This window comes from Cervus elaphus, chromosome 21 (genome assembly GCF_910594005.1).
Source record: "Cervus elaphus chromosome 21, mCerEla1.1, whole genome shotgun sequence".
In the NCBI taxonomy this organism is placed as follows: domain Eukaryota; kingdom Metazoa; phylum Chordata; class Mammalia; order Artiodactyla; family Cervidae; genus Cervus; species Cervus elaphus.
In genome coordinates this window covers 82,008,004-82,296,361 of record NC_057835.1, presented here as the reverse complement: position 1 = coordinate 82,296,361, position 288,358 = coordinate 82,008,004, and the positions used below count along the sequence as shown (strand labels likewise).

Genomic DNA, 288,358 nt, shown 5'->3' with positions numbered 1-288,358 from the left:
GCAAATACTTAACTGACATAATCTCAACACAGGATTTTTTTAACCTCACTGTGTGTCATTCAGTCATATTCGACTCTGCAACCCCATGGACTGTAGCCCACCAGGCTCCTCTGTCCATGGGATTCTCCAGGCAAGAACACTGGAGTGGGTAGCCATTCGCTTCTCCAGTGGATCTTCCTGACTTGGGGATCAAACCTGGGTCTCCCACATTGCAGACGGATTGTTCACCCTCTGAGCCACCAGGCAAGCCTGCTTCCCCCTTGAATTTTACCTAATTCTATATACCCTCAATGAAAACAGCTTTCGACCCTTGTAAACACAGAATTCTTTCTCCACCTCCCTCCAGTTTCTCTTGTTCTTTTCATCCTGTGTTCTCTCCTTTTTCTCTAAGGACTGGATGCAAGGCTGAGAGAAAACCACTTCCTTTCCTTGGACCCTCAGTTCCACCATGTTCCTGGCACTTGGAAATGCTAGAGAAAAACAGCAACAATCAGGACAGTATATGTATAAAGTAAATTCCAATTAGATTAACATTCCAGCTTCACTGCTGCTTCTGAACAAGAGAAGGAGACCAAAAAAAAAAAAAATCTTCTGTCACTTTATACTGTAGACATTGATGGTGACTGCATGAAATGTGTAAAAGTAAGTATCTGGTAACCTCTGTGTCATTTTTGCTAACATGGTGTCTATAGGAGACAGTTGGAAGCTATTTTGAACATGGCTTCTCTCAACTCTTGCTCTACATGATGTGGAAAGAATGAGCGTGATCCAGGGACTGATACATGGCCAGACAGCTCCCTCTGTTAGTCACAGGAATCAACTGAAGGATGGGCACAGGACGTCAGGGGTCAATCAGTGTTGACCCGTGGGACTTTGGCTGAAACTCTCAGGAAAGAGTAGTTCTTTGTTCTCTGTGATGGTTAGCTGTGAGAATGATGTAAGCCTAGAAATTTTGGTGACCACGTTAATGACCACAGTAGCTTCATGAGAGTCAATCCAAAACTGGGGAAGGCAGGGCCGAGACAGAGAACAAGGCAATTTCCTGGACGCATTGTTTCAGCTCCTGAATCCAGCCCTTCTGAAGCTGCAAACGCTCCTGAAGTTCTAGTTTTATGAGCCAATAAACCCTTTTTTGCCTAGAACAGTTTGATTTGTGATTGTAACTAAATGGATTTTGATTAAAGCACTTTAGAATTTTAACTCCTATAAAGAAACTGAAAAATATATGCTTTTGCTCATTTTGTCAAAGTTGATTAGAAAGATTTCAAAAACCAAATGCTTGCCTTCTCTAGAAACTTAATATACAGGACATTTAAAAATTTTAATAAAATTGTTAACTTGGAAAAATAATGTGACTGTCATTTTTAGAATGGTCTGTTTTCTCTTATTTTAAAAATGTATTGGCATAAAAATATTTATTGTAATTTACTTTTTTAAAGCTCTGTCATGTATACTTAGGTACCCCTTTTTACCAGTCATGTATCTTTCAGTATTCTCTCTATTTTTAATCAATTGACTCACAGTTTTGTGCATGTAATTATTATTTTTCACATTGAATCAATTTTGGGGGTTTTTTTCCCCTCTCAAGTTTTTGTTTTTTACTTAACTCACTTCTGCTTTTAAATTTATTATTCCTTTTTCCTCTATCTGTTTTATGTTTAAAACTGCTGAGATTTTTCCTAGGGATATAAATATCCGCATAATACTGCTTTAGATTTTTGATGTGTAAAAAGCTCATGTATTGCAGTTCTAAGTATTTTACTAAACTACATAATGACTACTATGTAATCAATGAGTAAGAAGGAAGCTTTGTTTTGTTTTGTTTTGTTTGGCTCATTTTGCTTTCCAATCACATCTGGTAGTTGTTTAGTTTATTTTTGTTGTAGTCTTCTAATTGCATTGTGGTTACAGAAGAGAGTCAATGTATTACTACTGCAGCTTTGGTTTTCACTGAGACATGCTTTAGAGGTAGATGCATAATTGATTCTGGCAAGTGATCAATATGTATCCACAGTGTAATTAGCAAATGTATAGTCGCTAATCGTTAAGTCTGGAGTTCGATATAAATCCATTAGATAAAGCTCCTTAGTTGAATTTTTTAATTTTTCTAGGTTTCTCCTTGTTTTTATTTTGGCTTGATTCATACATTCACTCATCCACTTACTCAACAAAGGCTTGAGTGACTTCTGCCTGTCAGGCCACTTCTTCACACCCTTGAGGTAACATGAAAGCAACAATGAAAACAAGAGTTCCTGTCATCAGAAAACTCCCTATGGGGGAGAATCTCATTATTTCAGAGGGAGGGACGGAGGTGAGAGAGAGAGAAAGAAAGGAAGGAGAGGGGTGCAGTATCCATTCACCCAACCACTGACGCGGAATCGGCAGATTCAGAGAGCCGACTGTGCTGTCATCTTTATAAGACTCCTGAGCATTGGAATACTTCCCTGTGGCTCAGATGGTAAAGATCCGCCTGCAGTGAAGGGTTCAAGCTCTGGGTCAGGAAGATCCCCTGGGGAAGGGAAAGGCTACCCACCAGTGTTCTTACCTGGACGATTCAATACAGAGCAGCCTGGTGGGCTACAGCCCGTGGAGTTGCAGAGAGTCGGACATGAATGAGTGACTTTCACTTCTTTTCATTCTCTTTATAAGAAAGTAGTAAAACTAACACTTCCACTTTCACTCTTCTTTGAGCATTGGCAGATTTTGGTGTTCTGGATGTCCCAAAACCAGTCCCTCTCAGATGCTGAGGATGGCTGCAGAGAATTTCAGATGGTGGTAGGCACAACAGAAAAAATAAAGAAAAAAGATAAAGAGGGCAAGGGTGGGAAAAGGAAGCAGGTTGGACTATATGTAGGAGTCACAAGAAAGAGCTCACTGAGAAAACCACACTTGAGTAAAAACTCTAGAAAGTGAGGGTGTGGAAAGTCAAAGTTTGTGACAGTGTTAGTAGTCATTCAGCCATGTCTGGCTCTTTGCGACCCCGTGGACTGTAGCCTGCCAGGCTCCTCTGTCCATGGGATTCTCCAGGCCGGAATACTGGAGTGGGTTGCCATTCCCCTCTCTAGCGGATCTTCCCAACCCAGGGATTGAACCCAGGTCTCCTGCATTGCAGGCAGATTCTTTACCATCTGAGCCACCAGGGAAGCCATTTTCAGAAAGGCCTTACAGTCAGAACATTCTTGATGGAATCGAAGAGCACAGGGACCCAGGAAGCAACCGCAGAGTAAGTAAGGGAGAGAGGAGGTCGTGATGAGCTCAGGAAGGAAGAATGCTGGATTATGACGAGGAGCAAGACCACGTGGAGTCTTTTAGCTGTTAATATTTTCAGGGCTTTCACTTAATTTTTTAATTGGAATATAATTGCTTTACAATGTTGTGTTAGTTTCTGTCATACAACAAAGTGAATTAGGTAATTCAGACTTAAATTGAAGGAAGTGGGGAAAACCACTAGACATTCAGGTATGACCTAAATCAAATCCCTTACAATTATACAGTAGAAGTGGCACATATATTCAAGGGATTAGATCTGATAGACAGAGTACCTGAAGAACTATGGACAGAGGTTTGTGACATTGTACAAAAGGCACAGATCAAGACCATCCCCAAGAAAAAGAAATGCAAAAAGGCAAAATGGTTGTCTCAGGAGGCCTTATAAATAGCTGAGAAAAGAAGAGAAGCTAAAGGCAAAGAAGACAATGAAATATATACCTATCTGAATGCAGAATTCCAAAGAAAGGTAAGGAGAGATAAGAAAGTCTTCTTCAGTGATCAATGCAAAGAAACAGAGGAAGACAACAGAATGGGAAAGACTAGACATCTCTTCAAGAAAATTAGAGATACCAAGAGAACATTTCATGCAAAGATGGGCACAATAAAGGACAGAAACAGTATGGACCTAACAGAAGCAGAAGATAGTAAGAAGAGGTGGCAAGAATATACGGAAGAACTATACAAAAAAAATTCTTCATGACCCAGATAACCACAATGGTGTAATCATGCACCTAGAACCAGACATCCTGGAGTCCGAAGTCAAGTGGGCCTTAGGAAGCATCACCACAAACAAAGCTAGTGGAGGTGATGGAATTCCAGCTGAGTTATTTCAAGTCCTTAAAGATGATGCTGTGAAAGTGCTGCACTCAATATGCCAGCAAATTTGGAAAACTCAGCAGTGGCCACAGGACTGGAAAAGGTCAGTTTTCATTCCAATCCCAAAGAATGTTCAAACTACCGCACAGTTGCATTCATCTCACACACTAGCAAAGTAATGCTCAAAATTCTCCAAGCCAGGCTTCAACAGTACGTGAACCGTGAACTTCCAGATGTTTGAGCTGGATTTAGAAAAGGCAGAGGAACCAGAGATCAAATTGCCAACATCAGTTGGATCATAGAAAAAGTAAGAGAGTTCCAGAAAACCGTCTACTTCTGCTTTATTGACTACACCAAAGCCTTTGACTGTGTGGATCACAACAAACTGTGGAAAATTCTGCAAGAAATGGGAATACCAGACCACTTTACCTGCATCCTGAGAAATCTGTGTGCCGGTCAAGAAGCAACAGTTAGAACTGGACATGGAATAATGGACTGTTTCCAAATTGGGAAAGGAGTATGTCAAGGCTGTATATTGTCACCCTGCTTATTTAACTTGTATGCAGAATACATCATGTGAAATGCCAGGCTGGAAGAAGCACAAGCTGGAATCAAGATTGCCAGGAGAAATATCAATAATCACAGATACTCAGATGATACCACCCTTATGGCAGAAAGTGAAGAAGAACTAAAGAACCTCTTGATGAAAGTGAAAGAGAAGAATGAAAAACCCGGTTTAAAACTCAACATTCAAAAAATGAAGATCATGGCATCTGGTTCCATCACTTCATGGCAAATAGATGGGGAAACAGTGGAAACAGTGGCTGACTTTATTTTTGGGGGCTCCAAAATCACTGCAGATGGTGACCGCACCATGAAATTAAAAGACACTTGTTCCTTGGAAGGAAAGTTATGGCCAACCTAGACAGCATATTAAAAAGCAGAGACATTACTTTGTCAACAAAGGTCCGTCTAAATAAGGCTATGGTTTCTCCAGTAGTCATGTATTGATGTGCGATTGGGACTATAAAGAAAGCTGAGTGCCAAAGAATTGATGCTTTTGAACTGTGGTGTTGGAGAAGACTCTTAAGAGTCCCTTGGCCTGCAAGGAGATCCAACCAGTCCATCCTAAAGGAAATCAGTCCTGAATATTCATTGGAAGGACTGATGCTGAAACTGAAACTCCAATACTTTGACCACCTGATGTGAAGAGCTGACTCATTTGAAAAGACCGTGATGCTGGGAAAGATTGAAGGCGGGAGGAGAAGCGGACGACAGAGGATGAGATGGTTGGATGGCATCACCAACTCTATGGACATGAGTTTGAGTAATCTCCAGGAGCTGGTGATGGACAGGGAGGCCTGGTGTGCTGCAGTCCATGGGGTCGCAAAGAGTTGGACACTGAGCACCTGAACTAACAGATGCTTAGATCCCCTCCCTCTTGGGCCTTCCTCCCACTCCCCCTCTGGGCCCACCCCGCTAGGTCATCACAAAGATGTGAGCTCCCTGTGCTACTCCACTAGCTTCCCACTAGCTCTTTTACACAGTGGTATATATATGTCAATCCTAATCTCCCAACTGTACCACCCTGGTCTTCCCCCACAGTGTCCTCATGTCTTTCTGTGTCTATGTCTCTATTTTTGCCCTGCAGATAGGTTCATCTGTACATAAGTGAGGTGGAAAGTTATTGGAGATGTGTGAAGTGATCAATAGGAATAGTATCATAAACAGGTTGTTCAGATATATTTTGGGGAAAGGGGGCAGGAGGGAGGGTGAACAACACTAGGAGGCAAAGGGCAGAACCAGGGAGAACAGTTAAAAGGTAATTGAATGTGTAAAACACTATTGTAGCCCAGGCCAGGATGGTATCAGTGAAGGTAGTAAGATGAATGTATTCAAATACGACTTGAAGATATAGCTGGCAAGATTTGCTAACAGATTAGTAAACTTGGAGACTGAAAAAGAGAAAACAGTAAAAAATGACTTAGAAAAGTTAATCTCTTCCTTCTTTCTGTAACACTAAAGAGATTTCAAAAACTTTTACTCTTATCATGCCTCTCCTTTTTATATGTATTAGTTTCCCAGTATTTTACTTCCAGCTTGCTTTACACCCTCCAAATGAATCACTGTTATCTTTATTGTTTTATATACAGCCATTGCCATTTAGATTTCCCCACAGTATTATCTGCTGTTTTCTTTAAACACACCTACCTTCTTGGATCACACTCCTTTGTTCTGTAGTCAACTTCCTTTTATCTTAAGTTTATTATGTCCCCTATCAATTTATTACTTCTCATCTTGAAATTCACCCTTCAACGTGTGCTCTGCAATGGTGGGAGAAATTCCTTTCAACCTTTCTTCTGTACAGTGAGTTGAGGTTTCTGGATAGAGGGCATGGATGGGGCATTGAGTAAGGAGGCACTGTCCCGCGATTCCTGGACGCACTGTCAGGAGGGGTACAGGTGTTACGACATCCAACGGCACTTGGCCTCGGCCACACACCCAGAACACACATGGTTCTTTGGTTGGCTCTGGTGACCATCTTTCATGGTCCCAACAGGGACTCTGCAAGTTCTGCCCACGCTGGCCCCAGCTCCCTCTGCAGCCCTCCCTGTCCCTGGAGGTTTGTGTCCGATGACACTGTGGCCTGGGCATCAGGCTTCCCGCGTGCTCTGGCATCCCGGCGCACACTGCTTGTCTCCGCTCTGAGAAGTTTGCCACGTGCAGCCCTGTTGATGCTACAGCCCTCCAGACAGAAACAATGCACGGTGACCTCCTGCCCACCCCGCAGACCTGTTTGCCTGGCTACCGCCTGAAGCAAGCCTGCAGCTGGCCTCTGCACCCTGGAGAGTTTAGAGGACACTTTCTATTTTCATTCCAGCTGCTTTTAAAAATCACCTCCTGTCTGGGCTCTTCTGCAGGCTGAGAGTGGTGTGTTTAGCCCCTCCCCACTTCTGTTGAACCAAGCAGGCCCCTGTGGGGCCTTCCTGGAGACAGATCCCTGTGTCTCCCACTTCTTGTTTGTAGAAAAACTTGTTTGTAGCCTCTTTCCCTGAGTTCCAAAGAGTAAATTTAGGCAGAGAAGTGAGAAAATGCAGAAACAAAAGAAAACATTCAAACAAAACAAGCTAATAGTAGTTAGCCATCAAACAAATCAAGGACCTTTAGTTCCTCCTCAAGGGCTATAGATAATACCCTGAGTCATATCCTTCAGTTGCAGATACTAAAACCCTCACCAGTGAAAGAAGTTAACTCCCTGCTGATCACCAGCACACAGACCCCAGACTGGTTGAAACCACAAAGTTGATGGTTGAGATTCTTGAAACATCACTCTGTTACCTCACCATCAACCAATCAGAGAACCAGGCATGAGCTGATCATCCACCCTAAGACTCTCTCCCTCACATTGTCTAAAAAGCACCTCTTGAGCCGATTCATATTGATGTATGGCAGAAACCATCCCTATATTGTAAAGTAGTTATCTTCCAATTAAAATAAATAAGTAAATTAAAAACAAAACACAATTTCCCTGAAAGTCACTAAGGAGTTTGCATCTTGTGGACACAAGCTTGGCAGTCTGCAATAAATGCTATATTTTCCTTTAACGCAACCCAGTGTCAGTAGATCAGCTTTGCTGCATTTGGGGCAAGAGGACCCAAGTTTGGTTCAGTAACGCTCTTATGCTCTTCTTGCACTTCCAAATATGAGAACCCAAGTCTTCCATTAATTCTGGAATATCCCCACCCATTTTGTCTTCCAACATTGCTTCTTTTCTTATTCTCCCCATCTTTTCCTTCTGTACTCCTGTTCAACACACATTAGGCCTCTTCTTTCTAACTTGCATCTCTTTAACCTCTCTTTATATTATCTATTTATCCCTCTGTTCTGATAGTTTCCTCAACTGTACCTTCTACTTTTCCCCATTCTCTCTTCCAATGTATCTAATCTACAACTTAACTTATCCATTGAGTTTCTAAAATAAATGACTCCATTTTACATTTCTAGAAGTTCTATTTGATTAATTTTCAAATTTGTCTTTTTTTATAGTTTCTTATTCTTTGTTTGCTTTTCTGAAGTTCTTTATGTAGTTCTTTAATCATCTTACATGCCCTTATTTCATCATTTGAAGCCCTGCTATTTGTTTTGTATGCTGATTCTAAAGGATAATTATTTTCTTAACTGATTTATGATTTATCACTGTTGAGTTTTTCTTCAAAAAGAGAATTTCTCAGTAAAAATCCTATGTATCATAGTTGAGAGTACATCCTTCAGGAGAAAAATTTGACCTTCTAAAAAAGCTAGAACCATTTTTGTGTTAATTAATCATCATGGAATTTCCAAACATGCAGACAATAAAAAGTATAATCTCTTATCCAAATGAAAACATGTCAGTGGTCACATTTATCAGAAGCAGCTTTGTTCCCACTCAGACTCCAGGATGGCAGATAAGGTCCCTGGCCATCCTACTGTGACAATGGTTCACTTGTGTCTAATCTATCCTTTCACTAAAAGGGTAGCCCTTGAAGGGTCAGGCTTAGTACAGTGGTCTCAGGTATAAACTTCTGTCTCACGTTGGCCCATTTTGTCCTGCCCCAGCGTGTGCACCTAAAACCATAGGTTGTTAACACTGACAACCACCAACTTTAGTACTTCCACAGTTCCGTATCAACTTCTTTTACAGTTCATTGGCACCTCATGTCTACCTTACTCATTGATAACTCAAAGGATGAACTCAAAAGGGTATTGTCTGTATTTTAACTGGCATTTTGAAATGTTTTTGTTAGGAAAGTTTCAGACTGTCTATTCCATCATGTTCCAAGGTATAAACATACAACAATTATTTTAAAATATGTTTCCCATGGTAAAATGTAGGTTGTCCTCATTCTAACACAAACAACTGCAAAAACTTTAAAAAAAAAGTTGTATTGCAACTGGCATAACATCTGGCAAAGGAGAAATGTAATTTTCCTACTGATCATTCTTTGCTTCCCAAAGTGCTTCTGTTGAACTAAAAGTCTAAGAGCACAGAATATATTTTTATTTGAGTCTTCTGAGTCATTAATTAGGCAGTGTTTTCAAAGTGCTTTTTGAGATAAAATCATTATTCATCAGCAAACCCAAGTTTTTGTTAACATAATGATGGCTTCTTTTAAAGATGCTAATTGGCCCACCTGCCATGAAAGAATAATTTCACCTTTGCATTAATGATTGGGAACATACATAGGTATCCTATTTATGAACTCATAAATAAAGGCTTCATAGGCAAATATATATATATATATATATAATATATATATATATATACTTTTAAGATAGCAATGAAAAGTCATCGCAATGAAAGTGAACTTTTTTGGCAATGCTATGTACCTCCTGAAAATAGAAAGTTGCTTGTGTGGGAACCACAGGAGAAAACCCATTATTCTCATTGTTGCCATATCATTGTTTCTATTTACATGAAAAATATTTCCATATTTCTCAGCAGACTAGAGCTTATTGAAGTGGTCCATTCCCAACACCTGCCCAATGAATACTGTTTTATGCTAGTTCTATTCTATTTCTACAGAGAGGAAAGAATTGTTAAATGATTTTTTCAGCATATAAGTGAAAATAACAGTAATGAGTAACTAAGCAGTAACAAGAAGGTTTCTCTCAGGTTCTTTTCTAACTTGCAAAGAGAATATTATGCTCACTAAAATGGTATCAAAAAATTCCTTGGCATTTTTTTCAAAATTATACTTTTATCCACATTGCATTTCTTTGGATATCAAATGTTTGATATGGCATTTGAACTGAGTTAATTTTTTCCCAAGGGCTAAGATGATTTTTTTTCTAAATCTTCCCTACAGAATCAAAACTATTTGGAAAGCAACATTAATAGCCTTCTCTTCTGAGAAATGTGAGAGGGCTATAAAAATCTAGCATAGAGAGCCAAGTACACTACAGCTCCTATAAACCTTAAATCTAAAAATAAACCTTTTCATGACACTTGTTTGGAAAAAAGAGTTGTTCTAAGAGAATATTCTAGAAATAAATTTAATCCAAATGTCTCTTTTCAAAAAAGTTAGTTTTTGAAGTCTTTGTTCTGTAATAAAACAGCCTAGTATATAAGCAGTTTGCTAGTTGTAAAATAGGCATTTGAGGATGTTGGGTTAACTCTTTTGTGAATCCAGAGGCCTGAGTACCCATCTATTAAATGGAGCCCCAGAGACAGAAAAGCTAAGAAAACAATGAAAAAATACCTAATTGTCAGCAATGAGATTCTATCCCAGGGAAATCCATCTGGTTCATATATAAAATAAATCTAAATGAAATTTTAAGAAATCATGATATATAATATTAAGAATCTGATTTCTAAACAGAAGTCTTAGCTGTTCATTTCAAAGGACTTCCCTGGTGGTCCAGTGTTTAAGCATCTGCCTGCTCATGCAGGGGATGCAGATTTGATTGCGGGTCCAGGAAGAGTCCACATGCCACCAAGTGATCCAGAGCCCGTGTGCCTGGAGCCCTGCTCCACTGCTAGAGAAGCCGCCACGGTGAGGAGATCACGGGAAGAGGAGCCCCTGCTTACTGCAACTCTGAAAGCTCCCCTGCAGCAACGGAGACCCAGAGCAGCCAGCAATAGAGACTAGGCTTTAAAAATTGATCAGGTTGGCTTATGAGTTTTCATACTATAATAAGCTCCATGGTGCCTAAATAAGAAATTTTAAATAACTGGGCAAAGAAATCTCTACCATCAAGGGAGTTATTTAAATGCATGTTAGGGGGCTGCAGATGGGTCTGTAATTTAAAATGTGGATGTTTACCTTTACATATTATACTAAGTGTTGGGTACATAAGAGGTGAATATAATACAATGGTCCCAACTCCAGACAGGAGACAGACAGATAGAACTGCTGTTGTGAGGGAGGGGGAAAAAAGGAGTGATCAATTCTACTTGAGAAGCTCAGGGAAGACTTCTAAAGGAGATATTTGCAGTGAGATTGAAGGCTGAGTAGGAGTAGTGTAGGTGGACAAGCGGAAGAAGGGACATCCCAGCAAAGCTGTGAAATAGGATTGCAGATTTGGAGAACTGTGTAAGTTCAGTATGATGGAAGCATTAAATAGACCCAGGGGAACTGTAGGAATTGGGGTTCCAGCAATACAAACATACATATATTTACACTTTAATATTTCAACCTTTTAAAAAAGGTGTCCAAGGATCAAATTATAAGAAGGATGTGTCATGTACCTTGATGGCTAAGAATAGCACGCATTTATCACCTCACAGTTTACCTGGGTCAGGAGCTGGGCCCAAGCTTGACTGGGTCCTCTGCTCGAGGTCTGACAAGGACACGGGTAAGACCCCCATTGCTACGTGTGCACCCGGAGTCTCATCTGGAAAAGAATTCGCTCCCAAGCGCATTCAGGTTACTGGCAGAACTGACTCTCCTGTGTTGTGTAAGGAAGGCTGGCAGCTGGCTGGCATGGCCCACAACATGACCAGCTGCTTCTCAGTCAGAAGAGAGTCCGGCTCGCCAGTCTGCTGACAGCCTCATCAAAGGGATGATACCCCAGCACCCTTATCACATTCGATTGATTGTAAGGAGTCCACTTGTCCTTCCTGCACTCAGAAGGAGGGAATTATGTGTGTGGCTCTTTCGGGGTCACGGTAGGGTGTGTATACCTCAGAAGGCTTGATGGAATCTTCAAGTGGAATCAAAGAGAAATGGAATATATGAACTGCTTTGGTTATCAAAGTTCCTAACTTTTCTATAACTCACATTTGAAAATTAGAGGTACATTCCTTTGGAAAATGATCAGCTCTAAGATATAACAGCATGACACATAGGAACATAGCAAACACTCTCAAGATAACATAATAGGAAATAAAGCCTTGATGAGCTAATAGTGCTCAAAATAGCTTAAAAAATTCAGACACTACAAATAATATTATTCCATGTTTGATGGAATATCAAACTAAATATCTAAAGGAAAGCAAAAATGGGCCTTAGATTCAGTCATCACAACCCTTCCTTCCACAGTCCACAGTGAAGTAACAGGTGCTGAGAGCCAGCCAGAGCTTCGTGGAAACTATTTGGCCTCTGGGAACGATCGTGACTGAGTGAGGTGTGAGCTAAGACAAGGGAAGTGGCAATTCCAGATGCAGCGAGTGACTCCATGAAGCAGCTTATTTGTTAATACTAAAGCCAGAGAGAAAAGAAACATGAAAACTCCACTTATTTATTCAACAAGTATTGATACCTCCTGCATGCCAGCCATTGGAACAGGCACCGCAGACATGATGGCAATCAAGGCAGACTCAGTTCACATCCTCAAGGAGTTCCTGTGACCTTGTGATGTACAGGTATAAAGGGGCTCCTGCAGTCTTGCCCTACCTGACAGGGTACCCGTGGACCACACTGAACGCTTACAAGGATTGAGATCGTTATGATCCGTACTGTATATTACTATGGGCTGTCCTGGGTAGCTCAGCGGGTAAGGAATCCGCCTGCAACACAGGAGACACGGGTTCCACCCCCAGGTTGGGAAGATCCCCTGGAGGAGGGCATGGCAACCCACTCCAGCATTCTCGCCTGGGAAACCCTATGGACAGAGGAGCCTGGTGGGCTACAGTCCATGGGGTCGCAAGCAGTCAGACACGGCTGAAGCAACTGAGCACGCAGGCACACATGTATTGCTATAAGGGTAAGATGAGCACTGAATTTCACAAATTTATATAAATTTCACCAATATATATAAGCTCTCTTAGTAATTCTTTCAGTTCCAAGTTAAAACAATATTTTGTGCATTGAGTTAAATAAATATTTACATAAATAAAATACATCATTAAAGTTAGTTTCATCTGTTTCTTTTCATGTGGCTCATATTTGTGGCTTGCATTGTATTTATATTTATTTATTTCTAATGATTCAATTTTATTTATTTTTGGGTGCTCTTTGCTGTGTCTTTCTTTGTTGCTGTGAGGGAGCTTTTTCTTCAGCTGTGGTGCACCGGCTCCTCAGTGCCCTGGGCTCCCTTGTTGCCGGGCGTTCAGGACAGGGGCTCAGGAGCTGAGGCGGGGGCTTAGCTGTCCTGCTGCGTGTGCAGTCTTAACGTCCAGGCCAGGGACCGAATCTATGACCCCTGCATCGCAAGGCAGATTCCTAACCACTGGACCACCAGGGAAGTTCCTGCTTGAGTTTTTATTGGACAGAGCTCTCGACGAGGGACTTCTCGCTTCTGTGTCTTTTGCGCCTAACATGGTGCCTGTCACATAGTTTATGCCACACTCGTCAGGGAGCAACAGGGCAGACAGAGGGGGCCACCAGGGACTATGCAAGAGGTAAATGAGAGTGTTATCAAGGTTTCTCTTTAAGCACTGATGTTCTCGGAACCAGACAGTAGTGCTCTACCACTAATAAATCCGCCTGCCAGTGCAGGAGACTCAAGAGACCAGGTTTGATCCGTGGGTCAGGAAGATCCCCTGGAGTAGGAAAGGTCAACCCACTCCAGTATTCTTGCCTCAAAAAGTCCACGGACAGAGGAGCCTGGTGGGCTATAATCCATGGGCCTGCAAAGAGTCAGACACAACCAAGCGACTGGGCATGTGTGCGTGCGCACACACACACTTGTCTCTTCTTAGTTTTCAGATGGGGAAAGTCAAAAGTATTTCTTAACTAGTATTTTTGTTGATGAATTATTTTGAAATCTTTGTTGCCAGTTGTTGCTTTTGTGCTATAAAGTAAATAAGAAGCTGTATAATCGGTGGAAAAAACTGAAAAATAGCCTCCATCCAGGAAATACTGACAGCTTCCCAGGAAAACAGTTTTCCAGATTCCTCTGCAATTTATTTCCCAGCCTCTTCCATTTCATGACCACTTTGCTTTTGTCTTCTGACCTTTAGTATCATGTCTTGTTTGGGATTCTCTTCTGCCCTTTGGACAGGAGTCAATATTTGTCTTTGCAAGCTTTGCTGTTTGATGCTACTAAAGATATTGGTTCTGTCCTTTTCTGGCCTTGAGCAGGAGGTATCATAGTTCAGTTTTAGCCTCTGAACCTTGCCACCTAATTATAAATTGTACCCACAGAAACAAGGTGTTTGACTGAAGAAACAATATTGCCTTGGGCGTGATGAACCATTCCTAAGGAAAAGAGCATTAGCTCCCATAGTCCACTGGGTACCACAGATGACGTGGCATCTGGAGCACAGTGAGATAATATAGAGTTCCATTCCTTGGGAATCACTTATTTGGTTTTCATATGAGGAGCAGCCACAAGTTAAAGGGAAATATTTTCCTCCACTACTTCATGCTTCCAGAAGGGTAGTCCCACTCTAAGAACACTCTTGGCCTTCTTCTCTACCCTTTTACTCACTCTTCTCAGCAAAAAAAATGGTTATTTAGGAGATTATTTGAGAAACTTGGGAGAAGAGACAGGACAACTCCATCCCTTAAGAACTATTGAGTCAGGGACTTTCTTGGCATTACAGTGGTTAAGATTTCCTGCTTCTAATGCACGGGACATGGGTTCAATCCTTGGTCAGGGAACAAAGATCCCACATGCCACCTGGCTTGGCCAAAAAATAAAATTAAATAAATAAATAAATTTCCTGTCCAAAATTTTGTTTAAAAAAAAAAAAAACCACAATTGGGTCAGCCCTACTTCTGTGATAGGTAGGGAGGCTTTCTTGGCTCAAAGACCTTATGGTTGAGTGAGTAGACCTATCTAATCCTAGAGTTCAGTATTAGGAAGCAACATTCTCCAGCCTGGTGGCAGGAACCCTTAAAACTCCAGCACTACTGTGTTCCATCACAGTGACAGCCATTGGGAAGACAGACACCAATAGGCCACGGTCCCTTCACTCAAGAGACGTGTGTGTCATAGGAGAGACCACGCGTACAAGTAGATAATTATAACATAAAGTGGTAAGTTCAGTTCAGTTCAGTCGTTCAGTCATGTCTGATTCCTTGCGACCCCATGAACCACAGCACGCCAGGCCTCTCTGTCCATCACCCGCTCCCGGAGTTCACCCAAACCCATCTCGGAGTTCACCCTAACCCATGTCCATTGAGTAGATGATGCCATCCAACCATTTCATCTTCTGTCATCCCCTTCTCCTCCTGCCTTCAATCTTTCCCAGCATCACCATCTTTTCAAATGAGTCAGCTCTTCACATCAGGTGGCCAAAGTATTGGAGTTTCAGCTTCAACATCAGTCCTTCCAATGAATATTCATGACTGATTTCCTTTAAAATGAACTGGTTGGATCTCCTTGCAGTCCAAGGGACTCTCAAGAGTGTTCTCCAACATCACAGTTCAAAAGCATCAATTCTTCAGCATTCAGCTTTCTTTATAGTCCAGCTCTCACATCCATACATGACCACTGGAAAAACCATAGCCTTGACTAGATGGACCTTTGTTGGCAAGTGGTAAGTAGTGACGGAGAAAAGCACTAGGTTCTGAGTGGGGGGGACACAGAAGAAAGACACCTGGTCTGACTTGAAAAGTCCAAGGAAAGCTCAGGAGGTAAACTGAAGGACTTCCCTCACGGTCCAGTGACTAGGACTCCTCACTCTCAATTGAAGGGGGCCTGAGTTTGGTCCCTGGCTGGGGAACTAAATCCCACACACCGTGACTAAGCGTTTGCCACAACCAAAAAGACGCCACATGCTGCAACCGGGATGCAGCACAGCCAAATCAATAAACAAATACTCAAAAAAAAAGAAGAAGCAATCTGAGCTTCAATGGAAATTACAATTTAGCTATCAAAGCAATAAATAACAACAAACCCCCTACCATTTATTGACAATGTGCTATATTCCAGGCACATGCTTTATGTGAATGATCTCATTTAATCCTCATAACAACCTATAAAGCAGATTATTATTCCCATCTGAACAATGAGGGCACTCAGATTCAAAGAGTAATTTTTTTCAGCTCATACAACTTGTCAGTGTTGAGGCATGTCTTTTTTTTTTTTTTTTGGTACTTTAAATCAGGATTCAGCAAACTTTTTCTGTAAAGGAAACAGTAGGAAATGTTTTAGACTTTGCAACTACTCTTGACTCCACTGTTACAGAGTGAAAACAGCCAGGGAGCCCACATAAACCAGTGGGCAGGCATGGCTGTGCTTCAACTAAACTGCATTTATGGACATGGAAATTTGAACTGTATGCAACTTTTCTGTGTCACTAAACATTCTTCTTCTTCTGAATTTTTTCAAGTATTTAAAAATGTAAAGCCCATTCTTAGCCATATAAATACAAGTCACATTCAAACCAGTGTTGGGTCAAAATTCGCCTATGGCCCATCCACTGCTATCCCCTCTTTAAATGATTTCTTACCCGAATTTCTCTCGATTGTTTCTTGCCATTTTCTTCTCCTTGGTTTTGGCAGGGACCTTTGTTGGTTTTAGTTTGTTGCTATTAAAGTGCGAGTTACTAGATTTTCTTTGATGTTTTTTTCTAAAGTAGAAAATAATCTCTCACCTCCCCTGCATGCCGCTTAGCTGAAAGTAAGAGCGCCGCGGCTGCCGCTCGCACCAGTTGGAGCCCGTCACAGTCTCTGCCCTGGTGTGGCTCTGGAACACTTGGCAGAATCTCCCTTCTTGCTCTTCCAGCCCATTTTGTTTCTGCCTCACTAGTCCCAGGCACATTCCTCTGAGTTAATAAGTTCATTCCTTAATAAGTCCAGGTGGGGAGACTGATAATAAGTGAAGTGATGTCTTCATGGAAGTGTTGGGTGACCCCTAAATCATTCCTCCCCATTTTCCAAAGAAGAGAATTTAAAGGTGCTAGCAGACACGGCAGTGTGGATGCCTTCTTGTAGGGAAGGCCCAGATAAAGTGAAATTGTCAGAGTTCAAGTCTGATGCTTGTAATAATGGCAAAGGGGTATAACTCACTTTGAGCACTTCTGTTCTCTCTTAAAGTCTATTACATCTCCTCAGCACCCCTTATCAACCTGCCCCCTTAGCCCAGTGTCCTTAAAATGCCCCTTGTTCAACGGCTCAAAGTCACAGGCAGAATGACCTTTGGTATTTTGATACTATAATGATGAGGCTCCATCCTCAACACTCAGAAATGGATTGTTTTTGGGCAGAACTGCTAGTAACTTATTCTAAAATCCATTCTCTCTTTCTGCCTTACTAATAGAACCCAAAACTGCCCCCCAGGCAAACGATCGTCTAGAAAAAAAGATGAATTTTCCTAGCTTCCTTACAGCCAGCTGTGAATAAAAGACTACATTCTGGACAATCATATACAAGGAGAACTGCTATTTAGCAGATTTCAAGAAGCACACGCAGGTATCCAGTGTCTACCCCTCCTCTCCCTTCTTGGCGTCTCCTTCTCCTTGAAACAGAGATGCTGTGGCTGGCACTCCAGTAGCCACCGCGAACGTGTCTATGAAGGGATGGTGGGTGGAGAGCTGGAAGGAGTGTCAGTCCCTAATTTCATTTGGCCAACAAATTATCTCTGGACTGCCTCTGAATTTTTCACACATAGGAAAAGGGTAAATATTTATCTTACTTAAGCAACCACATTATTCTGTTACCGTCATACGCAGCCCCCGCTCCCCAAATCTAACTGATACTGTTGTCAAGTTAACCAAACTCATATGGGCAGAAATATTGAATCTCTGACTTTTTGAGGCAATTCAACTCATGTACCGCCAAGTACCCAGAGGCTGGTAACGGTGATCAGGGGCACCTCCAAGACTGCACAGTGACTTCCTGGCTTCCTCTTGTCAGGCCCAGATCATTTCTCAGCTCAGCCTTGAACGTTGAGGCCTTCCATCTTACCTCGAAATACAGACTAGGATGGAGGTCAAAGCAGAAACTCAGGACTCACCCATTTCTGCTCACCCTCTTACTCGCTGTGTGTCCTAGAGTGGGTTAAGCTCTTTATGCTGCACTTCCTCCTCACTAAACTGGTGATCTAAATGGCAACTACTTCATTATTCTAGGGCTTAAATGAGTTACTCTGTGCTAAACAGTGTCTGGAACAAAGAAGAGCTACCTAAGTGTGTGCTGTTATTAATTATTATTAATACTATTATAATATTATTATCTTTAGCATTTTCCATGCTTTGGACTTTATGTTGATAGCACTTGATCTTCCTAGTATAGAGTTACTGTCTATTTTATCCTTTATACATTTGTTTAGAAATGTTGTTTAATTGTGAAATAAATAAGCATTCATTAAAAACATTCAAACCATATATAAGTCAGTAAATCAAAATTCAAAATGTTCCTTCACATGTTGGTCTCCCTGTCATTACCAGTGGCAATCATTAACCATCACACATTCATCTTTTCAGGTATGTTCCACGCATGGAGAAACATACATAGACATACGTAGAGATATAGACAGACATATGGATACATATACTCTGCTGCTGTTTCATAAAAAAAAGCTCATACTATACCTATTATTCTATTATTTGATTTTTGATTTAATATTATTTTTATTGAGATATAATTTACATATAACATTGTATTCACTTAGGGTATGCAACATAATGATTTGATATGGGAAATGTGTATTATCACAAATTTAGTGAATATTTATCACTATATATAGTTACAGATTTATTTCTTATGATGATAACTTTTAAGATCTACTCTCTTGGCAATGTTCAAACATACAACACACTATACCATATATCCCCAGGATTTATTTATCTTATAACTGGAAGTGTGTATCTTTTGACTTAATATTATTTTGACAGCCTTAAAAATGTTTCATAGTATTCCCTATTCATGGCTTTCTAAACTGTCTCCAGCTTTTTACTATTATAAAATACACAGTACCTTTGTTCATTTATGTGAGTATATCTGTCAAAAAAATCCCAAAAACAAAAGAGCTGGGTCAAAGTCCATGTGTATCATAGAAAGTGCTGACAAGTTCTCCAAAAAGTTTTCTTCAAATTATAAACCATGGATAGAGAAAGTGCGTTCTATCTTCCTACACCTTCTTTAAGATGGACTATTATCAAAGGTCTTAAATCTTTGTCAAACTGAGAGGTAAAAAGACAATGATCTATTGTTTTAATTTTCATTGTGAGTGGAATTGAGAAGATTTGGGAAGTTTATAATTTATATGTTTTGTTTATTTTTTTATGTGAAGTCTTTTGTTTATGTCCTTCCAGTATTTGAATCTTGCCATTACCTCAAGGGGCTTCCCCGGTGGCTCAGTCGGTAAAGAATCTGCCTGCAATGCAGGAGAGCTGGGTTCAGTCCCTGGGTTGGGAAGATCCCCTGGAGAAGGAAATGGCAACCCACTCCAGTATTCTAGCCTTGAAAACCCCATGAACAGAGGAGCCGGGTGAGCAGTAGTTCATGGGGCTGCAAGAGTCGGACACGTCTTAGCAACAAAACCACCATTTCCTCAAAGATTCTAGCTCCCCATGCCCTGGGCCACCACACACAGGGACCCACCTGATTTCTGACACTGGCCGTTCGTTCAGCTGCATCTTGTTCTGAGCGTCCTGGTTCCAAGAGCCCTTGTAAGTAGATGGGAAGGGGCTCTGGTGGCAGATTTGGACACACTCATTCTAAAGAGTTAAGTGACAGAATGAAAACTATCGCCCTTCTTTCCCTAAGTTCTGTCTCCTCTGTGAGTCAGAGGAATGGGCTGTATTATCCTGTATGATCCTGAGCCTCTCCAAGCTGGTGTGAATCCTCAGGCAGAGTCCAGCATCTCCAGCAGCACCTTGTTTCCTAATGAGAAGCCATGATGACTCTTAAGGGCAGACTTTGCAAAGAGCCTAGCAAGCCCTACCACCCTACAGTCATCCTATGTCAGAGGGGAATCCTTTGGGAACAGTTGAGGGGGACAGGGTCCTCCAGGCAAATAGGTCCCACGGCCTTGGGAACATCCATAGCTCACAAGGCTGACTCTGACTAATAATTTTCCCAGGGCTCCTGACAGCACCTCCCAGCGATAACTGAAGCTTCAGAATACAAAGAATAACGGAGAAATAGGAGTCTATCATATGAAGCTCTAGCTCTGCAAAGGACATGTGTGGGCTGTAATTTAGGTAGGTAAACAATCTGAAGAACCTGTTTGTAAGAACCTATGCAAAGCATGCATAAGACCTTGAGAGACCTCTTACATGCTCCTTTACTGTACCCTAAGCAACAGCATGGTTCAACCCACTCTGCCTTATTCAGGGAAGCCCCTTCACTCTTCTTTCACAGATATTGCAAAATTGGCTTTTCATCCACTTCAGGGAGTACCTGAACCCAGGAAGCCAAAGCACTTGGCAAAAACCACAAATTCTCCTTTAGAACAAAGAGGCACAGTTGTAAATCTGGCTCTGAGAACAGGCCGTGCTAAGCCACAGCTCTCCAGCCAGGTAAGCCATCTGACCTCTGAGGGAGACTGTGTATCACGGTTCTAACCAATCACCCACCCACTGCTCAGGCTTTCCCAACCCACCCGTGCCCTCCTTACTGCTGCTGGGTCGGCACTAAACCTGCCCTCCACTTTCAAGTTCCAACTCAATACTTGCTTCCCTGGCCTTGCCCTTCTCTTCTGGTTGCTCATCTTTTACATTTTCCTGGACAACGAAGTGCTCAGTCCTCGTCAAGACGGGCTCCTGTGTGTTCAGGAATCAGAATGGCACAGGACTTTGACACCTGGCAAAAGTACAGTAGAGCACCAGCTCTGACATTTGCCAGCCATGACCTTGGGCAAGTTACGTAAGAGCTTCTTCCGTTGTCGGGTGGATAATCACAGTTGCCTTGGAAAGTTGTTCCGGTGATTACATCAGATAATATATGTAAAGTGCTTAGCTCTGGGCTCAATTTGTGCTATGAGATCTATTATTCTTAGCTTGACCTCTCTTTCCGCTGGTTTCACACATAATCCTTTTCTTTCAAGTCCAAATCACCCATCCCTTGAGATCAGAAATCAAGTCCTATGAAATTTTTTTCAATTCCATAAAAGTGTCTAACACAGGTTATTTATAGATTAGTCAATGGTTGTTTCTGAAATTATTGGAATATTGACATAATATTATGGTGAAAGGTGAGAGAGTCATGTGAATCAGGTTTAAAAGTTGATGGCCTCAACAGAACGTTGACACAGTATTGTATAGAGGATGATTCTCCAGACTCAAGGAAAATGCTGAAATTTGACTCAGAAAACCAGAGTTACAATAACCTTGAAAGTGAAAGTGAAGTTGTGAAGATGAGCCTGACTCTTTGCCACCCCATGGACTGTAGCCCACCAGGCTCCTCTGTCCGTGGATTCTCCAGGCAAGAGTACTGGAGTGGGCTGCCATGCCCTCCTCCAGGGGATCTTCCCAACCGAGGGATCGAATCTGGGTCTCCTGCATGGCAGGAGGATTCCTTACCTTCTGAGCCACCAGGAAAGCCCATAATAACCTTGGAAACCTTGATAAAGTTTCACACAACCTTGTGTTCTTGTCAATAAATAATGCTTAGCAATATCTGATCTGCCTGTCTTTCTGGGACATTTTGAGGATCAATCGCCACGACCTGTGTGAAAACACTTTCAAACCATAATGCAGTCTAAAATGAAAGGTCTGAGAATGGCCAGGTCCATTAGACTTCTTATGATGACCTAGGGAGGGAAGAAGGTGGCACACTTTCTCCGGGAAACCGTCCCGTGGCTGAGCAGCGTCAGGATCCACAGCCTTGAAATGTGTACATAATGCTATCCTCTCCTGGGTGACCGAGCGTCAGGCTGTACTTCCGAAGACTGCTCAGAACCAGATCTGCTAGCTCCTTCCACTCAGCTCCTGTGCCCCAGCTAAGCCTTCAGTGGCTAGGGTGAATTTCTAAAATATTAGGAGTCTTTATGGGGAGTAAAGTGCAGGCACTAACCCAGAAATGTCCTCTGAATTGCCTATGTTTCCAGAAAAGGTAAAGTGCAGAGAATCCTGGGATGGCCTATAGATTCAAATGAACCCCAAATTTGTTTCTATTCAAGTTCCATTGTTAGAACTTTTTGGATCAAGTTGGATTTTTTGTGTTTTGTTTTGTTTTTGCTGCAAGCTTGTGGAAGTGTTTGACTCGACAATTAGGAGTTGGGAAAGAGGTGGAAAATTACAATGTGAGAGCTGCTCTGTGCCTTTTTTTCAAGAACCTGACATAAAAACATCGAGTCTGGAGTTGAAGCATTATAGTAGAAAACAGAAGAAGTAGAAAACATCCTATTTCTGTCACGAGTTTGGACAGTGGTATAGGCGGAAGGTGCGCCATGAAGCAGAAGGAAATCCAGCTGGCTTGTTGCCATAAAATCTACTTGTGGCATTACATTCATTGTATGAACAGCGATGGGAACTTCTTGGGGCTCAGAGCTTTCATTCTATGCTATAAGAGCATGAGATTGTATCAGATTATGTACTGAAGACAGACCAACCATATGCAGACTTTCCAGAGATTGAGATAAAAATCCAGACCCCCAATTCAGTTACTTACAGTGGGAGATACAAAGTCATGACTCGAAGACCAAACTCCACCTGTATGAGTCTTTGTTTTGCTTGTCATTTATTTTATTTCTGGGGCTAAATAATATTTTATACAAATTTGAGTCAAAAAAATTTTTCCACTTTTATTGTGATACCATTGACATATAACATGAGGCAAGTTTAAGATGTACAACATGATGATTGGATAAACATATTGTGAAATGTCTACCACAATTAGGTTAGTTAGCATATCCATCACTTCACAGTTAACTTCTTTTTAATCACAAGGACTTTAAAGACCTTCTCTCTTAGCAACTTTCAAGCAGACAATGTGTGCAAGTGCGCTCAGTCTTGTTGGACTCTTCGTGACCCCAAGGACTACAGCCCACCAGGCTCCTCTGTCCAAGTGATTCTCTAGGCAAAAATATTGGAGTGGGTTGCCATGCCCTCCTCCAGGGGCTCTTCCCCACCCAGGAATCAAACCTGAGTCTCTTACGTCTCCTACATTGGCAGGTACATTTTTAACCACTAGCACCGCCTGGGAAGCCCATTTTCCATAGCAGCTGCACCAACTTCTATTTCCACCAACAGTGAGCAGGCGTTCCCTTTTATCCACATCCTCACCAGCACTTGTTAGCTCTTGACTTTTTAATAATAGCCCTTTTAATAGGCTGAGTCACATTTTAAAGTCATCTAAAAGTATATTTCTTGATTGTCTTAGAAAGTCAGAGGACTTGGTCCCTGTGCTTTTCCCACATGACCACAGTCGCTGCTGTTATGCCCGATGTCCAAATCCCCGAGTGGGAAGAGAGAAGGCCTCCAAGACAATGCAACTTGCAAAAAGGGAAGTTTATTGCTGACTCGAGTCAGGGCTCCTGCCACATCCAACGCAGTGGTGCAGGGTCAGAGAGCCCCGAGCCCAAGCTGTTACACAAATTTATAGGGTGAGCACACGCCATTGGTAGTTGGTTTAAGCGGATTGGTTACAAGTTTGCAAAGCAATTTCATTGGTCAAAACTTTCACACGCAAGGGACTTTCCCAGGGGTTTCCGCCCTGTTCCTAATTTCCTAATTGGCAAACAGCGGTCAGTGTTAAGCGAAAGCTGATTGGTTGTATCCAGGTGGCCTGATAATCTTACCACCCAGAAGTAGGAAGGCCTACTCCTAATCTTAGCTGCCTGCCATGGCGTTATTTCTGCTCACCTCACATTCCCCCCTGTCTGTTGTTCAAGTAGAGGAATCTTCCTCTTTTCCATCTTGGGCCACTGGCTGATATTGTAGTCTCAACACCATAATCTGAATGGTGTTGAGGCGTTTTTTTACTAGTCAGTTTAAAATACATGGGCCAAATGTGAACAGCACTATAAGTGGACCCAGGAAGGTGGAAATTAAGGTAGTCAGCCAGGGGGAGCATTGAAACCAAGACTCAAACCATCTCTGCTGGGCTTCCCATTCTCTCTTCCGTTGCGCCAGTCCCTCTCTCACTTTTGCCATAGATTCTCTTACCACTCTTGTATGGTCTGCATAGAAACAACATTTTCTCCCAGAGCCGTGCAGACCCCACCCTGTTGGAGAAAAATCAAGTCTCTCTTATTCTGCAAGACCACCTCAGACAAGGAAGTCAAAGACTTCTCTAAGTGACTGATTGAGTTATATCTTCATCTACAGTGGCTCGTAGGGAGGAAAGCCTTGGCCTTGCAGAGATAGTGAAGCTTGGTTAAATTGCACCCGTATCTGAGGTACTTGGCCCTGGGGATTGTGCCACACTCGCGGCTACCAAATCTGTTTCCTACGTCCCATTCCCGGGGCCCATCACAAGAGGTTACACAGCTCCAGCTCCTGCAATAACAGCTTTCCATGCCACCACAGGTTTTCCAGTTATTTCTTATGTTGCCCAGGCACGCGAAGAACCCCTCTTGGCTGAGTTTTCTCCCAGTCCCTATGGCCCCCTATGGCCTGAATTGTGGGTATTTCCCCCGGGGTCCTTCCCCAGGGAAGACTCCCCTCAGATCAAAGTAAAGGTCTGGCCACCAGGTGTTCGAAGGGTGGACTCCTGAGGTTTCGTTGAGCAGCTCATGGGTCTGCCCGTCGCTGAGTTTCCAGGTGATCTTGGCAGGTTGATGGGGGTTGCGACTAGTCGCTCCTGGGTTGATAAGGGCAGCCATCAACAGGAGAGTTAGGAGGCCTCCCGGCGGACGAGTTTCAGTTTCAAAGGATTTGACGGGTGAGGACTCGCCTTCCATTCTGCTCGCGCTTTTTCTTGTTCTTCCGGTGTGGGTTGCCGCACGTGATTGCAGTGAACCCAGGGTCCAATCCCATCGACCTTGACAACAGTAGGAGTGGTAAGGAGAACAACATAAGGGCCTTTCTAGGTTCTAATACTTTAGATTGGTGCCGTTTTACCCAAACCCAATCACCTGGGCCAATATTATGTGAGGGGATGGCCCCCTTTTTTTGACCCTCGTGTATCTCTCGAATCAATTTCCAAACATGGTTATGCACCTTACTTAATGCCATCAGAGTTTGCTGGAATTGTCCCAAAGTCCTGCTCCTGCCAGCCCAAGACTGAACAAGGTTGCTATGGTGATCGCACTGAATGGCTCTCTCTTTTGTCTTAGCGTTTCCTGGTTCCAATGTGAGTACATAACCTCTTCAGAGTGGTATAAGATTTTTGGCATTACAGCAACCAAGACACAGAGGGGGTGGCAGTCATTTTCCTTCGAAAATAGGACACACAGGTGGGGGTCTTCCATACAGAATCTCAAAAGGGGTAAGATTCAGCTTATAAGGGGTGTTGCACACCCGTAAGAGTGCAAAGGGAAGGAGGGCCACCCAGTCCCCGCCAGTCTCTATTGCCAACTTTGTCAAAGTTTCATTCTCTCAACCTGTCCTGAGCTCTGGGGATTATATTCATAATGTAACTTCCATTTCATCCCCAGAGCTTGGGCCAGCCCTTGTACAATCTGGCTCACAAAGGCAGGTCCATTATCAGAGCCCATAGTCACTGGCAGCCCGTACCTAGGCACCATCTCCTCTAAGATCTTTTTAGCAACCACTATTGCTGTCTCTCCCTTAGTGGGGAAGGCCTCCACCCACCCCGAGAAGGTATCTACCAGAACCAACAGATAGCGATACCCGTACTTGCCTGGCCTTACCTCAGTGAAATCTATCTCCCAGTGTTGCCCTGGCTTTTCCCCTCGGTACCTCGTTCCCGTGTGCTGCTTCTTCTCTGCCCTCATTAGCTGGCACGCTTTACAAGCCTGAATTATCTCTCGTACAGTTGCATTTTGTCGAGGGAACCTCAGGCAGGCCATCTGGAGAAGAGTTCTCAGCCCATATCGTCTGTCCTGAATCATCAACTATGGCGGCTCCCGCCTTCTTTTGCCCATCTTTTACATAGCTACTCCCATTGGTGAACCATTTAAGTCTTTCCGTGCTGCCAGGGCCTCAGCCAGTATCTCACTGCAATCATGGGGAGGGTGGTCTTTCTCTGGGTTAGGTAGGAGCGTGGCCGGATTCAGGAAGCAAGGGGTCTGAAAATGCACCCGTGGGGCATCGAGCAGCAAGGCCTTGTAATGTGTCAAGCGGGCACTGGAGATCCACTTACCCGGCGGCTGCTTCAAAACCCCTTCAATGGCGTGGGGGGTGTAAACCAAGAGTCGCTCTCCATACATCAACTTATCAGCTTCGCGGACGAGGCGACGATGCGAAGGCAAGGGGGCCACCCAGTGGCCACCCGGTCCAATCGCTTCAAAAGGTATGCTACCGGCCGCTTCCACGGTCCCCATTGTTGCGTCAAGACCCCCTTTCCTATTCCTTGCTTTTCATCTACAAACAGCTGGAATGGCTTATTTGGGTTAGGCAGAGCAAGGGCTGGGGCTTCTAGTAGGGCCTGTCTGAGTGTCTGGAAAGCCTGTTTCATTGGCTCAGTCCAAGTCCAGTTTGGGGTCTCTTTACTTCCCTCACACAAGGGCCGGGCCTTCTCAGCAAACCCCATGATCCACAGTCTGCAATATCCAACAGTCCCCAGAAACTCTCTCACCTGGCGGGGGGTCTTGGGCTCTGGTATCTGTAATATTGTTTCTTTCATGGCCTGGGTTAGCCACCTATGCCCCTGCCTGATCTTATACCCCAAATAGGTGACCTCTTGCTGGGCTATTTGTGCCTTCTTTGCGCTAGCGCGATACCCCAAGGTGCCTAGGGCTGTAAGAGGTCCCCGGTGGCATGGCTGCATGCCTCCTCTGTGGTTCCAGCCAACATAAGGTCATCTACATATTGCAGCAGGATGACCTCTGGGTGGCGAGTCCGATATTCATAGAGGTCCTCACTCAGAGCCTCATTAAACAAGGTAGGGGAGTTCTTGAACCCCTGTGGGAGGTGGGTCCAAGTTAATTGTACTACCGGTTGGCCTTCCCCCTCGGTCCACTCAAAGGCAAATATCTCCTGGCTCTGGGCCGCGAGGGGTAGGCTGAAAAAGGCATCTTTCAAGTCCAACACAGTGTACCAAGTGTACTCAGGCAGCAAACTGCTCAGGAGGGTATACGGGTTAGGGACAGGGGGTGTATGTCACTCACCCGTTTGTTGACTCCTCGCAGGTCTTGGACAGGTCTGTAGTCTGTCCCCCCTGGCTTCTTCACCGGCAGTAAGGGGGTGTTCCAAGGGGATTGGCACTGCTTGAGAATTCCGGCATCCATGAGATATTGAATGTGGGGAGTGATCCCCCGCCAAGCTTCCTGGCTCATGGGGTACTGTCTCACCCTCACAGGAGTTGCCCCGGCCTTTAGCTCGATGACGGCCGGATGTCTCTGTTTGGCCAGTCCCATCCCTGCCGTTTCAGCTCAGGCCAACGGGTATTTATGGACCCACGGTTGTACATCTGGTGCTATGGTCTCTGAGGGCTTAGGTGCAAAAAGTCTGTATTCATCTCTTAGGGCTAGGGATAAGACATGTATCGGCTGTCCAAGTCCATCCATGACTGTCATTCTCCCAGGGTCAAAATGAATCTGAACATTAACTTTAGTCAACAAGTCTCTTCCAAGTAGAGGGGCTGGGCATTCTGGTATCACCAAAAACGAATGGGACACCTGGTGGGTCCCCAGATCTACTTTTCGTTCTGTGGTCCAACAATATCTTTTTGTCCTCGTGGCTCCTTGCACCAAGCTGGTTTTCTTAGACATTGGTCCCAGTTTTTTATTTAAAACAGAGTGTTGGGCACCAGTATCTACCATGAAGCCAACGGGTTTCCCCTCACATGTATGGTTACCCAGGACTCGGGGAGGGGTGCCGAGTCTTAACTCCCCTAGTCACTGTCTTCCCCCGCATATAGAACTTGAGTTCCAGGGGAGATTCTCTCTCTCTGGGTCATTCCTCTCCTTGGGTCCCTCTTAGGGCAATCGTTTTTCCAGTGCCCCTGTTCTTTGCAGTAGGCGCACTGACCTTTCTTTAGGGCCTGCCTTTTTGATTTCTCTTTTTCTCTTGTCCGGGGGTCTCGAGGTTCCCTCAATTCTGTTCCGGCCTTCATCCCCGCAAAAAGAATCTGGGCTAGCTCCCTCTGGTTCTTCCGGTTTTCCCTCGCTCTATGTTCTCTATCCTCCTTCCTGATCTTCTCAGCTAATTCCCTTTCCTCCCGTTGAATTCGTTCTTCCCTTTCTTCTGGGGTCTCCCTATTATTAAATACCTTTTCAGCTGCTTTCAGTAAATCCTGTATCGTCTCTTCTCCCAATCCCTCTATCTTTTGTAATTTCTTCCTAATATCTGGGGCTGCCTGATTTACAAATGCTAACAGAACTGCAGCGCGTGACTCCTCAGCCTGGGGGTCCATAGGTGTATATTGCCTGAAAGCTTCCATCAGCCTCTCTAGGAAGGCTGCCGGGCTCTCAGTGGGCTCTTGCCTTACTAAATTCACCTTTGCCAAATTTGTCAGCTTTCTTGCTGCGGCCTGCAGGCCTGCCATCAGAGTCTGGCAGTACACTCGAAGACGCTCCCTACCTTCAGCTCGCTCAAAATCCCAGTTAGGCCGCAGCAGAGGAAATCCCTTGTCCACGAGATGAGGCTGGGCGGTTGGCCTCCCATCAGCCCCCGGGACCGGTTTCCGTGCCTCTGCCAGAATTCGCTCCCATTCTTCTGTGGTGAAGAGCACCTGCAACAGCTGCTGACAATCGTCCCAGGTGGGGTTGTGAGCGAACAAAATGGAATCTAAGAGGTCAATGAGGCCTTGGGGTTTCTCTGAGAAAGGAGGGTTTTCTCTTTTTTTTTTGGTTTTCTCCAGGGCGGGGGGGGGGGGGTCTTCATCACCAGGACCTGTGAATTAGAAGAGCTAGGAGGTTTGTGAATGAACCACTTAGGCGGATCTTCCACTAGATCCTGCCAAACCATGACATAGGGGACCTGATCCAGATGGCCCCAGGGATCCAGAGCCATAATCTTCTCCTTCACAGCCTGTATGATGGACTGTTGAAAGGTGCCTTCCGGAGGCCATCCAACCTGGAAGGCGGGCCACTCTGCAGAGCAAAAGGTTATTAATTTACTTTTCTTGACTAGCAAAGACAAGTTATGGGCCCTGGCCCTGACATCCGAAAAATGGTCAGTCATGAGGGAAAGTGGGGTAGATTCCCCCTGACCCATGGTAACGATGCACCAGAAGAGAATGAGACCAGAAACAATGCCGGTGCACACACAAACACGGAGAGCCGAAGACAAACACACAGACAGACAAACGTCGGCCGACAACACAGCGCTGGGTTTTTGGGCCCCCTGAGTTTTCTTACCTTCCAGTACTAGGTTCACCTTACTGAATGGCGTCCACTGCTCACCAGACTTGGGATCAGGAGAGGAACTCTCCTTCCCGCAGAGCCGGCTGCCTTCCAGTGTGCTCGCTGGCCTCGGTCTTGCGCCGGCTGGAACGTCCAGTCCGTTCCCAACCCTCTATAGAAAGCTTTCTCCTGTGCCAGATACCTTCCTGCTTCACAGTAGGGCCTCGGATTTACACTGGACTTTCCTGTCCTGCCTGAGTACTGGTGCTATTATCTATCCTTCCCCTCTGTCCTGGAAGTGTTCTCTTCCCCAGGTCAAGGGATCCTGGACGAGCCCCCAAATGTTATGCCCGATGTCCAAATCCCCGAGCGGGAAGAGAGGCCTCCAAGACAATGCAACTCGCAAAAAGGGAAGTTTATTGCTGACTCGAGTCAGGGCTCCTGCCACATCCAATGCAGTGGTGCAGGGTCAGAGAGCCCCGAGCCCAAGCTGTTACAAAAATTTATAGGGTGAGCACACGCCATTGGTAGTTGGTTTAAGGGGATTGGTTACAAGTTTGCAAAGCAATTTCATTGGTCAAAACTTTCACGCGCAAGGGACTTTCCTGGGGGTTTCCTCCCTGTTCCTAATTTCCTAATTGGTAAACAGAGGTCAGTGTTAAGCGAAAGCTGATTGGTTGTATCCAGGTGGCCTGATAATCTTACCACCCAGAAGTAGGAAGGCCTACTCTTAATTTAAGCTGCCTGCCATGGCATTACTTCTGCTCGCCTCACAGCTGCCTGCAGCTATGCGGGGCTGTATGCGCACAGTCACGCCTGCCGCTGTGTGGGGTTGTATGCCCACAGTCGCTGCCTGCCGCTGCACGGGGTTATAGGCCCACAGTCACGCCTGCCGCTGCACGGGGCTGTATGCTCACACTCACGCCTGACGCTATGCGGGGCTGTATGCCCACACTCACGCCTGACGCTGCGCGGGGCTGTATGCCCACAGTCAGGCCTGCCGCTGCGCGGGGCTGTATGCCCACATTCAGGCCTGCCGCTGCGCGGGGCTGTATGCCCACAGTCAGGCCTGCCGCTGCGCGGGGCTGTATGCCCACAGTCAGGCCTGCCGCTGCGCGGGGCTGTATGCCCACAGTCAGGCCTGCCGCTGCGCGGGGCTGTATGCCCACAGTCAGGCCTGCCGCTGCGCGGGGCTGTATGCCCACAGTCAGGCCTGCCGCTGCGCGGGGTTGTATGCCCAGAGTCAGGCCTGCCGCTGCGTGGGGCTGTACACCCACAGTCAGGCCTGCCGCTGCGTGGGGTTATATGCCCACAGTCAGGCCTGCCGCTGCACGGGGTTATATGCCCACAGTCAGGCCTGCCGCTGCGCGGGGTTATATGCCCACAGTCAGGCCTGCCGCTGCACGGGGCTGTATGCCCACAGTCAGGCCTGCCGCTGTGCGGGGCTGTATGCCCACAGTCAGGCCTGCCGCTGCGCGGGGTTATATGCCCACAGTCAGGCCTGCCGCTGCGCGGGGTTATATGCCCACAGTCAGGCCTGCCGCTGCGTGGGGTTATATGCCCACAGTCACGCCTGACGCTATGCGGGGCTGTACACCCACAGTCAGGCCTGCCGCTGCGCGGGGCTGTATGCCCACAGTCAGGCCTGCCGCTGCGCGGGGCTGTATGCCCACAGTCAGGCCTGCCGCTGCGCGGGGCTGTATGCCCACAGTCAGGCCTGCCGCTGCGCGGGGTTATATGCCCACAGTCAGGCCTGCCGCTGCGCGGGGTTATATGCCCACAGTCAGGCCTGCCGCTGCGCGGGGCTGTATGCCCACACTCACGCCTGACGCTGCGTGGGGCTGTACGCCCACAGTCAGGCCTGCCGCTGCGCGGGGTTATATGCCCACAGTCAGGCCTGCCGCTGCGTGGGGTTATATGCCCACAGTCAGGCCTGCCGCTGCGCGGGGTTATATGCCCACAGTCAGGCCTGCCGCTGCGCGGGGTTATATGCCCACACTCACGCCTGCCGCTGCGCGGGGTTATATGCCCACAGTCAGGCCTGCCGCTGCACGGGGCTGTATGCCCACAGTCACGCCTGATGCTGCGCGGGGCTGTATGCCCACACTCACGCCTGACGCTGCGCGGGGCTGTATGCCCACACTCACGCCTGACGCTGCGCGGGGCTGTATGCCCACACTCACGCCTGACGCTGCGCGGGGCTGTACACCCACAGTCAGGCCTGCCGCTGCGTGGGGCTGTATGCCCACAATCAGGCCTGCCGCTGCGCGGGGTTATATGCCCACAGTCAGGCCTGCCGCTGCGCGGGGTTATATGCCCACAGTCAGGCCTGCCGCTATGCGGGGCTGTATGCCCACAGTCAGGCCTGCCGCTGCGCGGGGTTATATGCCCACAGTCAGGCCTGCCGCTGCGCGGGGTTATATGCCCACACTCACGCCTGCCGCTATGCGGGGCTGTATGCCCACAGTCAGGCCTGCCGCTGCGCGGGGCTGTACGCCCACAGTCACGCCTGACGCTGCGCGGGGCTGTACGCCCACACTCACGCCTGACGCTGCGCGGGGCTGTACGCCCACAGTCACGCCTGACGCTGCGCGGGGCTGTATGCCCACAGTCAGGCCTGCCGCTGCGCGGGGCTGTATGCCCACACTCACGCCTGACGCTGCGCGGGGCTGTATGCCCACAGTCAGGCCTGACGCTGCACGGGGCTGTACGCCCACAATCAGGCCTGACGCTGCGCGGGGCTGTACGCCCACAGTCAGGCCTGCCGCTGCGCGGGGCTGTATGCCCACAGTCAGGCCTGCCGCTGCGCGGGGCTGTATGCCCACAGTCAGGCCTGCCGCTGTGTGGGGTTATATGCCCAGAGTCAGGCCTGACGCTAAGCGGGGCTGTATGCCCACACTCACGCCTGACGCTGCGCGGGGTTATAGGCCCACAGTCAGGCCTGCCGCTGCACGGGGTTATATGCCCACAGTCAGGCCTGCCGCTGCGTGGGGTTATATGCCCACAGTCAGGCCTGCCGCTGCGTGGGGTTATATGCCCACAGTCAGGCCTGCCGCTGCACGGGGTTATATGCCCACAGTCAGGCCTGCCGCTGCACGGGGTTATATGCCCACAGTCAGGCCTGCCGCTGCGTGGGGTTATATGCCCACAGTCAGGCCTGCCGCTGCACGGGGTTATATGCCCACAGTCAGGCCTGCCGCTGCACGGGGCTGTATGCCCACAGTCAGGCCTGCCGCTGCGCGGGGCTGTATGCCCACAGTCAGGCCTGCCGCTGCGCGGGGTTATATGCCCACAGTCAGGCCTGCCGCTGCGCGGGGCTGTATGCCCACAGTCAGGCCTGCCGCTGCGCGGGGCTGTATGCCCACAGTCAGGCCTGCCGCTGCGCGGGGTTATATGCCCACAGTCAGGCCTGCCGCTGCGCGGGGTTATATGCGCACAGTCAGGCCTGCCGCTGTGTGGGGCTGTATGCCCACAGTCAGGCCTGCCGCTGCGCGGGGGCTGTATGCCCACACTCACGCCTGACGCTGCGCGGGGCTGTACACCCACAGTCAGGCCTGCCGCTGCGTGGGGCTGTATGCCCACAATCAGGCCTGCCGCTGCGCGGGGCTATATGCCCACAGTCAGGCCTGCCGCTGCGCGGGGTTATATGCCCACAGTCAGGCCTGCCGCTGCGCGGGGCTATATGCCCACAGTCACGCCTGATGCTGCGCGGGGCTGTATGCCCACAGTCAGGCCTGCCGCTGCGTGGGGTTATATGCCCACAGTCAGGCCTGCCGCTGCGCGGGGCTGTATGCCCACAGTCAGGCCTGCCGCTGCGCGGGGCTGTACGCCCACAGTCAGGCCTGACGCTGCGCGGGGTTATATGCCCACAGTCAGGCCTGACGCTGCACGGGGCTGTATGCCCACAGTCACGCCTGCCGCTGCGCGGGGCTGTATGCCCACAGTCAGGCCTGCCGCTGCGCGGGGGTTATATGCCCACAGTCACGCCTGACGCTGCGCGGGGCTGTATGCCCACAGTCAGGCCTGCCGCTGCGTGGGGTTATATGCCCACAGTCAGGCCTGCCGCTGCGCGGGGCTGGATGCCCACAGTCAGGCCTGACGCTATGCGGGGCTGTATGCCCACACTCACGCCTGACGCTATGCGGGGCTGTATGCCCACAGTCAGGCCTGCCGCTGCATGGGGTTATATGCCCACAGTCAGGCCTGCCGCTGCGTGGGGTTATATGCCCACAGTCAGGCCTGCCGCTGCGTGGGGCTGTATGCCCACAGTCAGGCCTGCCGCTGCACGGGGCTGTATGCCCACAGTCAGGCCTGCCGCTGCGCGGGGCTGTATGCCCACAGTCAGGCCTGCCGCTGCACGGGGCTGTATGCCCACAGTCAGGCCTGACGCTGCACGGGGCTGTATGCCCACAGTCACGCCTGCCGCTGCGCGGGGCTGTATGCCCACAGTCAGGCCTGCCGCTGCGCGGGGCTGTATGCCCACAGTCAGGCCTGCCGCTGCGCGGGGTTATATGCCCACAGTCACGCCTGACGCTGCGCGGGGCTGTATGCCCACAGTCAGGCCTGCCGCTGCGTGGGGTTATATGCCCACAGTCAGGCCTGCCGCTGCGCGGGGCTGTATGCCCACAGTCAGGCCTGACGCTATGCGGGGCTGTATGCCCACACTCACGCCTGACGCTATGCGGGGCTGTATGCCCACAGTCAGGCCTGCCGCTGCGTGGGGTTATATGCCCACAGTCAGGCCTGCCGCTGCGTGGGGTTATATGCCCACAGTCAGGCCTGCCGCTGCGTGGGGCTGTATGCCCACAGTCAGGCCTGCCGCTGCGCGGGGCTGTATGCCCACAGTCAGGCCTGCCGCTGCGCGGGGTTATATGCCCACACTCACGCCTGACGCTATGCGGGGCTGTATGCCCACAGTCAGGCCTGCCGCTGCGTGGGGCTGTATGCCCACAGTCAGGCCTGCCGCTGCGTGGGGCTGTATGCCCACAGTCAGGCCTGCCGCTGCGCGGGGTTATATGCCCACAGTCAGGCCTGCCGCTGCGCGGGGTTATATGCCCACACTCACGCCTGCCGCTGCGTGGGGTTATATGCCCACAGTCAGGCCTGCCGCTGCGCGGGGCTGTATGCCCACAGTCAGGCCTGACGCTATGCGGGGCTGTATGCCCACAGTCAGGCCTGCCGCTGCACGGGGCTGTATGCCCACACTCACGCCTGCCGCTGCACGGGGCTGTATGCCCACAGTCAGGCCTGACGCTATGCGGGGCTGTATGCCCACAGTCAGGCCTGACGCTATGCGGGGTTATATGCCCACAGTCAGGCCTGCCGCTGCGTGGGGCTGTACACCCACAGTCAGGCCTGCCGCTGCGTGGGGTTATATGCCCACAGTCAGGCCTGCCGCTGCGTGGGGTTATATGCCCACAGTCACGCCTGACGCTATGCGGGGCTGTACACCCACAGTCAGGCCTGCCGCTGCGCGGGGCTGTATGCCCACAGTCAGGCCTGCCGCTGCGCGGGGCTGTATGCCCACAGTCAGGCCTGCCGCTGCGCGGGGCTGTATGCCCACAGTCAGGCCTGCCGCTGCGTGGGGCTGTACGCCCACACTCACGCCTGACGCTGCGTGGGGCTGTACGCCCACAGTCAGGCCTGCCGCTGCGCGGGGTTATATGCCCACAGTCAGGCCTGCCGCTGCGTGGGGTTATATGCCCACAGTCAGGCCTGCCGCTGCGCGGGGTTATATGCCCACAGTCAGGCCTGCCGCTGCGCGGGGTTATATGCCCACACTCACGCCTGCCGCTGCGCGGGGTTATATGCCCACAGTCAGGCCTGCCGCTGCACGGGGCTGTATGCCCACAGTCACGCCTGATGCTGCGCGGGGCTGTATGCCCACACTCACGCCTGACGCTGCGCGGGGCTGTATGCCCACACTCACGCCTGACGCTGCGCGGGGCTGTATGCCCACACTCACGCCTGACGCTGCGCGGGGCTGTACACCCACAGTCAGGCCTGCCGCTGCGTGGGGCTGTATGCCCACAATCAGGCCTGCCGCTGCGCGGGGGTTATATGCCCACAGTCAGGCCTGCCGCTGCGCGGGGTTATATGCCCACAGTCAGGCCTGCCGCTATGCGGGGCTGTACACCCACAGTCAGGCCTGACGCTATGCGGGGCTGTACACCCACACTCACGCCTGCCGCTATGCGGGGCTGTATGCCCACAGTCAGGCCTGCCGCTGCGCGGGGCTGTATGCCCACAGTCACGCCTGACGCTGCGCGGGGCTGTACGCCCACACTCACGCCTGACGCTGCGCGGGGCTGTACGCCCACAGTCACGCCTGACGCTGCGCGGGGCTGTATGCCCACAGTCAGGCCTGCCGCTGCGCGGGGCTGTATGCCCACACTCACGCCTGACGCTGCGCGGGGCTGTATGCCCACAGTCAGGCCTGACGCTGCACGGGGCTGTATGCCCACAGTCAGGCCTGACGCTGCGCGGGGCTGTACGCCCACAGTCAGGCCTGCCGCTGCGCGGGGCTGTATGCCCACAGTCAGGCCTGCCGCTGCGCGGGGCTGTATGCCCACAGTCAGGCCTGCCGCTGTGTGGGGTTATATGCCCAGAGTCAGGCCTGACGCTAAGCGGGGCTGTATGCCCACACTCACGCCTGACGCTGCGCGGGGTTATAGGCCCACAGTCAGGCCTGCCGCTGCACGGGGTTATATGCCCACAGTCAGGCCTGCCGCTGCGTGGGGTTATATGCCCACAGTCAGGCCTGCCGCTGCACGGGGTTATATGCCCACAGTCAGGCCTGCCGCTGCGCGGGGTTATATGCCCACAGTCAGGCCTGCCGCTGCACGGGGCTGTATGCCCACAGTCAGGCCTGCCGCTGCGCGGGGCTGTATGCCCACAGTCAGGCCTGCCGCTGCGCGGGGTTATATGCCCACAGTCAGGCCTGCCGCTGCGCGGGGCTGTATGCCCACAGTCAGGCCTGCCGCTGCGCGGGGCTGTATGCCCACAGTCAGGCCTGCCGCTGCGCGGGGTTATATGCCCACAGTCAGGCCTGCCGCTGCGCGGGGTTATATGCGCACAGTCAGGCCTGCCGCTGTGTGGGGCTGTATGCCCACAGTCAGGCCTGCCGCTGCGCGGGGCTGTATGCCCACACTCACGCCTGACGCTGCGCGGGGCTGTACACCCACAGTCAGGCCTGCCGCTGCGTGGGGCTGTATGCCCACAATCAGGCCTGCCGCTGCGCGGGGTTATATGCCCACAGTCAGGCCTGCCGCTGCGCGGGGTTATATGCCCACAGTCAGGCCTGCCGCTGCGCGGGGTTATATGCCCACACTCACGCCTGATGCTGCGCGGGGCTGTATGCCCACAGTCAGGCCTGCCGCTGCGTGGGGTTATATGCCCACAGTCAGGCCTGCCGCTGCGCGGGGCTGTATGCCCACAGTCAGGCCTGACGCTGCGCGGGGCTGTACACCCACAGTCAGGCCTGACGCTGCGCGGGGTTATATGCCCACAGTCAGGCCTGACGCTGCACGGGGCTGTATGCCCACAGTCACGCCTGCCGCTGCGCGGGGCTGTATGCCCACAGTCAGGCCTGCCGCTGCGCGGGGTTATATGCCCACAGTCACGCCTGACGCTGCGCGGGGCTGTATGCCCACAGTCAGGCCTGCCGCTGCGTGGGGTTATATGCCCACAGTCAGGCCTGCCGCTGCGCGGGGCTGTATGCCCACAGTCAGGCCTGACGCTATGCGGGGCTGTATGCCCACACTCACGCCTGACGCTATGCGGGGCTGTATGCCCACAGTCAGGCCTGCCGCTGCATGGGGTTATATGCCCACAGTCAGGCCTGCCGCTGCGTGGGGTTATATGCCCACAGTCAGGCCTGCCGCTGCGCGGGGCTGTATGCCCACAGTCAGGCCTGCCGCTGCACGGGGCTGTATGCCCACAGTCAGGCCTGCCGCTGCGCGGGGCTGTATGCCCACAGTCAGGCCTGCCGCTGCACGGGGCTGTATGCCCACAGTCAGGCCTGCCGCTGCGTGGGGTTATATGCCCACAGTCAGGCCTGACGCTGCACGGGGCTGTATGCCCACAGTCACGCCTGCCGCTGCGCGGGGCTGTATGCCCACAGTCAGGCCTGCCGCTGCGCGGGGTTATATGCCCACAGTCACGCCTGCCGCTGCGCGGGGCTGTATGCCCACAGTCAGGCCTGCCGCTGCGTGGGGTTATATGCCCACAGTCAGGCCTGCCGCTGCGCGGGGCTGTATGCCCACAGTCAGGCCTGACGCTATGCGGGGCTGTATGCCCACACTCACGCCTGACGCTATGCGGGGCTGTATGCCCACAGTCAGGCCTGCCGCTGCGTGGGGTTATATGCCCACAGTCAGGCCTGCCGCTGCGTGGGGTTATATGCCCACAGTCAGGCCTGCCGCTGCGTGGGGCTGTATGCCCACAGTCAGGCCTGCCGCTGCACGGGGCTGTATGCCCACAGTCAGGCCTGCCGCTGCGCGGGGTTATATGCCCACACTCACGCCTGACGCTATGCGGGGCTGTATGCCCACAGTCAGGCCTGCCGCTGCGTGGGGCTGTATGCCCACAGTCAGGCCTGCCGCTGCGTGGGGCTGTATGCCCACAGTCAGGCCTGCCGCTGCGCGGGGTTATATGCCCACAGTCAGGCCTGCCGCTGCGCGGGGTTATATGCCCACACTCACGCCTGCCGCTGCGTGGGGTTATATGCCCACAGTCAGGCCTGCCGCTGCGCGGGGCTGTATGCCCACAGTCAGGCCTGACGCTATGCGGGGCTGTATGCCCACAGTCAGGCCTGCCGCTGCACGGGGCTGTATGCCCACACTCACGCCTGCCGCTGCACGGGGCTGTATGCCCACAGTCAGGCCTGACGCTATGCGGGGCTGTATGCCCACAGTCAGGCCTGACGCTATGCGGGGCTGTATGCCCACAGTCAGGCCTGCCGCTGCGCGGGGCTGTACGCCCACAGTCAGGCCTGACGCTATGCGGGGCTGTACGCCCACAGTCAGGCCTGACGCTGCGCGGGGCTGTATGCCCACAGTCAGGCCTGCCGCTGCACGGGGCTGTATGCCCACAGTCAGGCCTGCCGCTGCACGGGGCTGTATGCCCACAGTCAGGCCTGCCGCTGCACGGGGCTGTATGCCCACAGTCAGGCCTGCCGCTGCACGGGGCTGTATGCCCACAGTCAGGCCTGCCGCTGCGTGGGGTTATAGGCCCACAGTCAGGCCTGCCGCTGCACGGGGCTGTATGCCCACACTCACGCCTGCCGCTGCGCGGGGCTGTATGCCCACAGTCAGGCCTGCCGCTGCGCGGGGTTATATGCCCACAGTCAGGCCTGACGCTGCGCGGGGTTATATGCCCACAGTCAGGCCTGCCGCTGCACGGGGTTATATGCCCACAGTCAGGCCTGCCGCTATGCGGGGCTGTATGCCCACAGTCAGGCCTGCCGCTGCGCGGGGTTATATGCCCACAGTCAGGCCTGACGCTGCGCGGGGTTATATGCCCACAGTCAGGCCTGCCGCTGCACGGGGTTATATGCGCACAGTCAGGCCTGACGCTATGCGGGGCTGTATGCCCACAGTCAGGCCTGCCGCTGCGCGGGGTTATATGCCCACAGTCAGGCCTGACGCTGCGCGGGGCTGTATGCCCACACTCACGCCTGACGCTGCGCGGGGCTGTATGCCCACAGTCAGGCCTGCCGCTGCACGGGGTTATATGCGCACAGTCAGGCCTGACGCTATGCGGGGCTGTATGCCCACAGTCAGGCCTGCCGCTGCACGGGGTTATATGCCCACAGTCAGGCCTGCCGCTGCACGGGGTTATATGCCCACAGTCAGGCCTGCCGCTGCGCGGGGTTATATGCCCACAGTCAGGCCTGACGCTATGCGGGGCTGTACGCCCACAGTCAGGCCTGCCGCTGCGCGGGGCTGTATGCCCACAGTCAGGCCTGCCGCTGCGCGGGGCTGTATGCCCACACTCACGCCTGCCGCTGCGCGGGGCTGTATGCCCACACTCACGCCTGACGCTGCACGGGGCTGTATGCCCACAGTCAGGCCTGCCGCTGCACGGGGTTATATGCCCACAGTCACGCCTGCCGCTGTGCGGGGCTGGCCCTTTCAGGAAGCTCGTGTTCTCCAGGTGCATACATCTCTCACCTCTGATTATTACCCAAAACTGGAATCATTTACCGTGCTCTTTGTGGAGAATGAGCTCATCTATACTTATGTCTCTATCAAAATTTTGAAAAATTAATAGAAAACTGGAGGGCAGAGCATTTTAAGAAAACTGAAAAAGGACATATTTCCTTTTGAGGGTGAAAAATAAGCATTCTCATTTTATATGTATATATAAAATCATCAAAATCATAAGCTTCTTTGTTCCCCAAAGCAAAATTGCAATAACCTTAGTCGTGAAAAAATTTCAGAGCTCACTGATTATAATGGATGTTTTGTGACAGCATCTAAGTTCATTATAAACAGATTTTATTGGGAAAAGCAAAATTCTTTCCTGAAAAAAAAAAAAAAGAAGAAAGAAAGAAGTCTCCAAACAGCCCCAAACAAAATTTGCAGTTGCTTGACTTTCTGGAAAGAAAATAAATGGCAATAAAGTATTTTTGCATCCATAAAAAATGTGACTCCCTTGCTCTGATTGTAACCTAAAGCTGTTTTTTCTTGGGGGCATTGGTGCTGGTGCCACTGAGAGAGATAGCTACAGGTTTTTTTCACCTTTCAGAAAGCTTGCGAGACAGAGTTTAAAACAAAGCAGTGGTAGGGCTGCCAAAGACAGTCTTTGGAAGAGAGGTTGATCCTCTTGGGGGTTTCCCTTTCAAAATGACTGTAAAAGCCCTCACTCAGACGCCTTCGGATGTAAAATCTGAGTTTCAATCAACTGAAGCTTAAAATGTGGTGAAAGTGGCAGAGTGACTCAGTGGTACACGGATATTTGGTGGATCTGAATTTCAGCTCTTCCCCTAAAATTTATGTAACCTTGAGTGGGCTTCTCTCTTTGTGTTCCACATACTATTTTATGAAACTTAGATGATTTCTTCTTCACAGAACTGATGTGACTATTGCATGAGAAAAGGTAAATTGGCCCAGAGTAGGCACACTCAAGTGTTGATTCTGATTCTTTCTGGTTTGTTTCCTTTATATATAATTACATTAGCTACCATGGACTGGAACGTTTACTATTTGCCAGACCAATGCCCCTTCACCTAAATTTCAGGTTTCCCCTGCTTTTAAAGTTGCTCTAATCCTTTTCTTATATTTGAACACACTAGAGCAGGGGTCATTCTTTTTTTTAAAGTCTTTATTGAATTTGTTACAGTTTTGCTTCTGTTTTATGCTTTGGTTTTTTAGGTGCAAGGCATGTGGGGTCTTAGCTCCCTGACCAGGGATCAGACCCGCAGCCCAGCACCGGAGGTGGCGTCTGGACCACTGGACGGCCAGGAGTGCCAAGATGGTGGGGCAGGGGGGAGTGCATCCTTTTTCTGTAAAGGGCTGGGTTAGAATATTTTTATATTTCTGATCATCTCTACTGCCAAAGGGTTCAAAGGTCAGAGGGCTCTATAATCTGTCAGATTTATTCAATCCTGCCTGCCATTGCAGTATGAAAACAGCCACAGATAATTTATAAACAAATGTCTGTGTTCCAATAAAACTCTATTTACAAAAACAAGAGCTGGACCAGGGACCATAGTTTGCTGCTTCAGAATCTCCTTGATAAAATGTATATTTCCAGACTCTACCCAAGATCAGAATCATCAGAATCTTTTGGAGTGGGGCTTTAAGTTTCTGCACTATTACTCCCAACTCTATTTTTTTTTAAAAAGTATGAAGCCTACCAATAATTTGAAACAATCGTACAGTGAATCCCCATTTATCTCTCACTGGATTTACTTACTATTAATTTTGCCACATTTGCATCATGGATCTCCTTCTCTTTCTCTTCTCTGTCTGTCTCTATATTTGAAAGTTGGTTGATATTCTGCCACATTTTCTTGGTAATTCCTCTCTTACTCCATCTGAAACTCAGTTACAGACATCATTACAGTGAGATACTTTTATTCTTTTGGGGGCTCCAAAATCACTGTAAATAGTGACTGCAGCCATGAAATTAAAAGACACCTGCTCCTTGGAAGAAAAGCTATGACCAACTTAGACAGCATATTAAAAAGCAGAGACATCACTCTACCGACAAAGGTCCATATAATCAAAGCTATGGTTTTTCCAGTAGTCATGTATTGATGTTAGAATCGGACCATAAAGAAGGCTCAGCACTGAAGAATTGATGCTTTTGAACTGTTGGAGAAGACTCTTGAGAGTCCCTTGGACTGCAAGGAGATCCAACCAGTCCATTCTAAAAGAGATCAGTCCTGAATATTCATTGGAAGGACTGACGCTGAAGCTGAAACACCAATACTTTGGCCACCTGATGCAAAGAACTGATTCACTGGAAAAGACCCTGATGTTGGGAAAGATCGAAGGTGGGAGGAGAAGCAGACGACAGAGGATGAGATGGTTGGATGGTATCACTGACTCAATGAACAAGAGTTTGAGTAAACTCCGGGAATTGGTGATCGACAGGGAGGCCTGGCATGCTGCAATCCATGGGGTCACAGAGAGTCGGACACGACTGAGCGACTGAACTGAACTACAGACACCATTTCACCCATAAACACATGAGCACATATCTTTTAAGAAGAAAAACTTTGTATGATTATTGCCCCCAAGGAACGTAATTAATATGGATGCAATTATATGATCAAATATACAGTCTGTATTTAAATATCTTTAATTGCCACACACAGAAAAAGTCCTTGCAGTTTTTCTTTGATGACTGAATCTAAGATCCTACAATTTATCTGGGTTTCATGCCCCTTTACTTCCTTTTAGAAAATTCCACCCTGTGTTTTGTCTTCCAAGACGTAACACTTTTGAGACAACCAGGCCACTTGTGTTATAGAATCTGTGCCATCTGGGTCTGCCTATTTGCCCATATTTAAATGTTTAGATGGTGGGTTGGATCAGTTATCTGTATGGTGATATGTGTACCTTTCCCGATACATATTCTAAAGATAAATGAACTGCAGAGACACTTTGAACTTACTAAGTAGGTTTGTTGTTGGTGCTGCGATCAAAATACTAACAGTTATTTCTGAACAATTTCTTTCTGTATTGTAGGACACACCAAAATGAATAACTCTATTGACATGTGTGAAAATCAGATTTCTCACGTATCGGGAGACACAAATATGGAATAAGGAAAAGTAAGAAAGTACCTTACAGTGTAGGATTTGAAATGAGAATATGAATATGAACTCATATCTGCCTATTATCATAGCATAAATAAGTACACCTAGTCTCCATATCTTGGTTTTTAAATAATTTTCCCACTAAAAGGAACCAGGGCTCCTTAAGGAATGACTGATCCCAGGGCTGGGCATATAAAATACAAATTAATCCTGGAAGAGCTTGTTATGCCAGAAAGCAAAAAGCAGAAACTTGTAAAAAGTGCTTAAAGACAATGAAGACCCATCAAAAGAACATAAGAGTCAGCTTAAAGAGGCTCATACTGGCCAAATTTGATATATTTAAGCAGAAAACAGGATAATGATAATAATGAATTAGAGCACATTAGATAAGAATCTAGATCATAGTGAAATTAAAAATCAACAACAAAAATAGCTGTATATAGGGGAATTCCCTGGAGGTCCAGAGGTTAGGACTCTGTGCTTCCACTGCAGGGGTCACAGGTTCGATCCCTGGTTGGGAAACCAAGATCCCACATGCTGTGAGGCATGCCAAACAAACAACCAACCTAAAAACTGTGTATAGAAGAAAGTTCCTCCTTGCAGAGATCTGTCTGCTAATAAGTGTGGAAGGAATTACTGAATCCTATACCTGCCTCTCTAACATGGCCCCAGGTGGTTCTATTTCCCTCCCACCATTAAGAACAATTGCCAGGTGTTTCCTTGAAACTGCAGTTTTATAACAGCCATGGAATCCCCAGTGCTGGAGAAACTAACATGGAAAAGAAACATATGGAAAACATAAATTCTAGTCAATCTATGACAATTTGTTTTCTCCAGTAAAATACTTCTGAAAGTATTTTTCCACGCTGTTTAGCTGAGCCGTTGTTGTCCTGGCTGCTCCTGAGACCTGCCTTCCTATTCTCACGTGGTCCTGAGAGCTTCTCTGCTTGCTTTCACCACAATCCCCTCCCCTGCAGTGCATATCACCCATGGAGAAATGCAGGCCACTGCCTGGGACTGCCTCCAGGCCCAGCCTCTTGCTTGCTCTAGTTTTTTTTTTTTTTTTTTTGTCCCTTCACCAAGCAGATCAGAGATTTCAGACATCGACTGCCAACTTGGAGTTTAGTCCAGTGGCTACTTCAAGTAAATGCAGTGTCTTATGATGCCTCAGAAGGCTTGAATTTTCATTTAAGAAGTAGGGCAGTAGCCCTTTGCCTTTAAATACGTCTTCTGTCTCTGGGTTTCCAAGTTTTCCAGTCAATTGGGGCTATTTTTGTGTGGCTCTAGTTTAGTTATAAAGAGAGGCAATTCAAAAGTTAGCATAATAATTATGAATTTCTCTCCCCATAAACACTTTCTCTTTGCTCCCATATTCAAATATATTGCCAGACCAAATCAATTCTGCTTTCAACATTTTCCAAGTATCATCCTTTGACTTTTCACTTCCTTGCTATTTAAAGACGTGTATGAAAGAAACTTTTGATTTCTTATTCCTCTTCACCTGTTTACTGGGACATCTTCAATGCCTCCTCAGGCCAACTTGCTAAGGTTCCTAGTATTTGGTGGGATGTATCTTGTCCACCAGAGTTTTAGAGTCATTTTATTCAACATCTTCAGTGTGACGTCTCACCTATCCTTCTACAGTTTTCAAAAAAAATCAAATTTAAGATCCTTTAGGAAAAGTGACTTAAATTTAGAGCACAGATATTAAAAGACTGGATATGGTTTGTCTCAGCAGAAGTAGTTATGGAAGAGAACCAGAGAGAATGGAACTCAATGAGAGAGTGGTAAGCATCTAACTACATTACAATTCTGCCCTGGGCTAGCTCTGCTCCCGAAAAAGTCACCACTACAACATTCTCAACACAATGAGCAATCAAATAATTCACCTGACCAACTGGCTGGTTGAGAGTCTGGGTGGTGGTCTATCTAGTTTACCAAGGATCCACCTAGCTGAATACCAGTCTCTGCAACAGAGGGTGTTGGCCAACCAGTCTACAATGGGTGATGTGCCTGTCGGCCTCCTGGGGCGTGCCAGCGCTCTTCACGTGTCTCATTCCCCAGTCTCAGTACTTCATCTTGAAAGTAAGAGTCACTCCTCATGTGTTTTGAAGAAGCTTTGAGAGCCAGTGTGGAGTCTTCCATGGGTCTCCTCTTCTTACAGAAAGTAACTAGCCTTGTGGGTCCTCTTGGGCCAAGAACTGCACCAGGGCAACTTCTGGTTTCTCAAAGATGTCTCTGTTACCAGTTAAGACGCCTCAGTAGGTCCCCATGAGGCTTCAGTGACCTCACAGCAAAAGGTCAGATCAGGGCATGACTGGGCCCCCTACCGTCAACTTCAGCCTTGTTCTGGCTCAACCAGTGATGACGAACAGCTTTGCTTCCATGCAGTGCCAGCACATGAATCTTGTGAAAGATGCCCTGTTGTTACTTGTGAAAAACCTTGCCCCGAGTCACTCTAGACCCTCTTGCCCTGTTTTAGTTTCTTCCTGGCACTTACTTCTCCGTGAAAGCATCTTACGTCTGCAGTCTTTCTCCACCTCCACCCTGTGGCCCGCTACGAAGGACGCCTCCGAGGGCACGTCCTACCATCTGTCTGCTCCCCGGTCACAAGCGCAGCCCCTGGAACAGCGCCTGGGACAGGGCAGGGGACAAACCCCTTTGTGGAAAGAGAGCGGACACCACCCCTTCCCCACGGGCTGCTCCTGCCCCTCCACCCATCCTCGCCCAGCGGCCAAGCACTTCTGCAGGCCGAGGTCCAACCCCCTTGCAGGAAAACACCCCTCCCACAGCAAAGACGCACCCACAGAAGATCCAACTTCAGGCTGGGTGGAGACTGAAGTCAAAAGCGGAGGACCAAAGGAGGAAACAGAACCAGAGACAGAGCTGAGTAAAAGAAATCTAGTTAAAAAAAGGAGGAGGAGACTTAAGGTGTCGCTTCTGGAAGGCTCAAGGTGGCCGGGTAGTTGCGCCAGCCGAGCTGTGGCTTTGTCACAGACCGATCACGGGGCCTTAACGCCGTCACTGCTCTGCTCAGCTTCACATGCCACACTCCACACTCATAAAGTGAGGACTCGGGGAGTCTTTTCAGACCTGTTCAGCGGCCATTCTTCACAAGGGGAGATCGAAGAGAACGTAATCTGTCCTGGTTGTATGTATTACAGGGCTACTGCAGGGTAGTCCCGTATATTACCAAGAAATTAGATCAAGCTTACCTTTGAGAGCCAGCAGCTTTCCTAATCAGGTCAGGTGTACAGAGGTGTCTGTAGGATAAGACAGGGCTTCTAGGCCAGCAAGACCACAGCCATCATCAGCTCCAACCTATTAACACGTCTGAAGAAAAGAACGTGCTGACTCTAGGACAGCGGGTGTCCTCTGACCTTTGGGAGCAGGAGAGGCTGGAGAGACAAAGCTGGCTGCGCCCCCTAGTTGTTGTTGAGTTGCCACATCCTGTCTGACCCTCTGGGTCTACCCTCTGGGCTACAGCCCACCAGGCTCCTCTATCCATGAAGCAAGGATACTGGAGTGAGTTGTCACTTCCTTTTTCAGGGGGATCTTTCCGACTGAGGACTTGAACCTGTGTCTCCTGTACTGGCAGGCGGACCCTTTAGCACTGAGCCATCTGGGAAGTCTGCACCTGTCTGGGGAAGGGTCTTAACCCTCAGGGCCTCCCTCCCAGTAGACATGCTGTCCCCAGTGCAAGCTGAACATTGGGGCTGACAGGTTCTGAGCATTTTTTAGGAGAGCAGAGGACGATGGTGAAGAGTCCAAACTCTTCACACCTGGGTTTGTATCCTGACTCTGCCATTTATTAGCTACAGGACCAGGGCTAGTTTTAAAAATTTGCGTCTCCACTTTTTCACCTGTGACATAGGAGTGATGATAATAGGAAGTGTTATCATCCCAAGAATTCCAGGGAGGATTAAGTTGACACATGTAAAGCGTTTAGAATAGGGTTACGATTCCAATTCCACTGGCAAAGCCGTGTCTGGGTGACACGCAGGCCTTGGGCCTAACGATACTGAAATTTGCTCTGCTTCTGATGCCACTTTCAACAAAGCAACCTACTCCTTCCCACGTAGGTTTGCTTACACTGAAAAAATGTGCTTATTGCGGGGATTCTGAGAAATTGCCATCCCAGAGCTCGCAATTTCTAATGACAAACTGATCCATTACTTCTAGTTATGCCTGGGCCTTTGACATCACTTGACCACAGAGGTGAGATCCAGGTGTGACGTGAATGGAGATGTCAGTCCCAGGGCAGAACTGGTTTGATTTCTAAATCATCACACTGGCCTTCTGGTGCCCACCTCCATCTCAGTGCACTTGGCAGACGCTCTGGACATGTGTCCTCAGCCTCTAAACAGAGGGCAGGACCATCCAGCTTCCCACCCAGCTGGGCGCTGCCCATGCTGTCCCTGCCGTGAGAACTGCTAAAGAGAGGATAAACAGCTTTTAGAGCACTGGTGGGTTAGCAACATTGGAAATGAGGACGCTGCAAACAGAAGTATAAATCTAAGCCTTCCCCTTGACCTACCTGCAGTGACTCCAAAAAAAAAAGAAAAGAAAGAAATCCAATATTACCATTTTATCCTGGGTCCCAGCCTGGAATACCAACCACCCAATCTTTGGGTATTGGTCTGGGTATTCAAACATTCTCATTTAAAAGTGTGAGTCATGCTGGAAGGGTTAGAAGTTTCAGTGATGATACTCATCAGTGGGAACGTGTTCCTAAGACTTCTTTGACTTCTTTCCTCCGGATGCTTTGCTGGGTCAGGTTTCCGTTTAGGAATTCTGGGATTGGTGAATTTTTCGTTTGTTTTTGATTAGAGGGCACAGAGAAGTGGGAAAGAGAGGTATTAATAACTGATTAATGTGAAACACTTCCAGAGCTCCATGAGACCTGCTGTAGGGTAGAGGAGAACTTGAAGAGTTTCAACGACTAGGAGGGTTCTGGAAGATTCATCTAAGGGTTATGTTGGCACTTCCAGTGCTTACCTTACCACTGGGAAGATAACCAGGGATTATAATGTCTCATCCCAGGAAAAATGCAACTTGAGCTGCAAATAAGTCACCCATAAAGAAACTTTGGAGACACAATCCATTGCAATTGCGTTCTTTAAGATGTACTTTCTCTATTGGATCTTCGGAATAAAGAAAGCCACAGGAAGCATTTGGGGTGACGTGGGGGGTGGGGAGATAGGTCAGAAGCAGAGAGCATATATTCCGCTAGGACTGGAAGAACATCTGTCCCTGGGGCCTGGGGCAGGCGTAGACACATCTCCCAAGACCCGGCACAAAGATGTCCTGCCTTTAAAGGTGGTGTCCCGCACTCGGGTTATCCTGACATTTCACTTGGGATTCACGGGCCAGCCTTTCCCTTGTGACTTTCGGGGAACCCGAGGTTTCTGAGTCCACCTGGGCGTCCAGGCGGAGAGGAGAGACAGGTAAGACCTGGGCGAGAGGAGGAAGCGAGGCTTGAATCTAGACTCGGCTGGGGTTCGGACCAAGGGGCGATCCGGCAGAGGGTGTGAGGGGGGTTTGGGACTATCCGGGGGGAACCGGCGCGGCACAGCCAGACCGCGCGACGCGGCGCTCGCCCGACGTAGGGGGGTGTCCGGGGCGGCGTGGGGTACCCGGGGCGGGGCGGGGTCCCCGGGGCGCTGTGGGCGTCCTCGGGGCGGGGTCCCGGAGGAGGCACGGGGCCCCCGGGGCAGGGTGGGGGTCCTCGGGGCGGGGCAGGGAGAGGAGAGGGCCAGGGCTGCGTGGGGTTCCCGGGGCTGCGTGGGGTCTCAGGGGCGGCGCGCGCGCGGGGGCGTGGGGGGGAGGGGGAGCCGGTGGCGGGACAGGTGAGCGGCCGCGGGTCCCGCCCGTCCCCGCCCGTCCTACAGCCGTCCCGCCCCCTCGGTCGGGGTTTTGCAGCTGGCTCTTTCCTCCCCTCTCCTCCCCTCCCGTTCCGTCTCTCCTTTTAGGTCGCTCCACCCCGCCCAGATCTGGCCGGGGGCCGGCCCGAGCGCGGCCGCCAGCTCGCGCGGAGCGGCTCGGCTAGTCCGGAGCGGAACCGCGTCCTTCCGGAGGCGCGCTCGTCGCTCCCTGCGCGGCCCTCCCCGCGTCCCCCCGGCGCGCTCGTCGCTCCCCGCGCGGCCCCCCGCACTTTGCCCCGCGGGCGCGCGTTGGGGAATGCCGGAAAGATGGCGGTAGCTGCTGGGCCGGCCGGCGGGGGCGGCCGCGCGCCGCGCAGCGGGCTGCTGGAAGTTCTGGTGCGGGACCGCTGGCACAAAGTTCTGGTGAACTTGAGCGAGGACGCCCTGCTGCTGAGCTGCGAGGACGGCGCGGCCAACGGCCTCGGGGCGGCCGCCGGAGGCTCGTCCCACCGGGGCGCGGGGCCCGCGGAGGCGGCCGCCGGGGTCCGTACCGCCTTCACCGACCCGCCCGAACGGGTGCCTGAGGCCGTGTGCAGCCAGAAGCGCGGCGTGAAGGTGCTGAAGCAGGAGCTGGGCGGGCTGGGCATCAGCATCAAGGGCGGTAAGGAGAACAAGATGCCCATCCTCATCAGCAAGATCTTCAAGGGGCTGGCGGCCGACCAGACCCAGGCGCTCTACGTGGGCGACGCCATCCTCTCCGTGAACGGCGCCGACCTGCGCGACGCCACCCACGACGAGGCAGTGCAGGCGCTGAAGCGCGCGGGCCGCGAGGTGCTGCTGGAAGGTGAGCGGCCGGCGCGGGGCAGGCGGGGAGCGCCCCAACACCTCACCCCACCACCCCGCCCCGTCCGCCCACCCCCCCCCCAAGGGGCCATCGCGGGGCGCGCGGCTCGGGGTGCGCCCCCAACACCCCCCAACCCCTCTCCACCCCCCACCCCACCCCCCGTCCGCACGGCCCCCGGGAGCAATCGCGGGGCGCGTGGCTCTGGGTGCGCCCCCCCCGCCGCGCGCCTGCAGCCGCTCTCCGGAGGCCGCAGCGCGCGGAGTTGTGACAACTTCTACCCTCCTGGGGGCAACTCGTCTCCACCCCAGGGTCGTCCCGGGCGTTGACCTGGCAGTGCTGGAGGGAAGGGTCGGGCTAGCGAGCTTTCTTGAGCCCCTACCCAGTGCTCCGCAGAGGACCGGGGGCGTCCTGCACGTTGCCGCGTTTTCATCCGCGCGAAATCCCGGTGTCGTGTAGGGGCTGCAGGTGAAGCTGGCGGTGAGGGGTTCACGGCCACGTTACGGAGTCGGCTCACCGAGTGATCGCGACTCTGACAGTTTTCTGCTCTATTTTCTCTCAGAAGCCTGGGCACCCTGGCGTAAAAGAGGCGGTGGGGGTTTGAGTCCCACAGGGGCCGGAGAGGGGGCCACGTGTGAATGCCAATACTTTCACCACCCTTCCCGGCTTCCCTCCTTCCAAATTGGAAACGGGGCTTCTGGTTAGTCGTGCCAAGGGCTGGGAAGTGTGCTGCAGCTTTACGCAAAAGTTTGCTTCTGCTGCCAGGTGCCTGGCCGGTCGGTCTGGATTCCAGGTCGCTCTGGGTGGAGGGCTGCTGGAGTGTTTTTTCCTGCCTGAGTTTTCCCCATGTTTCCCCTGCACCCACTCGGAGTGGTGTGGAAACAGCTTTAGATGTGTAAACAGTTTCCCCTGCTCGTGAAGTGTCTTAGCACCTCCTGTCTTGAGACCTGAGGTCCCCGATCCCCCGGTTACAGAGTGTGAGTAGAATGGTCTGCGGCGTGTGTCCTGGTGTGGCTGTGTGTCCGTCTGTGCGGAAGAGGGGCGGTAGGGGCGCTGAGGGGGTGGACGTCTTTCCCGCTGCAGCTGCGCTCGCGTCTCTCCCTCCGTGTCCCTGTCTGCCGCTCAGCTGCGGAGTACATACCTCTTTGTGTGAAATATAAGTGTCTGTTTAGCCAGCTGCCCCCACACTGTAGATTGAGTTGTCTGGGGTCTTTTATTTGATTATGGGTCCTCTCCCTTGAGCTCCATGTCATGCCTGCTGAGTAAATGAATAAATGAAACCATGGCCATTGATACAGAATGTTTCAACTGAGACCTTGTAAACTGGTGGTTGATTTAAGTCCTAAATTAAGAACTTGAGTCAATTTCCTGCTCATCAGTTGCGGTGCGGCCTGTGAAACCGAGAAAGTTTGAAGTTTGGAAACCAACTGCTCTTCCCTCTAACAGCCGATGCAACTCTGATCGATGGTGGCCCGCCTCCTGGCCTGGAATACAGAAGGTTCCCCCCACCCCTTATTTGTCTAGAGTATTTGTGATGTCTTCATATTTAATTGCTACCGGGGATCCAGAAAGTATAAGGCTATTTGCTTTGGCTTGATGATTAACATAAGTAAACAGAAAAAAGTTTCTTGATTCAAGTGTGTGTTGGCTTGTGTGACAAAGGGCAGGTGGAATCTGGAGCAAGTGTAGTTTGGACTATAAACGGCTGGACACCTGCTTGGCTTGCAGTGTTACTGCAGAATATCAGGGGGTCGTTTCTATTTCAGGCACTGCCCTTGATTATGTCTTTTGTTTTAGTCCCCCTCCATTTCAATTTAGTGAATAGTGACTTAGCAAAGAAATAAATAAAAAAATCTACCTCACCCCGAAAGAGGAAGAGAATATGACTCCAGGAGTTAAAAATAAATTTAGTCAAGAAAATAATTCAAGCAGTTGTCACTGAAAAGTGAGTTTTATAAAAACCTCTATATGTAACAGTCTTAGGACAGATTGTTGTGTGTTCCAGGCAGGAGCTTTAGGGGAAGACTGTAGGCTTCAGACTGTGGGCACAGACAAGACCCACCTGGGCTTTGGGCAGCAGTCTTGTTCTAAGCCTGAGTGTTCAGAAATCAGCTGCTATTAAGATAAACCAGAAACCCCCTTACCACCAAAACAGTATCTCTTCTTCTGAGAGTATTGATCCTGAATGAGGTGGGCATGGTCATGTATCATCAAATCCAGTAGCACATAACTTCTCTCTTGTAGCTTGGCTAGCACTAGGACAGGGTTCCCAGCTTAAGGGACTTGCCAGAACCACCGGAAGGGCTTTTAAAACTCACCTGTGCACTGCTCCTGCACAGAAATGCAATCTGATTCCAGAATTTCTATGTAGGAAAGACTGTGCCGATGTAATCTAGTTGGATGAGAGGGCTAAGGGAGCTGCATTAAATATATATTTATATGGCAAAGACTTTTTTTTTTTTTTAACTTAGTTTGCTTTTTCTGGTCTGTTTTTTGAGGGAGCAGATGGAGACTAGTTGAGTTCTTCAACCAATGCCAATACGACTGCTCATTTCATGACATGTGCCCCCTAGTGGAAGTTCACTGCCTCAACTAATGGTGTGTGTGTATGCCTTGCCCATTCATGTCGACTCTGCAACCCCATGGACTGTAGCCCCCCAGGCTCCTCTGTCCATCTACTAATGGTACATCTTCTGAAATGAAGCCCAGCAAATTTCAGTGCCTGTATTCTAGTCTTAGATTATATCGTAGAAGGATCTTAACCTCCCCGAGCCTCAGTGTCTTCTGAAAAATGAGAATAAATAAATGCTTATTTACTGGGCTGCTGTAAGGAAGAGCACTCTGAGAATTTTCTTAAAGGGAACTGGGGGCATATATCAAATGCCTGCTGTGCTTAGTTATTTTTATAATTCAAATGAAGATGAAACTGTCCCTTGCTAAGGAACAGACTTTTCCTATTCCTCTACTAGAGTTTATATTTTTAAATTTTTGTTTTTATTTATTTTTTTCTTGTACTATAGAACTGTAACGTTAGGAGACCATTGCTGTGGGCGAAAGGAATCACAGCAACAGCTCATATCTCTTGAGGACTTAATATATGCAGGGCTGCATTTGTTATATTTGTTACCTATGTTGCTGTTACTCTTTGAGTAACTCTTTGAGGCTAGTGCTACTGTTGCTAATTTTACTGAATGGAAACTGAAGTTGATAAACAACAGGTTATTTGCTTCAACTAACAGAAGATATGCGGGTCTGTCAGACTTAAAAGCTTGAGGTGAGACTGATACTGACTTCTGCTCCAGCTGTCTGCTTGAGTCAGTGGAAGCGTCATCAGTTACCGGACTCAAGATGCTCTTTGCGCTCCTCGCGTGCTGACATCAGGCAGCAGCCTGGAACCGGAAACAGTCATTGTGCAGCCACCTGGAGGGAGAGGTGGGAATGGACACTGAGCCCCAACTTAATCACCGAGTGTCTGGCTGTCCAGAGGGAGCTGCCGTGATATGGCCCAAATTTGCAATGCGATGGAGGCTCCATTGTTGGACACATGGTGAGCGAAGACTAAACTGCAATTCAGACTTTAAATAGTGAATAAACTATGCCAGTTAAGTCAGTGTCAAACCAAACCTGCATCAAAGTTAAGATCAGAAATCTTCACACTAGAGACTCATTTCCCATTTTAGGGAGTGGAGAACAGGGACCCTGCATTCAGCGGTGCAGATATTGTGCCCCATAACTCCAGGGGTGCACCCTCTGTAATAGGGCAGGGCACGCCTGCACAAATGCCTTTGGAAGCTTTGGGTAGGGGACGGGGAGTGGGGGAGTTTTTGCCCTTATATTAATAGTAAAATCATAATTTGAACTATATCAACCTTTTTGTACCTGAAGTGACAATAAAGTCAGTTTCTTCAGAAGTTGTTGAGATCAAGGAGTGCAGGGTGTTCTGAGAGTGGAGGGGTGGACAGAATTATCCTTGAGTACAAAAGTCTCCCATGGAACTGGACTCGAAAAATGGAGACTCATGCGAGAAGGTCAGAAACGGTTGTTGACATTCACCCTGTCCCTCAAAGCTCCTTCCTTAGTACCACCCAAGAATGCTTGGTGTGGAGAGTCTGAAATGTCACTTTTACAACCACTTTCTCCAGTGCTTGGGGGGTGGGGGGGCAGTGGGGGCTGCAGGGGAAGGGTAGTGAGTTTGCTGGCATATGACCTCAGAACTGGATGAGAATTTGAACTTCAAAGGGCATTATAGGCTGCCGCGGTGTTTGCCCATGGGAAGGGAAGCTGAATCCCTCTTGGGCTAGGGGAAGGCCGGTGCCTCAGCCCAAAAAAGAGTTTGGCCATCAGCTGTAGCTGAGTGTGAGTGGGAAGAATGTACCCTTTAGACTTTCCTGAGGGGCAGGAGTGAGAAAAGACGAGAGGATCGAGCAGGGTCAAGGCTTGTAGGGCTTGTTAGAGTTGGATTTCATTCTGAGGGTGAAGTGTTTGAGGCAGGGAAATGTCACACTTGGTTTCACATTTCCAGAAGCTCACTCCCTCAAGCATGCTTCTAGCGTAAGTTGGTGAGACTTGTGAGGTGAGTGGCCCCCTGCACCCACCCAGCCGCCCTGGGGTGCAGGCACCTGATCCTGAATTCTACTTGGGGGCACCTCCCTGAGCAGGACTTAGGTTTGTAGAGGGGCTTCACATGCATTATGATTTTGTCACCAGGTCACCCCTTTGTGGATGAGTGGACAGGTGTTATAATTCCCCTTTTGTACAGGAGGAAACGGAAATGCCAGGGTTGGGTGACTGGTCCCAGGTTACCTTGTCAGTGATGGAGCTGGAAATCAGGTTATCCAACCCTCCGTCAACTTTTCTGATGCACACTGACACCAACCCAAGACATCATGCAGGGACTGGGAGAAGCCTGAGAGGAGTAAGACGTGGCTTCTCCTTGCAGCAAGCAGGGAGGTAGGGCATTTAAGGCTGATTGTGCAGTACTTGGAGGGCTTCCCAGGTGGTGCTAATGGTAAAGAATCCCCCTGTCAATGCAGGAGATATAAGAAACTCGCGTTTGATCTCTGAGTCAGGAAGACCCCCTGGAGGAGGGCATGACAACCCACTCCAGTATTCTTGCCTGGAGAAGCCCATGGACAGAGGAGTCTGGTGGGCTACCGCCCATAGGGTTGCAGAGTCAGACACAACTGAAGCAACTTAACATGCATGCATGTGTGAAGTAGTGGGGATTAGTAAGACAGACAGGGTGGTTTTTACCCCAGCATATAAAGCAATAGTACCTGGTATACATTGGGCTTACCAGGTAGCCAATGCAGAAGACAGAAGAGACTCAGGTTCAATCTCTGGGCCGGGAAGATGCCCTGGAGGAGGAAACAGCAACCCCCTCCAGTATTCTTGCCTGGAGAATCCCATGGACAGAGGAGCCTGGTGGGCTCCAGTCCATGGGGTCACAAAGAATTGGAACGACTGAGTGACTGAGCATTCATGCATGCACCTGGCATACATTAAGCTGTTAAAATGTGTTAGGGAGGGGAACAAAATGGCAGGACAGGCAGAAGGAAGGAGGGGAAGAGAGAAAGAATTTGGGGACTTATCAATGACCCTTTTTTACGACTCCCATCCTCCAGCACTCATGCTGTTAGACTACGGAGATAAACATTTGGCATCTGGTAAGGAAACCATACCTTTCCCTGTAGAGAAGACGAATGAAGAAGGGACTTTTTAAACCCAGGAAGCACTTACTTAGCATAGACCAGTCTTGAAAGACAGTTGACAAAAGAGGAGCCAGACATGATTTTAAAAGTGATGGGAAAGGGTAATTATCCTTTTCATGCTATATTTAGAACCACTTTGCCTTTGCCCCCCTGTGGCTGAGCGACCTCCATGTCCAAATAAGTAAGAAGGCTTTCTACCAAAAGAGATGAAAACTGTCTGCTTAGATATTTTAATTGTTTCTTTTTTAAGCTTATGTATCAGTCTGAGAATTCAGACCATGTTCCTTAAGTGAAGCTGATCTTTTAGTTCCTTCTTTCTGCGGGCGGGGGGTTGCTCTTCTCATTTAGTGGTGCATTTTAATACATACCATGGAGTATGTATGAAAAACAACTCATTGCATAGGGTCTACATATATGAAACACATCTAACCAAGGCTACCAGTGGTCTGTGTGGAGGGGAAGTTCTTCTCTAGCAGCCTGTGGCCTACTGAGAATTCTACTTCAGATGATGCTTTTCAAAGCAGTTAATGTTAAAGAAAAGCCAGACTTTCCCCCCACATTTATAATGTGTTTTATATACCAAACCTCATTACCCACTTCACTGGCTTTGATCTATAATAGCACTTGCCTTTAGCTCTGGCCTGCAGAGTGAGACTTATGGGAAAATATGTAATGTGCACCATGAAATAAATGTCCTAACAGACCCACGCAAATGAGCCCCATCCCCAAGACGAAATAGACAAGATGGAAAAGTTCATGAATAATAGTGGTTATCATGGAAATTAAAAGGATGACCCATACTTCAGCTCAGTACTTTTTAAAACTGCTTCTCCTCCCTGTGGACTGAAGTGTCAGCTTGTGCATAAATGCAAGAGGCTGTGACTAAAATTTAACAATTGCTGAGGGTGGCTGCAGGTGACATATCCAGTTTGTTTGCATTGCTGTTCAGACTGCCCTTGTTTCTTCCTGTTGCAACTTTTTTTTTTTTCTCAAAGAGGTAAAAAGCAGTGGTTTAGAGAGTAGGCTTTAGATGTATTCTGTCTAGGCTTAAATTTGCATGCTACTGCTTTCTAGTTTGTGATCTTGTGCAAGGTATTTAATGACAAGCCTCAGTTTCTAATTAAGTAGGTTCATCGTGAGGAGTAGAGTGATTGTGTGTGTGAAGTAGTTAGCTCATTGCCTGGAACGTAGTCTCCACTAAATGATGACTGACCATACAGTATGTCAGATCTCATGCTTAGCCCCGTCTTGTTTTTGGATAGAGGGTTCAATCATAGGTCCCATAATGCAGGCACGGGGGACAGTTTGGGATTTACCACTCGAGGAAACTGGCTGATGTAAGAGATGGCCTAGCAGAGTTTGTTTGCCATGTGGGGGTGAGTTATGATCCCACAAGAGTGTATTTCATTGATGATTTTTAGTCGAATCAGATACTTTCCTTTGACCAAACCACAGCGTAGGCTGCTGTGGTTTTTAGTGGAAAAATGTGAACTGTGTCTTAAAATGCTGATATGCAGGAACATGCAGAAAAGTGTTTTGTGAAAGGATAGTGGGCAAATAAAGATTTAACCAACAAAGCAAAATTCAAAACTCTTTTAAAATTTTTCTAGTAATTATAGAAATGCCAAGATCTTATTAGCCCAAAGAAACCCAAGTGTTTTTATTTAAATGTGTGAAATATATAACTGTCACTAAATAAAAATACACTTTAGTGGGGTTTTTTTTGCTATTTAGTACTGAGTTTTGTGGAATCCAAGAGACCATCAGGTGGAAGATAAACTTAGTGTCCTCAGGAAAGAAGAAACAAAGAAGGGGGTCTCACGGGAGCCTGCCTGAAACTGGGCACCAGAGTGTGAGCCTTCAGCGCAGGGCTAGGTGAGGATTAAGCCACCACGTAGGTAGGGACAACAAAGGAACTTACCTCAAACTTGGTACTGCTGGAAAGAAGGAAAAATGCATCCCCTGTGATTGTGATTGCAAGTTTTGTTGTTGTTGTTTAGTCACTAAGTCATATCCAGTTCTTTGTGACTGCATGGACTATATAGCCCACCAGGCTCCTCTGTCCATGGGATCTCCCAGGCAAGAAGACTGCAGTGGGTGGCCATGCCCTCCTCCAGGGGATCCTCCCAACACAGGGATTGAACCTGCATCTCTGGCATTGGCAGGCAGATTGTTTACTGCTGAACCACTAGGGAAGCCCTGAATTGCAAGTTGGTTCTAATAAATATTTAGATCTGAATTTAGAATGTCAGTGTGAATGTTAACAAGTACTTAGGCAGATAATCTAAAGTGTCCTCAGATTGGGAGGGCCCTCGATGAATGAGAGGAAAAATTATAAATACTCTGTGTAAGAACTTGCTTTCCATCCAGGCCTTCAGAAACTTTAAGGCCATTCCCTAATTCAGAGATGATCAAATATGAAGGAAAAAAAAAAAAAACGGGCAGTTTGAATTGGTGAGTTATGGTGTAAAATAGTTACACAGCTCGTTATTAAAGCCGTTTTCTGGTACTTTCCTGGTGGTCCAGTGGCTGAGAACCCACCGTCCAGCGCAGCGGATGTGGGTCCACTCGATCCCTGGTCGGGGGCTCCGCGCTGCCAGTGCGGCCGCTGAAGAGGCCCCGTGAGCCCCTGCAGCTGGAGGAGCCCCGGCGCTGCTGTGAGAGAGAGCTTGCAGCTGCGGCAGGAGCCCCGTGCACCCAAAGCAAAAACAAAGAGAGAAAATCGTTTGTCTTAGGAGGCTTAGTAAGATGGGACCTTGTTGGTAGATTGAAGCAAAAATCTATAGAGGAATGAAATGAAATTCCCGCTCTTCTAAAATGGAACAGCCTGGAGGGGGAGACAGGGGTAGAATAATAAACTGCATTTATATAAATTACAGATAAGTTCTATAATCATATAAATTACAAAGGAGGAAATCTTGTAACAGAACTTATGGAATATCTGAAGGTACTAAGTCTACATGAAGTGGAAAGGAGTGCTTCCCAGAAGAGGTGACTTGCCCAGTAGGACCACACAAGGAGACAGGAACGTAAAATACAGGAATTACGTGGCTCTTTGGGGCCCTGCACCTCATGCAGTTTCGTCTGCATAGAAGATCAAGTTAATGGCTTTTCTTTTTTGCTTGTGATATCCACATATCATCCTCTGTTCTCTACTTCATCTTTAGATTTTTCTAAATTAAAATAATTTATGTTTATAGCATTCCTTCCCCTACCCTCCCTCATATCTTCTCTCCTGTTCCCCAGAATATTAGAATATATTGCAATATAGGCAAGTTATTTAGACTATCCTAATAACAGTATGGGCAGATTATTTAGAATACTGGAATGCATATTTTTATTAGTATTAGTATTTATTTTTAGTATTAGTATTATTTTAGTATTAGTATTAATATTTATTAGTATTCATACTAGAATACATATTCTAATATTCTGTATAATATGGCTATACTGCTATTTCTTGCTATATCAAATTTAGCCATTACTGACTAAATTGCTTTATGTATATAAAATTATAATGATGTCAGTATTGCTCCATTTTCCAGTTAAGTAGTATTCTATGATCAGGATTCTTGCAGTTATTAATACTAACAGTTTTCCTCTTTTTTTTTTTCCCATTTGCTTTGTTTTCTTATGCCTAGCTCAATTTTTATTTTCCAAATGCAGCAATAACGCGTCAGATTTCTAGCAGTAATTTTTTCAAATGTTCACACATATCAAATAATGCACCCATTCTGTTTGTTTTTCTCCTGGAGCCCTGCTGCTCTGGACCGGCTCTGTCTTGGCTGTCCTTGGCTTTCTCCTGTGTCTGCTTTCCTGATCAAACGTCACCTCCATGTTTTGTTTACTCCCTACTTTCGTTGGAGCACATCCTTCAGTGGCTTTCTGAGAAAGAGTGTCTGGGAAGCCGATGTGTGATAATATCTTTGGTTTCTTTTCTCACCAGTCTTACGCCATTCTCTTTCTTTCACATGTGAACTATTTCTTTCCTCTGGAAAGTCTTAATACTTCTTTTTTATCTGATAGTCTCAGTTGTGTAGAGTAACTTGACAAGGTGTGAGGCTTTTGGTAATCATTTTTCTAAGCACTTAACGGACACCAATAGACCAGATCAGTAGTTCCCAAAATGTACAAGGTTCCATAGGGTGCGCCAGTGAACTCAGCAGGACACCATGTGGAACATTTTAAAGTTTCAAGGAAAGCAGCAGCATCTGTTGTACAGCAGGCAGACCGCTAAAGGGAGTTTCAATGTTAAACTGCTACATTCCTTCAGTGATATCAATATCTTTGCAAAGATGGATTTTCTGCAATTGCTATGATAAGAAATTAAGAAATTTCTTAATTTAAGAAATTTAATTTAAGAAATTAAATTTAAATTAAAATAAGTGCTAAGTGAAAGTAGTGTGAAACAGAAAATGGAGGCAGCAGTATCCAATATGATTTCAAGGCTTGAGAAGTTGTATAGTGCCCAACAAACGCTAATTTTTCAGGACATAAAGATGTACTAGGGGCTCCCCTGATGGTTCAGATGGTAAAGAATCTACCTGCAATGCAGGAGATCTGGATTCAATCCCTAGGTGGGGAAGATCTCTCAGAGAAGGGGATGACTACCCAGTCCAGTATTCTTGCCTGGAGAATCCCATGGACAGAGGATCCTGGCAGGCTGCAGTCCATGGGGTCACAAACAATCAGACATGACTGAGCAACTCACCCTTTCATTTTTTTTCAAAGATGTACTATGTTGTTAGGACTTAGCTACTTACTAAATCGAATTGTTAGGTATTTCTTTGTGCCTGGGGATGTCATGAAGAAAAATAACTAAGACATTTAGGGGGCCATTTACTGAATAGATTGGGACCTGTGGTCTGAAGGCTGCTTTGCTTCAGTTCTAGAACGCATTACTGTGTTATTCCTTTGGCAGCTTCTCTCCTCTTGTTACTGCTCTCGGGGTGCAGATCCTGGTGCTGGATACAGGACCCTCTGTACTGACCCAGTAAGAAGCTAATCTTTGTTGTTACTTTTCTTTCTGACTGCCATTCTCTGTTGTGTTTGTTCATTTTCAGGGGCAGTTACTAGATTTGTATCTACAACTCTTGTATTGAATCTTTAGAAATCTTATCTGTTCTGTTGTTAAGTTCCAGAACATTTTCTTGGTCTCATTGTTCATTCTTTTTTTAATATATGTATATAGCATCCTCTTGTTTTATGGATGCAGTGACTTGGCTGTTCTCTATGAATCTGTGAATAATGGTTTTTTGAAGATATATTTTTGCACCATTATTGACTCTAATCTCTCTATGTACCTTTCTGTCCACTTCATTTTCCAGTGTATCATTCGTATCTGATAGTGTCACATATTTCGAGTTTTGTTTCATTTTTGTGTTCCCTAGAAGCAGAACCTCAGATGAGTATCTCAGTATAAGAATTTTATTTGGGATAGAACCCCAGAAAACGCTGGTAGCAGAGCGGGAATGTAAGATGATGATGGAAATGAACCCATAAAGACCCCACGGTGAGCACTTAGCCACTCTGAAATGCATCAGGTCCCATGAGAGGTGAGGAAGGGAGTAAAACTTCTTTTACCAACTCATCTTTTCATTTAGGTTGGCTGCTGGGGGTGTTACCTTGCTGATACTCTTGCTGGTGTCTCTGTGAGGGTCACCAGCGTGTGTGTGCTAAGCTGCTTCAGTCCTGTCCAACTCCTTGCGACCCCATGGACTGCGGCCTGCCAGTCTCCTCTGTGCATGGGATTCTCCAGGCAAGAATGCTGGAGAGGATAGCCATTCCCTACTCCAGGGGGAGGGTCACCAGTACCTCCTGCCCAGAAGATGCCATCCAGGCAGAGAACTGCAAGTATTCACTCTAGGTGCCATTCACTGCTTTGGAGAAGGCATGGTATATCAACTTGGGCTTCATTGGAGTCTCATTTCCTGATTTAAAGTGTTCAGAAGAAAGCATGATGGAAGATTTCCATCCCAAATCTCTTGGAAAGGCTGGTTCAGACACAACCAAGATTGAGTACATTACACCCAGGAAACCCTGTGAGGCAGACTTGGCCACCTTCACCTGGTCTTTCATTTCTGTGAGCGTGAGGTTAACGGAGAGACTTGCAGTTCTACTTAGTTGACTGCACAGTCTCTGCAAGTAGGTTGTGCACAAGTTAGATCAGTTGAACCAAAAGGGAGCGTTGCATTTCTCACCGTCAGTGCCATTGATATTTTGGACTAGATCAGTCCTTTGTAACATAGGATGTTTGGCAGCACCTCTGGCCTCTACCCACTGGATGCAGGTGGCATCCTCTGTCCCTACTTGTAATAACAAAATGTCTCCAGACATCACCCAGTGTCCCCTGGAGGGCAAAATCGGCACTGGTGTACAGCCTAACACTGGTTCTCAAACTTGGCCATGTGTTAGAGACATTTGCTTGTGGACTTAGTCAATCATTCCAACTCTTTGTGCAGGGACTGTAGCCCCCCCAGGCTCCTCTGTTCATGGGATTTTTTTTTCCAGGCGAGAATTCTGGAGTAGGGTGCCATTTCCCCCTCCAGGGGATCTTCCCAACCCAGGGATCGAACTCATGTCTCCTGCATCTCTTGCATTGGCAGGGTTTTTGTTTGTTTTTTTTTTTTTTAACTGTGGAACCACATAGGAAGCCCAATGTTAGAGACACTTAGGAAGCTTTAAAAATCCTCATGTCTGGATCCCTCCCTAAGGGATCCTGATTTTAATTAGTCAGAGATTTATTCTGGGTATTAGTCAGTTTACAGGCTCCCTGGGTGATTTTAATGTACATTCAGGGCTGAGAACCACTGGCCAAAAACCTGCTCATTAACTGCAAAGTAGTGAACAGAGTCTGAAATAGCCAGGAGCGGTGGAGTTCATGGTGAACTGGGCTAATCGGATTCATCTTAAGGTGGGCAGCTGAGGCGCTTATGCAGTGTGGAAGACTTCTCTTTTCTGTTTTGTCTCTGGATCTTGTGGGTTGATTTTCGTTTATTTACACTTTAGAGTACACAGATGGCGTGAACATCATACCCTTCTTTTGATCTACCGCTCCTGTTATGGTGACAAAGGAACTGTTGAATCTCAGAGTGACAGACCAAGGTAGACTCTGCACTGGCAAAGTGGACAGACCCGGCGTGTGGCCTTGGACGACGGCCTCCCCTGTCTAGCGCCCAGTTCTCCCCTCGCTCACCTGGGGTGGCAGCGGCGCTTTATGGGGCTGACATGAGAACTGAAATAGTGAATATAGAACTGAATACAGTATTTAGCTCTGTGTTTGTACCAAAGTACCAAAGGGTGTTGGTTATTATTGTATTTGTTCTCCCGCACTAGACTCAATGATCGTGAGAGATCAGGTCTTATCCCCCATAAAGAATTCAGTGGGCTGAACAGCACTGCCTCATTGACAGCTGTCTGCTGGTCGTGAGCCATGGCCCTAACTTGGCAGGATGGGGTAAAACTGAGGACACGCAGCTTTGGTGAGATTCATAGATTGCTCAGTGAGGTACCCTGTTGGTGGTGGTGTTTAGTCGTTAAGTCGTGTCTGACTCTTTTGCGACCCCGTGGACTGTAGCCCACCAGGCTCCTCTGTCCATGGGATTTCCCAGGCAGGAATACTGGAGTGCGTTGCCATTTCCTTCTCCAGAGGATCTTCCTGACCTAGGGATCGAACCTGTGTCTCCAGCGTTGGCAGGCGGATTCTCCACCACTGAGCCATGGGAGAAGCCCAAATAATGAACATGTGCTGGATCTTCAACGATTCAGCAATGTCTCCATGTAGGTCTTCATTGTATCAATACCTGCTTGAAAGAGGAACTTAATTAACAAACCCAGGTGCTCTATGCTGATCCGTCTAACACTTGGGAAACAGAATTTTGAAATGGATTTAGTGGTTTTCAAGTTTTTGAATTCTACAGTTTTTATGTGAGTACTTTTCATTTTCAATTATAGGTGTCCCAGAATCATTATTTCTCGTTCTTCCAGAAAATGTACTCTCCACAAATTTATCTTTGCCTCAGTAATTATGAAATGACTGGAGACTGTGTCCCCAGTATGCTAATCAGCCTGTATTTGTCAGAGGAAAAAATGAATATAACTTTATAACTGTTTCAAGTCCTGAATTAAGTTATATATTCTTTGAAAATATCCATAAGGCCTGGAAGGATGATCTGAAACAATTTTAAAGGATGAATCTCAGACACTGATTTATAAAATACATTCTCAGCTACCTAATGTTTTAAGATATATTCATGTTTGTACATGTGTGGGCATCCTTTGGGAAGATGGAAAGTTTCGCTGGTACAGCTGTAGAGGAGGAACGTACCTAGAAAGCGCACCTGACACAGAGCGGCAGCTTTGCTGAGTGAGTGTTATGGATAGTAAGCGCTGCACGCGTGATGGGGAGGAATCCTGCAAGCGGGGGACAGTACGGCATGCTCTTGCAGAGCCAAAGCCTGAGCTGGACACAGAAAGAGTTCGTTCTTGTCCGCCGCTGCCTGCTTCCAGCCTCAGGGAAGCCACGTCCCCGCTGCAGTGCGGCTTCTCCGTCTCCGAGGCCCCCGAGGCCCAGGCGGGAATAGTGAGACCCCTGGGGCCATCCCAGCCCCGGCGAGCCTCCTGCCCCCGCTTCACAAGTTCCCTCTGTCAGGTTTCCTGTCCACACTGGTCTCCTTGATTTTTGGCTCTCCTCTCCAGTATTGTTTTAACACATTTACAGATTCTACTGTTTGTTATGAGTTAAATATGTCCCCTCCCAATTCGAGTGTTGAGGTCCTTTCCCACAGTATTTTGGAAATAGGATCCTTGCCAGCGTAGTTAGTTAAGACAAGGTCATACTGGAGTAGGGGGGGCCCCTGGCTGTATCCTTATGCAGAGTGGGGGTTTGGAAACACACACACAAACACACACCCACAATGCCACGTGGCCAGTCAGTAACAGAACCGTGAGTCACTAGAGTAAACCAGCCAGGGGTGGGTCATTTAAAGATGGCTTTGTAAGGACGCACGAGAACCAGGAAGCTGCACAGAAGGTATGACTGTGGCCCTTCTCCAGCCTTTCTCAGGAGACGAGTGTACAGCTTGGAAGATGTGACTCCTTCCCTGAAACCTTTGCTCTTTATCCCCAGTGTCCCAGGGATCGGGATTACGAGCCTTCACTGAGACGTGGGGGTGAGGGGCAAGCTCTAAGAGCCCACAATCTAGAATCATCCCTGAATTACTGACTAAATTGCTGGTAAAAACCAGCACTACCAAATGTGAACTAAAGTAGTTATCATCTGAAAACTGAAGAATTGGCATCTTGAGGCAAATTAATAAGATTGTTATTAATAACAACCTCCTTTATATCTTTACCCTGATTTCTTCCTACAGCGTCATAGTATTGGGTTAGCCACAAAGTTCATTTGGGTTTTTTGTAAGGTATGGAAAAGGGTGAGCAAACTTTTTGGCCAATCTAATACTTACTTATTATATTCTTCAGTACAGTCGCCCCTCAGTATCCTTGGAAGATGGGTTCCAAGACCCCTGTGGACTCTGAAATTCACTGACGCTCATATTCATTATGTAAAGTGGGGTAGTGCAGTCAGCCCTTGGTAACTGCAGGTCCTATCTCTCTAGACATGGAGGGCAAATGTGTGCATGGTATGTGTGTGGGCTTCCCAGGTGGCGCTAGTGGTAGTAAAGAACCTGCCTGCCACTGCAGGAGACCTAACAGATACATGTTCGGTCCCTGGATTGGGAAGAGCTCCTGGAGGAGGGCATGGCAACCCACCGTAGTGTTCTTGCCTGGAGAAGCCCGTGGACAGGAGCCTGGCGGGCTACAGTCCCCGGGGTCAGACACGACTGAAGCAACTTGGCATGCATGCACCCATGTATGCATGTGTGTGAATATATGTAAATAGTGCATGTGCTACTGTGTATTGCTTCTTGGTTTCTTACCTGATTCCCCCTCTGGGAAGCTATATTCCAATGTTTAGAGGATTACTGGGAACTCAGTGGGCACTCAGTAACTACTACTTGAGTGAATGAATGAATGAGCAAATTGCTCTCTTTAAGTAACCTTTAGGTTAGTCAACTTGAAAGAAAGGCCTGACCCTCTGAGCTTTTTATGTGAAGGTCTGAAAAATTTCTGCTGTTGCAGACTATTCTGGGCTGGTGGGGGCTGAGAGCAGAGGTAGGAGGAATTTAGAGAGGGAAGGATCCTTTGTTCCAAGACTTTGCAGCATTCCATTCCTAGTTACTGAGTTGTGTCAGGCTTTAAGACGTTGTATGGTCTAACGAACTTCTCAGAGCCTCTCCAGCTTCTTGCTAACCAGTAGTGAAGTTAATCTTCTTAATATTGGATTCACCAACCGTTTCCTGTTCCCTCCAGTTGGTTTCATGAAGGGGAACAGAGGCACATGGGAAGAGAAGTTTCATTGCCTGGATCATACCCTATTATTGCCGTAACTAAACCAGTTGCAGGATATTTTCCCTTTCTGCGGCATTAAAAAAAAACATGATCGTGCTTGACCTACATTAAACATAAGTTGAAGCATATATTTATCTTTGAGAAAGACACTGTGAGCTAGTCACACTTAGGAAAGTTCTTTCATGTGCTTCAAATAAATATATAATGGCGGGGGAAAAAAGCCTAATAATTTTTTTGTTCCTTGGCAACAGCATTAAAATTCAGATTAAATCTTTGATTGCTAATGTGTTCTAGAATCTTGTAAATAGGATTTTTTTTAATCACCTTAGAAAATCTGTATTTGACTAGTTAAAACAATGTAGGGTTTGAAGTTAAATAGGCTGATTTGCAGTTGTACAACTCCCTGGACCGTCACTGCCTACATCTTCATAATTACAGTTATCAGAAGCCAAGTACTCTGGAAGAAAAAAAAATTTCTTTTGAACCGGAGTTGGTCCCTAAAGTGGAACACTTGATGGATCACCCTCGGGAACAGCGTTTCTCCCTGGGCACCCGGCGTCGTCTCTCTCAGGTCTCACTTGCCTTATCTTTTCAGCTGCATGATTAGAAGCAGTTACTGCAATCGCTGTGGGAAAATCCAGCAGGAGGTTATCATATTTAATGTTTCAGAAAGATTCCTTTTGAAGGCGATAACAGTATTTCCTAATCGCTGTGCCGTTGGGCAGGCACAGGTGTGTTGCATGCCGTTAAGTCACTCTCTCCTTAGGACAGAAGGTTGTTCTGTGAAAGTATTTGGCTCTGCTTCCACTCCTTTTTCCTCCCACTGCGTCTTTATGCCAGAGAAGGCACCTTTCCCACACTTACTCTCCACACCCAGCAAGGTGTTCTTTCAGAAATCCTGGGTGCTTTTTTTTTTTAACTCTTTCCATTCCAGTCGCATCTTCAAGCTCATGAGGCATGTTTCTTATTCAGTTCTGGTCCACAGGTACTGACTGAGCATCTCCTAAGTCCTAGCATGATCGCAGCTTCCAGAGGGGCTTACGGTCCCCTAGAGGGAGAGACCTACAGAACAGCCACGTTCTTCTCTTTTTTTCATTCGAGTTGATCTTGCACTGAATCAGGGAGAACCATGATGTAAACAAATAGCTCAAGTCTACTAATAAAAAGAGTGTGTTGCAATTGTAAAAAATTCCAACACACAAGATTCAATCAATTTTGGTTGCATTCAAAGCGTGAGTATTGAAGACAAGTGAGGGGGAGCAGAGTTTCTTCTTTATTGGAGTGGAGTTGCTCACACTGCTGTGTTGTGTCTGCTCTACTGCAGTGAGCCAGCCGTGTGTACACACGTCCCCTCTGTTCTGGATTTCCTTCCGTCCAGTCGCCGCAGAGCAGAGTCCCCTCTGCTGCACGGAGGCTCCCTTTGCTTGTCTGTTTCATGCACAGCAGTGTGTCTCAGTCCATCCCACGTCCCCCTTGGTATCCCTGAAGCAGAGGGCTTCTTGATGTGAGTTCGCTTTTTTTAAAACAAGCTAGCTTTTCATTTTAACTGCAAGACACAACCCTCAACCTTGGTCTGTCCTCAGAATCTGCTACAGTTTTAGCCTCATCCTACTTTGATCTTCCCTCATGAACACAAGGCTTTAGCTCAGTCTTGTTCTCGCCTGCTGAAAACACGGTGTCGTATAAGCTCTGCCGCAGGACTTGACAGAAGCAGGAGATTCGTCAGTATTTGGAGTATGAAGAAGAAAATTGACGCGAATGTAGATATTTTCCTCTTCCATTTCAATTTTAGACTTTTGAGAGGAAATCTGACTGGGATGGCTCGGGTCAGGTGTCTCCCCTTTGTCCAGATGGTTGTGTCCAGGAAATCTGGCTTCAAGGCCAGGTTCTCAGTGGGCAGGAGTTTGGAGGGTCTACTCTGGGAAAGGGGTCATGAGAATCACTTGCCACATGTCTGAACGCCTTAAGGAACAGAGTTCCTCAAAAGATTGTGGAAGATCAAGTGTCTGTGTGTACCCCAAGATTCACTGAAGCACTGTTTACAATAACCAGGACACGGAACAACCTAGATGTCCATTGGCAGACACAGGGATGAGAAAGCTGTGGTACATATTACTCAGTCATTAAAAAGAATGCATGTGAATTAGTTCTAATAAGGTGGATGAAACTGGTGCCTAATATACAGAGTGAAGTAAGTCAGAAAGAAAAACACCCATACAGTATATTAACACGTATATATGGAATTTAGAATAATGGTAACGATGACCCTATATGCAAGACAGCAAAAGAGACACAGATGTAAAGAACAGACTTTTGGACTCTGTGGGAGAAGGCAAGGGTGGGATGATTTGAAAGAATAGCATTGAAACATGTATATTACCATATGTGAAACAGATCGCCAGTCCAGGTTCGATGCATGAGACAGGGTGCTCAGGGCTGGTGCACTGAGATGACCCTGAGGGATGCGATGGGGAGGGAGGTGGGAGGGGGGTTCAGTCTGTACACCCGTGGCTGATTTATGTCAATGTATGGCAAAAACCACTACAGTATTGTAAAGCAATTAGTCTGCAATTAAATTTTAAAAAATAATTTATATCAAAAAGTGCTACACTCAAAAAAAAAAAAAAAGATCAAGTGTCTTGCAGGGACAGTAGGGAACAAGGAGTCTGTCGACTTCTCCTCTTTGCCCTTGAAGTTGGACAGTTGCCCTTGAAATTGAAGGACAGATCAGAATTGGACTTACAAAGAAAGTGATATTTTCAGGGGAAAGCTTTCTGTCTAGGCAAGTAGGAGGAGGAGAGAGTGTTTAAGAAAAGATTAAAGAGAAAGAGAAAACTTCTTTTTCCCATCAGTAAACATAACTCATTTTAGTTTATGCTTTGTTATGGGTATTGACATAATTTTTTCATTATCTCATTATGATATTGATTTATGGAATACACAAGACCAAGTCTGCATGGGTAACATTGCCCGTATTTTAAACGATGCATTCCAATTCCAAACAACGGTGTTATAAATTGAAGGAAAGGAACCCACTTTGGGGTTAGGATTCACCTATAATTGTTGAATGAGTCTGTGAAAAGTGAGTGAATGAGTAAGTATAAAACAGATAAACTGAGGGTCAGAGTGGGGATATTTGGAAAACCATCAGCTTTATATAATTTACTCTTGTAAGAAATATTTGCTGTGTTCTATCAGTTTGCTGCCAGAACATGTTTTCAAGATTAACCCAGAATAGCTGTCCCAAGTTGGACAGATTTGCAAAAGCTTTTTAGGCAAATGTGAAGTTGCATATTATGGGAGAACTATTGATCAGATAAACCAAGTAAAAGGAAAAATGTCCCCTTGTGAACTTCCTGTGAAGTGTCCTTGCTGTGAAGACCTGTCCAAGAAGAGTAGAGTAGAAATCGAAGGGGAGCTTGTCGTCCTTGCTCTTCTTTCTGAGTGGAAAGCAAAAGGTAAATAACATGGTCGAATGGAAAAGTAAATTGGATTTTAAATTTTTATATGTGTTTCCCCAGTCTGAGGTGCTCAGGCTTCATTCAACTGTACAGTTAAAATTGACAAGATCCCTCAAAATGTGACACAGCCACTTGAGGGGTGAACCTTTCAGTGTAGCTATTGAGTGGATGTGTCTCCATGTTTAGATGTAAGCGTATTTATTTATAATTTAAATTATTCTTACTTCCTTCAATCCTAAATCATCCTAGAGTATGTATGTATCTAGAGGAAGTAATGCTATGGTTAGTATTTTCCAATGTATTTGATAGAGGATTTAACAATAATTCCTCTCCAATATTCCTCTCCAATATTCCTCCAATTCCTCTCCACTCCAATATTCTTGCCTGGAGAATCCAATGGACAGAGGAGCCTGATGGGCTGCAGTCCATGGGGTCGCAAAGAGTCGGACATGACTGAATGACTAACACTTTCAGACTTTCAAATGTAAAGTGATTTTCTTATTTCAAATCTTTTTCCAATTAATTGTCATTTTTTAAAAAATTGTTAATTTATTTGTCCTTGCCGGGTCTTAGTTGAGGCACGCGGGTTCTTTTATTTTCCTTGCAGCACACCAGCTCTTTAATTGCGGAATGGGGAATCTTCAGTTGCGGAATGGGGGATCTTCAGGGAATGGGGCATTTTCAGTTGCAGAATGGGGATCTTCAGTTGTGATGTGAGAACACTTAGTTGTGGCAGGCAGGATCTAGTTCCCTAACCAGGGATCAAACCTGAGCTCCTGGGTTGGGAGCTCAGAGTCCTTAGCCACTGGACCACCAGGGAAATCCCAGTTTTAGCTTTCAACGGGACATATTCCTAGAGAAAGAAAATCTTCAGTAGACTCTGTACATGTTTGGAGGAAGGCTTCAAGGATCTAGGATCTGGTCATTTTCTGGTTTTATAGGTTAAACTGTGTTCTCCCATTTTCATATGTTGAAGTCCTGGTCCCTAGTATCTCCAAAGGTGCTGTTGTTGAAAATTGAGTTGTTGCAGGTGTAATTGGGCTTGCCTGGTGGCTCAGTAGTAAAGAATCCGCCTGCCAAGCAGGAGACACAGGAGACCTGGGTTCGACCCCTGGGTTGGGAAGATCCCCTGGAGGAGGAAATGGTAACTCACTCCAGTATTCTTGTCAGGAAAAGTCTCGGACAGAGGAGCTTGGCTGGCTACAGTCCATGGAGTTGCAAAAGAGTCTAACATGACTTCGTGAGTAAACAGCAACAACAGCCGGTGTAATTACTTAAGATGAGGTCACCTGGAGAAGGGCAAGCCCATCCAGTGTCACTGGTACCCTTGTAAACTAGGGAAATCTGGACACGCAGGCATGCATAGAAGGAAGACCTTGGAGGAGACCCCGGAAAGGGGCAGTTATCTCCAAGCCACGGTGAGAAACCCAGAACAGACCCTCCCTCTCAGCCCACAGAGAGAACCAACCCTATTGACACCATGGTTTTGGACTTTTTTGTTCTCTAGAACTGAGAGACTGTGAATTTTTGTTGTGTAAGCCACCCAGTTGGTGGTGCTTTGTGATGGCAGCTTTAACAAATGACTCTACTTGGCTATGTAATCAGCTAAGCAGGGGTGGCTATACAGGTGCCATGGGTGCCCCCCTCCCTAAAAACTGACTTCATTTTGGAAATTCCGGCTCCATACCCCACCTCTTGGTATTTCCCTTTTTCTCTGTAATGTCAGACATTTATGTATGATGAGGCCGAGCTCTGATATAATAATTTCCCATGGAAGTCTGTGGTATAGTCTGACATGTCCTAAAAGAGAATTAATCCATTTCCTGCTTTGTGAGGTTCATAAGCAGCAGCTTGAGAGCATGTGGATAAGGTACAGACCTCGTGGAGGGGCTGGATTCTTGCCTTGACTCTAGCTGTGTGACCTTGGACAGCTCACTTAACTTACCTGAGTCTCAGCCTTTTCCTTTCAAAATAGACAATCTCTGTCTTTTTGTGACTCTGTGAATGTAAATTCAAAAACCTGTACTACATAAGACAAAGTAAGCATTGTTGTTGTTGTTGCTTAGTCTCTAAGTCATGTCTAACGATTTTGCAACCCCATAGACTATAGTCAAGCCAGGCTCTTCTGTCCATAGGATTTCCCAGGCAAGAATACTGGAATGGGTTGCCATTCCCTTCTCCAAGGAATTTTCCCAATCCAGGGATCAAACCCTCGTCTCTTGCTTCACAGGCAGATTCTTTATCACTGAGCCACCAGGGAAGCCCACAAAGTAAGCATACATGCAGTCATAACATGTAACAGCTCTTTTCCACTTTCATATTCTCCAAATAAAAATGCTCTTAGTTGCAGAAAATTGCAAAGTATGGAACATCTTATAATGAATATCACAGGCTCCTGCTTCAGCCTAGTTTTAACTTGTTTTAACAAATCCCCGCCCTCCTTGACTCCTCACTGACTTCCCAGAGAAAACCACTTTGAACAGTCTCCATGTTTAGCTCTTTTAGTGGTCACCACCCTCTCTTTAATGATATGCTTATGCTACATTTCCTTGATGATCAACTCCAGACATTAGCTCTTTACTCCCCACCACTTACTGGTTTTAAAGTGAAGAATCACTGATTGAGCAGACATTCCTGATAGCCTGTGGGTCAGCAGGCCCCTTCAGGAGTCTCACTCTCTGTGGATCTAATTTGAGAATAGAACTCTAGCTTCTGGCAGAGGGAAACCAGGGATTAGCTGATTTCCACAGGGCATAACACACGATGTCAGGAAGGAGTTTGGTTTAATTACCCAGCCTCAGATCAGGCCCGAGTTGTTTTTACTCCTTTCTGCTTTTCTGTCTGCACGTGTTTACTTTAAATGAAATAAAATAAAACAGAATATTATATGTTATTTTTATAAAAAGAAAAAAATATCTACCCTGATAGATCATCTTTCATAAAAAAATTTGAGATGCTCAACAGGTAAGGTGTTTGATTCTTAAAAACTGACGCAACTGCTCTGAAAGTGTCCGTTGATATTCACTTGTAATACTAATTTGATTTGGTTTTGCAGCTGCTCTTTTTCAGAAAATTGTAATTGACTATCCAAAGAGTAAGATACAGAGTTGAAGAAACCATTACTATTTCTTGGAAACACAGCATTTCTGTAATACATTTTTTCTGGAATTGCTATTACATAAATGACATTGATTTATAATTTAGAAAACCTCTTTATCATCCATAATGTCAATAAAATATATTTTATAAAAATTATCATGTTGACCACTTGGGGTTTCTTTGAACCTGTTCAGATCATCTGACCCATGCCTGCTGTTCCTTTCTAACTCTTGATCATGTTAGATGTCCCCACCAAAGTGGGGACAGGAAACACTGACATTGATGGAGTTGTAAATTTAACTATCATGCATACCATTGCTGCATATTAAGATATATATTAACTGACAGCTTAATGGGAGATGTTAAAGGATGTGTCTACAAATGGGACAAACAAATGTGGTGGTGGAGTGAAAAGAAACATATACGCACTGCTATATTTAAAATGGGTAACCTACGAGGACCTACTCTACAGCACAGGGAACTCTGCTCAATATTATATAACAACATAGATGGGGAAAGAATTTGAAGAAAAATAGATGCGTGCATGTGTGCAACTGGATCACTTCGCTGCACACCTGAGACTAGCGTAAAATTGTTAGTCGCCTGATCGCCAGGACTCTGATGTACAAAAAGAAATGCAGAAGGAAGAGTGGGGTTTTCAGCACTTTCTGCTATTTTCCAGTCCCCTTCTAGGACTTCCCTGTAACTCAAATGGTAAAGAAACTGCCTCCAATACAGGAGACCTGGGTTCTGTCCCTGGGTCAGGAAGATCCCCTGGAGGAGGAAATGGCAACCCGCTCCAGTGTTCTTGCCTGGAGAATCCCATGGACACAGGAGCCTGGGGGCTCCAGTCCGCGGGGTTGCAGAGAGTCAAACACGACTGAGCGGCTGACCCAAACACAGCCCTCTTCCCGGAAGTTCTCCCTTAGCTCCCTAGCCGGGCTCAGACCCCACCTGGGGCAGTGAGAGCCTGACTGCAGGGAAGGCAGGCCCCCCGCGCCTCGCTGGCCTCCTGACAGCGCCCTGTCCTCTCCTGCTCTGCCTTCTTTCCTCCCAGTAGCTCACCACCCCCGAAATGTCCCTCGTGGACTTTGGCGAGGGTCTGTATGTAAAACCGTTTCTACTTCCATAGTTTCAGCTGTTATTTATTTGCACACAATTATCAGATCCCTTTCTCTAGCTGCTGCCCCCTATCGTGAATGAATGGCATACCAAATGGACATTCCTGCCTGAGTGAGCCAGACGTTTCTCAAATGAGGCATGCCACAAACAAAATCATCATCTTTGACTCCGTTCTTCAGACTTGCCTCCTCCCAGTGCACTCGGTGGGGTTGCAGTCTCATGTTTTGCCCATTTACCTGCCCCAGGAAACAGGCTGGCACACCGCATCTGCTGGTCTCTGAGTGCGGTTCATTCTGGCCGCACGGTATGACCCTGGTCCTCCTCAGCCCACACGGTGTGACCCTGCTCCTCTCTGCTCACTCACACTGTGACCCTGCTCCTCTCTGCTCACTCACACTGTGACCCCGGTCCTCCCTGCTCACACACACTGTGACCCTGGTCCTCCCTGCTCACACACACTGTGACCCTTGTCCTCCCTGCTCACACACACTGTGACCCTGCTCCTCTCTGCTGACACACACACTGTGACCCTGGTCCTCTCTGCTCACTCACACTGTGACCCTGGTCCTCTCTGCTCACACACACTGTGACCCTGGTCCTCCTCAGCCCACACGGTGTGACCCTGCTCCTCTCTGCTCACTCACACTGTGACCCCGGTCCTCCCTGCTCACACACACTGTGACCCTGCTCCTCTCTGCTCACACACACTGTGACCCTTGTCCTCCCTGCTCACACACACTGTGACCCTGCTCCTCTCTGCTCACTCACACTGTGACCCTGGTCCTCCCTGCTCACACACACTGTGACCCTGCTCCTCTCTGCTGACACACACACTGTGACCCTGGTCCTCTCTGCTCACACACACACTGTGACCCTGGTCCTCTCTGCTCACTCACACTGTGACCCCGGTCCTCTCTGCTCCCTCACACTGTGACCCTTGTCCTCCCTGCTCACACACACTGTGACCCTGCTCCTCTCTGCTGACACACACTGTGACCCTGCTCCTCTCTGCTGACACACACACTGTGACCCTGGTCTTCTCTGCTCACACACACTGTGACCCTGCTCCTCTCTGCTCACACACACTGTGACCCCGGTCCTCCCTGCTCACACACACTGTGACCCTGGTCCTCCCTGCTCACACACACTGTGACCCTTGTCCTCCCTGCTCACACACACTGTGACCCTGCTCCTCTCTGCTGACACACACACTGTGACCCTGGTCCTCTCTGCTCACTCACACTGTGACCCTGGTCCTCTCTGCTCACACACACTGTGACCCTGCTCCTCTCTGCTCACACAGACACTGTGACCCTGGTCCTCTCTGCTCACTCACACTGTGACCCTGGTCCTCTCTGCTCCCTCACACTGTGACCCCGGTCCTCTCTGCTCACCCACACTGTGACCCTGCTCCTCTCTGCTCACACACACTGTGACCCTGTCCTCTCTGCTCACACACACTGTGACCCTGCTCCTCCCTGCTTACACACACTGTGACCCTGCTCCTCTCTGCTCACACACACTGTGACCCTGTCCTCTCTGCTCACTCACACTGTGACCCTGCTCCTCCCTGCTCACTCACACTGTGACCCTGGTCCTCCCTGCTCACACTGTGACCCTGGTCCCCTCTGCTCACACAAACTGTGACCCTGGTCCCCTCTGCTCACACACACACTGTGACCCTGGTCCTCTCTGCTCACTCACACTGTGACCCTGGTCCTCCCTGCTCACACACACTGTGACCCTGGTCCTCCCTGCTCACACACACTGTGACCCTGGTCTTCTCTGCTCACACACACTGTGACCCTGGTCCTCTCTGCTCACACACACTGTGACCCTGGTCCTCCCTGCTCACACACACTGTGACCCTGGTCTTCTCTGCTCACACACACTGTGACCCTGGTCCTCTCTGCTCACTCACACTGTGACCCTGGTCCTCTCTGCTCACTCACACTGTGACCCTTGTCCTCTGCTCACACACAGTGTGACCCTGCTCCTCTCTGCTCACACACACACTGTGACCCTGGTCCTCTCTGCTCACTCACACTGTGACCCTGGTCCTCTCTGCTCACTCACACTGTGACCCTGGTCCTCTCTGCTCACACACAGTGTGACCCTGGTCCTCTCTGCTCACACACACTGTGACCCTGGTCCTCTCTGCTCACACACACTGTGACCCTGCTCCTCCCTGCTCACTCACACTGTGACCCTGGTCCTCCCTGCTCACACTGTGACCCTGGTCCCCTCTGCTCACACAAACTGTGACCCTGGTCCCCTCTGCTCACACACACACTGTGACCCTGGTCCTCTCTGCTCACTCACACTGTGACCCTGGTCCTCCCTGCTCACACACACTGTGACCCTGGTCCTCCCTGCTCACACACACTGTGACCCTGGTCTTCTCTGCTCACACACACTGTGACCCTGGTCCTCTCTGCTCACACACACTGTGACCCTGGTCCTCCCTGCTCACACACACTGTGACCCTGGTCTTCTCTGCTCACACACACTGTGACCCTGGTCCTCTCTGCTCACTCACACTGTGACCCTGGTCCTCTCTGCTCACTCACACTGTGACCCTTGTCCTCTGCTCACACACAGTGTGACCCTGCTCCTCTCTGCTCACACACACACTGTGACCCTGGTCCTCTCTGCTCACTCACACTGTGACCCTGGTCCTCTCTGCTCACTCACACTGTGACCCTGGTCCTCTCTGCTCACACACAGTGTGACCCTGGTCCTCTCTGCTCACACACACTGTGACCCTGGTCCTCTCTGCTCACACACACTGTGACCCTGGTCCTCCCTGCTCACACACACTGTGACCCTGGTCCTCTCTGCTCACACACACTGTGACCCTGGTCCTCTCTGCTCACACACAGTGTGACCCTGGTCCTCTCTGCTCACACTGTGACCCTGGTCCTCTCTGCTCACACACACACTGTGACCCTGGTCCTCTCTGCTCACACACACTGTGACCCTGGTCCCCTCTGCTCACACACACTGTGACCCTGGTCCTCTGGTCACACACACTGTGACCCTGGTCCTCTCTGCTCACTCACACTGTGACCCTGGTCCCCTCTGCTTACACACACTGTGACCCTGCTCCTCTGCTCACACTGTGACCCTGGTCCTCTCTGCTCACACACACTGTGACCCTGGTCCTCTCTGCTCACACACACTGTGACCCTGGTCCTCTCTGCTCACACACACTGTGACCCTGCTCCTCTGCTCACACTGTGACCCTGGTCCTCTCTGCTCACCCTTGGCGTCCCCCTATGGATTCTCATCCTGCTCCTTGGCTGCAGCGGTGTCTTCAGAGCTGTGCTGTCAGCCATCAACTCCCCTCATCCTCCACTGTTGAACTTCATTTTATGTCAGAACCGTTTTACTTAGTAGAAGTTGTGATCATCATATTTGCTTGATAGCTAGCGACTGTCAGGATGCCACCAAAACGTCACAGCCTGACATCCGCCGCTTCCTCTTTTGTCCCCACTGGGCCTGGCACACAGCAGAGGCCTGAAGAATAAATGAATAATGAGAAAAAGAAAGACTGAATGAGTAAATGGATGAATGACTCAACAGGTATTGAGCCTGCCAAAGATATTCTTCTCTCATACTGCCAGGAAAGCTGTTTCCTCCTTCTAGAATGGGTGAGATTTCAGCCATAAACGTGTCATCTTTGTGAAGTCTTTCAGACAATCCAGACTCAGTTTTCTCTCAATTTCTGATTTGAAGACATGTTATTCTTACTACAGTCATAGCGGTTAATAAACATCATGGTTATTTACGTGTGTGCTGGGTGTTTAGGGACCCTTGGATGCTTTAAGGCAATGGACTCTCAACTCCTAACACAAAGCCTGGCACATGTGGGAAATCAATCCATGTGTGGATTCCCACCACCACTCATTTCTTTCAGACTCTCATTGTATCTCTCCTGAAGCTCTGTGATGCCATTATAAGAATTTACCCCATCTTCACTCTCCCATCCTGAAATCTACTGCCAGGGATTTCCCTAGTGGTCCAGGGTTTGAGAATCTGCTTTCCAGTGCAAGGGCTAGGATTTGATTCCACATGTCCTGCAACGAAGACCCAGCACAGCCAAAATAAGAAAAGGGAAGAAAAACCTCTACAGAAAGGCTTCTCTTCACAGCCCTGCTCACTTAATCGTTTTGTCCTGAAAATGAGAAGTTTGCAAAAATGCAAGAACACTGATGAAATCAGGGGTCAGGACTCTTGGTTTAGAGATTGTTGCCTTTTTGAAAGCATCTGAGTTTCGTTCTTTTGGAACTCTGATGGTTTTAGAGTAGTAGGTATATGAGGTTACAAAATGAATAGAGTGTCATTTTGTGGGGCACAGGAGGTCTTTCAATGAATCTTTGCTGCCTCACCATTTTGCAGTATTTGTACTTTGAGAGTAAATATAGAGTTAGGAGGAAATGTTCCTGGGTACAGGAAGGAGGCATATCTCAGGCTAAAGTGAGATTCATCACTCTGTACTTTCCCTCCTAAGAAGTCTTAGAAACCACCTGAGTTGTAGCAGATAAATACAGTTATTGCGGTTTGGGGCTTCCACTGTGGTTCCATGATAAAGAACCCACCTGCCAATGCAGGAGACATAAGAGATGTGGGTTCAATCCCTGAGTCAGGAAGATCCCCTGGAGGAGGAAATGGCAACCCACTCCTGTATTCTTGCCTGGAGAATCCCACGGACAGAGGAACCTGGTGGGCTACAGTCCATAGGGTCAAAGAGTCAGACACGACTGAGTGGCTTTGCATGCAGACATTGCAGTTTGAGGAGGTTGTGCTCATGTGCACACAGTCTTGATGTGGCTGAAGCAAACAACTGGATGTTGTTGACAGAGCTGAAGTTGGCAGAATAGCCAAATAAGTTGGAGACTTGAGAAAGAGGAGAGTTCAGAGAACCATCCTCTCACCAAAGCATTTCTGCTGCTACTGCAGATGCCACTGTTTACTGGAGTTGCTAATTACTTCAGTTGCTTTTGATGGTGCTTTAGGGGATGTCATTGCCCTTGTATTATCTAAATTTGTCCCTGCCACCAGTGACTGGACAGCCTAGGGCGTTTTCACAGGCAGCCTGTTACTTGAGAGTTGGCATCAAGTTCCTCGTATTAGAAGTAGCTATTTCTCCAGGGATTTAACCTCCTGTGCAAAGTCTGAACCACTTTGGTGGGAAGAATGTGTTCCTAATCATGTTTGCCCATCACCTGTGGCTTGCAGCGTGCTTACTGCTTATTAACTCATTAATCCTCTCCATGAACCCTGTGGGGACGGTGGACCTAAACTCTTGTTTTCTTCCTTCCAAGGGTTGTGAATTAGAAACTCAGATTTGCACAGGCTGGATAAGTACAGGCATGGCCAATCTTGGGAAATGACCATACCATTTTGAAGTGCATGGAACTGACACATTTTAGCATCTGATTCCTTTTTTTCCTGTAACACCTAGATGGCTTTTTACAGCCACCAAGCAGAAGTCCTCATTCAGTAAATCTGTCAAGGAGAAAGGGCTTTCCAGGTGGCTCAGTGATAACGAATCCACTTGCCAATGCAGGAGATGTGAGTTTGATCCCTGGGTCAGGAAGATCCCCTGGAGGAGGGCATGGCAGCCCACTCCAGTATTCTTGCCTGGAGAATCCCATGGACAGAGGAGCCTGGTGGGCTACAGTCCATGGGGTTGCAAAGAATTGGACACGACTGAGCACACACACACGTAACCGAAACTGGGATATTAATTATTTCTACTTCTAGGTAACAGTTTTATTTTTGTCCCTTAGATCTGAAAGTTGAAGGTGATTTCTGAGGATCTGCTTGGTCACAGGGCCTGATTTAAGTCAACATGCTTCTCAGATAACTATATTGCCTTCTTATCATTTTCCTAATGAAGTGTGCAGAGCCCAAGGGCATGCAGACCGTTGATGCATCTGTGTGTGCTTTGATTCATGTGACAGCAATGTGCTAAGCTCCTGGGGTGCAGAGATGGCCAGGCTTAGGAGGAAGAGCAGGTGGGCTGTTTAGCTCCAGGCCTACGTGTTCATAAAAGGCCTCACATGGAGACACCTGACATTGTCCCCAAATAAGTCTTTATTTTGGTAGTGAATAAGGGTAATTTGTGAATTATGAGCATTTTAGACTATTTGAGAGTTTTGGTCATCCTGCTTTGGCATGTCTTAATTCCATAGTATATTGAGAGTTTTGAAAGTGGAAGTGAGCGGGGCCAGGTACCACCTCAGGGAGATTTAAGGACTGGCTCAGACACCCTCCCTGAGTCTCACTGCCACACAGGATATTAGACATCCTTTCCTCCAAGAAAGAAAGAAGGTGGTTTGCTGGGATGAAGCAGCATCTCCCGGCAGCAGCCACGAACTAGAAATGTTAGATGGCTGGAAAGGGCTGGAGTCGGCCTGGGGCCTCTGGGGAGTAGACCTAGACGGTGCGGGATGTCGTAAAGCCAGCGCGGTGGCTAATGGCAGAGTGAGACTGGGCTGAAGACTTGCTCATCTGATTGCTCAGACCTTTCCTCCATTGAAAGGGACCCTCGGCAAGCGATACAGTGCTTTCCCTTGCTGGCAGTCCCCTAGCTCGCTCTGCCGGATCCCGGCTGACTTAAGTTTACTTCCTCCTCTCTCCCTCCCTCCCTTTTCTCTCCTCCTCTCTTTCTGTCTCTCTCACTTTCTCTCGTTCTTGTTTGATGGGGTGCATCCTGCTTTGTACTTACTGCCAAAGTCCTTTCACCACCCTACTCCATTGTCCTTACCAACAATAGAGGCTGGGCCACATCAAACGCCCAAAGCTGGGTTTTGATCAGAACAGCGTTTGTGCTGCGCCCTTTGATCTCGCCTCTAGTGCCTGGGGCTGGAGGAGGGCTTCTCCGGGATGAGGCACTGGCTGGGGCCAGGGTGCCACTAGCCTGAGCAGAGAACCGGTGCCTCTTGGATGAAAAGCCTGCAGCCAGGTTTTCTCAGGGAGTCCCAGCTGCGTGAGGAAGAGGGAGGGGAAAAAAACACAAGCCACCCACCCGCTAGTGCCCTCAAAACACACCAGACAACCGAGGCGGGAATGACTTACGTACCTTCCTGTCCCACGTTTATTATGTCTCTCTTTGGGTTTTAGACAAGTGCAGAATGACAAAATTTTAACACCGTGTTTTTCTTGGGGTTCTGGAATTATCTTTAAGCCGCCTGGTGGGGAGCGTCACCCAGTGTGCCGGAGGCTTTTCAGGCTCAGCGTGCAGACGGCCTGCAGCTGCTCCCCTTGGAGACAGGCACGTGCTCTCCGGTTTCAGACTGCCGCCAGGCTCCCGGCAGAATCCCTGGGCTCAGCCTCCACTCCCGGTCTCAGCCTCCACTCCTGGGCACAGCCTCCATTCTGCGCTCAGCCTCCACTCCCAGGCTCAGCCTCCACTCCTGGGCACAGCCTCCGCTCTGCGCTCAGCCTCCACTCCCGGTCTCAGCCTCCACTCCTGGGCACAGCCTCCATTCTGCGCTCAGCCTCCACTCCCGGGCACAGCCTCCACTCTGCGCTCAGCCTCCACTCCCGGGCTCAGCCTCCGCTCCCGGGCTCAGCCTCCGCTCTGCACTCAGCCTCTGCTCTGCACTCAGCCTCCACTCCCGGGCTCAGCCTCCGCTCCCGGGCACAGCCTTCGCTCTAAGCTCAGCCTCTGCTTTGTGCTCAGCCTCGGCTCCTGGTCTCAGCCTCCGCTCCCGGGCTCAGCCTCTGCTCTGCATTCAGCCTCCACTCCCGGGCTCAGCCTCCACTCCCGGGCTCAGCTTCCACTTCCGGCCACAGCCTGCACTCTGCGCTCAGTCTCCGCTCCTGGGCTCAGCCCCCAGTCTGCGCTCAGCCTCCACTCCACGCTCAGCCTCCACTCCTGGCTCAGCCTCCACTCCGCACTCAGCCTCTACTCCGCACTCACCGGCTGTCATCTCTGCCCCTGCAAGTCTGTGAGTCGGTTTCTGCCGCCTTACTCCGCGCTCCCCGCGGCTGCAGGAGGGTCTGTCCAGGACGCAAAGCTGGACGTGCCAGGCTCCCTCGTAAGAAGCGCTGAGCACCCGGACCGGGAGCGGTACTCCCATGCGCTGCAGCAGGGGGGCCACGCGGGCGGGGGCTGTGCCTTCCCCGGGCAGGTCGGGCGCCTCGGTACTTTGCTTCAGAATGCCTCACCCCCGGGACATGCCTTCACCATGGTCACATCCCACTTGTTCTCAGATTCAACTCTACTACTCTCTCCGCTCTTTATCACATCTTCTGAGCCTCTCCGTTAGCTGGTGGCCTCATCCTTTTACCAGGAGTGTGGCTTATTAGAAAGAAATGGGCTTTGGAGTTAGACCAAACAGATCTGGAGAACGCGTTTTGCTCTGAATCTCGGTTATGTCACCCATAGCATCCATAGCCAACTTTATAGACTCCTTGATAGGATTAAATAAAATGGCACTGTTTCCAAGAAAGATTAGTTTCCTTCTCCCAGCAAGCTGTACAGAGATAGAGCACAGTGATTAAAGGAATATGATCCTGGACCTCCTGGTGGTCCAGTAGTTAAGGGTCCGCCTGCCAGTACAGGGGGCCGCGGCCTCAATCCCTGGTCCGGGAAGATACCGCGGTGCTGTGGAGCAACTAAGCCCGAGCACCATGGCTCCTGAGCCTGTGTGCTAGAGGCCAGGAGTGGCAGCTACTTAAATCCGCGTGCTCTAGAGCTGTGCTCTGCCTATCAGTACTTTGTGGGTTTCTTGGGAATATGAAATGAGATAGATGTGACGTTATCCTGTTTGGCACTTGGTAATCATGCAGTGGATGTTGGCTGCACTCATTTTGTTCCTGTACTTACCATCTGTTTATGTTGTTCTTTCCTCATCAACTAGAAGTTTCCTAAAGAAATCAGACTATGCCAGCCTATGTGGGTATCCTAAGGGATAACCAGGAAGCATGGAATAAACATTCAGAAGTTGTTTCTTCAAATGGATGAAACCAGGAGCATTTCATCTGAAGTTTTCCTTCTACACTACAGTTAACAGGCTTTCCTGGTGGCTCAGTTGGTAAAGAATCTGCCTGCAATGTGGGAGGCCTGGGTTCGATCCCTGGGTCGATCCCTGGGTGGGGAAAACCCCATGGAGAAGGGAAAGGATACCCCTTCCAGTGGATAGTCTGGAGAATCCTGGACTGTATAGTCCCTGGGGTCACAAAGAGTTGGACTCGACTGAGCGACTTTCACTTTCTTTCACTTTCACTACAGTTAACAATACAAGTTGGGCTTCTTCTGGGATGTTTCCCCATTTTTCTGTCCACGCCATCCCCTCTTCATGATCCATTAAAAACTGGCTCCTCTAAGAAGCTTTCCTCATGTTTCCCCAAGTCCATTCAAATCTCTCCTTTAGATCTCAGTACCTGTTTTATTACTTTTTTGTTGTTCAGCTGCTAAGTCCTATTTGACTCTTTGCGACCCCATGGACTGCAACACACCAGGCTGCCCTGTCCTTCACCATCTCCTGGAGCTTGCTCAAACTCATGTCCATTCAGCTGGTGATGCCATCCAACCATCTCATCCTCTGTCGCCCCCTTCTCCTCACTCTCCCCCAGAATCAGGGTCTTTTCCAATGAGTCAGCTCTTCCCATCAGGTAGTAAAGTATTAGAGCTTCAGTTTCAGCATCACTCCTTCCAGTGAATATTTGGGTTGATTTCCTTTAGGATAGATTGATACTTTTAAAAGAAATTATTCTTTTGCAAGGGAATCCTCTGTAGAATTGGAGACTTGGCAGCAACAGGGACTGTCTTCTCTGGTCTGTGAGTGATGTTGGTGCCACCAGAATCACTTGGTGGTGCTTTTAATGAAAGGTGTTACCTCTTAGGCTGCTTCCTGTAACAACATCTTTTCTTCCCCTTCCTTCCTTCTCTTCCTGTTCCCTCCAAGGGATTTTTTTTTAGCCTTGAATGAGTTTGTTAATCCCTGCTTTCGACCAAAGAACTTCCGTTCCCGCACTGGACCTAGAATCTATCTATTTAGGGTCTTTCTCTCTTCTCCCCTGTCTGAGGCAGGCACACACAGTGCTGAGTTTTCCCCACTCTTCTCATTTTAACTTAGTTGACCCCAGAGGTACTGGATGCCAGGAAGCATTTATCTACCTCCTTTGTTATACTTTGTATTAAAAAAAAAAAAAAAAAGTATGTCCCTAACCTTTATATCTGAAAAGCAATCCAGATGATTCTGGACAGGAGAGATATAGGACAGAGAGAAAATATGTGTTGCAACGTCGTTCCCAGACAGAACTCAGAGCAGCTTATTTTGGAAAATTTCTGTTAGTAGGGCTCAATTCTGTTCTAGAGATGCTTGGAGAGCTTGATGTAAATTAAAGCTGTATGACTTGGGTTAAGTTTCAAAGAAAAGAGGCATGATTTTGTTTTGTTTTAAGCATGTTTTTCCCGTTGTTTTCAAATCAGACCCTCTAGTTGAAAATGATTCTTGATTAGGAAGAAGACAGAAGCGCATCAAGGACTTCTCTGGTTCAGACTGGGTGACTGTTTAAGAGAAGCACATTCAGTCCTTGCATTTGCAGTGTCTTCGTTGTATTCACCTTCTTAGCGAAGAAACCTAAATGCTTGTGATCTAATGAAATATAAATTGCTTATGCATTTTCCCCTGAATCTGTAGCTTTTCTCTTTAGTTTTGTACAGAAACAACATTTTCAGGTGCATTTTCCTGAAGAGTAATTGTTCCTCTACTCTGCACATAAGAGAAATAATAGAGACTAAAAGAAAACACCACCCAAGGTTTCCTTTAATTTGTAAATTCTAACCTCCTGTGACCTCATTCTCTGGATTCTGAGTTTCTAATTTTTGACTGAGTCCCGGATCTTTCTGTTTCCCCAAAACCCTCTTCACCTCCCTCTGGGACAAACAGTTTCCTTTCTGGGGGGCACTGGGCTGCAAACCCGATCCCACAGCAGATCTTCTGATCTGCCCGCATGATGCTTCTCTCACCCTTCCACTGAGGCAGTAATCTGGAAATACATGGGCCGGAGGGACTCCTCCTGTTGAGAGAGGCCTGGGACCTGGGACCCTTCACTGCAGTGCTGCGGTGCATACACCTGGACACACCTCTCCTCGAGCAACAAAAGGCAGAGAACTCGTAACTGCGTGCATGAGCAGTTGGGGCACATTCAGGACCCAGAATATACAGCAAGACTGAAAGGCCCAACTGCCGCTTTTGAAGAACCTGGAGCAGAAACAGGGCCCCACACATGCCCTGTGTTCAGCACCACCTCAGGAGCGGCAGAACACCTAAGCCACGCCCCCAGACTCACCTTCCCTCATATAAGGAACAGGGTGGTTCCCACCTTGAGGAGCCAGTGGACAAGGGAGCCTGTTGTTCGGTCTTGCTCCTCCTGCTGCAGCAAAGACCCCAATGAAACCTTGCCTGAACTTCTCATCTGGGCTGTAGTCAATTTCTAGTGATTGGGAAGGGCAAGAACCCTGGTCAGGAATAGTTAGAATTCCGAGATCATTACTCCATACCTCTGCCTGTTTTCCCCATAACTCAGCTTAATTTACATGTAGGTAAAGATTGGTACCAAAAATAAATTTCTGTAAAACGAGCACGGTCCATTACATTACAGGACTCCATAGTGAAGAGACTGCGTTTTAAGAATTACATCCTGCACACAGGATTTACAGTCTCCCTTTTAACACTGAAGGGTAGATTGTTTTAAGGTCCATATTTTCACCTTGAAATCAGGCAAAGGAATGGTGGACATTAGGCGTGGTTCCTGTCCATCCTTGATAGGATAGGGGTGGTTATAAGAAATGAAGGGAAGGGGAGGATCCACACTGACTTTACTTTCTGCAAAGTGAATGGTGATTGTTTTTCTTACCCTTTTGTGTCAGCGCCTTCCCTGGGATCAATGTCTGTTGGGAGGAAAAGCCACTTGGCAATGTAGGATTACTAGAAGACAGCATCACAAGACCGATCACTATAGTCAGATGCTGAAACAGTTACAGACATTGGCTGGAACGTTTCATGATCACAGAATACAGTGGCTGATTTTAACCAGCTGCCTGGTGAGTAGCGGAAACAACTGTGTGGAGCCGTGAGAGCCCTGGTCGGGGCGGGGCAGGGGGTACTTGCCCAACAGCAGATCTGTGCGAGTTTGCGTTCATCACATAATGACGTCACATGTGTAGCAATATGCTGCACATTTTGAAAGCATTTTATACATGCTGGTGATCTGTTGTGTAACAAACCATCCAGTGCTTGTGCTATGCTAGGACTGTAGCCGCCAGTCTCCTCTGTCCATAGGAATCTCCAGGCAAGGATACTGGAGTGGGTTGCCATGCCCTCCTCCGGGGGATCTTCCCGACCCAGGGATCAAACCCTCGTCTCCTGTATCTCCTGCATCGCAGGCAGATTCTTGACCACTAAGCCACTGGGAACGCTTAGTAACTTAAAAAAAAAAAAAATTGTCATTCTCTTTTACATTGTGCTCAACTGGGTAGTTCTTTTTTGGGTTCCTCCATGCAGTTGCAAGGGCTTCCCTGGTGGGCACTCAGCGTAAAGAATCCGCCTGCCAGTGCCAGAGATTCGGGTTCGATCCCTGGGTCAGGAGGCTCCCTTGGAGAAGGAAAAGGTAACCCACTCCAGTATTCTTGCCTGGGAAATCCCTTGGGCAGAGGAGCCTGGCGGGCTACAGTCCATGGGCTCACAAAGAGTCCGGCACAACTGAGCAACTAAAGAACAATAACTGTGAAAATGGTTCAGTGACAAAACCATGATGGACAGGGTGATCGCGTGATGGGACATGATGCACATATAGCTGCAGACAGATTGTAAAGCATCTGAAGGCTTCAGTCACGCATCTGCACCCGGGCTGGGATGGCTGGACCCGCTGTGGGCTCTGAGCCGCTTTGTCCAGTCTGTCCTGTGCCCAGTCTGGGCCTCCTCACGGCGTGCAGGACTCAGACAGCTAGAATTCTCATGGCTGTTGGCCTCCCCCAAGCAAGTATTCCAAGCAGCAGGCAATGGAAGCACCTCTTAAACCACTGGTGCCAGCCTTTAAATCTGGGGCCAGAGACTGTACAGCATCATTTCCATCAGATAGTCCATAGATCAAAGCATTCCCAGAGTTCACCCAGGCTAAAGGGGAAGAGAGATTGACCCCAGCTCTCAATAAAGAGAGTGTCAAAGATTGTATGGACATCTTTACCTCAAGGCATTATTGAATACTCCTGTTAAAAGTTCCAACTAGGGTCCTTTTCCAGAAATCTGTTTGTAAAAAGGTAGTTGTAAAGGATAATTGCCAAATGAGGATCAAAATAGCACCTTTATTGTCACTAAAATTGTGTCAAAAGCCACAACCTGCTCTAGCTGAAATAAGGACTTTCTACCCCTTTCCCCCCTGAATTGAAAGAGGTGGGGGGCGGGGGCTGGGGTCTAAATGGGTGACCCTCCAAATCTCATGTCTTGCCCAGAACCAGGAAAGTAGACTCCTGGCTGGACCTGCCAGGTGAAGCAAACAAGTTAAGACTCAGAGATCCAGAGAGAGGAGCTTTTGAGACACTCACAGGCAGCTTCGAAGTGCTCAGCCTCTCCTCCTTGTGGTGGGGTGCCACCAAGGTGTACCAGAAGTGTCCTCTTGGTCCTGCTCTTTCTTGAGAAGTAGAGCAAAAATCTCCATCTCTCGTCAAGCTCTTGGGGATCACAGGGGGTTTCAGGCAGTCTTCCTTCCTGTAACATTTCACAAGTCCATGCAGGAGACTTTTGCAGAGTATTCAGTTAAGTTCAGTCACTCAGTCATGTCCAACTCTTTGCAACCCCATGAACTGCAGCATGCCAGGCTTCCCTGTCCATCACCAACTCCCAGAATTGACTCATACTCATGTCTATTCAGCTGGTGATGCCATCCAACCATCTCATCTTCTGTCATCCCCTTCTCCTCCTGCCTTCAATCTTTTCCATCATCAGGGTCTTTTCCAATGAGTCAGCTCTTTGCATCAGATGGCCAAAGTATTAGAGTTTCAGCTTCAGCATCAGTCCTTCCAATAAATATTCAGAACTGATTTCCTTTAGGATGGACTGGTTGGATCTTCTTGCAGTCCAATTGACTCTCAAGAGTCTTCTCCAACACCACAGTCCAAAAGCATCAATTCTTCGGCGCTCAGCTTTCTTTATAATCCAACTCTCACATCCATACATGACTACTGGAAAAACCATAGCCTTGAGTAGATGGACCTTTGTTGGCATGGTAAGGGCAGAGTATTATTGGCCCTCTTTTGCACTGGAGGAAAACTGAGGCTCAGAATAGATTTGCTGTCTGGCCAGGGTCATTGGCTGGCAAGGCAGAGAGCCTCATGCGCTCTCTTTCAGCGTGTTAGGTGGAGCATGCTGTGTCTGGCGGGCCTTACCCCTCCCCCAACACACACCACTCCCTGAAGCCCTCCCCGCTTACTTCTCTCCATCACCCCTGTTACCATCCCACATAGTCCAGTGTGCTTTTTTGTGTGTGTGTTGTCTGCCCTCTCACTCGAATGTGATCAGAGGTCAAGGATGTGGTTGGAGTGTAGTAGATGTGCAAGTACAAGCGCCTATTGTTTGCACACAGGGCATTGTTCCCTACGGTGTTCAGTGAGCACCTTCTGCCCGTAGGGTGCCCCCACAGTGAGGCTCTGCGGCTGTGGGCTGCCAGTGTCCATCACTCGTGGCTTCAGGGTACCGGCGTCTAGCCACGGGGGCTAGTGATGGGTGCTGGTCCCCTGGAGCGTGAGTGGTGTGGGGCCAGTGCATCCCCTGGGACACTGGTGTGATCTCGTATGGTGGGTTAGGCTCCACTGCAGGGTCCTGCAGTTTGACGAGGTTGTGACCATTTTCCCGAGGGATCCCTGCAAGTCTTTGTAGGAAGTAAAGAAGTAGCATCTCTTTTTTCATTCATCAGAGTCATTATTTACAGTTTATCAAGAAAGAGCTGAGTGTTGAAAAGTGCAGAAGGATATAAACAGCAGTTACTAGTGTATTTATAATACTACCACTGTGCTCCAGAGTCTGATAAAAGCCTAGTAACAGAAGAAACGCTTTACTGAAACATCTTACAAGGGATTTCTGTGTTTTATCACATTAAAGGCTCTGAAGCACCCTCTGAGAAAGGCGTCCTTCCGTTCAGTGGTGAGCAGCCTGAGACAGAGACACTCGGGGCTGGCCCGGGGTCACAGTCAGGGCCCGGGTTTGAGCCAGGGTAGTCTAGCTATAGAGCCTGAGTTCTAAAGAACTGTGTCACCGGGTCCTTTTCCTGTCTTTTCTTTCTTTTTTTGTTGATAACATTTTCAAGGTCTAAAGACTGTATAAGCAAGTCAATTAATACATCTTGCAAGTGAGCTGTTTGTATTCTTGAACTATGCAAGCTTGGTGTGTGTGCGAACAACGTGTAGACATTGCACTCAGTTGTCAAGTACGCTGGAGTGGGAAGGGATTTTAGAAGCAGGGTATTTCAGCTTCCCACCCAATTCAGGAATCCCTGAGAGTCATCCTTCAGCTTGGCTTGAACTTTAAGGTCAGGTGAGTAAAAAATACTAACAACCAGCAGAAGAAGGGATGCTAATAATTGCTGTAACCATGGAAACAAACTGGAATACACATGACAAAAAAAAGAGTTCTTAAAAGAGATTAAAACACACACACACAGTAATGACTAGATTTGGGGACTCAGATAAATTAATAAAGACTGGATAATGGAGGACAGTGGTGTTGAGAGATGACTGAATGTCTAGGCATCTATTAAAGATCATCAAATGCTTTTGTTTGTTCCTTTGATTTGGTTTGATAAATAAGACATTTTGTGTGTTTGTGAACAAAACCCTAAGATAACCCTTCATGTAATTAAAGATAAGATGCCTGTCTCCCGAGTGGATATGGGACATAAAGGATCTGCTACAGAAAACAAATGGTAGAGAAGAAAATGCACAGAGGGACTTTGGTGGCGGTCCAGTGGCTACAACTTTGCCTTCCGATGCAGAGGGTGAGGGTTCAGTATCTGGTTGGGCAGCTAACACCCCACATGCTTTGTAGCCGAAACATGAAAACATAGCATAAAACAAAAGCAATGTTGTAACAAATTCAATAAGGACTTTAGCCCACATCAAAAAAAAATAATAACTTAAAGATAAACAAGGAAATAAGCAACAATAATAAACCCCAACAGTGTGTGCATTATGACAAATACATAGTTTTAAATTCTGTTGAAACATAAAATAATTTGAAGTGGACTAAAAAGCAATATTCAGTTATTTGCATTACTACCCAGTAAGTAAAATGGTCTTGTCAATTATCACATTGTACAGTACTTTGTTAGTTAGTATTGTCTCTAATTACCTTGAAGACAGACTTTATGTCTTACTCACTTTGGTATTGCCAGTGTATAGTTGGTATATGGTTGTCAAATATGCGTTAAGTGATTTAGTTATAAAAAGATAATAAGTGGGTAACAATATGAGGAAACTAGTATTTAATCAAAAAGTATTATACACAAGAGAGTGAGTGGTTTCACATTGATAAATGGTATAATCAATAGTGAAGACATAATAGATTCAAAGTTTATGTGCCGAAAAGCTTGACTATAAAACACATGGAGCAAAAGCTGTTAGAAACACAGAGACAAACTGGGGGTAAGCGTGCGGGCTTTGTCGTCATCACACCTGGCTCTGAATCTTAGCTTCGCTATTTATTAGCTTGGAGCAAGTATTTATCCTTTCCAACCCTTATTTTCATCATCCGCAAACATGGAAATAACCTCATTGTTGTGAGGATTAAACGAGGGAATGTAGGGGAGATACTGGCCCTAGTAATCAGCCTTTCCTCCCCCTGGTTCCCTTAATTTTTCAGATAAAATGGGAAGGAAGGCAAAAGGCAGGGAGGAAGGGAGGCGTGGGGATGGGGCGGGAGGACCCTGTTCTGGGTGATATGTGTCACTGCCTGGGTGTACTGTTTTTTATTTTCTTGATGACATCTTTCTGGATAGTCATTAGGTTTTGCTAATATTTTGCTGTCATAAATAAGACTGTAATAAATATTCTTAGAAGTATGTCACTTTGCAAATGTGTAAAAGCACTCCGAGCATTACCTTTCATGCTAACACAAAAGGCATGTGACTCGTGACCTTAGACTGTGGCCAGACGGCTCTTCAGGACTATCGGCAGTCCTCACTCCACAGCCAAGTACCGAGAATGCGTTTTCTTCATTCTCTTGCCCATTGCATTATCAACTTTTTGAACTTTGCTCATCTAATCAGTGGGGGAGAAAATAAAAGCACTGAAGCTTTGATTTGCATTCCACTTATTTTAAATGAGGTTAAGCCTCATCCTGTAGACTTAAGAGTCTTTTAATATTTTCTCCATTTATATTCTTCACCCATTTTTTGTTAATGTTCTTTATAGTTTAAGGAAACTGACCTCTTGTAAGTTATAAATATGTTTCCCATTTGTCTTTTGACTTTGTTTTATGGTATTGTCACGGGAGTGTATGCTCCTCGGTTCTTTGTCTCATCACAACAAAAATTTGGAGTGACGGTATATTTTTCATGCAGAAATTTTTTTAAATGCTTATATAGTCAAATTTATGAATCTTTTAAAAATGACATTCTGGATATATGTCCTAGGTAGAAGGACTTACCTCCCCTTAGATTATTTTAGAAGGTCATTTTTTCTTCTAATACTTATTGGTTCCATTGTTTATGTCTTGATCCATCTGTAATTTATTTTGTTGAAAGTATATTGTTTTAAAATGACCTCTACATTTTATGTGCTAAAAAAACCACTTATGCTAATAATTCCATGCCTTTTGATGTCTAACACAAAGATATGGAGACCAGGCAACCAGTTCCAGATACCAGCCAGGTGGTTGTTGAAAAGAAGTATGTCCAGACAAAGATCTGTATAACTATCAGTTATAAGAAAACAAATTTCTGCTGTTTCAAGAAGAAAGAACATTTTAACAATTAGGCCTGCAATGGAATCAGCTTTATTGCAGGTTTCTTTGTGGCTGAGTGAGCTAACTATTTTTCAGAGTATTCCAGGAAGCCTGCATTCCTCTGCCTGCTTTTTAAGAATAGCTTTGCATTTTCCAATGGGCATCATTAGCAAGCAGTTCTTGGGAAATAAGCACCTATAGTAATGGGATATGCAGGACTTTTACTGTCTAAATAGCAAAATGAATGTCCTGGGAATCATGTCCCTTGTGCTGGAGGTAGCAGTTCCTGAGATAGCCCACTGCAGTGATCACAGACTGCGCTTCCGAGGGCCCGTTTCAGCCCCAGCTGTGTGCCCGGCTGCACACAGCCCTGAGCCGCCGCTCCCTTCGTTCTCGTTGTAACATTTATCTGCTGCATCGGGTCTTACTGCAGCCTGCGGGCTTCTCTCTAGTTGCGGGGCGTCGGCTCAGGAGTTGAGCTCAAAGGCTTAGTTGCTCCTTGGCATATGAGCTCTTAGCTCCTCGACAGGGACTGAACCCTGCATCGGAAGGCGGATTCTCAACCACTGGACCCCCAGGGAAGCCCGTGAGCCTCGGTTCCTTCATCTGTAAGATGGGAATATAGTACTACCAACGATAAGGGATTGTTGTCAGGCACTCTTGAAAGTTCCAATCCTCAATAAAATATTACTATTTTTATTATTATCCTGTTTTAGTACAATTCCTTTGCTAGCATTTTTTTTTCTTTCAGCAAGTATATTTAATGAGTGCCCACTGGTTACTAAACACTATACTGGATTCTGGGGCATAAAAAGATTAAACCAAGTGCCTGTTATCACAGACCAGAGTTTTAGGTTGTACAGAAGTGTGGGAGCAAGATGCTAATAAGAATCTGCTGTTAGATCAATCAAGGCAGAAGCAGTGTACGCACGGGACGGCACGCAGAGCAAAGTACCGTAGGCTGGCAGTCAGCCCGTGCGTGAGCACCAGCTGGCAGGAAACTCAAGGGGGGTTTCCCTCCCACCCTCCAAACCCAACAGCCCTGCTTTCATGCAGGTAACGAGAGATGACAGTGCGGGATCAGGTCCCAGTGCACAGACGTTCATGAACCCGGCTCCTCTTTTCATCCTGATTAGAGAATAAAGGAAATGGTTTCCTGGCTGGGCTCATCCTGGTAAACATTTCGCCTGCTTTGCAGAACCGCCACCCTAGTGAAGTGCAGTTTGCTGGGCCTGCAGCTGGGAAACAGCAGGGCCTTTGTCAGGGAGCAGAGCTGTGGTGGCGGGGAGGACGCCATCCAGACGCTGGCGTGTCTCTTGCCTCGTGCCAGCCGGTGCTGTTCGTGCTCTTTTATGTAGCTCTTGAAATTCTCTCTAATCAGTTCTGAGAGTAAAGCCGGGGCATAATGAGTAATCAAAGTCAGTTCTCTGGAATCCAGAATAGAGGTGGTTTTAAACGTGGGTGTTGTCTCACTGGAAGAGGAAAACCTGAGGAGGTGAGAAAAAGAGGTTGATATTTTTGTAAAGCATCATGTGGGTTCCTTTCCAGTGGTTTTATTTTGAAAGAACCAGCAGTCCATGAGCTGAAGCACATATGTCTTATTAGTCTCTGCCAGCTGCTGGAACACTGTAGACTGGGCACCTTGTGACAAACAGAAATTTCTTTCTCACGGGTCTGGGGGCTAGAAGTTCAAAATCACAGTGTCAGTGTGGGTGGGGCAAGGGCCCTCTTCTGGGGTGCAGACTTCTCATTGTACCCTCAGCTAACGTGGAAGGAAGCTTGAGGGATTTCTCTGGGGTCTTTTGTAAGAGTGTTAATCGCATTCATGAGGGCCCCACCTCACTTCCTAAGCACCTTCCAGAGACCCTGCCTGTTCATCACACTGGGCATTAGGACGTCAGCGTGTGCAAGGGGCAGGGAGAAACATTCAGCCCGTGGTAACACGGTAACTGGAGCCCACGAGTTTATGTGAGTCCTGCAGAATGACCGGAGGCCATTTTGATGGAAAGAAACGCTTCCATTAAAGTTTCTAGTGGCTTCACAGGGCGCCCTACATTGAGCACAGGGTGCATTAACGGTGACCCATGGGCCGCTTCCGGTTCACACCTTTCACTGGGTTGTTTATCTGCCAGGAATGAAGTTGTGTGTGTTGTTTCCTGGCCCTGCGGGTGTCAGAGGCTCAGGTCTTCTGATGTCTTTGTTTCTGAGTTCTCTGTTGTCTCGAGTTTCCCTGGAGACCCCTTTAGAACTAGGCTCTGAGCCTTGGAGTCAGCAGTGATCACCTGTTAGACGGCAGCCGAATTGATGCCGTGCAGAATGTGTGGGAGGGAATGCACTCTTTCTTTTAACATATTACAGTCTTACTTTTTATTTAATGATACATGCTTCAGTTTTTCACACTTGTAATTGTTACCTTATTCCTCCAGTTTTATTGAGATATCATTGACATGAAACGTAATTATTTCTTTATCATTTTATCACAAGCGTTCTGGGCTTCCCTTGTGGCTCAGAGAGTAAAGAATCTGCCTGCAATGTAGGGGACCTAGGTTCAATCCCTGGGTTGGGAAGATCCCTGGAGAAGGGAAGGCTACCCTCTCCAGTATTCCTGCCTGGATATCCCATGGACAGAGGAGCCTGGAGGACTACAGTCCATGGGGTCAAAGAGTCAGACACAATCAAGTGACTAAAATACACACACTCTTCTCACTATACACTTCTGTTTTATATTTTAAAACTTCCTTTTTGTATTGGAGTATAGCCAATTAACACTGTAGTGATAGTTGCAGGTGGACTATATATTCATATGTGTATACATGTAGCCATTCTCCCCCAAACGCCCCTCCCATCCAGACTGCCGTGTGACACCGGGCAGAGTTCCCTGTTCTGTGCAGTAGATCCTTGTTGGTTTCCATTCTAAATACAGCCATCTGTGCATGTGGATCCCAGACCTCCCTAACTCCCTGGGGAGCACTCTCTTAGCCTTGGCGCTGTGCTGTCTGACTCGGGGTCCATCACTGTGGGCACCCGTGACCACCATGGTTTTGTAATGCCACTTTCACGCAGACACAGTGTGAAAGTGTTAAGTTGCTCAGTCCTGTCGGACTCTTTGCATCCCCATGGACTGTAGCCTGCCAGGCTCCTCTGTCCATGGAATTCTTCAGGCAAGAATAAATGTGTTCAAAATGTGGTTTTCAACTCTTAAGTTACCAAGAAGTACACTGCTTTTGGGAGGGAGTGTGCTCATTTATCAAAAAAATATTCGAAGCAGACCACCAACATAATCTCAGGAAGTAATAACCAGAGAATGGGGAGAAGTTCCTGAATGTTTATAAACAGGTGGACCTACGGGAACTTTCTGGGTGGTCCTGGCTCTGTTGGAGAAGTTCCTGGATGTTTATAAACAGGTGGAAATACGGGAGCGTTCCGGGCTGGTCCTGGCTCTGTTGGAGAAGTTCCTGGATGTTTATAAACAGGTGGAAATACGGGAGAGTTCTGGGCTGGTCCTGGCTCTGTTGGAGCAGTTCCTGAATGTTTATAAACAGGTGGAAATACGGGAGAGTTCCGGGCTGGTCCTGGCTCTGCTGGAGAAGTTCCTGAATGTTTATAAACAGGTGGACATACGGGAGAGTTCCGGGCTGGTCCTGGCTCTGTTGAAGTTCCTGAATGTTTATAAACAGGTGGACATACGGGAGCGTTCCGGGCTGGTCCTGGCTCTGTTGGTCGTGTTTGCTGCTCTCCTGGTCCTCCGAAGGCTGCTTTGCGTTTCATGCAGAGAAGAAGCTAAACCACTAGCTGTTGAGCTTATGTATATCCTCTGATACAGAGTGAGTTTACTATGATCTCCATAGAGAATAGGGACTTTAGAACTCATGGCCATAACCTGTTTTTAACTCTTTCAGTCCTTATGTTATGTGTGGTGTTGCTGTTCAGTCGCCCAGTCCTGTCCGACTCTGTGTGACCCCATGGACTGCAGCACTCCAGGCCTTCCTGTCCTTCACCATCTCCTGAAGTTTGCCCAAGATCATGTCCATTGCATCCGTGATGCCATCCAGCCATCTCATCCTCTGACACCCTCTTCTCCTTCTGCCCTCAATCTTTCCCAGCATCAAGGACTTTTCCAATGAGTCAGCTGTTCACATCAGATGACAACAATACTGGAGTATCAGCATCAGTCCTCCCAACAAGTATTCAGGGCTGATTTCCCTTAAGATTGACTGGTTTATCTCCTTCCTGTCCAAGAGACTCTCAGGAATTAGGCTTGTGTATAACTAACATAACACATAGCTATGTGTATTATAGCTGTGAAATATCAGATATACTTCTTGATCTTAAGTGGGTTGATGCAGGGGAAGGTCTGTGATGGGCTCATATAACAGGGTGGGTATAGGCATCAAGTAATATACAATCTGGATTTCCTTATTCATTGAAGATAGCTTCCATGAAGTTCAGAGTCTTGAGGAAAGTGAGATGACCACAGTAGCCTCCCGGGTCCTCTTTGGAGGCCATAGAGTTAAGGTCAGCCTAGTTCATGATTCAATAGCAGCTTTGAGTTTTCTGGCTGTGTCACCAAATTGCAGCCTTGATTGCACAGTATGCTGTGATTTGGCACGGAAACAAAGGTGTATTTCTTTGCCTTTTCTTAGATTCCTTATCAGAGTGATTGTGAAATTCCCCCAGGAGGTCTTGTAAGTGAGCCATCAACAGATGACATTGCATACAAAAGGAGCTGGAGGAATAGTGAAGCCAAGAACCCCTGCAGGAGTGACTGGGGCACAAATGGAGGGCATGTGCTTGACTGTCCTGAAGCTGTCATAGAATTTAGACTTGATGAAGACTTTCAACTCAGTGCAGAAATCACCTGCATGAAACCTGTGTCTTGCGACCATCCTCAAGGCCCTTTTCAGATGTGTGCAGAGGTGGAGAGCTCAGCCCTCATCTCAGCCCACGTGCAGGACAGCTCACTCTGGTTACGTTAGCCAGGGAGTTCATGGTTGCAAGTGACTCCACACTTAAACTCATTTTAGGAAAAAGCAACCTTTTAAAGCTCTTGACAGAACTGAGAAGGGCAGGTTTCAAGGATGAGTAGCAGCCAAGTTTGAAGCCTGGAAACCCACCGTTTTCCACCCTGCGCCCCATCTCCCTCACTCCTCCTCTCCTCTTTCCATCTCTGAGTCTTGCTCGTCTCCTCCATCCTTAGCAGGGGTTGGCTTTCTCCGCTTAGTGGAAAACACGGCCGCCTGCGGCTTCCTCAGTTCACGTGTCCGTGCTTCACAGTTGGAAAGGCTTTAGTGTTTTTCCTTTCTGGTTCTCGTGCTCCCTGTTGAGGGGACGATCTCGTCAGCTTACGTCCCATCTGGTCTCTGTGCTCATTCAGCCAAAGTAGCCAGGAAGGAAGGACACCCCTGCTGGAATCCTATGGTTGGAATAAAAAGAAGTCTTTCACAGTAAAAGGAGGAGTGTCAGACCGATGAATCTAGGGGTGGACATTAGAGACATCTAGGGTGCTTGAGAATGCTTTCCTAAATAAAAACTGAATTTTCGTACTTCGAGTTTTGTTTCCTCCTGAGACACAGAATGTGTTCGTCCTTCCTTCTTTGTGACCTTTCAGATCTGTGAGCACTGGTCCCTCCTCTGGCCGTCTGGACTGCTGCAGAGTCCCCTGGCCTCGGGTCCCGTCTCTGGTGAGCTTCCCCTTTCCCTCCAACGCCTCAGGAGCTTTGTGGACATCACCCCCCTCACCCTCTTCTCGTAGAGTCCCCTTCACTGTGCTCAGCCAGCCTTGGCAGCTGTGGGCCTGTTACCCGGTGTCCTGTACGAATGCGGTTCTTTCAGTAGAAAACAGGTTTGGGAACCTGACAGATCTGTTTTGATTTCATCTCTCCCACTGAGTAAGACTGTGACCTTGAGAAATGGACTCAGCCTTTCACAGTGTTCTCATGAAGATTTTGAACTAATACCTAATAGCCCCAGGTCTGGCATTTAAGTAGGCACCCTAATAAATGCCCACCAGGCTCCTCTGTCCACAGGATTTTCCAGGCAGCAATACTGGAGCGTGTTGCCATCCCCTTCTCCAGGGGATCTTCTGACTAGGAATGGAATCCCAGTCTCCCGCGTTGCAGGCGGATTCTTTACCATCTGCGTAACCAGGGAAGCAAACGCCCCCCACCCCCTGCAAATAAATGATAGCTGTTGTTATTGTCATCATGATTGTTACCTTAATTCCTGACATTCCCACAGGTAAGGGGCGTGTGGTCAGAGACCCAAACCTCTATGGTTTGTCTACGGAGAAAGAGATGAGACTTTTTCTAACCTGGAAAAGGAAAAAAAAAAAGGCAGGCACAAATTGGACCTCGGGGCTCAATTTCTCTTTCCTGCAGGCTTCAGATTTCAGTCTCTTTGCTTAGGCCTCTGGGAATGTGGCAGGAGGTTTTCTCTTGTTTTCTACCTGAGGCCTTAGGCCAATTGTCTTGAGGGAAATAAAAGCTCCATTATCCCAAGCTAGGGAATTGGACGGGACTTGAATTCCATCCAGGTCAGCTATTAGAGACCCTAAAGGTAGAGATGATTCTTTTCTGGGACTTTCCTGGGAGTGCCAGCCCAACTCATTCGGCTCAACTGAAGGAAGATGGTTCTCATATCATTACTCTGGGTAAATGTCTTGACATTTGAATCTCTCCAGATTTTGGCCCTGGCTTAATTTTCCAGATTTAATTCCCTTTACTTTCTAATACTTACCTTCTGCCATTCAGAAAAGGGCAATTTAGTGTCCCGAAAGCTTGCTCTGTAAATGAGTAGCTCTGAAATTTCCCTACATCATCACCCAAGTGGCTGTCCTGCACCAAACTAAATCCATCTTTACCACCTCATCCATTCATCCATCCATCCACATCCGTTTGTTCATCCATTGAATAAAGTAATATTTGTTCTTTTCTATTATTAGTGTTCAGTTCCAGGTACTGGTTGTGACCAACATCAAGTTCTTGGCCTTGTGGAGTTTACATTCTAGTGAAAGAAACAGAAAACAAATACATAGATAGATGCATTAATGTCAGGAGTATTGAGTGTTGTGATGAAAATGAAAACAAAGTGAGGAAATGGAAAGTGATGTTGAGGCTGAGGAGGGTAGGGGAATAATTATGAGATACGCTCGCTAGGAATCCTAGAATCTTACTGATTTGGAGGATTGAGAAATGGAAGGTCAGCTAGTCCAGAATACCACCTATTCTCTGGCAGTAACTAGCCGTGGAGACAATACATCGCTCTTCAGAGCAGGCCGTGGGGCCTTCCCTGGTGGTCCAGTGGTTAAGTCTTCCCCTTCCAGTGCAAGAGGTGTGGGCTCCACCCCTGACTGGGGAGCTTAGATCCTGGGGCTTATGGCCAAAAAACCAAACCATAAAGCAGAAGCAATATTGTAACAAATTCAATAAAGGCTTTAAAAATGGTCCACATTAAAAAAAACTTAAGAAAAATAAAAGATCAAACCATGGATTCACCGGGGTTTGAATTCCAGCTCAATCACTTGTCCCTTACTTGCCACTGTCTCAGAGATGAGATTTTTTTTTAATGATATATATTTAATATTAATTATATATTGTATTTATTTTACATTTGATAATGTGGGCATGTGTGTGTTTGTTTTTTGCTAAACCCTATTTTTCTGGGAACTTTAACTTCTCCAAGTTCCCTGACCTGAGGTCAAATTGGATTTTTCATTACTGTTTTGTCTAGTAAACAGATTAAACCTGCTCTTCTGTTAGACTTGGCTCCTGTTAACTATCTCTTAAAATTTGATATCATTTTCTCACTCTGTTTGTTGTTTCTAATGAGACATATACATCACATAGTGTTTTGGGGAGGTTTACAGGCAAGAAAAATACAAGACCATCACTGACAATGGATCACAGGTTATAATGTCAAGATTCTCCAAAACATCCCAAATGAACCACATGTTGGGCAGCACCGTTTGTGTCTGACTGCTTTAAGCTAGCACAAGGTGAAGGAAAGAGAATGGGTCAAAAGAGTTACCTGATCATAACAGCTGACGTTCGCTGGGCACCCACTGTGTGCAGACACTGGACTCAACTCTTCCAGGACGTTTCTTTTTTAATCCTCACACTATTATTTCCCCAGCTTCCAGAAAAAGAAATGGAAGCTTACAAAGTCAGTACCTTAAGAGGTTATAACAAATAAGTGATGGAGCTGCTGGTTTAAGAACTTATTCTTTAATCTAAAATAGTTCACTGGCCCACGAGGGAAGAAAGCTTTAATCACGAGCCAAATGCAGGAGGGAGAAGAAGAACCAGGACCAGATGTAAAGGCAGGCGTTGCTTCCAGGGCCAATAACAATATTGTCACCGTGCAGGTAGAGACACGATTGATGAGGATAGACTTCTTGCACGTAAGATCTAACCTTTAACACAGAGCAAACTTGTGACTGCCAGGGGGGAAGAGTGAGGGGAAGTGGTATTTGGGGAGTTTGGGATGGACAGGTATACACTGGTATACTTAACATGGACAGCCAACAAGGACCTACTGTAAGCACAGGGACCCCTGCTCAGTGTCACTGGCAGCCAGGATGGGAGGGGAGCCTGGGGGAGAAGGGATGCATGTCTATGTATGGCTGAGTCCCCGAGCTGTCCGCCTGAAACTATCACAGCATTGTTAATCAGCTATACTCCAACATAAAATCAAAAGTTTAAAAAAATATCTAGGCTTTGAGATTTAATTTGTATGGATATCTGAAGGAACCATGTGAAAAAAGAAGTGGAAATAAGCATATATAAAGTGGCTTTGTTGAATTCTTCCGTCCCAAACTCTCTCTTCTACCCAGTTGTCATGTCTGAAATTCCTTCATTAGTGACTAATGTCCCAGCATGGTTTTTCTAGGTGTCCTGGTAATGTGGGCCACACATTCATAGCCTGTCAGATTTCATCAAAATTCAGAGTTTCCCTTTTCACACCTACTGCCCCCGATTTCCTGCCCTGAGATAGCTTAGCATCCTCTCTTGGTCTCGTGCTTCCAAATGAGTCTCCCTCCATCAACACCTCTGCACCCTGTGACTCTGCTCCCGCTCCTTTGTTCTCTAGAGCAGACAGTGCGTGATGGTGGGTGAGTTATTAGCTGGGATCCCTTAGCCATAGATAGTATGACCCCTCTCCTTAACACACAGGATCATCATGTTTAAGCAGCAGGCTAATTCTGTGAGTCTTCAGCATCTGAATCATAGTAGTTTAGGTTGAGGGAATGGCTCGAGGAAGCAGACAGGGTTCTTTTAAATTCTTCAGGAACCTTTCCACATTCTTGAGTCACAGTCCCTTTTGCTTGTGCATAAAAGCTGGTTCTGCTTATAAAGTGGAAGCCAGCCCTTTGTGTTCCACCTGACACCTCATGACAGATGAAACGTCTCTTCCACTTCTCCTTATCGTTCAGCATCCTTCTCTGAACAGATGAGCATCCATGACCGTTAGTGAGTCAGTCCCATTTAAACAGAAGGCCAGATACACCCTGGTGTATTCAATTATTTTATAATCAATTCCCTTTCCTGCAGCATCTTTCTTCCAAGGGTCAGAGACCACTTTACAGACTGTATTGGCAGCATTATCACGAGTCGGAGCACAGTGACCAGCATCTGAGGACAGTGATTTAGGAGAGAGTGAATATAAAGAGACGATTCGATTTCGATCAATGAAGGATAAGCACTCCTCGTATTACCTCCGTAAGGTGACACCTAGAGAAACCAGCTCAACAGATTCATCCCTGGTGAAGGAATTTTAAGCAAGCCTGTTGGTACTGGGGAAGTTAGAAACATAGCAAGTCATTTCACACTGTGGATACTTAGTAAATCTCTGTAGAATGATTAGCCATAGAAATGCATTAGTTCAAAATATTTGTTAAGTTCCTGCTGTGTGACAGACAGACTCAACCCTGGGGAGTATAGAGCCTTGGGGACACCGCTGTGGGAGGCCGGAGTGCATGAATGCACCGTGGCGCTGGGCTTTAGGGAACTCGGATGCATACGCATGAGACACATCCACGTAAGCGAGATGGTTAGAAGACACGCTGAACAAACACAGTGAAGATTAAATGTGTGGAGCAGAGGTTACAGAACTGGCATGTTTGCAACGACCTGCTCGGAGTATGAAAAGTCGTTTTGTGGGAAATCAGGAGGTCATACACACCTGCCCACCCACCCAACTCCCATAGACACATGCACGCGCCCCAGATTTTGAGCTTCTTTCGATTTTCTCAGAGCTGGGAACATGAGCCCCTATTCCACGTTGGCCATCTCGCTTAGAGACGGCCGGCTCACAGAGCCACAGCTGCCCCCCACCCTGTGCGCTGTACAGACAAGGGCACAGACGCAAGTGACCCTCTTTTGCATGTACATGCCTGGTTGCCTCCCCAGTTTGAAAATGGTGCAGTGGGAAGTGAAGAAGGAAGGTGTCAGTCCTATTTTGAGAAGTGTCAGAGAGGAAGTGACTTGAGTGTTGTTAAAAGCTGAAGTGTTAATTAGGTGGCAAACGGTGGATGGGCATTCCATGCAGAGGGGACTAGAAAAGGGAAGTCAAGCAAATGCGTGAACTGTCAGGGGAGCTGTGAGGTTTTTCCTGAAGCAAGAAAATGTCGTTTCCTGGAGAGAAAGAGAAAGGCCAGACCTTGGGGGACTTTGCTGGGTCATCTGAGAAATGTGGGCCTGTTGACAGCCTCCTTCTCTCAACAACACCTTCCACCCGAAGGTGACTGCTGTTGTTCAGTCGGTAAGTCATGTCCAGCTTTGCGATCCCATGGACTGCAGCAGGGCAGTCTCCTCTCTCCTCTACTGTCTCCCAGAGTTTGCTTAAATTCATGTCCACTGAGTAGGTGATGCTGTCTAACAATCTCATCCTCTGTCATCCCCTTCTCCTTTTTCCTTCAGTCTTTTCCCAGCATCAGGGTCTTTTCCAATGAGGCAGCTCTTTGCATCAGGTGGCCAAAGTATTGGAGCTTCAGCTTCAACACCAGTCCTTCCAATGAATATTCAAGACTGATCTCCTTTAGGATGGACTGGTTGGACCTCCTTGCAGTCCAAGGGACTCTCAAGCGTCTTCTCCAGCACCACAGTTCAAAAGCATCAATTCTTCAGCGCTCAGCTTTCTTTCTAGTCCAACTCTCACATCCATACATGACTACCGGAGAAACCATAGCCTTGACTAGGTGGACCTTTGTCAGCAAAGTCATGTCTCTACTTTTTGATAGTGAATTCAACTTCTAAAACAAATGAGTTAAAGCCACTTAGTTACTAAGGCCAGAATCCTGAGCCCATTCTTAACTCTTCTGTCTCTACCCTTTCATAAACTTATTATCGAGTCCTGCTAATGCCACCTCTAAATATTCCTTGATTTCCATCCCTTTCCGTCATCATCTCCTGTTTACGGCATTCCTTCCAAGGCCTTGCACACTTCCCATGTGTGGTTTTTTTGGTCACCTCAGGTCTTCCTGCATGCTGTCCCCCTGCCTCGGTCTGAATTTCCCTTAACAAGCTCTCGGTCACCACGCTTCAGGCCCCAGCTTAACTAACTCAAGGTACCTGGCTCTGAACTGGCCCTGCTCACTCTTTCTTCTTGTACAAGATATGGTTTTCCACTGTATGTTCTCAAAACATCCTTATGCTTCTCCACCATAGGACATGTAAAGATTTTATTGCTTGTGTGATTATCTGCGAGGTGGCCCTCACCGGTATTCAGCTGTGACGTCCAAGGGAACGAGGACAGGTTGCCATCTGTCTTTCCTACTCCATCAGCAGTCCCATCCCCAAGTTGGTGCCACCGTATCATATGAGTCATATTATCTTTGTGGAGTAAAACTCATAAAAATAATGGTAATAAATAATAAAAACAGTGCCTTGCATTACTAATGGTTCTGTGGGATATAGTCACTGCCATAGTGTTGCGGAGGGGTAATGACAGAGCGGCTGGCCATATGAGCAAAGGAGTCTATTTATCCGTGTTCCATCCATTCTAACTGAACACACTGGAGGCTCATGGTGGGTCTGGTACTGTTTTAGGAGCTAGAGGGTGTGCCGTGTCTGACTGTGTATGCCCCTCGATGAGTGCATAAATGAAGGAGGCAGGAAAGGATGGACAGAAAAGAAAGAAGGAAGGAAGGAAGGTAGAATTATCAGCCTAAGTGATGGGATAATTTGCCCCTAGTAGAGAGGCCCGGGCTGCAAAGAAAACATGAGCTTTCTTAATACTCTCTTTTTTTTTAAGATAGTTCATTTTTTTATTTGGCTCTGCTGGATCTTGTTGCAACACGAGGGATCTTTGATCTTTGTTGCAGCATATGGGATCTTTATTTGTGGCAGGCGAACTCACTTGTTACATGTGGGGTCTAGTTCCCTGACCAAGGATGGAACCCACGTTCCCTGCATTGGGAGCACAGAGTCCTAGCCACTGGACCACCAGGGATAAGACTTTTTAATACTGAAAATAATCATTGTTATGATTATTCGGTTGAAAAATTGAAAGTGGAAGCCTCTAGCCACATCTCATGATTGCTAGAAATTAACAAAGTGAAGTCTTTAAAGCTTGGGAAGAACCAGGTCACAACTTTAATGCAAAGATTTGAATGGTCTGTTCACCCAGAGAAGAAACAGAATGGACTCCTAAGGAGTTAGGTTATCTCACAGATGGGCACTTCAGCAGACAGGGACTCCTAGAGCAGCACAGACTTTTCCATACTAATGTGTGTGTTGTGTGTTAGTCGCTCGGTTGTGTCCAACTCTCTGCAACACCGTGAACTGTAGCCCGCCAGGCTCCTCTGTCCATGGGACTCTCCAGGCAAGAATACTGCAGTGGGTTGCCATTCCCTTCTCCAGGGGGTCTTCCCACCCTGGGACTGAACCCGGGTCTCCCGCATTGCAGGCAGATTATTTACAATCTGAGCCCCCAGGGAAGTATTTCAAGCCAATCCGAGTGTTACAGCTGCTAGACCCCAGAGAGCTGGGCTTTCAGGGAAGAGGTAAAGATGAGAAGGACAGCTCGCTCCTAACTTCCTCCAAGTCTGTTTCATTTTTCTTCATTGCAAACCTTTATCAACATTTTTCACAAGACTTCCCTAGTAACCAAGAAACTCACAGGCAACCACAAGACAGAGGCCTCTTCATAACGTACACACAACCAACCACAGGATACTACCAGAGAAGCATGAAAGAAGAATGAAAGAAGAACGCCAGGCCCAGATAGAGACAGACTGTAGTTAGTTTATAAACAGCACACATGGAATGGAGTTTTCCTGGTGGCTTAGATGGTAAGGAATCTGCCTGCAATGTGGAAGACCTCATTTCAATCCCGGGGTCAGGAAGATCCCCTGGAGAAGCACATGGCTTCACTCCAGTATTCTTGCCTGGAGAATTCTGCAGACAGAGGAGCCTGGTGGGCTATAGTCCATCGGATTGCCAAGAGCCGGACACGACTGAGTGACAAATACTTTCACAAACTTTTGACTTTCACATACATGGAATACATGTATTCAGTATACTGAATATGGTAAACAACTCCTATACATAGAAAAATCAATAAATGTAAATAGTCTTAAAAAAGAGAGAGAGTGCTTTGGCTTCTTGGTAAGCAGTCTGGTCAACTGCTAGCATATGATATAGGGAATTATTCACGACAGCCTTGGTCATGTCAAGATTCTACAAACATATAAAGAGGAAAGAGATGGCTTTTCCTTTCTCGTTTATTTTCATCTCTAGCCCTTGAACTGTTGGAAGGTTTGCCCTAGCAGTTAATTTTTAAAGTTGAGAAAAGCAGGTTGGAAAAACTAGCTAGAAATAGGCTCTGACAGATCTCCTAACGAATCCCTGAGAGGCTGTCTTCTAAACTTTTTCCAGACTGTCCTCTGATTCAGAGCTTGAAAAAGCAGGCAAACTGGAAGATTATTATGAATATGACCAGTGTTTGAAATAATATTTGTATTACTTACATTTCAACTGTTAGTGAAGTAGCCACCCTTTACCATTTCCTTTCTGGGTGCCAGGCACTGGACTACCCTTTACACATATAATTACTAACAATGATGAAATCGCTAAAGGGTTGGTAGTTTATTTCTTTTATTTTTAGAAGAGGGAAATGAGGCCCAGAGGGATGCAAACGACTTACTCAAAGGCCCGCAGCTGTCAAGTCACAGGGCTGAGGACTCCCAACACTTGGGTCTGTCTGCCTCCAAAGCCTGGGCTATTTCCACCGCACTGGGCTTAATGAAACCAGAGCACTGCCCTCAGTGAACAAGCATATGGCATTAGTACCATTCTGGTCTTTTGCTGGACACTTAATATTAATGACATTACCCCAGAAGACATTTTCTTATTTTATTTTCCTTTGGAATTCTCTGCCGTGATAGGCACTAAGCTGCCTCCCCTTCTCTGGGCAGCTCCAAAGTGGTCCTGTGGCCCCTGATGCAGGAATCTGACTTTCCCAGACACCGTATCACTTGACCATACTTCTTCCTCTCTCATCTTTACAATTCCTGTATGTGCCAGATGCTTCAGAAAACAGATCCTTTGTATTGAATTTCCAGACCACAGTTCCCAGACTGCGGAAGGATGAGGACCAAAATATTTTATTCCATCAGCTCTATTTTTTGTGGATGGATATATATTTTTAGAGCCAGTTGAAAAGGAGGGGGGGAGAAAAACCCACTCCCAAACAAACAACTCCCTGATCTAATACAGAGAATGCAGGAGTCTTCACCTCCACTAAAGTGGACAGGATGTCAACTGTTGCTACAACAGAGCTTGTTTGAATAGAGTCAGAATGTGACATATTTGAGAGAAGGCCTGTGTGCAGAGCAGGAAGTGGGGTGAGAGGTTTGGGTTGATTAGAGAAGTCACAGAGTACTCTTCAGCAGGCATCAGACAGTTAAACTCTGGCGAAGAAGTCCATTTAAGATCTCATCAAGGAGACGATCAGTGCCTAGTAATGCGTAAAATGTATTTTAGGGGAAAAAATAGAGAAAATGGAAAAAAAAATCAGTTTTTTCCTTTCCACTCGGAGACAAACATGTTGAAAAATTGGTATATTATTCTGCCATTTTTACTTGAAAATACAACATGGATCTCACTGGTTGAAAAACAATTTTCTTTCCTTTTTCCTTTGTTTTGCTGCTGACTCGAGGCTTATGGGAACTCAGTTCCCTGACCAGGACTGAACCTGGGTCACAGCAGCCCGAAACCCTAACCACTAGGTCAGTAGGGAACTCCTGAAAGCAAATGTTTTGCGTGATTATTTTTCATTGCTTCAGAAAATTCCTTGAGTGAATATACTAGATTTGTCTTTTTATGTTGCTTTCTACCTACCTTTTATAAACTATCCATGTCGACACTCTTGTAGGCTGAATCCTTATCCAATACTGATTTCCTTAGGATGAATTAATAAAACTAAAAGGCATTTATTGGGCTAAAAGCTCTGCATATATTCAAGATTAAACTGTCCTCAGAAAAGTCTACAGTCTGAATATAAGAAATGCCATTTCTCTAATCTTCACTAACACTGAATATACATGATCCTGAGTAATAAAACGAAAATCATCTTTTTAAAAGCCGGCTACTTATTTTGGTTGGCAACCCAACAGATGGCAAAATTACTCTTAGGACTGCAACTTTTATTTAGGAAAATACCTCCTTGACGTTTTTAGGTGAGAAAGGCTAGACCCAGGGGGTGGAAAACTTTCTGTAAAGGGTCAGATGGTGAATGTTTTAGGCTTTGTGGGCTGGAAAGTCTCTGTTGCAACCGCTGAAGGCCATAGTGAAGGCCTGTGGCGGCGTCCTAGCAAAAGGATTCACAAGCACAGGTTGATTTGAGCCATACTTTGCAGCCCGTGGGCCGACCCTGAGAAGGGTTGTCAGGGTGGGGCTGACACACAGCAGCAGCAGTGCCTTGCAGGAGGGAGGCGCTGGCTCCCGGGGAGACTCCTGTAGGACTGGCAGGAAAGGGGGGCCCAGGCCTGGGGAGGCGGGAGAGAACTCGGGCCAGAGAAACCCAGTGCCGGGCGGTTATGAGGCTTCTGAAGCCTGCGGAGATGGGGGGGGTGGGAGGCTGAGGAATTTCGTCCCGTCTAAGATTAACTAGTTTCCCGTTACGCTGTCCGCAGGAGGCCGCCTCCATCTCTCAAGGTTTCTCCCCACTCCTGCATTCGGGCGTGCGCTTTGGACAAAGAGGGTGACGGGGACGCTCCCCGGGGGGAGAGGAGACATTGGCGGGGCGCTGTGGTGGGCGAGTGTGTGGGAGTGAAGCCCAGGAAGGGATCCAGGCAGACGGTGGCTGGAAGGCGTAACCCTGCTTCTCCCCGAGTCTCAGAAGGTCCGGGAGGCCGGACCTCCTTGTGTCCGTGGGCCGGGCTGTGCCAGGCCGTCCTGGGGGGACGCGGAGGACACACAGGCGTGGCTGGCTCCGGAACAGCCGGGCTGCGGGGCCCGGGGCCGCAGGCGTGGGGTTCAGACCCCTCGGCGGGGGCGCTGGGGTGCACACTCGGGCGCCAGGGGCTGTGAGGGCAGCACAGGGGCCTCGGAGCTTCGCCTGCAGCTGCTGCCGCCAAGGTCGGGGCTGAATGCAGGTGGAGGGCTGTTAAAGTGACCAGTCAGACCTCTTTCTTCCATCTTTATCCTCCTGCCTGTGCTCCCAGTGGTCAGACCAAAGCAACACAGGTCGCTGGGCAAGGACACCGGGGAAGGGGATTCACAGGGTCAGTCTCCCGGGAAACCGAGAGGCACCGCGTGGGCTTGGGGACAGGGAGTTGTAATTGGAATACTATTGCATTTTATTTGGATAATTTTTAAAAAGGGTATATCAGAAAACTGAAGGCCTTGGAATGTCTGGGTTTAAAACAATGATGTTTTAGTATTTTAATTCTTTGTTTTAAACATGGTATTAATACTAGATACTTTAGACAGAGAGAGAAAAGGGGGACAGCAGATGTATTTATGATTTGCACTGACTGCTTGCCCTTGTTTTGGTTTTAGAAGGCTAAAATATGCCCCCAATTAGTCTATGTATGGCATCTATTCAAAGTTTCTTTTGTTCTGGAAAGACTCTACCAACACTGAAATCTAATAATAGAATATTAAAATAAAAGGAAAATGTTATGCTCAGTTACATCCGTTATAACTATATGTTATATTTACTGGTAAAACGCTGCATCAAATATATTAAGAACTTGTGCTCCATCAAATATGTTAAGAGCCACTGAGAAGCTTAGTTTTGTATTCTGGTGGGGGGGTGGGGGGTGGTGGTGGAGTTGGTGTGAAGGATCCGTTCCCCCAAGGCTGGCAGAGGGGCCCAGACAGAGGACAGTTCATGATCACCTTCTCACACAGCTCAGAGTCTGTATAAATAGGATCTACAGAACCCTTCTATTCCATAGAGTTGTGATGTTAGTATTCATCTTGGCATATATGAATCTGTCAGCTTTTAGAAGGAGGTGGGGGGTAACAACCAGTTAATTTTTAGTAGACGCACCTTCTTCCAAAGGTTAATCAAATTCTCTTCCTAATGAAATCAGAAATAAACGGAGGTGAAGACACGTTCCCCAGCACATTAGTTTCTTAGGAGGGATTTCGGGACCAAAATGAAGAAGCACAGCATTTTCTTCTCTTGGCCCCGTGGTATAATGGTACTATGCTCTGTGCTTTAACCTGAGACACGCAGTCAACCAACAGGTTGAGGCTGTTTGGCACCATCTGCCAATACAGTTAACGATGACATCCACAGCATCCAGCCTTTCCCACAGCCCATCAGTTGCTAGACTACCTGCTGTTAATTGAATGTTTTCTTCATAGGTTGCAAAAGGGTCTTACTTTATCAGGAGGTAGAGAATTAACACTTGGACCATTGCTGCAAATCAAACTCCGTGAGATTTTCAGCTTCCTTCATGGACACAGACCTTTGCGTGAGCCTTCCCTCAGCATTCTGTCAACATGGTCTGATTACCCCTGCTTGCATTACAGACCTCAGTTAACTAGAGTGATGCCAGCCAGGTATTGGGAACATCGATCAAGAAGCCAAGGGAAAGGGTGTCCAGCACTTGTTTGTCGTTACCTCTGTGCTCCATGCAATTTCCGGACTCCAAGTGATAATGAAACACAGACCCTCAGTGTCATTTTAAGATTCATGTCCTTTGAAGATTAAGCTTCATTGGACTGGTCCTCACATACTTTGTCCCTGCTATTCAGACGTTTCTTTGCAAGATGATTGAGCAGAAAGACCAACAAAGAAGAATCTCTGTTTCCATAATTCGGTCACTGACTTAGAACCCAAAGGTGCCAGAGCAAATTGCTAACTCCAAACCCTTTTTAATACTCACAAGAGAAAAACAAGGGTTATATTAATGGAATGGCCAGAAACCCAGCAAGTAAGAACATGTTTGACGTTAGCTATCTTCTAAGAACAGCTAAAGTTTTGATAGTTATCCCAAAAGAATGCTGGTTCTGTTGTCAGCATCTGACTGTAGAACTTTTGACCTTTCCTTTAGGAGTTCTGTGGTTTTGACCGTGCGCAGGAATTAGTTTAAAAGTTTGTATACATAATACCATGTTAGATACCTTGAGAAATTTCTCATCAGTAATTTTTTGGCCTTACATTTAAGAACCCAAAGTTTCCTCTACTCTCTACATAAGATGAGTTGTCACCCTTGTTCAGCAGAGTAAGTCTGTAACCTGGTTGTGCATATATTCAAGGGTCTTCAGCCCCTGATAAGTAACTTTTGATTGTTCTTTTAGTCTATTCAAAAGCATGTATACACACTGCTATATTTAAAATGGATAGACAACAAGGACCTACTGTAAGCACAGGGAACTCTGCTCAATATCATGTGGCAGCCTGGATGGGAGGGGAGTCTGGGTGAGTTCGTTTGATGTTCACCTGAAACTGTCACAACATTGTTGATTGGCTATACCCCAGTACAAAATAAAACACTTTTTTAAAAAAAGGAGGAAAGAAAAGATGATAAAAAGGAATAAAGGAATTGCTGTGTTAAAAAAAAAAAAAAGAATAAAAACATATACTACTATAACAACAAAAACAAAAAACCCCATAGACCAAGTAGTTTATAAACCTCTCACAGTAATTTCTCACAGTTCTAGCCCGCCAGAAAGTCCGAGTTAGAAGTGCTGGTACTTTCTGTATCGGGCAAGCGCCCACTTCCTGTTCACAGTTGGTTGTCTTCACAGCGTCCTCAGGTGGTTAAGGGAGCTTTCTTGGGCCTCTTTTATAAGAAGACTAATCTCATTCTTGAGGGTGGGGCACCTTCCAAAGGACCGCCTCCTAAATCCTCACCCTTGGGGTTAGCATCTCAACGTGAATTTCAAGGTGGGGAGGGGACACAAATATTCAGTCCACAGCAATAGTAAAAACAAACAGAAAAGGCTTTTTAGCCATTATTTTAAACCATTTTAATGACAACATCTTTTTAAATTAATTTATTTCTATTTTTCATTTTTGGCTGTGCTGGGTCTTTTCTTGCACAGCAGCCTGAGGAATCTTCACAGACCGGGGATTGAACCACCATCCTCTGCATTGCAGGGTGGATTTTTAACCACTGAACCACCAAACCGCCAGGGAAACCTGCCCAGCATTTTCTGATGATAACACATAATGGATGTAGTGTCCGTGGTGGGGGCAAGACCAGAACAGAACAGATTTGCTGTGCCCAGCCTCAGGTGGTGGCTTTAGGACGCTACCTCCTTGCTTCCTCCACCCTCTTCTGTGACCTCCATGCTGGTTTGGCATCCTTTCTGTGGGGTTGTCATCTTTTCCCCAAATGCATTGTTTTGCATTTGCCTTCAGGGAAGGCAATACCCATCCGTCTGATCACTTCCAGAAAGAAAAAAGATTTTTTTTTTTTTTTAACTCTGAAAGGCAGATCCATGCTTCCAGTCTGTCTGGGGATCTTTTAAAGCTCCTGAAAGAGACAGCTGAATGAAATGCCACCTGTGTGGCTTGAATAGTTAACAGATGTTGGAAAGATGATGGGGGGGATGGGGAAGCTGGGCTAGGAGTCACACCACCGGGCAGGGTGCTTGGGGCACCTGTCCATCAGTGCCTCTGCTCTGTAGGAAGATAAATGGCCTCAGACGGATGTGATGCTTTCAGTTGGAAACATCTTCCAGAGCAGGTGAGCTGGTCGCCTCTCTCAGGAACGTATCCATTGCCTGGTAATCCTAAGTTGGTACACTTTTCCTTATATCTCGTGAATCCTTTTAATTGCTTTTTAAACCAACACAATGTAATGCCTAGGAGACAGAGGAAAGGGATTTTTAAAGGCACAGTTTTATACCTCAAAATGCTTTCCCTTAAGCCAAGGGCCATAAATTGGCAGGCAGTGTTCTGCTTGGCTGGAAGAGGCTTGACTTTTTTAATTAAATGTCTTTGATTTTGTTTCCTTGTTTCCATAGGCCCTGCCATTTCCTACTGTTTTTCTTTTCTTTCTTCCTCTTTCTCTCTCTCTTTTTTTGGCCAAACTACGTGGCATGTGGGATCTTAGTTCCCTGACCAGGGGTCGAACATGCACCCTCTGCAGTGGAAATTCAGAGTCTTAACCACTGGACTGCCAGGAAGTCCCCATTTCCTGCTACTTTTCATGCAGCCTGTCCACCTGTGTTCTACCTCGCCAGGCCCTGTGGATCCTTGGGCTTTGTGAATCTTACATCCTCAACTGTATAAAAGAAAACGTAACTGTGGTCGCCTCTGCGTCTCCTGTACAAACTAAACTTCAGTCCTGACCCCAGGATACTTTTAGAGAATGCAGAGTTACTTAATGTATTTTGATGTATTTTGTCCCATATGGTTTGGCAAAACTGACAGTGTTTGCCAGTTTCCATGGTTAAACCCCCTCACCGTGGCTGAGTCCATCCAGTGCTGACTCGGGAAAAGATGCTTAGAGCCACTTGTGCAAGCCACTTGCAGAACCACTCATCGCTGATGCCGTCAAGCCTGTGACCTCTTTGATTTCTTTCCTCAGAATGAGCTAATCAGATGAAGAGGACTTAACTTTAATCATGGACGAAGCAAAAGGCTCAAAGAAAAATATAAAATGTTTTTCTCTGATAAACTTTAGACATTATGTAAAATATGGAGTCAGCAAAATTTTTTTCCCTATAAGTGGCCAAATAGTCAATACTGTGGGCTTCGTTGGTCATATATAGTCTTTATCACATATTCCTTCTTAGCATGCCAGCCATACAAATAGAGTCAATCATATTGGCCTGTGAGCTATAGCTTGTAGACCCCTGATACCAAAGGGTAGAAATGAGAAGATGCTTAGTTTACTTTTTTAAATTTGAGGTGGTGAAATACCACACTTCCAATATTTATCTAAACACCAATGCACAGAACATGAAGCAAGAGAGATTACCTAGAGATTTTTAATACAGGAATAAAATTTATGAGTAGTTGCCATGAAGACTAGGTAGACTTGGGCGTACGTCTGGCATATATTTTCTTTAGGATAATGCTTCATCCGAAAGGAAAAGAGCTATAAGAAGTGGATATGGATGCACTGAACACCAAGAACCTGCATCCTTGGGCCTAGAGAATATCATACTAAGTGAAGTAAGTCAAACAGAGAAAGACACATACCTGTGATATCACTTATACATATATCTAAACAATGATGCAAATAAGGGGCTTCTCTGGTGGCCTAGTGGCTGAGACTCTGTGTTCCCTGATCCATCCCTGGTCAGGAAGCTGGATCCCATGCGCTGCAACTAAAGATTCACATGCAGATCCTTAAGCTGCAGCGAGGACCTGGCACAGCCTAATAAATAAATATGTATTTTTAAAAATGATGCAGATGAATTTATTTACAAAACAGAACCAGAGCCTCAGACATAGAAAACAAGCCTGTGGTTAGCAAAGGGGACGTGGAGTGGGAGGGGCAGGCTAAGAGTTTGGAGTTAGCACGTGTACACTGTCCCGCTCTCTGTGACCCCGACTCTCTGACGTGGAGTGGGAGGGGCAGGCTAAGAGTTTGGAGTTAGCACGTGTACACTGTCCCGCTCTCTGTGACCCCGACTCTCTGATGTGGAGTGGGAGGGGCAGGCTAAGAGTTTGGAGTTAGCACATGTACACTGTCCCACTCTCTGTGACCCCGACTCTCTGACGTGGAGTGGGAGGGGCAGGCTAAGAGTTAGGGTTAGCACGTGTACACTGCCCCACTCTCTGTGACCCGGACTCTCTCTGAGGTGGAGTGGGAGGGGCGGTTTGGGAGTTTGGGGTTAGCACGTGTACACTGCCCCACTCTCTGTGACCCGGACTCTCTCTGACGTGGAGTGGGAGGGGCGGTTTGGGAGTTTGGGGTTAGCACGTGTACACTGCCCCACTCTCTGTGACCCGGACTCTCTCTGACGTGGAGTGGGAGGGGCGGTTTGGGAGTTTGGGGTTAGCACGTGTACACTGCCCCACTCTCTGTGACCCGGACTCTCTCTGACGTGGAGTGGGAGGGGCGTTTTGGGAGTTTGGGGTTAGCACGTGTACACTGCCCCACTCTCTGTGACTCCGACTCTCTCTGACGTGGAGTGGGAGGGGCGGTTTGGGAGTTTGGGGTTAGCACGTGTACACTGCCCCACTCTCTGTGACCCCGACTCTCTCTGACGTGGAGTGGGAGGGGCGTTTTGGGAGTTTGGGGTTAGCACGTGTACACTGCCCCACTCTCTGTGACCCGGACTCTCTCTGACGTGGAGTGGGAGGGGCGTTTTGGGAGTTTGGGGTTAGCACGTGTACACTGCCCCACTCTCTGTGACCCGGACTCTCTCTGACGTGGAGTGGGAGGGGCGGTTTGGGAGTTTGGGGTTAGCACGTGTACACTGCCCCACTCTCTGTGACCCCGACTCTCTCTGACGTGGAGTGGGAGGGGCGTTTTGGGAGTTTGGGGTTAGCACGTGTACACTGCCCCACTCTCTGTGACCCCGACTCTCTCTGACGTGGAGTGGGAGGGGCGGTTTGGGAGTTTGGGGTTAGCACGTGTACACTGCCCCACTCTCTGTGACCCGGACTCTCTCTGACGTGGAGTGGGAGGGGCAGTTTAGGAGTTTGGGGTTAGCACGTGTACACTGCCCCACTCTCTGTGACCCGGACTCTCTCTGACGTGGAGTGGGAGGGGCAGTTTAGGAGTTTGGGGTTAGCACGTGTACACTGCCCCACTCTCTGTGACCCCGACTCTCTCTGACGTGGAGTGGGAGGGGCGGTTTGGGAGTTTGGGGTTAGCACGTGTACACTGCCCCACTCTCTGTGACCCCGACTCTCTCTGACGTGGAGTGGGAGGGGCGGTTTGGGAGTTTGGGGTTAGCACGTGTACACTGCCCCACTCTCTGTGACCCCGACTCTCTCTGACGTGGAGTGGGAGGGGCGTTTTGGGAGTTTGGGGTTAGCACGTGTACACTGCCCCACTCTCTGTGACCCCGACTCTCTCTGACGTGGAGTGGGAGGGGCGGTTTGGGAGTTTGGGGTTAGCACGTGTACACTGCCCCACTCTCTGTGACCCGGACTCTCTCTGACGTGGAGTGGGAGGGGCAGTTTAGGAGTTTGGGGTTAGCACGTGTACACTGCCCCACTCTCTGTGACCCTGACTCACTCTGACGTGGAGTGGGAGGGGCGGTTTAGGAGTTTGGGGTTAGCACGTGTACACCACTGCTGCTGTTGCTGCTCAGGCACCAGGTCGGGTCCGACTCTGCGAGCTGTGGACTGTGGCCGCCAGGCTCCTCTGTCCATGGGATTTCCCCGGCAAGAATCCTGGAGTGGGCCACCATGTCCTTCTCCAGGCGATCTTCCCAACCCAGGGATCGAACTCAAGTTTCCTGCCTGGCAGACAGATTCTTTACCACTGAACCACCTGGGAAGTCCATGTACCTACATATATAAAGTAGATTAAAAAAACAAGGTCCTACTATATATCACAGGGAACCATACATAATATCTTGTAATAACCTGTAATAGAAAAGAACCTGGGAAAGAATACGTATGTATATATAACTGAATCACTTTGCTGCACACTAGAAACAAAACATTATGGATCAATCATGTTTCAACTTTTAAAGGAAGAAGATGATGCATCCTTGTGTGCAAACTCACTACCCAGTGTTTGGTGTAGACAGAAGACTGATGTGATACTGCTGTGCCTAGAGTTAAGAGCATGAGCTGTGGGTTCAGAGTTGTGCTGTGCCACTGGCAAGCTGTGATATACCAGTCTTAAACCTTCTGGGCCTCAGTTTCCACATCTGTAAAATGGCAGTAATAATTGTAACCACTCCAAAGTCCTGCTGGGAAAATGGAGTCAATAGATTGAAACTTTGTAAAATGTTTTTGGCACATGGGAAATGTGTTATTATTATGTCTATTAATATGTTATTATTATTGTAAATATTATTATTGTTTGCCTGCAAAATCCAATAAAGGGAATAGATGATGCCTCCTTAAGACATCATTCTATAGAAGAAAGATGTGGAAGTGATGAGGGAACCTGAACTTGAGTGCTTTTTTCTTTCTAAAATATGAAATAGAGCCTGTGCCAAGCTCTTGATCATGGTAGCATCATGACTCAGAAGACAGGGAAAGTGAGCAGGCTCTAGTCTCTGTCTTGATCTTGTCTTCAGCCCTGCTTATAAGCAGTCTATCCCTTCCCTTTCACAGAACAATTCCTATGAACAGTGATTTGCTTTGCAGTTTTAGTTTATTTCTAAATTGCAGGAATGGTGGATGCGTGAAGTCTTCTGTAGCTTTTATTGGGACACAGAGCATAGATTGGCGAGTTCTTAAGGCTGATGTTTAGTGAAACAGAAAAATAATAAAACCCTGTGCTTTCTTTTTTCTGAATGGTGATGCATGCAGTTATCTAAGGATAGATATATTTATATTGTGCTTTGCAATTTGCTTAGGACATTTCTGTACATGATCTCAGCTCTAAAGTACTATATTGAAATCTTTGATGGATGATGTTCAGTGACTGCTTTAGAAAACAGAGTTATGATAAATGATTCAGGGGCATTGGGGGGGGTATTTCTTTTTCATGCAAGAAGGAAGGGAAAAAGGACATAGGGAGGCAGGGAATGAGAGAATAAATCACTTAGCCTCATCAAGACTTATTTTCCTTACGTGAAAAATGAAGATAATAGTAATCTTTACCCTATTTGTCTTGGATTCCCTACAGTTAGGCTCTATATGAAAGTCCTACTCCATCCAGAAAGTGCTTTAGAAGTTCTAATAGATGTTATTGCTTGTATGATGATGACGCATGGAAAGTCAGCTTCCCAGGCTGCACTAGTGATAAGAACTCACCTGCCAGTGCAGGAGACACAAGAGATGCAGGTTCGATCCCGGGGTTGGGAAGATCCCCTGGAGAAGGAAATGGAAACCCACTCCACTATTCTTGCCTGGAGAATTCCATGGACAGAGGAGCCTGGTGAGCCACAGTTCATGGGGTCTCAAGAGTTGGACGTGACTTAGTGACTAAACCACCACCACCATCTTTAACCTTGTTGTTGTTGTTTAGTTGCTAAGTCATGCCTGACTCTTTTGTGACCCCATGGACTGTAGCCCACCGGGCTCCTCTATCCATGGAATTTTCCAACCTTAAAAGTCAACAATTGATCTGACTCCCTAAGCAATTTCAGAATGCTCATGTCCCCCAAGTCTCTGGATATTCCTTGTGGTTAGGTCTTTCTCAGCTTGTTTTGGTTTTCATTTCTTCTATCAAAACTCACTGGTTTATAGGAGATAATGTCAGCTTTAGACCCAAGTTGCCTTCCTTTCCCCACTTAGAAAGCATCATTAGGAGTATATACTATAAGTCTTGAGATTTGTTTAGGCAAATTCATAGCTAACATTTCTTTGAAACTTCATAGTTGACAAAGTATTTTTCAAATATTATGTAATTTATTTAGAGCACCAACTCTGTGGAATAAGAATCTTAAGTTTTGGGGGAGAAATGAAGGTAATAATACATACCTGTCTCCCAAGATTGATAGGATTAAATAAGATGATTTTATTAAGAGCTCTGCCTAGCCCTCTAGCATACAGAATACACATATTTCTAATACCTCTCATTTATGGATGAAGAAACAAATTCAGAGAGGTTATGTGGTATGTTTAAGGTTACAGGACAAGTCAAAGGTGGATCCATCAGTCAGACTGGCCCTTCACCATGCTAACATGTCATGACGAATGGTCAAACTATTTGAACATTTAAGTTTGGATTCCATGCTACAAACTATTGAGAAAGAGAGAGACAAAAGGAGGAAAAGGAAGAGAGATAAAGAGAAGGAAGAGGGAGGGAATGCAAGCGTGTGCTATGATGTGAGTGTGTCCCTGCCAAATTCACATGTGTGTGTGAGTGCTCAGTTGTGTCGGACTCTTCGCGACCCCATGGACTGTGGCCCACCAGGCTCCTGTCCGTGGGAGCCTCCAGGCCAGAGTACCGGTGTGGGTCGCCATTTCCTCCTCCAGGGGATCTTCCCGACCCAGGGATCAAACCCACGTCTCCTGAGTCTCCTGCATTGCAGGCAGATTCTTTACCACTGAGCCACCAGGGAAGCCCAAATTCATATACTGAAATCCTAATGCTCAGTGTGATGATTTTGGGAGGCGGGGCCTTTGGGAAGTGCTAGGGTGATGAGGGGGGCGCCCCAAAGGGGATTAGCCGCGTGTAAAACAGACGCCCCCCGAGTTCTGTGGCACCTCCATCACGAGGACATGGTGAGAAGTCTGCCGCCTGGAAGAGGCCTCCACCCTGCCCGCTGCCACGCTGGTCTCAGACTTCCAGACTCCAGGACTGTGAGACGTGAACTTCTGTTGTTATCACCTACCCGGTCTATGGTATTTTGTTAACAGCTCAATGGAACGCAGAGAGGTTTTAAAATGTTGACTCGCTGAGACACAGGTGAGAGATATAAGCACCCCGCCCAGGCACAGGTAGGTGTCATGTGAACAGCGTGGGGGAGGACGTGTTCGGACGGTGACGTCACCGAAGAGCGGGCGGGAGTGAGCTACGAGGCTGCGCTTCCCTCTGCTTCCGGCTTCTCAGGCGCCATGTTTCAGCCCGGTTGCTTGAGCCCTTGTGTATTAACAGTTGGTTCCAAGGTAGTCTCCGGGGGGCCCAGGGGAGACAGAAGTCCTCTAATAAAATCCAAACTGGTTCAGCTGAAAATGTCTGTGAAGTCTTCTTATATCTACTTTGTTTCTTGACCTCCCAACAAACATCGTGGAAATGCTATTCACAGCCGCAGAAGTTTTGGTCCCTTGACAGAATTCTGAGGGAAGCAGACTCATGCTCACGGGCCCCCAGCTCTGCTTCAGACCCTCCCGACCATACACTTTCCACATCTCTGACTTCTGCCTGCTGCGAAGTCTTACGCTCACCTAATGTCTCTTTGGGTTTCCCAGGTGGTGCAGTGGTAAAGAATCTGGTAAAGATTCTGCTTTACCACTGTGGTAAAGAATCTGCTTGCCGGGGCGGGAAATGCAGGAGACACAGGATTGATCCCTGGGTTGGGAAGATCCCCTGGAGGAGGGCACAGCAACCCACTCCAGTATTCTTGCCTGGAGAATCCCCCTGGACAGAGGAGCCTGGCGGGCTGCCGTCCAAGGGGTTGCAAAGAGTTGGATACAACTGAAGTGACTTAGCACACACACCCTAGAATGGCCCCTCATCTAAGGAGAATTATCAATATTTTCCAAAGGTCTCAAGCTTCTTCATAGTGATAATTAGAGTATATATTTCTTTGTGTTGTTGTCAGTCATTAGATACAGGAGCTTAAAGTCTGGTACTTTAGTAAGCACTCAATAAACATCAGCTTTCATAGCTGCTATGCAAATAAAATGTGGTGACAGTCTTGACCTTCTTACTTTAGAAGCTTCCTTCTTTGTGCTCCTCTATTACTTTTATTCAACAAAATATTTGCTAAATAACTGGTATGTTCTAAGCACTGTGCTAAGATCTTTGTGTTCACTGATCTTACTTGATTCCTCACAGTAAGGCTTGAGCTGGATATTACAAAAATAACTTCGCCATCCTGGGGATATAGCTTTGAACAAGACAGATGTTGTACCCACCTCCCAGAGCTTGCAGTATAGTGGGGAAGTCAGATGTTAAGCTAGTAATTACAGTACAGTCATCACACCAGCCTGCTCTCCTGAGAGTCGTTGGCTACTTCTTTACAATGGTTACTGGATCCTGGATTTTAAATACAATTGTCCTTCCTGTTGCTAAATGCTCCACATTGTGAAATTATATCCCCAATCTCTCAGGGCTCTTATCAATGAAGATCCCGAAAGCTGAGAGATGGAAGAGAGTGGAGAGCATGTGGCTATTTGTATTTTTTTAGAGTAGAGCTTATTATTTGTTATTATTTGGTAAACAAGACACACAGACCCAAGCTCCATTCTTTCTTTCAAGAGGGATCAAAGAGCTTGGAATTCCCAGCCAACATCCTCACAGAAGGCAGTTCTTTAGTTGGTGGAACAGGAGTTTAGAACAGACCTATTGCTTGGAGATCTGAAATCACTGAGTCTGCCTGGACCATGCAGCTCCACGGAGCAGTATAGCAAACACAGAAGTAATGCTTTAGAGAGAAGAATGATGCAGACACCTGCACATACACCACCATTGCCAGCCACACTCCCTTTCCTAGCCCTCAGTTACAACCACAGCCAGATTGTCATGGGTGGGTGTTCTTGTCTGTGCACAGTGATCCCTCAGGTACGAAGACTCACTCCAGGAAGAGGAGAGAGCAGGCCACGAATGACTCTGAAATAAACTAGTGTACTTTTTAAAAAACACTTTGTGAGTACTTCTCAGAGATGATATTTGTCTACTTCATACTTTGCATACATATAATTGTATTCCCTGTTAGGGTCTCTTGAATGAAATTAGTTTCCTTGTTACCCCCTTGATGTTTGTCACATGAATTAGCTACAGTTCAAATTGTCCCTTGCAAGCAATGTGTTTTATGCCAAAATATAAATTCCTGAAGGCACAGGCAAACAAGAGTTGGTATTTTCCCCATTGCGTAAACTTCCATGCCCTTTTACACTTGTCAGCTTGCTAGAGTCTAAGAGACACAGTGTGCATGCCTCCTATCCATCAAATATTCCTTTGATTGAAATAGAAATGATCAACTCTGTGCTGAGGGGAATGACATAGTGATGTGAAAGCAAAAGGAAAATTTTTCATGCTCAGGAACCCAGAACCCACATCCCCCCAGTGAGGTTTCCGCTTTTCTGGTTAATTGTGAGGAATAACCAGAAAAGTCTACTTTAAAGTAGAAGTTCTGCTAGAGATAACAAACATCATTTTGAATGTCCTTGCCTTTTATAAAAAATCATAAACTTTAATTCTGTTTTCCTCTCAGTGGTCCAAGGTTGCAGAAATGAGAGTTAAGGTATTTGATAACCAAAAGTTATAGGAAGCTGTTTAATAACCAAGGGAGACTTGAAGAAAAAAGTAGTCAAATCCATGCTTTGAAGAAAAGAACACAGCCATTGCATCCTGTGAAAAGTGTCAGTAATAAACTCTTTACAAAGGTGTTGAGCTTTCCAACTTTTAATTTTCATGCCCTCATGGGAAGATAAGCATCTTAAGAAGAGCCAAATTGCTTCATTCAGCTGTCAAAAGAAGCTCCAGTTTTGAGACACTGCTCACTGCTTATACAGTCCTCCCATTTCCATGAAATAAAATTGTCATATTAGTTGCATTTGCAGAAATTATACAGCACTTGGGAGTGCTGAGTGTTTTCCATTGGATTTCATTTTAGGGGAAGTTAAAAATTGAACAAGTCATAACCGTTACCCAGAATTACACCCATGGTCTCCAGGAACAGCTGGGGTGCTAAAGGACAGGCAGGCTTGCCATGGGCATCTGTAGGTTTGGCTCCTGGTTCTGGGTTTGGTCCTCATTCACTGAGTGGCTCAACACAAGTCTCCCCTCAGTGGACCCCAGCTTCCTACCTTGCAACATGACATGATTTTGCATAGTCCTTTCCTCCACGAATGTTCTGTGACTCCTGGCAAGACCAGGTAGCTAAACTTCTCTAATGAAATATTAAGCAATCAGGATTTTAAGTCTCAGAAGTCACCTCTTCCAAACCTCGTCCATCCAGGATTTCATAACTCGCCCAGAAAGATAATATTGTCCTCCTGATCCATTTCTAATGCTCTGTCATGGACTCCCCATCTCACACTCTCTGGGTCTGAAACTAAGACGCTACTGCTGCCTGATTTTATGGAACATGTATGGTTCCTTAATGCTGTGGTTGTGTAGATTTTTTTAAAGAGGAAAAAAAGGGAGAGCTAAGCAGTCTTTTTCTTTTTCTTGAGCAAACTAAAATAATGGTATAATTTGACCTGGATTTATAAAACTGTGATTTATTCATTGAACTGGAAACAACTGCACTTTTTCTTCTTAGCTATTATTTATTAAGCCACCCCATGGCAGGCATTGGGCTAAGCTTTCTTTCTAGACATACTATTTAAAATCTAAATAAATCACCATGAAAGATAGGTGTCATTATGCCCACGTTACAGAAGATGAAATTGAGGTGCTAAGAAATTCAGTAAGTTGCCTAGAGTCACTCAATCTCAATGGAACTGAGATTCCAATTCATCCCAGTAATCCTAACCACAATATGATATATATACATATAGATGTATATCATATACATATATATCAATATGTATAAAACATATTGAAAGATATATGTAGGGATAATGTTTCCACTTCCATTTCTAAAACAATTTGTTGCAAAATGAAACATTTTAGGTTCACCACTTGATGATTTAGAATCATTTACAACGTCTCCTAGCATACAGTAGGTTCTCAGTTTGGTTGAACAGATGTGTGTGTTTGCTCAGACGCTTTGAGACACATGGACTGTAGCCTACCAAGCTCCTCTGTTCATGAGATTTCCCAGGCAAGAATACTTGAGTGTATTGACATTTCCTCCTTCCAGGAATCTCCCCCACCCAGGGATCAAACCCACATCTCCTACATTGGCAGGCAGATTCTTACCACTGCACCATCTGGGAAGCCTCTCTTGAACAGATTCTTGGATTTATAAACATGGGGCTTATGAATGGAGCATCACTATGGGGTCAGTGATACACCGGCAGTGTGTTTGTTGAGTTGAGATGATGGCTTATGTAGCCTCCATGTTTGCACTTTGACCTGAATCCATAGTCATTGGCATGGTGGCTGTCGGGACCCCAGGACAGGAACCCACACTCTCTGTTTAAAATATGTTGGTGGAAAGATTAGGTCTAACGAACAGCTTTCCACTCAGACTTGTTTAGCAGTAGCTCTGCTCTTGCGGGAGGTTGATGATAATGTTAGGTTTGGCCCTTGCCCTGTCCCTTCAGCCTGTCCCAAAAGGGATACAACTTTCCCTTTGGGGATCTTTGGCAAGCCTAGAACATGTAGGCAAAGTGTGGCGCTTTTAGCTATAATTGATAATGATTATAATTGTAGCTACATAGGAAAATCTTATTTTTCAAAATAATTCTCAAGAATTTATGCATGCATGGAGTACATAATTCAACAGCTACTGAAGTCCTACCTCCAGCCTTCCCTCTCATTCATCCAGTTCCCTTCCCAGAAGCAACTGGTGTGTTCCAGAATATTCCAGAGATACTCTAGACATCAGTTCAGTTGCTCAGTCATGTCCAACTCTTTGCCACCACGTGGACTGCAGCATGCCAGGCCTCCCTGTCCATCACCAACTCCGGGAGTTTACTCAAACTCATGTCCATCACGTCAGTGATGCCGTCCAACCATCTCATCCTCTGTCGTCCCCTTCTCTAGACATGTATAAGCACTTAAGTATTTGTGTATTTTTTTTCCACAAAGAGTAATGCATTTTACACAATTTCATACCTTGCTTGGAAAACAGAACTTTGAAACAGTGTCCTTCAGGTAAGGGTCAGATAATACATATTTTGTTTAATAAATTAATCCACAAAGGCAATGAGCAAGAGGCAGGGAGAATATTTTCCTGGGAGGTAATAATACCATTCTGCAGTAAAGCTCAGAAAGATTTGCCGAGGAGGTTGGCTTCTAATCTCCATTTGTTCCTCTCTGCTATAGTAGAAGGCTAAAAGACCACGGGGCTTGGAATCAAACTCACACAGACTTTTTTAGCCATTTATTTTCCCAGTGATCAGCAGACAGAATTCTCACAAGCAGCTACCCAGCCCAGTGCTGGGGACATGGTGGATTTGATACAGGAATGGTAGAAACTTCTGCTTTGTCATGAATCTCCTCTGTAGTGTATTGGTTCTGCCTGGGTCTCGTTGCCACATACGTGAAAACATCTGGCAGTAGTTTTTGTGTTCTCTGAAAGCAGTGGGCAGCATTTACTGAGTATTACTCTGTGCCAGGCATTGTACAAAGCACTTTGCATAAAGTTAAAGTTAGTCACTTAATCGTGTCCAACTCTTTGTGACCCCATGAACTGTAGCCCACCAGGCTCCTCTGTCCATGGAATTCTCCAGGCAAGAATACTGGAGTGGGTTGCCATTCCCTTCTCCAGGGGCTCTTCCCAACCCAGGTCTCCTGCATTGCAGGCAGACTCTTTACCGATTGAGCCACCAGGGAAGCATTCTGCATGCATGATCACATTAAAGGCTCTTAGCAACCGTATAAGATCATTACTAGTGCTTTTCAGACTAGAAACTGAACAGAAAAGAAAAATAGTTTTTGCACAGTCACCCCTTGGGTGAGTGACGCCTCAGGGCTTGAACTCTGGGTTGCCTGAAACCAACATGCCGCCTCCTCACGTGCCGCCCACTTCTTGTCTAGCTCTGATGGCTTCACACCTGTGGGCATGGCCAGTGGACGTCACAGGGGAGAATGAACTTGTTACATCTCAGCCCAGTTCTCCGCTTTTATGTAGATTTACATCCCTCGTTAAGTTGTTGCAAAAAGCAATAACAAGATGAGGCACACCTTGAGCCCACATGTCAGAAGTGCTGTGTTCTTTACCTCCTTGGTCAGCAGGTAAGGGCTTGTACAGAGGTGCCTTTTCTGATCTCTGCCTCTCTCATCTTCCAGCCCTCCATTCGGGAGAACCTTCATGCCCTTCATCTCCTGATCACGGCAGGCACCATGCAGTTCCTGCAGCGTAACGCAAAAAGAAAGGGAGAAAAGTATTGCCTGAGAGTTCTGGAAAACATTATTTAAGCTGAAGAGAAGTGCTGCAGATTGACTATTAGACTTTTAGTGCTAGGAATGCCTGGACACTGTTTTGTCAGGCTTCCAGTTTCAGGTTTTTATGACTCTTTAATTACCACCACTGTTCCACATTGCCAGGATTCCTCTTCCAGACACTGTGGAAGTTCATTGTCAATTACAACCAGCTACATGCAAGCTGTACATTGTGGGTCTTTAATAGCTTTCTTTACTCCACAGCACTTTCACAAATATTCCAGATAATGGCTCTAATTTTCCCTCTCAGAACACATATTTTTTTCCCTTATGTACCATGAACAAACAGATCAGATGAAGCTGTTATCTTTCTGCTTAAGAGTGATTTTCCCTGTAATGACTGTTTAAATACGAGTCTATTTCAAAATGTCCACCCTCATCTTACATGGTATCAGAAATCTATTCAGAAATGTATTTAGCCATTCAAATAATTCTGGGAATTACATGTTGATATCGAAGTTGAAAGAGGAGTTTAATCCACAAAGGGTGATTTAATGACGAAAATAGCTTTGCTGTTGGAATATATGGTTCTTTACAGAGCAACAAATCAAATCCTTATCCAATAAAATTTACATTTAGTCATCAACGGTATCTCTGAGGACATCTAAGAAACTAGAGAAGAGAGCATCTGAGGGCTAAAATAATATTGAGCTTATTTAGTGATAGCCGATGATTTTTAAAGAAATGTAAGTTTTGAGCATAATAACCTAAATAGGAAAAGAACTTGAAAAAAAAAAGAAAGTGCATGTGTATGTGTAACTGAGTCACTTTGCTGTCCACCTGAAACTCAGACAACGTTGCTGATCAAGTGTGCTCCAATATAAAACAAGAATTAAAAGAAGAAATGTAAGTGCTAAAAACAGATTTTCAAAACTAAATGAACTCAGGACATATAAGTAAGGATGAGCCTAATCGCTCTGGTTAAGCTGCACCAGTGAGCAGGGAAGACTTTGGTTCAAGTTAAGTATGTGGTGGACGCAGAAGCCTTCCTGTGGTGGGAAGGCAGAGGGTCGTGGTGCGTAGTTTCAGTGGAAGGAGATGCTGACCACCCTCGCAGGTTGGTCAGGTTGATTGGATTGGTTTGTAACAAGTCAACAGTCACACCTTTTTTTTTTTAAACGCTTTTGGTACTAGTGATGTAATTCATTATCAGTGTTGATAATAATGATTAACTTAATTGATTTGGTTAATGATATTGCAGGATTTCACACAGTAACTCCTAAGAAAGTCTCACCTGCCTGAGATTGGTGAGGCACCTGTCTTAAGGTAAAAAGGCAGACGACATCACGTCTTTAGTTTCCTTTCAGCCTATTTACTGTGACTAATATCGTGTATTGTTGACCACTTTATGGGCATGACAGCGGTTCTTCCTCTGCTGCAGCTGACACCACCAACTTCCTTCCTTCAGTCCTCTTTCCGTTTGAGGGCCCCTGAAAGCAGAGTCTGAGACAAGGACTTCGGTGCAGCGAGTTGCTTGGGAGGTGATCTCAAGAAGCTGGGTTGGGGGCAGAGAGGTTGATACAGGAAAGAATGGGAGTCCATGAAGAGCACAGATTGAAACACTGAGGTCGTTGCTGCTTTGGACAACTGGGGCTTAACCTCACTGGGGGCCTGAGCAGAAACTGTTCCATATGCACCCAGGATAACCCCCCGCAGAGGTCTGCAGGCTGCAGCATCGCCCGCCAGTTCCTCCCGCCCCCACCTTCCCTCTTGCTTCCCCGCCTCATTCACTCCTCCACGCTGGGCAGCGTGAACGCCTTCTGCAGCTTTGGAGAAAGTTCTGAGGCAGAGGAGTTGAAAAGCCTTAAGATGAAAGGCTCTCGGTGTCTAAAGAACTGTCTGCCACAGGGAGTGAGGTCAGCTGTGGTACCAGTCAGAGGGGCCACAGGGAGGGGCGTGGAGCCCCGTCAGCAGCTGCCACGGCGTCCGGCCCCTCACTCGCCGGCCCCCCTTCTCCGCCCCGGCGCTTCGCGAGGGTTCACTCGCTCCCTGCCCTGCGCTCCTCTTCCCGCGTGTTCAGTGGCCCCTGGTCTCCTTGCGTTTCTCCTCCTCCCCGGGTCTGTCTGCCCACTGTCTTCCTCACTCAGCTGTGTGGTTCTGCCATCCCTGCCTTTCTCCCTCTTTGCTGCTAAGTTGCTTCAGTCGTGTCCGACTCTGTGCGACCCCATAGACGTCAGCCCACCAGGCTCCCCTGTCCCTTGGATTCTCCAGGCAAGAACACTGGAGTGGGTTGCCATTTTCTTCTCCAATGCATGAAAGTGAAAAGTGAAAGTGAAGTCACTCAGTCATGCCTGACTCTTAGCGACCCCATGGACTGCAGCCTACCAGGCTCCTCCGTCTATGGGATTTTCCAGGCAAGAGTACTGGAGTGGGGTGCCATTGCCTTCTCTGTTCTCCCTCTCTAGCTGATACCATCTTGTTTGGGGGCCTTACCTTTTTTAATCTGCTTTCTATTTCCTCAAAACAGAAAAAGGCCAAGAAGAATGGTTTCCAAAGTTCAAACCTTATATCAGGTTAGAGATCATAAAAGATACTGTGAACTAATTTACAGCCATAGCTTTAAAATCTAGTGCTTTCTTTCCATCAGATGACTCTTTTCCCTATTCCATGTTCCCTAGAAGGGAATCGCTCCTGAAAATAAGGCTCAGCGTTTGGAAGCTGGAGTGTGATATGTGTTGAGAGTTCAGCTTTTTGGGGAGAGCTTTAATCTGAGAGTCACAGGGCACGCACACTGGGCTGAGCAGAGGACTCCATGTTTCCAACAGCGGTGCAGGAATGTAACGATGTGTGCCCACCAGAGCTCATCAAAATAGGCAGGCCCGGGTCCACTGGGCTGAGCAGGGGACTCCATGTTTCCTAGCAGCAGTGCAGGAATGTAAAGATGTGTGCCAACCAGAACTCATCAAAATAGGCAGGCCCGGGTCCACTGGGCTGAGCAGGGGACTCCATGTTTCCTAGCAGCAGTGCAGGGATGTAAAGATGTGTGCCAGCCAGAACTCATCAAAGTAAGCAGGTCCGGGTCCATGGCTGGCACTCTGAGTCACTCCTGTGTCCAAGACACTCCTGCGTCCAAGAGCTCTGACTGGCCATGTGGCCCACACACGTGTTGTCTGGTGCCCCGCCACAGGGGGGCTTTGCAGGGGACCCGGCTGAAGCAGCAGTAGAAAGGCTGATGAATGTCCAAAGCCTTTTTTTCTCTCTGCTGTTCTCTGCTGGTTTCCTTTCCAGCTTCAGGGGCCCAAATAGTCTCGGCAGAGCCTGAGCTAGTCTCCTTCCTGCATGGTGAGTGAGCACGAGTTTGAGACTCCCTGACTCACGCTCCATCACGCGTCCTGCCCGAGTTCCCGAGACACACAAGTCACACCTCTGCAGCAGTGATGAGGGGGTGTGGCATCATTTGTTGTTGTTGTTGTTGAGTCGCTAAGTTGTGTCCAACTCTTTGCGGTCCCATGGACTGTAGCCCGCCAGGCTCCTCTGTGGGATTTCCCAGGCAAGAATACTAGAGTGGGTTGCTGTTTCCTCCCTAGGGGATCTTCCCGACCCAGGGATCAAACCCATGTTTCCTGCATTGGTAGATGAATTCTTTACCACCAAGCCACCTGGGAAGCCCATTGCATCATTATCTGTTTTCATGTCTGCTGTCTTTCTGTGGGACTGGAAGCACCTTGTGGCAGGTGCTTAGGAAGAACAGTAGCTGCCATGTATTGGACGTTCAGTATGAGCTAGATGCGGTTCCACAGCTGTATGCCTATTTCATTTCCTTTATGGTAATCCTGCTGGGAACTTATCTTTATTGTGTTGATGGGAAGTTTTGAAGTTGAGAGAGGTCAAAGATATAGGGAGGGAGGCCAGAGAGGAAGATGTACAGAGAGAGGCCAAAGATACACAGCTTTTGAGGGGGCAGAATTGGAACTTGACCCAGTGGCCTCTGTGTCTAAGTTCGAGTATGTGACATGAGCTGTGTGGTGCCTCTTTCCTAATCAACCAACTAGGAGTGAATGAAGGGATTCACAGAGCAGGCTTAGCAAATCCCAGACTCGTCTCACACATTTATTTACTCTCTGCATTTGGAAGTAATGCCAATCACATCCATCCTTCTAACACTGAGAAAATGCCTTTGCTTTGCTTTCTAAAAATAATTTCAGTTGCCTTTCTGCATAGATTTGTAACATTGGCATGTACAATTTAAGTCTTCTGTCAGCATGTATAACATGTAATGTGTATGTGAGTGTATTTATATATATATATATATATATATATAAAATATTGTGCTGTATAGAGCTCATTTGAACTGTCCGTTTAACAACATATGATATGAATATTCTTCCATACGAAATAATTCTTTGATATAGATGGAACAAGTGTGTTATAAAAGAATCATATTGGAAGGGACTTTTTGAAGTTACTCCCACATTTATCTAAAGCAGTGTTTTCAAGATTTTTAAAATTAAAAATTTTTTTTCTGGCTTACTTCCCTGATCAGGGATCAAGGCTGCACCCCCACATTGGAACTGCAGAGTCAACCACTGCACTACCAGGGAAGTCCCTCAAACTTCTTTTTAACCATGACTTATTATTTTTTCTCAATAAATCTATATAGAATATCAATAGGGCTTCCCTAGTGACTCAGATAGTAAAGAATCCACCTGCAATGTGGGAGACCTGGGTGTGATCCCCAAGTCAGGAAGATCCCCTGGAGAAGGAAATGGCAGCCCGCTCCAGTATTCTTACCAGAGGAGCCTGGTGGGCTACAGTCCATGGGGTCACAAAGAGTCTGACACAACTGAGCGACTAGGCACACAGAATATCAACAAGTGACAGTAGGGTTATATTTGTGGTGTAGCTTTGCATATTTACTTATCAAGAAGGCAACCAATTAAAGTAATAAGGCTGTTTTGGCTAGACAATCCTTTTTAATTGGAAGTTACAAGTGGCACTTGCAGTTTTATGTACACCTCAGCATCTGGTTTTGACTGTGTGATGGTGGGCAGAGCACGCCTCACACAGGTAAGTGTCTGTGACCCATCATCAGTGTTTAACATGCCACTGCAATTAGCTGAGTACTGCTGCAGGAGAAGCTTGATTTCAAGGCCCTTAGAAACATGAATTAACCTCGAGCAGAAGTCCAAACCTTGGTGTGCACCCATCTGTCAAAGTTTCATATAATACACATTGAAATCCATGAGTACCCCTTTTTATTAGTTTAAAAAATAATCAAAGGTAAGTTGTCACTGAAAAATGAAATCTTAACCAAATATTTGTGTAGCCCTCTAAAGCACACTTTATAGAAGTCTGGGATTCCATGACACTCTATAGAGTTTTCTGGAACTTAGCTAGGAAACCACTGATATATTAATAGCATCCTCTGAAAAGTCTAATCAGTTTATAAAAACTGAAAAACAGGGAAGCTGCCCAAAACTGCCTCACGAATATACCCAAGTATTTAAATCCCTTCATAATGTCAGAAAATTTTCCTCATGTCTGAATCAAGTCTCTGACATTGTGGCCTGAATTTAGTGCAGTAAATAGAGGTTCTTGGAAAATCCTTGATGACTGATAGCTTGAGGCTTCTATGGGGCGTGAGGAAGTTGGTCACCCTCCTTCTCACTAAATAAATATGACATATTCTATCCCCCAGTCCTGACGTAGCATCATGGGTACCTGTGATTGCTGGTTTGTGTGCTCAGTCACTGGACTCTGCCACCCCGTGGACTGTAGCCCACCAGCCTCCTCTGTCCATAAGAGTTTTCCGGCAAGAACACTGGGGTGCCATTTGCTCCTCCAGGGGATCATTCCGACCCAGGGCTGGGACCCGCGGCTCCTGCACCGGCGGGCACTTTACGGCTGAGTCCGAAAAACTCAGTCTATCCTGTCTGGCTGATGTCCGGCTGGTATCAGAACCAGGACACTGGGCCCTCGCTGTTGCTGCTGCTAAGTCGCTTTAGTCGTATCCGACTCTGTGCAACCCCGTAGACGGCAGTCCACCAGGCTCCCTTCCCTGGGATTCTCCAGACAAGAACACTGGAGTGGGTTGCCATTTCCTTCTCCAGTGCATGAAAGTGAAAAGTGAAAGTGAAGTCACTCAGTCATGCCTGACTCTTAGCGACCCCATGGACTGCAGCCTACCAGGCTCCTCCGTCCATGGGATTTCCCAGGCAAGAGTACTGGAGTGGGGTGCCATTGCCTTCTCCGCTAGGTCCTCGAACAGGGGCCAAATAGGGAGCTGGGAAGAAAGGAAAGCTTCGCGTTTTCTCTGGGTGCTTTGAAGGAAAACTTCAAAGTTTTCTCTTTCTTTGGGTGCCAGGCAAGGTCTAATACGCTTAGCACCGGGCACCCCAAAGGGAACACGGGTATTTGTCCACAGTCTTATGACACGTCTGGGGCTCTTCTGGGCACGGCACACTACGGGGAACTGAAATTGCTCAGCGGGTTCGGCCTTAATTCCCAGGTGGCTCAGCTGGTGACGTGTCTGTCTGCAGTGCGGGAGGCCCGGGTTCCCCTGAGCGACTCCACAGTCTCTTAGCGGGCGCGGCCTGGTGTGCTGCCGGCCCTTCACCCCTGTCCGTCTATCTACCACGTCCGCGCTCTCCAGACGGTGTGGTGGCCCAGACTTCTCCGAGAATTTGCGGCTGCATTCTTTTCTCTGGCTTTTCTGTCTTTGAGGATAATTGCTCTACGGTGTTCTATTGGTTTCCGCCGAGCGCCTGCATCAGCCACGGATACACATGTGCCCCGCCCCCTCGGCCTCGCCCCGCCCCCTGGGTCCTCACCGAGCGCCGGGGAGCCCTGCGCTGCGCCGCTGCGTCCTGCTCGCCGTCGGTGTTACACACGCAGTATGCGTGTCAGTTCCACGCTCAACTCGCCCTACCCCTCCTTCCCCCGGGCCATGTTCTGATCCTGACAGTGAGCATACAATTTTTATTGAAATAAATGGATAGTTTGAAGTTGTTTCACAAACAGGAGAAGGAGAACTTTTGGTTTTCTGAACCTTTTTAAAGTCTTTTTTGAATTTGTTACGATACTGCTTCTGTTTTACGTTTTGGTTCTTTTGGCTGAGAGGCAAGTGGGATCCTCCCCTACCGGGGCTGGGACCCGCCCCCGCGCTGGAAAGTGAAAAATTCGTGGATGCCAGGAGCATCCTGGACACGATTTTCTTACACCCGGGCGTTTGCTCTGAGATGGAGCAGGGGTCAGGGCTTGAAGCGGAAGATGATGGACGCCTCCCCTGCCCTTTCCTGCTCGTGATTTCGAAGGACTTCGGAATCACAGAGGAAGAAGCAGGAGAAACGACTCTTTTCCCCCTTTCTGGTACAGATTGACACTCTTTTGCCGGAGTGCGTGTAATATTTGGAGCTTCTGAGGGGGGAACGTGCTCTATTTTTATTTCTTGCTGGTGGTTTTAATTTCCCTCAGCTTCTCCCTTTGTTTTAGTAGCTCGTGGTACCTCCTACTCAGCCTCCCAGAAGCCTCATTGCCCACCTCCCAAATAGTGCTTCGTTTTTCTTTCCCTTGCCCTCCCAAGAAGCAGTTGGTGAGTGAGGGATGTGTCAGAAACAGGCCTGCTCCTAATAGTAAGATTTTCAGAGCCCTGGGCATGAATACAAGCGGAGAGCCACATGCTACAGGTCTAAATATTTTAGCATTTTCAAACAGATTTTTAAAATCAAATAAAATCAATGTGGCCATCTCCTTTGCTGGATCATATTTAAAATTATCAGGGACTGCCCTGGTGGTCCAGTGGTGAAGAATCCACCTTCTAATGCAGGGGACGCGGGTTCAGTCCCTGGTCTGGGAACTAGGACCCACGTGCTGCGGGGCCGCTAAGCTCTCAGGCTGCAGTGAGAAGCCCGTGGGCTACAGCTAAGGAAAAGCCTGCTCTCGGAAACGGAAAACCTGCTGGTACCAATGAAGACCGGGCACAGTCAATATAAAAAAATTATAAATTAAAATTCCCGGATTCCTTGGCATTCCACTGCAGAAAGTGGTGAGGGAAACGGGTGGGAGAGCAGGCGGCCGAGTGCCCCCTCTCGCCCCACCCTGGGCCCTACAGAGGCCATCACATGCTTTATGCTCGAGTAAGCAGGTACTTCAGCCCACACAAGCTCTGTCCAAGCCCTGCCTCGGTTCTCTTGAGCCTGAGGTTGGTGTGTTCTGGCTCAATGATCCTCAGGAGGAAAGAGAAGGAAGAGAGATGCCCGCATACCCTGGAACCAGGCTTGGGCCAGTTAGACAGGAAATTCCGGGGAATTGAAAGGGAGGCAGTAACAGGCTCCAGTTGGGCACATTTTCTTGGTCTGAAGGACTCATCACTCCACGGGAGGGGTGTGGCCAAAGACGGACAGGAGCCGAGTCCTTTAAGAGGAGCTCAGGGGTGGTCTCTCTCCTCTGGTTCAGGCAGGACTCAGAGCTGATCCGTGGCACATCTAACACCTCGCTTGTTCCACCTTCAGCCTGTCCCCAGGTACCATGGAAGTCCTCTCTTGTTTGAGCCACTTGAGGAAAAGGGGCTCTGTTTTTCATTTCGTTTTTGTTTTCTCTGAAAGTATCCTGAAGCTCCTCTCTGTAAAAGTGTGGGGATCGAATAAGCAGCTTCTAACTCTGTCCCTGTTTCTGTGTCTGAAGTACACAGCAGAAAGTTCATCTTGACGGTGCCTGGCTCCCCTCCACCCTGCACACCATTCTTGGCCATTTCCCGTCAGTACCACGGGAAGGACTCATGATGCATGCTCGCTGGCTAGATCCCTGTCCAGCCTCTGCAGCAAGGCTGCGAGCTTCCCCTGATGGAGAAGGCAGAGCTCAGTGCTCTGGAGGCTCCATGTTATTGCTAGCTGAGAATCTCCACCAGTGAAAATGAAATCAGAGAGAGAGAGTGTGTTGTGGCGAAGTTGGAACAAAGAAACAGCCGGTGAGCAGCGTTGTTTGGTCGTACTCCCTGGGCCCCTGGAGTCACCCAAGCACCCCTTTGGCTCGGGCGGCTGTCATGCGAGGGCTCAGGGTCTTCACCCTGACTTCACAGTGGGGGAGCAGCCCTCATACGGAGCGGGCTGTTTGAGTGCGGTTCAGTGGGCTGCGTCCCGGGCTCTTTGACGGCAGTCACTGTTTCCTGTCGTCTAGGCAGGACTGAAAGGAACGTTAAGCTGCATTTGCATTATCGTCGAGATCCCCAGTGGCAGAGTCAGAGCGTTCTAGTCAGTCTGCTGGATGTCTTCCTGGCTGTCTCTCACCGGCCTGTGGTTAGTTGACCCCGGTAGGCTGAGCCACCTTTCATGGGGGAAAAGGTCGTCCGCAAGAAAGCCTGAAGCATGTTGAGCCCGGGGAAGACTAGTGACAAGTTAAAGGACCTTGGGTTATTAACGAAAGGGCCACTTCTGGGAAACCTAAGGATTTCTGCAGAGAGCTATGGCTCTCTTGGCTAGAATATTAAAACCTGTGCAAACTTCTGTGAGGGGATCAGTAATAAAATTGCCGTTCGGAGAAGCCCAGGCTCTGGACCTCTTTTTTGCCCTTGCGTGAATTATTTAGCAGTCCCCAAACTACTTCACAGGGCTAGCAACAACTTCTATTTCCAGTGGGAAATCATGAAGTTTTAGAATTTCAGGTGCAGGAGAAGGTAAATGCATCTGAACTGTCATGCTGGGACGTCCCTGGCGGTTCAGTGGGGAAGACTCTGCGTCCAATGCAGGGACTAGAGTTTGATCCCTGGTCAGGGAAATAAGATCCCACACGCTGAGTGGTGCAGCCAAAGAAAAACCCCAAAAACAAACAAAATCAAGATGCTCAGTTTCTTCCAAGGCGCTATCCAGTAGACGTCCTGCCTCCGAGAGCAACCACCCACGGCAGGGAATCCACAGCTTGTAGCTGTGGGCACTTCTGATTCTTAAAAGTTCTTATTCCCCAAAGTCAGGAACACCAGCTGTCCCAAGACAGAGACCTTTAACCTCTAGTATCCTTCCTGAGGGAGGAAGGACATATATTTTCAAAGTTAGCTGCTGGAAAAGATGATTAACTACAAGCATTGACCTTCACAAAATAGAGTGTAGAATGTCGGCTGAGGAACCAGTTCCATTCTGTGTACGTGTGAAGAAAATAACAGAATATGATGTGAATAGCTTAAATAGGGGTTAAAAAAATTTAAGGTTATTGCTATGTGACCACACTTTGGAGTGTATTTTGAGGGAGAATTGTTAATAATAATAATAATAATAATGGAATACTGCAGAGAGTGTATACTTACTTTATCCTCAAGCAGTTAGCCTGTAGCAGATGTATTTAAGGTATGAAAATGTATTTTTTATTCAATCATTTGTTTAATTTTGTTTACTTTTTTATTGAAGTTTATAGTTGATTTACAATGTTACGTTAATTTCAGGTGTACAGCAAGGAGGTTTAGTGATGTATGCGTTAATATATACTCATATATTCACCAAACATTTGTTAGGTATGAACTCAACCCTAAAACAGCAGGGAAGAAAGACTTGAGTTTTTCCTCCTGTGAAGGATCCCAGGGTCTGGTTGAAGAGAAGATGATTTAAATCATCCATTGTGTTCTACCAGGAACTGAAGAAATGTACCTGGATTAAATCAGAAGAAATTTCCCAAGGTAAATGGGACCGTCACAGATGGAATCAGCTAGTTGTCTTAATTGCATTCTCTGGAAACCCTAGTCCCTTGATGAGTTAGAGATCTGGCTTTTTGATTAGTCCAGACTCTTGATTGGTTTCTCAAAATTTCTCAAATATTTCCCCCACTGCCTTGCAAGCCAGACCGTATCATGAATACAGAGAGTGCTTAAAAAATATGAAACAAGGAGGAGGAGAAAAAAGAAAGAAGAATGCCACCACTCTTGCTTGGCATTTCAGCCTCTGGAGATGGGACCCTCTGTTCTCTGCCAAGTAGCTAATCTCAGTACTTGACTTCACTTGAAATCTTGCCTAGACATTTATTCAAGTCCTTTCCATCTTCTTTGCTTATAATGTTTCTAGGCATCTTCTTATGTTTATCACTCCTTTAAAGGAGACATCTTTAAATCATAAAAACCAAACCTCTCCTTTTCTCTTTTTAACTACTTTTCTTTCCCAGATGCCCAGCTCGTGTGAAGCACGCTTGTTTGCCCTTGTTTTCTGGTTGCTGCTGAGTCACTGCCAGCCTCGCATTTCGATGAGAATCAAGCAGCTTGAGCACTGGATAAAAATAAACCGTAGATCCCACCTAAATGCAAGCAATGCATCCTTCATTAACAGTGGGTAATATACCAAATTCTCTGTTCCTCTCCTAAGGATATTGTGAGCTTAATGAGACCAAACACATGCTTTGACTTTCATGCATTTAACTGGTTTTGGAGAAGTGACTGGCTTAAGTCCAGACTGGATGACCTTGAATATACTTTACTTATTTAAAGAAATGGAGCTACACATGTTGAGGAAGAATGAGAAGAAAATTACAAGATAAAGGTTGGATCTATTTTTACAACTTCTAGAGTTGTGTATTGAAAAAGAATTCCACTGTGACTGGGGATTTATGTCTTTTGGGTACATGATATTTCTCCAGTTTGTGCTATTATGTAGCTCATCTTTTCACAGAAATCCCAGAGTGCCAGCAGATCAAGAGGTTTAACATTTCAGATCCTTTCAGCATTCAGCAAATGCAATAAATATCAGAGGTGGCTTGGGTTGAATGTGAGAGCAGATGTTGTTTCCACAGGAAGCAGGAGAGAAACTTATACTCACAGACTGGTAGTAACATTGAGGAAATGTACTTCCATACCTCTCTCCAAATGTGACTTGATATTTTAATAAATTTTGTATACCTTTGCTTCCCTGGAGGGCATTATTCCTGCCCAAGTTGCCACCTGAACAAGGGATGGTTTCCAAAGCTCTTCTGTCAGTTCGGTTAACAGAGACTTCTGAACATTTTGCTTGAGGGTTTGGAATTTACTAATATATTGACATCTCATCCTCTAAGACTAATTCTTGGGAAAACTCTTTGGCAATAGTATCTGCTTCCTATTTAGATTTGAACACAAAGATTTTAGTGAAGAAAATCTCTGCCAGAAAGGACCTAAAATATCCATCTCAATGATTCTGTTTTTTCCTAGTGTGGGTTTATTTATTGTGGCCAAACCGCCTTCTGTGAAATGCAGCATTGGTGTCATACTTGTGCGGGCCAGGCTCCAGTTCCCTTGGAAAAATTGAATTACACAGCTGGCCAGAACTGCCAGCACAAGCTCTGGCCTCACTAAAGTTGAGTGTGACAGATGACGTTTTGCATGCTGATCTTTCAAATGCGATCTTCTGATGGAGGTAGGCCTCCGTCTCTGTGATGGGCAAAAAGGAATGTTTCAGAAGTACACTGGGAAGGTACTCTCTGCATATCCACTTACCCTGGTTGAAGGTTAAATTCAATCCATTTCCACCCCAAACTCCAGATATGTGTGCTCTGACATGGGGTGTCCTTAAACATGGAAAGAATGGGATATGAGAGATGCTAATAATGGACTCCTTTCTCCAAACATACTCCAACCTCTGATAGATTTAGATACTGTCCTCTTGGCTCTAACATTCTAGTGGTCCTGGGTTTCCTCTTTTGAATAAGAATAACTATTTTTGGTGTAGCCTTTAATAGGTAATAATATACATTATTTATTTTAATGCTTATATCAAATTATTATTGGGCATTAAATATTATTACATACTGTAACATGGGTTGCAGAAGGAAATGGCAACCCACTCCAATATTTTTGCCTGGAAAAATTCCATGGACAGAGAAACCTGGCGGGCTACAGTGCATGGGATCACAGAGAGTCAGACAAAACTTAGCGACTAACACATAACATGGGTAAATCTCAACAGTACTACCCTGAGTCAAAGGAGCCAGAAACACACTTGTACGTATTGTATGATTCCATTTATAGACAATTCTATAATAAAAAAAGCAAATCAGGTTGCTTGGTGGGAGGGGTTGCTGGGGAGGGTTGATTAAAAAGGATCATGAGGGAAATTTCTAGGTGGAAATGTTCTATCTTCATATGCATTCATCTGAGATCACTGAATGATGCAATAATACTTAAGATCTGAGCAGGTTTTAAAAATTATTACTTCTGTTGGTATATATAGATGAGGAGGCTGAGCTTTAGGAAAATCAAGTGAGCTCTCTGCTGATATGCAGCGGAAGGAGAGAGCTGTGCCTCCACTGGGTGGTCCTAACTCTTATATCCAGGTTTTTCTAAAACAATTTCCAAGAGCGATAATATTTACATTATTCCACTTTGAGGTCAATGAGTTTTCAGATGCGTGTCTTTCTGGGAATGTGTTGGGTTTCTGAGAGCGTGTGAGTGAGCACCAGAAAGAGAGAGGGGCCCGTGTCGCTGACCCGCGGCGTGTGTGAGGGTTAAGGGCTGGAGAACCAGCTCCGGCTCCCCCTCTGCAGCTGACTCTGCGTGTGACACTGGGCAAGGAATCCTGTCTGAGCTCCGTCTTCACGGGTCAGGTGGGCTGTTGTGAGGCATCACTGTAACCATTCATAGTGCGTAAGTGTCTATGAATTATCAATAAATGTGTGCTATTGTTAGTCACCATTTTGGTTAAAGGATGAATAAATGCCCTTGTGTTATCCACAGGTTTGCTGTGTCATTATATTTGTTATAATGTGAAAGTTTGTTTCTACTATACCTGCCCAAGTAGATACATAATTAATTTACCATCATTCTAAAGAGATGCATATGTGAAGCTAAGATTCAGTAGTTTTCAGTGCTTCCCTCCTTGACAGCCTTATTTTGGCAACAGGCATTGTCAAACAATTTATTAGTGTATGTACTTCTTTCTCCATGTGGATAATGCCATGTATTTTTCTAAATTCTTGGAGAAAACTAATTCCAACTATAATTCACTTACAAATCTATGATTCCATGAACTCTGGGAATGATTCACTGAATTATGTATTAATGTTTGTAAATGACTGTAGAACTTGTTTTCTTGGAAGTAATTAGTATATTATATAGTTTAATATATGTGGGCTTTCTTAAAGCACAATATTCCTTTTTAAAAATGTTTGAGTGTTATTCAAGGATTTAAAAAAGAAAAAGGAGTCTTTTTTTTGAGACATGATAAACAGACTATATAGCTTGGGTGGCAAAATTTGTTTTTCCAGTTCTGACTCTATTATTATGGATAGCATATTAAACTGTAAATGTTTGATTGTTATAAATCAAAGCCCTCTTGAGCAGACTCAAGTCACAAATCCTGCTTGAGTTGTAGGCTTATATTTTAGATAAGCCTTATCTGTTGAACAAAAAAAGAAAAAGGGGTAAAAATTTGGAACCTGGTAGGAAATAAAGCAGAAATGCTTTAAACTTTCTGGTTCAAGATGTCTGATAACACGTGCAACTCCTGTTTCTCTGGCATATTTGCATGGAGGGAAGCCTGGATACCTCGGATAATAGACAAAAATAATGGTCAGTCTGAAATTCACTGCCAGGATTTCCCATTTTGCAGCCCGTAAACTAGCGCGGGGAAGCGGTAGGACTTGGCCTCAGTGGGACTCGGGGGCAGTTTTGCCTCGCTGGTGGCTTAGACAGTAAGGAGTCTGTCTGCAGTGCAGGAAACCCAGGTTCACTCCCCGAGTCAGGAAGATCCCCTGGAGGAGGAAGCGGCAGCCCACTCCAGTGTTCTTGCCTGGAGAATCCCGTGGACAGAGGAGCCTGGTGGGCCACAGTCCACGGGGTCCAAGAGCAGGACACTGACTGACTCAGCACAAGCCGCAAGGACTTTCGGTTTGGATTCTTGTCTCAGTACAGGAGACACGCCTTCCAGGGCAACCAGCTCTCTCTTTAGGGTGCTCGGCACATGTGCTCAGCATGATCTAGCTGAATACTTACAGTGAATACGCGTGTCAGCCTCATTTAAGGGTTGCAGATACTGAGGTTTAGGGAAGTCAGGAGATGTTCCGCGCAGCCATTGGTCGGGGGGTCAGGAGCAGAAGCCAGGCAGTCCTGACTCTAGGTCTGTCGGCCTTTATCTGAGCTATTGAATCTTGAATAACCCAGTCATCCTCCCGTCGCTGAGTTTGAGCTTTCCCTTCAGAAAACCCACAGTCTCCTTTCTCTTTTTTCCTGCTCCCAGATTAGATCACAGAACATAGACTGTGTAGAACAGGAAATGGTTTAAGTCACCTGTTCAGTTCTCCAGTTCCCTTAAGTTTTGACCGTTACCTTTTGCCCTTTGCTTGGCCCTGAGCTGTCTGCAAAGATGTGGATGACTTGGAGCAGAAGACGGTATCGCTCAGGTTGCAATGCCTGACGTGACTCCCGGGTGTTGGATACCTGCCAGCCCCCTCTGCCCAGCACCCTGGTTTTCCGTGTCTGTTTCTGGGGGTTTGCCTTGGTTGGAAAGAATAAAGGGAGATACCATTTATGGAGCACCTTTTTAGTACCAGACTTTGTGCATATAGCATCTGGTTTAACACAACAGGCCCGTGTGATTAGTGTTACTTCATTTTTAAGAGAGGAAATCTCAGGCTTAGATAGTCTTAGCAATTTGCTCAAGCTCTCAGAGAGAATGAGAGAAGATTCTACATCAGATCTGGTTCCAAAAGACAGCTTAGCACAGCGCAGGGCGGGGGAAGCAGAAGGGCTTTGCAATTGGATCCAGGCTTGAGGGGATCGAGTCATGAAACACCCTGACTACGAGGCTGTATAAGGTCTTAGAGGAACTCTTTCAACTTCTGTGTCCTCATCAGTAAACTGTGACAAGTAGGAGTACCTGTTTTACAGGGTTGTTGTGAGAATTAAAAGACATAATCTATGTAAAATTCTGGACCTTTAGTTACCATTCAATAAGTGTTTAGCACCTTCTCCTGGATTGAGGTAAAGCTCTCACCCCTCCCCAAAGCTTCAGACTCAGAATTCTACTGCCGTTTAGCCTGTTCATGGATGGTCTATCTACATCTCAAGCCTTACATCTTCAAAACTTAAATAGTTTTGTCTCAAATCTGCACTTCTTAACATATATTCTGTTCTATTTAATGGCATCATTGTCTACCTAATTAACCAAGATATTTGATAGCTCCGATTTTATAGATAAGGAAGCTTGCAAACATTAGAGGTTACGTGATTTTTAATGACCACACAGAAAATTAGGACCCCAACTAGAATGGAAATCTAGGTATAATGAGCTCTAAGTACTTTACCTTATATCTTTTCTTTTCTTCCTCTCTTTCTCACTTACTCCCTTTTTTAAACCTTTCAGTCCTAAACTTTTAATTGCTTCTTGTCTTTTAACATTGCCTGGGGCCTCTAGTTATAATACTTAATAGTGTATTCATAGTGGGTGTCAGTTTTTTGGTCCTGATTTTAAGGGAGATGCTTCAGCATTTCCTCATTTATAATGTTTGATGTCAAGTGTTTTTTTTTTTTCCCCCTTTTTTCTGTTTTGTGTATGTGTGTGTTTTGTTTTTTGTTTTCGTAAATACTTTTGTCAAGTTAAAGAGGTTACCTTCTATTTTTGGTTTAAAAAAGGCTTTTTTATTTCATTATTAACTGCTTGCTAGTGTATAAAATGATTTTTCTCATTGAAGTCATCTTATGTTTTTCTCCTTTTTTTCCTGCTAACATACTGAATGACATTTATACATTTTCTAATATGTAACTGATTTTGCAATATTCAAATAACCCAAACATGGGCATGCTGTACTGTCTTTAATATATTATTTGGCTTAATTTGCTGATATTTTGTTTATAATTTTGCTCTTAATTTATGAATGAAATGGGTTGGCAGTTTTCATTTCTGAAATTTTTCTTGTCTGATTTTGTTTTTTTAATCTTCATAAAATGAACTGGGGAGTCTCATTCTCTATTTTCTGAAATAATTTGTATGATCTGTTCTTTGAAAAGTTGATAGAATTCACTAATAAGCTCTGTTTTCTTTGTGGGAAGAATATTGACCAATGCTTCCATTCCTTTAGGAGTTATAGGAATAGCCATGCTTCCTATTTGTACTTAGGTGAATTTTAGTAAGGTTCCCCCAGCAGAAATTTGTGCATTTCATCTAAGATTTCAAATTCATTATCATAAATCTGTCCAAAGTTCTATTTTTTTATCTTTTTAATCTCTTTCGTGACTAGTTATTTTCCCTTCTAGTTGTAATACTGACTTTCTATTACCTCTTTTTATTTAATCAGATGTGTCAGAAGGCTCTTTATTTTTTTAGTCTTTCCTATACCACCTTTAGATTTTTTCCTTTCTATAATCATGCATAATATGTTTATTAACTTAGTTCCTCCCAACACCCATACTTTTTCCAGCACCAGTTGTAACTCATTAGTTATCAAGTCACAATCATTTCGCCTATGCCTCCATGTCACCTGGACTATTTGTATTACTGCAGCTGAGGTTATTAGATTTGTTAGGTTAGATATTAGATTTGCAGCATGAGAGAACAGATTCCAGGTCTGCTTCTTACTTGAGGTGATATATTTAAGCCCTCTGAACCCCAGTTTGCCCACCTTTTTGCTGCTAAAGTTTCCCGTGAGTCTGTTTATTATAAAAAGTTGTATCTGTTTGTGGATGCTCACCATCACGCCTTCCTAAAAAGTGAAAGTCATTCAGTTGTGTCCAGCTCTTTGTGACCCCACGGCCTATACAGTCCCTGGAATTCTCCAGGCTAGAATACTGGAGTGGGTAGCCTTTCCCTTCTCCAGGGCATCTTCCCGACCCAGGAATCGAACCGGGGTCTCCTGCATTGCAGGTGGATTCTTTACCAACTGAGCTATCAGGGAAGCCCATTTTAAACATATCAAGCAACAAAACAAGCCCTTCTATCTTGACTGCTCAGAATCAAGGGGAGCTTCTGGAGGCTTGGAGGAAAGCTTATGAGGTCTGAGCCTCCTGGGTCTGGCAATCAGATCCAAGAAGCTTGCTCACGCCTCTCCTCTGGCACCCTGATCCGTTCTTGTAGTTCTTGGCGATTCCTCTCTCAAAAGACCTGTAAGCAGAGTCAAGCTGAGTATGGCTTGCAGGAAAAAAATCCAGCGCATCAAGTGTGGCCAATAGGCATTAATTCTGTTGAACAAACTGTGTTTGTGTACATGTATGTGTACTTGGGAGGCTTCCCAGGTGGCTCCGTGGTTGAGAAGTCCCCTGCCAATGCAGGAGACATAGGAGACGCAGGTTCAATCCCTGAGTGGGGAAGATCCCCTGGAGAAGGAAATGGCAACCCACTCCAGTATTCTTGCCTGGAGAATCCCGAAGATAGAGGAGCCTGGTGGGCTACAGTCCATAAGGTCGCTAAGAGTCAGACACAGCTGAGCAGACATGCATGCACATGTGTGCTTGAGAACGGGTGGAGTTTGGTGGGGAAAGTTAAGCTCTTACCCCCTGGGCCATGGACATCCCAGGCGAATAAATGCACAGCCAGCTTCTTACAGGACTTATTAGAGTTCATGCGTCATTTGGTGGGGTTGATGATACGCTTAAGTGAGGTTATGCACAAAGTGTGTTGTAAACAGTGAGCACTATGAAAATGGCAGGAGTTTGTGATGTTATCCAGCCTGATGGACACTGGTACCCTACCCCCATCTCCTTACTCCAGATGCTTCTGTAGTTGCTTTAGGTCTGCTGCATATCCAGGCGAGGGTGAAAAAGAAATTCAGACCTGGCCTGAGTCTGCCCTTGGTCATGATATTTTGTTCGCTTAATGTGTTTCCTTTGGAAAAGCTTGATGACTCTGGGCTTCTGCCACTGAAAAGTAACTGCCGTGTTACCGAGCCCCAAGTCTGACTTGCAGGATGTTGTTACCAAGCTACACCTGGAATAATAGGAGTTTGTTTTCCAGAGATACCTGTCAGGAGGAAGTGAGCGCAGCCTTTCCTGCCTCGTGACGTAAAGTCCTGTTCACACATGGTCTTCTGTCTGGAAAAGACTAAAAACAATATTATGGCTTGAGCATTCACACGTCCCTGCTGCCCATTACTCACTTCCTGTCTTCAGATGTTAGGGTATAGCTGTTAAAACAGTTACCGTATTTTCCCAAGGAAGAAAAACTATGATCGTTGGCGATGGTGAGGAGCCGACTAGTGAACTATTGGAAGATCAAGTCTGTAGACATCATTAGTCCATATTCTCTCAAGTACTTACTAATAACTAATGAATACACTTTAGTCCAATTGTGAGTATGTATTGAATTATGTGTTGTAGCAATCCCCAGATTTAATTGATGTGCAGTAAATGAATGAATGAAATGATACTTTATGTACTAAGTACTGATGATTTTGACGGTTCCTAGAGTTAAAAAGGGAGAAGGCAATGGCAACCCACTCCAGTACTCTTGCCTGGAAAATCCCATGGACGGAGGAGCCTGGTAGGCTGCAGTCCATGGGGTCGCTAGGAGTCGGACATGACTGAAGCAACTTAGCAGCAGCAGCAGAGTTAAAAAGTAGATAGGTGTTCTTGCAATACATGTTCTCATTTAAATTTCATAACAATAGTAGCAACAACATAGCAGTAACAGTTATATGCCAGTGCCAAGTGTATGCCAGACACTGTTCTAATGGCTTTGCATACATTTAAAAAAATTATTTAATCCTCACGACAATTCAATGACATAGGTCTTGTTATAATCAGGTGAGGAAGTGAGGTTCAGAGAGGTTACATACCTTGTTCAAAGAGGCCCAGCTTATAAAGTAGAAAGAAAAGGAAAGTTAGATTTAAGATTTGAACTGAGATCCTCTGACTCTGGGGCTTCCCTAGTAGCTCAGTCGGTAAAGAATCTGCCTGCATTGCAGGAGACCCAGGTTCGATCCCTAGGTCTGGAAGATTCCCTTGAGGAGGGCATGGCAACCCACTCCAGTATTCTTGCCTGGAGAATCCCATGGACAGAGGACCTGCTGGGCTCCAGTCCATGGGATCGCAAACAGTTGGACATGACTATGCAACTAACTTTCCTATCCTCTGACTCCAGAGCCCTTATTAAACTAGTGCATTTTATTGCCTCTGAAGAAGGCACTGTGTTCCGCATTTTATAAATGAGGCTTCTAAGATTTAGAGAGCTCAACAAACTGTCCCATTGTCACCTACTATGTAGCTAACAAACATATAGTAATAAAGAAATGGACAGCATGATTTTGCATGGTATACAACCATGACCCACCCTCACTGTATCAGAGTCATTAGATTCTGCATCTTCATGAACTGCATTCCAGAAGGAACATAAAACCTGATGATTTGAAGGGATTTTAGAAGCAGCTGTTCCTCTGCAGAGTAAAAGAATCTTTGCTGCCACATGGGAGATAGCTCATCCAGTTTCTGCTCGAATGTCACTCACGATAGGGAACTCTCTACTTCACAGCACTTCCTCACGTTGAACTCAAATGTAACCTCGTAATTTGTGCTCACTGATTGTGACTCCGGCCTGCAGAGATGCACATAGTGAGTTTGGCGCAACTCTTGGTTATTTAGGTGCCATAAACCTCCACTTTTTTTGGTTAACTTCTTTTTAAAATTTTTTTATTTATTTATTTGACTGCTCTGGGTCTTAGTTGTGGCGTGTGGAATCTCGTTCTGTGAGCAGGGCTGGAACCCAGGCCCCCTGTGTTGGGAGCATGGAGTCTTAGCCCCTGGACACCAGGGAAGTCCCTTGGCTGACTTCTAATGATGGTAACTGACCATTATGGTGTTTCCTACGCCAAGTTCCGTAGCAGTTTTTTACTTATATTAACTCATTTAATCCTCACAACAATCCTATGAGATAGGTGAAAAATAACACATGAGGAAACTGTTATTTGCTCAAGAGCTAGGGGATAGAATTGGACTCCTCAGACTCCAGACTTTTTGTCTTCACTACTGTGTTCTAATGTCTCTCATTTAACCTAAGTTTTCTTTATGTCTTGAACCTTTAACACCCCGGTTCTCCTGTTTGCATGTGTGCATGCATGCTTAGTCACTCAGTGGTGTCTGACTCTTTGCAACCCCGTGGACTGTGGCCCACCAGGCTCCTCGGTCCATGGGATTTTTCCAGGCATGAATACTGGAGTGGGTTGCCATTTCGTTCTCCAGGGAATCTTCCCGACCCAAGGGTCAAACTCTTGTCCTCTATGTCTCCTGCATTGGCAGGCAGATTCTTTACCCACTGAGCCATCGGGGAAGCCCCTCAGTTGCCCATAGGATTTGGTAAAAAGTCAGAAGGCACATCTGCCTAAGGCCAAAGGATTTGGCACACATTTTCACGGGGCTGTTTGTCAATGATGACAAAGAGCAGGATAAGAAATATTCTTTTAAAAAACAAGAATGTCAGAAGAGGCAGTTTCCCAAGGAATCATAGGGTATTTGAAGGACAGGAACCTTATTTCCCAGTCCTTGCAGGTGAGGAGGAGACCCGGGAGGTGAAATGACTTGCCCAGGGCTGGAGAGCTAGTGAGCGCAGGGTTGGAACTGGAACTAGTCCCTGACGCCCAGGGCCAATTCTCTTTCCAGCTCACCACTCGGCCTCCTGAGAGATCAGCTGTAGTTCCTGAGAAGTCTGTTATACCTCTTTCATCATTTTTTGGTCCTTTTGGAAATATTGATGATCTCCCGCTGTGTCTTCCCTAATATGACCCAGGAAATGGCTTTAAGAGAAGCCTCACGTGTATTGCGTTTTTGTCAGCAAACCCCACTGTCACCAACTTGTCCCCCATTTTCACTGAAGGTCTGAAAACTGAGGTTTCTTGCCTCCAGCTGATCTCTTTTCCCCTTAATCACACTGGAAAATGTACATTTCATGTTCCCATCCCTTAGAGTCATGAAATATTTCTTTTCCTTCCTGTAATCTGGAAATCCCTTTTTTGTTGTTTTGTTGCTATTTTTAAGAGGAAAACTTGCACATAACAAAGGGACTTGCTGGTTCTTCAGAAACCAGCCTGGTAGGGGAGTCGATTGGATCTGCCTAAAGCATTTCCTCATTAGTAGCCTGTGTCTGCTTTTCCTTTCAAATGTCAGCTGGCCTCCTCAACAAAGATTTAATTGTGGCAACTCAGGGCCTTTGCAAACAAGGGCTTTACTGACTGTTTTTTTTTTGAAATCTTCACATCTGTCCACCTTGCAGATGAAAAACTGGAAACATACTGAAAGCGACTTTGGTGCATTATTGGTTTGAGGACCCCTTCTTACTTCTCTTTTCCCCCCTCTTTTGCAAGAGAAGACTGAAATTTTCATTGCTCAACCATGTTTTTTACTTCATCACGCCTAGAAAGGGCATGGTTTTATTAATCAGTCCTGATTAGGAGGTGCCCCGAGCCCAGGCCTGGCTGCTTCTTGACCAGTTTCAACAGTTCTTTGCCCAAAATTACTGTCTGTGAGCACAGGGAGGCATAATTATGCCCACACTAGCTGCTCAGTTCTGCCAGGTTAAACCCTCTATTATGAATACACATTACAGTGTCTTAAAAGGCGCTTGCTGAAATGCCATAATTTAATAGTTCAGGCTTACAAAATCAAGCTCTCTTATGTTACCGGCAGTAGCCTCTTAATTGGATGTTTTCTCCCAGTACAGAAAAATGTTGGCTTAAATACACAGACATACACACACGCACACACACACACTCTCTCTCTCATCCAATTAAATTTTTTTAAAGTGTGAGAAAGAGTATCACTCCGTGGTTAAAAGGAGGGACTCAGGAGCCAGACTGCCTGGATTTGACTCGTGTTATCTGCCACTTCCCTGCCTTCTAACTTGGGCATATGATTTACTCTGTCTTTCTCTCTATTGCAGAGTCTGGTTAAATGGGAATGCTTGCAATGTCTGTATCCCAGGATTGCTGTGAGGTTCAAGTGAGTACACAGCAAACACTTCGCAGCGTTCAAGGAACCTAGTCGTTCTTTCTTTCACTGATTGCTCCAATACATTCACTTGTGTTTATGTCTTTTAAAGAGACATAAATTATAGCTTCCCAGGTGGCACTAGTGGTAGACAACCGGCCTGCCAGTGCAGGAACCTGAGATGCAGGCTCGATCCCTGGGTCAGGAAGATCCCCTAGCAGAGGAAGTGGCAACCCGCTCCAGTGTTCTTGCCTGGAGAATCCCATGGACAGAGGAGCCTGGCGGGCTGCAGTCCATGGGGTCGAAGAGAATCAGACATGGCTGAAACAACTTGGCACATGTCTTGTAAAATCTAATTGTGTTAAGCTGGCATGATTAGGGCAGTCTCCTTGTGGCAAAAGCTAAGTATTGCCCCCTTTTCTTATCCCACAGTAGTAGCCTCCCCTCTCACTAACTTTTAGCCAGGTTGGCATAGAGCTGTCAAGAGTTAAGAGTAAATTTCTATCTAGAAGTGACCATGTGACTAAATTCTGGCTGATGGGCTGTAAGCAGATAATGTGTCAGCTTCTTAAAACTGACCCTGAAGGAAGAAGGACAGTGTGTCTTTTACTTTTTCCTTCTTCCTACTAATGGGAATTTGGTTGTGATGGCTGGAACCCAAGCAGCACTGTTGAGTCATTAGATGGCAGGTTGATAATGTACAGCAGGAAGCCTGAGGACCTGAAAACTTCAGGGAACTGAGAGTTGCCCTGCAGCCCTTTTGTTTCACCCTAGACTTTTGGTAAAAGAAAAGCAAATCTTGGTATTATTTAATACACTTATTACTGTCAAATCTAGTCTTAGTACATGTGCTCCAATGTTCACTGCAGCTCTCTTTACAATAGCTAGGACATGGAAGCAACCTAGATGTCCACTGACAGGTGAATGATTAAGAGAGCTATGGTACGTATACACAATGGAATATTACTCGGCTATAAAAAAGGAATGCATTTGAGTCAGTCCTAATGAGGTGGATGAACCTAGAGCTTATTATACTGAGTAAAGTAAGTCAGAAAGAGAAAAGCAAATATCGTATAGTGACGTATATATATATGGCATCTAGAAAGATAGTACTGATGAACCTATTTGCAGCAGTGGAGACACAGACGTAGAGAACAGACTCGTGGACACGGCTTGCAGGGAGGAAGGAGAGGGCGGGACATATGGAGAGTGTAACGTGGAAACTTACGTTACCGTAGACAAGATAGACAGCCCACGGGAATTTGCTGTGTGACTCAGGAACTGGGGTTCAGTAACAACCTCGAGGGGTGGGAGGGGACACGGGTAAACCTATGGCTGATTCATGTTGATGTCTGGTAGAAACCAACACAGTACTGTAAAGCAATTATCCTTCAATCAAAAATACATAAATTAAAAAAAAATCTAGTCTTAGGTAACCCTTTACCCTCTTGAATTAAACCACACTGCTTGATAAATCTTTGCTTCTAGGTTAAGATTTGCTATACTTCCCCAGCCTCTACTCATGATGGACAAAACCACACATTTCTGTAATGATTCACACCTTGTATGAATATTCTGAGTGTTCATGGTATCTCTGGAAGTAAGCCCTGAAGGCCGTGTAACTGGTAGGTCAGCATCTAGCATCTTCTCCCTCTGCTATACCCAGTCTCTCTTTCCTGGTGCATCCTTGCTTACTGAGTCGCTTCAGTCATGTCTGACTCTGCAACACTATGGACTGTAGTCCACCAGGCTCCTCTGTCCATGGGATTCTCTAGGCAAGAATACTGGGTTTTCTTACCTGGAGTGGGTTGCCGTGCCCTCCTCCAGGGGATCTTCCTGACGCAGGGATTGAACCTGCGTTGGCAGATGGGCTGTTTGCCACCAGTGCCACCTGGAAGCCCCTCTTTTCTGGAGTTCTCTCTAAATCTGACCCTCAGTTCTACCATTCTCTTGCTCCTAGATCACCAGGGCTGTAGCTATTGCCTACCAAATAAAGAATAACTAACCCTGTTAGCCCATTTTGAATACTTCATCTCGGTGGGCTAGCCAGATTTCATGAAAGAATATTATCTCTGGGAAATCAAACCCAGCTTTACCAGCCACTAGCCACTTAAGTTAAATTTCTGAGCATTGGTGTGTTAATGTGTAAAATAATATATTTGTCTTGCAAGGAATAACCTATGTAAAGCTCCTAGTGGCCCCAGAATTAGAATAGCCATATGTTTCTTTCTAACAGGGTCTGAAAGGGATAGCAACGTAATGTATTTTTCTTTTAAAATGTATTCTTTTATTGCTTGTGGATACATAGATACTTGGTGGCTCAGATGGTAAAGAATCTGCCTGCAATGTGAGAGACCTGGGTTCGATTTCTGGGTTGGGAAGATACCCTAGAGGAGGGCATGGCAACCCACTCCAGTATTCTTGCCTGGAGAATCCCATGGACAGAGGACCTGGTGGGTTACAGCCCATGGGGTCACAAAGAGTTGGACATGACTGAGCACGCATGCATGCACATGGACACTTGATAAATGAAAGATCCCTTATCCATTTCTTCTCCAGACCTGATTTTCTTGTATATAAAGTGAGGCTTTAAATGGTCATTTTAAAGCTTACATGCGGGAAGCTATGGAAGGCCCCTGATTCCAGACTTGGCACTAAGTGTATGATGGATGTTCTTTCTTTATCCCCCTTCCAGACTGAGGTCTGATTTTCCTTTTCTATGGAGTTGTGATAAAAATTGTAAATCAGAGTACATTATGTAAAAGGGCTTCCCCGGTGGTTCAGTGACACAGGAGACTCAGGTTCAATCCCTGTGTTGGGAAGATCCCTTGGAGGAGGATATGGCAACCCACTCCAGTATTCTTGTCTGGAGAATCCCACGGATGGGGGAGCCTGACGGCTACAGTCCATGGGGTCGCACAGAGTTGGACACAACTGAAGCAACTGAGCATGCATGCATGCACATTATATAAAACGACTTTTATTCTTACCTCTACTTAACTACCCTTTAAAGTCAAGTTCAAATCCACCCACTCCAAGAAGCATCCCTGGATTGCCACTTCTGCAACACTCACCCTCTCCTCCAGCCAGAAGGATAATAATGCAATCAATGGAGAATCGTCAAACGATCTTGGGTGTGATACTTGAGTTTCCCACTATCAATAAGCATAATTCAACAATATACAGAGCTAAGCAGAGTTCTAGCTTCTACAAAAACATAATCGGAGATAAAAAAAAAATTCAGTAACATCAGAAGAGGTCTATTTATTCCAGTTTTTAGACAGCTTAAACCTGTCCCACTGAATTTTCTGCCTTTGTTCATAGATATGTCTGTGCTCCTTTTTAAATGGTATTTCTTAAAATACACTGTTCGTGAATAATCTTTCTTCTGTCTGCAACCTGTGCTAACAGGTTTGCAGCAACCAGGGAGCTGTTTTCTCCCAATTGCATTTATATTCAGTGAAAATCCTGAAATCTTTTCAAATATGTATTGGTGCTAAATGACATCTCCTCTGTCTTAAATTAATAACTGCTGGTTTTAATATCTACGGTTGGATCTCCCAATATATGCCCATATTGCATGCATCTGGGTATGTTTGGTCTGCTTATTAAATTGTTGTGAACCTAACCTGTCACTCAAACTCCTAGATGCATTTTTCTGATGAGTTCTTCCAGGGTCCTTTTTTCTTGTTATAGCTTATTCTGCTTTATGCCATCGCTTATATCCTTGTTTTATGCCGCAGTTTTAGGTGGGGTTCCAGAGAAGCAGATCCTCTGTCTGGAGGATGGAGCAGTGGGCCTCTAGTCTCTCGGGTTGATCACTTCTGATGTCCAAGAGCAGTGTTCCGGAATGGGAGAGCAGCTCAGAGTGGTTCTCAGCAACACATGGCAGCTAGGATACAGGTCCTGCAGAAAAGGGCCTGCTGGCACACAGCAGCATCCAGGACAATGCCCTGTGACTTTGTTACTCTTAAGTACGGAAACCACACTCTGTTTGTTCCTGTAGTCTCCAGGAACCTGACTCCGTGTCTCCTGCAGGGAAGCCACTAGTTTGTGCAACTCAATCGCCCAAGATCTGGAGGAACTGCCCCTTGGGTTTGCCACCCATTTTTAATCCACTGCCATTTGTAATACCAGATGCCATTAAGGGACTTAGCCAGGTCCCTCCCACAGCCCCAAGCAGCAGAGAACCAGGCTGTGTGAATGGCAGAAAGAAGGATATGGAAGTTTATATTGCGTGTTTCAAGAATCCGGTTGCCTTGTCAACTCAAATGCTCTCTAAGGACCAAATGCTTAAATTCAGAATCAGCAAATAATAGCTTAATGTGTGCTTAGTCCATAGTTGTGTCCAACTCTTTGTGACCCTTTGGATTGTAGCCCGCCAGGCTCCTCTGTCCATGAAATTTTCCAGGCAAGAATACTGGAGTGGGTTGCCATTTCCTTCTTCAGGGGATCTTCCTGGTCCAGGGATGGAACCCAGGCCTCCTGCGTTGCAGGCAGATTCTTTATCATCTGAGCCACCAGAGAAGCCCCAAGTAACACCTTAAGATCAAGTAAACATATCAGAGAGCAGAATTTCAGTCTGCCCCACTCAGCTCTTAAACAATTTTGTTTCTTTAAATTTTAAAACACAATGGCTAAACATGACAATGATATAAAAGAGTAATAAATGAATAATAAAGTCTATTTCTCCATCATCTTGAGTTTCATATCCACTCCCAGAGCTAACTACCATTAACATTTTCTTGGATTTCTATCCATAAATTGTAGTAGCTACAAAAGCATATATATCTATGATTGTATACACAAATGATTACAGTATATGCACTGTTCTCTATAGCTTTTTTAAAAACGGATCGTCGATCTTGTAGGCTTTTCTACATCAAGACATCTGTATCTACCCATTTTTAAATGAATGTAAAGGTGTCTTTGGAGAAGGAAATGTCAACCCACTCCAATTTCTTTAATCAGTTCTCTTTTATTGGACATTTAGATTGTTCCTGGTTTTCAGCTCTTACAAGTAATATTTTTGCCATCATAGATTTTTACCATTACAGAATAAGTGGTTTTTTGTGTATTTCTTTACATACATGTTCTCAGCACTGTTTTTTGAAAAGATTGTCCGTGCTTCCCAACAGAATAACGGTAATGTGGATGGTCAGTGTGGGCACCAGATACCCTACACCTATACTGAATAATTGTGTGTTTCTTTTGCCTAAGATACGCTTTCTCAGTCTCTCTTCATTTGTTTTCCCGCCTCTTCCCCAGAATGCACCTTATAATCAGAAAAGATAGATGTTGTCATAATCGAAAAAAGCTGAGAGTCGTTTCTCAAGTTCAGGTCACCTTAATGGCGAGTTCTGAAAACCACGTTGGCACCCAATTTAAGGGACAGACAACTATTATCGGGGGAATGCAAGAGGGTCCTGTGCGGAGCTGGTCTTGCGCGTCTCCGGAAGCCCCGGCCGGGACCCTCCGCGCTGACCGAGGCTCACTCTCCGCTCTCTGCTTGCAGTGAAGTACATGCGGGAGGCCACCCCCTACGTGACCAAGGGCTCGCCGGTGTCCGAGATCGGCTGGGAGACCCCGCCGCCCGAGTCCCCGCGGCTCGGGGCCGGCGCCCCGGACCCGCTGGCGTCGCAGCCGCCGTCCTTCCACCGAGACCGGAGGAGCATCCCCCTCAGGATGTGCTTCGTCACCCGCAGCCTGGCGCCGGCCGACCCCGAGAGCAGGTACGAGCGGGAGCCGCGCCTGGGACCCCGAGCGTGTGTATGAAGCGCGCCCCCCTCCTCCCTTGCTCCTCCTCCTTTATCCTCATGAGGAATCTGTGTGTTAAGCTCTCTTCGTTGGGTGTGCCTCTGCCGGACGCTGGGCCAGTTTCTCAAGCTCTGAGCCTCAGTTTTGGCTTCTGTAAAATGGAAATAATTGAAATCCCTACTTCCCTGAGTTATGAAGACTGAATAAGGAAATCCAAGTGAAGTAGTTAGCCCAGAGGAGCCTTCCATGAATATAGGCTGTAATACTATTATTGATGTCAGTGGTAAAAAGCATGGGCTTCCCTGGTAGCTCAGTGGTAAAGAATCTGCCTGCCATGCAGGAGCTGTGGGACTGTTCAGTCCCTGGGTAAGGAAAATCCCCTGAAGGAGGGAATGGCAACCCGCTCCAGTATTCTTGCCTGGAGAACTCCGTGGACATGTACTTTGGTGGGCTACAGGCCATGGGGTCGCAGAGGGCCAGACACCAGTGAAGGGCCTGAGCACGCGTGCACGGTAATAAGCATGTAGGCCTCCCTGGTGCCCTCACCTGTGCCCTTGGAAGGTTCAGGCAGAGGATCTTCAATGCTGTTTTCTTCTCTGAACCTCTCTTTATTCTCAAGAGAGGAAACGGAGTGGTCTGGATCCAAGCCTAGGGTGCAGTTTCCCAAAGTCTGTAGGTGACTTCTTTGTCACAGGCTAGATGCATAAACCAATCCATGGCAATCAGAAGGAGACCAGGCAAGATGAGCAAATATTTGGGGTCTCTCTTGCCCCCAAAGTCTTCATCTCCTTTGCTCAGAAAATGTACATCTGGAATGAAAAGAAAAGACGTGTAGAAAGGAAAGAGGGAAATGGAGCCAGCGAAGGGGGAATCTCGGGGACTTTTGCATCCACATTTAGATGCTAAAAATAGACAGCTCTCCTGGCCCTTATTTATAACATCTGTGGGACAGCTGTGACCCTCTCGAGGAGGAAGTACTTGCTAGGTTCAGGGCTGCTGGTGGGGAAAACCCAAAGGAAATAGAAACAAGGAGAAAGTTGCCTCCTTGGCTCCCAGCTTTTTGGTTCTCTTCCCTGTGAACTTAGGCTGAGGAAGCTGCCGGCCCTTCTGACCTTCTGACCCCAGCCAGCTGCCGTCTACTCGGTCAGTAGTACCTGCACAGGGGTCAGAGATGGGCCTTCGTGTGAGACAGCCAGCCCCGCAGAAAAGCGCGGAGGAGGCGCGGAGGGTGGTTCCCAGGGGGCCCGCCTGCCCTGTCCTCACGACTGCTCGGTTCATGCCACCTTCCCGGGCTGCAGGGGACGTCCTACGCACTGAGTTTCCTCTTCCCTGACTTTTTTACCCACCCAGTCAGACCAAGTCCTTTCTCCCGAGAGTCTGAGTTCTCAGATTTCAGATCTGATGAATTCATAACTTACCCACTGCTGGTCTTGTGCCGGGCAGCATGCTAATTACTTTAGCCCAGAGACTGCAGAGTGCCCGCCTTCTGGTGTGCCTAGCCCACAGTTATGTTTTTTTAATGGTCTATCTAGGGTTGCAAAGACATCTGTGAATTAGTTGCCACATTGACTAGTTGCGAAATTTCATGTTAAAAAGCCAGATTTGTGCTTTTCTAGAAAAATTAGAAGATCTAGTGATATCCTTAGGCCTACATTGCTGCAGGCAGGGCTGTAATCTGTAAGAGCCCAGAAAAGACCTCTCCTTTGAGAAGAGAAGAGCTCTTCTCATCAGTCCTAATGCCTTACACTTAAGGGATTCAGTTCATTATCTGCCTGGGTCTTCACATTTTCCGCCTAGTCCTTGAATCTGTAACCATGCTTAGACCTCTGAGTCTCAGTCATCATCCCCATTCTACAGATAAGGATAACTGAGGCTCGGGGCTTATATAAGTTCCTGTCTTCATAACTAGTATATGATACAACTGGGCTTTCATCTTGTTCCCATAGAATGGGTGACAGTGTTAGTTTACCATTACCAGAAAAATACAGAGACTAGAAAACTTTGGTTTTCGTAGAAGTGGTTAATGCATTGGGGAGAGGGTTTGAGACAATGTCTAGGGTTCCTTTCAACTGTGGACTTACATGTGGCCACATTTCTCTCAAGCATTTAATTACCTGTTAAAGAATCTTTGGAGAGACATCAGGCTTTAGGTCAAAAGTTGATAGTTGATTTACAAGGTTGTGTTAATTTCTACTATATAGCAAAGTTATTCAGTTATATTATACATATATACACTCTTTTTAGTATCCTTTTCCATTATGACTTATCCCAGGATATTGAATATAGTTCCCATTTTTTAAACTTTTATGTTGGTGCTCTTCAAGTTGATCACTGATAAGTGTATGTAGGGGCTCCTACGTAGTGAGGGAAAGTCTGTCCTCTCGGGTGTGAGAACCAGCAGGGTGTGACTACAAATGAGAATCCAGCTAAGCTAGAGGGTCCAGGAGGGGATTTTTGTCCAAACAGACCCAAAACTGCTGACGGTAAATTAACCTTTCACAGTAAATCTGTATATCACATCACCATGATGTAAACTTTACATATCTTATAATTTTTTCAGTTATACCTCATTAAAACTGTAAAAAAAAAAGACTAGGTGACCCTGGTTGAATAAGAGACGAAAAGAAAAAAGCAACAAATACTTTGTGAAACTCAAGTCACGTGCTAGGCAGAGTATAATATACCATTCAAAAATATGGACTTCGCAAGACTTTCTTGGTGATTCAGTGGTTAAGGCTTCAAGCTTCCAATGCAGGAAATGCAGGTTCAATGCTTGGTCTGGGAACTAAGATCATGCATGCCATGTGGCACAGTCAAAAAAATGTTTAAAAAGAAATATGGTGTAGGGCTGGGCAGATTATACAAAGCAAATGCAAACTAACAGCGAAAACAAACAAAAAAAGCATCAATTTAACTTGATATATGACAGGGTAAAGTGAGACTGAAAAGCACAAAGCAAGACGAAGAAGGACTGTTTTATGCTTAAGGTCAGAGTTCACAGGAACAGAGTCTTCAGCAGTTATGAATGCACATCAAGGCACACAGCAGCAACCTCTACAGCAAAATCTGCGTGAAATGCAAGAAGAAATAGAAGCACACGAATATTAAGTAGTTCAACATGCTCATCTCAACCCAAGACAGGGCAGAAGATAAATAAAGGTACTAAAGCCCCAAGCAGCATAATTAAGGGACATCTGGGTACATCACAGTCTTTGTACCCTGATAATAAAGAATACAGTTTTCTTTTCAAATCCACATAGAACATTCCCCAAATTAACCATAGATTAAGTCACCAAAAATTCTGTAAGTTCCATAAGGCAGAAATAATACAGACAATATCCTCTAATGATTGTAGAGTAAAACTAGAAAGTCAATAACAAAACCAAAGCCCAGAAAGCCTTTCTTCATGGACTTTTCAAAAGCTCTCTCTGAGATAAACAGCTCTTGGGTTAACAGGGAAATAGAAACTGAAAGTGTAGCTTTTTAAAAAGTAATGAAAATAATGCATATATTAAATATAAAAGGGAAAGAAGGGAAAAGAGAGGGTGTTGAATTTTATCAGCTAACTCTATGGTGGAATCTTAGCTCCATCACTTATGTGTGAATTTAAGTATCTCATTTAATCCAAATAACCTTAGGTCATAGGTACTCTAATCTCTATTTTAGATGCCTGTGCATGCTCAGTCATGTCCAACTCTTTGCGACCCCATGGACTGTAGCCTGCCAGGCTCCATGGAATTTTCCAGGCAAGAGTACTGGAGTGGGTTACCATTTACTTCTCCAGGGGACCTTCCCAACCCAGGGGTCAAACCCGAGGCTCCTGCATTGGCAGGTGGATTCTTTACCACTGAGTCACCTGGGAGGGCAATCTCTATGTCATAGACAGTGTTCAGAAACAAGAATTGAAGCCAACAGGAAATCTGGAATTCAGACCCAGGCCTGGCTGACACCAAGCTCAGTTTCTTAATGAAGATACCCCGTTGCTTCCAGTTTTCAGCACCTGACAACCCAGCCCCCCTGAGCTGTGAGCACCGTGACCAGGAATTAATGGTCGCCTGGCTGCTAAAACCTCAGCTTCTCGGGGCTAATCCCCTCGGTTGGTGACACACAGCCACTTAGAGTTTGCATTAAAAGCTCTAATGTTCAATTTCTCAAATCAAAACAGCCTTAGAACAGCAGGTAGCATTGCTGCTCTTTCCATGAAAAAGGTCACCCAGCAGGAACTGAATCCACAAGAATATGTCACTGCTAGGGCTGCTTGTCAAGGTTGCAGTAGTTTTTTCTCTTTGAATTCCACCTCTTAAATATCTCTTGTGTTTCATGGTCCCCTCTTTGCCTTCATGGCCACTGCCCTCGTCCAGGCCCATACTGCTCCGCATCCTCGAGACTGAAATCTCCAGCCTCTGGGCTGAGGATCCACAGCAGCGTCAGATTAGAAACAAAGTGCACAGCAAATGTAACCCGCGTGAATCGTCCTGAAACCATCCTGCCTCCCACCCCTGGTCCGTGGAAAAATTGTCTGCCATGAAACCGGCCCCTGGTGCCAAAAGATCGGGCACCCCTGGTCTACACTATTTGGGCAGATTTTTACTGGATGCTTCTCTGGTGGCTCGGATGGCAAAGTCTGGTTTCAACCTGGTTTGAATCCAGTTTCAATCCCTGGATTGGGAAGATCCCCTGGAGAAGGGAATGATTACCCACTCCAGTATTCTTGCCTGGAGAATCCCATGGACAGAGGAGCCTGGCGGGCTACAGTCCACGGGGTCACAAAAGAGTTGGACACAACAGCAACTAACACTTGCTCTACTTTTCGAGTTTCTGGTTTGCCCTCTGTCATCCCTGACGTCTGCCCTACTTACAGCCAGCCAAGGGAGTGTGAAACATTCAGATTTTGTCCATTTGGTCAAAACAGCTTCCTGTCGCCTTCACTAGTATTGAAGCTCCTCAGCACTGGGATTCTGCAGTCTCTCCTAACCGCCAGCTCTGCTGCCCCCCCGTCGTTTACGCCCAGGAGCCCTTAAACACCCATGCCTGCCCTGCGCTCGCCTCCCCGGCAGCTTCCGAGCCACCCTTCAGCCTCGGCACATGGTCCGTTCATGACAGCCTCCTTTATAATGACTTAAGATTTTTGTTTCTAACGTGATTACCCAGTTCCTAAAGTCAGAAGACCCTTGAGGTCTGGGATGCCCTGTGCTTTTATTTTAATATCCCAGCTTTCTAAAAGTTATTATGAAGAGAGGTAGGCAGCAAGTGATAGAGAACATGGAGGGAAGTATTAACAGTGAGTGTACCTGAGCACTCATGTATTCTTGGCACCATTGCTCATTTGCCATGTTTTCTATAAATTTGAAATTATTTCTTAAAAAAAGTTAAAGACCTGCACACTGCCAAAAAAATCTCAGCTTTCTAGAACATTGCTTTATACAAAGAAGGCATTCAAAAATATATGATATGTTAATAACTGATAAATGGCATATTTATCTGCCCATTTTGGGTATTCTTACCTCTTCAGAAAGTTCTTTTTAAAAAATCATTCACTAGATAGTCTTGGAAATAAGAGGAAAAACACCGTTCTATCCTGCCAGGCTCAGCAAACTTAAATCAAAAGAATTCATTACCCAGCCTATTACTGGGTTAAAAGCAGACGAACCGATAGGGAGGGTGGGGTACATACAGAACTTGGTTCATGACTCTGTGTGATGTTAATAGTAGCAGACCCTACTGCAGATCCTCATGGTTAAACTGTGGAGCAAGGTGCACAGTGTTTCTGTTTAAAGGTTTGTTTATGTGTGTCTGTGGTGGCTCTTCCTAGCTGTAGCGTGCTTTCTCCAGATGCAGTGGGCGGGGCTCTGCTTTCCTGGGGGGGCGTGGGCTCCTCACTGCGGTGGGCTCTCTCATGGGGCATGGGCTCCTCACTGCGGTGGCCTCTCTGGTGGGGCGTGGGCTCCTCACTGAGGTGGCCTCTCTCTCAGGGGGCGTGGGCTCCTCACTGCAGTGGCCTCTCTCTCAGGGGGCGTGGGCTCCTCACTGAGGTGGCCTCTCTCTCATGGGGCGTGGGCTCCTCACTGAGGTGGCCTCTCTTGGGTGTGGGCTCCTCACTGAGGTGGCCTCTCTCGGGTGTGGGCTCCTCACTGAGGAGGCCTCTCTCTCATGGGGCGTGGGCTCCTCACTGAGGAGGCCTCTCTCTCATGGGGCGTGGGCTCCTCACTGAGGTGGCCTCTCTCAGGGGGCGTGGGCTCCTCACTGCGGTGGCCTCTCTCTCGTGGGGTGTGGGCTCTTGGTGTTCGGCCTTCAGTAGCTGTTCATGGGCTTAGTCTTATGTGGGATCTTCCTGGACCAGGGATCGCGCTGCATTGCAAGGTAGATTCTTAACCACTGGACCACCAGAGAAGCCCAAAGCACAGTCTTTTTGTGAAAAACAGTGTACATCTCTGTTTACAACAGTGAAAGCGTTGCTGTGGTCCCAAATGGAAGAGCTCCACTCAGCACTCCATGGTTCAGAGGGTATGCTTTGATAAATCCTATAGTGTGCACGGGTTTGTTCCCGCAAAGTTCCCTCAATGATGTCACCGCAGTCCAGCACCCAGACTTCAGCCACGGGGAATCAGAAACCTCTTAGAGACACAGTGGACCCATCTCCAATGTCAAGAGGTGGATACCTGTTAACCGAACAAGTCAGGATTCACTTGTAACGGGCAGTACGATTGTCAAGCAGATGGAAACACTCATATAGGAGGATCCTCGTGTCCCCATTAGGGGCAGGCCATATTGGAAGACCAGTGTAAATAATAAGTAGAATACCAGAACTCCAAGTAACAAAACCACAGAGGGCTTTCAAGGTGACCTAAGCAATGCATTCTTTCCACGTAGGCCAGCTCTGTGAGAAATTCAGCTGTCACCAAGGTTACCAAGACAAGATACGCCAATCGACCTTAAGAAATGTATTTTAGATGAGGAAGCTGGAAGCCATGCCTTCCCAGATCCAAGTGTCAGTTGCTCAGTCGTGCCGGTCTCTTTGCGACCCCATGGACTGTAGCCCACGAGGCTCCTCGTCCGTGGGATTCTCCAGGCGGGAACACTGCAGTGGGCTGCCCTTTCCTCCTCCAGGGTGGCCGTTGTGTCAGTCTCTGCTCCAGTGGGACTCCTGCCTGCTTCGGCCTGTGTATAGATGGGCCGGGTTTCCCAGGCGGCTCTCCCTTGCCCTCTGGTCTTATTCCTGATGGAATCAGAACAGTGGGCTGAGTTTTTCTGATCAAATTAAATCATTTTCCAGTTCTGGCGCCCTGAAGTTGCTCCCTTACTCCCTTGTTCAGAGTTTTCGATGATGCCAAAAACTTCAGTTACACATCTATAAACAGATGGTGTTTCAGTGGCTCCCCTGCAACGGAAGAGTCATCATTTTACTGGTTTAGCCTTATTTTCTCCTTTTCCAATGTTGCTGTCCCCCTCCACCCTCAGAGCTTAGGTAAGATTCTCAACTGTACTCTTTAAACTTGAAGACAATTAGGACACGCCTGGTGTCCAGTGCACAAGACTCTGAACTCCCGAAGCAGGGGGCCTGGGTCTAATCCCTAGCTGGGGACACAGATTCCCACACTCCACAGCTGAGGGGGGTTTACACGCCACACCAAGGTGAAAGGTCCCGTGTGCCACAGCTGAGAGGGGTTTACATGCCACACCAAGGTGAAAGGTCCTGCGTGCCACAGCTGAGGGGGGCTTACACGCCTCACCAAGGTGGAAGGTCCCACGTGCCACAGCTGAGGGGGGTTTACACACCACGTGCCATACCTGAGGGGGGTTTACACGCCACTTGCCACAGCTGAGGAGGATTTACACGCCACACCAAGGTGAAAGGTCCCGCGTGCCACAGCTGAGGGGGGTTTACACACCTCACCAAGGTGAAAGGTCCCACGTGCCACAGCTGAGGGGGACTTACACGCCTCACCAAAGTGAAAGGTCTGGCGTGCCACAGCTGAGGGGGGCTTACACGCCACACCAAGGTGAAAGGTCCCGCGTGCCACAGCTGAGGGGGGTTTACACGCCTCACCAGGGTGAAAGGTCCCGCGTGCCACAGCTGAGGGGGGTTTACACGCCACACCAGGGTGAAAGGTCCCGCGTGCCACAGCTGAGGGGGTTTTACACGCCACACCAGGGTGAAAGGTCCCGCGTGCCACAGCTGAGGGGGGTTTACACGCCGTAGCCAGAGTGAAAGGTCCCGCGTGACACAGCTGAGACAGCTGAGACCCTTCACAGCCAATATATACATTGATTAAATATTTTTTTCAGAAAAGAATACTATTGAAAAGCTCCCTGCCAGAGTACACAGTGGTACATCCAGAGTAGCGATCATGAGGTGTTATAACCATCTTCACTCCACAGTAAGACCTTGCTTGTGAACGGTGTTTCTCCTGGTAAGAGGCTCACAGAGCATGTATTTTCTTGGTTCTGTTTTCTTCAGTCTTGGTTGGACACATCGTGGTGGCCTCATAACTGAAAATATCACCAGCAGATCATGATTGATGTTAACATTTTGGAAACAAAGGAAAAAATGTAAAATCAATTTATAATGGTATTATTGTAAGTGGACACAGTTTAAGTATCTGAAACAGAGGCCCAGATTAAAACCATTATCAACAAATAAAACTGTGGTGTTGAAGTTAGAAAATATGGGTTTGAATCCCAATTCTGTCACTCATTCCCTTCAACTTTAAGCAAAGTATCTAATCTCTCTGGTTCCCGGGTTCCTTATCTATAAGATGTGCTTTATTTTAAAATACCGACCACATAAGATTGCTGTGATGACTAGATGACTTAATGTGGATATCCTCTCATTCCTGGCAGCATAACCACAGCATAAACACAGCTTTCAACCAAAATATCCTCATTCCTGGGTGCAAGAGGGGTGGGGGTGAGGGTGGGGGGCTCTTTCCAGCAGAGAGGAGTTTCTGGGTCATCTCACCAAGCTGCTGAGCAGAAGTTATTTGTAAGACATCGTTTCACAGAGGGTTTTAGCCTATTGAAACGAATGGGTGTCTGCAGAAAGGTCAGTTCCAGTTTCCTACCTCCTGGGCTCACCAAATCTTAGATGTCATCTGTGTATCTAGAAAGACCTCCGCCCACCCAGCATTCCTGGCCACCACCCCACCTGCACCCCGTTTCCCAGGGGTGCTCACGGTCAGCTTGAATGCTCACCCCTTAGTTTTCAAGGCTCTCCTACCCTTTCTTTTAATACCTAGGAGTTGCCTTGTCTTTCTCGCCAGCTCAGCATTACATTAGAGCCTCAACAAGCCAACTTGTCCTGTCACGCACACCCCGCGTGTCCAGGTGTTCGCCACAGAGGGCCTCTGAGGTGGCGCTGACCACCCTGCTGGAAGCCTCCTCGCAGGGCTGCGAAGTGCTTGTGGTCAGTTGTGTGGGTCATGAACAGAAGTCAGTGTTCTAGTTTTCAGTTTGTTTGAAAATGTAAGTTGAGCTTCACTGTCATGTGGAAAACTGAAGACAAAGTGAGTGTCACCCTCTGGATGGGCCACCCCTTTCGCTTGCACGTGCGGGCTCCGCCACCACCCAGAGCGCCGGTTGGGTCACGCTTCCTGTCTGCGCCTGTGCCTTGATCTCCCTGTCTGTCTGCTCTTGTTTCTTGCTCCCTTTGGCTGCGCTGGGTCTTCCTGGCGGTGCGCAGGCTTCTCGGGCTGCACCGCGTGGGATCTGGGGTGACTGGGCCCAGTGTCTGAGGCAGGAAGGCTGAGTCGCCCTGCACCACGTGCGGTCTTAGTTCCCGACCAGGGGCTGAACCCACATCCCCTGCTTTGGGAGACAGATTCTTAACCACCTGGACCGCCAGGGAAGCCTCTGGTCTTGTTTCTTACTTAGACGAGTCCAGTGAATGTTTTGTTACTGTAGGAAAAATGTGATAAAACAAGAGATGGCCTTGGTGTTTGCTTTGACTGTTCTCACCTCCTGCGTTTGGGAAATGCGGAGAACTGAATATAAAGTTTATTTCAGCAAAAGATGGCTGGGAAGGGGGCACTCAGGGAGGTTGGGCTAAATTGGTCAGAAATCTGACATAGGAAGTCCTAATCAGTTACATATGTGTGTGCCTAGTCGCTCAGTCATGTCTGACTCTTTGCGACCCATGGACTATAGCCCACCAGGCTCCTCTGTCCATGGGATTCTCCAGCAAGAATACTGGAGTGGGTTGCCATGCCCTCCTCCAGGGGTTCTTCCCAACCCAGGAACCGAACCCAGGTCTCCCACGTTGCAGGTGGATTCTTTACTGTCTGAGCCTCCAGGGAGTTTTCTGTATAATTTTATTTATTTATCTGTCATTGGCTGTGTCTTCGCTGCTGCGAGGTCTGCTCTCTAGTTGTGGTGCATCGTGGTGGCATCTCTGCTGCAGCCTTGTGTGGGCTCCAGGGTGTGTGGTTTCAGTAGATGCGCCCCTGTACACAGCATCAGCAGTTGTGGCACTCGGGCTTGGTTGTTCTGCAGCGTGTGGATCTTCCCGGATCAGGGATCGAACCCACGGCTCCTGCGCTGGCAGGTGGCTTCTTTCCCACTGAGCCACCAGGGAGGCCCAGTTATGTTGTTTCTAAGTGTACACAGTGAGACAAAGCAAGGCAGCATGCCTCTTAGCATTCATAACAGACCTAAGAAAATTTGTAAGACACTCCCTTTTAAAAGTAAATGAAAGTTTAAATATTAACAAAACAATAAAGGCAGATAGTTTACAAATCAAGTAAATCTAAAGGATTTATTTTATAAAAAAGCAATATGTTTTATCATTAATCTGCAGCCCCTTTGTAAACTAATCCAGAGATTCATCTCTGAGATCTGGGAAATTTTCTTTTATTATCTATTGGATAAAATTCTCCTCTGTTTCCTTCGCTGTCTCTGCTTCTGCTGTTGGAAGAGTATTGGACCTCCTGGACTGATTTTCTAAGTCTATTTCTTTCTCTTTATCATGTTTTTTTCACTTTATTTTTTGACCTTTCTCATGAATGTATCCTGTTTAGATTTCAGCTATTATATTTCCGCTCTTTTTGTTCTTTGAATGTTCCTTTTATTAAGAGAATTTTGTTCTCGTTTTGTGGGTGCCAAATTTTCTCTTACTTCTTGTAGAGCATTAATTCATTTAGTTTCTTTGCACTCTTTGCTTTTCTAGTTACCTTGTTCTATTTGTTTCAATTTCACCTTCCTTGCTGGAGGTTCTCCTCAAATGTCTGGTGATCCTTGCTATCAGTTCCTTTTTTACACAGAGACACTAAGAAGCCTGTTGAAACCTATGTGCCTGGGGTGTGGGGCTTAATCATTGGTGAGAATTCATGTGCAGTTGTTGCTTGGTAAGTCAGTGGTTTTAAGAGACACCTTCCGATCCTGCAAATGTTGGTGTTTGGAAGTTGAAGTCACTTAAGAGAGAAGCACCACTTCTCTTTCCTTGGACGCGGGTGATGGGAAAAGTAGGAAACATCTCTCCACCAGCTTTTGGAGCGTCCCGCCACTCAATGTGCAGAACTCGTGCAGGACACTGTTTTCTGGCCTGCACCAACCCCAGCTCTCTCTCTGGAGGTTCCAAGCCCTGCGTATTTGCAGAGTCCGGGGGCTCACACATCACTGAGATCCTGCCTTCAGCCCTCTAAGTTGTATCATTGAATTCCTTGCCCCTTGCTCTACTCCATACCCGTCACCTGGCTCCACTGCTGTCTGTATTTCAAACACATATTGGACTCTTGCCTGTCTTATTTTCTTGTGGGTTTTGTACCTATTTTGCTATCTTTTAACTGAGATCTTTTAGGGGAGAAGATATGAACATGGGTGGCCAAGCCACTGTTTTTTCCCTAATAAGAACCCTTGCATAATTTGCATCTTTGTATGCAACAGAATGCAGTAAAGGCTCATTTTAATGAGCTTAAACAACATTTTCATAGTCTTGTTATTTTTAAGAACATCAGTTTCCTTCATAGATACACTTTAGTACTGTATTCATCCTAATTATCATACATTTTTAATCAGTGGGAGATGAATTAGTAAGGCTTCCTTACTAATGGTAAGGAAGTAATGGTAATGGTAAGTAATAGTAATAGGAAGTAATAGTAATGGTAAGCAAATTACAAAAGGGAATTTAACTATCTTTAGTTAGCCTTGAGAAAAAGAGTTGAGGCGAGGGCTCGCCAGGCATGATTCTGTGATTTCATCAATACACAGTAAAGTGAGTTCATTTGAGTCCATTCCTGTTCCTCTAAACACTGTTCCAGGAAAATCTCAGTTTCCCCTTTCCTAAGAGCACTTTGAGACATTGAACTTGACGATCTGGGTACTGAGAGATTTTTGCTGATGTTGATTCTCAATATTTAGGTCTTAATCCTTTGTTCTTGATGTATTAATTGAACTCCATTTGGTTTGCAAAAAGCTGCCCCAGGATTTTCCAGCTGAGATAATGAAGCCTCTGAAAATAACCCCAATGCTCTCATGGAGGCATTCTCTGTTCAAGTAGACATCTCCTACCCGGGCATGGGGATAGGGAGAGAGGGGAAGGTTCAGGAGCAGCCCCTGCCTTCCTCCCTTCAACACACACATGGAATTTTATTTTCCTTAGTAGAGGATGGGCTTGGGGCACAGAGAACTGCAGACACATTCATAAAACACCCACTTGGGCATATGGGGCCTGTATATATTGACAGATACCCCCTGTTTCTAAATGATACCCGAATAGGAATTTTGACGTCGCCAGTCCATTAGTACCTGGTTGAGATTTCTTTCCACTTTTGTTTTTTAAAAATTAATTTATTTATTTGACTGTGCCAGGTCTTAGCTGTGGCCCACGGGATCTTCAATCTTCGTGGCAGCATGTGAGATCTGTTTGTTTTTTTTTAAAGTTGTGGAGTGTAAACTCTTCATTGTAGCATTTGAATCTAGTTCCCTGGCCAGGGATTGAACCCAGGCCCCCTGCATTGGGCGCACAGCATCTTAGCCACTGGACCACCAGGGAACTTTCTGTTTCCTCTTGTTAATTTCAACTTTTAAATGAATAGTTTTTGGTTCTTCTTTGCTAGATACTGAGGCTACAGCAGTGATAGAGTTCTTCCCCAACGCAGCTTACCATCAGGTGGGGAGTGGGGACAAGAGCGCTGGACGACAGAGCGATTCCATGGAAAGACACTGGGGAGATGAAGGGTACTGTGGAAGCTACCTCTCAGGACAGCTGCCTAAGCCGGAATCCAGGTTTTGGAGTGGGGTAGGCAGGGCAAAGGGGAATGATTGTCAGAGAGGGTGACGTCTGTGCAGAGACCTGACTCATAAATCAGAAGTTAGTTAGGTCAGTGGTTAGGGGTAGAGAGGCAGAGAAGGGACTCTTGGCAAAGGAGATAGTACGAGTCTAGGCACCGAGGCAAGAAAGGACGTAGTTCTGTTGCAGAACTGGGAGAAGTCAGTCCTTTTTGGAGCAGTCGATGGGAAAACCATGTCAAGAGTCTGGAAAGGCTGGCATAATCGGGGTAAGCCAATTTATGGTTGGACTTTATCCTGGAGGGTCTGGAGCCATGGAACAATGTAACAGAGAGCTCTCAGGCCTCACAGTGAGGTGTGGACGGAAGCAGGGCCAGGACTGGAGGCTAGGGAGCCGTGAGGGGTTCTTGCAGAAATGGAGACAGGAAATAATCCGGGCAGCTACTAGAGTAGGACAGAGGCACTGGAGAGAAGCTGGATGAATTTGAGAGATTTTAAGAGAGAGAATCTGCAGGAGGTCATGATCAAGCGGGCCTGGAGGCATGAAGTGAAAGAAGGCGTCCAGACCTCACCGTGGCCACGGACGCGGTGCCACACGCATTTTCCCCATTTCCTGCCCTGGCCCTTGGTGCATGGCTCTGCAGACAGATGTGTTTTGGTGCAGGGTTGGGGGTAGGCAGAGGCAAAAAACAAGTGTAGGTCTTCGGAGATACTGCCTCATTTGAGAGTCCAAGTAGGGACCATTTGTTGAAGAATGCACTGGGTTCAAGGAACCTGTGATGGATGAAAAAGGACCCAGGGCTTAGGAACAGTGGGAAGGTGGTCCCATCTCCTGGGACTGAGGAGCAGAGGGAACTGCGGAGGACCAGCGCCCTGGAGACACGTGGTGGCCCAGGGAGGGGTGGGCAGGGCAGCGTCCTCAACCTTTCTCCTCTTCCGTCCTTGAATCATCAGATGATGCTTCTGATCAGCTGCACACAGCTAGGAGCCGAGGCTAGGGAGCCTGAGTGATAGAGTTTGACATCTTGAAACGCAGAGCAGGACAGAGAAGGGAGCGAATTAATCTGGAGGCAAATATAGAAACAAAAAATCACAGAAGTGTGTTTACACTCTGCCTTTCTGAACATCGTCGGTCTGATGTGTAAGTGACAAGTGATGAATAGTCATAAGAACAGTGTGCTTGACGTCAGCACTTCGTTTCCCGGCTTTGTTGGATAGAAACATCTTGGGCAGGCCCTCAGTGATACTCGTAGATCCCTGCCTCATCAGTGGAGTTATGCCCTGTCTGGTGGCTCAGACAGTAAAGAATCTGCCTGCAAGTCAGGAGACCTGGAGAAGGGAATGGTTGCCCACTCTGGTATTCTTGCCTGGGGAATTCTAAGGACAGAGGAGCCTGGTGGGCTATGGTCCATGGGGTTGCCAAGAGTCGGACACAACTGGGTGACTAACACAATCCAGAGGTTTGGTTAAGATTTCTTTTCACCACGGTGATGTGACCTGGATATAGAGATGTCATTTGAGAGGTTTAGAGAAAAAGACAGTTGATTTTATTCAGGCTGGAAGCTGCGAGAAGGGTAGAGAAACAGGGAGCAGGCCAAGCAGTGTACTTGAGAAGTGGCCTTGATGATGACTGTTGTCTCCTCAGAAAGTGCAGGGGTCTGCAGGGGTGGCCTCTTCCGCTTAACAGAGCTGGGGCTGGAGGGGCAACTGAGCCCTGCCGTCCCTCTGCCAGGCTGCTCTTGAGGGCGAAATCTCCCTTGAAAAGGTGACAGACAGAGCTGGGGGCGGTGGGAGGTGCATTTGAGCAGCAGCTGTTGGTCAGTGGGAATCTTTGTAACGTTCATTTGCTCTCATCAAAAATGCCTCATCATTTACCCTTTATGGACACACTTTGACTTGGAATTCAGTGTGCCTTTTTTCCTAGAATAAAACCCTCTCCTCCACTTCTGTTATGAAACACACAGTGAAGGCCAAGTAGTGCAATTTGTTTTTGTTTCCTGTGTTATTAAATATTCAGGCAAGTGGAAAATATTCCCTCATGTTACCTAGAAACGAAACACTAGGCCCATAAGTTAGAATTCTTGGAGCTGTTTTTCTCAAGCTCTCTGGTAAAATATATATATATATATTCCCTTTTTTTTTTTTTTTTTTTTTACTGGATGCATTGTGTTGTCTTGAAAAGATGATTGACTTTGGCCAGGCCAACCTGAGTTTCACTGCTAGTATTTCTACTTCCTATCTGCGTGATTTTGGTCAACTTACTTAGCTTCTTTAATTTTTTTTTTCAATATATAAAATAAGGATGACAGTGTCTCTATGTTTGTGCTGTTTTAGGAATGAAGCAACTTTAAAGTTCAAGTGTTAAGTTGCTCAGTCGTGTCCGACTCCTTGTGACCCTGTGAACTGTAGCCCACTAGGCTCCTCTGTCCATGGAATTCTCCTGGCAAGAATACTGGAGCAGGTTGCCATTTGTGTGCCTAATTGCCTGGCACATAGTAGTTACTTAATCTCTTCCCATTTCCTTTTTTCTTATCCAGAGATAACCACCCCTAAAAAGATTATCAAGAGATTCTTTCAGTGTCATGAAGATATATTAAGAATTTTTTAGGTAGTTTTATTAAGTGCTGGGAAAGCCCTGGGTGAAATATTATATTGGAAAGTGTGAAATAGCTGTTTAGTAGATGAAAACCCTATCCTGATTTTATATGCTTCTGTCTGATACCACATCTGTAGTAGCTGACAGTTTGAAGAAGTAGGTCAAGTTGCAAATAGTATCTTTAATTTCTCCAGGAAGGAGACAGGACTTGAATCACTAAGAAGGGGTAGACTCCTGCCAAGGCCACTTGCATTTTTATAAACATTTTCTAATAAGTCTTGATGGAAGAATCCTCTAGCTCGCTGTCAGATATGTAGAGAAGGAGAGTGATAAAATAAAACACATGCGTGTGCCAGAGTAGGAATTCAAACCGAAATACTGTTGTGGATATCACAGTAACCTCAGGATCCTGTTGACTTCAGTTTGCATCAGGTTTCCATGCTTCACAAATCTATCATCATGTCTGCACAGAATTATAATAGTGCTGCTCATGGGTGCCCAGCAATAGAGAATGTGTATTTTAGTCATTTTTTTCTAGATCTGCAGAGGCTTTTCTTATGTTCCATCCATCTTTTCTTTTTGAATTCTTTATAAGATAGGAAGTGTACCATTTTGAGGCATATACTTAGAGCTTTTGATGTCTATGGAGGAGGAAAGAATTAACTAGTATATACCAGTGTTGAGCTGAATGAACTAACCAAACCTCCATTACAAACCAGTGTTCAGAGCTTCTAAGAACTAATGAGTTGCTGCTTCCTAGAAGTCTTCCTAGAAGTCTCTGTGTTTTAGTGGAAAGAGCTTGTGCCTTTGACAACAGGAGCACTGGGTTTACACCCTGGCTCTTAGATCTTGGACACCTTGTGTTACCTCTCTAAGCCCCAGTCATCCACCTATAAAATGAGCATAATGAGACCTTCTTTTCAGAATCGTTATGCAGATTAAATGCCTCTCAAAATGAGATATGCATAGCCTCTTAGATAAAGTAGGTTTTATCAGGGAATATGTAAGACAACTGAATGAAAGTGTGTACTTCTAGAAACATGAATTGTACTCTTAATTTTGGGAGAGTAGAATTTATTATGGAGTTCATTCACTTGAATTGCAAAGCTAAAATGTGAGACTTCAAACAAATTTATGCTTAGAGTTATTTTAACTAAAACCTAAATTTCCTGAAAGTGCGCATTTACTCATTTCAGCAATGAAGAGTTCTTAGAAAGTTGTTAGAAGAGCCTGTGTATATAACAGTATTTAGCAAATGCTGTCAGTCACATCACAGTGAAGAAATAGGAGCCAGTCTGTGTGCTGTGTGCTAAGCGTCATGTCCATCTCTTTGCAACCCCATGTACGGTAGCCCTCCAGGCTCCTCTGTCCATGGGATTCTCCAGGCAAGAATACTGGAGTGGGTTGCCATTTCCTTCAGTCAAGGTAACTTAAACAGAGAGGGATTCAATATAAGGAATTCATTGTTTACCAAAAAAAAAATGGGAAGACATTAGGTTGGGTCTCCCTTACTGACCCTCAGAACTCTATAGAACTGATGTAATCAGGAAAGTGGGGGATCAGGAGGTTGCCCCTGAAACTGTTGAAGTTATGTAGTACCAGAGCAGTGATCAGGAATCAGGAAATTGAGATCAGGGTGTGGAACTTTGTACCTGAAAGCTGGCGATTAGACACTGCAGCTGCAAGCCAGTTGCCTTTGCCTCTTCCTTTCTACGTTGCCAGCCTGGCTTGCCAGCAATGGCAGTTAGAACATCAGAGTATGTCCAGCCTTTCCAAACCTCATGGGAATAGATAAAAGCTATATCTGACATAATCTTATGTCTCTGGAACCCTAGCTGCAAGGGAATCTGGAAAGATGGATATGTTTTTTAAGCAATCTACATTATAAAGAGAGTCCAATGAGTCTGAATAAGCCTGTTCATAATCTCCATCACATAAACTGTTGGATACGTGGTAGGAGCTCAGACAGTGCTCATTCTGCTCTCTTCTTCTGTAGAAGACTCAAGAAAAAAAAAAAAAAAAGAGGCAGGGGAGAGAGCTTAAAGGAAGTTCTGAGCCTTTATATGGTTTGTGGAATTATTGCAAAGGTAGTCCCTTCTCTCTGGATCAGTTTTGTTTTCTTTTATTTTTAATATTTACATATTTATTTGTTTGGCTGCCCTGGGTCTTAGTTGTAGCACATGAGGTGGGATCTGCTATCTCCACTGTGCTGTGTGGGATCTTCAGTTGCAGAATGAAGACTTTCAGTTGTGGCAGGTGGGATCTAGTTCCTTGACCAGGGATCGAACTCAGGCCCCCTGTATTGGGAGCATGGAGTCTTAGCCACTGGACCACCAGGGAAGTTCTTTGAGATCAGTTTTGTAGAGTTCTGGAAATAGGTTATAGTGGCAGAGAGACTAGTGCTCACCAAAGAGTCCACTTATTCCTCTGAATTTCCAGGGCTTCTTATAGTTTTGTGACTAATTCTGGCTAACAAAATATGAGCAGAAATGATGGGCATGTGTGTTCTTGGAGGCACAGCTACAAAATGGGGAGGCTTCCTAGCAGATCCCCACCCTGTCCACCTCAGACCCTGTTGAACATAGAGCATGTTACTTTCGTGAAGTCTGGTTATGTTGGATGACTGAAATTTCAGGATAACTTAATACTGCAGTAAACCTGTCTCATCATTACTAATGTGATCATCATGTAAATGCACTAACCATTCGGTCAAGCTGATTGATACTTACTGGGTGAAGTGTTAGTCACTCAGTCATGTCTGACTCTTTGCTACCCCGTGGACAGTAGCCCTCCAGGCTCCTCTATCCAAGGGGATTCTTCAGGCAAGAATACTGGAGTGGGTAGCCATTTCCTTTTCCAGGGGATCTTCCCCACCCAGGGATGGAACCCAGAGCTCCCTCATTGCAAGCAGGTTCTTTACCTTTTGAGCTACCAGGGAAGCACATTTACTGGGAGACATCCAGTCCCATCACTTCATGGCAAATAGATGGGGAAACATTGGAAACAGTGGCTGACTTTATTTTCTTGGACTCCAGAATCACTGCAGATGGTGACTGCAGCCACAAAATTGAGACGCTTGCTCCTAGGAAGAAAAACTGGGACAAATCTAGACAGCAAATTAAAAAGCAGAGGCATTACTTTGTGACAAAGGTCTGTACAGTCAAAGCTAGGGATTTTCCAATAGTCATGTATGGATGTGAGAGTTGGACTATAAAGAAGGCTGAGCGCCGAAGAATTGATACTTTTGATCTGTGTTGTCGGAGAAGACTCTTGAGAGTCCCTTGGACTGCAAGGAGATCCAACCAGTCCATTCTAAAAGGAAATCAATCCTGAATATTCATTGGAAGGACTGATGCTAAAGCTGAAACTCCAGTACTTTGGCCACCTGATGGGAAGAACTGACTCATTGGAAAAGAACCTGATGCTGGGAAAGATTGAGGGCAGGGGAAGAAGGGGACAACAGGGGATGAGATGGTTGGATGGCATCACCGACTCAATGGACATGAGTCTGAGTAAACTCTGGGAGTTGGTGATGGACAGGGAGGCCTGGCGTGGTGCAGTCCATGGGGTCGCAGAGTCAGACACGACTGAGTGACTGAACAAACCAGTAAATATTCTTTTTTCAACTAAAAATGCCTTTAACGAAAAAATAGAGGAAAAAAGTAAATGAAATTTTCTCTTTCCCACTTTATATAGTTTTTAATTTAGAGCCTAAAATAATTGCTTTTTTGTTTTTCCTATTTTTAGTTGAAGGCATCCAAGTGAATGAGCATGACTTAGGTACCAGAAGCAGGACCGTGGGGCCTCTTCACACTTAGAACATGTGAAAAGCCCCTTTCATTGAAGCGATTCGAGCTGTTGCTTTGGGGGACTGCTATTACTGGTGGCCAACGCACTTTCCCTCTGGGTCTAGAGGTCGCCTTTGTTCAAGGGGAAGCATTGTCTCTGCCTGCCTCAGCAAAACTAGGTGTAACTGCAGCATAACCAAATCCCGCCGCAGTTCAGACATCAGGATGTGTGTACGTTTGTCACTTCTGCCTTTTTAGATTATAATTACACACTTGCACTTGAAGACAAGACCAACACTTTTTTTTTCAGTCACGACTTGAGGCTTGTGGGGTCATAGTTCCCAACCAGGACTGAGCCTGGACTATCGCAGTGGGAGCACTGAGGCCTAACCACTGGGCTGCCGGGGGATCCCCGTGACCACCAGTGTTTCTCTTAAGGTTTTTGGTCTGTTAATTTTTTTTCAAACGTTAAACTTTGTATTGGAGTATAGCTAATTAACAGTTTTCTGGTAGTTTCAGGTGAACAGCTGAGGGACCCAGCCATGCATATCCGTGTATCCCTTCTCCCCCAAACCCCCTCCCATCCAGGCTGCCACGTGACCCCGAGCAGAGCTCCCTCTGCGCACAGTAGGTCCTTGTTGGTTGTCCGTTTTGAGTACAGCAGTGTGTACATGACCTTCCCAGGCTCCGTAACTGTCCCTTCCCCCCCGAAACCATAGGTTCATTTTCTAAGTCTGTGAGTCTCTGTCTGTTTTGTAAGTTCATTTGTATCATTTCTTTTTAGATTCCACACATAAGGGATGTCATACGATATTTCTCCTTCTCTGTCTGACTTACTTCACCCAGTGTGACACTCTCTAGAGACCACCAGTTTTTGAAGAACAAACTTGAAGACCATCTCCTCTCTAATGTCCCTTCCCCATTCTCCCAGGTTTTCATCTGTATCAGATTCTTTACAGTAATTCTCAGGCTTCTTTTTTTTTATCTTGTCATTGCAGAATTGATGTGAAAAAGAAAGTGAGATAATGTATGTTAAAGTAGTTCACAACGTATGAAGCTGTAAGAATGTAAGAGAATGGATCTTCCTGGTGGCCCCGTGGTTAAGAATCCACCTGCCAATGCAGGGGACCCAGGTTCAGTCCCTGGTCAGGGAACTAAGATCCCACATGCCTCAGGCAGCTGAGCGTGTGAGCCACGATTACTGAGCCTCTGTGCTCTAGGGAAAAAAAAAAGAAGAATGTAAGAGAAAAACATACCTCATTGAAGATGTCTACACCTCTTCACCCCTTCGTTGGGGCCCAAAGAAACGCAAAGCTCCCCGTCTGAGTCTCCACGTATCATCCTTCCGTAGCTCTTACCATGTGGTGGTTTTACGTTTATTTGTGTCTTATTTGACTCCCTTCTGCCTCTCCGCCAGCGGCCTGAGTTCAGCGGCCGTGTTTGCTTTTGCTCATTGGTGACTGGCCCAGGGCAGGTCGTGAACAAATAATCGCTGGACGTAAGTATTGCAGTGATGGCTGCTGCTTTGGGGAAGTGCTATCATTTGTGGGTGAATGGATGAGGGGAAAAGAAACCAAGAAAGATTCAGGAGATAGGAAAGCGTTTCTCATCTTCCTTATCCAGCGTTCCAATAGTCTGCAGGTGACCGCTGGTGGGCCAAACGTGTTTTTAGAATTTCTTCCACTCTGACCTGTGTGGTGCCTCGGAAGTTCGTCAAAGTACTCCTGGTCCCCAGATGGAAAAATTCTTTGCAGTGGTTGCCTCAGTCAGTGTATTAGATTGCAAAAGCCCTGAGGCACCACTTATGAGAGGAAAGATACCCTCTAACTATGACCAAAGGGGCAGCATACTCTTTTTTTCAAGGGAATATCTGTTGGCTTCTCCAAGAGTGAAATAGCTTTTATACACCCACACACACACAGACACACACACCACACACACTCAGACACATACACACACAGGCACACACACCACACACACCACACATCACACACCACACACACAGACACACACCACACACACAGACACACACCACACACACCACACACACACCACACACACCACACACACCACACACACCACACACACACACACCACACACAAACACACACACCACACACACACAGAGACACACACACCACACACACACACCACACACACACACACAGAGACACACACACCACACACACAGACACACAGACACACACCACACACACACACACACACACACACCACACACACACACAGAAACACACACCACACAGAGACACACACACCACACACACACATACACACCACACACAGACACACACCACACACACACCACACACACAGACACACACACCACACACACAGACACACACACCACACACACAGACACACACACCACACAGACACACACACATCACACACAGACACACACCACACACACAGACACACACACCACACACACAGAGACACACATACACACACACACACCACACACACACAGACACACACCACACACAGACACACACCATACACACACACACCACACACAGACACACACACACACAGATACACATGGACACACACACACACACCCCACACACACACAGACACACCACACAGACACACACACACAAAGATACACATGGACACACACCACACACAGACACATAGACACACACCACACAGACACACACACACAAAGATACACATGGACACACACACACAGCACACACAGACACACATACACACATACACAGACACCACACACACACAGACACACACCAGACATACACACACACCACACAGACACACACCAGACATACACACACACCACACAGACACACACACACACAGATACACATGGACACACACACCACACACACACAGATACACATGGACACACACACACACACACACACACACACACACTTGGCTCTGCCAGGTCTTAGGTGCAGTGTGTGGATCTAGTTCCCTGACCAGGCCTCCAACCCGGGCCCCCTGCGTTGGGATCACGGAGTCTTAGCCACTGGACCCGCAAGGAAGGCCCTGAAATAGCTTTAGTACTGCGAGCAGCCTTGCTATTTCCACGTGGCTGTTGTTCTAATCGCATGTCCTAGTCCTGCGGCTTAGAATCACTCATCCCTGAGGAGCCGTGAGTTTGAGCCCAGGGGGCCTGGCTGGGCGGCGGACTGGCCCCGGGACTGGCCTGGGGAAGCCAGTCTCCCTCCCCCCCAGGGGGTCCTGGAGCTTGGGAGACCCCAGCTCCCGGCACTTGGAGGCGGATGGAGTTCGTTCCGCTCCAGGTTCTGCAGCTGTCAGTCCACTGCCTACATAATCCAAGCAAGGAGGACGGCTTCCACACAGGAAATCAAAATTCAGCCTGCAAATGGATTTCATGCAAGGTCCAACCAGGAAAACAGACTCCTCTAGGCATTGTAAGCAGGGGATTAAAGGCAGGGAATAGGTTATACCGGTGAAGGAAGAGCTGAGATGCCAGCAGGGGTGATGAGACCTCTCAGAGGGGAGCAAGCTCTCTTAGGCTCAAGAGACAAAGAAGGGAAGTGGTGTTACCAGCGTCCAGGATTCAGGGCCACTCACAGGGGGAGGAGAGAGTCAGTGACTAAACACACAGGCTCCTGACCGCACCCCAGAACTGGGGCTTCTGGATAAAGAACCTGGGAACCTGCAGTTTTAACACATTTTCTTGGTGTGTCTAATCATTGGTTAAGTATGAAAAATCCCCTTTTGAAATAACCAAGCAAAAGCTAAAATTCCAAAATATAAAACTTGGTCCAGTAGACTGGAGCTCAAATACTGGCTATGCCAGGATTCACTAGTTAATAACCTCAAGTGTTTTATCCAGCCCCTTTGGGCCTCAGTCTCCCTGTCTGTCATGACTTTGCGACTAAATAACAACCAGAGCAAAGCAACTCCCCATGTGTAGAATAGTAGCGATGATGATATGCTATAGGACAGGGTTGCTTAAAATGGAAAGGACCTATGTATATGACCTCCAAATGTGGCAGAGCTGCTAGGAGGCAGATCTGGAACTTAGAACTTTGTAGTCTATGTTCACCGTGAACTTTCCATTGAAACCTGTCTTTTGGTTGATTCACAGAGCAGTAGTACATAGGAATTCCTGAAACAGCCAGGTTTCTCCCCAAAGAATTAGAAATTTGATTATCTTCACAAAGCTATAGTACATGCATACTTACCAGAAAGTATTCAGGAATAAAGGAGTGTGTTTCTTGACACCTTGGTGATGCCTTCCACCCAGAACCATTCATTCACCTCCCTACCCACTGACCCCTAACGGATCTACCCCATAAACTCCTGGTCATTCTTTAATCATCACACCAGAGGAGGTACCACCCACTCCGAGAAGTCTCTTCTGTCTTCCTCTCTCCAGACAGGAGAATCATTGCTACAGCCTTCATTTTACAGCACTTACTGTATTAAGACTAAGACTGAGAAAAACAAGTGTCATATATTAACGCCTATCTATGGAATCTAGGAAAATGGTGCAGAGGAACCTGTTTGCAGGGCAGGAATAGAGATGCAGACACAGCGAAGGGGAGGAAGGTGGGATGGATTGGAGGATTAGCGGTGACATACACACACGACTGTGTGTAAAATAGCTAGTTGGTAGGAAGCTGCTGAATAGCGCAGGGGGCTCGGCTTGACGGGGTTGGCGGTGGTGGGAGGGAGGCTCAGGGGAGAGCGGAGACCCGTGTGCGCACAGCGGAAACCAGCGCAGCACTGTAAAGAGATTACACTCCAACCAAACAACGGCCAAGGCAGTAAGGGGCAGATCTGGGTTCGAGCCCCTCCCTTTGACTGCTCAGATGGCACGGAACCATTACCTCACTGTCTCATTACACTCTGTCTCTCTTCAACCCGCTTCCAAAGTTGCCCTAACCATTCTGCGTGGGGTAAAGGGGGAGCCTATGTCTTCCGTTGAGCTGTGACTCCTGTAGTCATCCCTTCCAGAGCAAACCCATGCTCCGCTCATTTCTGTGTCCCAAAATCGATGCGGCCTGATTCATAACAGAACAGGTCAAGGGATGGTCCCAGATCAGCACCAGCAGCAACATGCAGAGATGTGCAGACTCTCGGAAGTCCAAGGGTGGGATCAGGTGGTCTCTGATTAACAAGCCTCACAGGTGACTTAGACGCACATCACGTCTGAGACCCACGACAGGGTGGCGCCCCCGTCCCACCTCGTATCCAGATACGGTTCGATTCCCAGCCCCTGTGTACTCCTGACAACTGCTGGCTTAAGCAGCTTTGTGGCAGGTATGGCATCTTGTTATCATTGCCCACTTCTCTCTCTGAATTGATTTCTTAGTGCCAGGGTTCGATCTAGTGCAGACTTAGCTGGTCACTGTCTTATTCAGTGCCTGACCCAGAGTAGGTGCTCAATACTTGTCTGCCAGTAGTGTGGGTAGATTCATGAGAACAAGGAAGCTAGATCTATACTTTCAAGAACACAAACCATTTTATTAATATATTTTTCATTTTAAAAATATTTATTTTTATTTTGTTTGGCTGCCCCAAGGCTTAGTTGTGGCACACGGGATTTTCGATCTTCACTGAGGTGTGTGAGATACTTCAGTCGTGGCGTGCAGACTCATCTTTGCAGCGTGTGGGATCTAGTCCCCCGATCAGTCATCGAACCCCAGGCCCCCTGCATCAGGAGCTCAGAATCTTAGCCACTCGACTACCATGGAAGTCCTGAACAAGACACATTTTTAAGAGCTAAAAGGAACTTTAGAGAAAAATTTGTATCGATGCTAAACTGAAGTCCAGGTGAGAAGGGTTCCCAGGATAGGACAGTGCCTTAGTGGTGAGATGAGCCCTGAACGGCATCTTAGGATGCTGTCTTGATGTCTAAGTACAGTGGAGAGATGCCAGCAGTAGCGTACCCCCTGGGGGTCTGTGAGAGGCTGAATCTCAACCCCCTCCCCGCACCTGTTACAACAGAATCTGCTGTTGTATTAATAGATTCACCTCATTACAGTTTGAGAGGCTCTTTCATTTTGACTCTATCACTGGGCTTTCACCAAACTAATCTCTCATCCTGTAGTTGACTGTCCTTTTTTGTTGTTGTTTTGTTTTCCAAAGATGACATTCAATTTCCTAGTGAATCCACACATGTGAGGAATTTATTAAGGAGGGGAAGGTAGTGGCGAAATTAATTAAATTCACTCAGTGCCTTGGAAACAAAGCTTTAACAAATGATTAGAAAAAGTTGCTTCAGTGCAGTTGGGAAAACTGATTTCTCGTTCAGAACAGCACCCAGCCTGGCTCAGATTCAGGCAAATGTCAGCTGCTCCAGCTCATGAAAGGTCAACACATTATTTCAAACAACTTTTACGCTCATCTCAAAATGGAAGCACCACGAAGATGTAAGCTCACACCTCAGTGTCGTCAACCTCAGACCCTTGGTCCGGCCAGCTTTGTTTCCTCGGGTCTAAGGCAGGACAGATTGAGGCTTTGTTTTCACCCATCTAAAGCAGAGCCAGCTTTCTGTTATGGTTACAGGAGAGGAATAGCGGGAAACTGGGAAGTCGACAGGTCATCAGCATAGAACGGTTGCCTCTAGAGTTTCACCTTCTGCCCCTAAGTCTAAGCCTAAGCGCTGCCTACAGTCAGTAAAATCCTCTGACTTGAGTCTCTTATTTCAAAGAAATAAACTATCCTTGATGCAAAACTAATGATGGCATTTGGCAGATACAAGAAAAAAAGGAGGGAATATTAAAAGCATGGGTTATACGCAAATCCTATAATTAGTTTCTTCCAAAGGTATTTGCTGTATCTGTAAACTGATGTTAGGAAGGCAGAGGCTCTTTGGGTTTGATTCAGGAAAATCCACTGGAGAAGGAAACGGTAACCCACCCCAGTATTTTTGCCTGGAGAATTCCACGGACAGAGGAGCCTGGCAGGCTAGAGTCCATGAGTTGCAAAGAGTTGAACGAGTGAGTGACTATCACTTTCCCATCTGTATAAACTCAATGCCAAGCACACAGAAACTGCCCATTAAATGTCTTTGAACTGATCTGAATGGAGTATGTCTAATCTGTCACTTAGATATCAAAGATAGCAAGTGCTATAATGCCTTCAGAATAGACACTACCATACTGAAAACAGTATGTCTTAAAGACTTACCTTGAAAGGCAAGGCACGAGGTTTTCATTCTGACTGAGACAGAGTTATAGGAACTGGATTTAAGCTCCCAGCTGAAATACTCAAAGAGCAGGCAAAATATGGCTCAGGACGTTGGGTATCCGGCAGTGATTCCTGAGAGCTAGGAAACAAACCGGGCACCCCCTGAGGCCGTCCATACTTTCTGTCTCGAGAGCATTTTCCAGCCATGGCACAGGGAGAAGGAGTCTCAGTGAAGCCGGAAAGTTTCCCTGAGTTGGGAAGACAGAGCTGAGAGTCCAGGGAAACCAAAACAGCTTAGCATCCACAGGGCAGACAGCAGGAAGAAAGAGAAGCCCAGAAAGAATGCTGGAGATCTGAAGAGTCCTTAGCTGAATAGGGGGTGAGCACCTGTGTGAGGAACTACAAAGGCCCAAGGGGAAAACTGCCCCAAAGGGTTAGAGGTCATGCGGCTGAGCACTCACACGAGGCCAGGAATTATGCCTGTTCTACCAGCGGGACCGGAAAATGTCCTGACTCAAGGGCGTGGGGTGGACGACACAGGAGACCTCCCCTTAGCAGAAGGACAGAATTCACCCAGATGGAACGCTACCAGTCCTGCCACAGACCTTAAATACACACCTGAAAAGATCAAATGGTTTCCAAATAACTGTGTCCCAGAAAAAAAATGTTAAGAATATTTTTAGCAATATAAAAATACATAGAACTCAACAAGGTAAAATTCACAATGTCTGGCATCTACTAAAAAACTACCAGGCATGCAAAGAAGTAGGAGAAAGGATAGTCTTTTTAGTGACTACCCAAACGTGAAAAAGAAATGTCCTTGAATTCATATCTTACGCTGTATATAAAAATTAGTTCAAATGTATCATCAACTTAAATGTAAAACTTAAAAACATAAGAGGAGACTTTTGTGAACTTGGGTTAGGCAGAGGTTTCTATATATGGCTACCAAGAACACAATCCATAAAGAAAAAAAATGATAAGCTGAATTACATTAAAATTAAAAGCCTATCCTTCAGATAATGAAAATACAAGGAACTATTTGCAGACTCCATATCTGATAAAGGACTTGTATCCAGAATAATATATTAAAACCTCTCTAAACTTAATAATAAAAAAGGAATAATGCAATTTTTAAGAGCAAAAATTTATAGACACTTCACCATAGAAGATGGATGGATAGGAAGTAAGCACATAAAAAGATGTTCTACATCATTAGTCATTACAGACATGCAAATTAAAACCACAATGAGATAACACTACACACATTAATCTGGCTAAAATTTAAAAGACTGATCATATCAAGTGTTGACAAGGGTTTGCAAGAATTGGAACCTCCATACAATGCTGATCGGAAATGAAAAATTGTTACAACCATTTTGGTACACAGTTTGTTGATTCCTTAAAATGTTAAACACGCATCTATCATATGAATCAGCAATACACTCCTAGCTGTTTCCCCAAGAGAAATGAAAGCATGTGTCCATAAAAAAGGTTCAATTGTTCATAGCAGTATTATTTGCAATAACCCAAAACTACAAATGACTCATACATCTATCAAAAGGGTAGATAAACAACGGTGTATCCATACAATGATTACTGCTTGGCAATAAAAAGAGTGCCCTACTGACACATGCTACAACATGTATGAGTCTCAAAATAATTGTGCTCTGTAGAAGAAGCCAGATAAGAAGGAATATATACTGTATGATTCCATTTATTAAAATACTCAGTAACATAGACTAAGCTATAGTAAGAGACATGAAGGGAGGAAGGGTCCTTGGGGAGGGGGGAATACATATGCCTAAGTCTTATTAAGTCTTGTACACTTATGTACAGTTTATTGTGTGTTAATTGTAACTCAATAACACTATTTAAAAATGAATGCAGTTCTAGAAAGACCTTTCAGTGAACTGGACTGTTTCGGCGTGTGCACATCCTCAGCTTCCATGCCTCTGTCCCTGGTCGTGGCCCCCCACCCCCAGACTGGAATGCACTTCCTCCACCTGTCAAAATCCTCTTGCTTCGTTAGCCCCATCTCAAATGCCCTTGTCTTCCAGAAGTATTTCCTGATCCTTGCAATCTAGCAGCCTTCCTTGGATAATCTGTGCTTCTTTAATGGCACACCTGTTCTGCCATGCGGTATAATTATTTTGGTTTTGTCCCCCTCACTAGACTGTAAATGGTTTGAACGACATCCAGCTTCTCTTTGTATCCCACCCCACATCATGCCTAGAAGGCTCCTGTATCCATGTATGGGTATTTAAGTATTTCTTTTTTAAAAAATTATTTTGTTATTCTTATTGTTATTTTATTTATTTTTAATTTTTGGCCATGCTGTGTGGCATGAAGGATGCTAGTTACCCAACCAGGGATCAAACCCACACCCCTGCATTGGAAGTATTGAGTCTTAACCACTGGACTGCTAGGGAAGTCCCATGTATGGATATTGTGGAATTCAATACCTGGAGGACCCATTTCTCCAAAGATACACATATTAATTCATGAATCAAGTGGTCGTAGTAGAATGCACTTTCATTTGCTGGGTTTAACCTTAGTTCTTAGGTGTTCTCTCCTTTGCCTTTCCATCACACGCATCTCTGTACCCACAGACACATCCTAGCAGGTCTCTCTCCCCTCCCGCCCCTTCCCGCCCCCTCCCACCCCACTCTCATGCCAGGAGTAGAAAGCTGTAATTCCTTCATTTGCAACAATTTCCCAGTTCCACTATTTTAACATCTATTTTCTTTAAAAAAAAAAAATAGGAAAAAAACTAATGAAGTAAAAACAAAATCAAATCTAACCCACAGCTTTGCTGCTTCACAGAGAGACTGAGTCTCTTCCCACCTTGCTCCACACCTTGGCAATGTACTGTGATAATGAGGAAGATTGAATCTCGTGTAGTGTGACCTTTTGAAAGGAGGGGTGATCATTTGCATTATTCTGATTTTCACCCTCTCTTGCAACCAGTGCAGAATTGCATGACAATTTAAAACTTGTCTAGATAGTTCCGATATACATTTTTTTTTACATAGCAATTTTGTGGGTAGCTGATTTATTTGTTTCTGCTTGTTTAAATCCTTCACATAATGAAAATGATTATTGCTATCTACACAAGAGGTGAAAGTGTCTTTGAGCAGAGGCTTCATGGAGAAAATAATTATGAAGCTGTCATTTTCATAAATACCTTGACAGTGAAATATCTACAGAATACTCTATGGGCTTCCCTGGTGTCTAGTAGTGAAGAGTCTGCCCCCGATTCAGGGACCACAGACTCGGTCCCTGGTCCGGGGAGACCCCACACGCCCCAGGGCAGCTCAGCCCGGCGCCGCGATCCAGAGGCGGCGCTGGAAGCCACCAGTCGGGACTGCTGACCCGGCTGCCCAGAGCCTCTGCTCCACATCGAGAGAAACCAATGCGCTGAGAAGCCCGCTCGCCGCAACTAGAGAAAGCTTGCACGTAGCAACGAGTACCCAGCACAGCCAACAAATGAAGAAATAATCACAAATTTATTTTTTTTAACTACGAGGTTATTATTATTATTAAAAACATTGTAATGAGTGTTTCAACTACAGGAAAAGCAACTGTCCCCAAATTCAGGACAAACCCTCCGGAAAACGGTAGCGGACGTCGAATCTGCCTCTAGCACGCCATGGTTCTCCGTTCTTCCCTGTCCTCTGAAGGCGGATAAACATGGCTGCTGGGAAGTTCGGTTCTAGGCTCAGTAATACTACTAGCTGTGTGACCTTGACCGAATCACTTCTCTTTTTCCAGGAGTTAGGTTTTTGTTTTGTTTTTTATGTTTAAAGTGAGTGGTTGGATTAAATGATCTCTAACTGCCTTCTAGATTGCTAATTCTTTGACCACTCATTCTTTGACGTTCTCTGCTGGCCGGTGGCTGTTCATGACCTTCGTGGAAGGCTTCATGGGTGTTAATGGCTTAGGCGCCGTCCTCCGCAGCTGACCCACCTTTATTTATGCGGGGGCCATAGACATGCAGTTGGTAACCCCTCCACTCCTCTCGCCGGGAGAATTCCGTGGAATGGGAAACCTGGCCAGCTACAGCCCACGGGGCAGCAAAAGAGTCCTCGGACCCGACAGCCGCTGACGCCCAGAGGCAGGCACTGCTTCTGCCCTTTTCTTCCCCTCCCTCTTTGAAAAGAAAGACTTAGTTGAAATTAAAACTGAACGGCTGAGCGATATTTTGGGGCTGTTACTGTATGTAAGCAGACGCCAACTTCACGTGGTTAATTACTGCTGAAATAATTTATTGAGAATTTAGCAAAAGATTCTCTGCTCCTCAGATGAATACAGATTCTTCTCTTGTGTTAGGAATTTCTCATGTTATTTGAAAGCGTAAGAAAGTGTGTATGCCTGTCCAAGATTGCTAGGCTGTAATCTCAGTGATTATAGGACCCCAAACCATGTCAAGTTGCCCCTCCCCTCCTGTGCCTAACACCGTGTTTAGTAGGTACCAGAGACTCAGTAAGTAATTGATAAGTTAACGAATGAAAAAGGCATCTCACAACTTTGTAAATATGTCAGATCAGTAAATCTTGCTGTTCTACATAAAGCTCTGACATAAATGAGTTAGAGGGCATCCACTGCTGTCCTCACCCCTCAAAGATGAGCACTTTGAACCAATATTCCTGGCTGCTTCAGTTCTGTGCCATTGTTTTAGCCTGTTTTACGCATTTGCAAGGCTGCCTTTTACATCTAATCTGGGTAAAAAGGCTTACAAGACCACACATTGATTATTTTAGCCCAAGAAAATTATGTATGGCAAGTTGTATGATAAACATTATAATATGAAATAGAATGCAATAAATATTTCTGAGCGAATTGCTATTGCACAATACCCATGTAAACCAGCCTTCTCATGGGACCTTAAAACTTGTTTGACTTATTTAGTATACTAAGATTATGCCTTAGAACTGAAGACACTTTGTTCCATAGGATTAAAGTCCAATCTTCAGGACTAAACAGGCTGGGAACTCCCCTTGCAGGCTGGTGTTAGGGCTCTGCCCTTCCGATGCCGGGGGCGTGGGTTCCACCCTGATTGGGAAACTAAGACCCCACACGCACCACAGCCTGCCCAAATAAATACACATTAAAAATAAAAACTAAATGCAATCCATCCCCCCCCCCCCCCCCCCGAAAAAGACTGGAAAGGTTAATTTCTAGTAAGGGAAAAAACAAAAATAAAAACAGCCAGTGGAGGCTGTTACAGAACTTTGACTAGAAGGGAAATTACCACAGAGATGAGGCACTCTTTCATAGTAGACAGAACCATCCATTCAGTTAGCCAATACTTAAGGAATATTCCCTAAGCCAATAGTACAGGCCAACACTTATGGAATATACCTGCCTCCATGTGTCAGGCAGTGGGAATAAAATGAAGATAATGCTGGTCTGTGCCATGCCCTCAAGAAATTTATAATCTGGTGAGGGAGATAAACTATAAAAGGATGACTCTTGAAAGAAATTATTAGGTGACCAAAAATGAGAACCAAAATGGACAGTAGGGTAGGGCAATAAAGAAGTATGTGTCAGAGCTACATGTCAAAATGCTCTCTAGATATTTCTAGAAATGTGAGCATGAGTGCCACTGATGCTCACCGCCACGCCCGTGGCAGAGAGCGGTGTGTGACTATGCTACTTTACTTCCATGAGTAAAGTGCTTCTTACTCAAGTACTTTACTTCTCTGTTACTTTACTTCCTTGTCAAACCTGGACCTTCTTTATTTTTTTATTGTCTTGGTAATTGGCACTGCCATTCATTCAGTTGTACAAGCCAGAAAACTGGGCAGCCTCCTCGACTCTTCCCCGCTTCCTCACTGCTCACAGCTAACCCATCATGAAGTCCCAATCAGTTTTCTTTTCTATACATTTCTAACCCACGTGTGTCATACCATTTCCACCACTGGATATTGCACGTGACATGCACTAAAAAATTATTCATTGTTTATCTGGAATTCAGATTTAACCGGGCATCTTATATTGTTATATGTGAAACCTGGCAACCCTAGCCCAGTTAACCTAATTCAAAAGAAGCAAAACTTGGTCCTTAGACTTCAAATGCTGTGCTCTGGATTGAACCGTGGAGTGGATTGTTTATTTTGTCAATATATGGTACTAATATTCTAGAGACAAATGTATATTTATTTAACCTGCAGAACACCTGTATTTAGACGGCTTTAAAAAAAAAAAAAGGAAATATCCAGTTGAGTGAGGTCAGACCACAGAATATTTTGTGAGGTACAGATGAAGTGTAGAGAAGAAAAACAAAATATTTTCTCTAGTTTGACATTAGCCAACTCCTCTTCTAAAACTTTGATAATGACACTGTTTCCTAGGAGAGGCCAAAGTGCTGAAGTTCTTCACATATTTTGTAAATTTATGTATCACTGAAACACTGAAACGGAGCCAATGCAGGAGAGATTGTCAGGTTCCCTCAGAGCTGAGCAGAGTGCTCTATCATGCATGGCCTGTTTTTGAAATGGGATTTTGTGAAAAAACAGCAGAACACCTTCTCCGGGCTTCTCTTCCATTAACTGCTCGCACTTGACACATCCATAGATGATCTCATGGGCTCCCTCATGGCAGCCAGCTTCCTGCATTTGCATTCTTAGCTAGGCAGTGACATTTTAAGCAGTAGAATTTACTCTGGCTAGAGGGTGTTCACATATCTCAAAGCTATGGTTTTTCCAGTAGTCATGTATGGATGTGAGAGCTGGACCATAAAGAAAGCTGAGCGCCAAAGAATTGATGCTTTTGAATGGTGGTGTTGGAGAAGACTCTTGAGAGTCCCTTGAATAGCAAGGAGATCCAACCAGTCCATCCTAAAGGAAATCAGTCCTGAATATTCATTGAAAGGACTGATGCTGAAGCTGAAACTCCAATTTGGCCACCTGATGTGAAGAATGGTGGCCAAAATATTGGATAGACAGGGACTGTGCTGTAGTCCATGGGGTCTCAAAGAGTAGGATACGACTGAGCGACTGAACTGAACTGAACTGAAATGATGTGAAGAGCCAACTCATTGGAAAAAAAACCTGATGCTAGGAAAGATTGAGGACAGGAGAAGGGAGCGACAGAGGATGAGATGGTTGGATGGCATCATCGACTCCATGGACATGCATTTGAGTAAACTCCAGGAGACAGTGATGGACAGGGAGGTCTGGCGTGCTGCAGTCCATGGGATCACAAACAGTTGGACACGACTTAGCAACCGAACAATATTCTCAGAGTTCATGTAGCCAGACTAAGAAGTTCAACATGCAAGCACACGGTGAAAGCTCTTCTGGAAAAAGCGCCTTGTTGCCACTGCAGCCCACACGGCTGCCTCAGCTTGCACTGCGACACCCCGGCACTGGCCAGGCTCCACCACTGCTGCCAGGAAGAGCGGGGCACCTCCACCACGTGCATGCCAAAGGATGGGTCCCGGAGGCAGCTACCTTCTTACACACCCTGCTTCAGAACTGCCTTTCTGAGTGAGCGGCTCTGTGCCCTAGCCGCAAGGGAGGCTGAGAACTGCTTCTACCTTGGGGAAGCTCAACTTAAGGTGGAAAAACTTTCCAAATAGGTAGGAAGGGAGTTCAAAAGATACTGAGCAACCGCCAGAGTAAAAAACATTCACTTCTCCTTTATGCAACTGACCAGTCTTTACAAACATAATGATTAAGGTACAAGCTTTGCATTTAGATGGACTTTGGCTCCAGTTCCAGCTTTGCCTCCTGGGAGACCAAACAAACTCGCCCCTCGGAGGTGCCGTGTCTTATCCAGAATGTAGGCACATTGCTACCGTTCCTCTCGTAGGAGGGTGGTAAGGGTAAAAGGAGAAAAATACACTCGCTTGGGGGTGGGGTTTACCTCCCCACAGGACAAATGCTCATCCCCATTCTGAATATTGTTACTACCATATTTTATCTCTTTCTTTTAAAATCTTTTAGCTACAACCACTTTGGGGATTTTATTAACGAATCTGTTTTGTTTTTTTTTTCTATGGTGGTGTCTTTTTCACCTTACAACACTAATGTGATTTAGTGATTTAAAACAGATTTCTTTTCTTTAGTGTTGTCTTTTTCTCATGGGCTTCCCTGGTGGCTCATATGGTAAAGAATCCACGGGCAATTCGGGAGCCCTGGGTTCAGTCCCTGGGTTGGGAAGATCCCATGGAGAAGGGCGTGGCTCTTCTGGCCTGGAGAATTCCATGGACTGTACAGTCCATGGGGTTGCAAAGAGTCAGACACAACTGAGCAACTTTCACTTTCTTTTTTTCACTTAAGACTGATTTTCCTAATGAATCATTTCGCTAACAACATTATGGCCAAAGGCATGCAAGCACTCATTTTCTTAAACTTTTTTTCTAGTACTTTTTTCTGATTACATTGCAAAAAAAATTTTAGAAATTGTATAAAACCAGAAAAGTGGAAATAAAAATACATTAGAATTCCACCAACTAGCAGTAGCCAGTATTGAAGGAGTGCCATGGATTTGCCTCTTGGGAAGTTTTTTTATCAACCACCAGCCTCATAGATTTGTGAAACAGTAAACAAACATGTAGTCTGAGCTCCCCTTGACTCCCAGGGATCGCTACAAGTCCACAGGCCACATCTTCCTGACCCCCTTCGTCTGTTTTCTCCAACCTCCCATTGAATGGAAAGGTCACCTGAAACCTTCGTTGCCAGGCAGCAAGTTATGTTTTATTTATTCATATCCTGTTAGGAGTTTTCAAGTTTTGTGTGTCCGTCCCGTGTTTCTAAACAGGGGAAGTAGAGGATGCTGGGAAATGTTCTTTGGCTTTGTGAGAGCCTTGAGAGAGTGAGAGGGGAAGAAAATTACTCTTTTGTTGTGAGGTTTGCCAAGTGAACTCTGAGAAGCTGTGATATCACTCACAGGCCGCGCCAAGCTGCATGGAAATGGCGTGTCTTGGCAGACGTCTCGACAGCGCCTGATTCCTCGGGGCTGGTGTGGGCCTCCATAAGAAATGGCTCCATAAGCAGTATTTACATAACCGTGGCAGAGTGTGAGAATAAACACAGCTGTGGCACTGCCCTAAATATTTCTATTCAGCAGGGAATTAAAGGAGAACTTTATCGCTGAACTACAGATAAACACAATTCATCAAGCGGCGGTCAGTTCAGCTGGGGAACAAGACCAGCGTTAGGAAAGCCCGGCCTGCTGAAAATAGCTTCATCTGCGGCCTGGCTGTCTGCTCCTTCCCCCCGCCCCATCCCCCCAGCTCCAGAAATGTCGGGCTCATCCGCTCTCAAAGAAGTTGTCTAGATTGTTTTTCCTCACTAAGTGCTCAGTCCACTTACTGAGTGTACACCTACCGTGAGCCAGCATGCGACTGGATGCCTCTCCCTTCAGCAGGGTTCTCTTTTTCTTTCTGGGTTGTAGAACTGCCTGTGGATAGGAGTAAGATTATGTTACCAAGGAAAAGATTTTTTAATACCAGCGCGCACTGAAGTGGAAGCAGGGCTGACTCAGTCCTGAGTGGTCTGCAGCCTACGCGTCCCTTTAGCACCGTGTATGTGCCTGTCGGTCACTCAGGCATGTCCTGGGGGACCAGACCTGGGTCTCCCCCACCGCAGGCAGATTTTATATCTACGTAAATACTTCCCAGTGGTAAAGAAGCCGCCTGCCAAACTGGACACACAAGAAATGAGAGTTTGATCCCTGGGTCGGGAAGATCCCCTGGAGGAGGAAATGGCAACCCACTCCAGTGCTCTTGCCTGGAGAATTCCATGGACAGAGGGGTCCGGTGGGCTACGGTCCACGGGGCCACAAAGAATTGGACAAGACTGACTGAGTGCACACACACACACACACACACACACACACACACATATAACTATATATACAACTCCACTGTCTAGAGGTGGCCACTGATAACGGTGGCCACAGATTTTTCTGTTGGGAAGATTTTTATCAGCCACCAGTACCACAGATGTGTGAAACAACCAGCATGTGGTTTGAATTCCACTTGACTCCCAGTGGTTGCTACGAGTCCACAGGCCACATCTGCCTAAGCACATTCGTCTGTGTTTTCTCCAGCCTCACATTGGAGGGCAAAGGTCACTTGAAACCTTAGTTGCCCGGTTAAAGGTTATGTTTTATTTATTAGTTATATTGTAACTTAGTTACAAGTTATGTTTTATTTATTATATTGTTTTATTATATTATATTTATAATATAGTTAATATATTATATTTATTATATATTCAAGTTTTGTATGTCAGCATTGCATTTCATATCTATGTTAAGAGAGAGAGAGATTTATAGATACATTTATCATCAATCAGAGTAGCAGTTGCATTTGTGTGGAGGGTGGAGACAGTGACTCAGAGGCAGCATGCGTGAGCTAGGATGCTGGCAGTGCTGTTTCTTGTTCTTGTTAAATGGGTGTTTGCTTTGTAATAAAGCACTGAGTTATACAAAATAAAACCAGGATAAAATACCATGTTTTAACTAAGCAGAGGATTGAAACTGATTTTTTTCCAAGTTTCTCTATAATAATTTCATTTTCAGTTAGTAAAATTGCAAAATATTATTTGTTTCCAAGAAGATGTGCATGTATTGGGCTGGCCAAAAAGTTCTTTAGGGTTTTTCAGCAGATATTGTAGAAAAACCCAAATGAGCCTTTTGGCCAACCCCATATGTAAATACAAGTAATAAGCAGCAAGTAAATAGCATGAACATAAATAATAATTGAAACCCAGGAAAAATTAACTTAGAGTATTATGAAGACCATCTTGAAGACAGGAAGGAGAGGTAACTGCAGACTCTTTCTGTTGAAAGTGACAGATATTCCACTCAAACTACTTAGATGACAAAAGGGGTATCTTCTGTCATTTAACCAGGAAGTTCAAATGTGCAGCTCTAGCCAAAGGCCTGGTGAATGTAGTGATTCAAATGATGTCATCATGAAATATCTGTCTCGACTCTAAGCATCCATATATTTTAAACATTAGTGCGGCCCTGTTCAACTCTGCACAGGAAGATAGCTCCATGGTGTATCGGTTTTCTAGGACGGCTGTAACAAAATAGACACAGACTGGAAAGCTTAAAACAAAAGCTTCAGTTTTGGAAGCCTGAAGTGTGAAGCCAAAGAATGGGCAGGGCTGGTCCCTTCTGCAGCGGAGAGGGAGAAACCCTCCCAGGTAACCCTTGGGCTTGATGCATCTCTCCAGCGTCTTCCTCATCATCACCTGGCCTACTCTGCGTGTCTGGGCGTCTCTGACATTCTTATTGGATTCAAGACCCATCCTCATCCCGTGGGTAGATTAATAAAATAAGGGTCTCACCATCATCCTTACTTTCATTAACTCTGAAAAGATTCTTTCAAATCAGTCACATTCTGAGTTTCTGCATAGACACGGGTTGGGGGAGATATTCAGCCTTCTGCACACAGTGAGTTTCTTAGGGGCAGGGACCCATGCCTCCTACTTGCCTCTTCAGCGCCCGACACACCTGTGTGTGCCTGGAAGACTCCCAGATACGCACAGCATATTTGTGCATCTGTAAAGAAATCACTGCATGTTCCCAACTCCACTGTGTAACCCAAGAGGTTTACTGGGATTTTCTGTTTTAATAGCCATGACTGTCTGTTTACTCATAGTGTAGCTAAGACAGAGTTAACTTGTTTATAGGTGTCCATGTGCCCAGATGTATAAAACATTACACCCACTAGTAGATTTTCTTTTCCCAGTAACTGAGCCAACAGCAGTCTTAAAATGCCAAACGCTTAAATGACAACTCCCAACATCAGGATTTACAAGTCACAGAGCGTGTTCACAGTTATTATCTCATTTGATGCATGCATGCTCAGTCGTGTCCAACTGTTTGTGATATCATGGACTGTAACCCACCAGGCTCTTCTGTCCATGGGATTTCCCAGGCGAGAATACTGGAGTGGGTTGCCGTTTCTTTCTCGTGGGGATCTTCCCGGCCCAGGAATCGAACTCGTCTCCTGCATCTCTCGCACTGGCAGGAGGATTCTTTACCACTGTGCCACCTGGGAAGCCTCGTTATCTCATTTGGTTCCTTAGTAATCCCATGAAGGTTATTATTGTCACCTTCATTATAATAATTATCACTTTCATCATCATCATCATCCCTGTTTTATAGGGATAAAGAAACTTGAGCTTTTTTTTTCCTGTGGGAGCCGCCGGGTTGAGAGAAGCGTGGCCTTCTCCTCTCCCTGCCATGGCGTGTGCTCGCCCACGACAGCAGTGTACTCGGGAAAGCAGAGTCCTCTGGCAAAAATGCCACTTTGCCTGCTGTGTTCAAGGCTCCCATTCCACCCGATGTTGTTAACTTTGTTCACACCAATTTGTGCAAAAGCAACAGACAGCCCTATGCTGTCAGTGAATTAGCAGGTCATCAAACCAGTGCCGAGTCTTGGGGTACCGGCAAAGCTATGGCGCGAATTCCCAAGGTTCGAGGTGGCGGGACTCACCATTCTGATCAGGGTGCTTTTGGAAATATGTGTCATGGGGGCTGCATGTTTGCATCAACCAAGACCTGGCGACGTTGGCACCGCAGAGTGAATACAACGCAGAAGCGATATGCCATCTGCTCTGCACTGGCTGCCTCAGCCTTACCAGCACTGGTCATGTCTAAAGGTCATCATATAGAGGAAGTTCCTGAACTTCCTTTGGTGGTTGAAGATAAAGTTGAAGGCTACAAGAAGACCAAGGAGGCCGTTTTGCTTCTGAAGAAACTTAAGGCCTGGAATAATATCAAAAAGTTCTATGCCTCTCAGTGAATGAGAGCTGGCAAAGGCAAAATGAGAAACCGTCGCCGTATCCAGCGCAGGGGACCCTGCATCATCTATAATGAAGACAATGGTATCATCAAGGCCTTCAGAAACATCCCTGGAATTACTCTGCTTAATGTCAGCAAGCTGAACGTTTTGAAACTTGCTCCTAGTGGTCATGTGGGACGTTTCTGCGTTTGGACTGAAAGTGCTTTCCGAAAGTTAGATGAGCTGCACGGCACTTGGCATAAAGCAGCCTCCCTCAAGAGTAGCTACAACCTCCCCATGCACAAGATGCTCAACACAGACCTTAGCAGAATCTCGAAAAGCCCAGAAATCCAAAGAGCACTCCCAGCACCACGCAAGATTCATCGCAGAGTCCTGAAGAAGAATCCTCTGAAAAACCTGAGAATCATGTTGAAGCTTAACCCATACGCAAAGACCATACACTGGAACACCATTCTTCGACAGGCCAAGAACCACAAAATCTGCATGGATAAGGCAGCAGAAGCACTAGAAGCCAAATCAGATCAGAAGGGGGTTAAGGGCAAGAAGCCTGTGGTGGGAAACAAAGAAAAGAAGGCTGTTGGTGATAAGACGCTGAAGAAGCCTACAGTGGGGAAAAAGGCTGCAGGGACCAAGAAACCAGCAGCTGAGAAGGAACCCACCTCAGAGGAAAAGAAGGCTACTGCATACACTTAAATTTGTTTATTCCACAAAGGCCAAATCATTTTGGACAGCTGATTTTGAATAAAGACCTGAACAAAGAGGCAAAAAAAAAAAAAAAAAGAAACTTGAAGCATCAGGACCTTTAGTTGTATTTGAAAACTACCCAACTGAAATTGGCTTCTGCAAAAGGGGAACATGGAAGAAAACAGGGATCTACTGAGGGTCAGGTGCGGCTGGATCAGGCGTCTTATCTCTCAGCTCTGCTTTCCTCTACATTGGCTTCATCTGTCGGCAGCCCTCCCCTCTCGATGGCCAGATGGCCGTCTGCAGACCCATGACTGTAACCGTTCTCTCTGTACGCATGCTGAGGAAAGCATCACCCCAACAGTGACTCCTGAAGAAACCCCGGGCCTGGATCTCCTTGGACAAATGGCCCTGCCACCTTTAGCCCATCGATGCCCCAGATCACATAGACTGAGGATGGAGGTAAAGCCTGTCATCAGAAGAGGCGGGGGTGTAAGGTGGGCCTGTAGAACCACAGATGTCCGTGAGGAAGCGTAGATTATAAATTCCAGAGCCTGCGCTTTGGAACAGGGTTGCTTTAGCCAACAGGCCAGTCCTGTTGCTTTTTCTCCCCCACTTTCTCCTCCTCTTCTACTGTTCAAATAAAGTGAATACACAACGCATACACATGGAACAAAATTCAAAAAATACAGTTATCCCATGAAAATTTCTCTTCTTAAGTGAGTATGTTTGCTGATTCATTTTGGCTCTAATAGTCTGCGAAGATTGATCCTGTTCTTAGGTTGCTTGTTGGCATTTGTATTTAGGCAGAATAAGACAATTTTTGTAATGTGGCTGTGTTTTTATGTGGCTTGCAAACATTTTTTGGTACTATCCGTATAGTAAAGATACGGCTTCAATTATAGAAATTGACTTTGGGGGACTATTGTAGCTCTTCTGAATGTCGGTTTGTTTACATGTTTCTCCATATATAAAATCTAGTATAGAACTATTTTTTGAAATAAAACATTTTATTTTTAAAAATTATAAAGAAAGTTTCCCTTCTTACCTTGTCCGGTCACTCAGTTTCCCTCCTAGTTGAACCTACCTGTATAGTCTCCACACTTACAAGCATTTGTTTTAGTCCCTAAGTCACGACTGACACTTTTGCAGCCCCATGGACTGTGGCCCACCAGGCTCCTCTGTCCATGGGATTCTCCAGAAAGGAATACTGGAGTGGGTTGCCGTTTCCTCCCCCAGGGCTCACGGGCGTTGATATGGGTCATTTTCACGTCAGTGATGCAATACTGCTCTCACTGTCCGCCCCATGCAGTTCTGACTTCCCTTGTGGCAGGCGTTTTTGGTTCTCGGGCTCTAATGACCTCAGCCACCCAACCTCAGGGCCATTTTCACAGACCCCTTGGTTATTTTTCCACCCTAAGTCTTCATGTTCCCTTTCTTTCTCGCACTCCTCCCCCCTCCCCTCTTTCTACTTTATTTCCTCATCTTTATCTCCTTCCATCTTTATCTCTCTTTTACACATGGATGAAGAATTATTGGAGTTGAAAGTGCCCTTTTAAAAAGTGAGTTACTTGAAATATTTGACCCTACAGAATGGTTCTTTGCGGGTATGTTGTCAGAAAAATACTTTAGGAAGGTGAAACCATTCCCAATCTCTTTTCACCCCCAGAGGCACTGCTTACCTCAGGCAGTTCAGAAAGTGAAGGGACTTCAACAGACACTTGTAGCTCACATGGACATGTGCCCCTGAGCGTGAACCTCACACAGTCCTTTTAGGTGGAACAAATACGTAAGTGGAGGGAAGAATGCAGACTCAGCTTTGCCCCAGATCTCCAGAATCTCTCAGGAAACTCATGCATCTCTCCCAAAGTTATTTTTTTCCATTCCAAGATGCCGGAAATAGCCTTGCCTAACTCTTTAGTTTCTTCTGAGCTTGCCTTTTTCAAGTGCAGGTGCTCTGAACAGGAACTGCACCAGAGCCCACCCTGGAGGGTTCTCCTTCTGGCCTCACTGAACCACTGCCGTTTGCTTGCACCCAAACTGGGAAGACTCTTTATTGTAAACTAGAGTCTAAACTGGAACTGATCAAGATTAGCTTTTCACTATGACATCTCATGCACACATTATCTCACTTTTGTGTTTTCAATAATCTTGAGAGGCAAGATTGAGCCATTTTACAGATAAGAAGATCGAAGCTTAGGGAGATTATGGAACATGGCTCACGGCCAGCAAGTTTTAAAGTCAGCCTTGACCCCCCACAGCCACATGCTTAACAACTACCCCCGATACTTGTGCTTTTAAATTGTTTTAAATTGTTAAAAAAAAAAAAAAACTGCTGATAAAACCACAGCGTGGCCAGCGCAGGAATGGAATTTCTTTCTCTGTCTCTCCTTTTACTCCAAGACATGCATTGCACTGAGTACATTTACATTTTGACAATGAGGTTAAGTGAAAAATTTTGAGACTTGTACTAGGTAATATAATAAGAAATAAATATATATACTGGGTTGGCCAGAAAGTTATTGAAGTTTTTCCATAAGATGTTTAGAAAAAACCCAAATGCACTTTTCGGCCAACCCAATGGCATGACCCTCCATGACCTTGACCAGAATCTTGTGTTGTCCCTTGGAGCTCCTGGGGACTATCATGCTACCAGATGCTCATTGTCTGCTTTAGTGTGTGGAGTTTATAGGGATTAAAATAAAAAGTTTGTGCATTTCTTCCTTTCTCCCCTTTGAGTTTTGTTGAGCTGATGGAGAGGTGAATGCAGATCACTGTATTCTTCTGTGTTTGTTACCCAAACAATTGACGTCCGTTCTGGGTCAGACAAGCCAGCGGGTCTTAGTCCACCATTGTTCTGGAGGCTCTGCACAGCCCCCGCGGGCCGTCAGAGACACGCTCCTTCTCCTCCCTCTGGTGACTCTGACCCCCTCTCGCTCCACAGCCTGTCTCTTTTTAGAACTTGAAGCTGCAGCTTTGTCAGAAACAAGCCTTCTTCCTCCTCACTCACATGTTATAAGCGCTTTCTTTTTAGTCTGCTGGTTCACAGTCCCAAACACTCGCCCTTTACACTCAGGATCGACTCTCTTCCAGAACCTTGCTTCATCCAGAGCCTCTCTGTGGTGATTTAAGGTGTCCCCATATTCTTTGATTCTGTTCCCTTCAAGAACTGAAGCTTAACTCTTCCTCACGAGCATACGTTGGGCTTAGTGACTCACTTGCAGCACAAAGAATAAACCAGAAGTGATGCCGTGTGACTTTGGAGACCAGCTCATAAAAGGAACTGTAGTTCCTTCTTGCTCTCCAGGGGAACCCAGCTACCATGTCATAGACACTCAAGCAGCTTTTGTGAGGTAACAAGAGTTTGGCATCTCAAACCGCCTGATTCTGGGGTAGTCTGTCACTCAGCGGTGGGTCGCCGAAACACCCCCAGGAGCTCTTTGCCGTGTTGTCCTCTGGTGACGATCCCCTCCAGGCCAGCTCCTTGGGGGGCGTGAGCTCGGGCTCGGAGAGGCCCACCATGATCCTTAATCCACGTAATTTGTGGACCATGTAAAGCATTTACCCAGACCTCAACCTCCGGAAATTCTTAATAGCTTTGCAGTGAGGTCCAAACATCTGTACTTAATTAAATGATTTTTTAAAAAATAATAATAAACGACTCCCAGGTTCCTGAAGAATACTTTCATTGGAGAACTGCTGCTGCTGCTGTGTTTGACTGTAAAAAGTCACAGGCTCCTCTATTCTATGTCCGCTCTGCTCCTTCTTTGACACTATTGAGGGGAAGTCAGGTCACCTTTCAGCATGTTCGTCTCAGCCACTGGGAACCCTGGCACACGACCAAGATCAGGGCTTTTTTCTTGTGAATCTATAGAGCACCCTTCTCAAACTTAAATTGCATCAGATTTATCTGGAGGTGGTGGCTCGTTCGATAAAGAATCTGCCTGCAATGCAGGAGACCTGGGTTGGAACCCTGAGTCAGGAAGATCCTTTAGAGAAGGAAATGGCAACCCACTCCTGTGTTCTTGCCTGGAGAATCCCATGGACAGAGCAGCCTGGCGAGCTACAGTCCACAGGGTCACAAAGAGTCGGACACGACTGACGACTAACACCGCGTGGCGGAGCCTTGCTGGGCTTCACTCCCAGAGCTCCTGATTCAGTGGGTCCAGGTGTGAACTGAGAGTCTGCATCCCTAACGCGTTCCCAGAAGATTCTGTTCCTGCCAGTCTGTGGTCACACTTTGAGACCCACCACGAAAGGGCACAGGACTTGATCTTTAACCTCGGCCTCTCCACGATCCCCCGCTGGCACAGGCAAGGAAAACAACAAATGAAAACAAGGAGAACTGCAGACGAAGCTGAGACGAAGCTGTCTATGGTGACAGAAATCCTCACAGGGGTTATTTGAAGGGAAGTAACGGGAAGGGGAGAGTGTCTAGGGCACCAGTAATGTTCTGCTTCTTGGTCTGACTGGTGCTTGACTCGAATGTGTTCCCTTTGTGAAAATACATTTAAGCTATAAACTATAATCTGTGCACTTTTCTGTCTATATGCTGTACTTTAAAAGCTGGCTTAAGGGGTTTCCCTGGTGGTCCAGTGGTTAAGACTACATGCTTCCAGTGCAGGGGGTATGGGTTCAATCCCTGATCAGGGAACTAAGATCCCACATGCATCGAGGCCAAAAAAAAAAAAAAGCTGACTTAAAAGTTAATAGTAAAGATAAATGCTGTCAGAATCTGGGGAAAATGGGCCCCCTCCTCACTAGCCTTTCCTCTGGGTTTGCTGGCAACTCAACAGAGAAATATTCTCTTTTTCGCTGGCATCGTTTTTGCATGTGTGTGTGATTCCTGACAAGTAACTGCGTCCCAAGCTGTCATTAAAAAAAAAAAAAAAAAAAAACAGGTTTTCAAAGGAAAATATTCTAAGAAAACATCTGTGTGTTTTAAATTCCTAGAATAGTGGATATTGATAGAATAGTTTAAAGAACAAGTCGAGCCTCATTAATGCTTTCGGAGAAGCCTAGTCTGTGCTTGGCTGGTCAGCTTCATGAAGAGCCAAACCTTTGGTGGTGGGGGTGGTTTAGTCACTAAGTTGTGTCTGACGCTTGCGACCCCATGGACTGCAGCCCTCCAGGCTCCTCTGTCCATGGGATTTCCCAGGTAAGAATACTGTCGGGGGTTGCCATTTCCTTCTCCAAAAACTTTGGGAGGGAATGAAAACTCACCATACATTGACCAACCATTTCTCTGAAAAATGCCTGAGAGACTTGAGAGTATTTTTTTTCTTGGTAAGGACAAATGTCATTTTAAAAATACCCTGTTTCATCACAGGAAACCTTTGGATTCTTAGTAAGGAGACTTGTTTTGAAGATTTCTTACTGGGAAAAAAAAAAAAAAGCTAATTATTGCTAAAACTCCCCTAGAGATATTTTACTTTATAAATCCTTCTTTTTCTGTAATTAAAGTTTATGAGTAAAAAGGTTTACTCACTCTAAAAGACAGGTTTCAAATGTAAATGAGGCCAGGTTACATTGGGACTTCTGATTTTCAGGTGATCTGCAGAATTGTTGCTTTAAACTCAGGAGCTAAGGAGGACACTGTTGGGCATGTTTATTGGTGATGATCTCCTGGCGGAGTAAATGGCAACCCACTCCAGCATTCATGCCTGAAAAATCTCAAGGACGAGAGGCCTGGCAGCCTACAGTCCTTGGGGTTGCAGAGTCAGACACAGTTGAGAAGCTGAGCACGCAAGCGTGTTGGTGATGATGCCCTGGGACAGCTGTGGAACACAACAGATGCACCGTTATTAGATGCCATCCCGTCTAAAGGAGAGACAGTGTAACACAGTATTTAAATTCATGGCCTTCTGAGCCTTATCAACATGGGTTGAATCCCGACATCACCAGCTTTCTGGCCTTGGGTCAATTCTCTGTCCCTCCCAACTTTGCTGTTGTTCAGTCTCTCTGTCGTGCCAAATTCTTTGAAACCCTATGGACTGTAGCCCGCCAGGCTCCTCTGACCATGGGTTTCTCCAGGCAAGAACACCGGAGTGGCTTGCTGTTTCCTCCTCCAGGGGATCTTCCTGACTCAGGGATCGAGCCCATATCTCTTGCATTCCCTGCATTAGCAGGCAGATTCTTTATTCCTGGGCCACCTGGGAAGCCCCTTTAATTCTATTATATGAAATGTGAGAGTGAAAGTCGCTCAGTTGTGTCTGACTCTTTGCGACCCCATGGACTATAGAGTCCTTGGAATTCTCCAGGCCAGAATACTGGAGTGGGTAGCCTTTCCCTTCTCCAGGGGATCTTCCTGACCCAGGGATCAAACCCAGGTCTCCCACATTGTGGGCAGATTCTTTACCAGCTGAGCCACCAGGGAAGCCCAAGAATACCAGAGTGGGTAGCCTTTCCCTTCTCCAGGGGATCTTCCCCACCCAGGAATCGAACCAGGGTCTCCTGCATTGCAGAAGGAATCTTTACCAACTGAGCCACCAGGGAAGCCCATTGTGTGAGATTAATAATAGCAATCATAGGACCGTTAGGAAAATTACAAAAAATAATATAAAAGGATTTAAATTTTTGCCTGATACATAATAAAAACTCAGTGAATGTTACCACTATTATTGAGGGATAAAAGGAAATTGATACGTGGATCATTTCATTCACTTCTGAAATTCCCCGTTCCTATGTCTTTCTAGTGCAAACACGAATTAATCAGTGGGATTTATTTGCCTGTATACATACATGAATGAGTAAATAAAATGTATATTTTTCTCTCTGCAATAAAATTACAGATGTGGGGAGTGCTTGTTGGGGATGTGGGGTGGTGGGGGAGGGCAGCACTTGTGACTCCTGGAGGTGGCTGGGGGGAAAGCGTGTGGCTTCTGTTCTGTCCCCTGGTTGCAGTGGTGTTTACATGAATCTACACGTGGCAAATGGGGTCCAGCTATACACTTACATTGTGCCAAGGCCCCGGTTTTAATATCGTATTGTTGTTGTTTAGTCACTAAGTTGGGTATGACTCTTTTTTGACCCCATGGACTGTAGCCCACCAGGCTCCTCCATGGGGTTTCCCAGGCAAGAATACTGGAGTGAGTTGCGATTTCCTCCTCCAGAGGATCTTTCCCACCCAGGGATCAAACCCACATCTCTTGTTAGCAGGTGGATTCTTTACCACTGAGCCACCTAGGAAGCCCTGATATTATAATATATTACAGCTATATAAATAGAACTATCAGAGTAAACAGTGGATGAAATGAGTGAATGAGTAAACTGCATGAATGAGTGAATGAGTAAACTGCATGAATGAGTGAATGAGTAAACTGCATGAATGAGTGATCGGAACTCACTCAGTGAATAGAACTATCAGAGTGAACTGAGTGACTGGTGTGCTGGACTTCTTTGTCCTGATTTTCCAATGCTGTGTAAATCTGTAAGTGCTTCCCAATAAAAAAAACCAAGAGCATCTGTCAAGAACGTCTGCCTTTACCATATAATTACAGTATGCAAATCTCACACTGAATCTCAGGTGATCCCACTGGAGTTCTTGCATAAACTTTGAAGTTTGACTTTAAATATAACTCTTTGGGAATTTCCTGGTGGTCCAGTGGTTCGGACTCCAAGCTTTCACCACCAGGGGGCTCAGGTTCGATCACTGGTCCAGGGACTAAAATCCCAAAAGCCTCCCAGTGCAGCTTAAACAAACAAACAAACAAACAAAACCCAAAACAACAACAAAACAACACTTTTCAGTGCACCTCTTTCCCCGCTGTGATCTCACCCTCAGCCAGTTCACTCCTGCACTGTGCGCGTGCCCAGCTGCTCAGCCATGTCCGACTCTCTGCGACCCCATGGCCTGCGGCCCTCCAGGCTCCTCTGCCCATGGGCTTCTCCAGGCAAGGACACTGGAGTGGGTTGCCATGCCCTCCTCCAGGGGGTCTTCCTGACCCAGGGGTCCAACCTGCGTGCCCTCTTAGCAGACAGATTCTTTACCACTTAGCCAGCTGGGAAGCCTGCATTACACGTGCACAAAGATGAAGAGGTAGGGAAATGTGCCACGGACAGGATTCCTAAAGAATGCAAAACTTTGGTCATCTGTGATGCTAAGATATTCACAATTAATAATGAAGAGTAGAATTAAGCAGGTGAATAGGTATTTCAGTCTACATCCCACCAGCATCTGCTAGGATGTGAGCATATTGTTAAAGTCCTCTGGGGATGGAGAAGTAAGGCAGATTAATATCAGCTCACAGCTTGGAAGTCTTAATAGGATGCTGCTAATAAGACACAGCTGATAACAGGAAGACCAGGCATCCTTAATTTAGGTGACTGCATAGCTGTGCCCTCAGTAGGTCAGCCAATGCCCAGACGCAGTCAGTGCTTACGGATGAGTCGGTGAGTGAGTGGATGGATGGATGGATGGATGGATGGATGGATGATGGGGCCATAAGCCAAGCCATGCAAAAGAAGCTTAAAAGTAGAAATGAAGAATTAGTTCACTTTAGTGGGGAGATAGGAGGGATATATATATATATATAGGGATATATGTAGGGATAGGAGGGAGGGAAAGGGGTTATCATAGGATGATATGAACTCATCTATGTGAAACTTTTGAAAATTGTAAAGCACTCTAGAGTTAAAAGACTTTTATTCAATTAAAAAATAAATTTAAAAATCTCAGTTAGGGACTTCCCTGCAGTCCAGTGGTTAAGACTCCGTGCTTCCACTGTAGGGAGCACCAGGTTGATCCCTGGTCAGGGAACTAAGACCCCACATGCTTCATGGAGAGTCCAAAAGGAAAAAAAAGAAACACAACCCACTCCAAAAAAACCCTTAATTAAAAAGCTAAAAAAATTAAAAATAAAATGTATGATAGAAAAAAGAAATTAATTCGCCTTTGTAGCTCAGGACTTGCGGTGACACAATCTGCCAGGGAACCTCCTAACCCTTCTCTCTCTGCTCCTCCAGGCAGCTGGAAATCCACTCTCCAGATGCTAAGCACACAGTGGTCCTGAGGGGCAAGGACGCTGCCACGGCCCAGGCCTGGTTCAGCGCCATCCATGCGACCGTCAGTGACCTGATGACCCGCGTGATCACCGAGGTCCGGGAGCAGCTGGGCTCAGTGGGCCTTGCTGGGGGCCGGGAGATCAGGCACCTCGGCTGGCTTGCAGAAAAGGTAAGGCGACATCCCCCATCCAGGCGTCTTCCCCAGACCTCCCCAGCACGCGCTGCAGCCCCTGAAGTCGGGTGCCTCATTCCACAGGCTGAGTCTCTCTCTCGGATGTCTTGTCCGTCTCCAGCAGGTCTGCGTTATGCAGGGCTGTGTGTCTTCAGCAACTTTGATTCCCCCACAGACAGTCCAGTATGTGGCAAAATGCAGGTGGTCACTCACTGGCTATTGTCTGGATGGATGAGTGAGCAAGCGGCCGGGGAGTTTGGTTCTCATATGTACATGGGAAGGGGAAGGGCAGGGGAAATAACTCAGACGCACAATAGAACTGTCTCCTTGGCAGGTAAGGAAGTCGGAATCGTTGCTTTAAAAAGGTATTTGTGTGGGTTTTGATGGACCTAACTGTTAACACAGATAGTTTGCAAATAAAGCAATTGTAATCTTGCCGGTAAGATCCTATGGACAGAGGAGCCTGGTGGGCTACAGTCCGTATGGTTGCAGAGTCAGACACGACTGAGCGGTTTAGCGCACACACATGCAGCAGTGATAATAACAGCGAAGATTGGAGCAACTGCTCTGTGCGCGTTCTTCTCAGATATCACCTTTTATTCGTACTCTTAAGCCCGCAGGCTCTGAACGTCATCATTTCTGAGCACCTGTTTTGTGCAAGGCACAGTGCTGGGCAGGAGGGGGACAGGTGTGTAGACATGAATGCGGGGAGGGCAGCTGCAGCGGAAAGGACCCGGGGTCATGGTAACACTGGCACTCTGGTTTCTTTTCCCAAGGGATGTGATATGTTGAAGATCGTGAAACTCACTTTGCAGCAGTCTCCTGGGAGTTAACCGTCCTCTTGATTTCAAAGCATTAAGCCTTTGCCACTGTCCTAACACCTGATTGCTGTTCCTTGAACTTGACTGTGAGTGCTCAGGAACAGTGGCTTTGGGGACAGCCTGACCTCCCAGTGACTCACATTCTAATAGGTGGTAAACGGGAATAATGATTGTTGCAATAACAGCTTTCCTGCCAATGAACCTGTCATCTGAGAAGGCCTGGTTCAGTGGCACTTGAACAGGGTATCTGGCTGTTTTCCACCATTGTTCTTTGTTTGCATCAGTTCATGCGTGGGTCCCAGCCACCGACTCCAACACAAAGTGTGTGTTTGCTGTGGCATTGTCCCATCTCTCGCAGACTGCGACGGACCAAAGGGACAATGCAGGTGGTGGTGACACCGAGATTGTAATAAACAAAAGCCACAGGCCGTGTCTCGTGACCGGGTGTGTGAGGCTTCCTGGTGAAAACAGCACTGTAAGCTGGACGGCAGTGTTCAGAAGTCACAGCCTCTCGCCCTCTCCAATTTTACTCTCTCCAATCACATGTGTTTGTTTTAGGGGCAGTCCTGTTAGTCTGGGATCTTTCAGTTGCAAGTGACAGAAAGCTCAACTCGGCTTGAGCACAAAAAAGGGGACCTAGCACTTCTGATAACAGCAGTGTCCAAGGGTGAGCTTCAGCAACGGTGGGCTCCAGGGCTCACAGAAGGCTAACGGGCCTGCGTCTACATGTTTTTGCACCCTCTCCACTTTGTTGGTTTATACCCTAGCAAGTGCCCTTTTCTTTGGCCCAAGAGTTCCAGCTTTGTCTGGGTGTTTTTTGTTTGTTTTGTTTTTATAGCTGGCTGCCTCAGTGAACAGAAGGCTCTTTGCTCTCATATTTCCAACAAAAGTCCTAAATCAGCCTTATCTAAATTGTGCCCCGATGGATGAGGAAAGGTAGTTCTGAAATGGAAAAGTAGGATACAGTGCAAGAAAAAGACTGAATGGATTCTGGGGAAGCAAAAACAACAGACATTTGCTGTAGAAGGGAATGGGGAGGAGTTGATAAGAACGAAAAACATCTTTACTGGGTTAGGATCCAGAGTGGATGCAGGGATGTGCTGTGTATGTTAGGGTCTGGCAGAAAATGGATGGCAAACTCAGAAGGGGTGACTGGACGGGATTCAACACAGTGACAGCTTATGAGTGTGGCCGAGACAGAGGAAATCAGGAGCTGAGCGGTAAGAGGTCACTGCCATCCTTTACCCGGAAGTGGCCAGGAAGAGGAGCAGCTACCTGACACTAGCAAGACTTGCAGCTCTGGAAAAGGGCCACTCGCTGCGAGCTGTGGTCTCTTAGCAGAGAGACAATCCCCGTGAATCCCTGCCTGCTGATCTCCTACTGGTGTCTGCCTTGGGTTGAGGCTGCCTGGAAGCCAGAGGCAGGGGCCACAGATGCTCAGTTAAGGTCAGCCTCCCTGGGCTCCGAGCGGGGCAGCAGATGGTGGGCCTGACTCTGGAGGCGAGGGGAGGCTGTCCAGCACACACATCCCTGCACCTCGCAAGTAACCAGGATGCTGTCAACTCTAGAAGGTACTGTTCTCTCATCTCTTTTAGCACCAACTACAATTAAAACCATTACCATTTGGATAGTTGAAAAATAGTTATTATGTCATTAGTAGTGATAGTAGCATTTTTTCCAAAGGTTCCATTTTCTCACTTATAAACTGTCTGCTTATGCCTTTTGTTTATCCCAAATTATCCGTAGACCCATTAAGCATTCCAATGGAGCAGTCATAAAGGTGCATAAAAAGCGTTCTGGTTTTAGAATATTGTTGTTCTTTTGATGTACTTTCAGATCATCAGATGTTTCTTTAAATTGTATCATGCATTATGCCCATAAAAGCAATCAGTAATGACTTATCATGGATAATTATCAGAAGGGAGAATGTCTTTTATTGCCTTCATCTTCAAAATTTCTTAAAAGATTGCCATAGTTCAAGTCCAAGGAAGCAAAACTGGAATTTTTTTGAATAAATATTTGATACTGAATCCTGATGTGGAGACATAAGAATGGTTTTTAGCAAAATGTTACAACGAATGGCAAATCCTTAATACTGTGGCTTTCTTATATTACCACAAATATCAGAGAATTCACTTGGTATTTGTAAAGATATAAAGTATGATCCTATATATATTCAGCTGTAATTTATCTTAAATTGATAGCCTTTGTCTTTTCCTATGCTGTTAATCTTTGATTTATTTTTTTTTGGACTAATAACAGTAGCTCCAGGACAAAGTTTGTACATATTATATTCAATTTCAAGTTTTTAAAACTGGCATTTACATGAACTAAAACAATAGGAAGCAACAACAGTTTCCCTTCTAAAATTCTTTTCAGTGCAAATCCTCAAGCTTCCTCTTCACTACACAGAATGAAAACTTTGTATTAAAGTCACTCTTTACAGTGAGGTGATCCAGGGACCTGAAGAAATGATCGTGAGTTAGTGGGGAGAACTCAGTCCTGCCCCGAGGAGAACGAGCATCAGAGAAAGGGAGGTGATGGCTTCTGGTGGCGCTAGGGGTAAAGGGACCCGCCTGCCAGTGCAGGAGATGGAAGAGATGCGGCTTCGGTCCCTGGGTCGGGAAGATCCCCTGGAGGAGGGCGTGGCAACCCACTCCAGTATTTTGCCTGGAGAACCCTATGGTCAGGGGAGCCTGGCGGCCTATGGTCCGTAGGATCACAAAGAGTCGGACATGACTGAAGCAACTTAACACTCAGAGGCTGACACTTTGTAGGGAGGGCAGAGCAGAGACTGGTCTAAAGGGAAGTGGGGTTATCCTGAGGAAGGTGATGAGAAAATCTGGTACCTTGGGTGGCTCCCAATTGTGGAAGGTCTTGAAAACTGGACAGATGGTTTGAATTTGATTTGTTGGCCGTAGGAAATCTTCATATACATAGTCAAGGAGAAGGTAACTTAGAGGTGACCTCCCTGGACTGAATGTTTGTCTCCCCCCAGAATCTGTAGACGGAAGCCCCAATCCCTAATGTGATGGATTTGGAGGTGGGGGCATTGGGAGGTCATGAGGTTTAGATGAAGTCGTGGAAATGGGTGGAGCTCCATGATAGGGTTGGTGTCCTAAGGGGTGAGGACCCCAGAGCAGTGTCTCTCCACCCCACAAAGATACATCAAGCAGGGAGGCTTCTCCAAGCCAGGGAGACGACCCTCACCAGAACCCCGTGTTGGCACCCTGGTCTTGAAGTTGCAGCCTCCAGAACTGTGAGAAATGAGTGTTTGCTCTTTAAGCTGTCCAGTGTATGATAATGTACGCAAGCAGCCTGAGCCAAGAGAGGGAACAAACACGCCTCCTCTTTCTAAAGACGAGGGATCTGGGGCCTGGAAAATGGAAGGTCTCCTATTTACAGCCACACTCTAAATCAAGGTACAGGAATAACGAGTGAATGGGACAATGCTGTGGCTTCATTGTCTCCTTTATTTAATTTGTAAAGAGTCTAGTGCAGCTCTTTCATCGCGGTCACTTTGCCTCTCCCCTTGGACTCTGGCAGCCGTTCTCTGAGCCTGCTGCAATCAAGGTCGGCCATGCCGCCCCCCAAACGGGGCCGTTACTGCGTCCCCTTGACGTCCTTCGGCCTGTGAGCTGTGGGCCGTGGTGACGGGGTCCCTGCTGTCCCCATGGGTACTCTCATCTGTAGATGGGCCAGGTGCACCAACAGAAACATCTTTCCCACCATCAAATTAGTCTCAAACCGTTTAACTCCTTGCAAGCCCCCCTTGCCCCATAAGTGCTCGTCTCTACCCTGAACTATAAAACACATTATGCCCCAAATAAATATTTTGAATCATCATTCTTTAGGTAGTCTTTTTATGGTCATTACTGAGGTGTCTTTAATGGTCCTATTTTGGACAAAAGAAAAAGAGAAAAGAAAACAAAGATTAATAAAGGAAAAATAAACAGAAAAAAATAAAGTTCTGACTCACTACTTAAAAAAAACAGTAATAAGCAAATACATGGCAGAATTGTTAAATTCTGTTTTGTGCTCAGTTTATCAGGTATTGTCTTTACTTTTACCTTGTTATCTCAGTTTGCAAACTATTTCTTGTCATATTAAAAACACAAAAATACAACATGGTTTAAAAAAAAAATAACCCAGCTGGGAGCCCTGAGATGCAGTTCAGTTCTCAACTTCCCCTCATTTCCGCAAAAGTTCCTTTCAAAAGGGAGTGTTTAGAGGAATGTGTCTCCCCAGGGTGGTATTAGAGGAGAGTAAGTAAGTTGGTAATTGGTATTTATTATGTGCTTAGTCTGTCTCAGGCAGAGTGCTTTAAATAATCCCTAATCCACCTGCAATGCAAGAGACAGGGACTCAGTCCCTGGGTCCAGAAGATCCCCTGGAGGAGGAAATGGCAACCCCCTCCAGTATTCTTGCCTGGGAAATCCCATGGACAGAGGAGCCAGCAGGTTACAGGCCATGGGGTCACAAGAGTTGGACACGACTTAGCCTAGGAGGCAAGCTTGGAGAAGTTAAGGAACTTTTCTAAGATCACTCCTCTAGTAAGAGGCAGGGCCAGAGTTTGAACCCCTCTTTCTAACTCTATAGGCCAGAACTTTCCACTAAGCTGAGCTAAAGGGACCCAGGGACCAAGTGTTCACATGCGTGAGACCCCCCGGGACCCCCAGAGCCCATACCAAAAGCAAAGTTTCAGAACTAAGAGCCGTATCAAAGTATCTCAGACCCTTCGTTCGCCTTTATGGAAATAAAGGGTGGCTGTCGGTTCGGCTGCTGTCACAGAATGCCCTTGACTGTCTGGCTTATAAACAAGAGAAATTTTTGTCCTGTGGTTCTGGAGGCTGGACGGCTAAGATCAGGGTCCCAGCATGGAGCCTGATTTGCAAACCGCCCTCTTCTGTGTCCTCACGTGGCAGAGAGAGAGAGGAATAGCCACTCTTCCTCTTATAAGGACACTAATTCCATCATGGAAGCTCCAGTCTATGACCTAATCACCTCACAATGGCCCCGCCTCCTAAAACCATCACATTAGGGCTTCCACGTGTGAATTTGAGGGGGAGGGAAGCATTCCATCCACAGCAGAGGGAGCGGGCTTACCACCCCAGGGCAGCGCTTCCTAAAGTCTTTTCTCTCCTGCCCTACAAAGACTGAAGTTATCTTTGGTAAGATAGGTTAAGAGGAACACTGGAATACACACACACACTACACAAATATGATTTCTGTTTACACACACACTCCAATATTTTGGGCACCTGATGCGAGCAGCAGACTCATTTGAAAGGATCCTGATTCTGGGAAAGATTAAAGGCGGGAGGAGAAGGGGACGACAGAGGATGAGATGGTTGGATGGCTTCACCAACTCAATGCACACGAGTTTGAGTGAACTCCAGGAGTTGGTGATGGACAGGGAGGCCTGGCGTGCTGCAGTCCATGGAGTCGCAAAGAGTCAAGACACGACTGAGCGACTGAACAGCAACAGCAGGTACACACACAGAGAGTGCTGGCCTTGTTTTGCGTGTTTTCCAGTATCTGTGAATTTCCGGTATCATGGTTTAATTAAATGTCCCCAGTCAACAACATGGTTCAGATTTCAGTTACTGTAAGTAATTTTGTACTATTAACTGTAAGTAATTTTAACTGTGTTTTAATTGCATATTCACTGTAAGTAATTTTGTAAAGCACACGTTTTGCTGCTAGTTTTTACCCACAGGTGGCTGTGTGCATGTAGCTGCTGAGCATCGTGGTGACAGCCGGTCACATCACTTATTTCAGTCTGCTGTGATCAGTCGCAGCACAATTGTTCGTTCACACACAGACAGTGAGGGGGGTAGGTGTGCGTCCTCCTTGTCTCCCAGGGGTCAATCGATATGACATTTGCAGGAATGGATATTAGAAAGAGAGAATGAAGGTAAGCTTATGAGAGTAGCTGTGAAGAAAGGAGGAAGGTGACCTGGAAGAGTGACACCAGGGGAAGACTTCACATTCATGGAGCCCTCGGAGAAGTTCCACATCCCTGGAAGTTCCAGGTGCAGTGTAAGAAGCTGCTAGCTGATCCAGGCCTAGAAAGGAGGATCCTGACTTGTCAGGGCACAGACAGGACGCTCGCGTCTCCTAAGCTACGTGACGAGAAAGCGACGAGCGCTGCCCAGGCTGCTCTCAGCGAGTTTTCGGTGAAGGAATAAAGGCACTGAATCCCCAATCTTTCTAATGTTTTAAATTATAGATGATTTAGTAAATATTAATTTTATTATCTTATGTAACTGACAGTAAGACTATTTTAATGTCTTAATAACAGTTCTGAAAATCCATAGAATAATACCAGTTTTTCCAACTGATTACTGAGTTCACTTTGTATGATTTCCGCTTGCACAGTCATTTTTATTTGTCCACCACTGCTGGGCAAAGGCAGCTCTCTGTCTCTCTGTCTCTTTTTCTACCTTTATCCATCTCTCCCTCTGTTTCTCCATTCATTCATCTACCTACCTTATCTCTTTCTCTCTACCCTTATTCATCTCTATGCACCCTTATCTATTTCTGCCTCCCTATCCATTTACCCAGCTGTCTCCTGTTGCTGTCTGTCTGTCTGTCCATCCATCAGTTTATCACATTTTTATATCATTACTTAATTCACTAGGCCACCATTAATGTTCAGTTCCAACAATAGCAATCTATTCATTCCCCCAAAATTCCAGGTGAAATATAACCAAGTAATTTTGTTCTCTAGCTACATTGCCCAGCTATATTAGAAGAATCTCAAATGTAAATGCAAACCAGCCCTGGCCTGAGTCAGACAGGCTGCTGGTAATCAAGATCTTGACAGTGTAATTAATGGAATGATATTTCTGGAGCCTCTAAATATATCAGCTCCACCATCTGCCTAAAAATCACCTAAGTAAGAACTTCCTACCCCTTCTTCCAGGGAGAAAGTGGTCTCTGACCTGAGGGGACTCCCATCTGGTAAATGGAAATAGAGTTACTGCCCAGGCCATCCCTGACTGCATCGTCTGTAAATCAAGACTGTCTGCTGGGCTGGGAAACACAGTTAATGCAGTTAAGTGGTAACAGGCCTGATGTGTTGCTGTAAAATGCAGTCAGCAAGTTCCTGCCTGAATCACCTCTGAGACGGAGCAGGACATGAAAACCTGGCAACAGCTTGGTTATCTTCCTGTTAGTCTCTCACTGTAAGCGTTAAAGTAAATGTGCCAGATTGAACCACCGACTCGATGGACGTGCGTTTGAGTAAACTCCGGGAGTTGGTGATGGACCGGGAGGCCTGGCGTGCTGCGGTCCATGGAGTCACAACGAGTCAGACACGACTGAGCGACTGAGCTGAACTGAACTGATGAGTGGAGTTCAAATTGCCCCCATCTTCCATTCTCTCTAATAAAAATCAGTGACTTAAAATTAGGATGGCTGTTGGCATGGAGACAGAGGCAGCCATGATGAAAGCGTGAAGAGTTGCCCACTTTTATACATGACTCCCAGTGCAGAGTAGTCCTGAGTCACTCTCCCTGGGGTGGAGCCGCAGAGCTGCCCGCGCGAGAGACACAGGGGAGTGTGTGTTCAGTGCTCATAGGCTGACTTGCACAAATTCACTTGATTCCATCTCTTTGGAAGTGATCATGAGACTCAAGATAGAGAGCTTCCTGTGCCTGGTTGTGTGGCTAGCAGACTAAGCTTTGTTTTAGTTTATTAGGCTTTGCAGATTGCTCTTCCTTTATGAAATAGATCATACATTGATGACAGTCTTAGGTAGAATTCTTTGGAAGTTGAGTCTGAAATGGAGATTCTCTAGGAGCGATTGCTAAGAGAGGACTCTGCTATACGATAAACTGAGGCATGTTGGACATTTTCAGAGTTTGAGCAAAAATCAGTTCAAATTGGAAGTATGTAAGGGAAAGGCTTATATAGAAAAAGTGTGGAAGCAAAGGAAAGAAATGTTCGATCATTTATAGCTTAAAGCCCACGTTGGCTGTGATTGATTATTCTTAAGTTTGATTTCATAACCTCAAGGCATTTCAGGGCTTAGATTTTGGTTTGCTCACATAGACCTCCTAAGCAATAGATCCATCTCAGTCTAATGGCCTCCTTGTTTACTCAACTTAACGGCTCTTAGGAGAAACCTGTAAGGAAATGAATGACTCAGCGTAGACAGGGGAGGAAGCAAAGCACGGATGACGTGGTGACGCTGCAGGGAGGAAGTGGGCTGTGAGAGGATGGTCACGTCCTGGGTCTCAGGCGAGTCCCTGGGACCAGCTGCCAAGTGAGGGCCTTTGGCTTTGCGCATGAAGAAATTCAAGAGCAAGCCAGAGTACAGAGAAAGCAGGTTTATTCAGGGAGATCTACAGTTCAAAATCAGAGTGCGGGTCATCTCAGAAGGCAAAAGGATATGGGTTTTTACGGGTTGGGTAATTTCATAGGCTGGACTTCTCTGGTAGCGCAGTGTTAAAGAATCCACCTGCTGATGCAGGAGGTGTGGGTTCAATCCCTGGGTCAAGAAGATCCTCTGGAGAGGAGAAGGCAGCCCACTCCAGTATTCTTACCTGGGAAATCCTATGGACAGAGGAGCCTGGCGGGCTACAGCCCATTGGGTCACAAAGAGCTGGACATGACTTAGCAGCTAAACAACACAAAACAAGTCAGCAATTTCATAGGCTGATGAGTGGGAAGATTATTTCAGCTATTTGGGGGAGAGGGCGGGGGAGTTCCAGGCATCGGGTCACCACCTACTTCTTGGCCTTTTATGGTCAGCCTTGGAGCTGGCATGGCACCAGGGGTGTGTCATTTAGCATGTGCCGATGTATTACAGTGAGTGTATGCTGAGGCTTGTGGTCAGCCGGAAGTCACATCGCCTGCCATCTTGGACTTAGTTGCTTCTACCAGTTTATGTCATGTCCATCTGCAATGGCCGTGTCATTCTTTTCAAGGTTGTGCCTGGCCCCTTCCCGTCTCAGAACCGGCCCACCCTGTGGGGAGTCTGCAGCATGGATGGCAGTACAGAACTTTGCCACCCGGAGCCGTGAGCTGGGGTTGATCCCCCTCGCGAAAGCCGGCCGTGGGCTCCGCTGGAGGTCCCAGGAGGCCCCGCCCGCCAGCCACGGGCAGTTCTCTAAAGAAGGCAAAGGGCCACTGAGCAGCCAGCGTTCACGTCAGGGGATTTTCTCCTCAGACCAGCAGGACCTGCTGTCATTACTGGCGTGTCTGAGAGGGGAGGAAATGCCAACAGATGTACGTGGCACCCTTAAGGAGCAGAGAGAGAAAGATACTTTTAATGCTTTGAAATTCCCAAATGTTATTTCAGAGTCCCTTTGCATACTTACATTTTTGGCTTGGGCTTTTTATTACTTCTAATACAAGTAGACTGCAACTTTACAAATTCAGTACAAATTAACACATTTCATTTTTCATCCTGAAACTCCTTCTAGTTGGTATTTTCAGGTTTTTTTCAACTGAATCACTTCCTGGGTTTATCAAGTGCATAAACTAGAAGTTCTTTATATTGATTTTATTTAGAATTAGGGCTAGAAATATAGGTGTATCTAGAGTTCTAGAACCTGATTTATGAACATCCCTATTTACATATTTACATTTCCCTATTTACATATGGGCTTCACGTGGTAAAGAACCTGCCTGCCAATGCAGGAGCTGCAGGAGACACAGGTTGGATCCCTGGGTCGGGAAAATCCCCTGGAGAAAGAAATGGCAACCCCACTCCAGGATTCTCGCCTGAGAAATCCCATGGACTTCCCAATTCCATAGGCCATGGGATTGCAAAGAGTCAGACACGACTGAGTCACTAATAATTAATAACACTATTTACATATGGTCTGCATCAGGATAAAAGTGAGGATCTTTTTGGAGCCTCAGAAGTCAAGCGAGACTCTCAGAATTGTCCCTACTCACTTCTGCTTCTTTATGATTCAGGGAAAGCCCTAAAATATCACTTGATCTGTTTATACCCTACAGGATGTAACCTTGAAAAGAGGCGACTTCTTACTTAGGTCTGTAGCCCCAGTGCCTGAGCAGTGTCTGGGAAACACTAGGTGGTCAGCTGATATTTCTCAAATGTATGTCAGTGCACCAGCAGTTCCAGCCATAGCCTGCATTCCTGCTCACCAGTAGACACTGCTAAGCATTTTCTCTGGAAATAAAGTACAGCTTCACATTTTGTGTTCAAAGGGCACACTCAGGCCCAGGCAGCCGACCCTCATTTCTGAGTTCTGAGCAATCATGCTTTCACATGAGAACTCTCAGATCATAAACTTGGTATGCTTAGGGATTTCCTTCCTTGGAAATATCAGGCTTCTCAGTGTTGAGTGAGGTGCATGTGTGGTGGTCGCTGAGTGCCTGCTCAGTCATGTCTGACTCTTTGTGATCCCAGGGACTGTAGTCCATGGCTACCCTGTTCATGGGATTTTCCAGGCCAGAATACTAGAGTGGGTTGCCATTTCCTTCCCCAACGCTCAGAGTGGCCATACTTTATTTTTGTGAATTTAACATCTTTCTTAATGAAAAGAACACTAGATCAGAAGTCAGAATTGGAGAACTCTATAAACTGAGGTTGCTGATTGCTCTGGTGGGAAATGTCAAGTTTTTATTGAGATTTAGAGCTAGGAGGTACAAAAAATAATAGAATATGAATTGGCAGCTTTATGTTATTTGGTCATAATCGTGCAGCTAGTTAGCTTTAGGTGTGAATCTAAAACTCACTCTGATTTTCGGTCTAAGACATTCCACCTGGTACACCTCACTGTCATGTAAAGCATTGTAAGAGCTCTGCAGAATCATGCAAATCTGTGACCTCAGCTGTTTCTCCGTCGGGGAGGTGGGGGTGCTGCTGGCCAAGGACTTCAGTGAGATCAAAGGTAGGGATGCACAAGAGACGCGGGTACTTCTAGAGCACAAGAGTCAGATAGTGGAAAAGGTCTCTGACAGCGAGTGAAAGTGAAACCTGGGGGGGCGTCGGCGGAGAAAGAAGGTGGGGTGAGAGGATTTCCGGTCATGCTGACTTGCTGGCCACAGCCTCTCTTGCCTTAAGCAGCCTTGACACTCTGCTGGTGTCCTGAAAGTCTTTTAAAATAGTGCTGGCAGAGTCCCCTTCTCCCAATTTATATACTTCCCTCCCTTTCCTCCTCGGTAACTGCAAGTTTGTTTTCTACATCTGGGACTCTATTTCTGTTTTGAAAATAAACTCATTTGTACTAATTTTTTAGATTCCATGGATAAAGCTTAATCTTTTTTTTTCATTTATTTTTATAAGTTGGAGGCTAATTACTTTACAATATTGTACAGTAGAAATTAACACAACATTGTAAATAACGTACACTCCAATAAATTGAAAAAAAAATAGTGCTGGCAATGTTTATTGGGCTTCCCTGGTGGCTCGGATGGTAAGGAATTGATAGCTTATGATGAACGGTGTCGGATTTGTGATCTCTGAAGAAGATGTAGCTTCAGGACCAGAGACCAGGCTTGATCACTCAAGAGCTTTTGTGTAGCAGAGTTTATTAAAGTGAAAGAGGGCAGAGAGAGCTTCTGACACAGACACCAGGAGGGGGATGGAGCATACCCCCTGCTAGTCTAAGCAGGGAGCTGTATACTTTTTCAATTGGTTACTACCATAAATCAAAAGAATATCTCAAGGTTGTCATGGTCTTACTAGAAAGTGAAAAGTGAAGTTGCTCAGTCATATCCGACTCTTTGCGACCCCTTGGACTGTAGCCCACCAGGCTCCTCCGTCCATGATATTTTCCAGGCAAGAATACTGGAGTGGGTTGCCATTTCCTTCTCCAGGAGATCTTCCACACCCAGGGATTGAACCCGGGTCTCCCGCATTGTAGGCAGACAGTTTACCGTCTGAGCCACCAGGGAAGTGACCCTCTCCCATAATTTACATTTTAAGATGACAGGATTAGAACTAACAATAGAAAGATCTTACCAGATCTTACCATTCCCATAATATACATTCTAAGATATCAGGATTAACCAGAAGGTTTTCGGGAAGGAGAAACTGTCCTCAAGCAGGATACACTGTTGTTGTATAATCCTTAGTACAGAGTTTAAACTGAGTTGTTTGCTGTTTATCATTAGTTCCGGGCTTAAAGAAAAAAAAACATTTTATGTGACTAAATCTAAGGAATGTAGAGAAAAAAAAGAGGTTTGTCCTTTCTTCCTCCTTGAGAATTCCAGACCCCCCTTTCCTCCTCGGTGGGGATCCTGGACTTCTTATCAACCTGCCTAGGAATTGACTGTCTCAGTATCTGCCTGCAATTCAAGAGACTTAGGTTCGATCCCTGGGTCAGGAAGATCCACTGGAGAGGGGAATGGCAACCCACTCCAGTATTCTTGCCTGGAGAATTCCATGGGCAGAGGAGCCTGGCAGGTTATAGTCCACGGGTTTTCAAAGAGTTGGACACGACTGAGTGACTTTCACACATGTAATGCTTATTATTGCCAAACAGTGATTTGCCCGGCAACTTTATTTTGGCTCAGAGAACATCTGGCTGCCGGTTCACCTGCCTCCTCATTCCGGACTCACTGTTATTCACACTGTGCTCTGCATGTGATGGACTGAATCTTGTGTGAACTGTGGTCTGTCTGATTCTTCTCAGATTCTCCACTGCACACCCTTTTCTCTAGTTTTTTTTTTTTTTTTTTTTGTCTACTTGTAGGGCTGCTTTCTGCTCATTAGCACCTCCAGTAATGGGTGTGAAAGAGGGAGAAATGCAATTTTCTGGACAGAATTGGATTCTTTCCAGAAGCCTTGGGGCCGGGGGAGATGTGTTGGTGGAGGGGGGAGGGGAGGGACTCCACCAGTGAAGATGGAGCTTGTGAACATTGTTGTTTCACAAAAGCTTCAGATGAACACTTATCTTATGGACCCAGGTCTCCCAACACGGACACAGTAGGACAACCTGAAGTCAATATTGTCAGTGCAAAATCATTTCTTGTGTGTGTGTGTGCACAATGCATAGTTTAATTGCACATATCTTATGTGATTAAAATGCTTCAGTGTAACGAGCATTTCAGCTCAGGTGGATTTGGGAAACCTAGAAATGAGGTTGGAGTCAGTAAACCCAATAAGAATCAACTGAACGAATGTGCCGGAAGCAGGGAAGGGCTGGAGGTTGGGATACAGGATAATGTAGAGGCAGGAGCGTAGGCGCTGGATGGGGCCTGCTGCAGTTTAATCCCTGCTTTGTGGCAGTCCACCGCAGTGTTCTTGCCTGGAGAATCCTAGGGACAGAGGAGGCTGGTGGGCCATGTCCATGGGGTCACAAGTCAGACGAGACTGAACACCTGTCACTTGTTGCTTGTTGATTGGGTGACTTTAGGCAAGTTTCTTAAAGTCTTTGAACCTCAGCTTTTGTGTCTCTAGAAAAAGAGACATTAATACCTACCTCAACAGAGGGTTTGTATGGTTTAAATGAAGAGTTTTATAGACAGTGTCTGGCACAGGGTCTGGCACATCGCATCTGCTAAATAATGCAGCATGTGAAGGCAGCTCTCTCTCTGCACATCTGACTGGAGAGGCAGCACTCTCATCTAAAGACTATTTTTAAGGTGAGCTTTGTGTAGAGGCTTTTCTAAACTCCCAAATCTGTGAATGCTACTAACGCACAGTGCATACTTTCTTCTACCAAATGCAGTGAGAAGGACTTGCTCTGGCAGTTTCACCCAACTCTAGATTAATCAATGGCTCAGAAGAACCAGGTGAATGTCCTTTTCTTTCACTTATCCGCAACTTCTGTTTTCTGCAAAGAACTATCACTATCACAGCGCTTCCATCCTTGACACCGAGTTTGGCTTTTTAGGCCGTTTTCCAAGGAGCAGCTAAGCAGGATGGACATGTGTGGGGTGTGTGTCTCCACCTTCACTCGAGGGGAGAGCTGCTCTATGTGCGGAGGGCAGTGAGCTGGCTTCCCCTGGGGCTGTGGCAGCCCAGACTTTCAGATCTGACCTTAGCAAAATGCCAAGTGACGACAAGTCATCAGCATTCACGGTCATGCTCAGTAACAACTCTGTTAAATCCGTGAAAGCCAAAGATCTACTGTTTGTGGTAGAGGACAAGCTGAATCCAAATGTGTAGCCCCCAAGAATGCCACCGGATTTAGGGAGGAGGAAGAAACAGGGTGATTGGGATTTCTAGGGAAAGCTTGAAGGGAAAAATCAGACTTGAGGAGCATGTATGAGATGCCTGGAGAAGATGTCATAAAGTCAAAGTTATATAATCTCAATTTCCATCTAAAAAGAATGTGAAATTCATATAGAGAGTTATTCCCTTCTCCAGGGGATCTTCCCGACCCAGGGATCGAACCTGGGTCTCCTGCACTGCAGGTAGATTTTTTACAGTCTGAGCCACCAGGGAAGCTCAGATTTTACATATAAAATTTTAACCAAAACTGTATTATTAAGCTTTAGAAGTAATTTTGTATTTAATCAACTATTAATTATAAAATCACTCTTCTAAAGTTTGAATAAACTTGATTAAATAAAGAAATGGTATCTGCCTGTGATGCAAAAGACGCAGGAGAGGCAGGTTCGATTCCTGGGTGGGAAAAATCCCCTGGAGGGCCTGGCAACCCACTCCAGTACTCTCGCCTGGAGAATCCCGTGGACAGAGGAGCCTGGCGGCTACAGTCCACGGGGCCAGAGAGAGTAGGACTGAGCAACTGACTGTGCACACATTCAGCAAGAACAACCCATTCATGACAAGTGACCGCTGAGCACATACACTGCGCCGGGCAGGCTGGGGTGCTGGGAGTGCGGCGGCAAACAGCGGACAAGCTCCTTGCTGTATCGAGCTTGCATTTCAGCAGGGGAGATGGATAACACACAAGAAAGCACGCAATTGAGACAGCGGTAAGTGCTATAAAGGGAATGAGCGTTTTGCGTGTAAGGAGCTAGGGGAGTGAGCTTAGATAATTGTTCATGACAGGCAAGGCAGTGGGTTGGAAATTCAAAGAGGGTCTCGAGAAACTCACTAATAAATGGGGAAGACAGACATGCAAGCTTAGAATTTCAAATATAGAACTGTATGTATGTTAACTTGGTATTAAATCCTGTGAATTCTTCATAGGAAGAAATCATCTAACTTGGCCTAAGAGGGTAGGAAAGGTGTGAAGGTGAATCTTAAAAATCAGGAAGACTTTTTCAGTTGCAAGAAGAACATGTACAGAGATTTAATGGAGCAAAATACATGGCCATTCTTTTAAAAACAGCCATTAATCTTGGGTGACTAGAGCATTGAATATACACCTTCAGGTCATTCTGTCTTTCTTAGCAACACTCTTAGACAGTGGTACCTTCACTCATATGCTGCTGTTTTTAGAATTCTTCTTTGGAATTGCCTTCAAAGACAGTTTCTTAGCAATGTGTGAATATCTGCTTCAGAGTCACATAGACATCCTCTCTTGGTCCAAATATGTCCTTTCTCTCTCTTTCACCTTCAACCTGTTTGGCTCAGTCCCAGGACCCTCTACCCCTTTAGACAATAACTCTAGCCTCGCAGACCTAGGGACCTGGAGCTGCCCTTTGCCCAGGACTACGTAGGGCATGCCGTCACGGATCGCAGACTCATCCCGGTGAAGAGGCTTGCATACCTCCCTGAAGCTATGAGCCACGCTCTGCAGGGACACTCAAGACAGACAGTCATAGTGCAGAGCTCTGACGAAACGTGGTCCCCTAGAGGAGGGAATGGCAGCCCACCCCAGCATTCTTGCCTGGAGAACCCCGCGGACAGCGTGAAAAGGCAGAAAGGTATGACAGCGGTAGATGAGCCCCCAGATCAGGTGTCCAGTATGCCACTGGGGAAGTATGTTAATCGCTCAGTCGTGTCCAGCTCTTTGGGACCCCATGGGCTGCAGCCCACCAGGCTCCTCTGTCAATGGAATTCTCCAGGCAAGAATACCTTCTCCAGGGGATCTTCTCAACCCAGGGATGGAACCCCTGTCTCCTGCATTACAGGCAAATTATTTACCGTCTGAGCTACCAGGGAAACCCACTGAGGAAGAGCGTAGGGCAATTACTAATAGCTCCAGAAAGAAGTGAAAATGGTGCTCAGTTGTGGATTTGTCTCGTGGTAAAAGTAAAGCCCGATGCTGTAAAGAGCACTATTGCATAGGAACCTGGAATGGCAGTGAAGGACAGAGGAGCCTGGCGTGCTGCAGTCCACGAGGACACGACTTAGCGATGGAACAGTGTTGTTGTGCCAATTAAGCCTGACCACTAGGGGCAGCGCATCCAGAATGCCTGAGGAAGCGGAAGGCCATAAATTCTTCCGGAAAATAACTCAGCAGCATGGGGAGAGCCTGCCGTCCCTTGCCACTGCGTCAGGTGTTCTGTTCCACTTTACCACCAGGTTTAGTGAGTTTCACCCAGTATGTTCAGTTCACCCTGAACACTCAGGACTCCCGTTTTTTTTAAGTTTGAGAACAGTGACATACTGCTTTTCTGAAATGCTTACGCATTGCGCCGACATAGGTTAGAAGGGAACACTCCAGTGTGCCTCCCACAGAAACGTTCTTCCTCAGTTTCGCGACTCCAGGACCACCCGAGTTACGATGAACAGTTGTCTCTATTCCTTTGGGCTGCTATAACAAAATGCCAGGGACTGGGTTTCCCAGGTGGACATTGGCAAAGAGCACACCTGCCAACGCAGGAGCTGCAAGAGATGCGGGTTTGATACGTGGGCTGGGAAGGGCCCACTCCAGTATCCTTGTCTGGAAAATTCCATGAACAGAGGCACCTGGCGCGCTGCAGTCCATGGGGTTGCTGAGAGTTGGACACGACAGAACACACACACATACAGACTGGGTAGCTTATGCACAACAGAAGTGCACTTCTCACAGGTCTGGAGACTGGACGTTCAGATCCAGGTGCCGGCATGGGCAGGCCAGGACCGCTTTCTGGACTGCAGTCTTGTCTTCAGACGGGGGAGGGCCCAGAGGCCAGGGTCGCTCTGGAAGATCTTTTGTTGGGCACTGATTCCACTCATGTGGGTTCCATGCGCTCATGACCTAATCACTTCCCAGAAGCCCCACCTCGTAATACCATCGCCTTGTCTGTTAGTTTTCAATATACAGACTTTGAGGAGATGCAAACATTCAGACCATAACTGCATTGCTTCCTGTGACCCTCCCAGGAACTGGTTGGTTCTACTCCGTCTAACACCAGAGCAGAACTGAGGGCATTCCGCCTGACGAGAGAGCATGAGGCCGCGTGCCCGGCTCAGAGGCGGCAGCCTCCTGGGTCTGCAGGAATCGCGTCCGTTTTCAGGAGGCACAGGCACCCCGGGAGATGGTGCAAAGAGCTCACTGGGATGCCGCCCAAAAAGGTGCGATCGTTGAAAGCAAGGGCCACTTTTTATTTATTTTTTTTTTTTAAGGGCCACTTTTTAAATCGTGCTGACAAGAAAGCTGAGTCTCAGTGTTGGAATGATTAGTTTGACCTTTATTTTTAAGTGGTTTTATGAAAGTGTGAGCACTGCATGCTCTGTAATTTTAAACATGAAGTGTTGGATTTGTTTTCTTTTTTCAAACCAGACCTACAAAAATCAAGCTAATTTGAAATACCCATGTAGGATCAGGTAATCATCTCTAAAATACCAGCTGCTGGGAGCCTGTATGTCCTTGTTCCACTCTTAAAGGAAAGGAAACTGTTCGTAATAGCAAGACAGTCCTACCCAGAATGTCCTGTTCAGTAATTACTGTGAGACATGACGGATTTGAAGACCTGAGGAAGCCTTTCTTTTCGGAAGTAATTTTTCTGCCCTGCTGGGTTTGTTGGCCTCTGGGAGAAGGTGATAGGAGGTGTGTGCGCACTGTTTTGTGCCAAATGATATATTATGAGGGATGACTTGAGAGGCCCGGACCTGGGAAGGACAGTTTTTAAAGGACTATTTATTGCTGTATCCATTTCAGGAAGAAGTCGGTGGGAAGGAAGGAAGAAAACAGGAAGCAGGGAGGAGAGATGGAAGGGAGGAGGGGCGGGGAGAGAAACACTGCTGTAACCATTTTACTCCACTGGATCTAACCCAGCAAATGTTACAAAAATAACATTTACATTTAAAGAGACATGCTTAAAACTTTCACTTGGATCCCTAATGCATGGTATCTGACTCCTGGAAATATGATGATAGCCCTTGACTGTTCAGGGCTGTCTTATTTTGGTGATTAAACCCAGCAGACGTTTCATGCGAGTGGAAGGGTAAATCGGTAACCGTGAAGCCTCGTGGGTCCTGCAAAGCGAAGTTTCTCCTCCCGTCAGTTTTTAATGGGGCCCATCTTTGCCGTCCTCCCTGGAGGCCACATGGAGCGCAACGTGCTTGGTCTGGGCCACGGGGCCAACACTGAGCTGCTGACCTCGGCGGCGGGGAGCCCTCGGTCCTCGTCGGGGAGCCGAGACGCTGACCCAGGCTCCAGCAGGTTGCTGGATCCATCATGTTGATTCTTGGCTCCAATACTAATGTACAGCTAATGAGTTGTATGGGGTACGTATTAACCCAGGCTCTGGCCGTGCTAACGCCAGACTCCCCGTGGGATGGAGTGGGGAGGGGGGCAGCAAGATGCCCAGGGCACTGACATCTTAACAGACGTGAGCAATTAGCAAAGCTGTGTTGCAGAATCACTGCTTCTTAGCTTCTGGGAAGTAATAAGCCATCAAGAAGTGGAAAAGCATGCTATCTTATATCTCCTTTTAAATAAAAAATCCTTCCACATCAGAGAGGTGCTTTATGAACTGTGAAATAGGGAGGAAAGTTGAAATGTTTAAAGAGTTGGGTAATAACTTTTATTACCAAGGGGAAGCTGACTTCCAACCCTGCTGTTGAGTAACAGTAGATTTAAGACCTTCGGGCACGGTCATGAGGTACTGACCGCAAGGACATTGGTGACATTTCAAGGCAGTGCTGCGTTATCTGGTTTTTGTTTGTTTTCTCAGGAGATGACAGGTCAGAGGTACAAAAGGGCATGGTACTCTGGCTGTAGAGGACAGTTGCACACAAACATTTCCACCAGTGCATTCTGGGAGATGGAATTTGCCAGAGAAGGAATCACACCTAATTTTTTATTGCAGTCGGAGTGCCCACCACTGTTACTGGCTCCTAGTTCACGGCACACGGGTTGAACTGGTTAAGGAGTTGAGAAAATTGATTACAAATCCAGTCATGCTACGGAAGATGGTGTTTGACTTTGGCCACGGCACCTCTCTTAAGTTTGTTCCAACTGCCTCATTTTACAGATGAGGAAACTGAGGCAAAGAAAGGTGAATGACCTTTCACCTTGTCGCACTGCATCCCCTAAGCATTAAGTTTCTGTAGGAAAGGAGGCTGCCTGCTCTGATGGCACGGGTCGACAGTGGACACTGAGGCCCGAAGGCCCCTTCTGCCCCCACGCTGCTCAGTCCAGTTCCTGCTTCCTGGGGAAACCTCTGATGGCGTCTCTGAACTCTCGCATGCAGCCCTGCGAAAGGTGATGATGTATGTGCTTGGTAAACTGAGCTCCATACAAGTGCCAGCTATTATTATAAATTTACTTTTCATAACATTGCTTCCCAAACTGTTGATACAGGTTAAAAGAGGTCATGTAAAAGATAAAGAAGAAGTAATGGGATCCATGATCAAACAACTGAAAACAAGGCTGTGTGTGTGTGTGTGTGAGTCACTCAGTCGTGTCCAACTCTTTGAGACCCTGTGGACGCAACCCACCAGGGCCCTCTGTCCATGGGGTTCTCCAGGCAAGAATACTGGAGTGGATTGCCATGCCTTCCTGCAGGGGATCTTCCTGACCCAGGGTTCAAACCTGTGTCTCTTGCATCTCCTGCATTGGCAGGCAGGTTCTTTACCACTAGGGCCACCTGGGAAGCCCCCAAAAGGTTATATTTTACCTATGTTGAAAGCTCTGAGAGGTCATGATGTAAAGAAACCCTTTGACTGTGTTTACATAGAGGCCCCTAAATCTGTCTCACCGTTTTAACTCTCCATCTTTACCTTTACTAAAGCAGATACAAAGTATGTGACGTGCTTATCTTGTATAAGTGTTGATAAATGTCACATTCACTTACTGACCATCACTGAGTGTCTGGTGTGTAAGCAGCAGTGTTGTAGTGTTTCTTGAAAGTTTTGTAAGAAACTTTATCAGAATTGCCTAGAGAGAGGATTCTACTGGTTAAAATGAAGATTCCAGGACACCATCCCAAACTGAATCAGAATCGCCCCAGCAGGCCGGCCGGGAAGTCTGCGTTCTCAGCGAGCTCCCTGGGGCTTCTGAAGCATGTTGGAGTTTGGTAACTGCCGCTGTGTCCCATGGTGAAGAAGAGGGTGGACTCTGGGGTAGGACTTCCTGGTGTGATGACCTCCCAGCGGGGTGGCCTGGACAAGCCCGCTCCATGTTTCTAAGCCCCAGTCTTCTTATCTGTGAAAGGGGTATAATAACTACTTTGCAAAGTTTTGTGAGTATTAAATGATATCACGTAAGCACAATGCTTGTCATAGCATTTGTCCTAGTCCATCCAAGCATGTATAACCAAATGCCACACACAGGCTGCCTGTGAACAACAGAGACATTTTTCTCACGTCTGGAGGCTGTGAGTCCATGATGAGGGTGCCAGTTTGAGGCCCTCTTTCAGGTCCAAACTTCTTGTATTTTCACTTGACAGAAGTGGGGAGGGATGTCCATGGAGTCACTTTCATAGGAGGTAAAAGCCCATTTAGGAGGCCTCTGCCCTGATCGTGGAATCACCTGCCAAAGTCTCAACATCCTAACTCCATCACCTTGGGGATTGGGAGGGCTTCCCAATGGCAAAGTGGTAAAGAACCGACCTGCCGATGCAGGAGACACAGGTTCAGTCCCTGGGTTGGGAAGATCCCCTGGAGAAGGGAATGGCTACCAGTTCCAATATTCTTGCCTGGAGAATCCCATGGACATGGAATTCCATGGCGAGCTGTAATCTACAGGGTCACAAAGAGTTAGACACGGCTGAGCAACTAACACTTTAACACACTACCATTACTATTTTTTTTTTTTTTTACTTTGTGACCGCTATACAAGATGGAGACGTGAAACAGACATGATCGCTTTCCTTCAGTGCATTCTGTCCAGTGCTAGGGTTAAATTTTGTCAGTTAACTGACAAATACAGACACCACGATATGGAAATTTGGTGATTCACTGTTTGGAAGGACACCTGGAAGGCTCTACAAAGATGATACGTGAGGTAACCTTGAAGTAGATGTCTTCCAGGTAAGAACAAAACAACCCCACTAATAAACAGAAAAACAAACCTAAAAAAAAACCACAAAAATTCAAGGAAGTTTACTGCCTATCTGGCATTGCCTTCCTGGTAGCTTTGCGATTTGGCATCCGATCACCTTACGTCCAAAGGTAACTAACCTTTCTCTGATTTAATTTTCTCCAGAGACTATCACATGTGCATATGCTCAGGCGTTCCGTCGTGCCTGACTCTTTCCGACCCCGTGGACTGCAGCCCGCCAGGCTCCTCTGTCCCTGGGATTCCCCAGGCAAGCACACTGGAGTGGGTTGCCGTGTCCTCCTCCGGGGGATCTTCCCGACCCGGGGATGTGCCTCTTGCTTCTGCACTGCAGGCAGATTCTTAACCCGCTGAGTCATCAGGGAAGGCCCAGAGATGGTCACAGGAAGTGTTAAAAAAAAAAAAGACTCTACAAATATTCAAAAATAATTTAAAACTATAGTTCCAGTTTCTTTTTTGACTTTTTCCCCCTACAGCTTCTAGTTGCTATTTGATACCTTTTGATTTTTCTGCTTCTCTCTTGTCCCTGCTCTTTGGTAACTGGCCAACAAGTGGCTCAGAGTGACCATGAACCAAGGTTTAATTACTTCCAAGCTTAGTGATGGATAAAACTAATAACATCCAGCATCAATTTCTTCAGTGCTCTGGTTAGCATTATCAAGAAAATTCAGCAAAGTTAGGTTAATTGCCTGTGGGAGGATCAGCCCCGTTCAAGGGCACACGTGGCCTACAGATGCAAAAAATAGTCCTTGTCCTCAAGTAGTTTATAACCTGATCAAGGAAGGAAACAGCAAAGTGAGAAGTTTCAAAAGCAAATAATGATCCACGGAGAAAACGTGTAAGGGAAAACCACAGTCTAATTGGGCTAAATCAAAGTCCTCCTGTGATTAATTAGACACACATGTGATCAGGTGGGCTGAGACCATTGCTCTAGCCTCATGGTGAGCCCAAAGGAAAGACTTAGGTGGAAAATATGAATTTAGTTAAGTCTCATCTCCGGTACCCTTAGGAATAGCATATTTTCACATGAGGCATCAGGTCTGTGTATATCAAGCCAATTTTTCAAGTGTGTCCTACAAGCCTGGAAAACAGAGTATCTCTGCACAGAGACATGAAATATTTGATAAAGTAACACACATTTCTCTCCCTCCCTCCAAAGCAGAAAAGGAGGGTGACATGATTGGTTTTCACTCAGTTTGGACATTTTTTAAAACATAGTTTCCTTTTTGAAAATCAGCGTGTGCTTATTGTAAAAACTACTGTCCATTCCTTTATTTTTTTGACCATGCAGCATGGCATGTGGAATCTTAGTTCCCAGACCAGGGAGCAAACCCATTCCCGCTGCAGGGAAAGCTTGGGGTCGTAACTTACAGGGAGGTTCCGTCCTCTCATTGAATGTGATCATGAATTTTGCAAGGATGGCTCTGCAGGGGCCCAGCTCTCCCCAGAGAGACCCTTGGCGATGGGAGGCAGGCTGGGGTGGGACTTCACACCTTAGCGGCCAGGGTCTCTTCTGATGACTCAGGGCGGCCTGCTGCCTGCTCGCTGGGCTGGGAGAGAAACGCTCCGGCCTGGAGCCATTCAGGGTCTCCGCCATTACTTCCCTCCACTGAGGAACCGGCCGTGACTGCATGATGGGAAGCGGGCATTGTACCCCGGGATCTTCCTGTGTCAGAGTCTTCGCTTTTTCTCTTTCTTGTTTCTGTCTTTTCTTGCCTGCTACCGGCTGTAATGCTTTTGTTCTTTCTTTTATTTTCCCTCTCTACTTATTTTGTAAATTATATGGTCTGTTCTTTTAGTCATTTCCCTTTAATTTTAATATATGTATGTGACTTTACAAAGTCTAAACGAAGTGAAGATCTCTAAGGCATGTGTGCTCAGTCGTGTCCGACTCTGCGGCCCAGTGGACTGTACCCCAGGTTCCTCTGTCCGTGGGATCCTCCAGGCAAGAACACTGGAGGGGCTGCCATGCCCTCCTCCAGGGGCTCTTCCCGACCCCGGGATGGAAACGGCGTCTCTTCTGTCTCCTGCCTTGGCAGGTGTGTTCTTTACCACTAGTGCCACCTGGGGAGCCCGTCTCTGACCCGTTTCACCCCAAACACAAGGATTCAGGAAGCATTTGCTCTGTTCCTGTCTTACATGTTGTTTTGTCCTGTGCCGTGTTTGCCATCTTGCTTTATATTCCCCAAACTAGCTGTCACTTTTTTAATCCAACAACAGATACTTGCTTAGATTTAGACACAAGGTGCCTGCTTCCTTTGCTCATCATTGCTTTCTACACTCGACCCTTTCCTTTGGAATCCAGCTTCCTTCTTCATGAAGTACTTCTTTAATGTTTTTATAGGTTTTTTAGCTTTTGGTTTTTTTTCCAGCAGGAGTTCTTTTCTTATTTTCAGTGTCTTATTCTGTGTTGATGGTTTCCAGTATTTTTAAACAGACTTCTATGTTCATGTCTGTCCTTTTATTATATGTAGCTCCATTAGTTTATTAGGGCTACCGTAACAAAGTACCTCAGACTAAGTGGCTTAAACAAGAGGGGGTTTATTTTCTCGCTCTTCCAGAGGTTAGCAGGTCAGGATCGAGGTGTTGAGAGTCAGTTTCTCCTGAAGCCCCTCTCCTTGGCTCGTAGACGGCTGTCCTCTCCTTGTGTCTGCACATGCTCTTCCCTCTGTTTATATGTCTCCCAGTCTCTTCTTGTTATAAGAACAGCCATCGTATTGAATTAATATGCCCTTGCCTTATGTATCTCCAAATACAATTACCTTCTTAGGTTCTGGGGGTTAGGACTTCAGCTATGTGTTTGGAGACAAAGGGAGACACAGTTCAGCCTACAGCGTAAATTCTCAGTGTTCTAATAACCAGACTCGATTTGCCTGTTAGCTCCGTCTCGTGGAGGATCTTTGTCACATGTATTCTGAAATTGTGGTCTGTGAGCTCATTCCGCTGAGCGCCTAATTGTGGGAAGACTGTGTGCCTGAGTCAGAGTTGTGTCCCTACAGAGCAGCTTTATCCTGAAGGATCTCCCAGGTACCACCAGAGTTTCGGTGGCTGAGGTCAACTTTTGTGATAATTGCCCAGCTTGGGGTTTCCTGGGTCGCGTACACAGTGTAGACACTGACCCCAGAGCCACAGCCTGTGGTTCCACACGATCAAAAGAGGCCTTCTGTCTTACTCAGATCACCAGGTGCCGTCAGGAAAGCTGTTCTGTCTCCTTTCACTCACTGTGGATTCTTCAAAGGGCTCAGATTTATGCACGGACGTCAGTTACAGCTGCTCCTCTCGCAGGCCTGGCCGTCTGTGGCGCGGGGAGGCACCCAGCTTCTCCCGAGCCATGCTGGAGCCAGGCGTTGGTCTGGAAGCCAACAAACTCTCCTTCTTTCTGCCCCAGCCTTTCTACCCCAGCCCGGCCACAGCACTAAGCCATTGCTTTGTGGTTCCCTCTGTTTTTCTTGCACCTGAGACTTCAAGGTATTCATTTAGAAGGACAAAAGTTGGATTTTATCTAGAATTTTTAAGTGTTTTAAGCATTTTCAAGATACCTAGTCTCCCACTGCCAGAATGAAAATGCAAATGCTAGGTTCACTGAGATTGCTTCAAACTTTGGATTAATGTAGGGAGGCATGACATCTTAATAATGATGAATAGTTCCTTCTAAGAACTGGGTATTTGTTTACATTTTCTTTGAATCTCTCCATTTGATTCTTTTTAATTTTCTTTAGATGGATTTGTACTTCTTATTTTTTAATTTACTTTTAGCTATTATACATAAGATCTGCTCAGTTTTCACTTTCACTGACTATATATGAAGCCTGTGATTTCTGTATATATGTATATACATATATATTAAATGTTGTACCTAGCCAACTTGTTGAATCTTCTGTCATTTATGTTTTCCCATTGCTTCTCCAGGGTTTTCCATCATACAGTCATCTCAGTCCCCAACTATGGTAAATTTACCCCTGTCTTCCAGTTACTTATGACCCTATTTTATTTCACTTTGCTGGGTTGATAGTACTTTCCTAGCAGTGTTTTGTAATAATGAGGATAGAAAGCGTTCTGATATTTTCCTTTCCCTGACTTAAGCAGGAATGCTTCTCATGGTTTCTCCTTAAGTTTGACACTGGCCAGCTCGCAGATTAAAGTGACTGACATTCTGTAGGTATTTAGAATTTAAAAGCACTTTTCTATACATTGTCATGTTGAATTCTTGCCACCGCCTGGTTTTGTGAGACACAGAAAATGCCCAGTTTGCTCAATTTTCTTTTAAAAACAACTCACCGAAAATTGGACCTGGGTGGGCGGTGACCTTCACTGTACACCCAGTGGACGTTTCGTCCACGTTTGGTTACCAGATGAAGTAGTAAGACTTGCCTGTTCAGACTTTATATTGTCGATTTCTTATTGAAAATCTAAATCGGGTTTTCTTCTTTTTAAAAAGCAAGTAAGAAAAATAAAAAAGCAGTGTAATGTTTGCAACTGAAACATGTATGTCTCTGATGTTGTATAAGATGCAAAACCCTGGTCTGTTCTGTGTGTGTTTGTAGGTTGGTGCTATTCTCTACGGCTGCTATGTCGGTGGCAGACTTCGGGCGTTCCACAGAGGTGCCCAGCAGTGAGGAATAATGGGGGCAAAGCCCAGAGGACATTCCACTTGCCAGGCTCCGGCACTGTTGGTGGTGGTGGAGGAGGAGTTTGACCCACCGGAAGAAAGGGCCTGCCCATGGGTGTCGCCCAACAGGGCACCTGCAGGGCCGCTTCCTTCCAGGAGAGGGTGCCTTTCCCCAAATCTCTCATGGGTCCGCAGGCTAGTGTGTTAACCGCACTGGTCTGAAGCACATTTCCATACACACCTCATCAGAGTCACAGTGAAATTCATGCTGGTGTTTTACAGGGGCTTTGCCTAATCTGGACCTTAACCAGTCAAGATAATTTTTGCAGAAGTTTCCCTTTTATGGCTCTCAGTTTTGAAACATGATACCACCTTCATCACTGTCAACAACAAACATCTACTGAGCGTTTACTAAAGCAGGGGTCAGGAATAAGGTCGAAAAAGAGTTGACCTCAGCGTGGCTACCTAACAAGCACTAGCCAGAGTTACATGTCGTGAATTGTCTTGTGAGTGTATATTACTTTTGTTTGAAGCAAAATTGCAAGAGAAGAACGAGCAGAAACCACGTTAGTCTGTAGCTGTCTCCTGGGAGGCTGGCAGTCTTTGTGGGAGAGGGAGTAGGCACAGTCTTTTTCCTGAGTGAGTTATGAAGAGCAGGAGGAGCAGACAGAGGTCTGTGTGAATCTACAGTGGAGCACTCAGCCGTCCATGGCTGCTCCTCCAAGCCTCCGAGAGAGGGGACCGCTGCGTCAGCACTGATGATGCACGTGAATGCAGTTATGCCACGTGCTCAGCCGTGTCCAGCCCTTGGCAATCTCATGGACTGCAGCCCTCCAGGCTCCTCTGTCCATGGGATTCTCCAGGCAAGAATACCGGAGCAGGTTGCCATTTCCTCCTCTGGAGGATCTCCCCAACACAGAATCAAACCCCCATCTCCTGCGTTGGCCGGTGGATTCTTGGCCTCTGAGCCATCAGAGAAGCCCGATTGAATTGTTGATCACATTTAAAAACATACTTTCATGGCAACACCTAGACTGTTTAATCACTGTGCTCCATAGCATAGCCCAGCATATAAAACTGACATTAAAAAATTTAAATGTCACACACAGTAAAAGTATCACTTTGTGAAACTGTCGTTTCCACTTGCACACATGCATGCTTGCACACGGGTGAACTGGCCTGTGATTTATGATGTCTTCATAAGTGTGATCTGCAAGTTTAAACATGTGAAAACCTCAGCTTTAGAAAACTTCTTCATAAAATCAACAGAACAGACCAAAAGCCTGCTTTCGTACTTTTGGAGAAAGCACATTAAAGGGAATGCAAGGAAATCTTATGAGTTGGCTCACGTGATAAAGAATCCACCTGCCAAGCAGGAGATGTGAGTTTGATCCCTGGGTCGGGCAGATCCCCTGGAGAAGGAAATGGCAACCCACCCCAGTGCTCTTGCCTGGGAAATTCCCACGGACAGAGGAGCCTGGCGGGCTACAGTCCCAAAAGCGTCCGACACAACTTAGCGACTCAACAACAAGGAGAGCCCTACTTGCTCCCAGTTTAAAGGCCACGTGGAGGGAATGCAGTCTCCAGACGCCAGGAGCCTCTGGCTGCCCCTTTATCACCCTAGACAGCCAGATGTTTGTGATCGTCTGAGGGCTTGTAATGCCAAGCCTGGGATGATTGAACCCAGTGGAAAACTCATGTAGGCTGGCAGGCGCGTCTCGCAGGCCAATCCAGGTGGTTAAGCAGAGGCTCCCCGTGTCCTTAGCATGCAGCCAGAGCAGTTCTTGTGGAGGAGGCTGTTTTGATGAGGCAACTTCAAAACATGAAAGCACTGTGACTTCATTTAGGTTACCTCGGAATGCTGAGTAGAGTTCCCTGTGCTCCCTGGATGGCTCAAGCAGTCAAGAATCTGCCTGCAACGCATGTTCGATCCCTGAGTTGGGACGATGCCCTGGAGGAGGGAACAGCAGCCCACTCCAGTATTCTTGTCTGGAGAATCCTGTGGGCAGAGGAGCCTGGCGGGCTACGGTCCATCGGGATTGCGAAGAGTCGGACACAACAGAGCAAGTAACACTTTCATCCACCAGGGAAGTCCCTGCAGTAGGTTCTTGCTGGTCATAGAAACTTATGCGAGTGGGACATCCCTAGAGGTCCAGAGGCTAAGACTGTGCCTTCCTGTGCAGGGGGTGTGGGTTTGATCCCTGGTCAGGGAGCTAAGATTGCACCTGCCTCATGACCAAAAAAACGAAACATAAATCAGAAGCAGTATTGTAACAAAGTCAATAAAGGCTTTAAAAATTGGTCCACATTATAAAAATTTGTTTCAATCTCACAAGAAATGAATCTAAAAAAGCTGTTTGTATGTGTATAAACTGAATCATTTTTCTGTACACCTGAGACCAACCCAATGTAGTGAATCAACTGCATGCGATACAGTTTAGAAGTTAGCAAGTAAACCTGAGATTCCAGAACCAGGTGGAGCTTGGCCAGGCTGCTGGGCCCCCACTGCAACGGGGTTCACAGCGTGAATCCTGGGCGGAGGGAGACGCAGGGAGTGGGTGAAGTTGTTTGGCACACACGTGACTGCTTTGTTGGTTTTATATAAAGGGTTTTAAAGTGAAGGGTCTTGTTCTAAGTGTGAAGGAGGCGGGGTTGGAGCTGGGGTCTGGCTCAGCAGGAGCTAAGGCTTGCCCGCGAGTTGTTTCTGATAACACGTTTACAGTCTAAGGGTTTTGTTCTTAAGCTCATTTCACACTGTGTCATCCAGTTGAGCCGTCTCAGAATCTCAGGTGTTTTCGTCCTCACGAGACTGGTGAAACCTGTCCTGACACTGGGATCGCATCCTCAGCTGCAAAGACCCGCCTCCCCCCGGATGCGGCCCCGGGACCTTCTGGCCGCGCCGCGGGCGGGCCCGTCTTTGCCTGGACTGGGGGGTCTTCTCCAAGCGCCCCGCAGGCTTGACCCGGCGGTGCCCCCGCAGGGCTGGGAGACACCCCGACGTGGCCCTGCGCGCGGGAGGAGCCGGACACGACCCCCCCCACACCCCCCGGTTCGGGCGGCGGGCACCAGGCTGTCACCCCCTCGACGGCGCCTGCGGGCGTGCCGCCCCCTGGGTGCCCCCGCGCTCCCTGCCAGCCTCCGTCTGACCGGCCGTCAGGCTGCATCGCGCGCTCATTCCAGCCTCGGGTGGACCAGCCCTCACGGTCTTGCCCAGCCTCGCGGTAGCGGCCCATCCGATTCCCAGTGACCAAGCCCAGTTTGCCCAGTTCTCCCCCATCTCATGGCCAACCTGAACCTGGATTCCAAAACCATGCCGTCTGGTTGGGGAGACACTACTATGCCGACCAAGACACTTTGTAGGTAAATTAAGTAATAAATGGATAGACACAATACTGGACAAGTAGACAATCTCAGCCATCTATTGTTCAGTAATATCTATGCCGATTAAACGACTTTTGAATTGGGGTGTGGCTTCCCAGGTGGGCTTGTGGTAAAGAACCTGCCTGCCAGCGCAGGACACATAAGAGACGTGGGTTCCATCCCTGGATTGAGAAGATCCCCTGGAGACGGCACACTCCAGTATTCTTGCCTGTAGAAGCTCATGGACAGAGGAACTTGGTGGGCTCAGTCCGTGGGGCCGCAAAGAGTTGGACATGACTAAAGCAACGCAGTGGCTTCAAAACAATAATCATTGTATCCTCTCTCTTCTGCGGGCTGACTAGATTGGTCTGGAAAGTGCTTCTGCCCCATGTGCTATTGGCTGCAGCTGTGGTCATCTGCAGGCTTGCCCTGGTGCCCCATCCAAAGTGGCGCACACGCATGGTGTCCATTGGCGCTGGGTGTCAGCTGGGAGCTCGGCGGGGATTGTCGACTGGAGCACCTCGGTCCTGTGAGTGCCTTCCTTGTATGCCTTGGACTTCCTGAAGCCTGGCAGCTGGACCCCAGGAGCTCAAAGCATACAAAAGCAGAAATTGCACATCTTTTAAAATCTAATCTCAGAAGCTACAGCAGCGACATTTCTGCTGCATCCCATTAGTCAGAACTAGTCACAGGGCCAGCCGCAGATAGGGAGAGACTTCACTTCTTGATAGATGTCTATCCATCTTTAATCTACCACGTCAAGACAAAACAACAGATGAATACAGAAGAGCTGGACTGGCACATTCCCATTAACAATTTGAGGAGGTAATGGTGGTTTTTCTGAACCATTTCTTGTAGCTTCTCTGTATTTTCTGTTTTTTTTCTAGCAATACTAAATTGCTTTTTTTTTTAACTTTAAGTATAATACATTCTTATCTTAATGAGAGATAAGAAAGCCTTTTTAAGTGAACAGTGCAAAGAAATAGAGGAAAACAATAGAATGGGAAAGACTAGAGATCTCTTCAAGAAAATTAGAGATACCAAGGGATCATTCATGCAAAGATGGATACAATAAAGGATAGAAATGGTATGGACCTAACAGAAACAGAAGATATTAAGAAGAGCTGGCAGAAATACACAGAACTCTAAAAAAAACATCTTCATGACCCGATAACCACTATGGTGTGATCACTCACCTAGAGCCAGACATCCTGGAGTTCAAAGTCAAGTGGGCCTTAGGAATCATCACTACAAACAAACTAGTGGAAGTGATGGAGTTCCAGATGAGCTATTTCAAATCCTAAAAGATGACGCTGCACTCAATATGCCAACAAATTTGGAAAACTCAGCAGTGGCCACAGGATTGGAAAAGGTCAGTTTTCATTCCAATCCCTAAGAAAGGCAATGTCAGAGAATGTTCTAACTACTGTGCAATTGCACTTATTTCACATGCTAGCAAAGTAATGCTCAAAATCCTTCAAGCCATGCTTCAACAGTATGTGAACTGAGAACTTCCAGATGTACAAGCTAGATTTAGAAACGGCAGAGGAACCAGAGACCAAATTGCCAACATCCTTTGGATCATAGAAATAGCATAGGCTACAAGTGTCAGACATTTTTTATCTCTCTCTTATGCAGAGGAAGGAAACAAACTAGTGTTACATTTTTTCCCCTTCTCTATACAAATTTTAAAAGAAGTTTCTCTTAAAATTCTGTGTTGCCATAATGACACCTGGTTCCACCTGAACTTAACTTTTCTCAAACCTTGAGCTAGTCAATGCATTTTTCTTATGGAAATGTTTGTTTCAGGCTATGTTAATGTGCTATGCATTTACCCTAGACTCTGTCTTCAAGGCGGTCCCACCTAAAGGCTCAGAACCAACTTGACAAACAGTATGGTATGCTCATACCTTGTTCTCCAGATCTATGTTAGTGAAACTAGATATTTGTATGGAAATCTGCCTTTCTTCAAGATGACTCACCTGTGCCCAGGTTGTTTCAAAATGCATTTTGTGTGGAGAAGGAAATGGCAGCCTGCTCCAGTATTCTTGCCTGGAGAATCCCATGGACAGAGGAGCCTGGTGGGCTACAGTCTGTGGGGTCGCAAAGTGTCAGACACGACTGAGTGACTAGACAACAACAATAAACATGGGTGCTGTTCACTTTCTTTTTACTTTTGTATGTTTTAGAATTTTCCATAATAAATAAAAGAAAAAAAAAATGCATGTTGTGGATGAGGGGCCTGGTTCCAATCTCTGAGTTTTGAGACATTTCCTTTCCTTAATTTGCAGACTGCTAGTAGCTGTGTAACATCCAGCTATAAGAGTAGCAGGGGGCACTCTTTCTGCCCCCTTCTGATGTCTATGTCAGAAGCTTTCCCTGTCTCTTTTATACTTTAATAAAACTTTGTTACACAAAAGCTCTGAGTGATCCAGCCTCGTCTCTGACCCCAGATTGAATTCTCCTCCGGAGGCCAAGAATCTCGCGTCTTTTGTGGTTCAGCAACAACCTTTCATTGGGAATACCAGACCACCTGACCTGCCTCCTGGGAAACCTGTATGCAGGTCAGGAAGCAGCAGTAAGAACTGGACATGGAACAATGGACTGGTTCCAAATTGGGAAAGGAGTTCATCAAGGCTGTATGTTGTCACCCTGCTTATTTAGCTTACATGCAGAGTACTTCATGAGAAATGCCAGGCTGGATGAAGCACAAGCCGGAATCAAGATTGCCAGGTTAAATATCAATAACCTCAGATATGCAGATAACCTCATCCTTATGGCAGAAAGCGAAGAACTAAAGGGCCTCTTGATGAAGGTGAAAGAGGAGAGCGAAAAAGCTGGCTTAAAACTCAACATTCAAAAAACAAAGATCATGGCATCTGGTCCCATCACTTCATGGCAAATAGATGGGGAAACAAGGGAAACAGTGAGAAACTTTATTTTGGGGGGCTCCAAAATCACTGCAGATGGTGACTGCAACCACAAAATTTAAAAAAACACTTATTCCTTGGAGGAAAAGTTGTGATCAACCTAGACAGCATATTTAAAAGCAGAGACATTACTTTGCCAACAAAGGTCCATCTAGTCAAAGCTAGGGTTTTTCCAGTAGTCATGTATGGATGTGAGAGCTAGACGATAAAAAAGACTGAGTGCCAAAGAATTGATGCTTTCGAACTGTGATGCTGGAGAAGACTCTTGAGAGTCACTTGGACAGCAAGGAGATCCCACCAGTCCATCCTAAAGGAAATCAGTCCTGAATATTCATTGGAAGAACTGATGCTGAAGCTGAAGCTCCAATAATTTGGCCACCTGATGCAAAGAGCTGACTTATTGGAAAAAAATCCCCGATGCTGAGAAAGATTGAGGAGAAGGGGACAACAGAGGATGAGATGGTTGGATGGCATCACTGACTCAATGGACATGAGTTTGAGCAAACTCCAGGAATTAGAGAAGGACAGGAAAGCCTAGCGTGCTTCAGTCCATAGGGTCGCAAAGAGTCAGACACGACTGAGCAACGGAACAACAGCAAAATATTCACATAAGTGCATGTGTTATTAGTAGTAGTATTGATAAATTTTAACAAACTGAATGTACCATGCCATTCAGTGGCGATTGTTTTTTGCTAAGACAAAAAAAGTTGAATTTTTAAAAAGAAAGATCTATTATAAAATACAATGATTCTTACAATCTTCTATCCTTTACAAGTAATACATCCTTGACATTTGCAAAATAATCACTAACCCTTCATCATTCTTTAAATTATAGATTTCAGGGCCCAACTGACTAATACCTATCCATTTATAATGAATGGAAGTAGATTTTTCTGACAGTAGAATGACTAGTTTGTACTTTTAGTGAATTGACCAATGGCCTGTATTTTTAGCAAATTTTTTTATCATTGTCGGAATGGTATTTAATTCTCCAAACCTGCTTTGAAATTAGGCATAAATAAATATAAAATGAGAGTTTTTAGCAAAAACATCATCCAGCAATTAGCTTCAGAAATTTATCAAAAAAAAACTACATGTGCACATAGTGTCATTTTGCCCATTTTACTGTTTTTGAGAGGCAATAGCTACATTCTCATGAGCTAGAAATCACACGGTTATACAACTGACTATTATTACAAATTACTTACATCGAATTTTGTTAACTTTAAATTTTTTAAATGTGTTTATTTGGGCTATGCTGGGCCTTCACAGCTGCCCAGAGTTTCCCTGCTTGCAGTGTTTGGGGACTGCTGTCTGCTCTGGTGTGCTGGCCTCCCTTGCTCTGGACCACGTGGAGCGTGAGCCCGGTGGCCATGGCTCACGAGCTTAGCTGCCCCACGGCATGTGGACTCTTCCTGGACCAGGGATCGAACCCACGTCCCCTGCATGGGCGGGCGGATTCTTAACCACTGAACCATCAGGGAAGTCTGAGAAAAGTTTATCTTTGAAGAATTAATGAAGAGTTTTGCAACTGGAAAATCTACCAAGAGACTTAATTTCAGCAGATAATGTGTATTCTGTTTTAATATTAAATCTTGGTTTCATTTTGAATTATATGTAAATAAGTAAACCCACAACCTTTTAAGGACATTAAGTGTCTGCAGAACTTAAGTTATTGGAACTGCAAGATGGCTAGAAGCACACGCTCATCTCTGGCAGGGCCGTGTCCTGCCTCGGCCCGGTGTGGCTCAGAACCGTGGATCGCTCCCAGTCTGCAGAGATCGGCTGGCTCTGCTTGTCCGATCATGGTGCTCCCGAGCTCTTGCTTTGTGTAACGATGACCTACATCCTCACTAAGAGCTTACCGGTCAAAGTGGTGATCAGTTAGCAAGCTCACTAATTGGGATCCTTCCTTGTGGTTCTGTTGTGAAGGGTACTCACTTTTCCACTGGTCCTTCTGAAAGCTGCCATCCTGTGAAAGTGCCGGTTAGCGAGAACCCTGGCTGTGAAACAGGCGTGTACGAATCACGCAGGCTGATAAAATCCGCCAGCCCCTGGTGGGAGGCAGGTTAGTACCCCGGCCCCCCACACCAGATGTTGTGTTACTTTTCTATAGCTGCTATAAACAGGGGACCACTAACTTCAAAGTTTGAAATGATCCAGAAATATCAAAATCATCGGAGGTTTATACATGAAATCGTGAGCTCTTTAGAAGAGACAACCCTCCCACTTTGTAATCAACCAAGGTAATAAAGGCTCATAAAAAGCTCAAACATTAGAGAATTGGGTAAAATAAACAGTGAAAGTCCTTCCTCTCTTTCTGCTTGATCTCATCCTTGAACAGTTCAGTATTTCCCTTCTTTAAGACAAGGACTTTTTTGTACTTGTGAATTTGAGCCAGCTTTTAAAAATAGACTCCCCAGATGGCTTTCTAGATGAGGTGATTTATGGGATTAGGAAAAAGCCCGTCCAACATGCCATCCCCCCAAATAATGTTCTCACTATGCCACTTTGTGACTGAAACTCTGTCACTAGCAGTTTGTTTATGGGCTTAGTGCTTTGTCCCTTCTTAGGGTGCAGGTGCCTTGTACCAGACTAACCCTTTAAGCACTAGTGTGAGTGTCAGTCGCTCAGCCGTGTCTGACTGCTTGCGACCCCGTGGACTGGAGCCCGCCAGGCTCCTCTGTCCATGGGATTCTCCAGGCAGGAATACTGGAGTGGGTTGCCATGCCCTCCTCCAGGGGATCTTCCCAACCCAGGGATCAAACCTGGCTCTCCGGCATTGCAGGTGGGTTCTTTACCATCTGAGCCCCAAGGGAAGCCCCTTTAAGCCCTAAGGATCCTGATAAGAATGAGCTTATATAAGTCTTTCCCTCTCCCTGCCCCCTTTTCCCATCACCTGCTTCGTTTATGTTTACAGTTTGGAATCATTTTGTGTTTCCTTGCTTTTTTGTCTTGTCACCAGCATAGACTCTTAAGTTTCATGAAGGCAGGGACTACTCATGAAGGCAGGGACTCATCACTATTTAGTTCCCAGGATAAAATGACAATGGATATGCTCAATAAAGATATGATTGGACGGGAGACCTTGAAATAATGGAATCAGATGTGAGACTGAAAAGGCTGGCCCTTTGTAGAAGGCAAGAGCGACATGCTGTGGGATGGTGGGGCCGCCTCCCAGGCCTGCTCTGTCGCTGCCTCTGGGCCTTGCCTCCTCCTGGCTCCCACTCTGGTTGGTGGGGCTGTGCTGGTTGGTAATAGCTTGACTATCACACCTGTTGCCATAAGTAAACTTCACTGTGACCTCACAGTTCTCCTAATTATCTGCCCCGTGAATCAAAACTCCCTGGAATGGAGTTTTTTAAAGTCTGAGAAAATGGAAAATCAAAGCAAGAGAGGAATATCTATTTTGGTTGGCTTTTTTTTTTTTTCGGTCCCCAAAATTGTTTTTCCTGGTTTTTCTTTTTAACAGCTGTATAAACATTTGCCAAAAAAAAAAAAAAAAAAGCCAGCAAACATGGTGTGGGTGAAGGATCATTTGCAAAGGAATCTGCTGTTTGCGGAAGTATTTACAGGAAGCCAGCAACCTCCATGCACCTGTTGTTCCAGGTGTGCATTTCAAATTCACTGACTCGTGTTAGCACTTGCCTTGAATGGCATTTAATGCGAAGGGAATTTCAAAGTTAAGATGAGCAAAGCTCCCTGAGTAAGAGCAAGTGGACTTGACTCAGTAGAACTCTGATGTGAGCGTTTAAAATGGATATTTATTGTTTGGCTGGGGACTCCTGTGACATCTGTCTCCTCCTGCAGCCTATGAGCTCCGTCTGGGAAGTCCCGTCTGGCTCTGCTTGTCGTAACGTGCACACCGACTCCTGGTGTACTGTTGGCATACAGCATGTGCTCAAAAACATTTGTTCCACGAGTGAACACTGAGTACCTCATTTAGTTAGGAGGGCCTGTTCCGATGGTGTGAATGGGCTTTTATCAATTGTTCAGATCCTTAGTTGGATGTAGGACTGTTCATTTATCATTTTTGTCTGAGCAGCTTTCTAGCAAAGCTTTCCGACTTTTTTCACATTTAAAACAATTGATGCTCATAGATGACTTAACTTTTCTCATGAATAGGGTCGACTGTAGGTCCTTAGTGACTTACAATAGAAACAGTGGGAAGAGATTCATCCCAGTTTGGTTCAGACAGTAAAGAATCCGCCTGCAATTCCGGAGAGCTGAGCTCAATCCCGAGGTCAGGAAGATCCCCTGGAGAAGGGAACAGCCACCCACTCCAGTATTCTGTCTGGCCTGGAGAATTCCATGGACAGAGGAGCCTGGTGGGCTACAGTTCATGGGATCGCAAAGAGTCGGACTCGACTGAGTGACTAACACTTGCACTTTTTTCATTCTCTTTATATAAGAAAGTGGTAAAATTAAACTCAAGTGGTCTATTTTTTTAATTTGTTTTCATCATCATCATCATCATCATCTGTTTTTCAACTGAAGGATCCCTTTCAATTCAATTTAATGAGAATGGCTCTTTGCAGCCACTGGGACCAAATGCTTGCATATTATGGCAATCGATTCCTTTAATCTAACCCATATTCCTTTGCACACAATGAAGATGAAAGAACACTTTTTACGGGTGTGGGAGAGAAAAGTGTGCAGACTGGGCTGGTGGTCTTCACCCTTGGGGGACGAGGCTGGAAAGGACCTCAAAATCTGTTGGAGGTGAGGTTAGTATGAGGCAAGAGACCAGAATGAGTGAGTGCCTTTACAGACTCACAAAGCAGGGCCATTGTTGACCCCAGCTGTTGCCCGTCTGTAACTGAGCACATTTGTTGTGGGTGATATGCTTCTGTCCCAGACCTTACACTCCCCACATGGTAAATTTAAAGTAGAGTTCTTCTCAGAAAGTCCTTCCTGGCAGAGAGTGAAGAGGTCCCAGAGTTACGTGTCTCTGGCAAATCTTACCTAGAATACCATGCAAGCCTTTGATCCTCAGGTCTTAAGATGGATGGAGGGAAAAAAGTGGCTCTAATGAAAAAGGTCACTGACTATCTAAGGGTCAAAAGGTGGAGATGAAGTTGACTAAATCTAACAGTGTTTGGTACATGAAAAGCACATAAGAAGATGCTATAGGAAGAAGTAAGTGTTGGAAACAAAAGAGGAGAAGACAAGGGAACTTCCCTGGCAATCCGATGCTTAGGACTCTGTACTTCCATTGCTGGGGTTCAAACCCCAGTCAGGGAACTAAGATCCTGTACATCTTGTGATGTAGCCAAAAAAAAAAAAAAGAGGGAAATACAAGAAGTACGTTCTTGTGCAGCTTAGTTCAGTTCAGTGGCTCAGTCGTGTCCGACTCTCTGCGACCCCGTGGACTGCAGCACGCCAGGCCTCCCTGTCCATCACCAACTCCCAGAGTTTACTCAAACTTGTCCATTGAGTCAGTGATGTCATCCAACCATCTCATCCTCTGTCGTCCCCTTCTCCTCCCACCTTCAATCTTTCTCAGCATCAGGGTCTTTTCAAATGAGTTAGTTTTTCGTATCAGGTGGTCAAGGTATTGGAGTTTCAGCTTCAGCATCAGTTCTTCCAATGAATATTCAGGACTGATTTCCTTGAGGATGGACTGGTTGGATCTCCTTGCAGTCCAAGGGACTCTCAAGAGTCTTCTCCAACATCACAGTTCAAAAGCATCAATTTTTTGGCGCTCAGCTTTCTTTATAGTGCAGCTCTCACATCCATATATGACTACTGGAAGAACTATAGCTTTGACTAAATAGAACTTTGTTGGCAAAGTCATGTCTCTGCTTTTTAATATGCTGTCTAGGTTGATCATAACTTTTCTTCCAAGGAGCAAGTGTCTTTTAATTTCATGGCTGCAGTCACCATCTGCAGTGATTTTGTGGTGTTGGGGTTGGCAAATTTTCAGAACTCCAAAATTTCCTTACTTTCAGAACTTCAGATGATCCAAGGACCAATGAAAATCTAGGAGACAGGTGTCCCAGAATCCATGACTCTGAGCATCAGACATATTAGGGTGTATGTTTTGGTATTACCCACTTCTGCAGATGCTTTATTTAGGGGAAGAGCCGTCAGCTCCCCCAGCCTGTGTGCTCTGCATCGGTGGATACGGAGGGCCGACGGCGCTCCCATTAAGGGCCTTGAGCATCTGTGGGCCTTGGTACCCATGAGAGGTCAAGGAACCAGTCCCCGGGATAATTATGTAATGCCTTGAGGACAGCACGTTCCGGAGAATCAAAAGTGCTGTTGTTTGTGCTCAGTTGAGACCTTATGATTAGCACAGGGGTAGCCAGGATCAGACTTGTTAAGGAGGTGCTGGTGTAACAGTGGGCATCACTTCGTAAGTGATAAGCCCTGCAGACAGTGGCAGTTCCAGGGAGCATTATTAGTGACTGTGTACTTTTAAACATGTGTCCTATTGGTATTTATATAACGCTTCCAAGACTTCCACTTTTCCTGTGTTACTTCATTTGGCTCTCAGTTACCCTGTGAAGTAGATACTGTTATGTTCTTAAATTAGATCAATGGGAGGCACTGGGGAAACCAGAAGGGAGGAGCCAGGTTGCACTCAGGGCATCCGCTAAATAACGTGGAGGCCAAAGTTTACATTTGAAAGTATTCTCCCCAGAGTTAGAACATGGCAGTGTCACTGGAAAGTAAAGAAAGCTATTTGTAGGTGAAAATTTCAGCCATGTTTTGTATTTAAGTCATTTGACATGAATTTAATTAAATTCAGCCTGTTTCGCCCCTTATAACTTATAACTTTCCAAGTTAACGTTTTTATATTGGTTGCTGATTTGCTTTCTCTTCCGCCTTGTCTGCCTTCCACTGCCATTAAGGGACCGAGACCCTGAGCAGGGGGCCTGGCACACAATTTATGCCAAATAAATACTCTGTGAATGAGTGAATGAGTTCTGAAAGCAGGCCAGAAAAAATGATAAGAAATACTTTTTTTACAGAAAGCAACATTCTTTTTAGATTCTCAGTAGTTAGTGTGCTACCTTATCACTTTTATACACTGAAGTTAGATCTCAGATTTAATTAGTATGAGGCTAATTTTATATGAAACCTGTCATTAAAAGCACTCCCGGGAGGTTCAGGAACATCCAGAAATGTCCACCTTTAGAAAGATTTCAACCCTGACGTGTTACTGCATTTGGAACATGCCTTCCTGTGTCTCATTTAATTCTGCTTAGGATAGAGAGAGAAAGGCACATGTCACCCTATGTTTCACAGTGATTTTTCTATCTGGAAATAACATTTATATTGGTCCCTGCTACAAAGAGTGTGCTGTAGATAAGAAAGAGACTTCTTTTCAGAGAAGGAGGGGCCTGGATGTGTGATTAAACGGATGTATATGAACTCAGATGCTTAAGCAATCCTAATAGAATAGAGGTGGGGGTCACCCCTGTGCTGGAATTGTCAGAGGAGGGTGAATATGAAGGCCTATGGAAACGGGAGCTAAGAGTAAGAATGTTTTAACCTCGCATATAGTCACATCTAATAATTTTGGTTAATTCTAATTCCTTTAATAAAAAAAGAGAGAATAGATTTTGGGTGGGCAGCTAGCAGTTGTTCTCATAATAAGTAAATACAAGAAAGATTTTGAAAATGGTACATTAATGACTAGAGTTTGGAGAAACTACTGTGCAGGAATTAAATGTCCATGGACATTATATTAGGAAGAAATGAAGGGGAGAAATCCCCAAGCAGAGCCGATTGTAGATGAGAGGTTTACTCCAGCCAGCACACCTTTATTCTGGTCAGCTCATTTTAGCAACAGACATTTATCATAGCATCATAGACACTGACTAAATGGTTAAAAAAGAAAGGGCTATGATCCAGGGTCAGAATGAGTTATGTGGGCCAGGAACTCTTAAAGCAGGTTGAGCATCAGAATCTCCAGAAGAAGATCAGAAAGGAGAGATGTGTAGTGTCAGCCCCCAGGTACACTGTGCGGTTCGCTGGATGTGGGAGTTGGGAATCTGTACGCTTAAGGAGTCCCCTCGTGACACCAAGGCCGAGAATCCAGGGAAACTGGTCTTTGGAAATTAGGGGTGGAAAGTGAGTGCTCTGTTCATGATGACTGTGGTCATGGCAGTTAACACTGGTGATGTTCTCAAAGAACAGTGGGCACATAACTTCCCAGGCCCCTTGGTATAAATGCATGTTTCCAGTGCCACCCCCAGCATTTTTGAAGAACTGGATCTTAGAATGGGCAGATGTCTGAATTTGTAACTAGCAGCCCAGCTAGTTTGAAAGCAGATGGTCTGCACACCAAATGTTGAGAAACAGTGATTTTTGAGGACTTAGTATTTGCCAGGCAGTGTGCTATAAAACATGTACACACATTATCTGATTCCATCCTTCAAGTAATCTCATAGGAGAGGGACTTTAATTACCCCCATTTTACAGATGTAGAAACTGAAGCATAGGGAAAACTGGGTCAAGATCACAGTGTAAATAGCTGAGCTGACTCAAAGGCTAGAACTGTCTGACAACAAGATTTATGATCTTAATACAGATTGCCTCCTTGCTTCCAGGAGGTCAGAGAGAGAAAAAAAAAAAAAGAATCTTCCCAGTTGGGACAGGCTTTATGAAGGCACTGAAACAAAAGTAGGATAAGGGGACTTTGGAATTTGTCATTCGTCCTTGGACACACACAGTTTGAGATGTCTGTAAAATGAATGCTTTTTCATTTTTTTGTTTAGTTATAAAACCTTGAAATATGCAACTCAAAGCAAACATGTTCTTTTTTCACACAGTTGATAGTGGAATAGCGTCTGGCGTTATTGAATACCTGTTTGATTAAGCCATGACTTTAGAAAATGCTGATGTGTCCTAAATCTCTGGTGTCATTAAGAAGCTGACTTAATGTTTCTTCATTAAGTTTCTTTCATTAAGAAACTTCAGGGACTTCCCTGGTGGTCCAGTGGTTAAGGCTCCACACCTCCAGTGTAGGGGTTGTGGGTTCAGTCCCTTGCCGGGGAAATAAGACCTCACATGCATGGGGCAAGGTCAAAAATTGGGGGAAAAAAAAAGAAAACTTCATAGGGCATATTGGCAGCTGTGATGCATAATACAGAACATTTTGTGGAAAAAAAAAAAAAAACGCTGATGTGTTTTTGAGGCCAACACTCCCTACATTTTTTTGCCTTTGATAGTCTTTTCTTTAATTGAAATATAGTTGATGTACAGTATTATTTTAACTTCAGATATATGATATAATAATTTCATACTTGCATGCAGTATAAAATGGTCACTACGATAAATCCACCACACACAGTTATTACAATGTTATTGACCGTCTGCTTTATGCTGTATAGTACATCCTCATGACTTATTCCTTCAGAGAACTTTTGGTTTTCTCCTTTGAAGAATTAATAAAATGAGGAAATAGATAAGGAAGCCCAAAGATACAGTGAAAACAAAACAGAGGATGCTGAAACATAGACTAGGTTTTAAAATAATTTGCTCTTTTGGATTTAGTGATAATGTCAACTGTCTTTCAAAAGATAACTTTTTTAAAAATTACAAATTTCTGCTGCCTATTACGATCCCTTTAAAGGGCAAATTTCCTGGGCATTAGAGAAGGAAAGGCTGTAAGTCAAAGATAATTTGTTTACCAAACAGGGACTGGAATTGATATAGCCCTTTGGAGTTAATGAAAGTATAAAATAGCTTTTCCCCAGCAGACTGAGAGAAGCCTAATGTAATTATCTGTGAGCGTTACAGATTAGAAGAAGCCTTTCCTTCATCTCTGGAAGCTGAGTGTGGACAGCTCACACCTAGTGAAAAAGTGAAAGTCACTCAGTCATGTCCAACTCCTTGTGACCCTGTGATCTGCAGCCCGCCAGGCTCCTCTGTCCTTGGGATTCTCCAGGCAAGAACACTGGAGTGGGTTGCCATGCCTTCTCCAGGGGTTCTTCCTGACCCAGGGATGGAACCCGGGTCTCCCGCATTGCAGGCAGGTTCTTCACAGCCTGAGCCCCAGGGAGGTGGCGGGCACGGGGCACGTGAGGCTCTCCCGTGGCGAGCACAGCGGTCACAGGCCCTGGGCTCCAGCCGCAGCCGGAGTGGAGAGCCTGCGTCCTGCAGGATGTGGGGTCTTAGTTCCCCAACCAGGGGTCAAACCTGTGCCCCCTGCAGAGGGAACACAGAGTCTTCACCGCTGGACCACCAGGGAAGTCCTGAAAGTGTGTGTTTTGGACTGAGTGTTATTTTAAGCCATGAAATGGAAGGGTCAGAATCCGCTTAACTTTCTAACGGTTCTAACATCTAGAGAAGTTTGGTAGTTTACAAATGTTCAAACACTATTTCACAGCCTACTGTACTTACCTGTTATTTGTCCCTTAACGTATGATATGTGGTTGATTTAAAACTACACAGTGTATTAAATTGGACTTCACTTTCTTAGAATTTGCTAACATTTGTATTGGGGTAAGCCGCACCCACGAAGAAATGGGTTTACTAAAACAACAAAATCATGCCAATTAAATTTATAGTATAATGGAGTGTTTCACCCCCTTTAGAAAACAGACTGTTTCGTTTACCAGCCCTCAGTTGTGTGATGGAGAATAAACATGAGACGCTAATTTTGTCCCAGCTACTTGCTAAGAATAGAAATACCCCTTTATGGAACAGTGTCTTATGGGTTATGAGTTCTTTACGTCTTAGTCTTGAATTACTTTAATCAGATGTGAGACTTGGGGAGTCAGGAGCTTCTGTGATTAGGAAGGCGTTCGGAACTCAGATTAGACCGGTGTCCAGCCTGATGAAGCTGCACCGGAGGAGCCTGCCGCCAGCCAGAACTCCTTGCCCTCCAGCAGGGGAGGCCGTGCCGCGGGGTCCCTGCCAGCCCCTCCTGCCTCTCCCCGTTTGCCCACATCCTGCCCCTTTCCTCACGGCAGGCAGCTTTGTGATCATCACAGCGCTGAAGACAGGAACTAGTGTGACATTGGCTTGTCCGTGACCTCTCTGAACCACATTTCTTCTTCTATAAGATAGGGATATAATAAATGCCAGGAAATACTGAAAGGGTTCAGAAAAGTGAAACAGCTCGGTGCCATAACAAACAGCCACAAACTGGGTGGATGAGACAACAGGACGTGTTGCCTTCACGGGTCCAGGCAGACTGAAGCGACTAAGCACACACGCTCTCTCCAGACCTCTCAGCTGCCTCTTGAAAGACTTGATGCCAGCAAACCCCAAACAACCCTGACGTTACTCAGTTATAGCATTCTATAATTCAGGCAGTTGAAATTTACTTCTGGACTTTTCTCAGAAAGGATTGAGCTGAGCACATAAGTAAACAAGATGAAAAGGGAATGTTTACAGATTTAAAAGAATCAATGATTCTGAAGCACTCTAAAGAACGCAGTTTCGTGCAAACTGCAGGTCTGCATTCCAAACAGCCGGTGTTCTGAGTGGCCCGCAGGGAGCGGCCCTGTCCTGGGGGAGACCCAGCATGTTCCCAGTCAAGCCCAGGCCCTGAGGGGAGCTGCGAACAAATCTTTGACTCTAAGCGCAGCGGTTCTCCCCTCTCCTCCCTCCGCGGTGTCCACAAGTCCTTTCTCTGCATCTGCGTCTCCATTCCTGCCCTGCAAATAGGGGCATCAGTACCGTTTTTCTAGATTTCTAGATTCACATTAATATATGGGACGAATTGGAGAGGAGCACTGACGTGCATACACCACCGTGCATGGAGTGCACAGCCAGTAGGAAGCCGCCGTAATAACGCAGGGAACTCAGAGCAGCGCTCCGTAAGGGCCTAGGGGTGGGGTGGTGGGGTGTGGAGGGAGGCTCAAGAAGAAGAGAGATATGTGTACTTCCGGCTGCCGTGTTATAGAGCAGAAACGTAACACAAATTGTAAAGCAATTACACTCCAATCAAAAAAGGCAAGAACCCCACATAATTCAACCTAAACAGAAACAAAGGTTAAATGGGGAAACTCCCTGGAGGTCCAGTGGCTAAGACTCTGCTCCCAAAGCAGGGGACCTGGGTGTGATCCGTGGTCAGGGAGCTGGATCCCACACGCCACAACTCAGAGACTGCGTGCGGCAGCTAAAGATTCCTCGAGCTGCGACAAAGCTGGAAGATCCTCTGTTTTTTAAAAAAGTTAAATAAGTGGAATGGAGCTATAATGGCAGAAAGAAGTACAAGTTTTTCAAATTCCAGCACATAATCAACTGTTTATTTCACCTTACTATAAATAGCACCTAGGCTGCAGAATAATAATAATGTTTTTAAAAATAAGACAACCTAGTGAGTGTGTGTGTTTGGATTAACACAAGTCAAGGACAACTACTGGCAATATTTTAGTGCTCATTCTTCTTCTGGAAGGGCTTCCCTGATGGCTCAGTTGGTAAAGAATCCGCCTGCAATGCAGGAGACCTGGGTTCGATCCTTGGGTCAGGAAGATCCCCTGGAGAAGGGCATAGCAACCCACTCCAGTATTCATGCCTGAAGAATCCCATGGACAGAGGAGCCGGTGGGCTACAGCCCATGGGGTCGCAAAGAATTGGACACGACTGAAGTGACATGCAATGGCAGTTCCTAGGTCGGGACAATTAGAGATGAACAATTAGTTACTAGATCTGGACACCTTTTTCCCTGGAAGGAGAGTTAATTAGATTGAGGTGGAGGAAAGGGTAAAAAGGAGGAGGGATGGCGGGATTTGTTTTCCTGTAGTAGAGGCTCCAGCAGGGCTGCACTGTTTTTCAAAAGGCAGAGGCAGGTGTAGGGTGGAAAGGGAACGTCGCTCTGTCCTGTCCAACTCTTTCCGACCCCATGAACTGTAGCCCGGCAGGCTCCTCTGTCCATGAGGATTCTCCAGGCAAGAATACTGGGGTGGGTTGCCATTTCCTTTTCCAGGTGATCTTCCCAACCTGGGGACTGAACACCAGTCTCCTGCATTGCAGGCAGACTCTTTACCGTCTGAGCCACCGGGGAAGACTGTTGGGTGGAAAATCATCCCAAACTTAGTAAGGCACAGGCTTGAGTGGATGGATCTGGTTCTTTCAAGTCATTAGTCCACGTTGACTATGTTTAGCCTGCACTCACTGTAAAACAGAGATAGAAAGAGCTCCAAGTAGAATCCAGCAATCTTTTTTTTTTTTTTTTCATTTAATTTTATTAGTTGGAGGCTAATTACTTTACAATATCGTAGTGGTTTCTGCCATTGACATGAATCAGCCATGGATTTACATGTGTTCCCCATCCTGATCCCCCCTCCTGCCTCCCTCCCCATCCCATCCCTCTGGGTCTTCCCAGTGCACCAGCCCTGAGCACTTGTCTCATGCATCCAACCTGAAGAGACCTTGGAATCCCTTCCTGGGGTGTCTCTTAGACTGTTATCACTTTGAAGAGCTATCTCAGTAGTAGTAACCCAATGAGGCAAGGTGGTTGAAAGGTCCAGTTGGCATGATTGGAATGCTCCGGTGTAATGGGGATGCTCTGGGCGTGATGGGAACTGGACCTTGTCATGCCTCCCGCCTCCTCTTTGCGTGATGCTCTGTGATGAGAGGAGATTTAAACCTGGCTCTGCACTGATCTCCCTGGATATGTGTCATCTGCCCTAAGGTTAGCTTCATTATGAGATCCCAGGGACCAAGGCGTTACTTTTAATAGAGTCATCAAGGCCTCTGCTAGAGTCCATTAGCATCTAACCTTCTGCATACTCAGTAAACAAGATAACTTTCAACAAATGTACTCCAAGTCTACAAGTGTTCACAGTGGAAAAAAATAAAACTGAAAACTGAAGATGTAGTAGATTCAGACCATTTTCTTATGATGAATTTCTTGTCTTAAGCCTGCCCCCTAAATCTAGAAGGTGACCTGGTTTGAAAATAGGGTCTTAGCAGATAAGATGAGTTGAGTTCATATTGAAATATATGTGTGTGCATGCTCAGTCACTTCAGTTATGTCCAGACTGTTTGCGACCCCATGGACTGTAGCCCGCCAGGCTCCTCTGTCCATGGGATTCTCCAGGCAACAACACTGGAGTGGGTTTCCATTTCCTCCTCCAGGGTATCTTCCTGACCCAGGGATCGAACCCACTTCTCCTGCATTGCAGGTGGATTCTTTACTGCTGAGTCGCCAGTGAATGTTCCAAGTGTCCAATAGTCAAACTATATTTTTCATCCCATAGTTTTCACTTAGCTTTCTCTAACATTTTTCATCCTTGTCTTGACACCCGTTAAACAAAGAGATCACCCAGTCTGCTCCACACTGTAAGCCACTCTTGAATTCCTTGTGTTTTCCAGGTGCCAAACAAATTGGGATTTGTATGAGAGATGAGGAGTTAAGTCCTGTGAACCTGAGGCTTCCCCAGAGCCCTATCCTGAGCCTTCCTTTCCCAGCTTTCTTTCCCTTTCTCCTCTCTCCTCTCTCTCCATCTCCTCTGCATCCAGGTGTGGAGGTCCCATCGGGCTCCCGCCTTGCAGGTCTGGAGGCAGTTCAGGACCAGCTGGAGGAGAGCTGCAGGCCACATGGACTTGCTGAGCGGCCCCTGTCTCCCGTGTGGCCTCATTTAAACCCGTCCCTCTTCTTCTGGTAGTGTAGAGATGATCTTTATCTGCCTCTCTGAGAGTTGGTGCAGGGATTAATTATCTAATGTTTGTCAAGCATCTGGAAGTTGATAACTGCTAATTATTTTACCCTGGTATCTTGTCCTTTGTTCTAAATACTTAGCAACCTGAAATGAAAAGACGTTAAAGTCGAGGGCCTTCCCTGGCAGTCCAGTGGTTAAGACTTTGCCTTCCAGTGCTGGGGGTGGAGGCTCCAATTCCTGGTCAGGAAGCTAGGGTCCCACGTGCCTTGTGGCCAAAAAAACCCCCAAACAAACATAAAACAACAACAGAAGCAGTACTGCAACAAATTCAATAAAGACTTTGAAAATGGTCCACATCAGGAAAAAAAAAATCTTATAAAAAAGGTTGTCAAGGTAACCACAATCTCTAAAACGAGGTTGTGATTGACCGTCTTCCCTTCCGAACGTCTTTCCCTCTCCTGTTAGTGACTGTCTGTCCTAGACCTTCCTTCCCAAGCAGCACGGCTGGAGGAAGAGTGTGCCTGAGGTGTGAAATGGACAGAGTCAAGCTGCCAGTACCAACCATACAAAAAAGTGAAGGTGAAAGTCACTCAGTCCTGTCCGACTCTTTGGGACCCCGTGGACTCTAGCCCGCCTGGCTCCTCTGTCCCTGGAATTCTCCTGACCCAGGGATCGAATCTGGGTCTCCTGCATTGCAGGCAGAGTCTTTACCGTCTGAGCCACGAGGGAAGCCCACCTGCCTTATGGGAAGTGCTTTATATACGTTATCGCATTTACTGCTCACATGACATGCACAGGAGACCACTGGTGGCTCACTGGCAAGGAATCTGCTTGCAATGCAGCAGACGCAGGTTCGATCCCTGGGTCAGGAAGATCCCCTGGAGGAGGCATGGCAACCATTCCAGTATTCTTGCCTGGAGAGTCCTATGGACAGAGAAGCCTGGTGGGCTACAGTCCACGGGGTCAGAAAGAGTTGGACAGGACTGAGCGACTAAACCACCACTGCTGCCACACCTGTGAGCAAATGCTCAGAGCAGTTCCAGCTGAGAACTGGTAAAGCTCGATTTTGAAGATGTTGTTATCTGATTCCAAAGACTCCGAGCTCTTCCTGCCTCCTTCCCCCTTCACCTTGTGCTCAAGTAGAAGGCAGAAAATAAGCAGGTTGGGCAGAGTGAGTTGGTGTGAGGAGGGAAAGAGAACCCACACTTTGTCTTTTCCCAGTGAACACAGAAGAGGTTTAAAGCAAGAGTCTAGAAGCTAAAGCAGTTCCAGCCTGTAAGCAGGGAACTTTATACTGGGAAAAAAAAAAAGATCTGATTTTGAGTTTGGAGAAGCTGTTAGTGATAATTTAGACTTACCCCACCCTTTGGCAGATAAGGACATTAGAGCTGCAAAGGTAAATAATTCTCATCTGAGGTCACTCAGATCTTTAATTCGATATTCTTAGTAGGAAGGACTAATTTTTTTTTTAATTCCATAGGACTCTTTACTTACTGTTTGTTAATTTTTACTTATATTAAATTTTATTTATTTTTCTTCCAGTTTTATTTCGATATAATTGGCATACAGCTCTGTATAAGTTTAAGGTGTACAACATAATGATTTTACCTACCATACCTCATGGACTGATTACCACAATAAGTTTAGTGAATATCCACCATCTCATAAAAACACAAAATAAAAGAAAAAGAAAAAAAATTTTTTTCCTTGTGATGAGAGCTCTTGGTATTTGCTTTCTTAAAAGCTTTCATATATAGCACACAGCAATGTTAATTATATTAATCATGTTCGTCACTAATACTCATTTACCTTATAACTGGAAGTTTGTACCTTTTGACCATCTTCCTCCAATACCTCTTCCTTTCCTCCCACCTCTGAATCACAAATCTGATCTTTCTACAAGTTTGTCTGTTTCTTTGAAGTATAATTGACCTACAGCACATTATTGGTTCCAAGTGCACAAATTAGTGATTCAGTATTTCTAGACATTGCAAAATGTTCAAAAGAAAAGCTAATATGTTTAAGGCTTGCCTGCTTAGTGTATGCAGGACACTTTCCTAGGCTCTCGGTTATGTATGAATTCATTTTATCTGTATAACTCTAAGAGGCAACAGTATCATTCTTCTCTTTGAAATACCTATAGAAAGGGCATGGAAAGATTTTGGAAAAACCATCTCTTTGAAAATAATCTGCAGATTTCAAATATTTCAGAGGAAGTCAGCAGTTTTCAAACTGTATTTCGGTGTTTGTTAGGAACCCTGCTCAGAGGTGTGAGTTGTCAGAAGATAAAGGCATAAAATCTGGGACCCCAGCCAGGCTGCAGCCCTATATACACTCTCTTCCGATTGTTGCACGTTTTGTTTTATGACTAGATGACTTATGAGTCCTGTCTCAAGCTGAGGATTCAATGACTTCTGCCTTCAATATCTCTTGTAAATTGAGATATAATTGACACAGAACATTGTGTAGAGCTCCAAGTGTGCGGCATGTTGACATCATACATTTATATATGCGTGTTCCCTCGCCTTTTTTAGTTTTTGGTAATGTTTATTTGGCTGCGTCGGGTCTTAGTCGCTGCACCCGGGAGCCCCTGCAATGCGTGGACTCTGGTTGTGCTGCGCGGGTGCAGTCTGTGTGGCTCACAGGCCCTCAAGCGCCCAGACCCGGCGGTCAGCACGGCGGCTCTCCGGTCGGGTGCAGGGGCGTAGTTGCTCCACGGCTCCTGGGATCTTAGTATCCCCATCAGGAATCGAACCCATGTCCCCTGCATTGGACCACCAGCAAAGTCCCTGTTCCCTCAATGCTCAGCAATGACTTCTTTCTACTCTTAGATTCTTCTTGCCATTTTGTAAACCTTGTCTCTCCTGCTTTGCAGAGATGACTGTGGGATGACTCTTTACGGGGTTTAGCTCAGTTGTGTGTCAGAATAATTTCAGAATTGAAGGTCTGTTTCCCTGTTTTTTTCCTTTCACCTTCTTCATTAGAAACACGATCAGTTCTTGAGACTCTGGTCGATGCAGATCTGATGGCGGGAAGCCGGGATTAGAGTGGAAGTTGTCACATCTGTTTCAGGAGTCACGTTTCAGTAAAATGCAGACACAGCCCCAGAACTGTTGCATTAACATCGAAGAATCTTTGGATGCCAGGAAATTTGGATTTGTAATAGAAAGTAGCACCAAACAACAGCCTAAATATTCAAGCCTGAATAAGTGTCCTTGAAAGACTTTACAATATGAGCTCATGTGACCCAAAGTATGGCTTTAAAAATCTGCTCTTCAACATGGATTTTCTCTCCTTATAAAGTCAGTGGTCCTCATGGGCAGACTCCTGTTACCTCTGAGCATGCACGTAGAACCAGACTGCACCTTCTGCACAGAGTTGGTGGGGGCGCCCTCTGTGAGTCTGCTAGTAGCAGAGTTAACCTGTCAGCAGAGGTTTTTAATAAGTCACAAACTGTTCTAGGGCTTTGGAATTGTTCATACCTGTATATACCACTTGACACGTGGGCTAGTTTATGATTCCACAATTAGAAAGATCTGCATGTTACTGAGGGTATTTACTGTTGAGGTTTATTTCGCAAACTTCATATTGTTTTTGAAGAAGGATTCTTAGTTGTGTTCACACTGAGAAGACTGGTTCCAGACAAAGTCAATGGATCAGATCTGACTAGGTAAGATAGGCACTTTGGGAGGATTGTCTATAGCTTCTCCAGTCCTGTGTAATGAGCTGGAAAAGCAATTTACTAAGTTTAATGTTGTTGTTCAGTTGCTCAGTTGTGTCTGACTCTTTGCGCCCCCATGGACTGCAGCACGCCAGGCTTCCCTGTCCTTCACTGTCTCCCAGAGTCTGCTCAAACTCATGTCCATTGAGTCAGTGATGCCATCCAAATATTTCATCCTCTGTCAACCCCTTCTCCTCCTGCCTTCAGTCTTTCCCAGCATCAGGGTCTTTTCCAATGAGTCAACTCTTCACATCAGGTGGCCAAAGTATTGGAGCTTCAGCTTCAGCCTCAGTCCTTCCAATGAACATTCAGGACTGATTTCCTTTAGGATGGACTGGTTGGATCTCCCTGCAGTCCAAGGGACTCTCAAGAGTCTTCTCCAACACCACAGTTCAAAAGCATCAATTCTTCAGTGCTCAGCCTTCTTTATGGTCCACTCTCACGTCTGTACATGATTAATGGAAAAACAATGGCTTTGATTATACGAACCTCTATCAGCAAAGTGATGTCTCTGCTTTATAATATGCTGTCTGGCTTGTCATAGCTTTTCTTCCAAGGAGCAAGTATGTTTTAATTTCATGGTTAATGTAGAGGCTGGAAAAAACTTATTCCAACCCCCAAACACTTTATGCCTTGAGACCATAGCTTATTCACCTTGTACGGTCTGGTACTTTGCTTTCTCTGTCAATTCATTTTAATCTCTTAAAAGATGCTGTTGTTCTGCTGGAAAAAGCAATAAGCTAGAGCTCAATTTTTTTTGTATGCATAAAATGCATCAAGGAGAAAATAAGCCAGGCAGTCATTCATATTCTAGTATTAATAACTTTACAGGGCATTTCTTCATTCTAAAAAGGAAATTCTTATTTGAAATTGTTAGAAGAGGGGCATTAAAAGAGAAAAGTGATCATTGTGCAATGAATTCTTCCTGGGAGGAGGATGAATTGAAATTGTCAGCACCGAAAATATTCTTGGCTTGCCTTATCATTTTTCCCAAGGAAAGTCAGTACTTTGTCATATTGTTGCCATTTCCAAATAATACCTTTTTTTGAAAAGTTTAAACATCCGTGAGTCTTCCACAATTTTCTCACCCTGAGTTTTACCATCTGCCAGGTACCATGTGCGGCACATAACATGCACTGTCTCATTTGATCTGCATGCCAGCCTTATGAGGGCCATGCTGCTAAACAGGCTTTAGCTGTCATTCAGTCGCTCAGTCATGTCCGACTCATTGCGACCCCATGGATCGCAGAACACCAGGCCTCTCTGTCCATCACCAACTCCCGGAGTTTACTAAAACTCATGTCCATTGAATCGGTGATGTCATCCAGCCATCTCATCCTCTGTCGTCCCCTTCTCCTCCTGCCCTCAATCTTTCCCAGCATCAGGGTCTTTTCCAATGAGTCAGCTCTTCTCATCAGGTGGCCAAAGTATTGGAGTTTCAGCTTCAACATCAGTCCCTCCAATGAACACCCAGGACTGATCTCCTTTAGGATTGACTGGTTTGATCTCGTGTCCATAAACAGGCTCTAAATGGTGTTTATTCTGCATTTTAGATATTTTAACTCAATCTTCACATCCACCCTCTATAGGTCCTATTATTTCCCCATTTCACAGATAGAGAAACGGGGATACAAAGAGATTTGCTGACCTGCCCAGTATCACCTGATCTTGTGGGATCTTGCAGCACACTGTGGAGCTGTGATTTATATCCAGGGCTTCTAGCTCCAGAATATACTGTTGTATATTGATGTTATCATTATCAGGGGGAAATAGAAGCACAGAGAATAACAACTTGCCCCGAGTCACACAGGCATGAATAATGGAGCAGGGTCTCAGGTTCAGGCAGCCTGCAAGCTGCAGCCCTCGTATCCTGCAGATCGCCTTTTCTGATCAGTCGTTTCTAAAGCCGCACACCCTTGCTTCCACTCAGCACAGATCTCACTGAGGCACTTAAGAAAAGATAATGGTGAGAACAGGAAAGGAGGAAATTAGCTTTATCATTTATTTAGCTTCCTGATTAGTTTGTTTACTTGGTTCACTGTTTCCTTTCATTCTGAGTCAATGCGGAATAGTGGTTCATTAAGAGAGAGTTGAACAGATTAGTTGCCAGAGTGAGAGACGACCCTAACTTCATCTAGAGCAGTGTTTCTTATCTTTAATGAGCATATGAACCCTGAAGACCTGGTGAAGACGCAGATGCTGACTCAATAGGTCTGGGGTGAGCCGAGGTTCTGCATTCCTCGCAAGCGTCCAGGTCATGCCAATGCTGCTGGAACATGATCCGTGCTTTAAGTAGCAAGGCTGGAGTATTGAGCTTTTCCAAACTGATCAGAAAGATTTACCCCAGGGCCCAGAGTTAAAATGGGAAGGAAGACATTTTCATAAATGGAAGAACACTTAAGGAGTTTGGTCAAATCAACCCATGAAATAAGATCTGAGCTACACAGATTCAATCTTAGGATTGAAAGGACCCTTAAAGGTCACCTGGTCCAAACATCCAGCCAATATTTGAATCTTCTTGGATCCCTGCCAGGTCATCTCAGCCCTTGAGTTAAAGAAGTATTTGCCGTGAATGGAAATAAACATTCAATAGAACAAGAGAATTTCAAGATGGTGCCTGAATCACAGAAACAATCAAAGAGCAAACGGCTTTTGGAAGAGCTGTGATGTCTCACGCTAGCGCAGACAGATGTTTGCCTCTGTGCTACATTTTTAGAGTCTCTGGATATTGATTCAGAAGTTTTCAGACCTACCATTTCATAATAAAAGCAGTGCACTCTGTCAGAGGGCCACTTGGGAGTGCTTCTTCCCCTATGCGTGCACCCCGCCGTGAGTAGAGATGTCTGTGCTGACTGGCAGGTGGGAAACGCCACCGGTGTTGGCTGCCGGCTACTTCTTGGCAGCACTGACGGTAAACCAGGGCCCTTGAGAAACCGTATTTTCAAGGATCCAGCATCCTGCAACAATAAACGATTTACTCTCACTTTGATTTTACGTGCGTGCATCATGTCCAGCTGTTTGCGATTCCGTGGACTGGGGCCACCAGGCTCCTCTGTCCCTGGGATTCTCCAGGCAAGAATACTGGAGCAGGTTGCCGTTTCCTCCTCCAGGGGGTCTTTCAACCCAGGGATGGCCGGTGTCTCCTGTGCTTCCTGCATTGGCGGCAGAGTCACTGAGCCACCTGGCGACTGGCCTGAACCAAAAGACACTTGTGCGTGGGGCCTTCTGACGGGAGCTGCCAGCTTCTCCTTCCCAGTTTCTCTCGTCTCGGGCTGGCGCCTGATGGTTCTCTGCTTTCTGTTCCAGGTGCCCGGGGACAGCGAGAAGCAGTGGAAGCCAGCCCTGGTTGTGCTGACTGAGAAGGACCTGCTTATTTATGACAGCATGCCACGGAGAAAGGAGGCCTGGCTCAGCCCGGTTCACACGTACCCACTTCTTGCCACCAGGTAGCCATGGTCTTGTGTCTGGGTGTGAGGACTTTGCTGTTTGAATCTTTTAATCAATGGTAATTATTTCAACATGTGATATTACTGCTTCCTCTTGCAGCAGGAGCTGAGAGTTCCTCCAGAATGTAGGCACACATTTTTAGCCACTTAGATTAATATCATTTCTGGCGATATACAGGGCAACACAAAGCCGTTTCTCCTTAATGGGAAACAGTGACTCCAGTGACATGGTCGCAGCCCAGTCGCCTTCCCGGGTCTGCATCCCATCCACCTTCCCGGGTCTGCATCCCATCCGCCTTCCCGGGTCTGCAGCCCATCCACTGTGAGATGAACTCCACACGTGTGTCTACTCTTGAAGTTCAGGTAGAATCAAGTAAGGGTCTTCACTTGGTGGCACAAAGAATGTCATGTAGGGAAGTCCCACTGTGCTTTTGAAGCTCGGTCAGCAGGAGACCCCGTGGCAAGTCCTTCTGCAGCTGGGGTGCTTCCCCTGGAAGTGGGGCTGCTGGGGTCTGTGGTCAGCAGCTTCGGTGCACTTTTGTTGTTCATGTGACTTTATCCTAGCTCACCGTGTGCTTCAGTCCCTTCTCTGAAGTCCCGTATCCTGAGCTCCAAAGCACATCAGAGCAGACTCTTGCTTTCAGACCTGGCTCCTGCGGCTGGCTTTCTGTACATGCTTTTGATAATGGGTTTACTTTTCACTGCTCCTGCCACGTCTCTTTCTCTACCTAGAAGCTCTGTGTCCATAATGTCTGTGGCCCCTGCTGGCATAGTTGCTGGCAACTTGGGGCCCTTAAACGTCCATAGAATGAATTGTCGAACAATCTGGGGCAGGCTCTGAAAGGAGTTTGGTCCAACGGACAGAGCGTAGTGGACTGAGGTTTGGGGGCATCTGTTCTGGGTCAGAGATACAGTCGAGATGGCTTCTCCTATCCGAGTGGATTGAGATGCCAAACAGGTTATATTCAAGGCTCAGGTGCAAGAAGAGAACAAGACCCAGTAGCAGAGCAGAAGTGCCACAAAAATAAAAACGACAGCAGTGACCAGAGCCGAAGCTCCCTGAGCTCTCCCCCTGCTTACATCATGGTCGGCGATGGGGAACAGCACGGGCGTCCTGAGAGTACCCATTGTTGGCCTCAGAGGTGAACAGAGGAAGCCTTCAGGGGCTGGGAACCAGGCCTAGATCACTTACACATTCATCAAGTAAATAAAATGAAATAAAACAGTAATTTAATTTTTTTGTCCTTCAGCCTCAAAAATCTTGGCAGGATAACTATTAAAATACTATTCATGTTTCAGTGAAACCTCAATAATCAGAATACAAGTATCCTAAGATGTTCCTGCAAAGATTAGGGCTGTTCCTTGGGCTTCGTTCAAATTCAGCCCAATCCCTGTCACTTTCCGCAGTTAATATCCACACTCTTCATCCACTGGTGTTCAGGTTCTAAGACATTCCTGTAATTGAAACAGAAAGATTAGACCGCAGTCACTGTCTCCCAGTTACTAAGAAGATGTATTGGACTCATGCCTCTTGGAACGGTTTTCAGAAACAAAAGTTTAAAGAAGGTAAAGTTTCTAGGTACTTTTCAGGCAACTTGAAAATAAAACTTACCTTAACACATAGCGTTTGTCTCTCAGTTTCTGAGCATTCTGACTAGTGGAGGCTGCTGTTTCAATCCTGTGTGTGTGTACTTATTGATTCAGGATTTTAAACATTCAGTTCCTTGATTGCACTGGCCACATGTCAAGGATTCAGTAGTTGGGGCCGGTGGCCACTGTTTTGCATGGCAGGATCTAGAACAGTTCCACCATCACAGAACATTCTGTTGGACAGCAGTGCCCTGGAGCATACATGACTCCCTCGGAATTTGTCCCAAGCCGTCCGTCGGAAGCTTAGGCTACCCGGGGAGGTTTCATCCCCCAGACCCTTCAGGGTGTCAGCGCAAGCCGGGCACCTGTGGCTCTTTGTGACCCCATGGACTGCAGCAGTCTCCCCATCCATCACTACCTCCCAGAGCTTGCTCAAATTCACATCCATTGAGTCAGTGATGCCATCCAACCATCTCATCCTCTGTCGTCCCCTTCTCCTCCTGCCCTCCATCTTCCCTAGCATCAGGGTCTTTTCCAATGAGTCAGCTCTTCACATCAGGTGGCCAGAGTATTGGAGTTTCAGCAAATGAACTCTTAAAAAAACAAAGTCCCCTGAAGGAGGGACGGGCACACGGACACAGTAATTGGTAGCTGGGTAGCTGTCAGTGGGCACCAAAAGCACCCATCAGAGACTCACCAGCCATACGGATGTCAGGTCTGCGTTATGCGCAAAACACACAAAGAACCTAAAACTATAAGCCTGCGTCCAATATGGAGACAGAAGATGGAATTTCCATTCCATGCAAACTGTGCTCATTTAGAACAGAAGATGTAACATTTAAAAAGACCAGTGTCCAGGGGCTTCTCTGGGGTTCAGTGGTTAAGACTTCACCTTCCACTGCAGGGGGTGCAGATTGGATCCCTGGTTGGGGAGCTAAGACCCCACCTGCCTCGCAGCCAAGAAACCAAAACATAATATGGGAGCAATATTGTAACAAGTTCAATAAAGGCTTTAAAAAGAAGGAAAAAAATCAGGGTCTGCCATCTAAATACAAAGGCGACGTGCTGGGGATGCCTGTCTTCCCGTCTTGCCACCCCGTCCCAGATTACTGACCTCTGAACTGCAGAACAGCTCATCCTGATGTGTGTATTAACCCCGCGAGCAATGATAAAATCAGGCCCGTAATTGTGCCCCTGACCTCCAGCTGGAAGCCCGGGAGGCAGCTGAGATGTGGAGGCCGCAGTGGCAGTCTCTCCTTACTGCAGCCCTGCCTGGAAGCGGAGGAGCTGGACTCCCATCCTTGCTTTCTCTCCCACAACAGGGCTTACCCCGGCGGTCACGGCACCTCCCTCCTTCCCAGCCTACTCTGTTCATGCCCTGGGTCAAAAGCTGCCGTCTGCCCAGCCCAGCGGGGGATGCACTTTAGGGAATCGGGCTTTTAACTGAACTTTCACTTGCTCATCAGCTCCCGTGTTTGCCTACATTGGTCCTGGCTAGCTTCTTGGACCCTGTGCGTGTGTCTCGAAAAAGACTTTTGGGCAACAAACAGCAAGGAAGACGCGCCCTCCGTCTCCCCGTGTAATCACAGTGGAGACGCAGCCCCTTTGCAGCCGCAGGCTGGGAGCAGCTTCCCTGCCCTGAAGGCGGACACGGTCCCTGCGCAGCAGGCCGGTTCTCCTGTTACTGGAGGGTGTGTGGTGGGTCCGGCTGCTTGTCACTCAAAACCCAATCAACAGGCCAGGTTGGTGGAAAGTTTGCTTTATTTCAGGGGCCGGCACTGGGGGTGGGGGTGGATGTCTGTGCAAAGGCCCAGCCCTCCCCTGACAAGCGGTGAGAGCTCTCACAGACAGACTGGGCGGGGGCCTGCAGAAGCAGCGCCGGCAGCTCTGACCACTCTTCAGACTGGCCCTCAGTGGGCTGACGGGCATTGTCTTGGTGGTTTCGGGGACAGTTCATCCTCAGTTCCGGGGCCATTCGTTCTCATTTCTCTGGGGCCGGTTCTCAGAACTGTGGCAGCTCGTGTCCTGGGTAATGTCTGGTCATCGTGTAGCTAACTTCTCCCACCTGGTGTCCTAGTATCAATAAGACCGTTCGCAGGATATATCTCAGAATATTATCTGCAGCCCTCGAGAAAGAACTGAAGGCCCTTGACCATGCCTCATGACTAGATTGTTAGTATTCAGTCTCCGGGACTGCTTTCCGTTGTTTTCTCATTTGTCACTTTTCTGATTAAACGCATCCTTCGACTAGAGTTTTCCACACACAAGAGGCAGGGGCAGGCAGGGGATGTGGGTGGGGGCACGGACCACAGGGCCCCGCTCCGTTTTGCTCTGAGGTGGGGACCAGGCGTGGCAGACGCCCAGGGAAACCCCGGTCCTCCCACTATAGAAGTCACCCCAGCGCTTCCTCTGGGAAGGAGAGCTGCTCCCCAACCTCATGCTGAAGTTCATCGAGCGACTCTTTCATTTACTTCTTGTGTGTTCCGTGCACGCACCTGTGGCTCTGTGCGTTTGGTATATGAGCGTTCAGGCACATAGCCTGTCTAGTAGCATTATTTTTCCGAAGAAGGGGAGTCGTGTCTTTTTAAAATTTCTTTTGAAGACCTTCTCTTAAGGTATTATTTATAAACAGTGCTGTACACGAATCTTAAATGTGTAGTTCACTTAATTTTTATTTGTAGATACAGAGCCACTTCGTCTAAAGTTTTATTATAGGTTAGGGTGTCTGCTAATTAATCATCCTGGGTAACTTTATCATGAAGGCCATTATGTACCATCTGCAAATAGCTAGACCCAGCTGCTAATAAACCCGTGGCTGACCTTTGTGGAAGGAGCGTAAACAAGGCCAAGGGCTTTACATGGATTCTACCTGAGTTTGCAAAACTTGCTCAATTTAAGAATCACCTGGCTATTCATTAAACATACTGGTCCCAAGCACCCTGCCCTGGAGATCCGGGCTCAGCAGGCCCGGGTTAGGAGTCAGGAGTCTGTTTAACAAGCATCAGATATAGTGCTCAGAGTTACCACGTTTAACCCTCGCAGCCCTACGAGGTTTGGGTTTCATTCCTGTTTCACAGAGAAGTGAACTGAGGAACTAAGAGGTTACGTAACTGACCCACTGTTGTACAACTGGTGAGAAACAGACCCGGAATCTGATTCTGAATCTGCTGTTGTTTTAAAAGATTTAGTTAGTTTCAGCTGCTCTGGGTCTTCGTTGCTGCGTGCACTGACCGGGAGCTACTCCCCCGCTGCGATGTGAAGGCGCCTCTTGTGGAGCTCAGGCTTCAATAGCTGGGCACATGGGCTTAGTTGCCCTGTGACATGTGGAATCTTCCCAGACCAGGTACCGAACCCCTATCCCCTGCATTGGCAGGCAGATTCTTCACCACTAGACCACCAGGGAAGCCCTGAATCTACCTTCTTAACCACCATTCAGTAAAGTCAGAATGGTTGCTCCGATAGGTAAGAATCTGCCTGTAATGAAGGAGACTAGAGATCCAACCAGTCCATCCTAAAGGAGATCAGTCCTGGGTGTTCATTGGAAGGACTGATGCTGAAGCTGAAACTCCAATACTTTGGCCACCTCATGCGAAGAGCTGACTCATTTGAAAAGACCCTGATGCTGGGAAAGATTGAGGCAGGAGGAGAAGGGGATAACAGAAGATGAGGTGGTTGGATGGCATCATCGACTCGATGGACATGGGTTTGGGTGAACTCCGGGAGATAGTGAAGGACAGGGGGGCCTGGCGTGCTGCAGTCCATGGGGTCGCAAAGAGTCGGACACGGCCGAGTGACTCAGCGACAGCAACTGCACCATTCTCTGCAGCCTCCAGGAGCGTATTTCCTATTCCCTGAAGATCAGGTGGCTCTTTGAAATTGCTGAGTGGATCATATAAATCTTTCCTTAGTGCTCCTGACAACTTAGTCATAAACAGAGAGGCGTTCAGAACCTCCAGCAGAGTGAGGACAGAGCTGGGGACTCTCTGAGACCTGGAATTTATGGCCAGGACTTAGACCAGGGGCTCTCAAAATGTGGTCCCCAGCCAGGAACGTGAGCACTGCCTGGAAACTTGGGGCACATTGCAAATCCTCTGTCCCACTTCAGAAGAATTAAATCAGAAACTCCAGGACTGGGGCCTGGCCCACATGTGAGGGCACAAGCCCGCCAGGTGCCTCTGATGTGGGCAGATGAGAGTCCCTGGTTCAGGAGACTCTACTGGCTCCCAGGGTTCCTGGCGGGAAGGAAACGCTGTGGCCAGGACCAGGGCCTTTGTCCTCTGTGTTCTTCAGAAGCAGCACTTTGCTTCAGGCAGTGGTGACCACTGATGAGTTAGTTCAAAGGCTGTCCTGGATCCAGGTGCCCACAGGGTCATCAGCAGTTCCCAGAATGTGTCTATGGATGCCCTGCTCTTCCATCTTATAGGCATTTCCCACTGGTCCTTTGCTGTCTACCTCAGCTTCCTCCAAATGACTGCACGGTGCCCCATCAATGGATCCTCCAGGACACAGGCTGCTACTGCATAGCCATGACTCAAGTACAGACTCGTTTAGCATAAGGCCTGACACATGGCTACAACAAAATACCATAGGTCGGTAATTCTTTTCTCAATTGTGGCAGCTGGAGGTCTAAGATCAGGGTACCAGCAAGGTTTGTTTCTGGTGAGAACTCGTGTGTGTGTGTGTGTGCTGCATCAGGGTCTTAGTTCCCTGGCCGTGATCAGACCCGTGCCCCCTGCATTGGGAACACAGCGTCCTAACCACTAGGCCACCACGCAAGTCCTGAGAGCTGTCTGCTTGATTTGCAGATGCTGTCGCCTTGCTGTGCGTGGTCACAGGACTTACTTGTGTCCCTGAGGAGAGAAAACTTGAGCTCTCTGGGGTCTCTTCTTACAAGGACACTAATCCCATCAGAGCAGGGCCCCATCCTTGTGACCACATTTAACCTTAATGACCTTGGTTCTGTCCCTAAATACAATGACATTGTAGACTGGAGCCTCTCTATATGAACTGATGGCTGGGGCAGAATTCAGCCCGTTGCACCGGCACAGGACGGCCTTGTTTAACATGATCACGCAGCAAGACTGGCCGCTGTCAGTCCTCGTGCCGTCATCTCAGCAGTCCTGGGAAGCATCGGTCGGAGTGTCAGAGGGCCCTTTCTCTTGCAGAACTGTCTGGGACTGTAGCCAGTAGGAAACAGGTTTCTTCTAAAATCAAGTCATTCCTCAGGTCAGACATTTCATTGATTTGCTGATTTCTTTGTGGTTCTTTTTTTGGGGGTGGGGGGGGGCATCCAGGCATATCAAACGTATATTTTTCTGGAAGATGAAAATGTGATTGTGTTTCAAGGCAGAGGCACTAGAAACGCTCACAATGGTCTTGGTGTCAGCTGCCACAGGAAGCTTCCAGGCCATCACTCCTTCCACTGACAGCATTCCATGCTGCCTCTGTGCCCAGATGGTGCTGCTCACAGCAGTGTGCTCAGGAAGCTTGCAAACATATTGTAATTTTAGCTCCTCTCATCCCTCAGCTATTTATGAGGCCTTGGGAAAGCATTTTTTTGCTTAGCCAAAGCTTATTTGATGTTGCTGAACGTTAAAAAGAAAGAAAGAAAGGTGTTCTTGCCCAAACGGAGTGTCTTATCTTTTGTCACTGTCGTCATCATTAGCAAGTGAGACAGGTCTACAGAGAACGAGGATTAAGGTCACAATATTTCTGGAATTTAGAAGTGTAGCCCAAAAATTCTGCCCACCCAGTCCCAGGGGTTGGGGAAAGTTTCAGAAGCACAGAGCTTGTGAACAGAATGACGCTGCTCTGAGCCCAGTTTCCCGACCTGTCCGTTTGGAGGAGCTGCAGAAAAGCAACCCGGGAACGCGCACTGCTCCCCTTGACGTCACTCGAGGGCCGAGACGCGCAGCGTTTGTCTCGGGGAATCTTCGGTGCCTTAGCAGCTAACCTGTTTCTGAGTGCTAAAAGCAGGCGCAGACGTTTTAGGAATGCTTCCCACTGGGGAAGGCTGCCCAATTGCATCTGTCAGACTAAATTAGAATCAGCCTGTGGCTTTCACTCTGAGCCTGGGAGGCCCCTCCCTCTCGGAGGACGCGGGCATGTTCCGCGGGCTTCCCCGCGTGCCCGCGAACCCACGTTGTGTCAGGCGGCAGTGCGGGGTTGGCCCGCGCACCGGCCGTCGCGTGTGTCTCCGCGTGTCTGCTGCCGCTCGAGCCGGTGCGGAAGCCCTTCGGACGGGGGGCGGATTAGCTGAGCAAGGAGATTCGTGGACTTTGGAATCAGACAAGCCAGGAGTCAGATTCTGAGACTTCTGCTTGCGATGGGGCAAAGTATTGATATCAGTTCCTCTGGATCCAAGTCTCCTCATCTACAGGAAGCAGTAACAGTAACTTCTGCTGCCTCCAGTTATCGATAAGATGGATTTCTCAATTGCTCTTACAGTGAGTGTAAGCGTTCAGCACGTAACAGGTGTAATAAGTGGTGGATAAACGCCAGCAGTCGTTATTATTGGAGAAAGTAATTGGCGTTAATGCATGAATGGCTGAAAAGGAATTGGATCTCTTTAACCCTACACGTGATCCTGCATTTACCAAGGACTCCTAGTGTCTTACGCCAAAGTCATTGAGCTATAAGGACGGGGCTAAGAAAGACTTGTGGGTTTGTCTGTAGGGACGAGGACGTGTGAGGAGGACGTGTGAGATGGACGTAGGGACCTGGAACCCCTTACTTCATAGCACGAAGCTGGTCCTGAGTGCTGCCGCGGGGAATGCCTGGCAGGCGGTCACGTGGCTCTGAAAATGTACCTGGATAAGCCTGGTCGGAACTGGGCTCCTGTCTGCTTCTCCTTTGTTTAACAGGTCTTGGCTTGCACTCAGTATCCCTAATGATGTCCCTTTCTGAGAGATGGGACCTGGCCTGGTTCCTTTGCCACCATGTTTAGATGGAAGAAGTTTAGAAGGTGCAGTCAGGCAGGTGTTCAGTGATTCTTGGTCGAGGAACAACAGGCTTGTTCTTGGGCAGCCCCTCCTGTCTGATGGTTCCGGGAGTATTAGGTATTCTTCCCCTTCACTTCTTCCTGGAGACTGTTGACTGTTGGGCCCTAAGTTATGGTGACCAGCTGATGAACCAGAACTATCGAAGGGGTCTGACCAGTTGCTTTTCCTTCCTCTTTTATTTTTCTGTGGCTTGCACCGTGGCATATGCATGGAGATACTAATTACAGCAATTAAGGAAAATGAGGGTGTAATACTGCTTAGCAACCCGGTTACCTAATCTGTAATTTTACTAATTTGGCTGAATCTGTGTGCTGCAACTGTTTTGGTTTTAATTAAGGATATTAATAATAATGTTTTAATGGAACATTTTATGTGACATTCTCTAACGCCTTATCCAGAATTAAATTAGTACATAAGCATCCCTTGTGAGGTAGGGTTTTCTGTTTCTGTGTTTTTCTTGAAACTAGTCAGACAAAAGGGGCCTGTCTGAGGATCAAGAAACGATATGCAGTCTCACCTCACACCTCCGTTGTTGGTGGAGAAGCCTGTGGGCTGGTCCCCACAAGGACAGCTACTTCTACTGCCAAGTTCCCAAAATCTTGGACAGAGAATTTGACTTGAAAGGGGGCTTATCACACAACCTCTTTGAGCCTCCTGGTATCCGCCGCTTTGGGCATAGGACGTAATTTTAAAACATTTCACCCTTTCTTTTTGTCTGATAAAAAGATAGATGGGTTAGGCACCCATTTATTTATTGATAGTAGTGCATATGTGCTCATGTGTGTCCGACTCTTTGCAACCCCATGGATTGTAGCCCACCAGGCTCCTCTGTCTGTGGAATTTTCCAAGCAAGAACACTGGAGTGGGTTGCCATTTCCTCCTCCAGGGGATCTTCCCAACCCAGGGATCCAACCTGCATCTCCCGTGTTATCCCTGAGCCACCAGTGAAAGCACTAGTTGCTAAAGATGGATTTGGAAGCAGAAACAGGAAATGGATGTTAGGCTAATCTCATACAACATTCAATCCCAGTTACCTTTCCAGATCATATTTTTTCAGGATGACTTAATCTGGAAATTAGCATTTAATGGGTGCAAATCCAAGGTCTTTGGATTGAGCCATAAGTGCTCTTTGGTATGGTTGAGGGTCAGAGAATGGAGACAAGTCGTAATATCTCATAGCAGTAATTAATCAAACCTCTTGGAAAGGAGTCCTCTTTGTGTTCCAGTTGTTCATTCAGTCATTCATTTCACAAATACCTACTGAGTGTCTGCCATGTGCCTGGAATTGTTCTAGGTGCTACGTGTACAATAGGGGATAACCAAATAAAAAGCCCTGCCCAGATCAAATTAATTATAATAATGATTCTTACAGTATATTCTGTGCCTGGTGCTGTTTCAAACAGTATTCCTAAAACCCAGTTCATCCTAACATACTGCTGATCCATCCCAGATTGCACCTGAAGACCCCGAGGCACGGAGAGCTCAAGAAACTTGTCAAGGGACCTCCCTAGTGGACCAGTGGTTAAGAATCCACCTTGCATGCAGGGGACATGGATGGGTTCGATCCCTGGTCCAGGAACTAACATCCCTCAGCTGTGGGGCAGCTGAGCCCATGAGCTGCAGGAAAAGATCTTACATGCCGCAGCTAAGACCAGAGGCAGCCAAATAATTTTTTTCTTTTAAGGAAACTTGTCAAGGTCATACAGTTGGCTGAGAGCCAAGACTGCGTGTCTGCTCCCAGCTCTGTGCTCTGACACCGGTGGCTTGCCTCTCTTGCCCCGCTGTCTCCTGTTACACAGTCCTATTCATCTGTTCACCTGCCTGCACTCCTACACTCACTCACAGGGAGTGTAAACTCTTGCTGGAGTTGGTGGCTTTGCTTCCAACCATGGGAATGTGTATCTGAATTTTGTAACCAGGAACAAAACACGTCCTTGGGCTTCTCAAGCCGTTTCAGAGAAAACTTAGAAATTGAGTGTGCACTACAGCTTGAAAACTTGTCCCAGGGTACCAGTACTTTTTTCTTGTTGGGTAAGAAAGTTATCTTCTCTAGGGAGACAGCATTTTCTGGGTTGCTATAGTTTAGTCCCAGCTGCAGATAAGAAACAGATGGTCATATTTTTAAGGATACACAAATAACTTAAAATGTAAAATAATTGAAAGATAAATAATAGCTATTTCAGAGTCTTCCCCTGGGACTACAGATCAGGAAAGATGTTTGGAAAGAATCTTGGGAGGAATATAAAAAGACCGTTCCTGGCAGTATGGGGGAAAGTCAGGCCAACAGAGTCTATCCTTAGCCTTACCTTTTCCAACGTCCAAGTGATGACTTTTAAAATCTTAATGTCCAGCTGACATTTACTCGGTACATAATATCCCGAACCTGGTTACTGTAATGTGTTCCCAAATGCACTCGGCAAGTGAAGAGCCCATTAAAAACTTTTCAGTGGCCCCACATTTCAAAGGATTTCAAAATAGGTCAAGTGTGTGTGTGCGCATGCATAGTGTTCACCTTCTACTTGAATTCACGTTTCAAAAACGTCTTGAAAACCTTGTGTTCATGCAGTTACTCAGCCAGTATGTGTTGAACTGTGACCATAAGTCAGGTAGGATCCTAGACACTAGGGAATCCATGAGAGATGGGACAAGCCTCCTGCCTTGAAGGACATCAGCGGAGATGAGGTGGTGATCTTGAAGCCATAGGGTGGGGACTTTCCTGGCGGCCCAGTGGTTAAGGCCCTGCAGTTTCAACGCAGGGGCTCAGGTTTGATCCCTGGTCTGGGGACTAAGATCCCACCTGCCATGCAGCCAAAAAAAAGAAAAAAGTCCCTGCTCTGAAGCAGTGGATTGGTGATATGTGTGGAGTCCAGAGGACGGGCACCCACCTTCAGGGGATCCATGCTACGCTTGCTCTGGAGCACCAGCAGTTTGCTGAGCTGTCAGCAGTAAGCTGCATCCCCCAACATCTTCCTTCACCCGGAACCTGTCTGTGTGAACACCTGAGCAATGAACCGCACACTCAGAGAGGCGCCCAGGAGCTCCCACGGGCTCCAGCCCCGGCAGGCTCAGCTCATCCTAGATCCCAGGAAGCAAGTCCTCTGCTCCAAGCGTGGCTCTCACATGGCCCGCAGAGGGCTCAGATCTCAAGGCGAGAGCGCGTCCATCCCAGTGAGAGCGCTTCCATCCCCGTGAGAGCGCATCCATCCCAGTGAGAGCGCTTCCAGCCCCGTGAGAGCGCTTCCCGCCCCGTGAGAGCACGTCCATCCCCGTGAGAGCGCTTCCATCCCAGTGAGAGCGCTTCCCGCCCCCGAGCCGCTGGCCGCAGAGCTGACTGGTGCACAGACGCTGCAGATGCGTGTGCCTGCCTCCTCCCGCCTTCCCATTCCTCTCTCTCTTCTCCAGACTGTGTTCTCAGTGGTTTCTGATGCTCGGTTAGAAGGAGAGGGAAAGGGCTCTCTGAAGGCCCCTCAGGGCACCCCGGAATCCAAAAGGACCCTGAAAGCTCTGCCAGCAGGTCTCAGCTCTCTCCTGTTTCATTTGCTGGTGGCCAGTAGGTGCACTTAAGGGGTTAATGAGGTCACAAGTGTAGATTTCACCCCACCTGAATCAGTTAGCTTCATCCTGAGAAAGGCCATTTCTCAGCCTGCGGATGTCAGGTAACAGGAGCCAGACATGGACAACTTAGACAAAAAAGACAGGAACCAGTGCAAGACAGCGCAAATGACTTCATCTAGTATTCCGACTCGGAATTGCCACCAACATTAAACAAACAAAACATATATTCCAAAAAAAGAAAAAATGTATTCCACACTAAGTCAGAATGTATATATTTTTCAGTGCCATGGAAGTCCTGATTCTAAACATTAAAGTGAAAGATTTGGGTTCATTTTAGTCCCATAGCCTTGTAAAGCTAATCTTTACATTGTGTGCTATTTATTGCTTAGAGAAATTTTTAAGAATTTTTTTAAAAAATAAGTAGAAATAAAACCACCCACAAAATTGCTTGACATTTTAATGGATTTGTTTGCAAGCTTCTGTTTTATATCATTGAATTGTGTAGTAAGTTAGTAAGTAAGTTAGAGTCGCTCTTTGTGACCCCATGGACTGCACAGTCCATGGAATTCTCCAGGTCAGAAACCTGGAGTGGGTAGCCTATCCCTTCTGCAGCGGATCTTCCTGACCCAGGAATCAAACCTGCGTCTCCCGCACGGCAGGCGGATTCTTCCCCAGCCGAGCCACAGGGGAACCCACTGAGCTGCATACCTGTGCTCAGTAGTGTCTGACTCTGGTGACCCCATGGCTCATGGGCCCCGCCAGGCTCCTCTGTCCATGGGGTTCTCCAGGCAAGAAGACTGGAGTGGGTTGCCATTTCCTCCTCCAGGGGATCTTCCCGACCCAGGGATCAAATCTGCATCTCCTGTATCTCCTGCATTGGCAGGCGGGTTCTTTACCACTGAGCCGCCTGGGAAGCCCTGCTTACCAAGAGTCTCTCCGTGAATATAGGTGCATTTCCCCACATTCACAGATATTTACAAATAGTTTGTTAGGTCTATGCCGTTCCCCATCCTGAGGATGTGTTCCTGTGCGCCTTGTGTAGATATCTGATGTAGGTCGTTTGATTTTCACCTGGAAGGAGTATCCTTTTGTTACCAGTATGCACACTAAGTAGCAGGGAAAAAAATTTACTCTGCCTCAGTTTACATACTCAAAAGAGCACATAATTCAGTATGTCTGCTGTTCTTCACATGGCAAATCAACTTGCTCTTTAACACAGATATTTGATAACTCACACTTGAAAGTGCAAGTCGCTCAGTTGTATCCAACTCTCTATGACCCCATGGACTAAACAGTCCATGGAATTCTCCAGGCCAGAATACTGGGATGGATAGCTGTTCCCTTCTCCAGGGGATCTTCCCAACCCAGGGATGGAACCCAGGTCTCCCGCATGGCAGGCAGATTCTTAACCAGCTGAGCTATCACACTTGGCTAGTTGAAAAATCTGTTTTTCCTCTTCCCTTTTCTTCGTCAATGAGAATTTGGTAATAAGACAAAGAACAAAGTACTCCAGTAGTCCTTCCTCCAAAGGCACTTTTTTCCCATCATTATTTCCTATAACAGTGAGTTTCCCCATCAAAACGTCCTGTGCCCGCTGTGGGTCAGCTTCATACAAGGCTTGCTCAATCCTTGCTGTACTGGGTTAGTGATTTCATTCCTTACATCCAGACTTAGCAAATGCAAAATTTCTAGCAAATTGCATTTTCCAGTTATTATTGGCTTTAATTTTAGTGTCTCTGGAGGAAAAGAAGTCTGGGTGAGAAGTGCCTGAGCACGGGACGCTTCCCGTTTTCTGCCTCTAGGTGACGCTTCTGCTGGCCATGGACTGTGACAAAGTCGATGTCCCTTGGGTAGAAGCTAAGCGGATAGAAAGTGAGAGCGTGAGCAGGACAATCGTCAGGAAACTAACCTTTACTGATCGCTTACTAGGACGCATTGAGCACTGAATTAAGTCCTTTACGTACTTTCTTCTTAGAACTGTCTCTTTCTGGCTATGCCGGGTCTTCGCTGCTGTGTGGCTTTCTCCGGTCGCAGGAAGGGGGCTACTTTCTAGCTGCGAGGCGCAGGCTTCTCGTGCTGGTGGCCTCTCTCATTGCGAGCACAGGCTTGAGGTGCACAGGCTGGGTTGCACGTAGCCTGTGGAATCTTTCTGGGCCAGGAATCAAACCCTTATCCTCTGCATTGGCAGGCAGATTCTTAACCATGGACCACCAGAGGAGTCCCTTTATATATTTTCTTATATTAACATTTAATCTGGTAGCTTAGCTGGTAAAGAATCCGCCTGCAATGCCGAAGTCCCCGGTTTGATTCCTGAGTTGGGAAGATCCCCTGGAGAAGGGACAGGCTACCCACTCCAGTATTCTTGGGCTTTCCTGGTGACTCAGATGGTAAAGAGTCTGCCTGCCATGCGGGAGACCTGGGTTCCATCCCTGGGTTGGGACGATCCCTGGAGGAGGGCAAGGCAACCACTCCAGTATTCTTGCCTGGAGAATCCCATGGACAGAGGAGCCTGGCGGGCTACAATCCATGGAGTTGCAAAGAGTTAAACACGTCTAAGAGACGAAGCACATCACAGCAATCCTACCCCTAGTCGTATGAGGCAGGAACACATTTCTTAAGTAAGGAAACTGAGGGCGGGGGCAAGGGATGGAAATATCTATTGAGTACAAACCGTATCTAGGTTCTGTACTAGGTACCATACACAGACCCTTCACTCGACCTTTACAGCCCTCCTTGATGAAGTATGACTCTTAGAACATTTAACTTAAATGGTAGAAGAGGATCCTAATGCAGGTGGCTATTCCTCCCAAACGTGTGTCCCTTTTCAGCTTACCAGGCAGCCTGCCAGCCATGTCCAACTGACACAGATTTTAAGATTTTAAAAAGGAAGTACTAGATATATTTCTCTTTTTTATTTCATTCATTTTACTTCCATCTTTAGGTGGTGTGTTTTTTTTTCAACTTTTATTTATTCATTTTTTGACCTCACTGCACAGCCGGTGGGATCTTAGTTCTCTGACCAGGTGTGGAGCCCGCACCCTTGCTTTAGAAGCTCAGACTCTCTTCACCACTGGATGGCCAGGGAAGTCCCAGATAGATTTCTTGAAATGACTAAAATATAAACACCTTTGAGTAGAAAAACACTTCGGAGCAACTAAGAAAACAGTGTGAATTTGTGTTTTCTCTACGTGCTGCTTCTTAATGAATTTTTACCCGACCCTCAGTCCCTTTAAATTCTCTATTAGACTTTTGGGAATTGCTCTCGTTTTATTTACTCTCCCCCAGATGATGAAGCCTCAGGCAGCGTCTCGGTCACTCTCATCACACAGCGCTCTGCTTCCTCCTGATGAGCTGGTCTCCACACGTGAAATCCCTGGGATGGGCGAGGAGGAGCGGTGTCAGCAGACTTCCCGTCACAGCGTCCTGGGCTCCTCTCAGCAAACTGCAGGGAGACTCTGTCTCTTATAGTCACTTCTTGTTGAGGCAAAACTGGCAAATAAATGTATGCCATGATGATTTCCTGCCCATATCCATTATGCAATTATTACTGCAATCAAGTTAATATATCCATCACCTCACATCGTTACCTTTTTTCCTGCAAATTTTATTTTTAGCAAATTTCAAGTCTAAGTGACGTCATACAGTATCTCTTTCTCTGGCTTATTTCGGTTGGCATAATGCTTCCAGATTCATCCATAAGGTTGCAAATGGCAGAATTTCCTTTTTTGTCTAAGGCAGAATAATATTACATTATGAATATATGCATGACATCTTCTTTATCGATTCATCCACAGATGGGCACTCAGGTTGCTCCCATAGCTTGGCTATTATAAATAGTGCTGCAGTGAACTTGGGGTGCAGATATTTCTTTCCGATACTGATTTTGCTTCCGTCAGATATATTCTCAGCAGTAGTACTGCTGGGTCCTTTGGTAGTGCTAATTTTAATATTTTGAGGACTCTCCTGCTCTTTTCTGTAGTGGCCGCATGAATTTACATAACTACCAACAGTGTGCAAAGGTTCCCCTTTCTCCACTTTCTTGCCAACATTTTTTATCGTTTCTACCTTCTCTATCTTCAATCAAAAGCCTTTTTCAATTAACCTTTTTCTTCAAGTCAGCATTGCAAACCACCCCTCCCACTGAATTTCAACTTTGTAAGTAAAAGAGAGCTCCTCAGAGTTATAGGAGCTTGTCAGTAGAAATTCAGTGGGCTACAGTAGGTTTTATTTTACTGACAATTTTGGTCTACAGTATTTAAGCTTGCAAGAGAAAATAATCTTTTGGACTTCTTCCATACAATTTTTAATACAGAGGTAACAACCCCTTTGCCTACGAAAAGAACTCTCCCATCCACCAAGTGAATAACACCTGGAATTCCACTAGCAACTGATGAACTGTTTCTTTCCCTATTGAAAGAAAAGGCTGAAAATGCAAATATCCTGGAGACAAGTAACATTTCTTACATTGTACTCATGCTCTCCTGCAAATTAATGATACGAGAGTCTCTCCCAAAAGGAGGTTGGATATGGAGGAGAAGGAGAAAGCATAAGAGATCTGAGTGTTTAAACGGGGCGAGTGACAGGGAGGAGCCAGCCCTTCTCAGAAGGCAGCACCCGAGACCGGTTGCCCTGTTTCCCCTGGCCTGTTAGAATGGATGGACCGTGGGAGTCACGTTTTATGCTGAATGTATGTTCTAAAGTCAGTGTGAAATCGCGTCCAGTAAAAATCACTTTTGAAAATCACTTTAATCTCCCATTAAATGCACTTCTCTTGCATGTCTGAAGAAGTCCAGCATCATTGTGCTTCTTCAAGCTTTTCAAAAATTTTTATTTAATGGTTCATTTTTATTTTGGCTGTGCGGGGTCTCCGTGGCTGCTCTGGGGCGCCCTCTAGTGCGGGAGCGGGAACTGCTCTCCCATTGCCGCTCCGGCTTCTGCTGTGGGACTTCTCTCGTTCTGGAGGCGGGGCTGCAGGCCTCCGTGGTGTGGCTCACAGGCCTAGTTGCCCCGAGGCACATGGGATCTTCCTGGACCAGGGGTCGGATTGGTGTCTTCTGCAAGGCAAGGTGGATTCTCGACCACCAGACCCCCAGGGAAGCCCTCTTTTTCAAGCTTTACACAGACACACAGATTGCTACTTCTTTAGCTGAGTCGCATGGTTGTCTGCTGCTTGCATTTGGAGACTGAGTGCATGAGAAATGCACACCCAGAAGTACATTTCTCTGCAGCCAGATACTCCAGAGTACAAGAAAAATGGTGTGTGTGGGGGCGGGGGAGGGAGCTAAATCCAACTCAGAAAACAACAGATTTCCTTTCTTGTCTCACGCTTGTGCTGGGTCATATGTATTAGCGGTGGGGGTGGGGGTTACACACCATTTAAAATTGTTCTCTCAGTCCTTTCCGTATCTTCCTTTTTGGTCTAAGTGTCTGCACAGTCAACCGATGCCCAGCTCTTGGCTGCTGTATTCATCTCCCTCCACCACGGGTGAGGACCTGAGTGAGGAGGGGGCAGAAAACCATTGTGAGCGTTAGGGTATCCTGGATCCTCGGGTTCCAGATCAGAAAAGTGAGAGCAACTCAAGCAAATCACCAGCTGGAGCTTTTTCTCAAGTGACGTGTCAGGTGGATACCGTAGCTTCCATTTTGATCATTTCTCCCTCTTCTTCTCAACAGGCTGGTCCATTCCGGTCCAGGAAAAGGATCACCCCAGGCTGGTGTGGATCTGTCTTTTGCAACGCGAACTGGTACTCAGCAGGGAATTGAAACGCATCTCTTCAGGGCCGAGGTCAGCAGGGACCTCTCACACTGGACACGGAGCATAGTACAGGGGAGTCACAACTCGGCGGAGCTCACTGCGGAGGTCAGCACAGGTGCGCACCCGGCTTTGGGCTCCTGATGTCACAGCCTTATGGGAGGGGGCACCCTCCACTGCATCATGGCCTCATTGTAGATTCCATTACTGGCTCCTCTTGGGGTACTTAAAATTCCAGAGGTAAACTTAAATTTCAGAGATACATTTCAAATTCTTCTAAATTAAGACACTAGTAATGCCCTACTAAAATGGGACCTAGAGAGCAGTCCCTCTCACCACATCTAGAGAAAGGCCAAGAGTAGCAATGAAGACCCAGTTCAGCCAAAAATTAATTAATTAATTAAACACTTTTTTAAAAGCTTAAAAAAGAACAGTGATGCCAGGCTTCTTGAGACATGGGAGAGAACTACACTTTATGGGAGATTAAAGGGATGTTCACGAGTGATTTTTACTGGATGTTATTAGTACATTTAGTAATGCTCTACTAAAATGGAACCTAGGGGTTTGATTATGAAAAGTCTTATTTCATCTTCCTGCAGAAAAAAGTCATCCACTGTTTCCACTGTTTCCCCATCTATTTCCCATGAAGTGATAGAACCAGATGCCATGATCTTAGTTTTCTGAATGTTGAGCTTTAAGCCAACTTTCTCACTCTCCTCTTTCACTTTCATCAAGAGGCTCTTTAGTTCTTCTTCGCTTTCTGCCATAAGGGTGGTATCATCTGCATATCTGAGGTTGATATTTCTCCCAGCAATCTTGATTCCAGCTTGTGCTTCTTCCAGCCCAGCGTTTCTCATGATGTACTCTGCATATAAGTTAAATAAGCAAGGTGACAATATACAGCCTTGACGTACTCCTTTTCCTATTTGGAATCAGTCTATTGTTCCATGTCTAGTTCTAACTGTTGCTTCCTGACCTGCATACAGGTTTCTCAAGAGGCAGATCAGGTGGTCTAGTATTCCCATCTCTTTCATAATTTTCCACAGTTTGTGGTGATCCACACAGTCAAAGGCTTTGGCATAGTCAATAAAGCAGAAGTAAATGTGTTTTTTTTCTGGAACTCTCTTGCTTTTTTGATGACCCAACGGATGATGGAAATTTGATCTCTGGCTTCTCTGCCTTTTCTAAAACCAGCTTGAACATCTGGAAGTTCACAGTTCACGTATTGTTGAAGCCTGGCTTGGAGAATTTTGAGCATTACTTTACTAGTGTGTGAGATGAACTTAAAAGTAAATAAATAAAAGACGGGTTACACATCAACATGCAGCAGGGTTTCTCCACATTTCCTTCATTTGTGCAAACACGAAAAACCAGATATTTTGTAGACTTTCTACTGCAGCATCTCTGAGATGATCAACATCTTTTAAAAACTATCCTGGGGCCTCCCTGGTGGCTCAGTGGTGAAGAATCTACCTGCCAATACAGGAGACATGGGTTCGATCCCTGGTCCAGGAAGAGTCCATATGCCAAGGAGCAGCTGGGCCCATGCACCACAATTCCTGAGCGTGCGCTCTGGAGTCCGGAGGCCACAGTCCTGAGCCCCGTGCTGCACCTACTGAAGCCACGAGCCCGCGAGCCTGTGCTCGGCAACAAGAGACGTCCCGCGATGAGAAGCGCGCACGCTGCCAGAAGGAGCCCCCGATGAGAGGCGCGCAGGCTGCAAGGCGGAGGAGCCCCGCTCACCGCGACTGGAGAAAAGCTTCTCAGCCGCGAAGCCCCCGCACAGCCAGAAATCAATCAATCAATAAAGTTATTTTTAAAAGTTATCCTGAAGATGGTTAGTACTCCCAATATTTTCCAGCATTTTTGAAAATGTTTCTTGATGTGTCACTGAAGTTTTCATTTTTGATACGTATTCTGTCTGGTAAGCAAAACTAGAGTTTTGAACGTGAGAAATGGTAAAGGCTCAAGTCACCTGAAAACGAAATTTCCTGAAGTTGTATGTATGCTAGCAGAGAAGTCCAGACTCCTAACAACAATCAGGAGTGTTCTAGGAAAGAATAAAGTGGCCAGAGGGGGTTGGTTTAGTTTACAGTCCACACATTTCATAAAATTCTCTCTATAAGCTGAAATCTACTTTGACAGAAAAACAATGAGGCTGTTGATCGACCAACCCAAGGAAAACAACAAAGAATTGTGCAGCTTGAGCGAGTGGAACGGTGTGAGAGGAGTTATGGAAATGGCCGAAGCCCAGTTTCAGATGCAAAGATGCCTGCAGGGAGCTGGAAGGAGGGGCTGGCGTTTTCATCAGAGCCTCAGTTAGCTTGATAATGCGTTCAATTTATCCTGTGTAGATTAAGAGCGCCTTTAGATAACCGAGTCCATTATCTCAAGGCCACAAATACCACTTTGGGTCAATTAGAATTAAAAGGAATCACGATCAGTTAATTAGACCATCCAGTGGCATAGCTTTAAAGTTCAAACATAGAGGAAAGGGGAAAAACACGTTTAGAGCCCAGTTGCCCACATTCTGCAACGTTAAACGGTGTCAAAAATGAAGATTCAAAGCAGGAAGCCGTGTATAGATGAACCTGTGCGTAGGGCAGGGACAGACACACACATGGAGAACATCCGTGTGGACACAGCGGCGGGGACTAGCCGGGAGAGCGGCTCAGACACATGCGCGCGCGCACACACACACACACACACACACACACACACACGCACGCACGACTGTGTGCACGCCGGGGCCGCTGAGAGCCTGCGCTCTGCCCAGGGAGCTCAGCTGCGTGCCCTGCAGTCAGCCAGGCGGGTGGGATGGGGTTTGGGGGTCAGAGGAAGGTCTCAGAGGGAGGGGGGTATGTGTGTGTATAACTGATTCACTGCATTGTACAGCAAAAAATAATGCAATGTAGAGCAGTTATACTCCATTAAAACAAACATAAAAAGATGGGAAGCCATCACTGTAGCTGTGCTGCCTCCGCGCTGCGGGCTGATCATCTGTGAAGCAGACGGGCGGTGGAGGTCCAGGGCCCCCGAGAGGACATGTGGGAGCTGCCACGGGCCTGTGCCCAGGACTCGCAGCTCCATTAGAGAAGACGTCTTCGGAAAATGTCAGCCCTTAGTTACAAGTTGAAAGATGGGCTTGAAAGGAAAGGGTATATGTTTTAACCAGTTAAAAGCCTCTTCATTCTGAGAGCGGAGAGACAGCCTGTTTGTCCCACCGCGTTAAGACCCGGAGCGTCTCTCGCGGGCATCCCTGTCCGGCCCCTCCGCATCCTGCGCCGGAGCAGGACACCGGCGTGGAGGGAAGGGCTGGATCCGGCGTCGGAACCGCCGGGCTGGGACGTGCTCACCTCTCTGAGCTTCGCTTTTTTCACTCATACTAAGCTTCCCAGGGGCGGTAGGGTGAAACTCACTTCGGTTTATAAAGCTGAGCTAGTGATGGTGTAGAGTAATCAATACTGTCTTCATCTTTGCGCCTCCCTCAGAAAGACGTGTCTTGGTTTCCCTAAAGAGCTTTCAGATGTATATGAAGGCCAGAGCCAGTTGAGTTACCAGGGTCTGTTCAGTGTGGTGTTTTGTAAGACAAAAAAAAAAAAAAAATCCAATCTGCTCCTTAATCACCTTTACCAGAACACTCTGCTTTATTTTGGGGGCTGTGCGTTTTGAGGGATCTTATTTCCCCAACCAAGAATCGAACCCTCGGCCTGACAGGAGACCTAACCATCAGGCTGCCAGGGAATTCCCTCCAGAACGCTTTGGTGGAGGGTTTTAACACTCACAGGTCTCCCTAACAGAAACTTGGAATCGGGAGGCAGGCCCGCTGCTCTTAATCGGAAAGGGCTGGTCTCTTCCTAGAGGCAGCGTGGGCCCCGGATGAGTGCTGGCGCATGACCTGATGGGGAGGTTCTGTTGTTCTCTGGGATCGGGGGCCCCTGCGCACAGCAGCCGAGGCTGACTGCACCCTGGGCGGTGGGGGACGCGGCTCCTTCTAGAAGCTGCTCCTCACACCACGATCTGCAGCAGCCGCTTCTCCAGGACCCACGATGATCAGATCATCAGGGAAATTCCAAAAGCTGTCCTTTCTGTTTATAAAAGGAGCTTTGACTTTTTAAAATGAAAACTCAGGTTGGTTTTTAACAGCTCGCTGCTGGCTTCTTACATGTGGTTTTGTTAACTTGGGTAATGTCACTGGGGTAGTGATTGCTTCTCATTGGGTGACAGGTGCTGCATTAATTGATTGATGATTGATTCATTTATAGATTGCGTGTGTGTGTGTGTGTGTGTGTGTGTCTGTCTGTCTGTCTGTGTGTATGATGAAGACAATGATCAGAGGTAGCTTACTCTAAATAAAAAATGTCAGGGACTTCTCTGGTGGTTCGGTGGCTAAGGATCTGCCTTGCAACGCAGGAGACTCGGGTTCAATCCCTGATTGGGGAACTAAGACCCCACATCCCTGGGGGCCACTGAGCCCACATGCCAGAACAGAGAGAAGCCCCCCGGCTACAGAGAAGACCCCTCGAGCTGCAATGTAGACCCAGTGCAGCCAAATACATGGTTTTTTAGGGTCAGTTCTTTCTCCAGCTTGAGACAAGGCCATTGGAACACCTGTCTCCCTAGATACAAATCAGATGGTTACATTAGGGCTAGAGCCCAGATAAAATGCAGTAAATCTCAGCAAAAGGAATTTCTTTCTGTTTATTTCCCTTCATTTCACGGGACAAGTTAAATGACAATATCATAATCTAAGAAGAATACTTTCATGCACATTATTAATTTTTAACTTTAGAAAGCAGCTCTGTGGCTGGGCCTGGGGGTGGGGAGACGAGGTTAAGTGCCAGGGAGAAGGGACGCCCTTCCACTGCTCATCACTCACCCTTCCTTCTCTGTCTTTCTCTCAGCTTGCACCTACAAAAACCAGGAGTGCCGGCTGACCATACATTATGAGAATGGATTTTCGATTACCACTGAACCACAGGAGGGGGCCTTCCCCAAGACAATCATACAGGCTCCTTATGAAAAGCTGAAAATGTCTTCAGATGATGGAATCAGGATGCTGTATTTAGATTTTGGAGGCAAAGATGGAGAGCTTGTAAGTACACTTTTCTTTAGACTGTGACTTCGTGTATTTCCTTATGCAACTCACCCATACTGGCTCGCAAACATAATACTACCTTATATTCATTTAACATTTGATTATTAACAAAGTATTTACAGGTTCATGTCTTAATGGATCCTTGCAAAATAGTGATGGCATCCAATTTTTTCAGCCCTTTACTTTGGTCTCATTTGAATATTACAGAAATGTTTGAGTCAAAGGAAAGGATCCTTTATATAGTCAGCATTCAGTTCTTCTCAAAGAGGGCCCCACCACCGTCAAAATGTACCATTCATTGTTTAAAAGCATCTGATCTAAACTGGGCGTTGTGTGAGGTGTCAGGGATACACGGATGTAAAATGCCGGTCCTGCCCATGGTCTCCGAGGTCTCAGGAGTGCAGAAGGTGAAGAGCCCAGAGGGGAAGGGGCAGCCAGCAAACCCAGCAATGCTGGTCAGCTCCTCCGCGCAGAGAGGACCAGACAAGGACCGGGAGCTGTGAGTGCCTGTCAGGAGGCATCCGGCAAAACCGGTGACTTTGTCAGTCGGGGCGACATCTGTACTTCTTCTATCATTGCAGGCTGCCCATGTATTTAAAATCATGATTTCCTGCGATGTTACCGACTACCATAATGAAAAAATACATCACTCTACTTCCTCTGAAGTGTGGAAGTCACACTTGCCTCCACTTTCTAGCACGGGTGGTTCTCAGGAAGACACGGCATCTCATTTAAGCCGTGAAATGTAAAGCTGCAAAAAAGGACTTTGATTTGGAAAAGCCGGTCTCAGTCTAGGTCCTTCCTAGTCACTGGCTTAGTCAGCAAATATTTATTGACTCATACTTGATAACCTAGATGGGGGTGGATACATACAGTGCAGAGACAAATCTCTAACAATAAGATCCAGTCATTGCAACTCAGCTCTTAGGCTTGTGTGACTCTCCCACCCTCCCCCGGGGCTTCCCTGGTGAAGAATCTGCCTAAAGTGCAAGAACCTTAGGAGCCGGGGGTTCCACCCCCGGGTCAGGAAGATCCCTGGAGGAGGGCACGGCAACCCGCTCCAGTGTTCCTGCCTGGAGAATCCCACGGACAGAGGAGCCTGGCAGGCTGCAGTCCACGGGGTCGCACAGAGTCGGGCACAACCGAGCAACCCTCCCACCCCCACTCCCGTCTCTTCGAAGGAAAGGCCACGCTCCACAACTGAGACCCGGTGCAGTCAAAATAAATAACTAAAAATTAAAGAAAGGGTTTCTGTGGGTACTGAGTCGCTTCAGTCATGTCCGACTCTGCGACCCCGTGGACTGTAGCCTGCCAGGCTCCTCTGTCCACAGGCTTCTCCAGGCAGGAACACTGGAGCGGGTTGCCATTTCCTCCACCAGGGGATCTTCCTGACCCAGGCATCTAGCTCGAATCTCCTGCATCTCCTGGCAGGCGGGTTCTTTACCACTAGCTGCACGCCTGTAATCTCAGTGTTGCGTGTTCCAGGGCAGGCAACACTGCTAGCCAGGGCAGCACCAGACTTCTTCCGCTGGGGTCATGCCATTCCACAGGAGTCACGATGAAGTTGGTGCCATGGGGCGGAAGGAGGTCTGAACTTACTTGCTAAGAACAACTTCCAGCTAGTCATTTTCCTAACATTTAAAGTGGATCCACAGGATTTTATAGAATTTTGTTGTTGTTTATTTGTGTGTTGCAATCAGTAAATTCAGTCTGAAGCACCACTTTGGAAAGAAAGAAGTGATTAGCAGGTCCATTTTCCTGGGAATGCTTCCGGTTCAGTTGCTCCTCTATCCATCACCCAACTGGGCACTTTTTGCAAAAGGTGACTTTAGCTAAAGGTGCTGGGCACCTTTTGCTAAAGCCTCCCAAGAAGTCTTCTGCTTTTTATCCATGGCTGGAAAATTAAAGGCTTTTTGCCAGTGAGGAAAAATAACTTAGGTCTAAACTGGTCTTTCTGCCTGTAATTGCGACCTGACTTGAAAACTTAGGAAGGACTGATTTTTCTGCTGTCGATATGTTAGTCTGAGCAGCTCAGTTTCAGATACACCTTTCCCAGGATCGAGGCAGGTGCTAGGGAAGGGAGCAGAGGCGAGTGGTAGAAAATGCAATAAACTGAGGGTCAAGAGACCCCTGCGTCTTTCTGAGTCTGGAACTAACTCATCACATGTCCTGGGCAAGTCCTCTTATCTCTTTGGCTCTGAGTCTCCCCATCTAGAAAACATACGGACTGAAGTAGGTCATCTTTAAGGTTAGTTTGAAAAGTTACATTCTGTGTTAGTAAAAGCGAATATGGTAGTGAAGTGGATTTCCCTGGCAGCCTAGTGGTTAAGAATCTGCCTGCCAATGCAGAGGACACAGGTTCAATCCCTGGTCTGGAAATTAAGATCCCACATGCCACAGGGCGACTAACCCACTTGCTCCAGAGCCCGTGTTCCGAAATAAGAGGAGCCCCCCTCACTGCAAACTAGAGGAGTGCTGAGCACACAAACGCAGCGCTGCAAACACGGGTGCCACCAAAACACGAGAGGCGGCGGTGGTTAGGCCCAGAGCCTGGCATCAGACAGACCTGCCTCTGAGTTCATGCTTTCTCTTTCCTGTAAGCTGTATGGTCTTAGAAGGTTTTATAGCTTCACCAGATCTTAGTTTCGCATTTAAGATATAGTAACAGTAGCTATCCCATGGGCATTCTGTAAGAAGTCACTAAGATAACGTACAGAAAATATTCACACAGTGCCTGGTTCATGCTAAGTACAACTTAACTTTGCCGGATGTTACTGTGGTCAGGTTGTTATTGTCCAGCATCAGAGTAGAGCTGGGGATGAGGGGGACGAGAGAGTGGCCCTGGCGTACGCACTGCCATGGGCAGACAGCCTGTGGCACGGCGCGGGCAGGCGCAAGGGCCCGGCCAGGTGCTGTGGTGCCCCAGAGGGGTGGGAGGGACGTCTGTGTCCTTAGAGCCGATGCTTCCCGAGGCCAGCAGAAACTCACACCGCACTGTAGAACAGTTATCCCCGTCACAAAAATATCCTATGATAAACCATCTTAGAAAAGAGTATTAAAAAGAGAATGTACATATGTGTATAGCCGAATCACTTTGCTGTACAACAGGAATTAACAACACTGTAATCAACTATACTTCAATAAAAAGAAAAATAAAAAATGAGATTAAAAAAAGAATTAGGAGCAACACAATGCTCTTGAACTAGGTCAGGTGATTAAAATCTCAGCCTGGTAGGCTCTGACCTTGTGCCGGCTCTAGAGGGACACGCAGGAAAAAGCCGCCTTCAGAAGGAGCCTCAGCAGACAGTGCTGGAGGTGCTTACGACACCCGGGCTGTGAGCAGCGGCTGCACGCAGTGTAGCTGCTGTATTTTCTGGTTTGCGAGGGATTTCCACCTGCAGTATCTCATTTTAATACTCTACCCTGTAAGTTAGGTTGGACTGAGAATACTTTTAAATGAATTGTCCAAGATTATGTACACACCTGAAAAGTGTTAGAACCAGGACTCAGATCTACGATGGGAAACAGCACTGCCTCATGCTGTACCTCATCCAACATAAATAATCATGATACCAAAGATAAAAGGTTTAGACAGTCAAGAGCAGCACTGATATGTACACTATTGGTTTGTATAAATTTCACAGAACTTATTTTGGGAAATAAGATATATGAGATGTAAGGAGTAAGTTCAAAGAGTTGTTTTTTTTTTTAATCTCATTGGGGGGCAAGGATTTAAAAACACAGTTGCTCCAGTTAACGCTTAAAAGCAGAAAGTGCTTGGCTCTGTTTGATGTGTAAATCAGTATTTTGTGTCAAGCATTCATTTAAAATTTTTCCTGTTCTCTTCTTTTTAAATTTCAGCAACTGGACCTGCACTCCTGCCCTAAGCCAATTGTCTTCATCCTCCATTCCTTCCTGTCAGCTAAGATCACAAGACTGGGATTGGTGGCCTGAGCAGAGGGGCGAATGACCTCTGAGCAGAGGCGGCTTCGGCGCCCCCAGGACAGCGTCGCGTCGGACAGCATCCGCAGTGACCACCAGGAGAAGCACATCAGCTTCAGACCCCGAGCCCCGAGCAGCAGCGTCCGGCTTCCCCTCAGTTTCGCAGCTACAAAGGGTACTCTCAGAAAACACCGCAAGGACTCTCAGAGTGAAACTGTTTTTTTAGCACAGTAAAAGGGTAGAGAGGTGAGGCTGATTGGAAATACACAGCATAGCTCTTACATAATGCCAATCAAGGACATGCTACTGAAACAGCATGTGCGGCTCTTAACCATACAGTTTCTAGGCAACTGGTTCAGCCGCTAAGCCAGGGCTGAACAGACGAGAAAAGGATGTTTTCCACCTCCCCCTTCCCCACCCCAGGAGTAAGCACCCCTGGTTTTACTGTGCTCTATTTCCTACTTCTAACTGAGTTGACTTCACTGGTAAGGAAAGTACTCAAATGGAAACCCACCTTCTATTTAAGTATGAAACAGCTGTTACTTTTTCTTAATGAATTACCTTTCAGTGATGTAGGATGATTCTGCAGTGTTCTTGTGAGCATATGATGAGTGGGAATTAACGCTTCAGATACTTAGCTGTAAGCCAGTAGATTCTGAGCCGGAGTAGACTGCTTAAGTTGCAAAGCTTTGCTGAAGAGTGGTTTGCGTGAAAGAATTAATTCTGGGGCTACACTCATACCAAGGCCTGCTATTTTAGAGCCTGACTTAGAGCTTTATTTATAGAAAGCAAATCATGGATTTTTTTTAAAAAGATTGTCATTTCAGATATATATATATAATAATTCACGGCAGGTAACTAATTATACCCATTTTGTGGTTTTCAGTGGAAGTGCTGAGCAATGTATTGGCCCTTATTTCTGCCTGTGCTGTATGCATGCATTTTCAAGCAAGTAATAGAGCCTTATATGATTCTCTTTAATGCTGGGTTCTACACAGAGAGCCAGCGTTATAACCAAACCCATGAATAGCACTCACAGCTCTTTTGGAATTCCAGGGAAATAATATAATGACCTGATATTTTTCTACAAGAATATTTTCAGACAGCATAGTGAAGTCGCTCCGTGGTGTCCAACTCTTTGTGACCCCATGGACTGTAGCCCACTAGGCTCCTCTGTCCATGGGATTTTCCAGGCAAGAACACTGCAGTGGGCTGCCAACTTCTTCTCTAGAGGATCTTCCCAACCCAGGGATCGAACCCGGGTCTCCTGCATTGTAGGCAGACACTTTACCGTCTGAGCCAGCAGGGAGGTCCCAGACAGCACAGTCTTACTGATTTAACACTTTTGCTTTTATATTTCAAAACACATTCACTGAAAACAACCTGTTATTTGCTTTTAAAGTAATTTTCCTCAAATCTTGAAAATTAGCTCTAGAATTTCTGTATTTGCAACTCTTCTCTCCTCTGTAGTTTACACAGACAAACGTTCCAGGTTAGATTTGTGTCTTTTCAGAGAGCTTTAAAAAGTGATTTTGTTCACTCAGATACATGTGTTTATGGGGTTTTACTTTAGACCAGCATTTTATTTTAGATAGGTGTTTCCCCAGAGTAATACAAGTAACATTAATTCAAGTTCCAAATGGTATTGACTGAATGGTATTTTGTGTGGAGGGAAATAAAAGGGTTAGTAATCAAAAACTGTTACATACTGCATTAAAAAATGTTAAGAGTTCATGGTTGCAACCCTCTTCAAAGACTTTATTGCACATTGCAATTCTGCAGGGGAAATGATCCTAACACATAGGGATGATCCTATGTCATTCCTAACACATCTACAGAACTACTTTCTAAGACATCTTATGAAACTAGTGTTTAAACACACACACACACAAAACTATCACTTTGGAAAACATAGCTTTAACACTGATTTTGTTTTGTTTCCTATTTTAAAATGCTGAAGAGTTAAGTCCCAGCCTCAATGTTGTAGGAAAGCTTTGATGCATCTGTAAATTGTAACACACTCTTTCATGATATATTTTCAAAATCACTGGAATGTTGTTATACAAGAGAACTATACTTGTGTATTGTAAATAACATGAAAATAAAGATATTAATGCCAATAGTTTAATTCAATAATATGTAATCTAAGGTGCTCAGTACCACATGAAGTGTGAGTTAATTACTCATAATTAAGTTGCAAAGATCTTATTATATATTTATAGACATTAAAATGATCATAATTACAAATACTGTTTCTTCATCACTTGAGTTTTAGACTGATTACTATCTGGGTGGGGGTCAAAAGAAACTACATTCTCTGCATTTATAAAAGTTTAATTTAAATATTTATATTTTAGAAAAATATATTTGAATAAAATCAATGCATTTTCTGAATTAAAATATTAGCAAGAAATAGAAAATTTTACTAAGAATTGTGTATATAAATCATTTTTCTTCCTCAAAATTAAACTGTATATCAGAGTAGCTATGATGAATCAATTCAAATATTCATCTTTTCTCCTTCAATTCGAATTCAACCAGTTATTGCTTCACACTGTAGATTCTAATCTTGTCTTGATGTGTGTTATGAGTGATGTGAATAACACAGACTCATACGTCTGGATCATACTTGGGTGCGGAGAACAAGTCAGCTGTCATTTTGGGGGATTTGTTTTTGTCCAGTTCCCTCTGTGATCAATCTGTCTCGTGTTTGAATTGATGAATTATTAAATTCACGATGTCTGTTCTTTTAGGTGCAAACTAACCTAATGACTGATGTCTTAAACTAGACCTTGAGGGAAGCTGCCCAACTGTTAATTAGGTGAGCCCTGTGGTGTGGTGACGTATCTCTAAATCATCCCATGGGAATTTAAAGAAAACCAACAGGAATGCAGATATCAAGTTTCTTTTTCTGATTTGACTAAGTAGGAGAAATAAAACTATAAATCTATTTTAAAAACATTCAGGCAGAGACATTTAATTAATTGTATCAATTGATGCACTGAAGTGCTTAAAAAAAAAAGAAAAAAATGCATGTTGCTTTGTCCAAAAGCTTGTTGACCCTGCTTGGTTGAAGTCAGAAGGAACGCTCTTAATGGGCAGGAGTCCTCTACAATTAATGAGTGGGGGCCTTTCTGGCCCTTGTTTTACAGATATTAGACATTCTATCTTGAGGGGACTGGAGTGGACTGGGGTGAGGAAGTGATTTATGAATGTACCATGAGTTTATAAAATGTGCCTATGTTTATAGCACTGTGGCTATCCTGTAAAATTTATATATGAATTAAATAAATATTCACCTCTGCGTACGCTGGGCTGACCGGTGCATTTCCTCAATAGCCACACAGGGATATGGGGGCATAAAGACACATCTCGCTGGTCTCTTCCTCCAGGATTGGCCTAGAAAAGGTGCTAACAGTGGGGGTGAGGCTTCCACTAGCTGTGTTTGTGTGTACAGGTTCATGTTGCATCTTCACCTGGGGCGTAGGGCTTTCAAGTCTCATTTTAACTACATTTTCATGGAATTTTATCTATACACCAAGCTCCAAATACTCAAATTCTCTTTACTACCATACCTTGGTTTGTGTTCAAATTACTTGTAATAAATACAACAGGCTGGGGTTGAGAAGTCTTCTACTATTTGAAAACCAGAAAAAATATGTGTAAATCATAGATAAGGGACCAGGATACAGAAACTATAAAGAACTCTTACAACTCAACAATAAAAAGAGAAATAATCCCACTGAGAAGTCCTTAAGAAAGGATCTGGTGGACATTTCCCCGAAGGAAAATATCCAACTGGCCAATAAGTGCATGGAATGATGCCCAACATCGTTACTCACCAGAGAAATGCAAGTCAGAGCCACGATGAGACATCGCCTCACACTTCCTGTCAGCTGTCAGAAGATAAATACTGACAAGAATTAGCAAGGAGGTGGAGAAATTGGAGCTGCTGATGGAAAAGTCAAATGGTATAGCTGCTGTGGAAAACAGTCTGCCATTTTCTCAAAAATTAAACAGTTACTACATAGTCCAGCAGTTCCACTCCTAGGCATACACCCAAGGTAATGGAAAATATATGTGCCAAAACTTGTACACAAACGTCCACAGTAGCATTGTTCACGAAAGCCCAAGGGGGGAATCAGTCCAGTGTCCATCGACTGATGAAAGGATAAACAACTGTGACAGGTTCATACAATGACATGCTGATTCATGCTACAACGCGGGTCAGCCCCGAACAACACCTCAGGCAGAGAACCTGCCTGCCAATGACAAGACGTGGGTTCCATCCCTGGGTCAGGAAGATCCCCTGGAGGAGGGAATGGCAACCCACTCGAGTATCCTTGCCTGGAAAATGCCACAGATGGAGGAGCCTGGAGGGCTGCAGTCCAGAGTCTGAGACTAAAAAGTGAGAGAAGCCAGATACAGAAGACCATACACTGTCCTAGTCCCTATCCGTCCAACGTCCAGAACAGGCGAGCCCAGAGAACAGAGAGGAAACGCGTGCCTGCCGGGGCGAACAGAAATGACTATTCACAGA

General features: G+C 46.3%; 1 protein-coding gene, 1 non-coding gene and 1 pseudogene across 2 annotated transcripts; 2 read left to right on the top strand and 1 right to left on the bottom strand.

The window, feature by feature from the left end:
• The first annotated feature begins 48,349 nt into the window (after positions 1–48,349).
• Positions 48,350–287,126, top strand: SNTB1 (syntrophin beta 1). Its single transcript, XM_043879133.1, has 7 exons — positions 48,350–49,234; positions 152,510–152,726; positions 201,938–202,145; positions 256,741–256,880; positions 274,700–274,896; positions 279,683–279,873; positions 283,738–287,126. The coding sequence occupies exons 1-7, from the start codon at positions 48,718–48,720 to the stop codon at positions 283,828–283,830; spliced, it is 1,563 nt and encodes a 520-aa protein (XP_043735068.1). The 5' UTR covers positions 48,350–48,717; the 3' UTR covers positions 283,831–287,126.
• LOC122678958 lies at positions 191,692–196,044 on the top strand (annotated as a pseudogene).
• Positions 285,056–285,127, bottom strand: TRNAC-ACA. Its single transcript has one exon. It is a non-coding gene; the product is annotated as a tRNA-Cys (tRNA).
• Positions 287,127–288,358: the final 1,232 nt, after the last annotated feature.

Coding starts and splice junctions, on each gene's coding strand:
- SNTB1 (XM_043879133.1), top strand. CDS start 48,718: ATGGCGGTAGCTGCTGGGCCGGCCGGCGGGGGCGGCCGCGCGCCGCGC. Junction 202,146..256,740: donor TCGGCTGGCTTGCAGAAAAG/GTAAGGCGACAT, acceptor TTTCTGTTCCAG/GTGCCCGGGGACAGCGAGAA. Junction 274,897..279,682: donor CACTGCGGAGGTCAGCACAG/GTGCGCACCCGG, acceptor TCTTTCTCTCAG/CTTGCACCTACAAAAACCAG.